The following is a 274,651-nucleotide window of genomic DNA, read 5'->3' as shown; positions in this document are numbered from 1 at the left end:
GTTTGCCCATGCCAACACCCGAGGGATTGTGCCAAAACTGGGGGAACTGTCACAAAGACCAGTAAAACAACAGCATTACATAAGCTTACTCCCAGCATCAGCATTTTTAACACTGTTCAACCAACACTGTCACCATCCTTGGCTGTGTCCTGTGTTAAGATATGAGCCTTTCAGAAGGATTTGGTCTGTCATAGTAGAGCTGGATGAACACAGCAGGCCAAGCAAAAAGATGCTGCTTGGCTTACTATGTTCAACCAGCTCCACACTTTGTTATCTCGGATTCTCCAGCATCTGCAGTTCCCATTATCTTTGGCCTGTCATGTTTCTTTTCAAAGCAAGTGTTGTAAACTTGGAGCCAAGCTGTCAGTTGTGAGCCCAGCAATGTAGATAGCTTTGGTATTTTTTAAAAGCAGACGAAGGATGTGGAAGCTTTGGAAAGGGTGCAGAGGAAATTTACTAGGATGTTGCCTGGTGTGGAGGGAAGGTCTTACGAGGAAAGGCTGAGGGACTTGAGGCTGTTTTCGTTAGAGAGAAGAAGGTTGAGAGGTGACTTAATTGAAACATATAAAATAATCAGAGGGTTAGATAGGGTGGATAGGGAGAGCCTTTTTCCTAGGATGGTGACGGTGAGCACGAGGGGGCATAGCTTTAAATTGAAGGGTGAAAGATATAGGACAGATGTCAGAGGTAGTTTCTTTACTCAGAGAGTAGTAAGGGAATGGAACGCTTTGCCTGCAACGGTAGTAGATTCGCCAACTTTAGGTACATTTAAGTTGTCATTGGATAAGCATATGGACGTACATGGAATAGTGGAGGTTAGATGGGCTTCAGATTGGTATGACAGGTTGGCACAACATCGAGGGCCAAAGGTCCTGTAATGTGCTGCAATGTTCTATGTTCTATGTTCTATGAAAGAATCATGAGTGGTTGGGATCAAGCTCCCACAGATCCAGGACTTTAGTTTAAGTCTCAGTAGCTGTCAGGGTTTGGAAGCTGCTACACATCTCTCCCTGTTACAGCAAAACACTTGAGGTCTCTCGCTCATTCAATCTTTCGCTCTCTCACTCTTTCGCTCACTCTCTCTCTCTCCCTCTCTCTCCATTATTCTGCTAAGTTTTCCAATAGAATTAAGTTATTCCAATTCTTCTTTCTTTTGTTTATATTTTAACTATAGTGTAAGAATTGTTTGACCAATCGAATTGTATCCAGCACACAACACCTTACACTTGCTTTTACAAATAAGAAGTTTTGTTTAGGCCTTCTTCATATATTTTGAGGGGTTTAGTCTGGCCCCTACCACCTGTCCCACTGGCAGGACATACCCACCCGACATGGCAAAGTGGCATACAGTCAGGAGGTATTGCCTTATTGAGGAGTCTTCAACAATGACTCGACATGCTGTTGATCTCACCTAGCACATACCCTGTACAATGTAACCTGTATGCCCCTGTCTAAGTCTTTTAGATCTGTATATCCTTACTTACCGCGATCTGCCTGTACTGCTCGTAAACAAAGTTTGCCCACTGCACTTAAGTTCAATAACTATAGCTCAGTCAGTCAAATCTCATGGCATTGAGTCAAACATGGGCAAGGAAACCTCCTGGTAATTACCACATACCACCCTTCCTCAGCCAATGAGCTAATTAATGCTTAATATGATCGAACAGAATCAGCATGTCTCTATGAAGGGGAAATTATGCCTGAAAAATTTGCTAAAATTCTTTCAGGAGACGTAAAGCTGGATAGATAAGGAGGGAGCAGTGGATATAATGTATTTAGATTTTCAGAATGTTGCCACACGTAAGACAAGACAATAATACAAGGTGTTGGAGGTAGCATATTAGCATCGAGAGATGATGGGCTAACTAATAGAAGGGCATTGGGATAAAGGGTGTGTTTTCAGGATGGGAACTGGTACCTAGTTGTGTACCACAGGGATCAGTGCTGGGGTCACAATTATTCACAATACATATTAATAATTTAAATGAGGAAAGTGAATGTACAATAGCCAAGTTTGGAATGGACACAAACTGGCTGGCAAGGTGACCGGTGAGCATGATACAATAAGATTGTAGATGGCTATTGACATGTTAAGTGAATGGGCAAAAGCTTGGCAGATGGAATATAATGTGGAATAATGTGAGGTTATGTGAGAAAGAATAGAAGAACTGAATATTACTTGCATGGAGAAAGACTGCAAAAAGCTGTGGAACAGACATATTTGGGAGTTGTTGGATAACAAAAATCTAGCATCCAAGTTCAGAGAGTAATAGAGAAGGCAAATAGAATGTTGGCCTTTATTTCAAAGGGAATGGTACAAAAATGTAGCAAAATCTTGCTAAAACTGTACAGGGCACTTTCCAGACCACATCTGGAATAATGTGAACAGTTTAGGGCCCTCAACTAAGGAAACATATACTGGCATTGAGGTAGTCCAGAAAGGTGGATAAAACTGATACGAGATATATCTGAGATATGGAAGGACTGTCTTAGGGGAGGTTGAGTAAATTGGACCCATTCTCATTTGAATATTGAAGAATCAGAGGCAACCTTATTGAAACACACAAGACTCTTGGGGAAATTGATAAGGTGGATGCAGAAAAGTTGTCTGTCCGTGTGGGAGAGTTTAAGACCAGAGAACATATCTCAGAATAAGGAGTTGTCTGTCTGCGTTGGAGAGTCTAATGCCAGAAAACACATCTCAGAATAAGGGGTTGTCTGTCCATATGGGAGAGTCTAAGTCCAGAGTGCATATCTCAGAATAAAGGGTTACCCATGTAAGAGAGGACAGGAGGAACACTTTCTCCCAGACGGTTGTGAATCTGGAATTCTTTACCACAGAGGGCTACTAAGGTTGGGCCATTAAATATACGCTAGGCTGAGATACACAGATGTTAAGTTAGTGAGGGAATCAAGAGGCAGAGGCAGGAAAGTGGAGTTGAGGATTATTAGATGTTATAAAATAGCGTTTGATGTGCCTCTGAGAACTAAAACCAAAACACCCAGAGGAGCACCTCGCGCTATAATCTGTAAAAAGAGTATAAAAAGTTGCTGTAACTTCTAGTGGTTAAATAAAATTAATGCCTGACATTCACTTTTACAATCGATAAGTAATAATTTATTTATCTAACTCTAACTGTGAGCAAATTAACTAAATTATTACCGAACCGAATAAATCCCTTCTAACTAATAAATATTCCTGTATAAAGCAAGATTTGAATGGTATGCTATTCCAATAAATATACATTCCACTTATATAAAAAAGAGAATTTAGTCTTTTGAAATTACAGCCAGTTTACATGTCTTCTGGAATGTTCCGTGCTTTCTCCATCGATTCTGCTGTCGGGAATATTAACTAGTTGTGCTATTGGTACCATCATTATTTGTTTGGTGCTTTCCCTGAGACATAGAGGGGGCTGTGAGAGCCAGCGATTCTCTCTTGAGAGCTGAGGGCTATTGGCTGTGGCAGATGGCAGCTAGCTGTGGACTCTTAGTCCAACTGCTGCTTTCGTTTGTACCCTTGATGACATATCAGTATTTCTTTAAATAGGATTTGGTCTCTAGGTACCTGGTTCAGATTGCTTGGCTCAATTCAAACGCCTGTTGTCATATAACAGCTGCTGCTTGGCCTGGCAACTGTATGGCCTGTCGACACAAATGTTTCTGTTCGGGCGCTCTCTGTGTACTTGCAAACTTGCAAGCTGCTGCTCACAGGTACCCATTTTAAATCTCCAAGGACAGAAAAAAAACACCTGGTCTTTTAAAGGGACCATGCAAGGCTTCACCCCGTCAGCATTTGCAAACACCAAATTCTAACCTCCTGCCTCCCAATCTACAAGTACTGTAGCCAATTTCACAACATAGGTCACACAGACTCAATGGGCTGAATGGCCTACTTCTTCTCCTATGTCTTATGGTCTGCTCCTCCTTGTTGAGCACCACGATGTGACAAGAGCAGAGAATAGACTCAAGGTGAGGAGTTTGAATGTCCATCACCAAGAGTGGCTTGGCAACACCATTACTGACTAAACTGGCTGAATCCTAAAGGTCATAGATGCTAGACTGGGTCAGTGCTAGGTGATGAGTGAATGAACAAAGGGAAAAATCTACTTTACTTCATCCTAAGCACTTTACCCATTACAAATCTGTCTGTCTGTGACAGTTAGTATGAGTGGGACTAACCACTACATTGACCTTCTAGAGGGGTGGCACGGTGGCTCAGTGGTTAGCACTGCAGCCTCACAGCACCAGGGACCCAGGTTCGATTCCAGCCTCGAGCAACTGTCTGTGTGGAGTTTGCACATTCTCCCTGTGTCTGCATGGGTTTCCTCCCACAGTCCAAAGATGTTCAGGTTAGGTGGATCATCCATGCTAAATTACTGTAGTGTTTAGGGGTGTGTGGGTTATAGGGGGATGGGTCTGGGTGGGATGCTCCAAGGGGTGGTGTGGACTTGTTGGGCCAAAGGGCCTGTTTCCACACTGTAGGGAATCTAATCTAATCCATAATGTCCCTATTCATATTGAGGATACATCATGTTGTGTGGTGCTATCTTTGCGCTAAATGGGATAGACTTTGAGTCAAGGGTCAGAATCCATATGGTACGGTTGGCGATGAAGAGCAGCAGAATTACATTCAACCACAATCTGCAAACTCATGGCCTGGCATATCCCCATTTGACCATTAGCATCAAGCTATGGAATTTACCCTACATCGATGAAGAGTGCAGGAGGAATGTTAGGAGCAGCACCGGGTATATCTAAAACAGAAGTGTCAGCTTGGTGAAGCCACAGAAAAGGACTACTTATGTACAAAACAGCAAGTGAGAGACAAAGCTAAGCAATTCCACAGATCAATGCTCTGCAATCCACTTGCGTCCAGTCATGAATGATGGTGAACAACTAAACAACTCACTAGAGAATCAGGCTCCACAAATATTGCCATTCTCAATGATGGAGGAACCCAGCATATCAGTATAAAAGTCAAAGCTGAAATATTTGCATCCATATTCAACCAGAAGTGCTGAGTTTTGCTCATCCAGTGGTTCCCGGCTTCACAAAGGCCAGTCTTCAGCCAACTCATTTTACTCCATGTGAAATTGAGAAACTGTTGGATACTGAAAATGCTATGGACCCTGACAACATTCTGGCAATAGTACTGAAGACTTGTGCTCCAGACTTGCTGTACCCCCAGCCAAGCAATTCCAGTACAGTTATAGTATCTACCTGACAATGTAGAATGTTGCTCAGGTATGTCCTGTACACACAAGGCAGGACAAATTCAACTTGGCCAATTACTGGTCCATCAGTCTAGTCTCGAACATCAATAAAGTGATGGAAGTTGTCATTAACAGTGCTATCAAGCAGCACCTGCTCAGTGACGCCCAGTTTGCGTTCTGCCAGGACCACTCAGCTTCTGGTCTAATGACAGCCTTGGTTCAAACATGGACAAAAGAGCTGAATTCCAGAGGTGAGGTGAAAACAATTATAATGTCAAGGATCTTCAGTAAAAGCAGAATCAGTGGGAATCTCAGAAGGGTGTGGTTCTGTCCTCTGGCTGGTGTCGTACAGGTGTAAATGTGGTTGTGGTTGTTGGAAGCCAATTAGCTCAGCTCCAGGACATCCCTGCAGCAGTTCCTCAGGCTGGAGTTCTACGCCCAACCATCTTCAGCTGCTTTATAAATAACCTTCTCTCCATCATAAAGTCAGAGTTGGGGCAAGAACTGGGAACTTTGCCAGCAACGTCATTGTCCTATGAACAAATAAAAACATGATCAGACACTGTGCATATAATATAGGACCCTATCTCTGCTAATGCAAATAAAATTGTATTCTTTAATGAGTCATAGAATTGTACAGCATGGATACAAACCTTTCTATCCAACCATATTTCCAAACTAAACTAGTCCCGCCTGCCTCCACTTGATCAATATTCCCGCAAACATTTCCTATTCATGTGCTTATCTGAGTGACTTTTAAACATTGTAACTGAACCCATATCCATCTCTTCCTCCGAAAGTTCATTCCACGTACGAACTGCACTCTTGTGTAAAAAATCTTTCTCCTCTCACCTTTAAAATATGCCCTTTAGTCTTGAAATCTCCACCCGAGGGAAAAGACACCTGCCATTCACCTTATCTATAACCCCCATGATTTTATAAACTTCTATAAGGCCACACCTCAATCATCTATGCACCTGTGAAAAAATTCCCAGCCTATCCAACCTGTCCTTATAACTCAAACCCTCCATTCCTGGCAGCACCCTGGCAAATCTCTTCTCCATCTTTACAATATCCTTCTTATAATGGGGAAACCAGGACTGGACACAGTACTCCAGGAGGGACCTCACCAACGTCCTCTACAACCCAACATAACATTCCAATTCCTATACTCAAAAGTCTGAGCAATGAAGGTAAGGGTGCTAAATGTCTTCTCACTGAACACTCACCCTGGAAGTTCGAGGGGTGCTGTAAATGTTCTAGGCCATCACAGCTGATAATATGGGACTCCAGAACACAAAGTACTGAACAGAATTAGATGCTACGATCACACACTCACTTGAACTTCATAAAAGACAAGCCAAAGATGAAAAGATCTTTGGAAAATCTAAACACTCCCAACAAATTGTGGCACACAATATCTTTGAGATTCAACATTAAATTACTAAATTAAGCATGAAACATGCTCAACTAGTGTCTGTGAGATGCCCTATTCCAGTAAATTATAAGAGGTAAAATCAAAAACCAAATAAATGTTCTCAGTCAATCCCTAACTGTAAATCACATAAAGATTAAATGGTAATAATTGTAACATAAATTGCTTTAATATTCTCAGGCAAGTTGTGCTTTTGACCAGCAGATACAGGATATATTGATAGTGAACCGTCACCCAGTAAATCGCTGTTGCAACATTTCCACATTTAGAGTTGGAAGACTTGGAGTTAAAATACAGCAGTGTGGTACAAACATCCTGAGAACAAAACTTTTTTAAAAACTTACCTTTTTTTAGAAATGGCCATATGTTATTAACTTTTAAGAATGTTAAATTGATCAACAGGTTGGACACTTGATAGCAAAGTTCCCATCATGCCACAAATAAATGACCCTCACTTGGCATGCCTGGTTTGTTCAGGTGGAGCAGTCCTCATTGGGTAGAGAGCTGAGGAATTTCTTCTACTGTACCCAGATTGTTCCATAACTGGGAAGAGCTGGAAAGCCTGGGTCACAGACACAACATGACTGGATGAGAAATAATGGGAACTGCAGATGCTGGAGAATCCAAGATAATAAAGTGTGAAGCTGGATGAACACAGCAGGTCAAGCAGCATCTCAGGAGCACAAAAGCTCCTGAGATGCTGCTTGGCCTGCTGTGTTCATCCAACTTCACACTTTATTATCTATGACTGGATGAGAGGAGTGTTTTAATTATAATTCCTCAAATTAGGAAGGTTCTTGCTGTGAACATTTGTAGACTGAATAAAGATAAAGTAAATGTTAGTCATTAACATACCAATAGCAGAGAGTGTTTATGAGCACACAGTGTCAGGGCACAGTTGGAGGATGAAATATTTGACCGTCCTGAGATCAATATCTTAAACCTTTATGAATCCAAATATTCGGTGTAGTCTGCCACAGCTTATACATATCTCACCCACTGACTGTCAGGCAATTTGCATTACATTATCATGAAAAAACTCAAAATGCAACTCCATATAAGAATTTAATAGATTATTTTTCACATTCAATAATGCAATAGTTTCCTTGCTTAAAATTGGGCTCATTATATCAGTCTAATATCATTACTTTGTTATCTTAACAATAATATGGTTATCTGCACACATAATTCTTATTTCATGCATTGTTACTCCACAATAAGAAACTTATTAGAAGCACGACTATGATTGAATTTCATCCTGACCAGCCAAATGTAGCTGGCATTGGAGCTTAATGGCTGAAAGCTGTCTTATCTTAGAGATACACGAAGATGTGGTTTTAAATCCCTCTTCAGGGAAGGTATTTGACGAAGATGGTTGAGTTTGAATTCGCTTTTTAAAAAATTGGAATTAAGAATGTAATGGTGACCGTGAATCCATGGTTGATTGTCAGAAAATCCCAACTGGTTCACTAATGACCTTTGAGGAAGGAAATTGCCTACAAATGACTCCAGGCCCATAACAATGTTGTTAACTCTTAACTGGCCAAGGTGGGCAATAAATGCTAGCCGAACCAGTGACACCCTCACCCCATGAATAAAACAAACCTGTCATGGTCTGCCCCACTGGTTAGAGTCAGGAAAGAATCTAATATTGCCTCCTTTCAGTGAGGTCTGCTGAAGTAAATAACAAATCAGGCATCTTACCTTGGACACAATGGCATTTGCCCCAGACCAAGATGAAAATCCTGCTTCCGGGAGCAATTGGTCAATTAGGGACTGGCAGCCATGCGTTGCTCATTAGCGCCAAAAGGGGAGTAGTGGCAGCTGCTAGCATTGCACCCACAAATGGCCCAAGTCACATGGAATTGAGTGACATTGGGAGGGGGAGGGGATTTTCAGGAGGGAGGGTTGATGAGGAGATGGCAGCAATGGGCCACTCCTGCTTCCTCCTAACCAGAAGCCCACAAGCAACCCCAAACATACTTGCTTTCTCGGTTTCCTGCGCTGTGAGTCTCTCGGCCCACAGCTGGGCAAATATGAGTGGCATGTGGAAGAATGAGACCATTAGTGGGTGTTTTTGCCTCCCCTAAGGGCTTCAGTTAACAATGGGGCAGGAAAGCCATCCTTGATACTCCTACCAGGATGTTATCAGGACAGAGCAAAGGTCCCCACCCAACTACCTCTTGTCCCTCTCTAGTCCTCCTCATCATTAAAATCACCTCAGGAGAGGCCATTAACTTCTACCCCAGAAATCTAAGCACAGGAGCTAAGAGGCTACTCCATCACAATGTTAAAAAACCGTTGCACAGTTGGAGGTGTTGTCTGTTGGATAAGAAGTTAAATTGTGGCATTTACTCTCATCTCAGGTATAAAAGATACCTTGGTACTAGTTCCGGAAAATGTTTGGAATTCTTCAAGCACTTAGGTCAATATTTATCCTTCAATCGACACAACGTAGGAACAAGTTAAGTGTTCACTATGTCTTGGTTGTATGTGGCAGTTTGCTATGTACAGGTTAATTGCCATTTTACCTGGACTGCAACAGAATTGACAATACTGAAAAAATTCATTGCCTTAAAGTTCCTTTGGTTGTGAAAAGTCCTATGAAAAAGGAGAGTTTTGTTTAAAATCCCTACTAAAAAACAGAGCTCAAAGTTTGTGCATTTTTTACCATATTGGCGATGGGAGAGAAATAGAAGGCGAGGTTTGTTATGTAGAATCATAGAATCCCTACAGTGTGGAAGCAGGCCTTTTAGCCCATCCAGTCTGCACTGACTCTCTGAAGAGCATCTCATCCAGACCCAACCCTCTATTCTATCCCTGCATTTCCCATGGCTAATCCACCAAGCCCAGACATCTCTGGACACAAATATAAGAAGTAATAGTTCTGAAGGGATTAATGCTCATGTTACATCAGGTCTACACATTCTATTGGTATCATATAGTCTCCGACTGGAGACAATGAATTCTAAGCACACTTTCAGATGGTGCAGATGTATCTGTGCCAGTTCCCTAGTCATTATGCCTCACCAAATGTAGTTGTACTTATTGCTATTTTGCCATAACCTTCCTTCAATTTGAGGACAGTGACACTTCTATAGATATTCCATTGTGGTGTGTCCTCTATCACCAGTCACTAGATAGGTGCAAGATAGGGAAAGGAGGATTGGTGGCAGCAAACCATCTGAAATAACCCTCACCCAGTACCATACAGTGGTAGAGGTGGTAAGGAGCAGCTATCTCCTCAAGGTATACCATACAGTTGGAGCAGACCTGACCACCATCTTGAAAAAAATCCAGAAGACTCAGAGAAAAGAAAATATTTTAATCAAGTGAGTTTACCACTTTAAAGGCACTACAAGTATTAAGAATTAAGAGGGCAGGCACACACAGTCATCAGTGGCTGACATGTGTTTGCCAACAAAGAGAGACAGAGACAGCAACAGCTGTGGAAACAACAAAAAGGCAACCTCAGCACTCCAAATCCAAAACTTCATTCAGAAGCTTGTAAGAAGTGCTGGGGTGAGAATGTGGACTAATAAAAGAGGGACATGTCAATCACATGTAGAAAATACAGAGGAGAAAATATAGAGAAGAAAACTCAGAATAAGAAGATAGGTGATGGCCGAGGGGTTCTAATGCTAGACAATTAATCCAGGAAACCCAGCTAATGTTCTAGGGACCCAGGTTAAAATCCCACCATGGTGGAATTGGAATTCAGTACTTTTTAAAAACAAAGTCTGGAATTAAGAAGCTACTGCTCACCATGAAATTATTGCCGATTGTCAGAAGAACCCATCTGGTTCACAAATGTCCTTCAAGGAAGGAAATCTGCCATCCTTACCTGGTCCGGCCTACTGTTACTCCAAACCCACAGCAATGTGGTTGACTGTCAACTGCCCTCTGAAATGGCCTAGCAAGCCAATCAGTTGTACCAGTCGCTACAAAGCCTCAAAGAAATGTAACCGGACCGATCACCCGGTATCAATCTTGGCACCAGAAAAAACAACGGCAGAAACGGCCCTGTTGACCCTGCAAAGTCCTCCTCACTAACAACTGGGGGCTGGTGTCTAAATTGGGAGAGCTGTCTCACAGACTAGTTAAGCAACAGCCTGACATTGTCACACTCGCAGAATCATACCTTACAATGTCCCCAGCGCCACCGTCACCATCCCTGGATATGTCCTGTCCTACCGGAAGGATAGACCCAGCAGAGGGGACGGCACAGTGGGATACTGTAGGGGGTGTGTTGCGCTAGGTTTCCTCAACGTTGACTCCAGATCCCATGAAGTCTCATGGCTTCAGTATAAATATGGGTAAGGAAACCTCCTGCTGATTACCTCCCTCAGCTGATGAATCAGTACTCTTCCATGCTGAACAACACTCAGAGAAAATACTGAGGGTAGCCAGGGCAAAAAATATACTCTGGCTGGGGATTTCAAACTCCACCACCGAGAGTGGCTCAGCAGCAGTACTACTGATTTAGCTGGTCGGGTCCCAAGGGATACAGCTGCTAGACTGGGTCTGCGGCAGGTGGTCGCACAGTGCTTGTGCAGACTAAGTCCCACTTTCACATTGAGAACAATCTCCATCGTGTTGTGTGGCACTAACACTGTGCTAAAGGGGCAGACTTTGCATAGATCTAGCATCTCAAGCCTGGGCATCCATGAGGTGCTATGGACCATCAACAACAGCAGAATTGGACTCCAACACAATCTGTAACCTCATGGCCTGGCATATCCCCCACTCAATGATTACCGTCAACCAGCGGATCAGTCCTGGTTCAATAGAGTGCACGAGGGTATGCCAGGAGCAGCACAAGGCATAACTGAAGATGAGGTATTAAGGTGGTTAACTCACTAAACAGGACTACTTGCACACCAAACAGTGAAAGCAGCAAGTGATAGACAGAGCTAAGCAATCCCACAACCAATGGATCAAATTGAAACTCTGCAGTCCTGCCATATCCAGTCATGAATGGTGGTGGACATTTAAACAACTCACTGGAGGAGGGGGCTCCACAAATATCCCCATCCTCAATGATGGAAGAACCCAGCACATCAGTGTAAAAGGTAAAGCTGAAGCATTCGCAGCAATCTTCAGCCAGACATGCCGAGTGGACAATCCATCTCACCAAAGACCCTCAGCCAGCACTTTCGAACCCACAGCTACTTCCATCTAGAAGGAGAAGAGCACTAAACATATGGAACGCCACCAGCTTCAAGTCCCCTTCCAAGCTACTCACCATCATGACTTGGAAATATATCGCCATTCCTTCACTGTCACTGGGTCAAAGTCCTGGAATTGTCTCCCTATTGGTTAACCCACAGCAGAAATACTGCAGCGGTTCAAGAAGACAGCTCACCACCACCTTCTCAAGGGCAATTAGGGATGGGCAAGAAATGCTGGCTCAACCAGCAATGTGCACATCCCACAAACTGAATAGAAAATGAAAGCTCCAGGGGGTAACGTTAGAGATGCTGGGAGGATAAAGGAATAATATAAATAATATAAAGGAATAAAATTAAATCAAGGGAGGAAATGGCCTAGTGGTATTATTCATATTAATCTATTAATCCAGAAATTCAGCTAATGTTCAGTATACCTGGGTTCAAATCCTGCCATGGCAGTTGTGGAATCTGAATTCAATAAAGAATCTGGAAGTAAGGGTCTGATGATGACCACGAAACCATTGTTAATTATCAGAAAAACCCATTTTGTTCACTAATGTCCTTTCAGACAGGGTACTGCCATCCTTACCTGGTCTGGCCCACATGTGACTCCAGACCCACCGCTATGTCATTGAGTCTTAATACCCTCTGGGCGATTAGGGATGGACAACAAATGCTGGTCCAGCCACTAATGCTTGTCCTGTGAGTGAATAAAATAAATTCTAAAAATGCCACAAGCAGCAGAAAGCAAAGGCACGGGCACATAAAAGAGAGTTCTCGCCTCTCCCAGCAAGCATCACTACCATCTTTAATCAGATATATGGGGCACAGAAGAAAGGATAAAGGTCAGAATCCATCATCACAGAAGTTGGTGCAATGTCACATGATCCCACACCCTCCTGCGCCCTTGTGGCAAAATGAAGCTGCAGAAAGATGGACATTAATGTTCTCCTTACCTCTGCAAATGCTCTTTAGCAGCACAACAAGACTGAAAATATCACACCGACCATCATCAGCTCAGTTTCTGTAGGTCGGAGCAAAGGGATTTTGTTTCCTGTACAAAATTAAACACTTTTTTGAAGACTCTCAGCCATACTTCTAACCTTCAATGAAATCCTACAGAAGCTCCTCCTTAGCTCCAGTGTGTAAGAATGCAGGAAACAGAATTTTATTCCACACTGATAAGCACTGGGTCACCTTGCGAATTCTACCTTTGTTTAATTGCCAGTGCTTAACTATTCTTTGTATTCTCAAGTGGGGATGGCTGTATATTTGCAATCTAGTGGTGTCATTCCACAGGTTCAATAGAAAATTTGAGCCATTACCAAACAAAGTGACATGACCCAAATATTCATTTGCAGCACCCACTGAATGCATAAGCATATTTTCTATTCAGCACTACCAGGCAAACTGTTACAAAGATACTCCAAATAAAAAATATATATATAATTGTAAATTATTACTGCAACAGCACTTGATAGTCTATAATTGTGTAAGAAAAAACCACCCACATTAAATTATCGACTTACAAAACGTACAGCAGCATTCTAAAATACCTTGGTCTTACTTGTTACATTCAAAAGCATAGACTGGCACTAAGATGTGTGGCCATAGGTCAATCAGTCCTCCTGCATCAAAGCCCTTTTAACTTGTGCTATCATTAGGTGGGAATGGCTTGTTACTAGGAGACGGCACAATCAGAATGGATCCTCATTCAGAGCAATCCCTTCTCCTGTGACGTTAAGTGAAAATCTGGGAGACAACAAAGCCGGACAAAATTAAATGAACGAAATGGGGTTGTCACTCAAATTTCATGAAGCGAGCTGTAATCATGGCAAAATGTTGCTGATGCTGGAAATTTGAAGCAAAGGCAGCAATGCTGGAATTATTCAGCACGTCTAACACCATTCTGGGGAGAACGAATCGACTTTATCTTTGACCAGATCTTCCCCTCTGCTTTGAGAAATGTGTGAGCCCTGCCAATTTTTCCACTTTGTGTTTCCACAACCATCACCTCCTCCCATCCTCGGAATTGTTTGTGTGAGAAATGGGTCGACAAAGTTCAGGTCCATCTCCTCCTTGGGCAAACCCGAGCCTGTGGTGAAGGAGGTGCTAAGAACACCATTGATTCAACTGGATTTGCTGATATATAATTCCTGTCCTCTGCCTGGTTTTTAGACTCTCCAGCTATCGTCCTCTTCTCTACACATCCTCTCTCATGGCCACATATCTAGTATTCAAGATGTACAGATCTCATGATATGTGTAATAGCAGCAGAAAACCTTTGAAATGAGCTTGTTAAAAAATTGAACAGCTTACAACTCTCAAAACTGACATTCAAACCCACATTCATTCATACACCAGTGAAAAATATCTTTGGATACCCCTCCATCAGGGAAATCTTTACCGAAGGGGGAGGGGTGTTAAGGCTGAGAGTAAGGATGAGAAGTTGTGGCATAGCTAGAGGTGGGATGAAAGATGGTGATGACGGAAATTCAAGGTATGGGGCTTTATACAAATGGCATTGGAGGGCGCAGTTGGCTCTGTGGGATAGTGGCACAGACCAGCACTGTGGCCTCCCAAGGCAAAGTGGGTATCATTTAGGTGTGTTGTCAAGGATCAGGAGGCAGCGAAGACAAATGGAGAAGTTCAATATAATGGGTCCCCATATGGGAGGAAATGGTCCATCAGGCTGGAGAAATGTAATAGATAACAGGGAGGCTCTGGTGATGATGGTGGGGGTGGTGAACTCATTGTCTCTAACTGGAAAATGTACCCAGGGTGGGCAGAGTCAGTTTGATGGCTGAAAGCAGGTGGTCAACAACTCCTTGATGCTAAATCATTAAAAGGGAAACTGCACAAGGCAGACATTTGCAAACTTCAGCTACATTTAACCAATAATCATTTCTGTGCTCATACACAATGCATACAGAATGAAGATGCTTAGGGGTCAAATGCTGGTCAAAGGGCCAAGCCATTGGTGCTTGCAAATTGAACATTGGCAATGATTCTGAAGTAACTGATAAAAAGTTAAATGCTGGCCAAAGTTGATTTATAATTTGTGTTTATCCCAGGGTGCTGTGGGAGACAGAGAAACTCCATCATCTGACATCTAAGTATTCAGATAGATTCTATTGAATGAAATGGAAGGTTTCATGGTTGATGTGAGTCTGGGATGGGAAAGGGGTCTCAGACCACAGCAGGTACTGCCGTTTCCCTACTGTTCCCCTGCTGGACAATGACCAGTTGGCTTTGGTAATGGCAATGATTTGGAGATGTTGCTTAGATGAGACATAAACTGTGTAGCCTGTTGGTTAAATATCTGAGAGAATGAGGTTGCATTTGTGAGGGAATGACAGTCATGCCAGCTGTGTTCTTTATGCTGTTAGTCACAGGCAATGCCAAATTGCCAACTTTTCTCTCAATGCTTAGCTGCCATTTAAAGATGGCATTGGCGCCGGGAATGCTGGTCTTTTGATGGATTGCTGCTGAGTGGCGAGTTCTTCAGGGAACATGCTAGGCTGGGGGCTGAATCAGATAAGAGGGATGAAATAGGGGTGGAGTAGGTAGTTAATGAGGCGAGTGGACTAAGATACAGTGAGAAATCTTACCAGGCCTCATGAATGAAACCCTCCAAAAAAGTGACACAACTTGGAAAAAAAAGGTAAGATTCGGCAATTTGTTTTTCCCAAGCTAAGGGTGTTTTGCTGAATCAGAAGAAAAAAAATCACCCCCTGACCTTACAGTCCTGACCCGAAACGTCATTTTTCCTGCTCCCCTGATGCTACCTGGCCTGCTGCACACTTTGTTATATCTTTATACACAGTCCACCTTGATCACTTGTACAATTCTCCCAAAGTAAATAAAACCCATTATTTTCCATCATGTTTTAAGAAATCACCGCAGCTACAGAAATACCAACAAGTTAGACTTTAAATGCCTTCAGAAGTTCAAATTCAAAACTCCAAACTCAAAAGTAAATGGTATTAAAATATTTATAAATCGCACATGTGACATTGCACAAGAGTACAGATTGGTGCCAGGCCTAATGCCTTGCAGTACATGCAGGAAATTTGCAGAGGAAAATTGTCTCAGCTAAATATATAAGGGTTTCTTGTTGCCCCACAGTTCAGGGCTGTCAATAGGGGATTTCAACTTGAGAAAATATGCTCCAAAAGTTGCCAGTACTGCTACTTTTCAGCAAATACCCATCTAGGTATTTTATATGAATATTCCTTGCAAATAAACTTTTATTTCTTATGGCCACAGATTCCAACCAGGAAGAATTTAGTGTTTGGATGTGGTCAGGTTGTATTGCAGATTCTCTAGCGTATGGGCAGATAGACAACTGAGGCCAGTTTTTAATCGCAGTACCTATCACCTACAATGGCAACAAGCAGTCCAATTAGCCTTTGACAAAACCATGTTCATTTTGCCTGATCCCATTTTGATTTTCTAAGTAGCCTGCCAGGACCTTCTGAATAATGAATTTTAGCAATTGACAAAAATAAAAGCAGAAAATGCTGGAGAAACTCAGCAGGTCTGGCAGCAACAGAGTTGATTTTCAAGTCTATGACTCTTCTTCAGGCATGGAAGTTTATTTTAATGATAGGTGTTGTCTAATTGGCCTAAAGTTTCCTGCTTTCTGTCTCCTTCCTTGAGTAAAGGTATTACATTTATTAATTCCCAATCGGCTGGAACCCTTCCAAGATCTCAAGAATATTGGAAGATTATAACCAATGTATCTATTCTGCAGCCACTTCTTCTAAACCTCCAAGCCTTCTGAATTGCTGTAAGTGTTCCATAATTGGAAGAAGATATATCGTGGTGGAGTTATGGAAAATGAGGAACGTTATCAGGAAGCAGTGCAATACGGATCAGTCAGAGAAATAGCAGATGGAGTTTAATCTAGACAGGTGTGAGGTGATGTGTTTTGGGAAGCCAAATGCAAGAGGAAAGTATACTGTAAATGGGAGGACCCTTAGGAGAATTGATGTACATAGCTCCCTGAAAGGGGCAGCACAAGTGGATAAGAAGGAGCACTGCATGCTTTAGAGGGTTAAGGGACAGACACAGGTAAATGGGGCCAGTTTAGTTTGGGCAACCTGGTTGGCGTGGACAAGATGGACCAAAGGGTCTGTTTCCATGCTGTTATGACTCTATGACTGAGTATCACTTTGATGCAAAGAGTCAGTATTGCAGGCCAGATTGGTTCTTTGCAGAAATGATCGTGAAATGATCTTTTTGTTCCAATTCTAACTGTAATTGTGAGTGTTAGGAGAATTCAACATCTGCTGTTGGTGCTCCTGGACCATGGCAGCAACATGCAATGATTAATTTAACCATATGCCTCTCCTGGCTATATGCCAAAGACCTGACTCTCAAACAACCCCCTTTGGAAGCTCACAGCCAAGCAATCATCGCGGGACAGGCTGTTTTATATCACGGCTTAAAAACGGCATAATTGATGCAACTTCAGCGAAAGTACTGGAACCAATATGTGAGGTCTTATGCAGTTGAAATTTGAAACAATGGCAAATGGGACATATACATTCAATCCACGACAAGGTGTGAATTCTTGGCTTGTGACTGTGTGACTTCCAAGTGTGACTGAGCGACACATTGAGGCATGAAAACTATGCATTCAATGATTAATGTACAGAGTTGCAATGTTTGCAAAAAGAAGACTATTGTTGCGATAATCTGACACCATTAAAGTTAATTAAAAATCTTAAATGCTATCTCAGAGAGGCAACAAGCACTTATAAACAAATGAGATTCTGGTTACGGCACGACAGTATCCAAAGGACAAATTATAGAAGCATCAATATGAATTTCCCCAAATAGTTCTCAATTCAGGAAACAAGCCTTTGAAATGGCAAACTTTTTTTTTAAATATCAAGTCATTACATAAAAAGGGAGAGATGAAGAGAAAAACTGGCAACTCACAGCCACTCAAATAAAAGCAAAATACTGCTGAAGTTGGAAGTCTGCAGAGGCATTCTTCTGATTGTAGCTAAAGACGGTGCTTTGTGTGGGATGGGATGGTGCTGTGTGCAGCTAAGGATGGTGCTGTGTGTGGATAAGGATGGTGCTGTGTGTGGGTAGTGATGGTGCTGTGTGTGGATAAGGATGGTGCTGCGTGTGGATAAAGGTGTTGCTGAGTGTGGGTAAAGGTGGTGCTGTGTGCGGGTGAGGATGGTGCTGTGTGCGGGTAGGGAAGGTGCTGTGTGTGGGTTGGGAGGGTGTTGTGTGTGGGTAAGGACAGTGCTGTGTGTGGATAAGGATGGTGCTGTGGGGATAAGGATGGTGCTGTGTGTGGATAAGGATGGTGCTGCGTGTGGATAAAGGTGTTGCTGAGTGTGGGTAAAGGTGGTGCTGTGTGCGGGTGAGGATGGTGCTGTGTGCGGGTAGGGAAGGTGCTGTGTGTGGGTTGGGAGGGTGTTGTGTGTGGGTAAGGACAGTGCTGTTTGTGGGTAAGGATGGTGCTGTGGGGATAAGGATGGTGCTGTGTGTGGATAAGGATGGTGCTGCGTGTGGATAAAGGTGTTGCTGAGTGTGGGTAAAGGTGGTGCTGTGTGCGGGTGAGGATGGTGCTGTGTGCGGGTAGGGAAGGTGCTGTGTGTGGGTTGGGAGGGTGTTGTGTGTGGGTAAGGACAGTGCTGTGTGTGGATAAGGATGGTGCTGTGGGGATAAGGATGGTGCTGTGTGTGGATAAGGATGGTGCTGCGTGTGGATAAAGGTGTTGCTGAGTGTGGGTAAAGGTGGTGCTGTGTGCGGGTGAGGATGGTGCTGTGTGCGGGTAGGGAAGGTGCTGTGTGTGGGTTGGGAGGGTGTTGTGTGTGGGTAAGGACAGTGCTGTGTGTGGATAAGGATGGTGCTGTGGGGATAAGGATGGTGCTGTGTGTGGATAAGGATGGTGCTGCGTGTGGATAAAGGTGTTGCTGAGTGTGGGTAAAGGTGGTGCTGTGTGCGGGTGAGGATGGTGCTGTGTGCGGGTAGGGAAGGTGCTGTGTGTGGGTTGGGAGGGTGTTGTGTGTGGGTAAGGACAGTGCTGTTTGTGGGTAAGGATGGTGCTGTGGGGATAAGGATGGTGCTGTGTGTGGATAAGGATGGTGCTGCGTGTGGATAAAGGTGTTGCTGAGTGTGGGTAAAGGTGGTGCTGTGTGCGGGTGAGGATGGTGCTGTGTGCGGGTAGGGAAGGTGCTGTGTGTGGGTTGGGAGGGTGTTGTGTGTGGGTAAGGACAGTGCTGTTTGTGGGTAAGGATGGTGCTGTGGGGATAAGGATGGTGCTGTGTGTGGATAAGGATGGTGCTGCGTGTGGATAAAGGTGTTGCTGAGTGTGGGTAAAGGTGGTGCTGTGTGCGGGTGAGGATGGTGCTGTGTGCGGGTAGGGAAGGTGCTGTGTGTGGGTTGGGAGGGTGTTGTGTGTGGGTAAGGACAGTGCTGTTTGTGGGTAAGGATGGTGCTGTGGGGATAAGGATGGTGCTGTGTGTGGGATGGGATAGTGCTGCGTGTGGGTAAGGATGGTGCTGTGTGGGTAAGGACGGAGCTGTGTGTGGGTAAGGACAGTGCTGTGTGTGGGTAGGGATGGTGTTGTGTGTGGGTAGGGATGGTGCTGCGTGTGGGTAGGGATGGTGCTGTGTGTGGGTAAGGATGGTGCTGTGTGTGGGTAAGGATGGTGTTGTGTGAGGGTGAAGATGGTGCTGTGTGTGGGTAGGGATGGTGCTGTGTGTGGATAAAGGTGTTGCTGAGTGTGGGTAAGGACAGTGCTGTGTGTGGGTGGGGATGGTGTTGTGTGTGGGTAGGGATGGTGCTGTGTGTGGGTAAGGATGGTGTTGTGTGCGGGTAAGGATGATGCTGTGTGCGGGTAGGGATGGTGTTGTGTATGGGTAGGGATGGTGCTGTGTGTGGGTAGGGATGGTGCTGTGTGTGGGTAGGGAAGGTGCAGTCTGCGGGTAAGGATGGTGCAGTGTGCGGGTAGGGATGGTGGTGTGTGTGGATAAATGTGTTGCTGAGTGTGGGTAAAGATGGTGCTGTGCTGGGTAAGGATCGTGTTGTGTGAGGGTGAAGATGGTGCTGTGTGTGGGTAAGGACGTTGCTGTGTGGGTAAGGACGGTGCTGTGTGTGGGTAAGGACAGTGCTGTGTGTGGGTAGGGACGATGTTGTGTGTGGGTAAGGATGGTGCTGTGTGGGTAAGGACGGTGCTGTGTGTGGGTAGCGATGGTACTGTGTGTGGGTAAGGACAGTGCTGTGTGTGGGTAGGGATGGTGCTGTGTGTGGGTAATGATGGTGTTGTGTGTGGGAAAGGATAGTGCTGTGTGTGGGTAAGGATGGTGCTGTGTGTGCATAGGGACGGTGCTGTGTGTGGGTAAGGACGGTGCTGTGTGCAGGGAAGGATGGTGCTGTGTGCGGGTAAGGATGGTGCTGTGTGCGGGTAAGGATGGTGCTCGGTGTGGGAGTAAGGATGGTGTTGTGTGTGAGTAAGGACGGTGCTGTGTGTGGGTAAGGATGGTGTTGTGTGTGAGTAAGGACGGTGCTGTGTGCGGCTAAGGAAGGTGCAGTGTGTCAGTAAGGATGGTGCTGTGTGTGGGTAGGGACGGTGCTGTGTGCGGGTAAAGAGAGTGCTGTGTGCGGGTATGGATGGTGCTGTGTGCGGGTATGGATGGTGCTGTGTGCGGGTAGGGATGGTGCTGTGTGTGGGTTGGGATGGTGCTGTGTGCGGGTAAAGAGGGTGCTGTGTGCGGGTATGGATGGTGCTGTGTGCGGGTATGGATGGTGCTGTGTGCGGGAAAGGATGGTGCTGTGTGTGGGTTGGGACAGTGTTGTGTGTGGGTTGGGATGGTTCTCTGTGTGGGTAAGGATGGTGCTGTGTTTGGGTTGGGATGGTGTTGTGTGTGAGTAAGGACCCTGCTGTGTGGGTAAGGACAGTGCTGTGTGTGAGTAAGGATGGTGCTGTATGTGGGTAATGATGGTGCTGTGCGTGGGAAAGGAGGGTGCTGTGTGTGGGTAGGGGCGGTGTTGTGTTCGGGTAGGGATGGTGCTGTGTGTGGGTAAGGACAGTGCTGTGTGTGGGAAAGGACGGTGCTGTGTGCGGATAAGGATGGTGATATGTGTGGGGGGGATGGTGTTGTGTGTGGGTAGGGATGGTACTGTGTGTGGGTTGGGATGGTGCTGTATGCGGGTAAGGATGGTGCTGTGTGTGGGTAGAAACAGTGTGGTGTTTGGGTAGGGATGGTGCTGTGTGTGGGTAAGGACGGTGCTGAGTGTGGGATGGGATAGTGCTGTGTGTGGTTAAGGATGGTGCTGTGTGCGAGTAAAGATGGTGCTGTGCGCAGGTAGGGATGGTGCTGTGTGTGGGTAAGGACGGTGCTGTGTGTGAGTAAGGACGGTGCTGAGTGTGGGATGGGATAGTGCTGTGTGTGGTTAAGGATGGTGCTGTCTGTGGTTAAGGATGGTGCTGTGTGCGAGTAAGGATGGTGTTGTGTGTGGTTAGGGATGGTGCGGTGTGTGGGTAAGGACAGTGCTGTGTGTGGGTAGGGATGGTGTTGTGTGTGGTTAAGGATGGTGCAGTGTGTGGGTAGGGATGGTGCTGTGTGTGGGTAAGGACGGTGCTGTGTGTGGGTAAGGACGGTGCTGTGTGTGGGTAGGGATGGTGCAGTGTGTGGGTAGGGATGGTGCAGTGTGTGGGTCAGGATGGTGCTGTGTGCATGTAAGGATGGTGCTGTGTGCAGGTAAGGACGGTGCTGCGTGTGTGTAGGGATGGTGTTATGTGTGGGTAGGGATGGTGCAGTCTGCGAGTAAGGATGGTGCTGTGTGCGGGTAGGGATGGTGCTGTGTGCGGGTAAGGACAGTGCTGCGTGTGTGTAGGGATGGTGTTGTGTGTGGGTAGGGATGGTGCAGTCTGCGAGTAAGGATGGTGCTGTGTGCAGGTAGGGATGGTGCTGTCTGTGGATAAGGACAGTGCTGTGTGTGGGTAGGGACGATGTTGTGTGTGGGTAGGGATGGTGCTGTGTGGGTAAGGACGGTGCTGTGTGTGTGTAAGGACAGTGCTGTGTGTGGGTAGGGATGGTACTGTGTGTGGGGAAGTTCAGTGCTGTGTGTGGGTAGGGATGGTGCTGTGTGTGCATAGGGACGGTGCTGTGTGTGGATAAGGATGGTGCTGTGTGCGGGTATGGATGGTGCTGTGTGTAGGTAAGGATGGTGCTGTGTGTGGGTAGGGACAGTGAAATGTGTGGGCAGGGACGCTGTTGTGTTCGGGTAGGGATGGTGCGGTGTGTGGGTTGGGATGGTGCTGTGTGCAGGTAGGGATGGTGCTGTGGGTGGGTAGGTAGGTACAGTGTTGTGTTTGGGTAGGGATGGTGCTGTGTGTGGGTAAGGATGGTGATGTGTGTGGGTAAGGACAGTGCTGTGTGTGGGTAAGGATGGTGCTGTGCTGGGGTAAGGATGGTGTTGTGTGTGGGTAGCGATGGTACTGTGTGTGGGTAAGGACAGTGCTGTGTGTGGGTAGGGATGGTGCTGTATGTGGGTAATGATGGTGTTGTGTGTGGGAAAGGATAGTGCTGTGTGTGGGTAAGGATGGTGCTGTGTGTGCATAGGGACGGTGCTGTGTGTGGGTAAGGACAGTGCTGTGTGCAGGGAAGGATGGTGCTGTGTGCGGGTAAGGATGGTGCTGTGTACGGGTAAGGATGGTGCTCGGTGTGGGAGTAAGGATGGTGTTGTGTGTGAGTAAGGACGGTGCTGTGTGTGAGTAAAGATGGTGCTGTATGTGGGTAAGGACAGTGCTGTGTGCGGCTAAGGAAGGTGCAGTGTGTCAGTAAGGATGGTGCTGTGTGTGGGTAGGGACGGTGCTGTGTGCGGGTAAAGAGAGTGCTGTGTGCGGGTATGGATGGTGCTGTGTGCGGGTATGGATGGTGCTGTGTGCGGGTAGGGATGGTGCTGTGTGTGGGTTGGGATGGTGCTGTGTGCGGGTAAAGAGGGTGCTGTGTGCGGGTATGGATGGTGCTGTGTGCGGGAAAGGATGGTGCTGTGTGTGGGTTGGGATGGTGCTGTGTGCGGGTAAAGAGGGTGCTGTGTGCGGGTATGGATGGTGCTGTGTGCGGGAAAGGATGGTGCTGTGTGTGGGTAGGGATGGTGCTGTGTGTGGGTTGGGATGGTTCTCTGTGTGGGTAAGGATGGTGCTGTGTTTGGGTTGGGATGGTTCTCTGTGTGGGTAAGGACCCTGCTGTGTGTGGGTAAGGACAGTGCTGTGTGTGAGTAAGGATTGTGCTGTATGTGGGTAATGATGTTGCTGTGTGTGGGTAAGGATGGTGCGGTGTGCAGGTAAGGATGGTGTTGTGTGTGGGTAGGGATGGTGTTGTGTTCGGGTAGGGATGGTGCTGTGTGTGGGTAGGGACGGTGTTGTGTGTGAGTAAGGACGGTGCTGTGTGTGGGTAGGGACGGTGTTGTGTGTGAGTAAGGACGGTGCTGTGCGTGAGTAAGGACGGTGCTGTGTGTGGGTAGGGACGGTGTTGTGTGTGAGTAAGGATGGTGCTGTGCATGGGAAAGGAGGGTGCTGTGTGTGGGCAGGGACGGTGTTGTGTTCGGGTAGGGATGGTGCGGTGTGTGGGTTGGGATGGTGCTCTGTGCGGGTAGGGATGGTGCTGTGGGTGGGTAGGTAGGTACAGTGTTGTGTTTGGGTAGGGATGGTGCTGTGTGTGGGTAGGGATGGTGCTGTGTGCGGATAAGGATGATGATATGTGTGGGGGGGATGGTGTTGTGTGTGGGTAGGGATGGTGTTGTGTGTGGGTAGGGATGGTGCTGTGTGTGGGTAAGGATGGTGCTGTGTGTGGGTAAGGATGGTGCTGTGTGTGGGTAAGGATGGTACTGTGTGTGGGTAGGGATGGTGCTGTGTGTGGGTTGGGATGGTGCTGTATGCGGGTAAGGATGGTGCTGTGTGTGGGTAGGTACAGTGTGGTGTTTGGGTAGGGATGGTGCTGTATGCGGGTAAGGATGGTACTGTGTGTGGGTAGGTACAGTGTGGTGTTTGGGTAGGGATGGTGCTGTGTGTGCATAGGGATGGTGCTGTGTGTGGGTAAGGACGGTGCTGTGTGTGGGTAAGGACGGTGCTGAGTGTGGGATGGGATAGTGCTGTGTGTGGTTAAGGATGGTGCTGTGTGTGGTTAAGGGTGGTGCAGTGTGCGAGTAAAGATGGTGCTGTGCGCGGGTAGGGATGGTGCTGTGTGTGAGTAAGGACGGTGCTGAGTGTGGGATGGGATAGTGCTGTGTGTGGTTAAGAATGGTGCTGTGTGTGGTTAAGGATGGTGCTGTGTGCGAGTAAGGATGGTGCTGTGTGTGGGTAAGGACGGTGCTATGTGTGGGTAAGGACAGTGCTGTGTGTGGGTAGGGATGGTGCTGTGTGTGGGTAAGGACAGTGCTGTGTGTCGGTAAGGACGGTGCTGTGTGTGGGTAGGGATGGTGCTGTGTGTGAGTAAGGATGGTGCTGTGTGCGGGTAAGGACGGTGCTGCGTGTGTGTAGCGATGGTGTTATGTGTGGGTAGGGATGGTGCAGTCTGCGAGTAAGGATGGTGCTGTGTGCGGGTAAAGATGGTGCTGTGTGCGGGTAAGGACAGTGCTGTGTGTGGGTAGGGACGATGTTGTGTGTGGGTAGGGATGGTGCTGTGTGGGTAAGGACAGTGCTGTGTGTGTGTAAGGACAGTGCTGTGTGTGGGTAGGGATGGTACTGTGTGTGGGGAAGGTCAGTGCTTGTGTGGATAAGGATGGTGCTGTGTGCAGGTATGGATGGTGCTGTGTGTGGGTAAGGATGGTGCTGTGTGTGGGTAGGGACAGTGTTGTGTGCAGGTAGGGATGTTGCTGTGTGTGGGTAAGGATGGTGCTGTGTGCAGGTAAGGATAGTGCTGTGTGTGGGTAAGGACAGTGAAATGTGTGGGCAGGGACGCTGTTGTGTTCAGGTAGGGATGGTGCGGTGTGTGGGTTGGGATGGTGCTGTGTTTGGGAAGGGATGGAATTGTGTGTGGTTAAGGATGGTGCTGTGTGTGGGTAAAGAGGGTGCTGTGTGTGAGTAAAGGTGGTGCTGAGTGTGGGTAAAGGTGGTGCTGAGTGTGGGTAAAGATGGTGCTGTCTGTGGGTAGGGATGGTGTTGTGTGCGGGTAAGGATGGTGCTGTGTGCGGGTAGGGATGGTGTTGTGTGCGGGTAAGGATGGTGCTGTGTGCGGGTAAGAATGGTGCTGAGTGCGGCTAAGGACAGTGCAGCGTGTGGATAAAGATGGTGCTGTGTGCGGGTGAGCATGGTGCAGTGTGTGGGGATGGACGGTGCTGTGTGTGGGTAAGAACAGTGCTGTGTGAGGGTAGGGACGATGTTGTGTCTGGGTAGGGATGTTGCTGTGTGTGGGTAATGACGGTGCTGTGTGTGGGTAAGGACGGTGCTGTGTGTGGGTAGGGACGATGTTGTGTGTGGGTAGGGATGGTGCTGTGTGCGAGTAGGGATGGAGCTGTGTGTCCGTAAGGATGGTGCTGTGTGTGGGTAAGGACAGTGCTGTGTGAGTGTAAGGATGGTGCTGTGTGTCTGTAGGGATGGTATTGTGTGTGGGTAGGGATGGTTCTGTGTGTGGGTAGGGATGGTGCTGTGTGTGGGTAAGGATGGTGCTGTGTGTGGGTAAGGATGGTGCTGTGTGCGGGTAGGGATGGTGCTGTGTGTGGGTAAGCATTGTGCTGTGTGCGGGTAAGGATGGTGTTGTGTGCGGCTAAGGACAGTGCTGCTTGTGGATAAAGATGGTGCTGTGTGTGGGGATGGACGGTGCTGTGTGTGGGTAAGGACGGTGCTGTGTGTGGGTAGGGATGGTGCTGTGTGTGGGTCAGGATGGTGCTGTGTGCGGGTAAGGATGGTGCTGTGTGCGGGTAAGGACGGTGCTGCGTGTGTGTAGCGATGGTGTTATGTGTGGGTAGGGATGGTGCAGTCTGCGAGTAAGGATGGTGCTGTGTGCGGGTAAAGATGGTGCTGTGTGCGGGTAAGGACAGTGCTGCGTGTGTGTAGGGATGGTGTTGTGTGTGGGTAGGGATGGTGCAGTCTGCGAGTAAGGATGGTGCTGTGTGCAGGTAGGGATGGTGCTGTCTGTGGATAAGGACAGTGCTGTGTGTGGGTAGGGACGATGTTGTGTGTGGGTAGGGATGGTGCTGTGTGGGTAAGGACAGTGCTGTGTGTGTGTAAGGACAGTGCTGTGTGTGGGTAGGGATGGTACTGTGTGTGGGGAAGGTCAGTGCTTGTGTGGATAAGGATGGTGCTGTGTGCGGGTATGGATGGTGCTGTGTGTGGGTAAGGATGGTGCTGTGTGTGGGTAGGGACAGTGTTGTGTGCAGGTAGGGATGTTGCTGTGTGTGGGTAAGGATGGTGCTGTGTGCAGGTAAGGATAGTGCTGTGTGTGGGTAAGGACAGTGAAATGTGTGGGCAGGGACGCTGTTGTGTTCGGGTAGGGATGGTGCGGTGTGTGGGTTGGGATGGTGCTGTGTTTGGGAAGGGATGGAGTTGTGTGTGGTTAAGGATGGTGCTGTGTGTGGGTAAAGAGGGTGCTGTGTGTGAGTAAAGGTGGTGCTGAGTTTGGGTAAAGGTGGTGCTGAGTGTGGGTAAAGATGGTGCTGTCTGTGGGTAGGGATGGTGTTGTGTGCGGGTAAGGATGGTGCTGTGTGCGGGTAGGGATGGTGTTGTGTGTGGGTAAGGATGGTGCTGTGTGCGGGTAAGAATGGTGCTGAGTGCGGCTAAGGACAGTGCAGCGTGTGGATAAAGATGGTGCTGTGTGCGGGTGAGCATGGTGCAGTGTGTGGGGATGGACGGTGCTGTGTGTGGGTAAGAACAGTGCTGTGTGAGGGTAGGGACGATGTTGTGTCTGGGTAGGGATGTTGCTGTGTGTGGGTAATGACGGTGCTGTGTGTGGGTAAGGACGGTGCTGTGTGTGGGTAGGGACGATGTTGTGTGTGGGTAGGGATGGTGCTGTGTGCGAGTAGGGATGGAGCTGTGTGTCCGTAAGGATGGTGCTGTGTGTGGGTAAGGACAGTGCTGTGTGAGTGTAAGGATGGTGCTGTGTGTCTGTAGGGATGGTATTGTGTGTGGGTAGGGATGGTTCTGTGTGTGGGTAGGGATGGTGCTGTGTGTGGGTAAGGATGGTGCTGTGTGTGGGTAAGGATGGTGCTGTGTGCGGGTAGGGATGGTGCTGTGTGTGGGTAAGCATTGTGCTGTGTGCGGGTAAGGATGGTGTTGTGTGCGGCTAAGGACAGTGCTGCTTGTGGATAAAGATGGTGCTGTGTGTGGGGATGGACGGTGCTGTGTGTGGGTAAGGACAGTGCTGTGTGTGGGTAGGGATGGTGTTTTGTGTGGGTAGGGATGGAGCTGTGTGTGGGTAGGGCTGGCACTGTGCGTGGGTAAGGACAGTGCTGTGTGTGGGTAGGGATGGTGCTGTGTGTGGGTGAGGAAAGTGCTGTGTGTGGGTAAGGACGGTACTGTGTGTGGGTAGGGACTATGTTGTGTCTGGGTAGGGATGTTGCTGTGTGCAGGTAAGAATGGTGCAGTGTGCGGGTAAAGAGGGTGCTGTGTCTGGGTAAAGATGGTCCTGTGTGCGGGTAGGGATGGTGCTGTGTGTGGGTAGGGATGGTATTGTGTGTGGGTCGGGATGGCACTGTGTGTGGGTAGGGATGGTGTTGAGTGTGGGTAAGAACAGTGCTGTGTGTGGGTAAGGACGGTGCTGTGTGTGGGTAATGATAGCGCTGTGTGTGGGTAAGGACAGTGTTGTGTGTGGGTAGGGACGATGTTGTGTGTGGGTAGGGATGTTGCTGAATGTGGGGAAGGATGGTGCTGTGTGTGGGTAGGGATGGTGCTGTGTGTGGGTAAGGACGATGCTGTTGTGAGTAGGGATGGTGCTGTGTGTGGGTCAGGACGGTGCTGTGTGTGAGTAAGGACAGTGCTGTGTGTGGGTAGGGACGATGTTGTGTCTGGGTAGGGATGTTGCTGTGCGTGGATAAGGATGGTGCTGTGTGTGAGTAGGGATGGAGTTGTGTGTCATTAACGATGGTGCTGTGTGCGGGTAAAGATGGCGCTGAGTGTGGGTAAAGCTGGGGTTGTGTGTGGGTAAGGATGGTGCTGTGTGTGGATAAGAATGGAGCTGTGTGCGGGTAAGGATGGTGCTGTGTGTGGAATGGGATGGTGCTGTGTGTGCGTAAGGATGGTGCAGTGTGGGTAAGGATGGTGCTGTGTGCGGATAGGGATGGTGCTGTGTGTCAGTAGGGATGGAGGTGTGTGTCCGTAAGGATGGTGCTGTGTGTGGGTAAGGATGGTGCTGTGTGCGGGTAAGGACAGTGCTGTGTTTCTGTTGGGATGGCGTTGTGTGTGGGTCGGGATGGTGCTGTGTGTGGGTAGGGATTGTGTTGTGTGTGGGTAGGGATGGGGCTGTGTGTGGGTAGGGATGTTTCTGTGGGTGGGTGGGGATGGTCTTGTGTGTGGGTAAGGATGGTGCTGTGTGTGGGTGGGAATGGTACTGTGCGTGGGTAGGGATGGTGCTGTGTGTGGGTAGGGACGGTGCTGTGTGTGGGTAGGGACGGTGCTGTGTGTGATTCAGGACAGTGCTGTTTGTGGGTAGGGACAATGTTGTGTGTGGGTAGGGATGGTGCTTTGTGTGCGTAGGTATGGTGCTGTGTGTGGGTAGGGATGGAGCTGTGTGTCCGTAAGGATGGTGCTGTGTGTGGGTAAGGACAGTGCTGTGTGAGTGTAAGGACAGTGCAGTGTGTCTGTAGGGATGGTATTGTGTGTGGGTAGGGATGGTTCTGTGGGTGGGTAGGGATGGTCTTGTGTGTGGGTAAGGATGGTGCTGTGTGTGGGTAGGGATGGTACTGTGTGTGGGTAGGGATGGTGCTGTGTGTGGGTAGGGACGGTGCTGTGTGTGGGTCAGGACAGTGCTGTGTGTGGGTAGGGACGATGTTGTGCGTGGGTAGGGATGGTGCTGTGTGTGAGTAGGGATGGAGCTGTGTGTCCGTAAGGATGGTGATGTGTGTGGGTAAGGACAGTGCTGTGTGTCTGTAGGGATGGTATTTGGTGAGGGTTGGGATGATGCTGTGTGAGGGTTGGTATGATGCTGTGTGCGGGTACGGATGGTGCTGTGTGTGGGTAAAGGTGGTGCTGCATTGGGTAAAGGTGGTGCTGCGTGTGGGATGGGATAGTGCTGTGTGTGGTTAAGGATGGTGCTGTGTGTGGTTAAGGGTGGTGCAGTGTGCGAGTAAAGATGGTGCTGTGCGCGGGTAGGGATGGTGCTGTGTGTGAGTAAGGACGGTGCTGAGTGTGGGATGGGATAGTGCTGTGTGTGGTTAAGAATGGTGCTGTGTGTGGTTAAGGATGGTGCTGTGTGCGAGTAAGGATGGTGCTGTGTGTGGGTAAGGACGGTGCTATGTGTGGGTAAGGACAGTGCTGTGTGTGGGTAGGGATGGTGCAGTGTGTGGGTAGGTATGGTGCTGTGGGTGGGTAAGGACAGTGCTGTGTGTCGGTAAGGACGGTGCTGTGTGTGGGTAGGGATGGTGCTGTGTGTGGGTCAGGATGGTGCTGTGTGCGGGTAAGGATGGTGCTGTGTGCGGGTAAGGACGGTGCTGCGTGTGTGTAGCGATGGTGTTATGTGTGGGTAGGGATGGTGCAGTCTGCGAGTAAGGATGGTGCTGTGTGCGGGTAAAGATGGTGCTGTGTGCGGGTAAGGACAGTGCTGTGTGTGGGTAGGGACGATGTTGTGTGTGGGTAGGGATGGTGCTGTGTGGGTAAGGACAGTGCTGTGTGTGTGTAAGGACAGTGCTGTGTGTGGGTAGGGATGGTACTGTGTGTGGGGAAGGTCAGTGCTTGTGTGGATAAGGATGGTGCTGTGTGCGGGTATGGGTGGTGCTGTGTGTGGGTAAGGATGGTGCTGTGTGTGGGTAGGGACAGTGTTGTGTGCAGGTAGGGATGTTGCTGTGTGTGGGTAAGGATGGTGCTGTGTGCAGGTAAGGATAGTGCTGTGTGTGGGTAAGGACAGTGAAATGTGTGGGCAGGGACGCTGTTGTGTTCAGGTAGGGATGGTGCGGTGTGTGGGTTGGGATGGTGCTGTGTTTGGGAAGGGATGGAATTGTGTGTGGTTAAGGATGGTGCTGTGTGTGGGTAAAGAGGGTGCTGTGTGTGAGTAAAGGTGGTGCTGAGTGTGGGTAAAGGTGGTGCTGAGTGTGGGTAAAGATGGTGCTGTCTGTGGGTAGGGATGGTGTTGTGTGCGGGTAAGGATGGTGCTGTGTGCGGGTAGGGATGGTGTTGTGTGCGGGTAAGGATGGTGCTGTGTGCGGGTAAGAATGGTGCTGAGTGCGGCTAAGGACAGTGCAGCGTGTGGATAAAGATGGTGCTGTGTGCGGGTGAGCATGGTGCAGTGTGTGGGGATGGACGGTGCTGTGTGTGGGTAAGAACAGTGCTGTGTGAGGGTAGGGACGATGTTGTGTCTGGGTAGGGATGTTGCTGTGTGTGGGTAATGACGGTGCTGTGTGTGGGTAAGGACGGTGCTGTGTGTGGGTAGGGACGATGTTGTGTGTGGGTAGGGATGGTGCTGTGTGCGAGTAGGGATGGAGCTGTGTGTCCGTAAGGATGGTGCTGTGTGTGGGTAAGGACAGTGCTGTGTGAGTGTAAGGATGGTGCTGTGTGTCTGTAGGGATGGTATTGTGTGTGGGTAGGGATGGTTCTGTGTGTGGGTAGGGATGGTGCTGTGTGTGGGTAAGGATGGTGCTGTGTGTGGGTAAGGATGGTGCTGTGTGCGGGTAGGGATGGTGCTGTGTGTGGGTAAGCATTGTGCTGTGTGCGGGTAAGGATGGTGTTGTGTGCGGCTAAGGACAGTGCTGCTTGTGGATAAAGATGGTGCTGTGTGTGGGGATGGACGGTGCTGTGTGTGGGTAAGGACGGTGCTGTGTGTGGGTAGGGATGGTGCTGTGTGTGGGTCAGGATGGTGCTGTGTGCGGGTAAGGATGGTGCTGTGTGCGGGTAAGGACGGTGCTGCGTGTGGGTAAGAACAGTGCTGTGTGAGGGTAGGGACGATGTTGTGTCTGGGTAGGGATGTTGCTGTGTGTGGGTAATGACGGTGCTGTGTGTGGGTAAGGACGGTGCTGTGTGTGGGTAGGGACGATGTTGTGTGTGGGTAGGGATGGTGCTGTGTGCGAGTAGGGATGGAGCTGTGTGTCCGTAAGGATGGTGCTGTGTGTGGGTAAGGACAGTGCTGTGTGAGTGTAAGGATGGTGCTGTGTGTCTGTAGGGATGGTATTGTGTGTGGGTAGGGATGGTTCTGTGTGTGGGTAGGGATGGTGCTGTGTGTGGGTAAGGATGGTGCTGTGTGTGGGTAAGGATGGTGCTGTGTGCGGGTAGGGATGGTGCTGTGTGTGGGTAAGCATTGTGCTGTGTGCGGGTAAGGATGGTGTTGTGTGCGGCTAAGGACAGTGCTGCTTGTGGATAAAGATGGTGCTGTGTGTGGGGATGGACGGTGCTGTGTGTGGGTAAGGACGGTGCTGTGTGTGGGTAGGGATGGTGCTGTGTGTGGGTCAGGATGGTGCTGTGTGCGGGTAAGGATGGTGCTGTGTGCGGGTAAGGACGGTGCTGCGTGTGTGTAGCGATGGTGTTATGTGTGGGTAGGGATGGTGCAGTCTGCGAGTAAGGATGGTGCTGTGTGCGGGTAGGGATGGTGCTGTCTGTGGATAAGGACAGTGCTGTGTGTGGGTAGGGACGATGTTGTGTGTGGGTAGGGATGGTGCTGTGTGGGTAAGGACAGTGCTGTGTGTGTGTAAGGACAGTGCTGTGTGTGGGTAGGGATGGTACTGTGTGTGGGGAAGGTCAGTGCTTGTGTGGATAAGGATGGTGCTGTGTGCGGGTATGGATGGTGCTGTGTGTGGGTAAGGATGGTGCTGTGTGTGGGTAGGGACAGTGTTGTGTGCAGGTAGGGATGTTGCTGTGTGTGGGTAAGGATGGTGCTGTGTGCAGGTAAGGATAGTGCTGTGTGTGGGTAAGGACAGTGAAATGTGTGGGCAGGGACGCTGTTGTGTTCGGGTAGGGATGGTGCGGTGTGTGGGTTGGGATGGTGCTGTGTTTGGGAAGGGATGGAGTTGTGTGTGGTTAAGGATGGTGCTGTGTGTGGGTAAAGAGGGTGCTGTGTGTGAGTAAAGGTGGTGCTGAGTGTGGGTAAAGGTGGTGCTGAGTGTGGGTAAAGATGGTGCTGTCTGTGGGTAGGGATGGTGTTGTGTGCGGGTAAGGATGGTGCTGTGTGCGGGTAGGGATGGTGTTGTGTGTGGGTAAGGATGGTGCTGTGTGCGGGTAAGAATGGTGCTGAGTGCGGCTAAGGACAGTGCAGCGTGTGGATAAAGATGGTGCTGTGTGCGGGTGAGCATGGTGCAGTGTGTGGGGATGGACGGTGCTGTGTGTGGGTAAGAACAGTGCTGTGTGAGGGTAGGGACGATGTTGTGTCTGGGTAGGGATGTTGCTGTGTGTGGGTAATGACGGTGCTGTGTGTGGGTAAGGACGGTGCTGTGTGTGGGTAGGGACGATGTTGTGTGTGGGTAGGGATGGTGCTGTGTGCGAGTAGGGATGGAGCTGTGTGTCCGTAAGGATGGTGCTGTGTGTGGGTAAGGACAGTGCTGTGTGAGTGTAAGGATGGTGCTGTGTGTCTGTAGGGATGGTATTGTGTGTGGGTAGGGATGGTTCTGTGTGTGGGTAGGGATGGTGCTGTGTGTGGGTAAGGATGGTGCTGTGTGTGGGTAAGGATGGTGCTGTGTGCGGGTAGGGATGGTGCTGTGTGTGGGTAAGCATTGTGCTGTGTGCGGGTAAGGATGGTGTTGTGTGCGGCTAAGGACAGTGCTGCTTGTGGATAAAGATGGTGCTGTGTGTGGGGATGGACGGTGCTGTGTGTGGGTAAGGACAGTGCTGTGTGTGGGTAGGGATGGTGTTTTGTGTGGGTAGGGATGGTGCTGTGTGTGGGTAGGGCTGGCACTGTGCGTGGGTAAGGACAGTGCTGTGTGTGGGTAGGGATGGTGCTGTGTGTGGGTGAGGAAAGTGCTGTGTGTGGGTAAGGACGGTACTGTGTGTGGGTAGGGACTATGTTGTGTCTGGGTAGGGATGTTGCTGTGTGCAGGTAAGAATGGTGCAGTGTGCGGGTAAAGAGGGTGCTGTGTCTGGGTAAAGATGGTCCTGTGTGCGGGTATGGATGGTGCTGTGTGTGGGTAGGGATGGTATTGTGTGTGGGTCGGGATGGCACTGTGTGTGGGTAGGGATGGTGTTGAGTGTGGGTAAGAACAGTGCTGTGTGTGGGTAAGGACGGTGCTGTGTGTGGGTAATGATAGCGCTGTGTGTGGGTAAGGACAGTGTTGTGTGTGGGTAGGGACGATGTTGTGTGTGCGTAGGGATGTTGCTGAATGTGGGGAAGGATGGTGCTGTGTGTGGGTAGGGATGGTGCTGTGTGTGGGTAAGGACGATGCTGTTGTGAGTAGGGATGGTGCTGTGTGTGGGTCAGGACGGTGCTGTGTGTGAGTAAGGACAGTGCTGTGTGTGGGTAGGGACGATGTTGTGTCTGGGTAGGGATGTTGCTGTGCGTGGATAAGGATGGTGCTGTGTGTGAGTAGGGATGGAGTTGTGTGTCATTAACGATGGTGCTGTGTGCGGGTAAAGATGGCGCTGAGTGTGGGTAAAGCTGGGGTTGTGTGTGGGTAAGGATGGTGCTGTGTGTGGATAAGAATGGAGCTGTGTGCGGGTAAGGATGGTGCTGTGTGTGGAATGGGATGGTGCTGTGTGTGCGTAAGGATGGTGCAGTGTGGGTAAGGATGGTGCTGTGTGCGGATAGGGATGGTGCTGTGTGTCAGTAGGGATGGAGGTGTGTGTCCGTAAGGATGGTGCTGTGTGTGGGTAAGGATGGTGCTGTGTGCGGGTAAGGACAGTGCTGTGTTTCTGTTGGGATGGCGTTGTGTGTGGGTCGGGATGGTGCTGTGTGTGGGTAGGGATTGTGTTGTGTGTGGGTAGGGATGGGGCTGTGTGTGGGTAGGGATGTTTCTGTGGGTGGGTGGGGATGGTCTTGTGTGTGGGTAAGGATGGTGCTGTGTGTGGGTGGGAATGGTACTGTGCGTGGGTAGGGATGGTGCTGTGTGTGGGTAGGGGCGGTGCTGTGTGTGGGTAGGGACGGTGCTGTGTGTGATTCAGGACAGTGCTGTTTGTGGGTAGGGACAATGTTGTGTGTGGGTAGGGATGGTGCTTTGTGTGCGTAGGTATGGTGCTGTGTGTGGGTAGGGATGGAGCTGTGTGTCCGTAAGGATGGTGCTGTGTGTGGGTAAGGACAGTGCTGTGTGAGTGTAAGGACAGTGCAGTGTGTCTGTAGGGATGGTATTGTGTGTGGGTAGGGATGGTTCTGTGGGTGGGTAGGGATGGTCTTGTGTGTGGGTAAGGATGGTGCTGTGTGTGGGTAGGGATGGTACTGTGTGTGGGTAGGGATGGTGCTGTGTGTGGGTAGGGACGGTGCTGTGTGTGGGTCAGGACAGTGCTGTGTGTGGGTAGGGACGATGTTGTGCGTGGGTAGGGATGGTGCTGTGTGTGAGTAGGGATGGAGCTGTGTGTCCGTAAGGATGGTGATGTGTGTGGGTAAGGACAGTGCTGTGTGTCTGTAGGGATGGTATTTGGTGAGGGTTGGGATGATGCTGTGTGAGGGTTGGTATGATGCTGTGTGCGGGTACGGATGGTGCTGTGTGTGGGTAAAGGTGGTGCTGCATTGGGTAAAGGTGGTGCTGCGTGTGGGTAGGGATGGTGCTGTGTGTGGTTAGGGATGGTGTTGAGTGTGGGTAAGGATGGTGCTGTATGTGGGTAGGGATGGTACTGTGTGTGGGTAAAGACAGTGCTGTGTGTGGGTAAGGACGGTGCTGTGTGTGGGTAAGGACAGTGCTGTGTGTGGGTAGGGACGATGTTGTGTGTGGGTAGTGATGTTGCTGAATGTGGGGAACGATGGTGCTGTGTGTGGGTAGGGATGTTGCTGTGTGTGGGTAAGGACGGTGCTGTTGTGGGTAGGGATGGTGCTGTGTGTGGGTCAGGATGATGCTGTGTGGGGGTAAGGACAGTGCTATGTGTGGGTAGGGATGGTGCTGTGTGTGGGTAGGGATGGAGTTGTGTGTGGTTAAGGATGGTGCTGTGTGCGGCTAAAGATGGCGCTGAGTGTGGGTAAAGCTGGGGTTGTGTGTGGGTAAGGATGGTGCTGTGTGTGGGGCAGGATGGTGTTGTGTGCGGGTATGGATGGTGCTGTGTTTGGATAAGGATGGTGCCGTGTGCGTGTTGTGACGGTGCTCTGTGTGCGTCAGGACAGTGCTGTGTGTTGGTAGGGATGCAGTTGTGTGTGGGTAGGGATGGTGTTGTGTGTGGGTAGGGATGGTGCTGTGAATGGATAGGGATGGTGCTGTGTATGGGTAGGGACAGTGCTGCGTGTGGGTAGGGACGATGATGTGTGTGGGTAGGGATGTTGCTGTGTGTGGATAAGGATGGTGCTGTGTGTGGGTAGGGCTTGTGCTGTGTGTGGGTAAGGATGGTGTTGTGTGTGATTAGAGATGGTGCTGTGTGTGGGTAAAGATGGCGCTGTGTGCTGGTAAGGATGATGCTGTGTGCTGGTAAGGATGATGCTGTGTGTCGGTAAGGATGGTGCTGTGTGCTGGTGAAGACGGAGCTGTGTGCTGGTAAGATGGTGCTGTGTGTGGGTAGGAGGGAGTTGTGTGTGGTTAAGTATGGTGCTGTGTGTGGGTCAAGGTGGTGCTGTGCGTGGCTAGGGATAGTGCTGCGTGTGGGTAGGTATGGTGCTGTGCGTGGGGAGGGATGGTGCTGTGTGAGGGTAAGTATGGTGCAGTGTGTGGGTCAAGGTGGTGCTGTGTGTGGGTAAGAATGTTGCTGTGCGTGGGTAAGGACAGTGCTGTGTGTGGGTAGGGACGAAGTTGTGTCTGGGTAGGGATTTTGCTGTGCGTGGGTAAGGATGGTGCTGTGTGTGGGTAGGGATGGTGTTGTGTGTGGGTAAGGATGGTGCTGTGTGTGGGTAAAGGTGATGCTGAGTGTGGGTAAAGGTGGTGCTGTGTGTGGGATGGATGGTGCTGTGTGTGGGTCAGGATGGTGTTGTGTGTGGGTAAGGATGGTGCTGTGTGTGGGTTGGGATGGTGCTGTGTGTGGGTAAGGACGGTGCTGTGTGAGGGTAAGGACAGTGCTGTTTGTGGGTAAGGACAGTGCTGTGTGTGGATCGGGGTGGTGTTGTGTGTGATTAAGGATGATGCTGTGTGTGGATAAGGATGGAGCTGTGTGCGGGTAAGGATGGTGCTGTGTGTGGAATGGGATGGTGCTGTGTGTGCGTAAGGATGGTGCAGTGTGGGTAAGGATGGTGCTGTATGCGGGTAGGGATGGTGCTGTGTGTGAGTAGGGATGGAGGTGTGTGTCCGTAAGGATGGTGCTGTGTGTGGGTAAGGACGGTGCTGTGTGAGTGTAAGGACAGTGCTGTGTTTCTGTAGGGATGGTGTTGTGTGTGGGTAGGGATGGTGCTGTGTATCGGTAGGGATGTTGCTGTGTGTGGGTCAGGATGGTGCTGTGTGTGGGTAGGGATTGTGTTGTGTGTGGGTAGGGATGGGGCTGTGTGAGGGTAAGGATGGTGCCGTGTGCGGGTAAGGATGGTGCTGTGTGTGGGTAAAGGTGGTGCTGCGTGTCGGTAGGGATGGTGCTGTGTGTGGGTAGGGATGGTGCTGTGTGTGGGTAGGGATGGCGCTGTGTGCGGGTAAGGATGGTGCTGTGTGTGGGTTGGGATGGTGCTGTGTGTGGGCAAGGATGGTGTTGTGTGAGGGTAAGGACAGTGCTGTGTGTCTGTAGGGATGGTGTTGTGTGTGGGTAAAGGCAGTGCTGTGTATGTGTAAGGAAGGTGCTGTGTGTGGGTAAGGATGGTGCTGTGTGTGGGTAATGATGGTGCTGTGTGTGGGTAAGGATGGTGCTGTGTGTGGGTAGGTATGGTGCTGTGTGTGGGTAAGGATGGTGCTGTGTGAGTGTAAGGTCGGTGCTGTGTGAGTGTAAGGACACTGCTGTGTGTCTGTAGGGATGATATTGTGTGTGGGTAGGGATGGTGCTGTGTGTGGGTAGGGATGTTTCTGTGGGTGGGTAGGGATGGTCTTGTGTGTGGGTAAGGATGGTGCTGTGTGTGGGTCGGGATGGTACTGTGTGTGGGTAGGGATGGTGCTGTGTGTGGGTAGGGACGGTGTTGTGTGTGTGTAGGGACGGTGCTGTGTGTGGATCAGGACAGTGCTGTGTGTGGGTAGGGATGGAACTGTGTGTGGGTAGGGATGGTGCTGTGTGTGGGTAGGGACGGTGCTGTGTGTGTGTAGGGACGGTGCTGTGTGTGGATCAGGACAGTGCTGTGTGTGGGTAGGGATGGAACTGTGTGTGGGTAGGGATGGAACTGTGTGTCCGTAAGGATGGTGCTGTGTGTGGGTAAGGACAGTGCAGTGTGTCTGTAGGGATGGTGCTCTGTGTGGGTAGGGATGGTACTGTGTGTGGGTAGGGATGGTCTTGTGTATGGGTAAGGATGGTGCTGTGTGTGGGTATGGATGGTGCTGTGTGTGGGTCAGGACAGTGCTGTGTGTGGGTAGGGTCGATGTTGTGTGTGGGTAGGGATGGTGCTGTGTGTGAGTAGGGATGGAGCTGTGTGTCCGTAAGGATGGTGCTGTTTGTGGGTAAGGACAGTGCTGTGTGAGTGTAAGGACAGTGCTGTGTTTCTGTAGGGATGGTGTTGTCTGTGGGTAGGGATGGTGCTGTGTGTCGGTAGGGATGGTCTTGTGTGTGGGTCAGGATGGTGCTGTGTGTGGGTAGGGATTGTGTTGTGTGTGGGTAGGGATGGGGCTGTGTGAGGGTAAGGATGGTGCCGTGTGCGGGTAGGGATGGTGCTGCGTGTGGGTAGGGATGGTGCTGTGTGTGGGTAGGGATGGCGCTGTGTGCGGGTAAGGATGGTGCTGTGTGAGGGTAAGGACAGTGCTGTGTGTCTGTAGGGATGGTGTTGTGTGTGGGTAAGGGCAGTGCTGTGTATGTGTAAGGAAAGTGCTGTGTGTGGGTAAGGATGGTGCTGTGTGTGGGTAAGGATGGTGCTGTGTGAGTGTAAGGACGGTGCTGTGTGAGTGTAAGGACAGTGCTGTGTGTCTGTAGGGATGGTGTTGTGTGTGGGTAAGGGCAGTGCTGTGTATGTGTAAGGAAAGTGCTGTGTGTGGGTAAGGATGGTGCTGTGTGTGGGTAAGGATGGTGCTGTGTGAGTGTAAGGACGGTGCTGTGTGAGTGTAAGGACACTGCTGTGTGTCTGTAGGGATGGTGTTGTGTGTGGGTAAGGGCAGTGCTGTGTATGTGTAAGGAAAGTGCTGTGTGTGGGTAGGTATGGTGCTGTGTGTGGGTAAGGATGGTGCTGTGTGAGTGTAAGGACGGTGCTGTGTGAGTGTAAGGACACTGCTGTGTGTCTGTAGGGATGATATTGTGTGTGGGTAGGGATGGTGCTGTGTGTGGGTAGGGATGTTTCTGTGGGTGGGTAGGGATGGTCTTGTGTGTGGGTAAGGATGGTGCTGTGTGTGGGTTGGGATGGTACTGTGTGTGGGTAGGGATGGTGCTGTGTGTGGGTAGGGACGGTGCTGTGTGTGTGTAGGGACGGTGCTGTGTGTGGATCAGGACAGTGCTGTGTGTAGGTAGGGACAATGTTGTGTGTGGGTAGGGATGGTGCTGTGTGTGGAATGGGATGGTGCTGTGTGTGCGTAAGGACAGTGCTGTGTGAGTGTAAGGACAGTGCAGTGTGTCTGTGGGGATGGTCTTGTGTGTGGGTAGGGATGGTTCTGTGTGTGGGTAGGGATGGTACTGTGTGTGGGTAAGGATGGTCTTGTGTATGGGTAAGGATGGTGCTGTGTGTGGGTAGGGATGGTACTGTGTGTGGGTAGGGATGGTGCTGTGTGGGGGTATGGACGGTGCTGTGTGTGGGTCAGGACAGTGCTGTGTGTGGGTTGGGACGATGTTGTGTGTGGGTAGGGATGGTGTTGTGTGTGAGTAGGGATGGAGCTGTATGTCCGTAAGGATGGTGCTGTGTGTGGGTAAGGACAGTGCTGTGTGAGGGTAAGGACAGTGCTGTGTGTCTGTAGCGATGGTATTGTGTGAGGGTTGGGATGATGCTGTGTGCGGGTAAGGATGGTGCTGTGTGTTGGTAAAGGTGGTGCTGCATTGGGTAAAGGTGGTGCTGCGTGTCGGCAGGGATGTTGCAGTGTGTGGATAAGGATGGCACTGTGTGTGGGTAAGGATGGTTCTGTGTGTGGGTATGGTGTTGAGTGTGGGTAAGGATGGTGCTGTATGTGGGTAGGGATGGTACTGTGTGTGGGTAAGGACGGTGCTGTGTGTGGGTAAGGACAGTGCTGTGTGTGGGTAGGGACGATGTTGTGTGTGGGTAGGGATGTTGCTGAATGTGGGGAAGGATGGTGCTGTGTGTGTGTAGGGATGGTGCTGTGTGTGGGTAAGGACGGTGCTGTTGTGAGTAGGGATGGTGCTGTGTTTTGGTCAGGACGCTGCTGTGTGTGGGTAAGGACAGTGCTGTGTGTGAGTAGGGACGATGTTGTGTCTGGGTAGTGATGTTGCTGAGCGTGGATAAGGATGGTGCTGTGTGTGGGTAGGGATGGAGTTGTGTGTGGCTAAGGATGGTGCTGTGTGCGGGTAAAGATGGCACTGAGTGTGGGTAAAGCTGGGGTTGTGTGTGGGTAAGGACGGTGCTGTGTGTGGGACAGGATGGTGTTGTGTGTGGGTATGGATGGTGCTGTGTTTGGATAAGGATGGTGCCGTGTGCGTGTTGGGATGGTGCTGTGTGTGGGTCAGGACAGTGCTGTTTGTGGGTAGGGACGATGTTGTGTGTGGGTAGGGATGGTGTTGTGTGTGGGTAGGGATGGTGCTGTCAGTGGGTAGGGATGGTGCTGTGTGTGGGTAGGGATATTGCTGTGTGTGGGTAAGGATGGTGCTGTGTGTGGGTCAAGGTGGCGCTATGCGTGGGTAGGGATGGTACTGTGTGTGGGTAGGGCTTGTGCTGTGTGTGTGTAAGGATGGTGTTGTGTGTGATTAGAGATGGTGCTGTGTGTGGGTAAAGATGGTGCTGTGTGCGGGTAAGGATGATGCTGTGTGTGGGTAGGGATGGCGCTGTGTGCTGGTAAAGATGGTGCTGTGTGCTGGTAAGGATGGTGCTGTGTGCGGGTAAGGATGGTGCTGTGTGCAGGAAAGGATGGCGCTGTGTGTGGGTTGGGATGCTGCTCAGTGTGGGTAAGGATGGTGCAGTGTGTGGGTAGGTATGGTGCTGTGTGTGGGTAAGGACAGGGCTTTGTGGGTAAGGATGGTGCTGTGTGTGGGTAGGAATGTTGCTGTGTGCGGTGAGGGTTGGTGCTGTGAGTGGGTAGGGATGTTGCTGTGTGTGGGTCAGGATGGTGCTGTGTGTGGGTAGGGATTGTGTTCTGTGTGGGTAGGGATGGGGCTGTGTGCGGGTAAGGATGGTGCTGTGTGCGGGTAAGGATGTCACTGTGTTTGGGTAAGGATGGTGCTGTGTGTGGAGACAGATGGTGCTGTGTGCGTGTCGGGATGCCGCTGTGTGTGAGTAAGGATGGTGCTGTGTGCAGGTTAGGGTATTGCAGTGTGTGGCTAAGGAAGGTGCAGTGTTTCGATAAGGATGGTGCTGTGTGCGGATAAGGATGGCGCTGTGTGTGGGTAAAGGTGCGGCTGTGTGTGGGTACGGATGGTGCTGTGTGTGGGCCAGGATGGTGTTGTGTGCGGGTATGGATGGTGCTGTGCTTGGATAAGGATGGTGCCGTGTGTGGGTAAGGATGTTGCTGTGCTTGGGTCAAGGTGGTGCTGTGTGTGGGTAGGGATGTTGCTGTGTGTGGATCAGGATGGTGCTGTGTGTGGGTAGGGCTTGTGCTGTGTGTGGGTATGGATGGTGTTGTGTGTGATTAGAGATGGTGCTGTGTGTGGAGAAGGATGGTGCTGTCCGCGGGTAGGGCTGCCGCAGTGGGTGGGTAAGGATGGTGCTGAGTGCGGGTAAGGATGGTGCTGTGTGCAGGAAAGGATGGCGCTGTGTGTGGGTTGGGATGGTGCTCGGTGTGGGTAAGGACAGGGCTGTGTGTGGGTAAGGACGGAGCTCTGTGTGGGTATGGACGGAGCTGTGTGTGGGTAAGGACAGTGCTGTGTGTGGGCAGGGATGGTGCTGTGTGTGGATAAGGATGGTGCAGTATGCGGGTAGGGATGGCGCTGTGTGCGGGTAAAGATGGTGCTGTGTGCGGGTATGGATGGTGCTGTGTGCGGGTAAGGATGTTGCTGTGTGCGGGTAGGGATGGTCTTGTGTGTGGGTTGGGATGGTGCTGTGTGCGGGTAAGGATGGTGCTGTGTGTGGGTTGGGATGATGCTCGGTGTGGGTAAGGATGGAGCTGTGTGTGGGTAAGGACAGTGCTGTGTGTGGGTAGGGATGGTGTGTGTGGGTAGGGATGGTGCTGTGAGTGGGTAGGGACGATGTTGTGTGTGGATAGGGATGTTGCTGTGTGTGAGTAGAGATGGTGCTGTGTGCGGGTAAGGATGGTGCTGTGTGTGGGTAAGGATGGTGCTTTGTGCAGGTAAGGATGGTACTGTGTGTTGGTAAGGACAGTGTGTGTGGGTAAGGACAGTGCTGTGTCTGGGTAGGGATGTTGCTGTGCGTGGATAAGGATGGTGCTGTGCGTGGGTAGGGATGGAGTTGTGTGTGGTTAAGTATGGTGCTGTGTGTGGGTAAAGGTGGGGCTGTGTGTGGGTAAGGATGGTGCTGCGTGCAGGTAGGGATGGTGCTGTGTGTCGATAAGGATGGTGCTGTGTGCGGGTAAGGATGGTGCTGAGTGCGGGTAAAGATGGTGCTGTGTGAGGGTAAGGATGGTGCTGTGTGCGGGTAAGGATGGTGCTGTGTGTGGGTAAAGATGGTGCTGTGTGTGGGTAAAGATGGTGCTGTGTGCAGGTAAGGATGGTGCTGTGTGCGGGTAGGTGTGGTGCTGTGTGTGGGTTGCAATGGTGCTGTGTGTGGGTAAGGATGGTGCTGTGTGCGGGTAGGTGTGGTGCTGTGTGTGGGTTGCGATGGTGCTGTGTGCAGGTAAGGATGGTGCTGTGTGCGGGTAAGGATGGTGCTGTGTGTGGGTAAAGATGGTGCTGTGTGCAGGTAAGGATGGTGCTGTGTGCGGGTAGGTGTGGTGCTGTGTGTGGGTTGCGATGGTGCTGTGTGTGGGTAAGGATGGTGCTGTGTGCGGGTAGGTGTGGTGCTGTGTGTGGGTTGCGATGGTGCTGTGTGCAGGTAAGGATGGTGCTGTGTGGGTAAGGATGGTGCTGTGTGCGGGTAGGAACATTGCTGTGGGCGGGGACGGATGGTGTTGTGTGCGGGGAGGGATGGAGCTGTGTGTCCGTAAGGATGGTGCTGTGTGTGGGTAAGGACGGTGCTGTGTGCGGGCAAGGATGGGGCGGTGTGTGGGTAAGGACGGTGCTGTGTGAGGGTAGGGATGGTGTTCTGTGTGTGGGTAAGGGCAGTGCTGTGTGTGGGGAAGGATGGTGTCGTGTGTGGGTAGGAATATTGCTGTGTGTGGGTAGGGATGTTGCTGTGTGTGGGTCAGGATGGTGCTGTGTGGGGTAGGGATTGTGTTGTGTGTGGGTAGGGATGGGGCTGTGTGCGGGTAAGGATGGTGCTGTGGTGCTGTGTGTGGGTAAGTATGGTGTTGTGTGCGGGTTAGGATGGAGCTGTGTTTGGGTAAAGATGGTGCTGTGTGTGGATACGGATGGTGCTGTGTGTGGATAAGGATGGTGCTGTGTGTGGGTAGGGAGGGAGTTGTGTGTGGTTAAGGATAGTGCTGTGTGTGGGTAAAGGTGGGGCTGTGTGTGGGTAAAGGTGGGGCTGTGTGTGGGTAAGGATGGTGCTGCGTGCAGGTAGGGATGGTGCTGTGTGTGGGTTGGGATGGTGCTGTGTGTAGATAAGGATGGTGCTGTGTGCAGGTAGGGATGGTGCTGTGTCCGGGTAAGGATGGTGCTGTGTGCGGGTAAGGATGGTGCTGTGTGCGGGTAAAGATGGTGCTGTTTGAGGGTAGGGATGGTGCTGTGTGTGGGTTAGAATGGCGCTTTGTTTGGGTAAGGATGGTGCTGTGTTTGGATAAGGATGGTGCTGTGTGCGGGTAGGGATGGTGCTGTGTGCGGGTAAGGATGGTGCTGTGTGTGGGCAGGGATGACGCTGTGTGTGGGTCAGGATGGTGCTGTGTGCGGGTAGGGATGGTGCTGGGTGTGGGTTGTGATGGTGCTGTGTGTGGGTAAGGATGGTGCTGTGTGCGGGTAGGAATGTTGCTGTGGGCGGGGACGGATGGTGTTGTGTGCGGGGAGGGATGGAGCTGTGTGTCCGTAAGGATGGTGCTGTGTGTGGGTAAGGACGGTGCTGTGTGTAGGTAAGGACGGTGATGTGTGTGGTTAGGGATGGTGTGTGTGGGTAGGGATGGTGCTGTGAGTGGGTAGGGATGGTGCTGTGTGTGGGTAGGGACGATGTTGTGTGTGGATAGGGATGTTGCTGTGTGTGAGTAGAGATGGTGATGTGTGCGGGTAAGGATGGTGCTGTGTGTGGGTAAGGATGGTGCTTTGTGCAGGTAAGGATGGTACTGTGTGTTGGTAAGGACAGTGTGTGTGGGTAAGGACAGTGCTGTGTCTGGGTAGGGATGTTGCTGATCGTGGATAAGGATGGTGCTGTGCGTGGGTAGGGATGGAGTTGTGTGTGGTTAAGTATGGTGCTGTGTGTGGGTAAAGGTGGGGCTGTGTGTGGGTAAGGATGGTGCTGCGTGCAGGTAGGGATGGTGCTGTGTGTAGATAAGGATGGTGCTGTGTGCGGGTAAGGATGGTGCTGTGTGTGGGTAAAGATGGTGCTGTGTGCAGGTAAGGATGGTGCTGTGTGCGGGTAAGGATGGTGCTGTGTGCGGGTAGGGATGGTGCTGTGTGTGGGTTGGGATGGTGCTGTGTGTAGATAAGGAATGTGCTGTGTGCGGGTAAGGATGGTGCTGTGTGCGGGTAAATATGGTGCTGTTTGCGGGTAAAGATGTTGTGTGCGGGTAAAGATGGTGCTGTGTGCGGGTATGGATGGTGCTGTGTGCGGGTAGGGATGTTGCTGTGTGCGGGTATGGATGGCGCTTTGTTTGGGTAAGGATGGAGCTGTGTGTGGATAAGGGTGGTGCTGTGTGCGGGTAGGGATGGTCCTGTGTGTGGGTTGGGATGGTGCTGTGTGCGGGTAAGGATGGTGCTGTGTGTGGGTTGGGATGATGCTCGGTGTGGGTAAGGATGGAGCTGTGTTTGGGTAAGGATGCTGCTGTGTGTGGGTAGGGATGGTGTGTGTGGGTAGGGATGGTGCTGTGAGTGGGTAGGGATGGTGCTGTGTGTGGGTAGGGATGGTGCTGTGTGTGGGTAGGGACGATGTTGTGTGTGGATAGGGATGTTGCTGTGTGTGGGTGAGGATGGTGTTGTGTGCGGGTAAGGATGGTGCTGTCTGTGGGTAGGGATGGTGTTGTGTGTGCATAGGGATGTTGCTGTGTGTGAGTAGAGATGGTGCTGTGTGCGGGTAAGGATGGTGCTGTGTGTGGGTAAGGATGGTGCTTTGTGCAGGTAAGGATGGCTCTCTGTTTTGGTGAGGATGCTGCTGTGTGCGGGTCGGGATGGTGCTGTGTGCGGGTAAGGATGGTGCTGTGTGTGGATAAGGATGGTGCTGTGTGCGGGCAGGGATGGTACTGTGTGTTGGTAAGGACAGTGTGTGTGGGTAAGGACAGTGCTGTGTCTGGGTAGGGACGATGTTGTATCTGGGTAGGGGTGTTGCTGTGCGTGGATAAGGATGGTGCTGTGCGTGGTTAGGGATGGAGTTGTGTGTGGTTAAGTATGGTGCTGTGTGTGGGTAAAGGTGGGGCTGTGTGTGGGTAAGGATGGTGCTGCGTGCAGGGAGGGATGGTGCTGTGTGTAGATAAGGATGGTGCTGTGTGCGGGTAAGGATGGTGCTGTGTGAGGGTAAGGATGGTGCTGTGTGCGGGTAAAGATGGTGCTGTGTGAGGGTAAGGATGGTGCTGTGTGTGGGTAAAGATGGTGCTGTGTGCAGGTAAGGATGGTGCTGTGTGCGGGTAGGTGTGGTGCTGTGTGTGGGTTGCGATGGTGCTGTGTGCGGGCAGGTGTGGTGCTGTGTGTGGGTTGCGATGGTGCTGTGTGTGGGTAAGGATGGTGCTGTGTGCGGGTAGGTGTGGTGCTGTGTGTGGGTTGCGATGGTGCTGTGTGCAGGTAAGGATGGTGCTGTGTGGGTAAGGATGGTGCTGTGTGCGGGTAGGAACATTGCTGTGGGCGGGGACGGATGGTGTTGTGTGAGGGGAGGGATGGAGCTGTGTGTCCGTAAGGATGGTGCTGTGTGTGGGTAAGGACGGTGCTGTGTGCGGGCAAGGATGGTGCGGTGTGTGGGTAAGGACGGTGCTGTGTGAGGGTAGGGATGGTGTTCTGTGTGTGGGTAAGGGCAGTGCTGTGTGTGGGGAAGGATGGTGTCGTGTGTGGGTAGGAATATTGCTGTGTGTGGGTAGGGATGTTGCTGTGTGTGGGTCAGGATGGTGCTGTGTGGGGTAGGGATTGTGTTGTGTGTGGGTAGGGATGGGGCTGTGTGTGGGTAGGGATGACGCTGTGTGTGGGTCAGGATGGTGCTGTGTGCAGGTAAGGATGGTGCTGTGTGTGGGCAGGGATGACGCTGTGTGTGGATACGGATGGTGCTGTGTGTGGGTAGGGAGGGAGTTGTGTGTGGTTAAGGATGGTGCTGTGTGGGGTAGGGATTGTGTTGTGTGTGGGTAGGGATGGGGCTGTGTGCGGGTAAGGATGGTGCTGTGGTGCTGTGTGTGGGTAAGTATGGTGTTGTGTGCGGGTTAGGATGGAGCTGTGTTTTGGTAAAGATGGTGCTGTGTGTGGATACGGATGGTGCTGTGTGTGGATAAGGATGGTGCTGTGTGTGGGTAGGGAGGGAGTTGTGTGTGGTTAAGGATGGTGCTGTGTGTGGGTAAAGGTGGGGCTGTGTGTGGGTAAGGATTGTGCTGCGTGCAGGTAGGGATGGTGCTGTGTGTGGGTTGGGATGGTGCTGTGTGTAGATAAGGATGGTGCTGTGTGCGGGCAGGGATGGTGCTGTGTGTAGATAAGGATGGTGCTGTGTGCGGGTAGGGATGGTGCTGTTTGAGGGTAGGGATGGTGTTGTGTGTGTGTTGGAATGGCGCTTTGTTTGGGTAAGGATGGTGCTGTGTTTGGATAAGGATGGTGCTGTGTGTGGGTATGGATGGTGCTGTGTGTCGGTAGGGACGGTGCAGTGGGTGGGTAAGGACGGTGCTGTGTGTGGGTAAGGACGGTGCTGTGTGTGGGGAAGGATGGTGTCGTGTGTGGATAGGAATATTGCTGTGTGTGGGTCGGGATGTTGCTGTGTGTGGGTCAGGATGGTGTTGTGTGGGGTAGGGATTGTGTTGTGTGTGGGTAGGGATGGGGCTGTGTGCGGGTAAGGATGGTGCTGTGGTGCTGTGTGTGGGTAAGTATGGTGTTGTGTGCGGGTTAGGATGGAGCTGTGTTTGGGTAAAGATGGTGCTGTGTGTGGATAAGGATGGTGCTGTGTGTGGGTAGGGAGGGAGTTGTGTGTGGTTAAGGATGGTGCTGTGTGTGGGTAAGGATGGTGCTGCGTGCAGGTAGGGATGGTGCTGTGTGTGGGTTGGGATGGTGCTGTGTGTAGATAAGGATGGTGCTGTGTGCGGGCAGGGATGGTGCTGTGTGTAGATAAGGATGGTGCAGTGTGCGGGTAGGGATGGCACTGTGTGTGAGTAACGATGATGCTGTGTCCGGGTAAGGATGGTGCTGTGTGCGGGTAAAGATGGTGCTGTTTGAGGGTAGGGATGGTGTTGTGTGTGGGTTAGAATGGCGCTTTGTTTGGGTAAGGATGGTGCTGTGTTTGGATAAGGATGGTGCCGTGTGTGGGTAAGGATGGTGCTGTGTGCGGGTAAGGAAGGTGCTGTGTGTGGAATGGGATGGTGCTGTTTGTGCGTAAGGATGCTGCAGTGTGGGTAAGGATGGTGCCTTGTGCGGGTAGGGATGGTGCTGTGTGTGCGTAAGGATGGTGCTATGTGCAGGTAAGGATGGTGCTGTGTTTGGGTTGGGATGGTGCTGTGTGTGGGTAAGGTTTGTGCTGTGTGCGGGTGGTATGGTGCTATGTGTAGATAAGGATGGTGCTGTGTGCGGGTAAGGATGGTGCTGTGTGTGGGTTGGGGTGGTGCTGTGAGTGTGTATGGATAGTGCTGTGTGTGGGTAAGGACAGTTCTGTGTGTGGATAGGGGTGGCGTTGTGTGTAGGTCAGGATGGTGCTGTGTGTGGGTAGGGATTGTGTTCTGTGTGGGTAGGGATGGGGCTGTGTGCGGGTAAGGATGGTGCTGTGTGCGGGTAAGGATGTCACTGTGTTTGGGTAAGGATGGTGCTGTGTGTGGAGACGGATGGTGCTGTGTGCGTGTCGGGATGCCGCTGTGTGTGAGTAAGGATGGTGCTGTGTGCAGGTTAGGGTATTGCAGTGTGTGGCTAAGGAAGGTGCAGTGTTTCGATAAGGATGGTGCTGTGTGCGGATAAGGATGGCGCTGTGTGTGGGTAAAGGTGCGGCTGTGTGTGGGTACGGATGGTGCTGTGTGTGGGCCAGGATGGTGTTGTGTGCGGGTATGGATGGTGCTGTGCTTGGATAAGGATGGTGCCGTGTGTGGGTAAGGATGTTGCTGTGCTTGGGTCAAGGTGGTGCTGTGTGTGGGTAGGGATGTTGCTGTGTGTGGATCAGGATGGTGCTGTGTGTGGGTAGGGCTTGTGCTGTGTGTGGGTATGGATGGTGTTGTGTGTGATTAGAGATGGTGCTGTGTGTGGAGAAGGATGGTGCTGTCCGCGGGTAGGGCTGCCGCAGTGGGTGGGTAAGGATGGTGCTGAGTGCGGGTAAGGATGGTGCTGTGTGCAGGAAAGGATGGCGCTGTGTGTGGGTTGGGATGGTGCTCGGTGTGGGTAAGGACAGGGCTGTGTGTGGGTAAGGACGGAGCTCTGTGTGGGTATGGACGGAGCTGTGTGTGGGTAAGGACAGTGCTGTGTGTGGGCAGGGATGGTGCTGTGTGTGGATAAGGATGGTGCAGTATGCGGGTAGGGATGGCGCTGTGTGCGGGTAAAGATGGTGCTGTGTGCGGGTATGGATGGTGCTGTGTGCGGGTAAGGATGTTGCTGTGTGCGGGTAGGGATGGTCTTGTGTGTGGGTTGGGATGGTGCATGTGCGGGTAAGGATGGTGCTGTGTGTGGGTTGGGATGATGCTCGGTGTGGGTAAGGATGGAGCTGTGTGTGGGTAAGGACAGTGCTGTGTGTGGGTAGGGATGGTGTGTGTGGGTAGGGATGGTGCTGTGAGTGGGTAGGGATGGTGCTGTGTGTGGGTAGGGACGATGTTGTGTGTGGATAGGGATGTTGCTGTGTGTGAGTAGAGATGGTGATGTGTGCGGGTAAGGATGGTGCTGTGTGTGGGTAAGGATGGTGCTTTGTGCAGGTAAGGATGGTACTGTGTGTTGGTAAGGACAGTGTGTGTGGGTAAGGACAGTGCTGTGTCTGGGTAGGGATGTTGCTGATCGTGGATAAGGATGGTGCTGTGCGTGGGTAGGGATGGAGTTGTGTGTGGTTAAGTATGGTGCTGTGTGTGGGTAAAGGTGGGGCTGTGTGTGGGTAAGGATGGTGCTGCGTGCAGGTAGGGATGGTGCTGTGTGTAGATAAGGATGGTGCTGTGTGCGGGTAAGGATGGTGCTGTGTGTGGGTAAAGATGGTGCTGTGTGCAGGTAAGGATGGTGCTGTGTGCGGGTAAGGATGGTGCTGTGTGCGGGTAGGGATGGTGCTGTGTGTGGGTTGGGATGGTGCTGTGTGTAGATAAGGAATGTGCTGTGTGCGGGTAAGGATGGTGCTGTGTGCGGGTAAATATGGTGCTGTTTGCGGGTAAAGATGTTGTGTGCGGGTAAAGATGGTGCTGTGTGCGGGTATGGATGGTGCTGTGTGCGGGTAGGGATGTTGCTGTGTGCGGGTATGGATGGCGCTTTGTTTGGGTAAGGATGGAGCTGTGTGTGGATAAGGGTGGTGCTGTGTGCGGGTAGGGATGGTCCTGTGTGTGGGTTGGGATGGTGCTGTGTGCGGGTAAGGATGGTGCTGTGTGTGGGTTGGGATGATGCTCGGTGTGGGTAAGGATGGAGCTGTGTTTGGGTAAGGATGCTGCTGTGTGTGGGTAGGGATGGTGTGTGTGGGTAGGGATGGGTCTGTGAGTGGGTAGGGATGGTGCTGTGTGTGGGTAGGGATGGTGCTGTGTGTGGGTAGGGACGATGTTGTGTGTGGATAGGGATGTTGCTGTGTGTGGGTGAGGATGGTGTTGTGTGCGGGTAAGGATGGTGCTGTCTGTGGGTAGGGATGGTGTTGTGTGTGCATAGGGATGTTGCTGTGTGTGAGTAGAGATGGTGCTGTGTGCGGGTAAGGATGGTGCTGTGTGTGGGTAAGGATGGTGCTTTGTGCAGGTAAGGATGGCTCTCTGTTTTGGTGAGGATGCTGCTGTGTGCGGGTCGGGATGGTGCTGTGTGCGGGTAAGGATGGTGCTGTGTGTGGATAAGGATGGTGCTGTGTGCGGGCAGGGATGGTACTGTGTGTTGGTAAGGACAGTGTGTGTGGGTAAGGACAGTGCTGTGTCTGGGTAGGGACGATGTTGTATCTGGGTAGGGGTGTTGCTGTGCGTGGATAAGGATGGTGCTGTGCGTGGTTAGGGATGGAGTTGTGTGTGGTTAAGTATGGTGCTGTGTGTGGGTAAAGGTGGGGCTGTGTTTGGGTAAGGATGGTGCTGCGTGCAGGTAGGGATGGTGCTGTGTGTAGATAAGGATGGTGCTGTGTGCGGGTAAGGATGGTGCTGTGTGAGGGTAAGGATGGTGCTGTGTGTGGGTAAGGATGGTGCTGTGTGTGGGTAAAGATGGTGCTGTGTGCAGGTAAGGATGGTGCTGTGTGCGGGTAGGTGTGGTGCTGTGTGTGGGTTGCGATGGTGCTGTGTGCGGGCAGGTGTGGTGCTGTGTGTGGGTTGCGATGGTGCTGTGTGTGGGTAAGGATGGTGCTGTGTGCGGGTAGGTGTGGTGCTGTGTGTGGGTTGCGATGGTGCTGTGTGCAGGTAAGGATGGTGCTGTGTGGGTAAGGATGGTGCTGTGTGCGGGTAGGAACATTGCTGTGGGCGGGGACGGATGGTGTTGTGTGAGGGGAGGGATGGAGCTGTGTGTCCGTAAGGATGGTGCTGTGTGTGGGTAAGGACGGTGCTGTGTGCGGGCAAGGATGGTGCGGTGTGTGGGTAAGGACGGTGCTGTGTGAGGGTAGGGATGGTGTTCTGTGTGTGGGTAAGGGCAGTGCTGTGTGTGGGGAAGGATGGTGTCGTGTGTGGGTAGGAATATTGCTGTGTGTGGGTAGGGATGTTGCTGTGTGTGGGTCAGGATGGTGCTGTGTGGGGTAGGGATTGTGTTGTGTGTGGGTAGGGATGGGGCTGTGTGTGGGTAGGGATGACGCTGTGTGTGGGTCAGGATGGTGCTGTGTGCAGGTAAGGATGGTGCTGTGTGTGGGCAGGGATGACGCTGTGTGTGGATACGGATGGTGCTGTGTGTGGGTAGGGAGGGAGTTGTGTGTGGTTAAGGATGGTGCTGTGTGGGGTAGGGATTGTGTTGTGTGTGGGTAGGGATGGGGCTGTGTGCGGGTAAGGATGGTGCTGTGGTGCTGTGTGTGGGTAAGTATGGTGTTGTGTGCGGGTTAGGATGGAGCTGTGTTTTGGTAAAGATGGTGCTGTGTGTGGATACGGATGGTGCTGTGTGTGGATAAGGATGGTGCTGTGTGTGGGTAGGGAGGGAGTTGTGTGTGGTTAAGGATGGTGCTGTGTGTGGGTAAAGGTGGGGCTGTGTGTGGGTAAGGATTGTGCTGCGTGCAGGTAGGGATGGTGCTGTGTGTGGGTTGGGATGGTGCTGTGTGTAGATAAGGATGGTGCTGTGTGCGGGCAGGGATGGTGCTGTGTGTAGATAAGGATGGTGCTGTGTGCGGGTAGGGATGGTGCTGTTTGAGGGTAGGGATGGTGTTGTGTGTGTGTTGGAATGGCGCTTTGTTTGGGTAAGGATGGTGCTGTGTTTGGATAAGGATGGTGCTGTGTGTGGGTATGGATGGTGCTGTGTGTCGGTAGGGACGGTGCAGTGGGTGGGTAAGGACGGTGCTGTGTGTGGGTAAGGACGGTGCTGTGTGTGGGGAAGGATGGTGTCGTGTGTGGATAGGAATATTGCTGTGTGTGGGTCGGGATGTTGCTGTGTGTGGGTCAGGATGGTGCTGTGTGGGGTAGGGATTGTGTTGTGTGTGGGTAGGGATGGGGCTGTGTGCGGGTAAGGATGGTGCTGTGGTGCTGTGTGTGGGTAAGTATGGTGTTGTGTGCGGGTTAGGATGGAGCTGTGTTTGGGTAAAGATGGTGCTGTGTGTGGATAAGGATGGTGCTGTGTGTGGGTAGGGAGGGAGTTGTGTGTGGTTAAGGATGGTGCTGTGTGTGGGTAAGGATGGTGCTGCGTGCAGGTAGGGATGGTGCTGTGTGTGGGTTGGGATGGTGCTGTGTGTAGATAAGGATGGTGCTGTGTGCGGGCAGGGATGGTGCTGTGTGTAGATAAGGATGGTGCAGTGTGCGGGTAGGGATGGCACTGTGTGTGAGTAACGATGATGCTGTGTCCGGGTAAGGATGGTGCTGTGTGCGGGTAAAGATGGTGCTGTTTGAGGGTAGGGATGGTGTTGTGTGTGGGTTAGAATGGCGCTTTGTTTGGGTAAGGATGGTGCTGTGTTTGGATAAGGATGGTGCCGTGTGTGGGTAAGGATGGTGCTGTGTGCGGGTAAGGAAGGTGCTGTGTGTGGAATGGGATGGTGCTGTTTGTGCGTAAGGATGCTGCAGTGTGGGTAAGGATGGTGCCTTGTGCGGGTAGGGATGGTGCTGTGTGTGCGTAAGGATGGTGCTATGTGCAGGTAAGGATGGTGCTGTGTTTGGGTTGGGATGGTGCTGTGTGTGGGTAAGGTTTGTGCTGTGTGCGGGTGGTATGGTGCTATGTGTAGATAAGGATGGTGCTGTGTGCGGGTAAGGATGGTGCTGTGTGTGGGTTGGGGTGGTGCTGTGAGTGTGTATGGATAGTGCTGTGTGTGGGTAAGGACAGTTCTGTGTGTGGATAGGGGTGGCGTTGTGTGTAGGTCAGGATGGTGCTGTGTGTGGGTAGGGATTGTGTTCTGTGTGGGTAGGGATGGGGCTGTGTGCGGGTAAGGATGGTGCTGTGTGCGGGTAAGGATGTCACTGTGTTTGGGTAAGGATGGTGCTGTGTGTGGAGACGGATGGTGCTGTGTGCGTGTCGGGATGCCGCTGTGTGTGAGTAAGGATGGTGCTGTGTGCAGGTTAGGGTATTGCAGTGTGTGGCTAAGGAAGGTGCAGTGTTTCGATAAGGATGGTGCTGTGTGCGGATAAGGATGGCGCTGTGTGTGGGTAAAGGTGCGGCTGTGTGTGGGTACGGATGGTGCTGTGTGTGGGCCAGGATGGTGTTGTGTGCGGGTATGGATGGTGCTGTGCTTGGATAAGGATGGTGCCGTGTGTGGGTAAGGATGTTGCTGTGCTTGGGTCAAGGTGGTGCTGTGTGTGGGTAGGGATGTTGCTGTGTGTGGATCAGGATGGTGCTGTGTGTGGGTAGGGCTTGTGCTGTGTGTGGGTATGGATGGTGTTGTGTGTGATTAGAGATGGTGCTGTGTGTGGAGAAGGATGGTGCTGTCCGCGGGTAGGGCTGCCGCAGTGGGTGGGTAAGGATGGTGCTGAGTGCGGGTAAGGATGGTGCTGTGTGCAGGAAAGGATGGCGCTGTGTGTGGGTTGGGATGGTGCTCGGTGTGGGTAAGGACAGGGCTGTGTGTGGGTAAGGACGGAGCTCTGTGTGGGTATGGACGGAGCTGTGTGTGGGTAAGGACAGTGCTGTGTGTGGGCAGGGATGGTGCTGTGTGTGGATAAGGATGGTGCAGTATGCGGGTAGGGATGGCGCTGTGTGCGGGTAAAGATGGTGCTGTGTGCGGGTATGGATGGTGCTGTGTGCGGGTAAGGATGTTGCTGTGTGCGGGTAGGGATGGTCTTGTGTGTGGGTTGGGATGGTGCATGTGCGGGTAAGGATGGTGCTGTGTGTGGGTTGGGATGATGCTCGGTGTGGGTAAGGATGGAGCTGTGTGTGGGTAAGGACAGTGCTGTGTGTGGGTAGGGATGGTGTGTGTGGGTAGGGATGGTGCTGTGAGTGGGTAGGGATGGTGCTGTGTGTGGGTAGGGACGATGTTGTGTGTGGATAGGGATGTTGCTGTGTGTGAGTAGAGATGGTGATGTGTGCGGGTAAGGATGGTGCTGTGTGTGGGTAAGGATGGTGCTTTGTGCAGGTAAGGATGGTACTGTGTGTTGGTAAGGACAGTGTGTGTGGGTAAGGACAGTGCTGTGTCTGGGTAGGGATGTTGCTGGTCGTGGATAAGGATGGTGCTGTGCGTGGGTAGGGATGGAGTTGTGTGTGGTTAAGTATGGTGCTGTGTGTGGGTAAAGGTGGGGCTGTGTGTGGGTAAGGATGGTGCTGCGTGCAGGTAGGGATGGTGCTGTGTGTAGATAAGGATGGTGCTGTGTGCGGGTAAGGATGGTGCTGTGTGTGGGTAAAGATGGTGCTGTGTGCAGGTAAGGATGGTGCTGTGTGCGGGTAGGGATGGTGCTGTGTGTGGGTTGGGATGGTGCTGTGTGTAGATAAGGAATGTGCTGTGTGCGGGAAAGGATGGTGCTGTGTGCGGGTAAATATGGTGCTGTTTGCGGGTAAAGATGTTGTGTGCGGGTAAGGATGGTGCTGTGTGCGGGCAGGGATGGTGCTGTGTGTGGATAAGGATGGTGCAGTATGCGGGTAGGGATGGCGCTGTGTGCGGGTAAAGATGGTGCTGTGTGCGGGTATGGATGGTGCTGTGTGCGGGTAGGGATGTTGCTGTGTGCGGGTATGGATGGCGCTTTGTTTGGGTAAGGATGGAGCTGTGTGTGGATAAGGGTGGTGCTGTGTGCGGGTAGGGATGGTCCTGTGTGTGGGTTGGGATGGTGCTGTGTGCGGGTAAGGATGGTGCTGTGTGTGGGTTGGGATGATGCTCGGTGTGGGTAAGGATGGAGCTGTGTTTGGGTAAGGATGCTGCTGTGTGTGGGTAGGGATGGTGTGTGTGGGTAGGGATGATGCTGTGAGTGGGTAGGGATGGTGCTGTGTGTGGGTAGGGATGGTGCTGTGTGCGGGCAGGGATGGTACTGTGTGTTGGTAAGGACAGTGTGTGTGGGTAAGGACAGTGCTGTGTCTGGGTAGGGACGATGTTGTATCTGGGTAGGGGTGTTGCTGTGCGTGGATAAGGATGGTGCTGTGCGTGGTTAGGGATGGAGTTGTGTGTGGTTAAGTATGGTGCTGTGTGTGGGTAAAGGTGGGGCTGTGTGTGGGTAAGGATGGTGCTGCGTGCAGGTAGGGATGGTGCTGTGTGTAGATAAGGATGGTGCTGTGTGCGGGTAAGGATGGTGCTGTGTGAGGGTAAGGATGGTGCTGTGTGCGGGTAAAGATGGTGCTGTGTGAGGGTAAGGATGGTGCTGTGTGTGGGTAAAGATGGTGCTGTGTGCAGGTAAGGATGGTGCTGTGTGCGGGTAGGTGTGGTGCTGTGTGTGGGTTGCGATGGTGCTGTGTGCGGGCAGGTGTGGTGCTGTGTGTGGGTTGCGATGGTGCTGTGTGTGGGTAAGGATGGTGCTGTGTGCGGGTAGGTGTGGTGCTGTGTGTGGGTTGCGATGGTGCTGTGTGCAGGTAAGGATGGTGCTGTGTGGGTAAGGATGGTGCTGTGTGCGGGTAGGAACATTGCTGTGGGCGGGGACGGATGGTGTTGTGTGAGGGGAGGGATGGAGCTGTGTGTCCGTAAGGATGGTGCTGTGTGTGGGTAAGGACGGTGCTGTGTGCGGGCAAGGATGGTGCGGTGTGTGGGTAAGGACGGTGCTGTGTGAGGGTAGGGATGGTGTTCTGTGTGTGGGTAAGGGCAGTGCTGTGTGTGGGGAAGGATGGTGTCGTGTGTGGGTAGGAATATTGCTGTGTGTGGGTAGGGATGTTGCTGTGTGTGGGTCAGGATGGTGCTGTGTGGGGTAGGGATTGTGTTGTGTGTGGGTAGGGATGGGGCTGTGTGTGGGTAGGGATGACGCTGTGTGTGGGTCAGGATGGTGCTGTGTGCAGGTAAGGATGGTGCTGTGTGTGGGCAGGGATGACGCTGTGTGTGGGTCAGGATGGTGCTGTGTGCAGGTAAGGATGGTGCTGTGTGTGGGCAGGGATGACGCTGTGTGTGGGTCAGGATGGTGCTGTGTGTGGGTCAGGATGGTGCTGTGTGTGGGCAGGGATGGTGCTGGGTGTGGGTTGTGATGGTGCTGTGTGTGGGTAAGGATGGTGCTGTGTGGGTAAGGATGGTGCTGTGTGTGGGTAGGAATGTTGCTGTGGGCGGGGAGGGATGGTGTTGTGTGCGGGGAGGGATGGAGCTGTGTGTCCGTAAGGATGGTGCTGTGTGTGGGTAAGGACGGTGCTGTGTGTAGGTAAGGACGGTGATGTGTGTGGTTAGGGATGGTGCTGTCTGAGGGGAGGGATGGTGCTGTGTGTCGGTAGGGATGGTGCTGTGTGTCGGTAGGGACGGTGCTGTGTGTGGGTAAGGATGGTGCTGTGAGTGGGTAAGGGCAGTGCTGTGTGTGGATAGGGGTGGTGTTGTGTGTGGGTAAGGAAGATGCTGTGTGTGGATAAGGATGGAGCTGTGTGCGGGTAAGGATGGTGCTGTGTGTGGAATGGGATGGTGCTGTTTGTGCGTAAGGATGCTGCAGTGTGGGTAAGGATGGTGCCTTGTGCGGGTAGGGATGGTGCTGTGTGTGCGTAAGGATGGTGCTATGTGCAGGTAAGGATGGTGCTGTGTTTTGGTTGGGATGGTGCTGTGTGTGGGTAAGGTTTGTGCTGTGTGCGGGTGGTATGGTGCTATGTGTAGATAAGGATGGTGCTGTGTGCGGGTAAGGATGGTGCTGTGTGTGGGTTGGGGTGGTGCTGTGAGTGTGTATGGATAGTGCTGTGTGTGGGTAAGGACAGTTCTGTGTGTGGATAGGGGTAGCGTTGTGTGTAGGTAAGGATGGTGCTGTGTGTGGATAAGGATGGAGCTGTGGACGGGTAAGGATGGTGCTGTGTGTGGAATGGGATGGTGCTGTGTGCGCGTAAGGATGGTGCTGTGTGTGCGTAGGGATGGTGCTGTGTGTGAGTAGGGATGGAGCTGTGTGTCCCTAAGGATGGTGCTGTGTGTGGGTTAGGACAGTGCTCTGTGAGGGTAAGGACAGTGCTGTGTGTGGGTAAGGATGGTGCTGTGTATGGGTCAGGATGGTGCTGTGTGTGGGAAGGGATTGTGTTGTATGCGGGTAAGGATGGTGCTGTGTTGTGATAAGGATGGTGCTGTGTGTGAATACGGATGGCGCTGTGTGTGAGTAAGGATGGTGCGGTGTGTGGGTCAAGATGGTGCTGTGTGTGGGAAGGGATTGTGTTGTATGCGGGTAAGGATGGCGCTGCGTGTGGGTAAGGATGGTGCTGTGTGTGGATACGGATGGCGCTGTGTGTGAGTAAGGATGGTGCTGTGTGCGGGTAAGGATGGTGCTGTGTGTGGGTAAGGATGGTGCTGTGTGTGGGTAAGAAAGGTGCTGTGTGGGTAAGGATGGTGCTGTGTGCGGGGAGTGATGGTGCTGTGTGTGAGTAGGGATCGTGCTGTGTGTGGGTAGGGCTGGTTCTGTGTGTGGGTAAGGACAGTGCTGTGTGTGGGTAGGGATGGTGTTGTGTTTGGGTAGGGATGGTGCTGTGTGTGGGTAAGGACGGAGCTGTGTGTGGGTCAGGACGGTGCTGTGTGCGGGAACGATGGTGTTGGGTGTGGGTAAGGATGGCGCTGCATTTGGGTAAGGATGGTGCTGTGTGTGGATACGGATGGTGCTGTGTGCGGGTAGGGATGGCGCTGTGTGTGAGGAAGGATGGTGCTGTGTGCAGGTAAGGATGGTGCTGTGTGCGAGTGATGATGGTTCTGTGTGCAGGTTAGGATATTGCAGTGTGTGGCTAAGGAAGGTGCAGTGTTTAGATAAGGATGGTGCCATGTGTGGATAAGGGTGGTGCTGTGTGTGGGTAAGGATGGTGCTGTGTGTGGGCAAGAATGGTGCTGTGTGGGTAAGGACGGTGCTGTGGTGGGTAAGGACAGTGCTGTGTGTGGGTAGGGATGGTGTTGTGTTTGGGTAGGGATGGTGCTGTGTGCGAGTGATGATGGTTCTGTGTGCAGGTTAGGATATTGCAGTGTGTGGCTAAGGAAGGTGCAGTGTTTGGATAAGGATGGTGCCATGTGTGGATAAGGGTGGTGCTGTGTGTAGATACGGATGGTGCTGTGTGCGGGGTAAGGATGGTGCTGTGTGTGGGTTGGGATGGTGCTGTGTGTGGGTAAGGATGGTGCTGTGTGGGAAAGGATGGTGCTGTGTGCGGGGAGTGATGGTGCTGTGTGTGAGTAGGGATCGTGCTGTGTGTGGGTAGGGCTGGTGCTGTGTGTGGGTACGGACATTGCTGTGTGTGGGTAAGAACAGTGCTGTGTGTGGGTAGGGATGGTGTTGTGTTTGGGTAGGGATGGTGCTGTGTTTGGGTTGGGATGGTGCTGTGTGTGGGTAAGGATGGAGCTGTGTGTGGGTCAGGACGGTGCTGCGTGTGGGTGGGGAAGGTGTTGTGTGTGGGTAGGTAAGGTGCTGTATGTGGGTAAGGACTGTGCTGTTTGTGGGTAGGGACGGTGTTGTGTGTGGGTAGGGATGTTGCTGTGTGTGGGTAAGGATGGTGCTGTGTGCGGGTAGGGATGGTGCTGTGTGTGGATAAGGATGGTGCTGTGTGCGGGTAAGGATGGTGCTGTGTGCGGGTAGGGATGGTGCTGTGTGTGGGTAAGGATGGTAATGTGTGGGTAAGGATGGTGCTGTGTGCGGGTAGGAATGGTGCTGTGTGTGGGGAGGGATAGTGCTGTGTGTGGGTAGGGATGGTGCTGTGTGCGGGTTGGGATGGTGCTGTGTGTAGATAAGGATGGTGCTTTGTGTGGGTAAGGATGGTGCTGTGCGTGGGTTGGGATGGTGCTGTGTGTGGGTAAGGATGGTGCTGTGTGGGTAAGGATGGTGCTGTGTGCGGGTAAGGATGGTGCTGTGTGTGGGTAAGGATGGTAATGTGTGGGTAAGGATGGTGCTGTGTGCGGGTAGGAATGGTGCTGTGTGCGGGGAGGGATAGTGCTGTGTGTGGGTAGGGATGGTGCTGTGTGCGGGTTGGGATGGTGCTGTGTGTAGATAAGGATGGTGCTTTGTGTGGGTAAGGATGGTGCTGTGCGTGGGTTGGGATGGTGCTGTGTGTGGGTAAGGATGGTGCTGTGTGGGTAATGATGGTGCTGTGTGCGGGTAAGGATGGTGCTGTGTGCGGGGAGGGATAGTGCTGTGTGTGGGTAGGGATGATGCTGTGTGTGTGTAAGTACAGTGCTGTGCGTGGTTAGGGATGGTGCTGTGTGAGGGGAGGGATGGTGTTCTGTGTGGGTAGGGATGGTGTGTGTGGGTTGGGATGGTGCTGTGTGTCGGTTGGGACGGTGCTGTGTGTGGGTAAGGACGGTGCTGTGCGTGGGTAAGGACAGTGCTCTGTGTGAGTAAGGATGTTGCTGTGTGGGTAAGGACAGTGCTGTGTGTGGGTAAGGGCAGTGCTGTCTGTGGCTAAGGATTGTGCTGTGTGCGGGTAGGGATGGCGCTGTGTGTGGGTAAGAATGGTGCTGTGTGTGAGTAAGGATGGTGCTCTGTGCGGGTAAGGATGGCGCATTGTTTGGGTAAGGATGGTGCTGTGTGTGGATAAGGATGGTGCTGTGTGCGGGCAGGGATGGCGCTGTGTGTGCGTAAGGATGCTGCAGTGTGGGTAAGGATGGTGCCTTATGCGGGTAGGGATGGTGCTGTGTGTGTGTAAGGATGGTGCTGTGTGCGGGTAAGGATGGTGCTCTGTTTGGTTTGGGATGGTGCTGTGTGTGGGTAAGGTTTGTGCTGTGTGCGGGTGGTATGGTGTTATGTGTAGATAAGGGTGGTGCTGTGTGCGGGTAAGGATGGTGCTGTGTGTGGGTTGGGATGGTGCTGTGCGTGTGTAAGGATAGTGCTGTGTGTGGGTAAGGACGGTGCTGTGTGTGGGTAAGGACAGTTCTGTATGTGGATAGGGGTGGTGTTGTGTGTAGGTAAGGATGGTGCTGTGTGTGGATAAGGATGGAGCTGTGTGCGGGTAAGGATGGTGCTGTGTGTGGAATGGGATGGTGCTGTGTGCGCGTAAGGATGGTGCTGTGTGCGCGTAGGGATGGTGCTGTGTGTGAGTAGGGATGGAGCTGTGTGTCCGTAAGGATGGTGCTGTGTGTGGGTTAGGACAGTGCTCTGTGAGGGTAAGGACAGTGCTGTGTGTGGGTAAGGATGGTGCTGTGTATGGGTCAGGATGGTGCTGTGTGTGGGAAGGGATTGTGTTGTATGTGGGTAAGGATGGTGCTGTGTGTGGGTAAGAAAGGTGCTGTGTGGTTCAGGATGGTGCTGTGTGCGGGGAGTGATGGTGCTGTGTGTGAGTAGGGATCATGCTCTGTGTGGGTAGGGCTGATGCTGTGTGTGGATAAAGACGGTGCTGTGTGTGGGTAGGGATGGGGCTGTGTGTGGGTAAGGATGGTGCTGTGTGCAGGTAAGGATGGTGCTGTGTGCGAGTGATGATGGTTCTGTGTGCAGGTTAGGATATTGCAGTGTGTGGCTAAGGAAGGTGCAGTGTTTCGATAAGGATGGTGCTGTGTACGGATAAGGATGGTGCTGTGTGTGGGTAAGAAAGTTGCTATGTGGGTAAGGATGGTACTGTGAGCGGGGGGTGATGGTGCTGTGTGTGAGTAGGGATCGTGCTGTGTGTGGGTAGGGCTGGTGCTGTGTGTGGGTAAGGACGGTGCTGTGTGTGGGTAAGGACAGTGCTGTGTGTGGGTAGGGATGGTGCTGTGTGTGTAAGGATGCTGCCGAGTTGGGTAGGGATGGTGCTTTGTGTGGGTAATAATGGTGCTGTGTGCAGGTAGAGATGGTGTTGTGTGCGGGTAAGGATGGTGCTGTGTGTTGGTAAGGATGGTGCTGTGTGTGGGTAGGGATGGTGCTGTGTGTGGGTAAGGCTGGTGCTGTGTGTACATAAGGATGGTGCTGTGTGTGGGTAAAGATGGTGCTGTGTGTGGGTAGGGATGGTGACTTGTGTTGGTAAGGACAGTCCTCCCTGGAGGTACAGATTGTGTTTTTTGTAAGTAAGGAACAGCGTGGAAACAGGCCCTTCTGTCTCTCTGTTTCTTTTTCTAATTAACTAATTTGTCACAGGAATAACGGTTTAATTGGCATTCCGTTTGTGATGCTATGAGAAGCAGTAGTGTTTAATTGAAATTAAAGTGATAGATTTTTTAATGGAAAAGTTCACATTCTTGGCAGCAGGAGCATAACCAGAAATTGTAGAAAAGTGCAATGATAATTATGAAAGTGTTTTTGATAGACTTTTGAAAGAGATAATGGAAGGAACAAATGAATTAGGAATTGTTCAGGATAAGTTAGCCTATGGAACCCAATTGTGTGCTTTATAGTTGGGATAAAGACGCTGGAAAGCTGCTGGATTTTCTAAAAGAGGTGCAAAACGTCAGCCTTCCTGCTCCTCTGATGCTGCTTGGCCTGCTGTGTTTATCCAGCTCTACACCTTGTTATCTTAGATTCTCCAGCATCGACAGTTCCTACTATCTCTGAAGCATAGTACTTGTTGTGTGTAATATGCAGAAAAAGCTACAGGTCTACCCAACATTGATATTGAAACTAATGATGAAATGGACTTCTCCTTTGGAAGAGCAAAGGTCAAAACATGCCAGACAGAAATCTGCGAACAGACAACAGCCTGGGACTGTTATTTTGCAACACAGGTAATGTAACTAACGGCACTTTCCTCACTGTTCCATCCCCGTGTAGTGAAATAACCTAAGTATGTAATGTCATCCAGGAGCCAGTAGGGATGGATTAAGGTTTCTGACATTTCGGCATAGTTGGAGAAGACATCAAAAAGTTCCTTTCCACCAGTGAAGTTAAGGAAGTCCTCAGTGAACATTGGACTGTATTCACAGAGAGATTCCATGACAGTCATAAGGACAGCATCCTTTATGTAGTTTTGTTTGTAAGGAAGACCAAACAAGCAAAATTTGGCAATGCTGAAACCGCACAGTGATAATGTTTGTTTGTGTCTTTTGAAGCTATCATGAAAACATGCTTCTTTCTTTTCTTTTTGTTTTAGGGCGGCATGGTGGCTCAGTGGTTAGCACTGCTGCCTCACAGTGCCTGGAACCTGGGTTCGATTCCAGCCTCGGGCGACTGTCTGTGCGGAGTTTGCACATTCTCCCTGTGTCTGTGTGGGTTTCTTCTGGGTGCTCCAGTTTCCTCCCACAGTCCAAAGATGTGCAGGCTAGGTGGATTGGCCATGCTAAATTGCCCATAGTGTTCAGGAGTGTGGGTTATAGGGGGATGGGTCTGGATGGGATGCCCCAAGTGGCAGTGTGGACTTGTTGGGCCGAAGGGCCTGTTTCCACACTGTAGGGAATCTAATCTAATTAGACAGTAAAGATTCCCCAGAGTTCATGAATCAGTTATAATGGTAATTAATGGATGCCACATTTAGAATAAAGAATAGTGACAGGGAAAGGGAGAAATAAATCAAATGGAAATGGGAATGACTCACCTTGGGTGTAGCTAAATGGAATGTATCCAACATAATCAAAATTTAGATAGAATTCAATAATTGCCAGTTTTCTCTTGGAGATGTGAACTTTTGCCCGTGTGATGTTTTCCTAAAGGAGACTGAAGTAGATTATTTTACCATCATCCAGAACTTTGGGACGAGACAAGGAGAATACTTGGGCAACGTCCACTCTTTCGAAAAGATCAACTGAAAGTCAACAATTTATGGCATGATCTTGGGACACTGATGTAAGCGTGCAGAGTGGATCGTTATATGTGAAGTAACTAACATGCAGGAGTGCATGGCAAAAATGTACTGAAGAACAAATCTCAGACATGTACACCCCGACTTGACAAAATGGCGAGTGTGGCTTGGAAGAAAATAAAAGCAATGATAAGACACTGACACATAATCGATGGAGAAACTGACTTTAAAACAATGAATGTGGTATTGATGAGAAGGTGGTAAAAATTACAATTGGAGACCAAAGTGGGAAAGTACTGAAGAAGTCCAAAGTTGGGTAAAAGTGAAGAGAAAGCCGAAGAATCTTTTGAGGCCATCACCAACTCAGCATAAGCCAATCTTGAAATTTATCACATGTGTAATCAGCTTGTGACTATTGAACAACTGAGAGGTTGAGCTCTTCATTGGAACCTCAGCTGGCACTGGAATTGAACCCAGTTGGCATCAATCTGTATTTCAAACCAGTTGTCAAGCCAACTGTGCTAACCAACAATGGTTGGCATGAGGCTAACTTCAGATTTTCATTCAATTCAAATTTCACCATTTGACCACAGTAGGATTCAAACTTAAGTATCCAGACCATGAGCCTGGGTTTTCAATAGCTAGCTGAGTGGCATTGGCTCCATGCCACTGCATCCCCAGAGGTTTAAATATGTCGTTTAAATCTTTTTTTTTGATTTTGATCTTTATGTCACATGTATTTTACATTAAAAATGCAACAAAACACAGTGAAAAACTTTCGTTTATCGCCTTGAAACGGTGCCATTTTGAATAATTTAGGATAAGGATAAAAAGGAAATAAAAGCTGTAGTTGAAGAGAGAGCAGCAGTCCAGAGTCAGGTCATCATTGTCAATGATGCCTGCACCACCTTGTCTCCACCACCACTTCATCACCATCTTTATTGGACCCAACCAACATTGAGAATCACTGATCCCAGGCACCATCCTTTGCTGCTGGGCCTACCTTTCCTGATGTAGCAGCCACTGATTCCAGGTCCTGTGCTTGCTCCTGAAAACCAAGTAGGGGCTCATTGTCCTCTGTGCTGGGTCCGGTTGAGGTTATACTACTGCAGTGATGTCATTCTCATTTTTATTCACCTCATTCAGTCATAATGATGTAGTTACTAAACATGTGTCTGTGAGGTTCTTTGATAATCAGGGATATTAGGGATTGTGTCTAATGAAAGGAACATTTAAAAAAATCCAAGCATGAAGCCTACAATTACGGTACAAAAGCAAAGTTGCTGGAAAAGCTCATCAGGTCTGGCAGCATCTGTGGAGGAGAAAAAAGCGTTAATGTTTAGGGTCCGGTGACCTTCTTCAGAACTTCCTCTATTCTGAGGAATGGTCACCGGACCCGAAACGTTAACTCTTTTTTTCTCCTCCACAGATACTGCCAGATCTGCTGAGCTTTTCCAGCAACTTTGTTTCTGTTCCTGATTTACAGCATCCACAGTTCTTTTGGTTCTTGTCTAAAATTACAGTAGGCAGGTCTTCCACAGGGTGTTGGATTCAGGTAATATTTGGGAGGTCAAAGGATGACAACTCTGGGAATCGACTAACAGCCCCAGTGATCAGTACTAAAAGCCAAAGATCATCTTGGTTCTGAGTAAGCCTAGCAATTAGATGCTTCTGTGTGTTGATCACAAGAAAGTTGATTATAACTCTTGCAGCATTCTTAGGTCCAAAATGAGGGGAGAGGTTGAGAAGGCGGGACCTTCACAGTGACCTCAGCCAGTGTGAGAATTGAACCTGCATTGTTGTTGCCATAAACTAGCCATCCAGCCAACTAATTGTTCAATTCTTCCAATTCTAAGCTCAGTTGCATGTGGGACAGGGTAAGCCCTGAACTTTCTTGGTGTCCCATCCTTCAATCTCCTACCCAGCTGCCTGAAATGTGCTTTCAGGACCTCATCGCCATTCCTACCTCAGCCAAAGGGACCAACATAGACCAGGAGTTCTGGAAGTTCACCCTCATCAAGAAGAATGCCATCACATCGTTTACCCTGGCATCAGAGAGACAATATGTTGTCTTGGAGTCACATCAATGGCCACAGAAACGCCTGTCTGATCCCCATCTATGGAATCCCCTATCATTATTACTCTTTCTTTCTTCTACCTTCCCTGTATGTAGTTGAGATACCTGTGGTGCCACCATCTTGGCTCAGGCTGCATTCCCCTGAGGAGCCTTCACCCTCAACAGTAACCAAAAGATGATACTGAATACCGAGCAAGGTAGAATCAGGGGATTCCGGCAATACTTGCGTTTTTTTTAGACTTCCTGTTAGACACCCATTTCCTGTATATCTGTACATTTCTAACTTGCAATTGAACATAACCCTAAATGTGCTTTCCATGTAGCTCTCTGCCTTGCCGATATATAACAGTGACTCCAGCTGCTGCTCAAGTTCTGATACTTGGAGTTCAACCGTATGCATCCAGTTAATCATCCTGCAGATGTGTTTGTCTGGGAAACAAGCAACACGGTGGCTCAGTGGTTAGCACTGCTGCCTCACAGCTCCAAGGACACGGGTTTGATTCCACCCTCGGGAAACTGTCTGTGTGGAGTTTGCGCATTCTCCCCATGTCTGCGTGGGTTTCCTCCGGGTGCTCCGGTTTCCTCCCACAATCCAAGGATGTGCAGGCTAGGTGTATTAGCCATGCTAAATTGCCCATAGTGTCCAGGGATGAGGTGGGTTATAAGGGGATGTGTCTGGGTGGGATGCTCTGAGGGTTGGTGTGAATTTGTTGGGCTGAAGGGCCTGTTTCTGCACTGTAGAGATTCTATGATTACATACTGTAACCATGACATAATTCTACCTTAAGTACATTCCATTTGGCTGAGCTGACGTGTCACTTTAAAATTACTTAATATGGTTAAAATAATAAATGAATTACCAGTATTCCCCAAAGACATTCTTCCCCTGTACAAACTAGTAGGCTGAAAATTATAGAAGGGGAAAACTTGTTGAGCCCTCACACTCCCACTTCTACCCAAACAGCTTCTAACTTAACAAAATCTCATTTTAAATTCTGTACAAACAAGGCAGCACCAAGAGAGGTCGCTATTTGTACTTCCTGAAAATAACTGAATCAATCTTCTCAAAAAAACAGATTAAACCATTCGCTAATTAACTAGCTACGACTTCTCTTATGGCTTGTCCATGCCTGATTTAAAGCTGCAATAAAACTAAACTTCTCTTAACTTAATGTGTAATGTTTATTTAATTGCTAAGTTAAAGGAGAAACCAGATGAGAGATAAGTAGTTACAGAGATAGTCAGAACTGCCGATGCTGGAGAATCTGAGATAACAAGGTGTAGGGCTGATGAACACAGCAGGCCAAGCAGCATCAGAGGAGCAGGAAGGCTGATGTTTCAGATCTAGACCGTTCTTCAGAAAAACCATTTCTGAAGAAGGGTCCTGACCCGAAATGTCAGCTTTCCTGCTCCTCTGATGCTGCTTGGCCTGCTGTGTTCCTCCAGCTCTACACCTTGTTACCTTATATGAGAGATAAATGGTCGCCTCTTAAGATGATGAATTATCGCTGTTGGATTTTCAGTCTGGGATTCCAATAGGTGAGTTCTCTGTTTGAAACAGCAAACCCAAAAATCACGCCTGCAAAATACATATGTCCTTTTATTCATTTTGCAAAACAATGAATTCTACATTATCACGTCTTAAAAGTCAGCAATATGAATATCGTTTAAGGGTTGTCAAATATGATTGGCATATTCCAAGAGATTTTCATCACATGCTGTCCAAAACCGGCACAACTACCATTGGGCAAGCAACATGTCCATTCAGGTTGTACAGCCCACTTACCCATATGGTACAAAGAAAAAAGAACAAAAAAACAAAGAAAATTACAGTACAGGAACAGGCCCTTCGGACCTCCAAGCCTGCACCAGCATTACAACTAAACGCCCTACTCTTCCGGGGACTGTATTCCACTATTCCCATTCTGTTCATGTATTTTTCAAGATGCCGTTTAAAAGTTACTACAGTATCTATTTCCACTACCTCTCCTGGCAGCAAGTTCCAGGCACCCACCACCCTCTGTGTAAAAAGCCTGCCTCGTACATCACCTGAAAACCTTTCCCCTCACACCTTAAATCTATACCCCCTGGTACCTGACTCTTCCACCCTGGGAAAATGCTCTGACTGTTCACTCTGATCCATGCCCTTCATAATCTTGTAGAACAAAGAACAAAGGAAAACTACAGCACAGGAACAGGCCCTTCGGACCTCCAAGCCTGCACCAATCGAGATCCTCTGTCTAAGCTTATCATCTATTTTCTAAGGGTCTGTATCCCTTTGCTCCCTGCCCATCCATGTGCCTGTCCAGGTACATCTTAAAAGACGCTACCAGGTCTGCACCTACCACCTCCACTGACAACGCATTCCAGGCACCCTCTACATAAAGAACTTTCCACGCATATCTCCCATAAACTTTCGCCCTCTCACTTTGAACTCATGACCCCTAGTAATTGAGACCCCACTTTGGGAAAAAACTTCTTGCTATCCACCTTGTCTATGACCCTCATGATTTTGTAGACCTCAATCAGGTCCCCCGTCAATCTCTGACTTTCTAATGAAAATAATCCTAATCTACTCAACCTCTCTTCATAGCTAGCACCCTCCATACCAGACAACATCCTGGTGAACCTCCTCTGCACCCTCTCCAAAGCATCCACATCCTTTTGGTAATGTGGCGACCAGAACTGTACACAGTACTCTAAATGTGGCTGAACCAAAGTCTTATACAACTGTAATATGACCTGCCAACTCTTGTACTCAATACCCCCTCCGACAAAGGAAAGCGTGCCGTATGCCTCCTTGACCACTCTATTGATCTGCGTTGTCACCTTCAGGGAACAATGGACCTGAACACCCAAATCTCTCTGTACATCAATTTTCCCCGGGGTTTTTCCATTTACTGTACAGTTCGCTCTTGAATTAGATCTTCCAAAATGCATCACCTCGCATTTTCCCAGATTGAACTCCATCTGCCGTTTATCTGCCCAACTCTCCAGTCTATCTACATTCTGCTGTAATGTCTGACAGTCCCCTTCACTTTCTGCTACTCCACCAATCTTCATGTTCATCAGCAAACTTGCTGATCAGACCACCTATACCTTCCTCCAAATCATTTACATATGTCACAAACAACAGTGGTCCCAGCACAGATCTCTGTGGAACACCACTGGTCACAGGTCTCCAATTTGAGAAACCCCCTTCCACTACTACTCTCTGTCTCCTGCCGCCTAGCCAATTTTTTATCCATCTAGCTAGCACACCCTGGACCCCATGCGACTTCACTTTTTCTATCAGCCTGCCATGGGGAACCTTATCAAACATCTTACTGAAGTCCATGTATGACATCTACAGCCTTTCCCTCATCAATCAATTTTGTCAAGTCCTCAAATAATTCTATTAAGTTGGTAAGACATGACCTTCCCTGCACAAAGCCATGTTGTCTATCACTGATAAGCCCATTTTATTCCAAACATAAATAGATCCTATCCCTCAGTATCTTCTTCAGCAGCTTCCCTACCACTGACGTTATGCTCACCGGTTGATAATTACCTGGATTTATCCCTGCTACCCTTCTTAAACAAGGGGACAACATTAGCAATTCTCCAGTCCTCCGGAACCTCACCCGTGTTTAAAGATGCTGCAAGGATATCTGTTAAGGCCCCGGCTATTTCCTGTCTCGCTTCCCTCAATAACCTGGGATAGATCCCATCCGGACCTGGGGGCTTGTCCACCTTGATGCCTTTTAGGATACCCAACACTTCCTCCTTCCTTACATCAACTTGACCTAGAGTAAGCAAACATTTATCCCTAACCTCAACATCCATCATGTCCCTCTCCTTGGTGAATACCGATGCAAAGTGCTCATTAAGAATGTCACCCATTTTCTCTGACTCAATGCATAACCTTCCTTCTTTGTCCTTAAGTGGGCCAATCCTTTCTCTAGTTGCCCTCTTGCTCTTTATATATGAATAAAAGGCTTTGGGATTTTCCTTAACCACGTTTGCTAAAGATATCTAATGTCCCCTTTTAGCCCTCTTACTTCCTCGTTTCAGATTCGCCCTACATTCCCGAGATTCTTCCAAAGCTTCGTCTGTCTTCAGTCGCCTAGACCTTATATATGCTTCCCTTTTCCTCTTAGCTAGTCTCACATTTCACCTGTCATCCATGGTTCCCTAATCTTGCCACTTCTATCCCTCATTTTCACAGGAACATGTCTCTCCTGCACACTAATCAACCTCTCTTTAAAAGCCTCCCACATATCAAATGTGGATTTACCTTCAAACGGTTTCTCCCAATCTACTTTCCCAGATCCTGCCGAATTTTGCTATAGTTGGCCTTCCCCCACTTAGGAGCACTCTCATCTTTGTCGACGAGTATTGTGAAACTTATAGAATTGTGCTCACTATTTCCAAAGTGGTCCCCTACTGAAATTTCAAACACCTGGTCGGGCTCATTCCCCAACACCAGGTCCAATATGGCCCCTTCCCGAGTTGGACTACATGCATATTGCTCTAGAAAGCCCTCCTGGATGCTCCTGACAAATTCTGCTCCATCTTGACCCCCAACACTAAGCGAATCCCAGTCAATGTTGGGAAAATTAAAATCTCCCATCACCACCACCCTGTTTCTCCTACACCTTTCCATTATCTGTTTACATATTTGTACCTCTGTCTCACGCTCGCTGTTGGGAGGCCTGTAGTACAGCCCCAACATTGTTACTGCATCCTTCCTATTTCTGAGTTCTGCCCATATTGCCTCACTGCTCGAGTCCTCCATACTGCCCTCCTTCAGTATAGTTATGATATCATCTTTGACCAGTAATGCAACTCCTCCACCCCTTTTACCTCCCTCTCTATCCCGCCTGAAACATCGATATCCTGGGAGAGCTAGTTGCCAATCATGCTCTTCCCTCAACCAAGTCTCAGTAATAGCAATAACATCATACTCCCAGGTACCGATCCAAGCCTTAATTTCATCTGCCTTATCTACCACACTTTTTGCATTAAAACAAGTGCACCTCAGACCACCTGCCCCTTTGTGTTCATCATCTGCTCCCTGCCTACTCTTCCATTTAGTCACACTGACCTCATTACCTTGTTCCCCACAGGCTTTAGTTACTACATCCTTTCTGTTCAATAACCTGTCCAATATTTGGTTCCCATCCCCCTGCCACATTAGTTTAAACCCTCCTCCACAGCGTTAGACCTCTGTCAGTTTGCCCCTCAACTTCCATTGTTCCAGTGACAGCAACCCAAGTTTCTCTAACCTCTCCTGATAGCTAATGCCCTCCATACCAGGCAACATCTTGGTAAATCTTTTCTGCACCCTCTCCAAAGCCATCACATTGTTCTGGTAGCATGACGACCAGAATTGAAAACAATATTCCAAATGCAGCCTAACTAAGGTTTTATAAAGCTACAACATTACCTGCCGATTTTTAAACTCAATGTCCCGGCCAATGAAGGCAAGCATGCCGTATGCCTTGTTAACCACCTTCTCCACCTAAGTTGCTCTTCAATGACTGTGTACTTGCACACCCAGATCCCTCTGCTTATCAGTACATTTACACTTACCAAGTTGTAAAGTAAAGGGAATCCGTGATGTTCAAATGACCAACGCTGGACATCTTTTACGGTCTTTCATGGGATGTGGGTGCTACTGGCAAGCCCCACATTAGTGGCCAATCCATAGATGCCTCTGAGCTGAGTTGCTTGCTCAGCCATTTTAGAGGTCAATTCACGGTCAGCCATTGTTGCTGTGGGTCTGGAGTCACACGACCAGGAAACGATGGCAGATTTCCTTCCCTGAAGATTGTTCGTGAACCAGATTGGCTTTTTTAACAAAGAATTACCACAGCCATCATAACTGACACATTCCAGATTTTATCGGTGAAATTTAAGTTCCACCAGATGCTGTGGTGAGATCTGAACCCATGTTCCCAGAGCTTTTGCTCTACCATCTTCCCCAATGTTGCCTGTATTTTCTATCTGCAATGTTTTTATAACTAATAAGCCAATATTTGTCTAAGAATAGAAAACAATTACATTTTTTATTACCTCTGTTTCTCTCTTAAGCTGTTTGTAGCAGCGTCCTTGAGATTAATCTTTAGTTACTGAAGACTCCAGGATAAACATGGAGAACTGGTAATTCTAATAATTCCAACAAATGGATAAGAAGGCAGCTATTTCAGAAGTGTCAAAATGAACTTTCTGTGTCAGTCACACTTTAAAGACTCATGAGCAGAGAACAAACAAGTACCAAGGCTTGAGTATAAACACTGCCTCCTACATACATTCAGAATCATCTCCGCCATTGTTTATCCATTTCCTATTACAATTATACATCTCTACTGCTGCATAAACAGAGCTCTCAGTATTTGCACATCTGAAGTGGCTCATTAGCTTCTTCTGAAGCAGCAAAGACTCGTTGTTGCATTTCTTACAGCAAACAAAATCCTTACACTAATTAAACACATGGCACAAAATGCTGCATTGTTATTAATCATATAGGAGCATTGCAAATCCACAGAATCACAGCTATTTCTAGGGTGACAGAGGAATTTCAGGCCTCAATGCTCAAGTGAAATGCTTGAATGGTGGGCAGAATTTTATCTGCAGTGCCTTGAGGACTGGTAATAGGTTTTTCATTGAATTGGACTTTACAATAATGCCACTCCCCAGGATTAGCCAGAATCACAGAACTGTTACAGCACAGAAGAAGGCCATTCAGCCCATTTTATCTGCACAGTTTCTCCAAATGGGCAGCACACCTAATACCACACCCCCCCCACCTTCTTGCCGTTATTCTGCACATTCTTCTTTTTCAGTTAATAATCTAAATCGCTCCTGACTGCCTCAATTGAAAATGCCTGTATCATTCTTTCACACAGTGTATTCCACATCCTAACTACGCTCTGCATGGAAAACATTTCTGCCACATATTGTTTCTTCTTCAGAAAATTACCTTGAATCTGTACTACCTAGTTCTTGATCCCTGCACCAATGGTGAAGACCTCTCATCATTTAGAATATCTCAATCAAATCTCATCTCATGCATTCCTTACAGTTTGGAAACAGGCCATTCAGCCCATCAGGTCCACACTGACCCTCCAAACCATATCCCACCAAGACTACGCCTCAACTCTGTCCTTGCGACCCTGTTAATCCACTAGCCTACACATCCTTGGACACTATGGGCAATTTAGCATGGCCAATCCACCTAACCTGCACATCTTTGGACTGGGGAGGAAAACCAGAGCATGCGGATGAAACCCAGGCAGACACAAGGAGGATGTGTGAGCTTCCCACAGACAGTTGTGTGAGGGTGGAATTGAACCGAGGTCCCTTGCAGTATGAGGGAGCAGGCTAATCACTGCACCACTGTGCCATCCCTTCTCAAGCTTCTCTTCTGCCTTATGTGATTTTGAAGTAGTTTATTAAGATACCACCATTTAGCTATGATTGATTAGATAAAGAGGCAGGAAAAATGTGACACATGAGAAAGGCTTAACAATCCCAAGACACAAGTAAATGAATGTAGCCAATCTCTGCAACTTGGGCTACAGCACTCTTGTCTCATAGAATCCCTACACTGTGGAATGAGGCCATTTGGCCCATCAAGTCTGCACCAACGCCCAAAAGGACATCCCACCCTATCCCCATAACCCTGCGTTTCCCACAATCTACCTAGCCTACACACCACAGGACAATTTAGTGTGTCCAATCGACCTAACTAGCATAATATCAGACCATGGAACAAAACCTCACACAGATGCAGGGAGAACATGCAAATTCCACACAGACAGCCACCTGAAGCTGGAATTGAACCTTGGCCCCTTGGGCTGGGAGGCAGCTGTGCTAACCATTGACCCACCATGAAGGCCTAAAGGAATTTCTACTCTCAAAGGCAGTAGATGTTTGGAATTCTCTGCCTCAGAAAGTTGTGGAGGCTAGGTCATGGAATATATTTAAAAAGGAGCTAGATAGAGTTTTAAAATATTTAAAAGTTGTGAGCTATATGAGATGGTACAAAAAAATTTTGGTGGTATTATGCAAGAACTTTCAAAACTGGCTTGACGGTAGGAGTCAGAAGGTAGTGGCAGAGGGTTATTTTTCCAATTAGGGGCCCTGTGACCAATGGTGCGCCGCTAGGAAGTGCTGGGTCCACTGCTGTTTGTCATTTATGTTAACGATTTGGCTCAGATATAGGAAGCATTGTCAGGAAGTTGATGACACCAATAAGAGCAGCACAATAGACAGTGAAGAAGAGTGCAATGGGATTTTGATCAACTGGACCAATGGGCTAAGGAATGGCAGATGGAGTCTAATTCAGATAAATGCAAGGTGTTGCATTTTGGTAAGACAAACCAGGGCAGGACTTACACAGTTAATGGTAAGGCCCTGGGGAGTGTTGTCGAACAGGGAGACCTAGGGGTACAGGTATATAGTTCCTTGAAAGTAGCATCACAGGTGGACAGGGCAGTGAAGAAGGCGTTTCGAATGCTTGCCTTCATTGGTCAGAGCATTCAATACAACAGTTGGGATGTCATGTTACAGTTGTACAAGACCACATGGTAAAGACACATTCAGAATACTGTATACAATAGTGTTATAGGGAGGATATTATTAAACTGGAAAGGGTGCAAAAAGGATATACAAGAATGTTACTGAGATTGGAGGGTTTGAGTCTAAGGAGAGGCTGGATAGACTGAAACTTCTTTCACTGGCATGTAGGAGGCTGAGGGGTTTACAAAATCACAAGGGGCATAGATAAGGTGAATAGCCAAGGTCTTTTTCCCAGGGTAGGGTAGTTGAAAGTAGAGGGCATAGGCTTAAAGTGAGGCGGAAAGATTTAAAAGGGACCCGAGGCGTAATTTTTCACAGACAGGGTGGTGCATACATGAAATGAACTACCATAGGAAGTGGTAGAGGTGGGTTCAATTACAACATTTAAAAGGCATTTGGGCAAGTGCATGGATAGGATAGGCTTAGAGGGAAATGGGCCAAACGCAGGCAAATGGGACTCTTTCAGTTTAGGAAGCCTATTTGGCATGGACGAGTTGGGCCAAAGGACTTGTTTCCATGCTGTATACCTCCTGTATACTTATATAGTATGTACTGCTTCTCGCAGTCGTTGCATAATATTTTGTATATCACATTCATCCTGCTCTTTGTGGATATAGGGTGCTTGTCTTTGAGTGTAGCTGGCAAAGTGTGGCTGTTGGTTTGCGTGCTATCATTATTCCAAGGGGTTGTGCGAGTCTTGTAAACAGTACAAAGTACCATACAGCAACAGCAACTCACTCGCAGCAAAACAGTACGACGAATTCTCCTTCATTTCTATTCACTCCGACAATGAAGGACATAAATTTAACTGGGGCAACGTAATAGTACGAGTCAAGCAAAACAAAGACAAGCACAGGAATTCCTGGAAGTTTGGTTTTCAACCACTGGTACCATAAACAAACATGTTGAAATAGACTCCATCTAAGTACCACTACGGAGCAAAACCAGAAACAGAACGACCCACCGTAACAGACTGGGCCATATAAATTCAGAACGGAGCAGAACAACAGAGATTAAATGGAGGCTAGAAAACACTGATGATGTCACCTAGAAAGGGGATGAAACATTTGCATGAAAACCAGTCAGCTCGGTGAACCAACTAACAGCTCCATTAAATATTTCTATCAGATCATTTCTTTCATGGAATTGTTAAGGAAGTAATTATTGACTAGAGGAATGGGATAATTTTGCTGCTCTTTAAATGGTGCAATGGGATATTTTACATCCATCTGAGATAGCAATGAGTACGTTGGCTCAATGCCTTGTTTAAAAAAACAGCACCTCAGAGAGGGGCAGCAAAGTGGCTCCGTGGTTAGCAAAGCTGCCTCACAGCACCAGGAACCTGGGTTTGATTCTATCCTCAAGCGATTGGCAGTGTGGAGTTTGCAAATTCTCCCTGTGTCTGCATAGGTTTCCTCCCACAGTCCAAAGATGTGTAGGCTAGATGGATTGGCCATGCTCATTTATCCATAGTATTCAGGGATGTGTAGATTAGGTGGGTTATAGTCAGGTAGGATGCTGTGAGGGTCAGTGTGGAATGTTGAGCAGAAGGGCCTGTTTTGACACTGCAGGGACTCTATGATTCAAGAATGTAGCACTCATGTTTATGGGCTGAGAGTTCATTACTCAGTTAGACTCTCAAACAAAGGTTAAACAGTGGAACCTGTGTGGCACATCAGTAGTGTCCTTACCTCATAACTTGGATATCCATGTTCAAAAACTACCTGCTACTAGACAGTGCAAGAACATCTATCATTCATTTTTTGGGAAAATCTAAATACATATGGTATGTGCAATGCACTAAGAATCTAATTAATTAAAAAGTAAACATTTCTCTGTTTAGTTTGAGGTGTGTGGACTGAAGCTGCTCTGCTAATGACTGAACATATCTTTTATTGAATAAAAGCTAAATACGGTGGATGCTGCAAATCTGAGAAACACGCTACAATTATTTGAATGGTGCCAATCAGCAGAGTGCTGAGTTTGTTTGGGAAGAGGTGGAGCAGCAAACTGAGTGGCTGGAGATGAGTCGCACCATCAGTACAACAATGAGTAATAAGAATGAGTAACCAGTGGTGCAATGACGAGCGAACACTTCTGCAAATGTGCAATTGACAGTGAATCAAAGGTCTCGGTGAGCTAAGTGCTGTTCTCAGGTAGGAGTGGCTCTGCACCCAGAGCCTCCCTTTATCACTTTACCCTCTCTCTAACGCCCGGCAATGCAAACACTCCCTGCAGCAGCCAGGTCGGCACGTGGCTCATTGATGGTTGGCTGTACTGGCTGTCAATCATAGCGGACCCGGGGCCCGTTGCGTGGCCTGATGGGGGTTGTAGTCCTGGTGTTTCCGCTCTGACAGGAAGACGCGCGGCAGGGTCCGCACTTGGACTACAAGTCCCAGTGTGCAGCGCGAGACCTCCAGCCTGCCGGCCGGCCGGCTATTTGGTTCGTGCCGGCGGGTGCTCCTCCTGCAGCCCGGCAGCAGCCCTGCGGGGAGGGCGCCTGGCTTGCACGGGGTTCAGGCCAAGATCGGTTTCCCACCGCTGCCTGTCCCCTCGTGGAAACGCCGCTGTCTGCGGGCGGCATGAATTACAGAGCGGTGGCGGACACGGTGGCAGAGAAACTGCTGGGTTACAGCAGGGACGATACCGGCTGGAGGGTCTGCAAGAGAACGGTGAGTGGGGCATGGGGGGGGCGGTGTGGTAGGGTAGTGAGGGGAGGGGAAGGGTTTTGGGGTGGTGGGGTAGTGAGGGGAGGGGAAGGGTTTTGGGGTGGTGGGGTAGTGAGGGGAGGACCGGGCTTTTGGGGTGGTGGGGTGGTGGGGTAGTGAGGGGAGGACCGGGCTTTTGGGGTGGTATGAGATGGGAATCAGGGATGGAGGGACAGTGTTGAGAGGTGGGCTTGAGGAGTAATGATCAGGGTGGTGTGGGGGAAGAGTCTGCGGTGTGAATGAGTGATTGAGGAAGGGGTAGGGTTTTGTGGGGGGAGGAAGTAGTGGATGGTGAGGGTGAGTAATTGTCATTGAAGGGTTGAGAAGGGTGGGTGGTGATGTGGAGGTGCTGTGCCATTCAATCATGCCCGAAATGTTTCTCAATCCCTTGATTTCCTTACTAATGAAGAATTTATCTCTGCCTTAAGTCGGCTCAATGACTTGGCCTTTGCAGCCCTCTGTGGCAATTAGTTCCACAGATTAACCATCCTCTGGCAGAAGAAATTCCTCTTTGTGTCAGTTCTGAAGGATCATCCCTCCGTTCTGTGACTGTGCATCAGGTCCTAGTCTCTCTGACTCGTAGAAGTATCATCTTGACGTCAACTCTGTCCAGGCTTCTTGATATTTTGTATGTTTCATTGAGAGCAGCCCACATCTTTCTAAACTCTATTGAATTGAATATAGTCATTCATTGTCGCTTGGTTTCACAAAAAAGTGAACTGATATGAGCAACAAGGCATAAATTTTAAAAAAATCAAAGGCTATCTTAGTCCAATTCATAGCTCTCAAGTTCAGAAACACAGTATCACTGTGAGTCTGCCATGTTGAGCCTCTGGATTACGGGGCTAGAAGCTGCCATTGAAGCAGGCGTTCCACGCCTGTAATCTCAGGCTGCAAGACTGCAGAATCTGGAAGCCACTGCCAAAGACCCACCTCATTGCCAATCCCAGGAAGAAAGACGTAGTAAAACCTGCCCAAAGGAATTCCCAGGCTACTGGATGCCGGGCCAAAAGCACCACATCACTAAAGCAGCTGCTGACCTGTCCAATGGAATCCCAGTCCCAGAGTCTTCAACTGGTCATCTTTTGACAAGCCCTTCATCCCCAGGATCCTCCTTATGAATCTCCTCTGGACCACCTCCAAGACCAGCACATCCATCCTTGGATATAGGCTCACAACTGCTCCCAATATTCCAAATGTGGAGTTTTATACACTCTCAGCTATACACCCCTGCACCTGTATTCTAGCCCTCCTGAAATGCATACTGATGCTATATTTGTCTTCCTGATTGCCAACTGAACCTGAACGCAACTAGTCATTTGGCTACCATCTTGAAAAAGACCCCTTTTACTCTCTGCCTTTTGCCAGTCAGCCAATTCTTTATCCACGCCCCTTTCCCATGGGCTCATATTGTATTTGGCAGTCTCCTGTGCAGTACCTTTTCAAAGGCCTTCTGGAAATCCAAATAGGTCACACCCACTGGATCTCCATTGTCTGAATTGCTCATTACTTCCTCAAAGAATTTTAAGAGTTGTCAGGCTTGATTTGCCCTTAACGAAGCAGTGCTGTATTTTCCCTATCTTACCAAGCACTTCCAAGTACTCCTTAATCTCAAACCTTACCAATGACCGAGGTCAGGATGACCAGTCTATAATTTCCCTATCTTCTGCCTCTCTGTTTAAGCAGAGTGTTATGTTAGCCATTTTCCAGTCCTCTGCGACTGTCCCTGACTCAATTGATTCCTGAAAGATCATCACTATTGCCTCTATAGTCCCCTCTGCTATCTTCTAGAAGAGTCTTCTACTGTAGTCTGGGTGATGTATCCACCTTCACCCCTTTCAGCTTCCTTGGCACCTTCCCTTTAGTGTTGGGCAATACACTTGCCTGTCATCTGACTCTCATGAAGTACTTGTATACTGCCGGTATCTTGCATTGTGAAAACAAATGCAAATGCCTATTCAGTCCCTTTGGCATTTTGATCCTCAATACTGCTACAGCCTCATTTTTCAGCAGTCCAATGTTCACTCTTGCCTTTGTCTCACCTTTCCAAACAACTTTTGTAATTTTCTTTGAAATTACTTGCTAGCTCACAGTCAGGTATTCCCCTTATTACTTTTTTTAAATTGTCCTGCTGGCTTTTAAAGGCTTCTTAAACATCTGACACCCCACTGATCTTCACCACATTGTAAGCTTTTTCTTTTGCTTTTCTGCTGTCCCTGCCTCTGTCAGGTATTGTCTTGTCCTCCCCTTAGTATATTAAAGAATAAATAACAGTACACAGGAACAGGCCCTCCAAGCCTGCACTGACACATTTTTGCCCTTGCATACTAAAACTGTCCTCACTTCCAGGATCCATATCCCACTATTCCCTTCCTATTCATGTTTTTGTCCAGGTGCTGCTTGAATGCTGCTATTGTGCCTACTTCCAATACCTCTGGCAGTGCGTTCCAGGCACTCATCGCTCTACGTGTGAAAAACATGCCTCACACATCTCTTTTTTTTAAAATTTCACTCCTTGTGCCTTGAACTTGTGTCCGTCCCCCCCCTCCACCCTGGGAAAAAGCCTCAGACCTTTCAACTCTCTATTGATACCATTCACAATCTTAAACTTCTTTCAGGTCGCCCCTCAACCTTCTGCATTCCAGTGAAATCAAACCCAGTCCATCCAGCTGACCTTCTTTGTTAAAATCCCCCATGCCAGGCAACATCCTGGTGAACCTTTTCTGTACCCTCTCCAAGGTATCCACACCCTTCTGGCAGTATAGTGACCAGAACGGTATGCAATAGCCCAAGTGTGGCCTAACTTTCAACTTTCCTACCTCAACTTTCATACCTCCTGCATTTCCCCTCCCTTCCTCATCTATCCTTCCAGCCCTCCTCAATCCATCCTACATCATCCTCTCCTTCAAACCCCTCCGAGGGCAGGTTTAAGTTTCTAGAACAGTAGAACAAAGTATAGAAATGGTCAGGAGCCTAACTTCAGGCACAGCAGATAAAGGGACAGCTACAAGAGTGGGCAGGGGAGTAGTCAGTCAATGGATGGCTGAGGGTATTGTACTTAAATGCATGCAGTATACTAAAGTGAATGAGCAGGTTGATATTGACAGGTACGATTGTGTGTTCATCGCAGAGGTGTGACTGCAAGGGTATCAGGGGTGGAAACTAAATATCTGAGAATCCAATCTAATCTAATCTACACGTCCTATCAAGAAGGCAGACAGAGGAAGCTGGGTTGCCTTGCTAGCTAGAAACGAAAATAAATCGATAGCAAGAAATGATAGCCTGTCAGAAGGCACAGAATCTGTGGGTAGAGCTGAGGCACTGAAAGGAAGACAAACACTGATAGGAGAAGGGCATGAAGTAGAGGGATAGTGAATGAATGGGGGGGGGGGGGTCGTCAGTGAATGAATGTGAGGATTATGTAATTTTTCTGTTTATTATCTGTCTCATGTACCTTGTGATGAAATACATTTCACAATACAGTTTTATCTCTCCAAGAGTTCGGGACATGTAAGGACATGTATTTTATTTGAAAAATAACTGAGTGGAAGTTTGGACTGCGATGTCGCAGAAGAGCTAGTTGTTTTTCTTACAATCTGATTCCAGAGTGGAACTGTGTGCTGTTCATTCATTGGTTGTACAAGAGCATGTAACTTCTGTGGAAACCATATTTGATATTAGCTTTACATTGAAACAGAAACTACCCAGCAACAGCTAACAGTGTGGAGCTGGATGAACACAGCAGGCCAAGCAGCATCTTAGGAGCACAAAAGCTGGCGTTTTGGGCCTAGGCCCTTCATCCTCTACACACATCCCCTCCACACTTTGTTAACTCGGATTCGCCAGCATCTGCGTTTCCCATTATCTCTACCCAGCAACAGCTCTTGGGTTGCTGTTAGACTGCAGTTTGGTCAGAACAATACCGAGGGAATGATTTGAGGGAGGAAGATCAAGCAATTGTATAGAGGAAAAAGGGAGGAATGAATGTGAGAAGGAGATGGAATAAAGGAGTTATGAAATGGAAGTGGGTAGAGGAGGGGAAGTGAGAAACGATTTGGGAAGTGAGGTATATGGATTGATGCAAGAAATAGTGATGAGGGTAAGGGGGGGTGATATAGGTGGATGAGAGGAAGATGAGGGTCAAATGTGGGGGGAGGTGGAGGGAAATGCACAGGCAGTGAGAAATTAGAGGGAAATATGTAGGGATAAAAGCAAAATAAAAGGGAAGAGAGTGTGTGAAAGGAGGAAATGAGATTGGCAGGGAATGATGCAATGAAAATGAAAGATGGAAGGAAAGTTGATGGAGGGCTGCAGGAAGTGAAGGGTAGAAGGGAGAATGCAGGCAGAACAATAAGGGAGAGGAATAATGAGGATGGTAGGGATATGATGAGTTAGGATGGTAGGGAGGAAAAGAGAAGTGAAGGGATTGGGAAGGAGAAATAACAGGAAGGAGGGGTTTGGGTAAATGAAGAGTGGGAGAAAGCAATTAGGCATGTGGAGGGCTGCAGGGCATTGCAGGGAAATGAACGACAAAGCTAGAATAGGCTGAGAGGTGAGCTACAATCTACAAAATGTACTTGCTTTTCCAACTACCAATCTTGGATTAAGGTGGATGTTAATGACAGATTTAATATAATTAATTACTTTGTGCTGGCATCCTGTCTTTAGTTTATTACTGTTCCAAGTAAATATCAAGTTTGTACAAACTTTCAGTATGCCATGTGACACATGGACCTTGACCTGACAATCTGTTCATAAAAGACAACGCAACAATAACTTGTAGTACCTCTTATCATAGAATGTCACAGATGTCTGTCACTATGTTGTCAGGTAGAGTTTGATACTCAGCCACAAGGAATCAGGACAGGTGGCCAACAATTTGGTAGAAGAGGGAGATCTTAAAAGAGGAGAGGTTTTTATCCGTGTCTTTGTGTGTTGGTTTTGTAAACTATCAATGCACAAAGAAGAACAGGAATAGGAATTTTAACCCCTCAAATCTGCTCAATGTTTCCTGCCTGGGAATTAGAAGAAGTGGTTGGTGCCTTTGATCCTTTAAATCCTAAGCCATCTCACTAGATGTTTTTACTAGATTTTTTTTTAAATCACCCTATTCAGAGACATTAGTGCTTGCCTCTGTAGCAGGTGGTACTTAAATCTAGACATCCTGGCTTAAAGGTAGGGATATTACCACTGTACCACAAGAGCTGCTTAAACCATGCCAAGATTGTTGGCTGAAGCATGTAAAAAGAGGCAGAATGCTGCTCTATTGGCCCTTTGGGAAGACAGGAAAAATTGACCAAAATAAATTTGGCAGTTTAATTAGACTTGAAACAATCTGATTTTAACTAACTGAGCGCCAAAATTGTGCTTTCTTTGGTTCACCTTCATTCTTCTCATCTTTAAAATATCTGAATTTGATGTTAAAATGTCGTAGTGGAAATGAAGATGATATTAGCGTCATAAAGAATGAATCTCTTACTTACATCTTCACCTGCCATTGTGTAAGAGTTAGGTGGATGAACCATGGTAAATGCAGGGTTACAGGGATAGGGTGGGAGGCTTGGTTTGCATGGGATGCTGTTTGTAGGGAGAGGGGTGGGGCAGGGAGTTCAGTGCAGATTCAATGGGCTGAATAGCCTCTTTATACTGCAGAGATTCTATGATTCTCATGGCGACTATGTAACCATTGTCACTAGTTGTAAAAACTCATCCAATTCCCTAATGTCCTTTTGAGGATGGAAATTGCTATATTACCTGATTTGGCGTACATGTAACTTCACACTCTCACCAATTTGGTTGATTCCTAGCTGCCCTCTGGGCAATAAGAGCTGGCCTAGACAGTGACGCCTACATCTGTGAACAAACAAGAAAAAGCACCAGACTTCATTCATCCATTTACCCCTTTCCTCACTTACCTTCATTGGCTGCTTTGTTGAGTAGTTCCTAGGTTTTAACATTCTCATTCTTGTTTTAAAATTCAGCCACAGCTTCAGCCCTTTCTTTCTTTGATCCCCCTACAACCTTCTGAAATACCAACACTCCAACAAGCTGCTGAGGCTCGAAGCCTCTGAAATTTACTCCTTCAGTTCTGCTGCCAGTTACTACTTTCTCCACTTTAAGATACTAAATAAAATCTATCTCTTTAACCAAATGTTGGCGTTAAATGCTGATTCAACCAGTGATGCCCATATCCCACAGATAAACTTTTTAAAAAGCACGTCTGGAATTGTTAATATAAGCTGAAATTTTTGTCTTGTTTGTTACTCTGTTTCTCCTGTCCACCTCACTGCAATTTTGAGTATCCATTCTTGTTACTAACAAATGGTTGGGATAGTCTAATGAAGTGAATAGTGTAATTTTTTTTAGGAGTTTACAGGTAAATTCGCATTATCTATTTAATATTCAATAACCAACTGTCTTTCCAGATCCATGGTAATATTTTTCTGAAACACTTTGGAACAAAACGAGTCTGCTGATCAGTGGCTTTAAAATTTTTGCTATTGTGATTGTTATCTCCTCTCTGGGACAGGTGTTGGTTTTTTAGCATTCATTCTTCAATCTTTTTAAGGTTGTTACAAAGCAATCTTTACTTAGGATCACCTCTAAATACGGCGTATAATTGTGTCCCTCGGGCCTTGTTCTACTTTATGAAGTTGGATCATCCACTATGGGTGTATTACACTACAGCTGCAATGTCAATACAAGACTAAATCACTTGATGTTGGCTGTGTAATTATAAGTGCATTCCATGCTTAAACTGTTATAATTAACCTAGCATTTAATTGCATTTTTTTAAAAAAATTAATAATAAAAAATGTATTTAATTGCCACATAATGCCCAAAAACTCAGCCGAAAGCAATCTCTCAAAGTATTTGCAATAAGTAAAACAATATTGTACAATTGATTGCATGATACACAGGTACCCTAATCAATGCCAAAAGTAATCCTGAATTATTTGAATCCATGAGATTCACATTCTTTGATTGTACAGTGTGTGCCTTTTCTAAGTTGAGAGACTTATTTATGCAAAACATAACGTTTAACTACTTACTTGTGTTATTCTTTGTTGGTAGAATGAAGTTTGTGTGTCCTGGAGACCATCATCAGAGTATTCTGGAAACTTGTGAGTGTGGAGATGGTTGTACATTTTATTATTTATTTGAGGAACAATCCTCTGCGGGAGTAGTTCTGATGAAGTAGACTGTGTGGTAACTGACACAGCTTTTTGTACACCTGGGAATGCAATGCTGGTGATATTAACTGTTAATTATAGTCAATCTGAATGCATGTTGCAGAGATTGGTGCCACCAGCCTTTTTGATTAAACAATTTTATGCCAACTCTTAAGGTCAGAATAATCATAAATCTGTGAAGAACCTCCCATTTATGTATTGATCCCATAATTAAAGCTTTCCACACAGGATTGTGGAAACCTGAAATTCTCTCCCTTAAACAGACAGTCAGAATATTTGAGGTGGAGGTCAATACATTTGAGTTAAGTGACAGTATTGAGGGAATTAAAGTAAAGGAAGGAAAATGGACTTGAGGTATGGGTCATCTATAAGCTCACTAATTAGAGGAATATTATTGATGATTAATACTTTCCTTCTGCTCCTAAGAACACAATGCTTGGTTTGTTGTGTTGATTCATAAGCCTTTTTGCAGATTTGAGTGTCTACCAGTATTTTGGGGTGTTTGCACATGTCCCCTGCTCAAGATCTGTGTCTACCTGTAGCTTGTGTAGAAGAGCTAATGTTCTTTTCTGATTATTTATTTTTTTTTATATTGTGGTTGATTGACTTGCTGAGCTGGTTCATTGTTCCGCAGATGTTTCAATACCCTGCGGGGTAATGTCAGTGCAGCAAAGGGACACAGGAAAGCCGCACACACTGACCAAGTACTGAATTTCAACAACCACCACCCCATCGCACAAATGAACGTGCATGAGAACATTATTTAAACCAGCAACAACATACTGCAGCAGCACAGATCCACGCCAAAAGTAAGAAGACCACCTCTTCCAAGTATTCAGAAACAATTGATGCCCGACAAACTGGGTCAGAAGATGCCTATCACACGATCAGCACCAGGAAGGTACTGCCTGCTTCGACATATTCATCATGTTACCTACAACAAGAACATATCTAAACTGACCACAAGACTCCTATGACCAATGGGCATCAGAGTAGTGCACAAACCCACATCAACCCTGTGCTGACTGCTCACCCACGCCAAAGATCCACTACCTGCTGTGGGCAGAAGCAATGTCATATACAAGATTCCCTCCAGAGACTGTGACAAACATTACATTGGACAGACAGAAAGGAAATTAGCAACAAGGGTACACGAACATTAACTGGCAACAAAAAGACACGACCAGTACTCCCCCCATCTCCATTCACATAGATAGGGAAAACCACCAATTCGACTGGGACAACACCAGGATGCTAGGACAGCCACGGCGAAGACAAACACAGGAATTCCTAGGAGCCTGGTTGTCCACGTAGAAAGCTATCAAAAAACACACAAAGCTAGACACCATGTACACTCCATTGCAAAGGAAAACCAGAATTGAGGAAATCCAGCTCAATGGACACCAGAATTTAAATAACAGGTGGGAAAATAAAACAGCGCTTCTTTGGAGGCTGCACTGATGACATTACCCAGCAGGGTAGTGAAATGTCTGCGGAACAATGAACCAGCTCAACGAGCCAACCAACCACAACCCAAGCTACAAATGTACTCTTAAACCTTTGATATCTATATCTATATCTATATCTATATACATATGTATATTTTTCCTCTCTTAATGGAAAGAGGACATTGTTAGTGATGTGTTGCCCATCCCTAACTGTCCTTGTTTTGAATGACTTGTAGGGTCATTTCAATGACGACAGCCGATTTTGTGTGCCAGGAGCCATGAATAGGCCAGTCCGGTTGAAAGTGGCAGACTTCCTTCCCTAAGTGAGCAATGCCAATTAATGAAAGTTGTCATGGTCGCCATGCTGAGACTAAATTATGGGCTTAGGAATTGAATTTAAATTCCACGAGCTACAGTGATGGGATTTGAAACCTTGACTCCCACTTCAATCACTTTACCGCTGTACACGGTCTCCCTCATGTGATTAAGAGTTCCTGCATGGATGTGGATTCAAGATATTTTCTCATCTCCAGTTGTTAACAGCATCAGTAGTCCTTAGTGACAATCAGATACCTGGTTAGTTTCAATTCAATTCACCCTGACTGTATGCAGAAGGGCAGGCCAGAGAGCAAAACCAGAGTGAAAACTTGCCAAGTGTAAGATCATAACTTATCAGACGAGTCATCCCTATGAACATTATACGACAATCCCTTTGGTGCCTTTAACACAAGAAATGCCCCACGGCATTTCACGAAGACTTGTTCGTGGAAATGGGAATTGAGCTAAAGGAAGTCATAGTAAAAGGAAGTGCCCAAAGTTTGAAGAAAGGCATTTGGCATGCTTGCCTTCATTGCTCAGTCCTTCAAATTTGGGAGTTGGAAAGTCATGTTAAGTTTGTACAGGGTTAGAAATCACAACACCAACGAGTTTACTTGAAAATGCAAGCTTTCGGAGCCTCAGTCCTCCTTCAAGGCAATGGTGAGACCTCCTCTAGGATACTGTGTTCAATTCTAGTTGCCCAGTGATAGGAAGGATATTATTAAACTGGGCAGGGTTCAGAAGAGATTTATCAGGATGTATGGAAGGTTTGAGTTAGAGAGAGAGAGGCTGGGACTTCTTTCACTGGAGCGTGGGAGGTTGCGAGATGACAGAGGTTCGTAAAATAATGGGAGATATAGATAGTTAATGATAGTTGTCTTCTCCTAGGATGGGAGTTTCAAGACTAGGGGACACGTTTTTGAGGTGAGGAAATTTTTAAAAAGACACTGGGCATTTTTTTTTTACAGTGGGTGATTGGTTGTGGAATGAACTTCCTGAGGAAGTAGTGGATGTGAATATAGTTACAATTTTTAAAAGACATTTGGATAGATGTGTGAATAGAAAGAGTTTGGTGGGATATGGGCCAGGAACAGGCAGGTGGGACTAGTTTAGTCTGGGATTATGTTTGACATGGACTAGTTGGACAGAAGGGTGCGTTTCCATGTGTGTGACCCTATAACAAGATATCTGTGCGGCAGAGTATTCCAGGGTATGGAACCTTGGTAGTTGAAATTGTTTCTGTTGATAGTGGAGTGAATGACTCCCATCTGAGGGAGGGAGCGAAGTTTAGGAAGTGTGAGATTATGCCCTGGAAAAGTTGTTGCCATGAGACTAGCACTGTGCTCAACACTATTGAAAACAGCAGAAGTAGATTATCTGTAGCCTTGTCGAGTTGACATGTTCATCCAGTTTTCTTCCCTAGAGCCAAGAAAAGGGAGTAAAAATGAAGGGTAATCTAAATCCTAGTCTCACTAGGGTCACTGCTTTGCTAAAACTAACATTTTAGCAACCCATACCCTGGATCAACTATAAGAATTAATGTGGATTGCTCCTAAATGGAATTGGTAAAAACATGCTGTATGGGCTGCATGCAGAATAAAAGATTCTGTGATGTACCAAAGATGTCCCTTGTCCTCCACTGCAGAGACTTTTTTTGTACTTATTCCTGTCCTACTGCAAGATTTAACAGTTTGGGAAAATACCTAACAACAGTTACAACATGACTATCAGAACTGTAATGCTAATAATTAATACTTTACCGTTTGTGTTGTGGTCTTTGATTCAGATACAAAGGCGAAGGGATAATTAAAGCTGCGCCAAAGGATGTATGGGAATGTTTAAAACCTGTGCCTGAGGGGCCGAGAGTGAAGTGGGACAAAAATGTTAAATCATTTGAGCTGATTGAAATGATCAGTGATGTAAGTTTCTGACCTTGGTTTACTTGCAAGAAGAATTTAATTTTTAAAAATGGCTTTTGTGCTATTTTTATAGACTTTTTTCAATGGTAAACAGTGACTAATTTAATTTGTGTTATTGAGAGAGATATTTACTGTCTGTATATTTTAAAAACAAGCTTAAGTACAAATAGAAAATTTCATCGGAGGCTCAATTTGGTAGTGACAGTTTTTCCCAATAGTTCTGGCACTTGCACCTAAATTTATGAACATAATCTTTATTTACTTCTGAGACCGCAAAAATATTTAGTCAGTGCTTAGTGAATATGTTTGCTTGTACTTTTATGATCCCAGTTAATGTTATTACTGGATGCGTCAGGCCCCAGAATGAAATCAGGCTCGATAGATTGATTGATTTATTTATTTTAAACATTTCAAGTCCAGTGACCTTTCTTCAATACTTGAAATGTTAACTCTGCCTCTTCTGAGCAGTTGCTGCCAGACCTATTGAGTTTTGCCAATAATTTCTATTGTTTATGATTTCCAGCACCTGCAGTTCTTTTCTTGTTTTTGGATCATATTTTTGTTCCTTATTTCAATTTAGCAAGGCAGTCTTTTCAATCTCACCATAAGCATGCTGGGTTGCAGATTTAATTTTAAAAATGAAACATCTGTTTATTACATAAACAGAAAAAGAAAATAAATGAACACCCAGCAAAGCAAATTCTCCTCTACCCTGACATCATCACTTTTTAATTCTTTACAATTTTACAATTCTGTATGTTGATTTAACTGCTTCTCAGTTCTAGTCCGTTGAACTACAAAGCTTTTCTCTTTGATTTACACAACTGAGAGTTTTAGACTTTTTCTCAGCTTTGAATAACCAAGGCTGATTTCTAACCAGACACTCCTGGTTTTGAAGTTTTCACAAACTGAAACCCTTGCACTGGAGTAACTTATTCCAATATTCGCTTTAAAGAACACTTCTTTTTCTAGAAGTATTCTTGCGTTTAACTTCAGTATAGCCTATTTCCAACTGAATTCAAAAACTTACTTAAAAATTTTTTTAAAAAATATGGTCGTTCTAGCTTGTGTTAAACTAGCTTAATAATTTTTCTCCTCCTGTAAACCCTTACAAAACAATCAAACTTCCATTGACAATCCAGCAAGCTGCATACTTTTCGAAATCACGGTTTCAGGATGAGTGCCCTAGTTGATTTTTTTTTAAACCCCTTCACAAAATGGGCCAGCACTCAAAATATGCCACCAGTTTTTTTTAAACTGATATGTATTTTTAAATCATACCTTTTTTTCATCATAGTAAGACCAGCAATTTGATTTTAGCCACAAGCTATTAGTCAAATTGTCTCAGATCTTTTACATCCTCTATTCCATCTGAGTGCTCGAACCTCTTGTGTTCAAAGATGCCTTTTAAGGTAAGATTTCTGTATTAAAATTAATTGTTTCATGTTTAGAACCTGTGCAGTGCCTTTCTTTACATCAGCCTTTGAATAATTGATCACCTTGCACTCTCTGAAAGTAGCATATAGGCACAGGAGCAGACCATTCAGGAGGATCATTACTGATTGATGGCCTAAATCTATGTACTTGCCTTTGGGTCATATCTGTCAAAACAAGAATCTAACCTATTTCGTATTTAAAACGAACAACCAACCCATCATCCCCTGCCATTTGTGGAAGAGAGTTCCAAACATATGTCTTGAATAGTCTGGCCCTAATTCTCAGACTATGCCTCCTAGTTCTGGAATCCTCAACCAATGGAAATAGCTTATTTCTTTACTGTTAATACTTTGAACACCCAGATCAGATCAACTTTCAGTTTGCTAACTTGTATAGTCTCTCCTCATAGCTTAACCCTTGTAATCCAAGTATCATTCTTGTAAACCTATATTGTACCCCTTCCTAAGGTGTGATGCCCAGATATGCCTGAATTAGTCCAAGCCCAGTGTTTTGTATAACTGCAGCATAACTTCATCCTAGTACTCCAGTCCTCTAGATATAAAGGCCAGCATTCCATTAGGTTTCTTAGTTATTTTCTGCACCTAATCATGATTTTGAAAAGATTTATGCACCTGAACCTCTGAGTCTCTCCCTACGGCTATTGTATTTAACATCATGCCGTCTAGAAAGTATGTCGATCTATCCTTTTGCAATCAAAGTGGATAACCTCACACTTGCTTACATTGACCTCCTTCTGCCATAGTGCTGCCCATTCATGTGGTCTATTGATCTCGCTTTGTAATTTCAACAATCATCTACATTGGCGACAATGCCACCTAACTGTGTAATCAGCAAATTTGGATATGACTTTCCCTGCCATTATCCAAGTTGGTAATAAATAATGTTAATAATTGAGGTGAATAAATGAAACACATGAATTCCATTTAATTGAAAATCTCTGGTGGGTTTATTAACAGCTAAATCAGTGTAAATCTCTATATCCATTCGGTGCCCAAAGTTCTGGAAGGCAGAACGATTGTGGCTTCTGGGTATACGTTGACCCGTAGCTACCTGACTCGTCTATCTGTTGAACTTCTTAAAGGTACATCACTGTTAAAATAGTAGTTTGCACTCCACCACCTTTTTTAAGAGGTAGTTTCTGCCTGTTGCAAATGAAAATTCATAAATGTTGGATAATAAAATTAATTATACAGAGACAGGGGTTATAAACTTTGTGCAGAGATAATGAGTGTAAAATGTAATGAAAACAATAAGGCTTTTACTGTTACAGCCATTTGATAGCCCTTCCATATATTATGGCGTAACCTTCAGGAGAAATGGATTTTATCCTCGACTGTTTGTTTAACAGTATGCTGGCCACTTTCCTGGTGTTCCATCTCACAGTCATTATCTTGTTCTGTTCTTTCATGTGTATTGTACGTTTCCCTTGGCGATCTTCTGTTCCTCAACAGTGCTGTATTGAGTGTTATGACTTCACAAGACTTTGGCTCACTGCCAACTTTGCCTCTGTAAGTGGGCATGTTTCTATAATGGGATCTTTTGGCCATACGTTGTTGAAGTAGTTCCATGTTATCGTCATTTTTCACTATATTTCAGAAAGTGTGTCCTGCATGTCAGAAAATTTAATAAATGTCAGCTTGGCAAGTTTGATGTCACCTACCTCCCGAAGTTGATCTCTGCTGGTGATGGTAACCCCATATTCAGAGATATGGCTGTGATGTCCATCGTGGCAACACAAAAACCTTGTTTTGTTGCGCTACATTTCAGGATGAGTGATTTACTAATATGAGCCATTTGCTGAACGGGACTATTTGGTCTGGGACAATATGATGAGGACTCCTGATTTGGCAGAAATGTTCCCAAAGGTCTGCTCATATACAACAGCCCTTTGAAAGAGATCTCCTCAACTATAATTAGATTGAATGAAGCACTTAATTTTCTGCCATTGACATGCTTGAAGTGTCTTCATCTGTATGAGAATTGAAATTTTGAAGAAATAATTGGTGTTGATTAGAGTTGACTCCATTTACAGGAAATGGATCAGTGGCAGTTTTGGACCAAGGGCCTGTCAGAAACTCATGAATGTAGAGGTTCCAAACATTGTTGTAGCTGGTGCCTCTGGCATGTCTTGTACATTGTACGTTCTCCCCATCCTTTTGGCGTTGTCTTTGACCCATGGCCAGAAGACCATATCACCTGAGAGTTGTCTTATCTGCTCCATGCCGACATGTCCTTGGTGTACTTGCAACGGTATGTCCAGGTGGAGAGCTTTGGGCTCATGTATTTGTTTTCCTTTTAAAAATAATACATTTTTAATTGGAATTTGAATGATTTATTGGTACTTCACATTTTACAGTGAATAATGCAGTGAAAAGCTTCAGCTGTTGCCACAATCCAATACAATTTTGAACAGTTTAAGAATAAAAAGAGTAAGAAGATATAACTGAGCCTATCTTCATTTTGCTTCCTCCACCATGAGTCTGCTGTTGGCTCACCAGCGACACCAACTTGTGCTGCCACCCCTCCGTCGCCTTGCTGCTGCCTGCGCTGGACCCACCATCATAGGAATTGCCACTCTTTCAGCGCCATCTGCTCACAACCAAGCCAGCCTCGCTGATGCCATGGCTGTGTCCCATACTGAACCCATGCTCGGCAGACAACCAGCTGCTGCTGCCACCTCACCGACAGCCGGGAGTCCGTGCTGCAGGCCTACTGTGACCTCAACCAGGTGTCTCTGGCTGTGCCACTGCCTTAACCCCAGGAGTCCCCACTGTAGGCATACCACACTGCTGCTGTTATCTCACTAGCGCCAGGCAGACATTCTTGCTGTTGTCACCTCCAAATGCTGGGAAGTGCCACATCTGATACCGCCTCTGACTGCTAGCCCTCTGCACACAGCCCGCTGTCAACAGCAACAGGTGACAACAGCAAGAATGTCTGCCTGGCGCTAGTGAGATAACAGCAGCAGTGTGGTATGCCTACAGTGGGGACTCCTGGGGTTAAGGCAGTGGCACAGCCAGAGACACCTGGTTGAGGTCACAGTAGGCCTGCAGCATGGACTCCCGGCTGTCACTGCCATGCCGACCCTGCAGACTGACCTGCTAAAGAAAAGAAAAACGAAAAAAAATGAAGAGGAAAAAGAGAATAGGAGTGGATGAGCCCTGGGCAAGAGCCCACATGCACCCCTACTACCCCAGTGCCATCTTGGAATCAGAAAGATACATGTGAGATATTGAGCTCATTTCTGGAAGACCACTTATCTGGTTGTTGGTCATTAGCAACTTCTGATTAAACTTGGTCACATTTAGGCTGCTTTTTTTTTTGTTTTTTTGAGAACATTTTCTACCTATGTCTATGCTGTCCACTCTCAGATTGGATTTGGCAACCTCTTCAGTATTTCAGAAGTGACCAGTTTGTTGTAGACTTCTGAAGTCATCCCCTGCATTTTAGTGTAGTCAGGATAATGTATTTGTTAGTGTTTTCTGCCAAATCACCAGTGATTGTGATTGGTTTCTTTATTGACTGCTTAAAGAACAACTAAATATGGAATCTTGTGATCCCAAATACAAAAGTAAATGTCTTGCATTATGTGTTGGAGTAATTTCTTTGTGCTTGACAGGAACTTTTGGATCTGAACACAATTGGCTTCCCACCCTGAATAATGCGTGGTCCCAGCCCTTTCAATATAGCATGGATCTCCAGTGAAAGGTAGTCTCTGATAGCTGTATTTTCCAAGTGGTGTTAGGGAGTGACTACCTGCGGGAGATTTCTCCACTATGTGTACAGATCAATATCCATGTTTGGCATCTCACTTGGAGAAGAATTTAACTCCTGTGAATTTGGGATTCAGTTCCTTTTAGTAACGGAATCCTATGTGGGCATCTGTTTGAGAGATTTGCATGATTTTGAGTCTAGCCATACCCTGACTGCACTGTTCTCCTTTAGTACATTGTCACTGAGATGCACCAGCTTTCTACTGAGGTATACGATAGATGATAACCCAATTTGCACCTCAGTTTTTCTTGCATGAGCATGCTGCACTTCCGAGAAAGGTCTTTTGACAGAATTGCATCTCCTTTGAGATGTGATATGGCGTTCTCTTTGGCTCAACACTTAAGTTTCAGAGAGTCGAACCTTGCTGCCTATGATTATTGTAAATACTAAACTGACTCAATGTAAGGTCTGTTTTGCTGCCTTGGTGATCTCATGGCTAGTGATGAGTGTGAAATCCATTCATGCAGGTAGTCCTGCTGCTTATCAGTTTTTACTAATCAAGTAAAATGTTTTTTGTTTCAATACTGTAGCTAGTGCACCAGTGTATTTAGTACCTTCTGGGTGGCCCATTGTAAGCAATTAATGTCATAGTTGTGAGTTGCACCTTTTGAGTTCCAACTATCCAGGCACATGTCCTTCAGAATTTGGACTGGTAGGTGCGTTGCACTAGCTCCCATGCCACTTCTCGTTTTGTGTTTGCACCTGTTCTTGACAAATTATATTGGCAAAAGCTTGCACTTGCCTGACTTCACGTGCACAATGTGTCAAGCTTTTCTTTGGAAGCTGTTCTACACTGGATCTTGACTCTGCTCTGTTTTTCTGTGAGCTTTGTATATCGGCTTTAGTTTATATAGATCTCTGGGGCAGCCCTTGCTGATTTTTTTTGACTTACTGCTGTGCCTGCTGTGTAGTTGTAGCCTCAGGCTACAGCACCAAAGTCTGATTTATTGCATATTCAGCCCAGTGTCCTTCTGTTCTGTATGTTTTGCACGGATGTTTGAATGTAGGACAATTTAGTGGAGGGTGTGATAGACCACACTTGAAGCACAGCTTGCTTGCTTGCTTTTTTTTGTGATCTTGCTACAGTGCCAGTACTGTTGCTGTAACTAAGACTACTTAGTTTCTGCAATTTACTAACAGTTAGTTAATGCTGAGTTAAAAAGGCCTTTTTGGGACACTGTAAAATATAGAGTAATCACTAACTCCATTATTCGTTCTGACAGTTCAGTTTTTTGAAAAATTGCATTTGTCACCTTGATCTGTTGCTTCCTCCAGGGCACTTAATTCAAAAAATCAAGTCTTACAGCTGACCTTTGAGCACTTTCCATCTCTTTGCAGGGTCTTTCTGGACATCTTCAGGTAAGCTCAAGTTATTGACTCTGCAACCCCTCATTATCAGCTGCTGTCAGTATTTTTGCTGCTGTTTAACTTGTTCTGCAACTGCCTGCTCTCAGAAGCATAGCTGCATTCTTCCTTTTAACAAGTTTAAAGCCGAAAGGGGCATTGGCCTTCTAGTTCATGCTGCGGTGGATTTGCTGTCAGCCCTTTTGTTCTTTTTTCAGACACTATTGGTATGTGGAAATGTTTCAGTATTCCTATAATAATAGTTACTCTGTATAAGCCCTCAGCAATGTTTCTCCTGTATTCTCTTTTTTGCTTTTTCTTTTCACTGTTTTACTTTTGTGCACTCCACGTGTGCCTTGTAGATTGCTCTTGCATGTGTGGATACTTAAGGCTGAGCTCTAAACTATTGCAGTGTTTGTGGAAGTGTATGAATGAAAGAGCCTTAAGCTAAGCATTCAGAAGTCAACGTTCCTCTACCGGTCTGCTTTCGTTACATAATGTGTGACCCCCAAATACCCAGATTCTCACAGAGCCACTCGATAATGCAGATGAATTCCCATATTTTGGGAACCTCCTCAACAAGGGCAGATATTGGCAGTAAAATTCTGCATCTCTTGTCCAGTGCAGCCTTTGTGCCAACTAATGAACAGTGTTTTGATGACCAAGACCTTGAATCCTACATCAACCTCATGGGCTACAGGCAGCAGTAGTCTCAGTCCTCCTGAATGCATTAGAGACATGGGCAATTTTAGAGCCAATACCTCAGTTTGAAATATCACGAACGATGCCTATGCCTTTTCCTTTGCCAAAAACTGCAAATCCGCTGGCAGGACAGACGCTCTGGTATCAGTGCCCCCTCTCAGGCCAGTGACCCCAGCATCAAGGTAGTATTTACAGTCAATCAGCTGTGTTGGGTGGGGGACTACATCATTTGCATGCCTAACTTTCAAAATAATCACTGTACTCGGAGCTTCATCACAGCAAGCAGCTGCCTGCAGGTCAGAGGGACGCATCAAGCGCATCCTTGGAACTTCCCTGAAAGAATATAATATTCTCTCAAATTCATGGATTCTCTAGCCCACACCATCCAAACTGGAGAAGTAGTATCTGAGAGAGAGTGCCTTTTGAGAGCCTCCAACAGCAGACCAGGTTGAGGCTGAACACTAAACTATGGAAGGAACATGTAAAAATCTCATGGCCCCCACCCATTTAATCGGCTGCCGCCTACCCTACCTGTGGTAGGATGTGCTTAGTCACCGGAGAATCCACAGCACTTGGGTGAAAGAAAGTCACTCTCCATCCTGATGGAAGAGGGAAGATTTAGTGATCTTTTCTATTCTTGTTTGAATCTTGCTTTGGATCTTAATCTAATGGTTTTGTGCTGTTCCTGAAAGTGCTTTCTCCTTTTTTAAATTTCAGCATGCTACTTCTTTATTCAGTGCTGGACTCCCGAAATATTAAATCACTTTTTAGGTAGCACAGCTTTAAACCAGGTGGCTGCCCATAGAGACCTAGCCACCTGAGAGATGCACTCAGCTGTTGAAGAAACTTCATTTTCTTCTATTTTCTATAGTGTGTGAATGTCTGGATTGCTGTTGTATCTTGTTTGGTGTTTCACCCTAAGTGTTCAAACATGTTTTGCCACCACATTTTTCTTTAGTTTTCAAAAAAAAAAACACAGCAATCACCATGTGCTATGTTGCAATGGCACCAGTTTGACACCATGTAGTAAGGCTTTCTAAATGTAGCATAATTGAGATACGTGGATTCCATTTATATGAAAACTAACACAGATAGGATAGAGTAATCACTAGAGACAGCCTTTGTCTAGGATGCTAAAACGTGGAGTGACAGTGGCCGTGTGACATCCCAGGTACCTGGCTTATTCGCATATTGAGTTTCCTAAAAGGACATCAGCCTTAAAGTGATAAGACTATAGTCTACCTCTCTCGAGGCCTAGTTTTCACTGCCTGCAGCTGATTTTGAGTTATGGGTTTTTCTATTGCATTTTCTCCTTCAACCTAAAGCTCATTAAATGTGAGATGTTACCTCATATCGCAGGGGAACAAATATAGAAAACAGAAAAGACAGCTGCAGTTGTATGGGGCAGTAACATTTGGTCAGTTCCAGTGCTTGCTGCTGCTTTTCCCTTTTTGAGATGGCTCATTCTGATGGTGCGATGGTAGCTTGCTTTGGCTTTCTTTTATTGTCATTGCCATCTTAATCTAAGTTGCACTTTTCACTTTACAATCTCGCTCTTCTGCTTGTGGCATCTTGTTTTAACCCCAACCTTCCTGAATCGCCATCTTTTTAACTCCAGTTTCCCACCAATGTAATTAAGTATTATTTTCATTTAGCCCAGCTCACTGTATCCCTCCATCTAATGTTGGGACGAGCCTTCTTTCCCTTGTTCCCATTCAGAATGTTCTTTTTTCCTCGTTTTGTATTCCACAGATCACTAGCTGAGCTGCCCTCGTTACAATGTGTGCCTTCAGTTCCTCTTCATTCCTTTCTTATATTCCCTTTCTTTACCTCTTCTAGTAATTTGTTTTCAGAAGGTTGTATGGCTTTTTATTCTTGCCGCCTTTCTAAATTTATTCTTGCGCACGCACTTATTTCAAACAGCCATCGTTATTTCTTTCCTGTTCTGCACACCCTCAGCCTCGACCAGTCACTGGTAGACAGGATTGGACTATGTCACTACCTCCTATACCCTTCAGTTCCTGTCCAAATACTTGTTTCTCCCACCAACCTAAATTTGTGGTTCTCCAGATCATTCTTCCTGATTACCCACTATTCCAGTCCCTCCAAATACTAATTGCAGTAGTTCTCAGCCTCCTCAACTATTCAATTCATTCCTCCTCTTGAGTGTTAATTTCACCAAAACGGATTGCCTGATTGTCTGTGGGATCTCTGTGTGAAATTTGACTGCAATGTCTCCTATGTAACAAATAACAGACAAGACATCAAAAGTTCTTTGGATTGTCCTATGGCAATGAAAGGTGCCCAGAAATGCATGTCCTTGCTTTAGTCCTGTGTCCAAACACCTTTCTTACCCTCTCATGATTACTGATTTTTCCAGCCTCCTGTCTCCTCTCGCATTGTTTCGTCAATACTTGCAAGGCCGAAGTATATCATTAAATGTACAGTAACGTCAGAATTAACACATCATCCAAACCGGTGCAAACAGCCTCCATAGCATGTACGTTGATATTTAGAATTGAAACGCAGATACTTGATACAAACTGATTTTTTTTCCCCCCACTTATGGGGCATTCTTTTTATTCCTTTAGCTATAAAACAGGTAAAACTAACAGTCCACATCATTTGTAGTGATAACTTGTATGTTTATTGCAACAATGCTTCATTAAATCTCCTTGCAATTTGATTCCTCTTCCTATGTTCCCTCTCTCACATTTCATTTTATCCCTCCTTGCCATCCTCTTCATGATTTTTCTGCCTCTGTTACGTTCAAAATTGTGGTTGCTCACCGCCTTCGGTTTTCCTGCCTTCTGAAGCCAAGTTGGAGATTTTTTCATCCAGAGAAAAATGGACATTCTCCTTTCATGGCTCAAAACACTTTCTTAAATGCTTAAATATAAACTGGTAATGACTTCCACAAATCTTCCTGCTGAAATTGTAGTTTAATCGTGGAGTCCTGCTCCAATTAGATGTTTAATTTCTTCTGAGCTTCCTTATGCCAGATACTTTGAGTAGATTTCTTTTAAATGCGATCCTTCATAACTCAAATTCACGAGCCTTCCCAATTCTATGACTCTTTCAAACAGTCCACTGTCCTTTGCAGCTGTGATTTGTGGAGCCTATTCCCAGTGGCAGCAGTGCTCATTATCATTGCCAGTGCTGCAGGACAACAAAGCCTCATAGACACAGTGTCCAGGCATCACAAAGAGGTGCTCATTGGCATTGCTGGTGGCCACATATGCACAGGTCTGCCCAGAAGAGCCACCTGCAAAAATGGGTAACCTAATGACTGGTACAATTAGTGCCTTGCCTGATCAAAAGCTGGGAAACTCTACATCACCTTTGTCATGATTGGGCTAGCTTTGGCACATTGTGCCAGTATGTGCAGATATTCTGGGTTTGCCTAAGAGCAATGGCCAAGTCAGTTATTAAGTATCAGAACCAGCAATCCAATTCAACATAGTTGGGGCAAAATCCTGGAATTCCCTCCCCTAATGGCATAATGGGTGCACCTACGCCAGATGGACTGCTGCAGTTCAAGAAGGCAGCTCATCACCTTCTCTGGCAACGAGGGGTGGGCAGTAAATGCTGACCAATACCCACATCCCATGAGGGAATTTAAAAAGAACAAAGTTTAAACAAAGTTTAAAGTTGTAGCAAGTTCTACATGCTAACAAGTGGTATTTGCCATTAAGAACCATTTCTACTTTGAAAAAAAGCAGACCTTTCCATCATAACTTCCCTATAAAAAAAGTAAAAGCAGTTAAAAGAATTGTTTTGGGAAGAATTGTGTCCTCCTTGAGATTTCATCTGAAAATATGCAAAAATGCATTTGTCTTTTTTTATTTGCTTTCTATAGTTGCACACCAGAAATGGATGATGAAAGTACTGTTGGCTTTATTTAAGATTTTGTTTGTGTTGTCTCCCCTTCTAGACTGTGTCTGTCTGCAGGACTGTAACACCATCAGCGGCTGTGGGCTTGATCTCTCCGAGGGATTTTGTGGATGTTATTTTAATTAAACAATATGAAAATGGGACGATATCCTCAAACGGTAACTAGAATACACATTCGTGCTTAAAGTACTCAACAGTGACGTGTCTGCTCAAAAGCCCTGAGACTGCCTAGGAAATATCTATCAAGCCTGATGTAACAGCAGGCTGACAAGTCCCCAGGTCTGATGAACTTTATCCCAGAGTTTCAAAAAGCTGGCAAATGAGTTAAAAGATGTGTTTGGTGTTAATTTCTCAAAAGTCCCTAGAGTTTAGAAAGATTCCACCACACTGGAATGTAACAAATATAATGCCCTCGATTCAGAAAGGTAGGAATTGAGAAAACCAGGAACATCTGACGAGTTTGCTTGTCATCTGTTGTCGGGAAGATGTTTAATTAAGTACGCTTAGAAAACTCAAGATAATCTGGAAGAGTCTGTGAAAGAGAAATCCTGTTTAATCCATTAGAATTCTTAGAATGAGTATGCACTGTAGAAAGTGGATCCCATTATCATACTAAAACTGGATTTCCACAAAACATTTGACTATATATGTCTCAAGATTATTGTGCAAGGTAGGAGCCCATGGTGTAGCAAGTGACATACAAGCACAGATAGTTAACTGGAAGACAGAAAACAAGGTTAGCAGGAAAATTCCTGGCATGGTTAGGATCTGCGCAGAGTCCTCACTGTAGGCCAGTAACTTCTTCAAGGGGAGTAAAAGCATGGTAGCTAAATTTGCAGATGACCCAAAGGTCGGAAAATAAGTTGTGAGGAGGACGTAAAGATTGAAGACTGATGTGGAGATATTGATGGGCAAAAGTTTACTTGTTGGAGTAATGACTTGGTAAAATGTGAAACCATTCACTTTGGCAGGAAGAACTAAAAAGCAGTATTACTTAAGTGGAGAATGACACAGACTTCTGTGGCATAGAAGTATCCAGGTGCTCTAATGCCTGAGTCACAAGTTAATAGTACAGAGGTAATTAATTGAATGATATTCTTTATCAGGAAAAGAATTGAACTTAAAAGTAAGGAAGTAATGATTCAGTTGAATTGGGCATTGGAGAAAATCATGTCTTGAAAATGGTGTGCAGCTTTGATCTCCTTACATGTGCAGCTACACAAACAGCGAGCAGCAGTCAGCCATTGAGCTTGCTCCTGTGTTCAATAAGATGGTGGCTGATGTGATTGATTGTAACTTCACAGCCACATTCTTCTGTCACCCCCTTGTTTTAGAACATCTACCTCCTGCCTTAAAAACATTCAATGGCACTGCTTTTACCACACTTGCGAAATACTAGGAGAAATACAATTTGTCCTCTTTGTTTTAAATGGATAACTCCTGACTTTTAAACAGTGACTCCTCCTTTTTGAGCACTTCCAAAAGAGGAAACATTCTTTCCACGTTTACTTTGTCAGGACTCCTTTGTGGCGTATATGTTTCAGTCAAGTTGCCATTTGCTCTTCTAAACTCCAGTTGATTCAAGACTAGCCTGTCCAGACTTTGCTCAAGAAACTCCCTATTCCCGATACAAGTCTGGTAGCTCTTCTCTGACCTGCTTCCAATGCATTTAAAACCTTCCTTAAATAATGTGACTCAATTGCAGATGTGGATTTGCCGATGCCCTTATAGCCGAATCATGACCTCCCTACTTCTGTATTTAATTCCACATGCAATAAACAGTCATTCTATTCCTCATTCCTGAATCTTAGTGCATCACAAAATGTGATGCATAAGACGCCCAGATCCCTCTACATTTTGAGCTCTCCTATCTCTTGCTGTTTAGATAAAACTCTTCTATTTCAATCTTCCTGCCAAATTGGAAATATCACATTTTCCCACATTACACTCCATTTGCCACATCTTTGCCCTCTCACTTAACCTGTCTATCCCTTTGCAGTTCTTACGTCCTCTTCACAGCTCAATTTCCTACATATCTTTGTGTTATCAGCAGGTTTTGCAGATGACACGAAGATTGGTGGAGTAGCAGAAAGTGAAGGGGACTGTCAGAGATTACAGCAGAATATAGATAGATTGGAGAGTTGGGCAGATAAATGGCAGATGGAGTTCAATCCAGGCAAATGCGAGGTGATGCATTTTGGAAGATCTAATTCAAGAGCGAACTGTACAGTAAATGGAAAAGTCCTGGGGAAAATTGATGTACAGAGATCTGGGTGTTCAGGTCCATTGTTCCCTGAAGGTAGCAACGCAGGCCGATAGAATGGTCAAGAAGGCACGTGGCATGTTTTCCTTCATCGGACAGGGTATTGAGAACAAGAGTTGGCAGGTCATCTTACAGTTGTATAAGACTTTGGTTTGGCCACATTTAGAGTTCTGCGTACCGTTCTGGTCGCCACATTAACAAAAGGATGTGGATGCTTTGGAGAGGGTGCAGAGGAGGTTCACAAGGATATTGCCTGGTATGGAGGGCGCTAGCTATGAAGAAAGGGTGAGTAGATTAGGATTATTTTCATAGAAAGACAGAGATTGGGGGGGCGGGGGGGGGGTGGGTTTCCTGATTGAGGTCTACACAATCATGAGGGGTATAGACAAGGTGGATAGCAAGAAGCTTTTTCCCCAGAGTGGGGGACTCAGTTACTCGGGGTCATGAGTTCAAACTGAGAGGAGGAAAGTTTATAGGAGATATGCGTGGAAAGTTCTTTACGCAGAGGGTGGTGGGTGTCTGGAATGTGTTGCCAGTGGAGGTGGTAGCGCAGACACGATAGTGTCTTTTAAAATGTACCTGGACAGGTACATGGATGGGCAGGGAGCAAAGGGATACAGACCCTTAGAAAATAGATGACGACAGATTTAGACAGAGGATCTCGATCAGTGCAGGCTTGGAGGGCCGAAGGGCCTGTTCCTGTGCTGTAATTTGGTTTGTTCTTTGTTTGGCTACCATACCTTGCTTCTCTTCATCTAAGTCATTTAAATAAATTGTAGGCAGTTGTGGTCTCGGCAGTGATCCCTGTGATATTGCTACGTCATGCCAACCTGTAAAGACCAATTAATGTCTCTTTGCTCCCTGTGAGCCAGCCAGCCTTCTATCCATATCAATATGCTACCCGTGCATGAGCTTTTATTTTCAGATTTCTTTACACTTTTTCCAATGTTTTCTGGAAATTAAGTGGTTCATCCACAGGTTCTCCTTTTTCCATAACCTGTTTTACTCCAATAGATCAGTCTAACATGATTTTCCTTTCACAAAAATGTTGAGTCTACCTGATTTACCTTGAACTTGTTTTGTGTCCTTAAAGCTTCTAACATTTCCCTATGACACATTAAGATAACTACTTTTGTTTCCTGTTTCGCTCACCTTTTTTGAATAAAGGAGTTACGTTAGATTGGGTGATCATAAATATAACTTTCCTTGAATTCAAGAATTTTGAAAAATTAAAAGCAAAACATTAACTACCCAAGTTGTTTAAGACTGTGGGATGTACTCACTGAAGATCCAGGCATTATCTATCTGGTTATTGATTTTTCTTGTTCCTCACTTCCATTTCCTGATTTATCACAGCTTCAGGGATGTTACTTGTATCCTGTAATGAAGACTGATGGAAAATACCTGTTCAATTTATCTGCCATTTCTTTTGTTTTCCATTGTTAATTTCCAACTGTTTACTAAAGGATGAATGCTAATTTTATTAACTCTCTTTTACGTATTTATAGAAACTGTTCCATTTGCTCTTATATTTCTGGCTAGTTTTCTTTCATACTCCTCCTGAGTTTCTTCAGCAATTTCTGTTTTTGAATACATATCCCATTTTCCCCAATGCTGGTGCTAGCGCCCCGCAAATGAGAACTCATTCCTCTTATACCTGTCCTGTTTAGCTATATATTCATCTCCCTAATACGATTTGCTGTGTGCCAGTTTTAATATGGTTCAGGTGATAATCCACAGTTTATTACGTTTGGGTTTCTTTTGAGTATGCAGAACTCCTTCCTTTTTGTCATGCCAATGTCATTGATATTCCCACTTCTTGCTATCAAGATTAGTGTCAATCCCTTTCAATCCAAGTCCCATGGTGTGTCCACATTCCCTTTTGTTCCCCAAGTTGGATGGCTTCCTGTGCCAAAGTGCCATGATCGCTTTGCTCATTCACCTTTGTAGCCTTTAACCTTGATCCAACAAGATCAATGAGCCTGATGTATTAGATAATTGCACCGGTTATTGCTGCTGCACTCCTGCCTTCTACCTTCTGCTCTGCCCCTCAGTTGCAGTCATACTCTTCTTTCCACTGACCAAATCAGACAACCCAATCTTAAAATGTGAGATTGTATCCTGGTACAATTAATCCAGGTAACCCCTCCCTGATGTCTTGGAGTGTCTCCCATACAGCCAAAGCCGCTTGAACATTCGATACTTGCTGCAGACAAGTTTGCTCGGAATCTTACACACTATGCAGCTGCATCAGATCACCTGTTCTACCATTTATTAATGCATTTTGCTTAATTATTTTATTTAATTATATTAGTGTTTTTGTTTTATTAACCTTGCCACCAGTTGCAATGCAATTTTGAACCTCAAAGAAAATAAATCTTAGTCACTTAACACCGAATAACCAACCTCTGTAGCAATTCCTGGAGACTGAAATTGGTAGGTAAGGAAAATGCAACAGAGCATCCCCTACCATTCTTCCACTGATTCCCTGAATCACAACATCCTATGGTAAGACATACCAAATGCTCAGTTGACAAAGTTGGCCAATTTTATATACATCTCAAACAAAAGGCCTACTTAATAAGACAGAACCCCGCCCACGGCCGACAACCTCCACAGCCAGCAACCCCAGAGGAGACAGTCACACTGAGCCCTGCCAAATCTTCACCATCCCCCCAGACCTCCCACTGACTGAGGACGAATGGTCAGTCCTTAGTAAGAGGCCCACCTTTGTCCCCCTACAACCACACATCAACGAATACCAGTCACGTTTGGACATAGAGCAGTTTTTCGCCGCCTTCGCCTCCACACTTACTACTTCAACCGGGAAACTAACCCTCCTTCCACTGACCCCTTCACCCGCTTCCAACACAAGTCCTCCTCCTGGACACCACCCCCAGGCCTCCTACCCTCCCTCGACCTCTTCACCTCCAACTGCCGTCGAGACATTAACCGCTTCAACCTCTCCACCCCCTCACCCACTACAACCTCTCACCCGCAGAACGGGCAGCCCTCCGCTCCCTCCGCTCCAACCCCCAACCTCACCATCAAACCCGCAGACGAGGGTGGCGCAGTGGTAGTATGGCGCACTGACCTCTACATCACCGAGGCCAAACGCCAGCTCTCCGACACCACCTCCTACCGCCCCCTTGATTATGACCCCACCCCCGAGCACCAAACCATCATCTCCAACACCATTCACGACCTCATCACCTCAGGGGACCTCCCACCCACAGCCTCCAACCTTATTGTTCCCCAACCCCGCACGGCCCGTTTCTATCTCCTTCCCAAAATCCACAAACCTGCCTGCCCTGGTCGACCCATTGTCTAAGCCTGTTCCTGCCCCACCGAACTCTTCTCCACCTATCTGGACTCCATTTTCTCCCCTTTGGTCCAGGAACTCCCTACCTACGTCCGGGACACCACCCATGCTCTCCACCTCCTCCAGAACTTCCAATTCCCTGGCCCCCAACACCTCATTTTCACCATGGACGTCCAGTCCCCCTACACCTGTATTCCGCATGCAGATGGCCTCAAGGCCCTCTGCTTCTTCCTGTCCCGCAGGCCCGACCAGTCCCCCTCCACCGCCCTCGTCCGCCTAGCCGAACTCGTCCTCACCCTCAACAACTTCTCTTTCAATTCCTCCCACTTCCTACAGACAAAGGGGGTGGCCATGGGCACCCGCATGGGACCCAGCTATGCCTGCCTCTTTGTAGGTTACATGGAACAGTCCCTCTTCCACACCTACACAGGCCCCAAACCCCAGCTCTTCCTCTGTTACATTGATGACTGTATCGGCGCTGCCTCTTGCTCCCCAGAGGAGCTCGAACAGTTCATCCACTTCACCAACACCTTCCACCCCAACCTTCAGTTCATCTGGGCCATTTCCAGCACATCCCTCACCTTCCTGGACCTCCTGTCTCCATCTCAGGCAGCCAGCTTGTAACTGATGTCCATTTCAAGCCCACTGACTCCCACAGCTACCTAGAATACACCCCCTCCCACCCACCCACCCATCCTCCTGCAAAAATTCCATCCCCTATTACCAATTCCTCTGCCTCTGCCACATCTGCTCCCACGATGAGGCATTCCACTCCCGCACATCTCAGATGTCCAAGTTCTTCAAGGATCGCAACTTCCCCCCACAGTGGTCGAGAACGCCCTTGACCGCGTCTCCCACATTTCCTGCAACACGTCCCTCACACTCCGCCCCTGCCACGATTGCCCAAAGAGGATCCCCCTCGTTCTCACATACCACCCCACCAACCTCCGGATACAACGCATCATCCTCCGACACTTCTGCCATCTACAATCTGACCCCACCACCCAAGACATTTTTCCATCCCCAACCTTGTCTTCTTTTTGGAGAGACCACTCTCTCCATGACTCCCTTGTTCGCTCCACACTGCCCTCCAACCCCACCACACCCGGCACCTTCCCCTGCAACAGCAGGAAGTGCTACACTTGTCCCCACACCTCCTCCCTCACCCCTATCCCAGGCCCCAAGATGACTTTCCATATTAATCAGATGTTCACCTGCACATCTGCCAATGTGGTATACTGTATCCATTGTACCCGGTGTGGCTTCCTCTACATTGGGAAAACCAAGCGGAGGCTTGGGGACTGCTTTGCAGAACACCTCCGCTCGGTTCGCAATAAACAACTGCACCTCCCAGCCATTTCAACTCCCCCTCCCATTCTTAAGATGACATGTCCATCATGGGCCTCCTGCAGTGCCACAATGATGCCGCCCGAAGTTTGCAGGAACAGCAGCTCATATTCCGCTTGGGAACCCTGCAGCCCAGTGGTATCAATGTGGGCTTCACAAGCTTCAAAATCTCCCCTTCCCCCACCGCATCCCAAAACCAGCCCAGCCTGCCTCTGCTTCCTTAGTCTGTTCTCCCTCTCACCCATCCTCAGAAAATAAATGTCTTCACACTTTATTATCTACTTAATAAGGAATCAATTTGAGCTGATTTTGAAGCCCAGCTGCTCTTTCAATGGAGGCCTTGTTAAAAGCCCTGATTAAAGCTAGGGCCTACATAATTTAAATTTGTATATTTCAGTTAAATACAAACTAGGAACAAAGTTAAATTTCCTCAGAAAATAAATGTCTTTCTGACCCATCCAGTGTATGCATTCAGTCCTAATAATTAAGGAAGGATGCAGATGCTTGCTAGATTGATACATAAAATGTGCAAGTTGCCTTCTGAGGAAAGTGGGTAGACTGGGTTTGTTTTCAGTGGAATTTAGAATGAGGGTTAATTGATTTGTAATATTTAAGACCATGAATGATCTTAATCTGCTGATAGAAAGGATGTTTTCCCTTTGAGGGATCCAAATGTAAAGGGCACTGTTTACAAATTAGGGATTGTCCTTTCAGGATTATGTGACTTTGGAACTCTGCCATTGAAGGCAGTTTCTTTCTGGGAGGGGACTGAAAGATTACTGGCGTTAAATGGAGTTTAAAACAAACAGGCCAACAATGATCCGATTGAATGGCAGAGCAGGCTTGAGGGGCTCTGCTGTGTGCAACTGTCAGAATTTTGGAAGACCTGCATCTCCGATCAAATGCATTTTCTGTCCCACATTTGCTGCTGGGAGGCTGATTAGTTTAATCATCAGTGCAAGTGCAGGATGAAAAACAGCCTGTGATTGGAAGAATATGTGGCAGGTGAGTGGGAACAGTGACTGAAACTGCCTGGACCAAGTGAAGGAGGAAATCCTGAGACTGGGATTGGGGATGGCACGATGTGAGGCATCAAGGCCACCAGTCCAGAGACTTGAGGGTTTGAGGGGGTTGCAGGCTGGTGAAGGGAATCTGTAATGAGGAAGGCATCTGCAACAGTAGGGGGGTGAGGGTCTGCAATGGGGAGAGAGCAGATTTAAACCCCTCAACAAAGGAATGTGCAGCTAACTGGGAAACAGCAAAACTGAAATAACTGAGGTAATTAATTCCTTGCTGATGAACATGGAGTCTCTTTCTTAAAATTGTAGAAGTTCAGGGGCCACTAGTGTCAGAAAATTTGGAGGTGACTATTCTGTTGGATAATTTAATCTGAAAAGTTTGATTTTCATAAGGATTTGCATTTTGTCACATCTCATAACATCTTAGATGCTTGGAATTTTTTTAAGGTATCTAAGGTAACTGTATCAGATACAAGCAGGCAGCCATTTAGCTGTGACCGCACTAGTCTACAGGCAGTGTGTAGGGGTAATGGCCTTTTGTGTGTGGAAGTGTCTGTTACCTTTTTTAAAACAAATGTTTGTTGCTAACTTGTGCTAGTTCAAAGACAGGGCATTAATGTTTTACATGCGTGTTACAGCTTTCAATTTAATGGAGCGATTGATAGTGGAATTTTGGGCAGGGGCTGGTAGCAGGAACTGCACAAAAGCTGAAGCCAGAATGTAAGATTTCCATTCAACAACTTTCATGGTGCTATGAGGTTTAATTGTTCTGTGCTGTTGAAGTTTAAAGTAACAGCAATTCTTTTTGTTTCTTCACAGCTACTCACGTGGAGCACCCTAACTGTCCCCCTAAACCTCACTATGTGAGAGGCTTTAACCATCCCTGTGGATGTTTCTGTGCTCCCATTGCAGGGTAAGAGCTCTTTCAATCTATCTCTATCTTTTACAGTTGACTATTGCACAGAGTTAGTTATAGCTGTCTTTCACCTGTATCAGAAGCTTATGAGTTCACATCCCACCCATGGGCTTGGCTATGTAACTCTAGGCTCCAGTGCAGTAAGGGGGTACTGCACTGTCAGATGTGCCATAATTCAGGTGAGACATTAAACTGAAGTTTGACTCCTGTCTTGGATGTGAAAGATTCCAAGGCAGTATTTTCAAGGAAAACTGGTGAGTTGTCTCTGTTGCCCTGGCCAATATTTATCCTTCAATTAACATCAGTAAAAGTAGATGATCTTTGTTTCACATTGCTCCCATATGAAGCTGGTTCAAACAGATTGCAAATAATCATCAATCATTCAGCAAAATGAATGTTATCAGTGTATGGAGCAGGTGTTTTGATCTGCCAACATATATTTGGGATCATTAGATTTTTTTTATATCAGTATCTTTCCAGATGGACTCAGAAAAAATATTGATGCAACACGTGAATAAGACAGGATTACCTTGCTTGACTTGAGATTTGATGTAAAAAGCTTTGATTCCTACGTAAGGAGTGAAAATGCGCTGTGGATTACTTGGATCCAATTTCAGAATCTCTCCCCAAATTGCATTTTAGAGAGCACATCTCTCCTGTAAGGTTGCAGTTTTCTGTGAAAGGCCTTCATCTCAGTCAGGCTAATGAGTCGGATGCCCAACTTGCATGGGCAATCCCCAAGGAAACCTTTTGGACTGGGTACAGCACAACAGGGACCAGGGTGGATCACCAATATCAGAGCACACTTAACTCATTTGGCAGTGACCTTGGACAAACGTTTTTAGTCCCCTTTCAGCAGGGAAATGAGATACTACTTTCTAATTTTCTCCCTTTGGTCCCTATTTTTGTAAATGAGGATGATGCCTTTGCTCATGCACACCTTTGCCTATTTTTCCACTTCCATTAAGAGTCTGGATGTGGCAGCCAGGCTGTACAGCAGTATTAACGATGCAGGTGAAATCAATACACAATGACTTTTTTGTTTGACACTTGTACAAATAATTTAGATGAGAACATAAAAGACATGAGAAATGTGAAAAAAAGTTATCTTAGATTGCAAAGAGATCCTGTTCAATTGTCTGAAGAGTGGCAGATGGAGTTATAGAATATCATAGAATTCCTGCAGTGTGAAAACAGGCCCTTCGGCTCAACAAGTCCACACCAACCCTCAGAGCATCCCACAAAGCGCCACTAATCTAAACATCCCTGAACACTACAGGCAATTTAGCATGGCCAATCCACCCAGCCTGCTCATCTTTGGAAGGAAACCGGAGCACCCGAAGGAAATCCTTGCAGACACGGGAAGAACGTGCAAATTCCACACAGGCAGTTGCCTGAGAGTGAAATCGAACCTGGGTCCCTGGTGCTGTGAGGCAGCTGAGCGACTGTGCTGCCCACAAATTAATTTGGATAAATGTGAAGTATTGCATTTTGGTAAAACAAACAAGGGCAGGACTTCTACAATTAGAAGTAGGGCTTTGGATAGTGTTGTAGAACAGGACCTAAGGGTCCATTTATATAATCCTTTGAAGTTTGTAACATGTGCAGATAGTATGCTTAAGAAGGTGTTTAACACGCTTGCCTTCATTGCTCATTCCTCTGAGTAAAGGAGTTGAAATGTTATGTTGAGGTTGTAAAAAGTGTTGGGGAGACCTCATCTGGAGCACTGTATCCAGTTCTGGTCACCTTGTCGTAGGACAATTTATTATTAACCTAGAGAGCGTTCAGAAGAAATTCGCCAGGAATGGAGGGTTTTTAGTTATGGGCAGAGGCTGGATAGGCTAGGACATTCCTTCACTGAAGCAGAGGAGGTTGAGGGGTGAACCTACAGTTTTATAAAATCACGAGGGTTATAGATAAGGTGAATGGCAGGTGCCTTTTTCCTAGGGTTGGGGATTTCAAGACGAGGGGACATAATAAGGTACGAGAAGAAAGATGTTAAAGACCTGGAAGCAGTTTTTTTTTAAAAGTGTTCGAGTGTGGAATGAAATTTCAGAGGAAGTGGTGGATGTGGGTACAGTTACAACATTTAAAAGACATTTGGATAAGTAAGTGAATAGGAAATGTTGGAGGGATGTAGGTGGGATTAGTTTAGTTTGGGAATATGGATACCATAGACTGGTTGGACCAAAGGGCTGTTTCTATGCTGTATGACTCTGGTCTGGCCACCATAGTATCAGGTGGGAGCAGCTGCAGTGTGACCCAATGTTTGCCCTGTAGAGCCAGAGCATTCAGTTAATAAACAGGAAGCAGGTGTTTTTGTATATTACATGGCCACTAGGAGGCAACTACCTCGCCACTCCCTTAACTTCAGCAGTGGTGAATTTATATCCCCAGGCCAGAGTAAAGAGAATTGCTTGATTTTTGACTAAATTTTTGCTGAAGTGCTGAATCCCAAACTGCAGAAACAGCAGGTCACCTGAGACCTGAATTAGTGTTGTTCTCACATGATGCAATGTGGTGTGTACAGTTTATGCTTATGGCACTCGTCGAATGAAACCAAGATCTGTTTAAATCAATGTTACTGCTTCTATCACCATTGTTTACATATGTTCCACTGCACACAAATAATGGAATTAGAAATTGTTCATAAATTGACATTTTGTGTATACGCATTGATTTTCCATCTGGTACGGGTTTTCATCATCAGTGTGTGAACTCCATTTTGTTATGTGTTAGCCTTTTTTGTGATTTGTTATCAGATGATTGCAGATTCTTGCTAAAATCAAATAAGTCATAATGTGATTAAATTTCTATCTTGTGAATTTACCAACCATAGCAAGATTTTTATCTAGCATTCTACCAACAGGCACATTTGAGGAATTGGGATTTCTGCTAGGTTTGTTTTGACTAGAGATGTCTCATTCCCCCAGATGCTGGCAGTAACACTTGTTCCCCATCAGTCTCACTCCCACACAGCCACGAGAGATTTTCAAAGTTGCTGCTGTGGTCTTCCCTCACTTTGTTCTCAGCCTGCCACAGTTACTACACCATCTTGCCACCACGCATGAGAATTGCATTCTGCCATGCTTACAAGACTGCAACAGACAAAATGTCATTGAGATTATGTAGGAGTTTTCTGGTTGTGGGAAATGCAGAACTTTGGATCACTGCTGTTATTGATTAACTGATCCTAGCCATTTTGCTGTTCATGCAAAATAATAGATATTTTACGGTAGGTTGGCCTAGTTATTGCCAACCTAAAGTTAGTTGAAGCAGCTCCAAATCTGTCGTGAATGCAATCAATTAGATCCAAGTAAACAATTATCTTAATTCCTGTTCTTGAGAAGCATTTGCCATATGTCAAACCAATTTGGAACAGGATGACTTTTCACTCTGTAAAATTGTTGTTTGGATATTTGTAAATTATCAGAATCAGATATTGAAAATGTATTCCTTATCATTTGTACACTTGAAGGTTAACCCCTAGTACTGTCAATTCATTCAACTTGAGTGAAGATCATAGGGCAGATAAAAATTTTGTAATTAACGTACTTAGCGGGAGCAAAGTCATGTGTAAGGTAAGTTGCTGGGTGCCAGCAAGTGTATTCAGATTAAATTTGTGTGTTTCATTTTCAGAGAGCCACTGAAGACTCATGTGACTATGTTCTTTCAAACTGACCTTGGTGGATATCTCCCACAATCAGTGTTGGAGTCTTTCTTTCCGTCTAGTATGGTTGAGTTTTACAACAATCTGGCAAAAGCTGTGAAGATTTTTAAAGCTTGATGAATCTCCCTCTACTTATTTCCATCTACCTTTGCCCAGAAACCTCCGGTTTAGTTTTATTGCACTGAATGTTGTCATTTAATTTATGATTTGAATGTATTTTGGACTCTCTTGTTTCTGCTTTTTAAAAATGTAAACATTTCTACGGTTATCTTATGGGGGGGGGGAACAAAACAGATCAGTGAAAAGCAAATGAAGTAATTTCAAGCTGTACAGTGAAGGTGTAAAGAAGGAGTGTGCTTGTATATATTGGCATTGAAAATATTGTTAAACGAAAATGGTCTCTTCAAAATAGAAGCATTCAATTATTTTTCATTATTTGGGCATCCAGTAGAAAATTTCTTCATGTACTGAGTTTGAGTCTGAAACTAAAGTTAATAATCTGGCCAACAAAGAATAATGCAGATATATTATTCAAATTGTTTAAAGCACAAATGAATTTTCAGCAAATGATGCCCCTAATCTAAGTGAGGTGATTGTGCCAAATTGTAAAATGAGGGATGATTTAGAGCAAAGTATCACTGCCATTGGAGTACAGCATGTTCTTCAAAATGTTCTGCCATTATAAAAACATTTTTTAAAGTTTGACTTTCAAAGTTTCAATGCAAGCAGTATCTTCTTCCTAAAGCTCCGTAACAGGCATAACTGGTATTGAAAGAGAGTTGGGCAAAACAGTTTCAAATACTAGCTTCAAAAGGTAATAGTACTGCACTCCTGTTCCAAACCTTGCTGAGTGAACGCGGTGGCAGATGTCCAAAATTGGTGTTCTTCAGGAAGGCTTCAGAAAAGGCCAATGCTGTAAGGAACACATTCATCTCTTCAAGCAACATGCTTTCCAGTAATTTGCTACCTTGCATGTAAATGGTAAAAATAATATTGTTATTTGTGGAAACATGTTCCCTGCAAGATAATCTCCACTTGACCAAATGTTTTAAAAGTTTTGCATCTCTCCAAGTGATAAATCCTGGTGTTGTATATATTTATTTTAATTGTTTGTTTGCTTTAAAGTTAATAAACCCCGTCCTTTAAACTGCTAGTGTTCCCTAAGGGATGGGGAATCTGTTTGTGACACATTCCAAGTATACAGAACTTGGTTGAATTTTGGTTCAACCTTTTATTGAAGAAAGGAACTTTAAACTCTGGTGCAAGTTAAGTTTTAAAATGGGCATTAGTTCTGTGTACACAGTTAAGCCAAATGATATGATGCTTGCACAGCTCATTGTTAACAACATACTGTATGTTTATGTAAAACCACTTATTGACAGTTTTTTTGGGGTCTGAGGCATTTTAGTATATAATTGTGATTTGAAATTGGACTTTGTTTTTACTCGCACTTTTTAAATGGGTTATGATGTTAGGTTTTGTATTATTGGTAAATTGCTTATTTATTTGAAAGAATCTCTTTTCCTAGCTTCACAAATTGAAGAAACTGTTGTCCCTGTTACTGTTGTGCTTGGCAATTCATGCTGGAAAGATGCATTAAAAAATCCCTCCTCAATGCTTTCAACCTGACTGCTGATTGCAACCGTTGAGCATTCTGTTGGTATTTAGTGTCCGTTTTGGACACCGTGTGAAAAGTCTTCAAATGCGTTTTTGGTGTTTACTGTGCAATTTGAAATGTACAGAGTATTGGAAGGAAGGAATTAATTGAACTCATGTTAACTCGAGGTGCTTCTTCAGCGTGACAGGAATTATGTAATGGTAAGCTGTATTTATTGCTTGATCTGAAATCCTGCCTTCTTACAGTGGTATCCTTACTACAACAAACATTGTAAATTTTGAGATTTTAAAGGTTCAAATAATTTTTTAAAAAACCAATGCCAAAAGTCTAAAAAATGATTTTACTTAAGAAAATTAAAACCACTTTCCAATGAACTTTTGGCCTTTTGTCTTTGGTATGGAGGATGAGAATAAAGATCCAGGCATGTGAAGCGAAGTGGGAATAAATCAAAGGGAGGAATTTTAGGCTAATGTAACTATTTCAAAAGAAGTAATGGAGAAGATAATGAGTCTGAAAATAGACATGTCCCCACCCCGGTCCGTTTAATTGAGGTCAGTAAGAAAGTTGATGTTCTGGTTATGATCTTCCTTGTCTTCCGACCCGCCTGCCCCACCACTACCACACTCCCACCTGCACCCCCACCCCCAATCTCATAAACATGATTGAATTGCTCAAAAATGTACTTATTTATCCAGAAGCTATGGATTTCACTGGCAAGGCCATAGTTGTCCTTCAGTCTAATGAACCTCTGACCACTTAATATTTAGTCTCAAAGGGATTCCAGGCTTTTGATCCTCAGCTTCTGAGGTGGAAACGAATGTAGTAGTCAGACAGTGGAGTAGAGTTTTTTGTAATTTTTTGGACATTTAATAGTTTCACAAAAAATCTTAACTACAATTCAATGACCTATTATGTTTAACTGATTTGGAAGGGCTAGCATAACGTAACCAGCAGCAGTGCCTTCCTCCTCTCTTCCTCCTCTACCTTTCACGAGAGATGAATCAAATGAACTTCCATCTAAGTTTGATACTTAGTTTAACTGCGAATAAAAAGTTGCAAAGGGACTTTTGACACATGAAGCTCAGAGTTTGCAGCTAAGAAAATGTTCTCTAACAGTGAGAAATTTGGAACTGGGATTTTTGTCCGAGTTCGAAGGTTATGGGTTTGAGTCTTAACAGCAGGACTTGCTGCCTGAAAGAAGGCAACAGATGCAGGCAGGCCACACACGTTACCAATCCAGCTAAATGGGACAGTTAGTGATCGGCCAGTGTTTTCGTCCCCCATACAACATAGGAAAAGTGAAACAAGAAAGCAAGAGGGAGATACTGCAAACTAGAGTACACAGATTTGTGTTCAAGTTAAGAACTAACTGAAATCTAGATGTTCATAAATTAACTTGAACTAATTGATTATTGACCTACATCTTTAAAGGAGTGAAAACCTTGGTACGACTTGATCGAGCTGAGATTAGACCTTCCAGCCTCTAGGGTGCTGTGTCTTTTTACCAGGTACTGCACCATAGGAATATAGATCTTGGTGGGGGTGTAGTACAGACTCCTCAGAATGATCAGCTGAAAATTAAATCATATGGGTAAATTGAAAATTGTGGCTTGTATCATCAATGTGGAAGACTGTGAGAATCCAACTGAAGTATTTCAAAAGAATAGAGAATTTGATGATAAGGTAGTTAGCAACTATTTTCTTGTGGGGAGTGGGAGCGGAGAAGGAAATGTTCATAAGACCTAGGATGAGAAGTAGGCCATTCAGCCCTTTGAGAGTATTCCACTAGCTAGAGGATGGTGACCTGATAATCTTCAACTTGTCTTTTTGTATGACCCTTGATTTATTTACTAACCAACAATCTGTGTAATTCAACCTTGAGTGTGTAATGACTAACAGCAACGGATTCACAACACTCTGACGGAATTCCTTCTCCATCTTAAATGTGTGTTCCCTTACTCTGAGATTATGCACCCTGGCCCTAGACTGTCTTGCAAGGCAACCTTTCCATATCTGCCCTGTCAAGTTCCTGAGAAATCTACAATGGTTCTGATGTCAAAACCAGAGCTGGGTCATTCAATGGTGATATCGCACCGAAGAGCAGTGTAAAGCTAGAATATTCTCTCAAGACATTTGAGATTAAGTCAATGGAAAGTTTCAGATTTGAGATAAATGTTTCTTAAACCTTAAAGGTTCCAGAATCAACAGCGATAAATGGAGATTATATGTAATAGATTGTCTTATTAAACACCACAACAGACCATGTATTTGAATAATGCCACACTTATTGCTGTTTCATCACATACAGGATAGAATTTTATTTTGGGTGGAGAAAAGAGAGACGCGATCACAGCCCTATGAAATACCTTGCCTGTTTAATGCATGTATTTTGCCTCTTGTAGACATCCTCAAACAATAGCAAAACTTCAACCTTTTGAAGTGATGGAGGCATTTTCTAGATTCTCAAGCTACCTTTTTTGAGTTTTTTGTCTAGGGACCATAGTCTTAGAACTTGTTTTCTACCATTCATGTCTATACAAAAAAGTATTCTCAGCCACCAAACTAATTTTCTGAGAAGTACCTGTTAACTGGGTTCTGTTGCCTAACATTCACAAAATCAAAAAGCAGAGAGCTGCAAAAATGGCAAGTGTTTGTGTTTGACATGAGTAAGTCAGGGATAGCATAGGGAACTTGTGTGTGGAGCCTGAGGAGGTAGGGGAAGCCCTAAATGAGTTTTTTGCTTCTGTCTTTACGAAAGAAACCAACTTTGTAGTGAATGAAACCTTTGAAGAGCAGGTGTGCATGCTGGAATGGATAGAGATAGACGAAGCTGATGTGCTGAAAATTTTGTCGAACATTAAGATTGACAAGTCGCCAGGCCCGGATCAGATTTGTCCTCGGCTGCTTTGGGAAGCGAGAAATGCAATTGCTTCGCCACTTGCGAAGATCTTTGCATCCTCGCTCTCCACTGGAGTCGTACCTGAGGACTGGAGAGAGGCAAATGTAATTCCTCTCTTCAAGAAAGGAAATAGGGAAATCTCCAGCAATTATAGACCGGTAAGTCTCACGTCTGTCGTCTGCAAGGTGTTAGAAAGGATTCTGAGGGATAAGATTTATGACCATCTGGAAGAGCATGGCTTGATCAAATACAGTCAACATGGCTTTGTGAGGGGTAGGTCATGCCTTACAAACCTTATCGAGTTTGAGGATGTGACTAGAAAGGTTGATGAGGGTCAAGCTGTGGATGTGGTGTATATGGACTTCAGTAAGGCATTTGATAAGGTTCCCCATGGTAGGCTCATTCAGAAGGTCAGGAGGAATGGGATACAGGGGAACTTAGCTGCTTGGATACAGAATTGGCTGGCCAACAGAAGACAGCGAGTGGTAATAGAAGGAAAATATTCTGCCTGGAAGTCAGTGGTGAGTGGGGTTCCACAGGGCTCTGTCCTTGGGCCTCTACTGTTTGTAATTTTTATTAATGACTTTGACGAGGGAATTGAAGGATGGGTCAGCAAGTTTGCAGACGACACAAAGGTTGGAGGTGTCGTTGACAGTGTAGAGGGCTGTTGTAGGCTGCAGCGGGACATTGACAGGATGCAGAGATGGGCTGAGAGGTGGCAGATGGAGTTCAACCTGGATAAATGTGAGGTGATCCATTTTGGAAGGTCGAATTTGAAAGCTGAGTACAGGATTAAGGATAGGATTCTTGGCAGCGTGGAGGAACAGAGGGATCTTGGTGTGCAGATACATAGATCCCTTAAAATGGCCACCCAAGTGGACAGGGTTGTTAAGAAAGCATATGGTGTATTGGCTTTCATTAACAGGAGGATTGAGTTTAAGAGTCGTGAGATCTTGTTGCAGCTCTATAAAACGTTGGTTAGACCGCACTTGGAATACTGCGTCCAGTTCTGGGCGCCCTATTATAGGAAAGATGTGGATGCTTTGGAGAGGGTTCAGAGGAGGTTTACCAGGATGCTGCCTGGACTGGAGGGCTTATCTTATGAAGAGAGGTTGACTGAGCTCGGTCTCTTTTCATTGGAGAAAAGGAGGAGGAGAGGGGACCTAATTGAGGTATACAAGATAATGAGAGGCATAGATAGAGTTGATAGCCAGAGACTATTTCCCAGGGCAGAAATGGCTAGCACGAGGGGTCATAGTTTTAAGCTGGTTGGTGGAAAGTATAGAGGGGATGTCAGAGGCAGGTTCTTTACGCAGAGAGTTGTGAGAGCATGGAATGCGTTGCCAGCAGCAGTTGTGGAAGCAAGGTCATTGGGGTCATTTAAGAGACTGCTGGACATGTATATGGTCACAGAAATTTGAGGGTGCATACATGAGGATCAATGGTCGGCACAACATTGTGGGCTGAAGGGCCTGTTCTGTGCTGTACTGTTCTATGTTCTAAGTCTTGTTTCACTTGTGGCACTCTCACCTCCTAGGCTGATGATTCAAGTTCCACACCAGAGATTCAAGCACAAAGAATAGGCTGTCATCGTAGTGCCATCAATTGGATCAGGCGTTTAAACCACATACATCTTAGCACCGTTTGGAAGTAGTATAAGGAAGCCCTCCCTTGCCAACTTTTCTGCCCTGACTCAAACCTGAATCAGATTATTTGGTCATTATTGCAATGCTGTCTGTGAATTGGCTGCTATATTGTCTACATTTGAAAATACTTGATTGAAATGCTTTAGGGCATACAGAGATGAACAGTACAATTTTGTTTTGGTATTATTTCATTTCAGTGTTGCATTAAGGGTCGGGATTAAACCCAGACTGGAGGTTTTTTTTGTGATTGATACAAATTCAGATCAGAAATCAAAACATTGAATCCCTTTCAACAGGGTTATCTAGTCTGAATCTTAATACGTCAGATCTCTGATTAGTGAGGCACAAAAGCAATGTTCAGCAGATCAACCTGCATCTGTAAAGGACAGGTTAACATTTGAAGTTTTGTTTTAATTTGTTTTAAGTTTCTCCTGAAACAGTGATGTATTCCTCTTCAGAATTCCTACCCTATCTTAGCACTTCTATCATTTCTGTTTGTTTTTGCTCTAGCAATCCACTATTTCCATTTATTTTACCCTAACTAGGGGATTATTACATTAACCTGGAACAGGATGGAGAGTTTTGTTAAGCTGTAAAATTCCTCATGAATTATTTGTCTATCTTAGAGTTGGCTGCAACAGTCAGTTTTCACTCATTATATTGCTATTTACCTCCATTCAGAAATAAATTGAGCAGGCTAAATAACATTTGTACTCAGCTTGCATTTAATGCAGAAAAAATTCTCAAGGTGCTTCACAGGCATAAATTGGATTTTCAGTGAAAGGAGAATGTGTGGAAGGAAGTGAAAGTGGTAGGTTTTGAAGAAAGCATGTGGAACGGGAAGGGTGTAGGGGGGGCTGGGAAGGCAGGGTTAAGGATAGAGCAATGGGTCATGGGACTAAACAATTAAAAGCCCAGCTGTTATTGTGGGACAGTAACCAAAGGGGACAGGGGTTACACAAAGACAATGCTGCAGGAATGGAGAACTTTATGGCAAGAATTTAAAAAAAACAGAAACAAATGGCTGGAAAAAGCTCAGCAGGGCTGGCAGCATCCGTGAAGAGAAATCAGAGTTAGCATTTCAGATCTGGTGACCCTCAGAACAGAATGAAGAATATAGTACAAGCAGAAGTGTTTTGAAGTTTAGTTAATAGAGGGTGGAATTTGGCAGCAGTAAAAGTAGGCATTCTGTTTTGTAATAGAGATGAAAAATGGTCAGAAATTTTGCAGTTGAAGTTGCGCACTATGAAACAGTAGGCAAAATATTTATTGAATTTCTGCTTTTTTTGGATGTATTAACACTTTGTGAGCGCCTACGTTGTGTGCCTGCATTAATACGTTTATTTGGGAATTTGTTCATAAAGTTTTTGTGTTGTATGCATCAATAGTAATTGGGCACAAACTTAATTATGCAGGAGTGTAATGGGCTGAGGCAGCTGTCAGATTGACGTCTCGCCCAGCATATGCTAATAGATATGGGGAATAGTAAGTGTGTGCAAGAGCTAGGACCGGCCTGGATTTGTCACTATTTGACTCTGCTTGCTACAGACGGATAAAATGACTTAATAGAGATAACACCTTAATCTGTCCACAAGATGAGCCAGTTTAAAAGATTAACAATCGCAGTGGAAATTCTGCGGATATTAGTATGTAGTACACATTGTAGGTTAACTGCATTACAGGAAAGAGATGACACTACATTAAATTTATAAGGTCCTTTAGTTGATTATTAGGGGCTTTATTCAGCTTCTTGTGATGCTTTGGCTGTGCTAGAAATTGGACCCATCCTCCTGATTGTTGCTGAGCAGGGCCCATCGGGCAGGGACTTGATGACATTCCAAGCATCAAATCGGCTCAGACCTTGCAGGATGGTGGCATTTACTTGAAGTAGCTCATCTCCAGGCTGGATAATGTTGCTCTGATCAAGGGCTGCCCCTGTAAGGTGCAAGAAAACATATCAAAATTAGCTTTGCTAAATTCAAAACAAGCCTCTGAAAATGCAAGGTGAAACTACACGGATTTAACAGTATGCTTTACAAACAATGTTAAAGACACCCAGGTATAGCTGTATGCAATAGATTCACCAAGTTCCTGACCTCATTTATAACTATGGGAGTGAGCCATTGAATTTTCAGGTATTACTTCCATCCACTACTCGCCCAAGGGACAGCTGGGGAAGCCACAGAGGAAAAACAATGAACAAAACTTCTGGACAATGCATCTGAAATGGTGAGACGTAGAATGATCTAGGTAAATAAGCTGATCTCATACCCTCACTTTCACTTGCAAAAATGTTAGTGTACAATTAATTCACTGGATGAGGTAGCTCTACATCTATTCCCATCCTTAATAATGGGGGATCCCAGCTCATTAGCTTGAAAGATCACACAACAACAATCCTCAACCAGAACTGGTAAGCGCACTTTCTATCTCTGCCTCCTCCAGGGGGTCCCCAGCATTACAGGTGCCAGGCTTCAGCCACGTAAAGCAAAAAAAATGCAGAGCTGTGAGCCTTGATGACACTGGTAGATATGAACCAGAACCTGCTGTATCCCTAGCCAAGTACAACTACAACACCAGCATCTGCCTAACGATGTGAAAAAATTGTAGACTTGCTCGCTGACCTGGTGTGTCTGTTTGCAGGTGTTTCATCACCCTGTTAAGTAACATCATCAGTGCAGTTCCAGCGAAGCGTTGATGTTATGTCCAACTTGTTATTTATATGCCTCGGTTTGTTGGGCTGCTTTGTATTACTTGGATTCTCCAGCATCTGTAGTTCCCATTATCTCTGATCACAATTTTAACCTCACTGCGAAGCATCTTCCAGGATGCCTAACCTGAAGAAGTTACCCTCCACCCTCCGGACAAACCTCCAGGGGATCTCTCTCCCACTGCAACCTCCCTGGACTGACCTATCCCCTCCCTACCTCCCCACCCATACTCTCCTCTGGACCTATCTTCTCCTCTATCTACCTTTGTTCTGCCTCCCCCCTCTCTCCCTATTTATTTCAGAACCCTCTCCCCATCCCCCTCTCTGATGAAGGGTCTAGGCCTGAAATGTCAGCTTTTGTGCTCCTGAGATGCTACTTGGCCTGCTGTGTTCATCCAGCTTCACACTTTGTTATCCTGGTATTACTCCCTGTTCTGTTTGTCAGTGGTTTGTATATCGGGGTCTAATTCAATGTGTTTGTTGATGGAGTCCTGGTTGGAATGCCAGGACTCCAGGAATTCCCTGGCACGTCTCTGTTCCGCTTGTGCTATTATGGATGTGTTGTCCCAGTTGCATTTGTGTCTTTCTTTGTCCGTGTGTATTGAGACCAGTGAGACTTGGTGGTGTTTGTATATTCTTATTGTCAGCTATCGTCCTCAAACACAGCTAGGAATGGGCGGTAAATGCTGGTCCAGCCAGCAGTGCACACATCCCACGAGTAAATAAGAATAAAAAGCATTCCTCAGAAAATTGATACAATCCACAATTTCCACCCTTATTACCATTTACTAGCGGAAGTTTCTTCCACCATTTGTAGCTTAAAGAAATTGTCCTGTAATTTCCATAGCTTTACAACAAATCTTCTACTTACATTATCTCGTAGGCAATGCAACTTCTAACTGTAAGTTTACCTCATTACCAGCCTGGCAGGAGGCAGGCACATGATACAACCATAATGGAGTTGGTGATTAATCACAGTGATCAATTTTTTATCACTTAGTCAACAACAGATACAGACCAAAGGAAACTCCACAGACATGAGAACTTTGGGCATGTGTTTCTTTGGGTGTAAATATGAGCAGAATCTGGGGGCAATGGCTCCTGTTGCAGACATGAGAGCCAAATATCTTGGAAAATAGTTTCCAGGCCAGGTCAATGTGTACCATTACCAATTTCTAGTTCATGCGTTGAAAATCAATTGTTCCTCCCAAACATGCAACACTCAACACACATCATTTCTCAACTTACTCCCATACACTTGCAAAAGCCACACTTTAGCCAGCTGACCTGCTTTGCTTACCTTTAAAGATCCGGTTGATAATCAATGGCTTGTCACCGTTGATAGAGCCCTTCCCGCCTTCTAGACTGAAGCCCAAACCTCCTGCATTTTTTTCAAGTTCCACAGTAAAAGTGTTCACTTTACCGTCTGCTGCTGGAATTAACACAGGTGACCTGGTCAGTTAGGCAGCCAAACAATTCTTAGCCAGCCCAGTTGAAGTTAGCTTCAATCATGTACAAGGCAGCAAGGGAGTATACCAGCTCCCCAGCATTCCAAAAGGACAGGCAAGGCCAACTGCTCCATCAAGCCTGTCATGTAACTAAAAGGCATTGCACTGCTTGAGAAACTATTCAACAAGACAACTATAGCCACATTCAAGGGCCATGCTTTTAAAAGTGTTTTGCAATATGACCCCATTTTAATGCTTGGATGTTAACATGACATTAGATGCTAACAAAGAAAAGAATAAAGCAGCATAGCTACATTCAATATACAATTGTTAAAGATGTCCACCAGTGGATTAATGGGGGATGTCGGTTCAGCTCAGTTGGCTGGTTTGCAAGGCAGACTCTCATCAACAGCACAGATTCAATTCTCACACTAGCTGAGGTTACCATGAAGGACTCTCCTTCCCAACCTCTTCCCTTGTCTGAGGTGCAGTGACCCTTAAGTTAAACCACCACCAGTTCTCTCTTGTTCGTTCTGTCTCGCTCTCGCTCTCTGAGAGAGCAGCCATAACTTTTTGTATCATCATTTGGAAGAAAATCTGTTCTTGATGGATTTTACAACAATGTTATTTATTTCTCAATCCATTCCTGCTCTTGAACTAGTTCAGCTCATGGCCTTTGACCAGGACATAGTGGAAATGAAGGTCTTGAACTGGCTGATGTTAGAGACCAGGATTGGGTTCAGACAAGCAACTTAACAGCAAAGGCACCATCACCAGGGTCATAGAGAGAGCCATGCTTGGAGAATGAGGTGGATGGGGTAAAGGAGCACATGGCCAATAGACAGATGATGGCCTAGTTGTATTATCACTTGATTATTAATCCAGAAACCTATGTAATGCACTCTTCTGGGGGCATGGGTTCTAATCCCTCCATGGAATGTGAATTCAATAAAAAATCTGGAATTATGAGTTTAATGATGACCATGAATCCATTGTCAATTGTTGGAAAAATCCATCTGGTTCACTAATGCCCTTTAGCGAAGGAAACTATGGTCCATACCTGTACTGGCCTACATATAACTCCAGACCTACAGCAATGTAGTTGACTCTTAATTGCCCTCTGGGCAGCCAAATCCACACCCTGTGAACAAATAAAAAAGAGAGAGAGAGAGACAAGAAGGGCAGAGGTTTATACCTCAGGACCAGTGTGGGCCACACTCTTGGGGAGAGGTGCCCTCAATGCCATTTATTGTTTCTACCTCAACTCGAGGTTGCGACCCACAGCTGGAGAACTGCTGTTGTATCACTTCCATCTCTTTGTATGGCTTACGTTTAAACCACTGGGTTCTGGTTAGGTAAACTAGTCCATTCCTGGGAGTATTAGTCCTCCACTACAGGAACAGCTGCCAATCTTCACTGCCCAATCAGTGCATCAAAATAAAAGCCTTGATTTTTTTGGTTCAGGAAGGGTATTTTGAAAAACCTGTCTTAAAAAAAATGAAACTATGTCATCTCTCATAACAAAATGCTGACCTGAACTTGTGGGACTGTCAGTCGCTGAGCTTTCTGTTGGAATACTGAGTTTCCTTTCATCTTCCTTGCCCTTATGTATCACAATCACTGCTTGCTTTGGCAGTCGGGCCTGGCGTAAGATGCCTAGAGCCTCCGTATGAGTAACATCTTTCAGGGATTGTCCGTTGATCGATAAAATCTCATCTCCTTTTTGAATGGTTCCTTCCTGAGCTGCCAGTCCATTTGGAAACACTCTGTGAACCTGTTGGTGCATGGGGATGGAGTAGGCAGAAAACAGTTCACCACAAATTAATCAGTGAAATGGGGCATTTTACTCCTTGAGTTGGACACACCACAAACAAACACACCACACCATTAGAATATGGATATGTATAATGCTTTGGTTAAGCCAAAAGCTGGAGTTCTGGCCTTAGCACATAGAACATTACAGCGCAGTACAGGCCCTTCGGCTCTCGATGTTGCGCTGACCTGTGAAACCTTAAGGAGGAGCTATTGGCCTTTGAGGGGATGTAAAGCTAATTCACCACTATGATTCCAGAATTAACAGAGTAAGATTATCAGCAAAGGATTCAAGAACCTGGAATTATCCTCTGTCCAGTGGAGAAGATTAAGTGGCAATCTGCTTCAGATGTTTAAAATGTTCAAAGCAGCATGTAAGATGAATAAAAATAACTGTCCACTGGAAATCCAGAAGAATGATCAGGGCTTGACCTTAATAATTAGGCCAGGTCATTCAGAGATATCAGGCTGCACTTCTTCATACAAAGGGCTGTAGGAATCCAAACCTCTCTCCCACAAGAAGCCAGCAAGTCTGTGCATTAATTGAGGCATTGAAATGAGACTAATAGGCAAATGTATTAAAGTTTATTGAACTGGTGGGGATATAGAAAGGATTTAAGGCACATATTAGCCACGATCTAACAGAATAATGGAACAGGCTTTAGCTGCTAAATAGCCTCCTTCTGTTACTGTGTTTCCAGGAACAAAGATCTCATTTCCAGCTGTAGCAGTAGGTGTTACTGAGGTCTGTATTGTGTGGGTCAGGACATAAGAACTGGCATTAACTTGGACATCAACTGTCTTGGTAGCACAAATTTACTGTGAGTGAGTCTGAGAGGCATGTGCTCCATTTTAACACAGCATCAAAACCGTACCTTTTGCCTTTGAAAGTAAGATTATCTACAGATTAGCTTGGTAAATATGAATTGTTTTGCTTGTCAAAGACAGGAAATTGTGGGCATATTGCCTGCGGTATGTGTTGGTGTTGAGACGAGTGACATATTCAGAAAAAGAAACTGGCTCTCAGGTTCCATTCTCACCTTCTGAGCAATGATTCTGAGAGGAGGAAATGGCTAATGGTACCACTGGAACAATTCTATCAGCTCAGATTGTTAAAGGCAGGGACATAGAAACAGGAGTACAGCTTCTTGAGCCTGTTAACCCAATCGATGGAATCTTAGCTGATCTGTACTTGTTCACCCTTGATACCCTCATCCTACAAAGATATACTTCAAAAGCGCCAATTGTCTTCCAACGTCCAGAGTGTTTTGGAGCACAATTCCATGATTCTTTGTGATAAATAATGCCTCCTGATTTATGCCCCTGAATGGCCCAGCTTTAATGTCAAGGTTATGGACAAAAATTTACATGGGGAGTGGGTCGACGCACGTCACCCCCACCATTGCACTCCCATCCACCCCAATTCCATTCCATAAGGAAAGTCAGAGGCCAGCTCTCAGGCCTTGAGCAAGCCTGTCACATAGACGGAACCTGCAGCAGGGGCCTGAATCCATGATTTGTCCCTCAGGAGAGGAATGCTCCTCCTCTGAAGCTGAAACCATTAGCTACAACCCCAATGGCTCCAGAGATTGGTACTGGCATTGCCTGGGCTGTAACCAGTCCCAGGAAGAGGGTCCTAGGAATTCCTGACCAGTGTAAGTTGGAAAAATTGGGCAGGAATGGTTTGGTGACCAAAGCAGGGTCAGGGGAAAAAGGGTTAGAATTTGATCAAGAATACACAAGGTGCCCTCCAAAAACAGAACTCCACTCCTTTCCAACCATTTACAAACAGTTTTAAAAGATCCACCTGCCTACTCTGTCTTACATGAGTTGATTTGGGCTGAGATAATACCAGAGTAATTGAGCTTTTTAACAAGCACAGTTACTCCACACATTTATTTACATACAGCCCATGTCAGTGTCTATCCACCCTCTCTGTAACAGGGTCAGCTCGAGGTGGGGGCAGCTCGGGTAGCCTGGGCACTCACCCTATTTCATGTGGACCATTGAAACTGATCATTCTCAACGAGGATCCAAAATCCAGCCTTTTACCCCTTTCCTCTTGAGCGCCCCTCTATAGGAGGTTTCTTTGCATCTATTCTTGTGAATCCTTTCAACTTTTTAAACACAAACCACGAAGGCCCACTTTTGACATTGCATTAATTCTACTCTAATAGATGCTTACTTTGAGGAGTGGGAACTAAGATTCTTTTCACTGACTTTGAGCTCTGATCCAAATCCAGTCCCTCCCTCCTCCCAGAGCAAGAAGAAATATTGTACAATCTTTACACTACAGAGACAAAGGCTCATTAACCAGGGAGGGCAGGATTTTAGATCTTAAGCCTATAGTTTAGTTAAGGGTTTCCATCCTGAGATGCCATCTCACTAACTTTCTAAGCTTTTCAATACAAAAATGCCCTCATCATCTGGGCATACACTGTGGCCAAGTGAGTGGGAAGGCCTTCACTGCCTGCCTGGAGTTCTGGTCCCTGACCTGCCACCATCAGAAGGTTAGGCAACAGACCAACTGGAAAATCTCTGCCAAAACAAAAAGCACTGTGGATGCTTGAAATCTGGAGTAAAAGCATAGCACTAGAGAAACTCAACTGGTCTGGCAGCACCTGTGGAATGAGACACAGAGTTAAACATAGAATATAGGAGCAGCAGTTGGCCATTGAACCCTTCAAGCCTGCTCCACCATTCATTATGATCATGGATGATCACCCAACTCAGTCCCCTTTTCCTGCTTTTTCCCTATCCTCTCTTTGATCTCTTTACCCCTAAGAACTGTATTTAGCCCACTGTTTTGGAATCAACCACTTTCTAGGGCAGAGAACTCCACAGGCTCAGTACTCTCCTGAATGATGAAATTTCGCTTCATCTCAATCCCAAATGGCCTGCCCTGTGTCCTTAAGACTTGTGACCCCCCCCTGGGCCTGGGCTCAGAAATGGAGGGGGTGGGGTGCAGGGTAGTCACCACAAACTGGCCTGAAGCCAGCACAGCTTTGTACCTCTCACTGAACTCCATGCCTCAGTTACGGTGTTGGGTATGTGTGTGTTGGAGGTTGTGGAATTACAGTCCAGGCCCTTGTGATTGTAGTCTGGCCAGTGTCCAATGTACGCTCAATGCACCACAAGGGAGCAATCCACCACTTTAGATTAATTGAGAGGTTCACTCTTGATTGGGATTGTGTTTTGGGATGTACTTTTTCAAGTATTAACTAGATGAATGATAATTGCATCACAGGAAATGTCTTCACGTCAAATTGAAGCATCTACTAGACTTTCTTTCTTGAGAATACTCACGGTTGTCACTTTGTTTTCCAGGTCTATCCCTCCACCGATACTGAATCCTAGGCCGGACCCTTCCTCCTTGTGCAGGACCACAACATGAATGTCTTCAAATTGCTGTGGAGGGAGAACAATTAAAATGGCACTTCTACTCTGTCTGTATCTACCAACTACAATTTCTAATACCTCACTACAAACCATGGCTCTCACCTGTGACGCAGTAGATTGTAGAAATTTGAATCAAGGAGGAGTGAGTGCTGCACTATTTGCAGTGCCACAATATAGATAAGACATTGAACTGAGCTTCCATTTGCCGTCTTAAGTGAATACAAAAAAATCCCACAGCCACGACTTGAAGAGAGCAATGGTCCAGGACTTTGGGGACTGACTAAGAACTAACCAAGTTGGTGTGTGACTGTTAGATCATGGAGCTTCAGAGAAGGTAAAAGAATGGCATGTTTCCTTCCTTAAAGGACATCAGTGAACTGATTAGGTCTTGCCAACAATCTAGAACCACACAGAACAGTACAGAAATAGGCCATTTGGCCCATCAAGTCTGCACTACTATACTGTGTATTGACAGTGGAGGAAGTGAATATTTGAAGTATTACATATCAGACCAACACAGCAAAAAAGCATAGAACATGAAAATTAGCCCCGTCTACAAAGTGCTTTGAAATATTGACAAAAGATGTGATAAGCCAAAGTATAAAAGCAATGTTTTCTTTCTGTCTCTTTCCCCCTCTCTTTGTCAAATTCTCCTTTCCTTTCCTTTCTCTCATGTGCTGTAAGGACTCTTTCTGGTGAAAGACTTAGAAACTAATTGTGACCAGATTGTATCTTAATTTATCCAAATATAATTGTTACATAATTCTGTCTGTCACCATAATGAAATTCTTTACTTCAGGAAGACCAGTTGGATGTGAGGAAGAGTTTACAAAACCTGCAAAAGGGATAATAAGAAAAAGAGTTTGACATAACAGATCACTTTGTTGGGCAGATTTCTGATTAATCCTACAAATTATTTTTGCTACATAGCAACCTGGGAAAAACATTTTTTTGCTGAAATAAAACTGAACTAATCAGCTGAAAGGTATATCGGATAAATGTTGAATTGCTTTCTATCACACCCGACTCTTGTTAATAGTACCACGGGTCCATGAATCAGGCCTAGATATCGCATTAATAATTCAGAAATTTTTAGCTTTTGCATGATTTTATGTGTGAGGCCTTTGTAGGCTGCTCTTTATCAGAGCAATTAATGTAGGGATCTTTGATTCCAGTTATTTTCATAACTATCAGCAAACTGGAAAATGCTGAATTTATACAGTATCTGCACTTATTAGGATTACCTTTGTAACTAGCGCAAGAGAACAAATGATCCTTTCAGTGCAGAATACAAGTTTATGCATCCCCATTTGTTATTGTTTGCTTCTTCAATGCATAAAATCAGATTTAAAAAGCAACAACTCTTGGTCTATAAAATATAAGTGGCAGCTTAACACTGCAGATGAGAAGCTAGAGCCGAGGCCTTTAGTATTTTCACTATAGATGTAATTCTATGACAGTGCTTCCAATGGGGACCCTTAAATATAGGTTGGAGATAAAAGCAGTACTAACAACTCATCTCCTGTGCTACTACCTAGCAAGATTCCAAAGGAAGAAACATCACAAAACTACCCTTCCAGTGTAAGTAAAACACTATTTTGAGATATGTATATGTTCTTAAGCATGTCAGAGAAACATAATCATCCTCACATAGAGAAGGGAATAAGGGACATGTCAATATCCAGTTAAAACTCATGCAAAGGAAACTCATCAAATCTGGATTATTGCAACAATTCCACTGTGTTGCAAGTCACACCAATTGTGGAGTCTCCAGAGCAAATCACCAGTTTGGTTTATACTCCCACATTTTTGTTGCTAGCCTGTTCGTAAGAAACAGGAGCAGGAATTGACATTATAGGTCCTGGACCCTGCTCTCAGTAAGATCTTAGCTGATCATCTGGCACAATTCAAAATTTCCTCTTATTCTTAAAAGGATGAAATGTGCCCCAAAGTCAGTGCGAGCCAATTGCCAGAGCTTTGCTTCATGTTCAAACCTTTAACGTCTCCTCATCCAAGTTCTTCACTTCCTCTATCAGTTTCTCCAGGTCTTCTGCAGGAATCGAGGATATGACTGACTGGGCAGAAACACAGGAAGATAACGATGAGGAGCATTCTCTTTTAGCATCCTCGTTCCGATTTTCATCTGTCAGATTGAAAGTGCAGACTCGTAATTCTGCAAGACTAGAAGAGGAGCCACAAGTTCATTTTAGTTTAAGTTCATTAATGCTGGAGAACAACACAAGCTTTTACACCAAACTCATAAAACCAGGTTAGGAATTGTTTACCTGTCTTTTCAGCCAAGAATGAGGGCTTTGCATATTGAGGCTAAGAATGAGGTGCTAGCCAAAGCTAATTTTTAAAAATTTATTAATGGGATGGGGGCGTCGCTGACCAGGCAGCATTTATTCCCCATCCCCAAATGCCCAGAGGGTAGTTCAGAATCAACCACATTGCTAATGAGTCTGGAGTCACATGTAGGCCAGATCAGATAAGGATGGCAGTTTCCTCCCCTAAAGGACATTAGTGAACCAGATGGGTTTTTCTTGACAATCGATAATGGATTCATGGTCATCGTTAGATTCTTAATTCCAGACATTTATTGAAATCAAAATCCATCTGCCATGGCGAGATTTGAACCCTGGTCCCAAGAACATTACCTGGGTTTCCGGATTAACAGTCCAGTGATAATACCACGAGGTAATCACCTTCCCTCATTGACCTATTTGTTCACTTTCTAAGATAACCTCTTCTACAAGTGCAAAATCATATTCCTGCTCATTAGTGCTCTTGACGAATTCACATCACAGGATAACAGCTATCAGGGTAAATGTTGACGTTGTAGTAATATTGCTTGACTATAATCAGAGGCTGAAGCTAATGCTGTGAGGACATGAATCCAAATCCATCACAGCAGGTGGCAGAATGTAAATATAATACTAAATGACTAATTATAAAACTTGTCTGGCTGCTAACGGTGGCCACTATATCTATCATTGATTGTTTTGTTACTCTCCTTCAGGGAAGAAAATCTACACCCCTACTCAGTTTGACCTACATGTGACTCCAATCCCACAACAATGTGGATGGCACTTAACTACCTTCTGAACTACTCATTTCAAGGACAATTAGGGACACAAAACAAATATGCATGCATCTCGGGAAAGGATAAAGAAGAAAAATCACAATGCCCTGTACAGAATATCTAATTGATATTATTGATATCCATTAATTACTAATGAATTCAGATTACAGTTTCTCAAGTGAGCATGACTTTTCCATGCAGTGGTTTAAGTGCAGGTTCATAGTTCCTTGAAAGTGGCGTCGCAGGTAGACAGGGCGGTGAAGAAGGTGTTTGGTATGCTTGCCTTTATTGGTCAGTGCATTGAGTATAGGAGTTGGGAGGTCATGTTGAGGCTGTAGAGGACATTGGTTAGGACACTTCTGGAATATTGCATTCAGTTCCGGTCTCCCTGCTCTGGTAAGGATGTTGTGAAACTTGAAAGGGTTCAGAAAAGATTTACAAGGATGTTGCCAGGGGTTGGAGGGTTTGAGCTATAGGGAGAGACTGAATAGGTTGGGACTATTTTCCCTGGAGCACAGAGGCTGGGGGGTGACTTTATACAGGTTTATAACATTATGAAGGGCATGAATAGGGTGAATAGCCAAGATCTTTCCCTGAGGTGGGGGAGTCCAAAACTAGATGGTATAGGTCTAAGGTGAGAGGGGAAAAACTTAAAAGAGACCTGAGGGACAATGTTTTCATGCAGAGGGTAGTGTGTGTATGGAATGAGCTGCCAGAGGAAGTGGTGGAGGCTGGTACAATTACAACATTTAAAAAGCATCTGGATGGGTATGTGAGTAGGAAGGGTTTAGAGGGATATGTGCCAAATGCTGGCAAATGGGACTAGGTTTATTTAGGATATCTGGACGGCATAGATAAGCTGGACTGAAAGGTCTGTTTCTGTGCTGCACATCCAAATGACTCTATGACTCTAAGTGTGTAAAATAGGAATCAGATGGCAGGACTATTTACAAAGTATATTTAAGCTTATGTGCACCATCTGTGTGCAAGATTCATTCAACCCATAAGCTCCATTTAAATTAGGGTAACTCCCAACGTGGCCACAGGAGTTGACTAGTTTCTCAGTCATTTGTTTGTTTGTCATCACCATAGCCCATATACATAAATTTCAGACATGAATACAGAAATAAATACAGCTGTTTCTGTTACTGCTAGCCTTCTCTCAGAACAACTCTAAAGCAAAAGGATGCAAGTTCAAGTCATAGTGCAGAGACTGAGCTAAGTTTCAGCTGACACACCAACACAGTACTAAAGGAGTGGTGCATGGTCTGAAATACCAGCTTTTGGATGAGCTATTAAACCCAGATTTTGCCTACTCTTTTTATTGGAAAACTTATGGGAAAGCAACTTTCCCACATATACGCTGTCAGGCACCCAGGGAATCTTATGTGTTTCAATACAGTCCCCTTCCATTCTTCTAAACTCCAACAAATACAGGCCAAACCTACTCAGCCTCTCCTCGTATGAAAATGCCTCTATGTCCAGAATCAGCCAAACTTCTGTTTCCAATGCCAATATCTCTTTCCTTGGACAAGGGGACCAAAAACTATTCACAGTATTCCAAGCACAGTCTACCTTTTGCCTTGTCTAGTTTTCACAGTCTTTCCAATTTTTATACTCCACCCCTACTGAAATAAAATCTCACATTCCATTTTTCCTTCCCTATTACCTGCTGAAATTTAATGCTAGCTTTTTGTGATTCATGCACAAAGACCCCAAAAATCCCTCTGTGCTTCAACTTTTTGCTGTCTTTCCCATTTCAATAATATTCAGCTGGCCTATTCTTGCCATGCATGTAACCTCACATTTTCCCACATTATTTTCTCATATCGGCCAAGTTTCGGCTTATTCTGCCTACGTGCCTCTGTTGACACTGTGTCATCCACAGTACATGGTTACAGTACATTCACATCCATCATCTAAGTCAGTAATGTACCATGTGAATAATTATGTAGCACAGTTTCCTCTAGCACTATACCAGCTGGAGATTGCTATTCTGAAAATATCATAACTGTCTGTCTGAAATTAGGCAGTCAATCCTCTATACCTACTAATATACTACTTGCAACACCATAGGCTCTCGTCTTATTATGGACCTGTATGTGCAATCCCTTACTGAATGCCTTTTGGAAATATAAATACATTGCATCTACTGTTTCCCCTTTGTCTATCCTGCTTGTTACTTCCTCAAAGAATCCTACATTTGTCAGGTATGATTTCCTCTTCTTGAAACAATGTTGATTCTGTTTGATTGTACAATGTACTTTTAAAAGCTATACTATTACATTTTCCTTATGACATATGTTAGGCTAACTGGCAGTAGTTACATTTTGTGTATCTCTCCTGGATTGAATAAGGGTGCTATGCTGGTAACTTTTCAACGCTCTGGGACTGTTTCAGAGCATAAGGATTCCTGGAAGATTACAGACAATGTATCCGTTATCACTTTAAAATCCTAGGATGCAATCCAACGGGTCCCATGAACTTATTGGCCTTTAGCCCTATTAGTTTCTTCTCTAGTAAAAGTTGCATTTATTTCCAAGCCTCTCATTTTCAAACTGAATGCTAAATTCTACCATGTTATGGTTACTAAATCCTATTTTTTACTCTTAAGATAATTTTCTTAAAACCTGCTACATTAGGCATGATCAAATCCAGCCAATCAGAGCAGCAGCCAGAATGGAGCAAGCTTGGAATGTATGGTGGTGGTAGACTTTCTCAATAAAAAGCCTGAGGAGTTGAGGCCAATGTTGAGCCAAGCAAATCAGCAGCTAAACCCAACAGGAACCCTGTGAGAATTCACAAAGGCTAATGGAAGGGGGTGCATATGCAACGCAGAGGGCTGATTGGCTGTTAGTGTTTAAAGTGTTTTATTTCTCCACTTCAAAGATATATTAAGGGGATGTAAGAGTTCTAGTTTCTTTCTAAAATAAAATTTAATTTTCTGCTTGGCTTTAAATTTAGGATAGGACTGTTTTACTTAAACAGGTAGTGGGGAGCTCGGGCCCCTATATTACAGAGCCTGCAGTATGTGGTGGGTCTTAGCCAATCCTGGCAGCCTGGATGATCACACCTGCAGGCAGTGCCATCAGTTTAGCCAATTTTAGTGCCAGCTGAAGGCACAGCAGTGCATCAGCGAGGCTGTGAGTTACATGGAGAGCATGTGGTCACCTCTCAGTTTGAGAAAGTGGGTATCAGTCAGAAGAGAGGCAGGGGCATAGTCCAGTAAATACCAATGTGAATCCCACTCCAAAACAATTTTTCTGGCATGGCAGGGGCATTGAGGCCTTGGGCTGATCAACCATGATCTTGTTGAATGGCAGCACAGGCTTGAGAGGCCGAATGGCCTACCTCTGCTCCTATTTCTTATAGTCTTATGACTGTGATATTTTCTGACATACACCAGCCTTATTTGGCTGTGTAGGATCTTTGGATATCTGAGCTTTTAAAATGTCTTTTATAAGTATGTGGTTTAATGCTTTCATTCTTTTCTTTCCCTGTTGGAAAGCCAGGGGAGCTCTCTGTTACGAGACGGATAACTCCCGGGCAGCCCCTTTCTTGATTATAGGGCTCCCCTTCCAGAGACAGCTGTTGACCAAATCCTTCCTGCGACAATTAATTATTCACCAAGCTTAACAATCAAGGACAGCCTGCTGGGATAGGGGCATGTTACCAAGACCACACAGCAGGGAAGGAATCTCAGATTTTTCATGTTGCATGATAATAGAAACATTCAGAAGTTGCAAAAGGGAATTTGGTCCAACAATCTCATGTTTTATGGCTGAACTCAAGTTCCCATCCCAACCTTTTCACCAAATCCTTTGGTTTGGAAGTGCTTCTTAAATGTAACTATTTGGGGGGGGGGAAATATCACAATGATTTACTCTGAGGTGTAGTGACTGTTGTCCTTGATACAAATCTGACAATTTTGGATATATCAAGAGTTAACAATTAACAATGAGGTGACCGATAAGGTAATCTAAATGTTTGGTGGACATGGCTAAAGATCAATGTTGACTAAAGACATAAGAGAAATTCCTGCGCAATATTTGGGGGAACATTCACTCAGCACAAATCAGGAGCAAGACTTGTTACCAATGCTGTAACACTATATTCCCAATTCTCCAACTACCTTTCACTCCAATGAGACTTCACTTCAGCAACAGAGATCTCCAGAGTTTGTCCTTCAATCTCTACAGCAGAGACTTCACCTGACATTACACCCAAACAGTGGCAGATTTGGGAAAGAGAGCTCCCTCAATATTCATTGGAACATCAGCCTAGTGGCCCTAGTAAGGCCTGCCAAGCAAGCATCTGCATCCAAAGCAAATATAGACCCAATTAAAAAGTATCTTAGACCATAAGACTATAAGACATAGGAGTGAAAGTAAGGCCATTCGGCCCATTGAGTCCGCTCCGCCATTTAAATCACGGCTGATGGGCATTTCAACTCCACTTCCCTGCACCCTCCCTGTAGCCCTTGATTCCTTGTGAGATCAAGAATTTGCCTTGAAGGCATCTAACGTCCCGGCCTCCACTGCACTCCATGGCAATGAATTCCACAAGCCCACCACTCTCTGGCTGAAGAAATGTCTCCTCACTTCTGTTTTAAATTTTCCCCCTCTAATTCTAAGGCTGTGCCCACGGGTCCTAGTCTCCCCGCCTAACGGAAACAACTTCTCAGCTGTTTTCTTAAATGATTTCGTAGTTGAATGAATTTTTTTTACATTGAGTGGTAGCGATATATAATTTGTAAAATGGATCATATATAAGTACAAGAAGTGAAAGTTTTTGTAGTGTCGCACAGTCAGCAGAGAGGGTCACATATTATGGTGCGTTATTGTCACTGCATTAGCCTCCCTAAAAGAGAACAAGAGGAGCATGATTGGCTCTCATTTGCTCTCGGGAGCCTCCAACAGGATTCCGCAGAGGTCAATTTGCAGAGACCAACTTACATAAGGAGATAGGAACAAATGGCAGGAAAGGACCGTTGGGCTCACTCAACCTGCCCCACCATTTAATACCTTTGTGGTTGACCTTCTGCCTCCAGGTTGACTTTCCTGCCTGCTCCCCACATCCCTCAATTCGCCGAGACCTCAAAATAGATTGCAATCTGGCCAAAAGCAAAATAATACAGCTCTGTCCTCCAAGACTCAGTTATTGACACATCCTACCTGAGAGAGAAGCCTTTCTCCAGCTGACTGTTGTTAACTGTTGGTGATGCCAATGGGGACTGATCAGTCCAGAACAGGTCCTGGTTGGAGGGAGAGTAAGGAGAGCTAGGGCATGTGTTCCTGGGACTTCCACACCAAGATCCTGGTGATTGTAGAAATGCAAATATACTTTTCATCAGAGCGTGCGAGACCTGGTTGCTGATGGTGTGTATCTTGTCACTGCTTGCAGACAGCAATCCTTCTCTCATTCCTTTTACTTCAAAAACATCATTTGAGGAATTGGAGGCCAGAGGGAAGCTCCTAGTCCGAAGGCCAGGTGACTTTGCCAGCCGCGATGATGACTGTGGGGAGCTACATGGGGAGGTGGATAGTTCACTACATGCACTGCTACTTCTCCTGGGACCACAGCTAGACAAAATCTTGCCATCTTGAGTTACTGCTGGCTCCTCAGCACCCATATTATGGGTTACAGTCACTGTTTTCCCATTATCAGGAGGCTGGCTGGCAGTCACTGGAGATAGAGGCTGTGCTTTAGAATCTCGTTCACCACTTGGTGCAGAGATGGTTCTTTCCACAGTTTTAGCTGAAACCGGAGATGGTGAGCAAGTGTCCTTTTTGTTCCCTCTGTCCGGGATATCTGCACTAGAAAGTGTTTCAAAGGAATAGATCCTTTGTCTTATGGACTGGGCTTGAGGAGCTACATTTTGGGGTGAACCAAAACGCCTTCCCTTGCCGATCTTTGTCATGATGTCAGGCACGTCAATCCCATTCCTTGAAACTTTCAGACTCTGGCGGGACCACACTGGCTTGGGCGCAACAGGTGGCCCTTTCTTCACACTGGTCCTTTCTGTTGCTGAAGTAGTGGCACTGCCCTCGGTTTTCAAACCATCCATTAACGAAGCCTGATCCCCGCTGGCTTCAGATAAATGAATTGTTGCACCTCCCTGTACTTTAGGGTCATCACTTGGAGATGTTTCTGTTTGATCATTTCTGGATCTTCTGATTTGAGAATGTGAGGAGAAAGCATAATTGGGTGAGGGCTCTGATGTCTTTCTTCTTACTGCCACATCAGTTTGAATGACGTTGACCTGCTTCGAAGCTACCTCTTCCAAATCTTCAGGAGGAGATAAGCTATCACTCATCTCATTTTTATGTGAAGCAGTAGATCTGGAAAGAGTGGAGTTTGAGCTGCTGTTCTCAACGGAACCATTTTCGTTAGATAGTTGTTTGGCAAACAGACTGTGTTTGCTTTCAGCGCCATCCTGATATTCTGCTCTTTGAGGGCACGCTGACTGACTGGAAAGTCCCTGAGATTGAGCAGTTGTTTGTTTCTCCGACATCGCGTTGTGAACAGTTTCACCCCCCGGGTCCTCAATCATTGCAAATATACTTCTCGTTTGGAGGTTTTCTGTGTCCTCAGCAGTTTGATTGCAGGCTTCCTGTTTCTCTCCCTCCCAGGACGGATTCACACACGCCTGCCTTCTCAGCAGAGGCCTTACTGGGCAGTTTGCTGAATTGCAAATGCACTCAATTAGTAACCACTCAAAAGCCCATCATGACCACACTGTATAATGCCGCAAGCTCAGAACCCAGTCCAGTGAGCGTGATGCTAGTATTTGTGTGGTCTTCTTGTTAAACTTAGCTGATTGTGTCATTATGTAAATGCTATGTATTGGTGGGGGATTGCTAGTGAAGGAAGTCACCCACATTCAAAACCTTAGAAGCAACTACAAGGCAAAGCACAACACAGACCCTCCATCCAACAGTTAAGCAAAGACATCAAACCAAAGCCGTTTAAAATTCTGATGTGTTAATCTCTGCTGCATTACATGTTGTTTTACTATCACTATTAAATTGTGGTGCAGGAATGTGAAGTGCAATGTCCCTTAAATCTTCTGAAGTAGAAAATGGGAACTTGCTACTTAGTTTAACAATGCCATTTTTAACACAGCTACTTAAGTTTTGTACACTTAATGAAAAACCCACACTCTGTAAAGTTCCCTCTTATTTCCTGTGACTTGACACGTACAGTTTCACATTGTCAATTCTTTTTGCAGCTCTCTGAAATTGAATAACGTTATATGTTTAAAATTTAGCTATTGAAGACAAGCACGGTGCCTCACCAGCACTCCCCTCCCACCAACCAAATCTAATGCTCTGTCATTTCAAGAAAAAAATACCTTGATTTGCTCCTTTTAAGTTAGGCGGATTCGAGTCCAGGACAGTTAAATGCTGATCTCCAGGATGTACTGGTGTCAGGAGGTTGCTGTGAATGTAAACTGCTTTGTCCTCTTGTGGCTTCAGGTTCTTTACTTCCTGTGAAACAAACAGGAAGCCCTTACTTCAAAGGTACTGTCAGTTAGTGACAAAGTGATTGCAAAGATGCTAGATTACCATCCACTGAATTGGAGTAGAGAAAGGGCTAATTATTTGGGCTGGCAACCAAACATTTCTGGCTTATCCCCTGTGTTTGGGCAATGAAATGGAACTGGTCCTGGTAGAGGGCTACGACAAACTTGCAAAATTCACCAATACAGAGACTGTGCACGCGACCTATTATTATTTTTTGTTAGCACTATATTGTTGAGCTCAGTGATACCACTTTCCCTTCTGACTCAGAAAGTTATGGGTTCAAGCTCTGGATCTTGAACACCAGAACCAGGCTGATGTGTCAATGCAGTACTGAGAGCGCCTTGCATTCAGTCATACAATGTGGAAACAGACCCTTCGGTCCAACTAGTCCATGCTGACCAAGTTTCCCAAACTAAACTAGTTCCTCTTGCCTGCGTGTGGCCCATATCCTTTCCAAACCTTCCCTATTCATGTACCTATCCAAATGTCTTTTAAATGTTGTAACTGTACCTGGAGCTACCTCTTCTGCTGGAAGTTCATTCTGCATACGAACCACCGTTTGTGTGAAAACATTGCCCCTAAGGTCCCTTTTAAATCTTTCTCATCCCACCTTAAACATATGCCCAAAGTTTTGAACTCATCCAGACCTTTGCCAGACCATGAGTTCACTTTATTTATCCTCCTTATGACGTTACAAACTGCTGTAAGATCACCTCTCAACCTCCAATGAAAAAAGTATCAGCTTATCCAGTCTCTTATAACTCAAAACCTTTAGTTCCAGCAATATCCTGGTAAATCTTTTCTGAACTCTCTCCAATTTAATAGTATCCTTCCCTTAGTAATATGACCAGAAATGTACACAGTACTCCAAAAGTGGCCTCACTAACTCCAGTACAAGCTCAACATGATGTCCCAACTCCTATACTCAAAGGTCTGAGTAATGAAGGCAAGTGCGCTAAACACCTTCTTAACCACCCTGTCTAAATGTGTCTTAACCACCCTGTCTAAATGTGATGCAAATTTCAAACTATGTACCTGAACCCCTAGGTCACTGTTCGACCACACGGTCCTGGGCCTTACCATTAACTGCATAAGTCCTTGCTTGTTTTACCAAAATGCAGTACCTCTTATTTTTTCCAAATTAAACTCCATCTGCCACTCCTCAGCCCATTGGCCCAATTGATCAAGATCCCTTTGTAATCTTAGTTAACCTGCACTGTTGGCTATACCAAGATAACAAAGTGTGAATCTGGATGAACACAGCTGGCCAAGCAGCATCTCAGTAGCACAAAAGCTGACATTTTGGGCCTAGACCCTTCATCAGAGGGCCCGAAACGTCAGCTTTTGTGCTCCTGAGATGCTGCTTGGCCTGCTGTATTCATCCAGCTCCACACTTTGTTATCTTGGATTCTCCAGCATCTGCAGTTCCCATTATCTCTGTTGGCTTTACCACCAATTTTGGTGTCATCTGCAAATTTACAAACCATGCCTCTTAAATTCTCATTAAAATCATTTATATAATTAAAAACCATTGGGGGCCTAGCACCGATCCTAGTGGAACACCATTGGTCACAGTCCTCCAGTCCAAAAATCATCCCTCCACCATCACTGTTGTGTCTCCTATCACCAAGACAATTTTGTACCCACTTGGCAAGGTCTCCCTGAATCCCATGTGATCTAACTTTACTAATTGGTCTGCCATGCAGAGCTTTGCCAAAGGCTTTGCTAAAGTCCATGTTGACGCCATCTACTGCTCTGCCTTCATTTTACATCCTCAAAATATTCAGTCAGGTTTGTGAGACATGATTTCCCATTCACAAAAAGCCAAGCTGAGTATCCTTAATCAGTCCTCGCCCCTCTAAATGATTATAAACGTTATCTTTCAGAATTCCTTCCAACAAGTTACCAACTGCAGATGTCTGACTCATAGGCCTATAGGTTCCACGTTTCTCCTCACACCTTTTCTTAAATAAAAGCACAACATTTGCCACCCTCCAGTCCTCTGACACATCACTTATGGCTGTATATGATACAAATATCTCTGCTAGGGGCCCTGCAATTTCTTCCCTGACTCCCCACAATGTCCTGGGATACCCTTGTCAGGTCCCAGAGACTTATCCACCTTCATGTGTTTTAAGACCTTCAGCACCACCTCTTCTGTAATGTAGACTGTTTTTGAGACTGAAATTTATTTTCCAAGTTCCCTAGCCTCCATTTTCAAGATTATGGGGAAGGAACAGGGAAGCCATCTAATTGAATAGTGCCATCAAAGAGCTAGCATAAGTACAAAGGGTTGAATGTCTCCTATGTTAATGATTATGGTACTTTTCACAAAGCAGAGGTGAATATCACTCTTTAAATACAGCAATAGTAATAACTTATTTTGTACCTAATTATAAGGAACATGCATGCAAACTGCAAAATTACAAGTTATCTCAACGTAGTCATTTTTCATTTTACTTCAACCACAAAAAATGCAGCATCCTCCCACATTAAGGTCCCTAGTTTATCTTCTGCCTTTAAGTTTTCACAAGTACATCAGAAGTAGTACAACATTATTTGGTGCAACAGCCCTGTCACTCAGGGCACAATGTCGTAACATAACCACACTCAATGCTGCTTTAACATGTCTGAAGGTCACCGAGTGTAGATACACCTGAAGAACATCCTAAATACTGCACATTCTGCTGTGCTAACACACTGGTGCTGATAGAATACATTAGTTTCATGTAATTAGTTGCTAATTACCATTTAGTTCATATTTGTGCTGACAAAACCAAAGGATTCTAGCACCAGGAGTTAGTAGTTCACTGGGATCCAGGACCACTGGCTCACAGTCATGTTTCTAGGTCACAAAGCTACATCCGACAAGTGGTTTCAATATTGCAGACTGAGAGAACATTGTGCAGAGATATCGTTCATGCCCAGCAGTCCTGATATCACAACTGAAACAGGAAACTGAGAGATGGCCAACTGTCCAGACAATGTCTGGGATGTCCTGGCCCAGGATTCCATGAGGACAGGAGTGGAGGGGATCAGCATAGACACTGCACGCCCACCCACTCTCCTTCCATTAGAAAGGGAATATTTTTAGTAGTTTAGATGTCCCACAGTCTCTTTGAAAACTATTGGGAAAAGGTAAGTATGGAAGGTACTTTTGGCAGCCGGTTGAGGGGAGTACGGTACCAGATAGTGAGGAGACTGGCAAGGCATAAGCATATGAGAGGGGTGTGATAAATGGGTATGTGTGTCATTTTGTGTGTGTGCGTGTGTGTGTGTGTGTGTGTGTGTGTGTGTGTGTGTGTGTGTGTGTGTGTGTGTGTGTGTGTGTGTCACTTTGAGTGAACGTCAGTATGTGTGACTGTGTGCGTGTGTGAATGTGTGTCTGTATGCATCACTGTGTGTGTGAGACAGACAGTGTGACTCTGTTTGTATATGAACATATATCAATATGTCACTGTTTGTTTGAGTATGTGTGTGAATGTGCATTAGTATGTGTCACGCTGTGTATGTTTGAGAATGTGTGCAATTGTGTGTGTTTGTACACCACTGTGTGTATGTATGAGAATATACAACAGTGTGTGTCACTATGTGTACGTGAGAGTGTATGTGAGAATGTGTGTCACTGTGAGAATGTGTGCGTGAATGAGTATCAGTCTGTTTACAGGTTCATAGATTCATTCAGCACAGAAAGTCCCTTTAGCCCATTGAGTTTCATTGACATTGCTACCACTAAAGGCACGTTCATCCCAATTTCCTGCACTTGCCCCACTCATATTCTCAAATGTTAGGGTCTTGAAGTGCTCATACAAATGCTTTCTAAAGGTTGTAAGATTTCTGGCCTCAACTACCTTCCCAGGCAGTGCATTCCAGATTCCCACCACCCACTGAGTGAAAAAGTCTTTTCCCAAATCCCCTCTAACTCTCCTGCCCCCTACCCTAAAATTCAGCATCCTCATGATTGGCCCCGCAACCAAGGGAAACAGCTGCTCTCTGTTCACCCTTTCCATTTGTTCATATGTGTCACTGTATGTTTGTGGGTGTCACTGTGTGAGTATGTGTATATGCATGTGTGCGTGTGCATGTTACTGTGTGTGTGAGTGTTTGAGCATGTGTGTGTTTGTGTGAGTGTATGTGGTCAGTGGTTGATCCAGGAATTCAGTTAAATGGCTATCCAGGAGTTTGAGTAGGTTTTTAATCTAACTTACCCTGAGTAACAGCGATGTTTAAGTGAATCACAAGCCTCTGAAATTTCCAACCTTAAGGGGTCTTATCAGAGGGTTCCAGGCATACAGTAATTGCTCCAAGGAAAATTTAATTTTCACAGTAATCTACTTTGGTGGGAAAACAAACAGTTCAGCACATTTCTGTGGCTGTGAAGTGCTGAACTTCAAAAGATATTGGATGTCCTTGTTCATATGTCACTCCAACTTAACATATAGATGCAGCAAGCAATTGGAATCTTAGAGTCTTAGAATTGTACACAGGGAAACAGGCCCTTTGGTCCAACTCGTCCATGCCAACCAAATATCCGAAATTAATCTAGTTCAATTTGCTAGCATTTGGCCCATATCCCTCTAAACCCCTCTATTCATTTATCCATCCAGAAGCCTTTAAATGTTGTAATTATACCAGCCTCCACCACCTCCACTGGCAACTCACTCCATACATTAACCACCCTCTGCATGAAAGGGTAGTCCCTGAGGTCCTTATAAATTTTTCCCCTCTCTCCTTAAACCTATGTCCTCTAGTTTTGCACTCCCTCAACCCAGGGAAAGACCTTGTCTATTTGCCCTATCTATAGAACATAGAACATAGAACAGTACAGCACAGAACAAACCCTTCAGCCCACGATGTTGTGCCGACCATTGATCCTCATGTATGCACCCTCAAATTTCTGTGACCATACGCATGTCCAGCAGTCTCTTAAATGTCCCCAATGACCTTGCTTCCACAACTGCTGCTGGCAATGCATTCCATGCTCTCACAGCTCTCTGTGTAAAGAACCTGCCTCTGACATCCCCTCTATACTTTCCTCCAACCAGCTTAAAACTATGACCCCTCATGTTAGCCATTTCTGCCCTGGGAAATAGTCTCTTGCTATCAACTCTATCTATGCCTCTCATTATCTTGCATACCTCAATTAGGTCCCCTCTCCTCCTCCTTTTCTCCAAAGAAAAAAGTCGGAGCTCAGTCAACCTCTCTTCCTAAGATAAGCCCTCCAGTCCAGGCAGCATCCTGGTAAACCTCCTCTGAACCCTCTCCAAAGCATTCACATCTTTCCTATAATAGGGCGACCAGAACTGGACGCAGTATTCCAAATGCGGTCTAGCCAAAGTTTTATAGAGCTGCAACAAGATCTCACAACTACTAAACTCAATCCCCCCGCTAATGAAAGCCAAAACACCATATGCTTTCTTAACAACCCTGTCCACTTAGGTGGCCATTTTAAGGGATCTATGTATCTGCACACGAAGATCCCTCTGTTCCTCCACACTGCCAAGAATCCTATCCTTAATCCTGTACTCAGCTTTCAAATTCGACCTTCCAAAATGCATCACCTCGCATTTATCCAGGTTGAACTCCATCTGCCACCTCTCAGCCTATCTCTGCATCCTGTCAATGTCCCGCTGCAGCCTACAACAGCCCTCTATACTGTCAACGACACCTCCAACCTTTGTGTCGTCTGCAAACTTGCTGACCCATCCTTCAATCCCCTCATCCAAGTCATTAATAAAAATTACAAACTGTAGAGACCCACGGACAGAGCCCTGTGGTATGTCCCTCATGATTTTATAAATCTCTAGAAGGTCAGCCCTCAGCCTCTGATGCTCCAGGGAAAATAGCGCCCAGCCTACTTGACCTCTCTCTATAGCTCAAACCGTTCAACCCTGGCAAAGTTCTTGTAAAACTTTTCTGAACCCTTTCAAGTTTCAAAACATCTTTCCTAAAGCAGGGAGACCAGAACTGCATGTAGTATTCCAAAAATTGCCTAACCAATGTCCTCTACAGGTGCAACATGGCCTCCCAACTCCTACACTCAATGCACTGACCAATAAAGGCGAGCATACCAAACACCTTCTTCACTATCCTATCTACCTGTGACTCCACTTTCAAGGAACTATGAACACACACTCCAAGGTCTCTTTGTTCAGCAACACTCCCCAGAGCCTTACCATTTACAAAGAAACCTAGACAATATGCAGGCTTGGACTCAAAAGTGGTAAGTGACATTTTTCCACACAAATGCCAGACAATGATGGTCTTCAATAAGAAACAATCTAACTAATGTCCCTTGACATTAAATAGTGTCACCATTGCTGAATGCCCCATTGCCATTGTACCAGCCACATAAATACTGTAATTATAACAGCAGGTCAAAAGCCAGGAATTCTGCAGTGAGAGGCTTATCTTTTGTCTCCCCAACACCTGCACACCATTTACAAGACTCAAGTCAGGACTGTGATGTTATACTGTCAACTTGCCCGGATAGGCGCAGATCTAACAACACTCAAGAAGCTTGACACTATCCATTTAGCTGTCACTCATACACCACTTTCAACATTCACTACCATCACCAATGCTGTCATCTTTATGTACCATTTACAAGGTACGTTGCAGTAACTTACCAAGCCTCCTTCAACAGCACATTCCAAACCCACAACCTTGACCATGAGAAGGACACTGATAAAAGAATCCTGGGAACACATCCACTTGCAAATGTACCTTCAAGAATCACACATCCCTGACTTAGAAATGGATAACTGTTCCTTCATTGTCTCTTGGGAAAAATATTGGAATTCCCTTCACAATAGCACTGTAAATATCCCCACACTCTATGATCAGTAATGTTTCCAAAAGGCAACTCACTACAAACTTCTGCAAGGCAATTAGGGATGGGCAATAAGTACCAGTGGTGTGCATATCTTGTTGAAGTCTGTTGCAATTTAAACAAGTTACAGATAATTCTGACCAGAATGTTATGAATGAAATTGCCAGGTGTCCCACAATACCAAGATGGTCAAATGAATATGGACACAAGCCAGTACAAATACAAAACAGTCCTACTTTGTTAAGAACAACATTACAATAATGTTTGATACTGAATGTACTATTCCTTATTCTATTTGACCCTCCTGAGCCTCTTTTAAATTTACGCAGGCGCACGCTCTGTGGTTTTGTCTCTGGGTCTGCAGAGCTGGTTTCTACCTCTCTGTGCATGGTCAGCTGGCCTCTGCCTGTTGATAAGCTGGTTTTCTTGGAAGGCCATAGACAATTCTAGAGACTCTGAGGGCAGTTCCAAGATAAGTTCCAAGACAGAAGACTGTAGGTGTACCCTGTTTTTACACTTTTAGATGGTTTTGGGAACTTTCTATATTTCTGGCCAATCACTTAATAGTCTGAAACAAGGGTCAATCATTTAGATGGCATGCTACTGTTAGTTTCTTTGTGTAGCAGGACCCAGAGTCTCTCTGTCTGGGCCCTCCTTTGTTTAGTGGATAAATTGTTAGGGTGTGTTTGTCCAGAATAATTGTTGCCTTTTACATTACACTAATATAATTAGCACCTGGCTGCCATGTTTGCACTGTGCTTGGTGTGTGGGTTTTGTGATTTCAAAGTTTTATTTGACCAATGTACCCAACATCTCTTGCTGTTTGGCCAAGTTAGCAACCTGTGTTTTAGCAGCCAGGAGGCTGTTATATTTCCCCCTTTTGAATGCAATAAAAAAGCAAATCTAATTGTAAAAGTTGGTCATGTTTGTTGTTGGGGAGCCTACATGTTCAAGTGGAAGCTATTGTGTACATGGATCAAACTTATCATATTATTATATGTACGATAAAGGGAAACTCCTGTTACTATAATCAATACAGGATCAATGTACATAGACAACATTCAGTAATCAAAACAAATATAAGTGACAATAGTGATAACCCTGGGAGTTCCATCTACTTTATAGCTACTATTCATAGTGAGCATGTTGATCTCTTGGGGCATCTGTCTTTCCCAGCCTGCAATGTAAACTGCCAGTAGCCTGGGGAAATCAATGGGAATGCAGGTCCGCAGCTAGATATGAAAGGAACTGATTTCATGGTTGACAGTGTATGGGCATGATGGTATGGTCTGTTGTTCGAGTAGTCCCTATTACTTGTTCCCCGTCCCTCCACAGCGTGTGGGAGGGTGTCGTGGTAACCCATCCAAATATCTTTTTCTTCTTATAATTCAATATTTTCAATTTCAAAGGTCCTCCAGCCAAACTTGTCATGAGAGATAGTTGGAATCCCTAGCACTAAGCCCTGTGCCTCGCTAAGAGTGCCTTTGAAATTGTCATTGTACCACACCTTGGTGAGCTGCCACAACTAACAGCTAGAGATAGTGGGAACTGCAGATGCTGGAGAACCTGAGATAACAAGGTGTGGAGCTGAATGAACACAGCAGGCCAAGCAGCATCAGAGGAGCAGGAAGGCTGATGTTTCGGGCCTAGACCCTTCTTCAGAAAAACTTCTTCAGACCTTGTTCTTCTGAAGAGTCTAAGCCCAAAACGTCAGCTTTCCTGCACCTCTACTGCTACTTGGCCTGCTGTGTTCATCCAGCTCTACACCTTGTTATAATAGCTAGAGATGTTGGTGTGGGTTCTCTCCTGGAACAAATGTTCAAGCTACTCCTGGAGTCAGGCAGCATGCATCACTGATCCAGGGCAGGACTTGCCTTTGACTAGTCTCCTTGAGATCATCCCTCAGTTGTTCAATCATCCAAATTCCATAGATACTGCAGAGGGTGTAGTTTTGCTGCTCGACGTCATCCCTGATTTTTGTCTGGATGATCTGGTTAATTATCTTGGTATAATATGGTCTAATATGGCCTCTAATATGGTCACTAAAGGCAGCTAGTCTAATTCTCTGAGTTTATCCCACGGTTTCTTGGTGATTGTCTGTATTCAGTCTTTCTGGGGCTCATTTGACTTGTTGGGTCTGAGTTTATTTTCCAAATTAGCCAAATTGAGGGGTATCGACCATTGACACCCCTGTCCCGTATGCTGCGGCCAAATCATTAAGGAGTTTCTTTGTCTTTCATCTCTTAACTGCTTGGGTTTCCCATCTACACATATGGCGACATGTGGTAGGTTGTACCATAGGTATCCTGGGGACATTGTTTTCCCTTGTGCCTGTGCTGTACTTTTGGATACAGTCATCATAATAATACATAATACACAATAAACACACCGTACGTTAAGAAGGCAAATGCCTTTACTTCAAGAGAATTTGAGTTTTGGAGCAAAGATGCCATCCTGTAATTATATAGACTTTGGTGAGACAATATCTAGAATATTTCATGCTGTCTTTTCTTTATATTCTTGGGCTGTGGGCGTTGCCAAAATTGATTGCCCATTCCTGGTTGCCCTTTAAAAGATGATGGTGAGCTGCCTTCTTGAATTGCTGCAATCATTTGATAAAAGTATTTGGTAAAAGAAAGACATTACATTTCCAAATCAAGATGGACACTGACTTAGAGGGGAACTTGCAGGTGGTGATATTCCCATGTATCTACCACTGTTGCCCTTGTAGATGGAAGAGTTTGTGGGTTTGGAAGGTGCTATTTAAGGAGCCCTAGTGAATTTCTGCAGTGCACCTTGTAGCTAATGTTTGGTCTCTTGGCAACAGATAGATGAAGTGACCAGGAAGGTTGATGAGGGCAGGGTGGTAGATGTAGTCTATATAGATTTCACTAAGGCCTTTGATAAGGTCCCACATGGTAGGCTGCTCTGGGAGGTTAGATATCATGGAATCCAGGGACAGTTGGCAAATTGGATACACAATTAGTTTGATGGTAGGAAGCAGAGAGTAATAGTGGAAGAATGCTTGTCAGACTGGAGGACTGTGACAAGTGGTGTCCCTCAGGTGTCGTGATGGGCCCATTGTTGTTTGTTATTTATATGATTTGGATGAGAATGTACAAGGCATGATTAGTAAGTTTGTGGCTGACACTAAAAGAGTGGACAGTGAGGAATGTTATCAGAAATTGCAGCAGGATCTTGGTCAGATGGGGAAGTGGATCAAGAAATAGCAAATAGAGTTTAAAATAGATAAGTGTAAGGTGTTGCATTTTAGAAAATCAAATCAAGGTAGGAGTTTCATAGTGAATGGTAGGGCCTTAAGGAGTGTAGTGGAACAGAGGGCCCTTAGGGTTCTGGTGCATGGTTCTCTGAAAATGGAGTCACAGGAAAACAGGGAAGTGAAGATGATGTTTGGCACACTGGCTTTCATCAGTCAGGGCATTGAGTATAGAAGTTGGGAAGTTATGTTGTAGTTGTACAGGACATCGGTGAGGCCGCACTTAGAGTACTGTGTTCAGTTTGGTTACCTTGCTTTAGGAAGGATGTTAAAATGGAAAAAGTGCAGAAGAAATTTACAAGGATGTTGCCAGGACCCAAGGGACTGAGTTACAGGGAGATGTTGGACAAGCTAGGACTTTTTTCTTCAGAGAGTAAAAGACTGAGAGGATCTTACCAAAGTGTATAAGATCATGAGAGGTGTGGCTAGTGTGAATGCACTCAATCTTTTTCCCCACAGTTCAGGAATCAAGGATTAGAGGGCATTAGTTTGAGGTACGGGGGGAAAGACTACATTGGAATGTGAGGGGCAACGTTTTTACGCAGAGAGCAGTACACAAATAGAATGAGCTGCCAGCGGAAGTGGTTGAGGCAGGTATATTAACAACATTTAAAAGGCATTTGGACGAATACATGGATAGGAAAGATGTAGAAGGATATGGGCCAAATGTAGGGAAATGGGGTTAGCGTGAATGGATATTTGGTTGGCATGGGCCAGTCTGGGCTGAAGGGCCTGTCTGTGTGCTGGTGATTTCTATGACTCTGTGACTCTATGTACGTGCAATACAGGGAGTGCATTGAAGGTTCAACAAACTAATCTACGGCTTAGAAGAATTGCTGTTTGAGGAAAGATGAAATAGACTGGGCCTATACTCTCTGGAGTTTCAAAGAATGAGGGAATCTCATTGAAACATACAAAATTTTTGCAGGGCTCAACAGGGTAGATGCAGGAAGGGTGCTTCCCTGGCCGTGGAGCTATAGATCCAGGACCTACAATCTCAGAATAAGGAGCAGGTCAATTAGGAATGAAGTGAGGAGGAACTTCTTCGCCCAGATTGCAGTGAATCTTCAGAATCTTCTGCTCCAGAAGCTTTGAAAGCTCAGTCACTGAGTGTTTTCAAGGCAGAAATTGATAGATTTCTACATAACAAAAAACATCAATAGATCTGAGTACAGTGTGTGAAAATGGTGTTGAAGTGGAGGATCAGCCAAAGTCTGAATGAATAGTGGAGCAGGCTTGAAGGGCTGAATGGCCTATTTCTGCTACTAGGTTCTCGCATCTCATACACTGCGCCTGTACTGAGCAAAACGGCACTTTACCTTGAGATCGAAATCTTAAATGATGCTGGCCAACAAGTGAGCATTAGGGTCACATTTTCCACTTTCCTCACCTTGTTACAGAGAATCTAACCTCTTGTTCAGTTTGATCTCTTGGCTGAGACTCACCAATCATCACTGGGTGAAACCATACAATGTCTGTTGATTGGATCCATTCTATGAGTTCACATATTGCAGTTTGTAAACCTGTTTGGGTCTGTTCCTACCTGATAGAGGTCATGCTGAGATGGTCCATCCCTTCTGTGCATGTGGAGACTTCCATTCACTTCTGTGGCAAGTGGATCTTTCTGCAGACTGCTCCCAGTCCTCAGTGGTGGCGTTGGTGGACACACCCTCTTTGAATCATTAATGTTTCTTTCGGTCATTTCTGTGGCACATATTTCAAGCTCTCCACTGTTAATTTTAACTGAATGTAAATCCTTAGTGGAATTGGGTGATTGTTCTGGCCCAGTCTGTGACATGAAACCAAGAGAGTCAGTGTGTGTGTCAATCTGACCATCAGAGCCAGGCTGGAAGCCTTTGCTGTGGCTAATGTAGAAGATGGTGCCATTGTTTGTGGCTGCACTATTAAAGTAACTGCTGTCGCTGCTCGAACGAGTCATTGGCTTCTGCGATTTTTTGATGAAACTTCTGTCTGAATATCTCTCCCAATTTTGCTTTCTGTGGAAACAGGCTTCACTTTTCCTTTGGCCTTAGAGAAAGAGAGTTATAATCTTAGTGAAGCCCAACCACAGAAGCATCAAAAATAAGCACACTCTACTTGCTAATATTGTCAGATTCCTTGCGACCTACATACAAATGCCTCAGAGTTAATATCCGAAGGATAAAGCACTGAACACATTTGACCTAATACTTCAGATGTCATGACTTATTTCTTGAATCTCGAACACATGGTTATCTCATTAGAACAGTCTGGAACATTCAATGGAAGGCTTCAAATGCTCCAGAAGAGCAGACTGTTGAGAAGTCTAGATACTAATCTAATATTTGCTGGGTTAGCTGAAATGAAGTTAAAAGAAATTAAATGAAACATGAAGGAGATTGCATATGAAGCACGGTGATGACCCATTGATGAGAAAGGTCATGAGTTTAAAAGTGTTTCTGTGTTAGGCTGATGCAGTGTCTGTTGTTAGACTGGGGCTTTGTAACTCAGCAGTAATGGACTGAACTGTCACTGTAACTTTGGAAAAGCTGAAGTTTTGTTTAAAACAAGTACAGTGAATCAGACGTGATAAATGTAAACAGTTTATCAGCTGGATACAGTTGACTGGATGACATAAAAGTGGTGGTCAGTGACTGCAAGTTAACGCTGTGAGCTATGTTCGTTAAAAGCAAGAGATAAGCCTCTGCCCAGGGAGATGCAAGAGAGTCTTAATGAGTTAACTGATCAAACTGGCATGGAAGATAATAAAATGTGAGGCTGGATGAACACAGCAGGCCAAGCAGCATCTCAGGAGCACAAAAGCTGACGTTTCGGGCCTAGACCCTTCATCAGAGAGGGGGATGGGGAGAGGGAACTGGAATAAATAGGGAGAGAGGGGGAGGCGGACCGAAGATGGAGAGTAAAGAAGATAGGTGGAGACAGTGTAGGTGGGGAGGTAGGGAGGGGATAGATCAGTCCAGGGAATACGGACAGGTCAAGGAGGTGGGATGAGGTTAGTAGGTAGCTGGGGGTGCGGCTTGGGGTGGGAGGAAGGGATGGGTGAGAGGAAGAACTGGTTAGGGAGGCAGAGACAGGTTGGACTGGTTTTGGGATGCAGTGGGTGGGGGGGAAGAGCTGGGCTGGTTGTGTGGTGCAGTGGGGGGAGGGGACGAACTGGGCTGGTTTAGGGATGCAGTAGGGGAAGGGGAGATTTTGAAACTGGTGAAGTCCACATTGATACCATGTGGCTGCAGGGTTCCCAGGCGGAATATGAGTTGCTGTTCCTGCAACCTTCGGGTGGCATCATTGTGGCACTGCAGGAGGCCCATGATGGACATGTCATCTAGAGAATGGGAGGGGGAGTGGAAATGGTTTGCGACTGGGAGGTGCAGTTGTTTGTTGCGAACTGAGCGGAGGTGTTCTGCAAAGCGGTCCCCAAGCCTCCACTGCATCCACTGTACCCGGTGCGGCTTCCTCTACATTGGGGAAACCAAGCGAAGGCTTGGGGACCGCTTTGCAACCAATGTGGTATACTGCATCCACTGTACCCGGTGCGGCTTCCTCTACATTGGGGAAATCAAGCGGAGGCTTGGGGACCGCTTTGCAGAACACCTCCGCTCAGTTCGCAACAAACAACTGCACCTCCCAGTCGCAAACCATTTCCACTCCCCCTCCCATTCTCTAGATGACATGCCCATCATGGGCCTCCTGCAGTGCCACAATGATGCCACCCGAAGGTTGCAGGAACAGCAACTCATATTCCGCCTGGGAACCCTGCAGCCTAATAGTATCAATGTGGACTTCACCAGTTTCAAAATCTCCCCTTCCCCTACTGCATCCCTAAACCAGCCCAGTTCGTCCCCTCCCCCCACTGCACCACACAACCAGCCCAGCTCTTCCCCCCCACCCACTGCATCCCAAAACCAGTCCAACCTGTCTCTGCCTCCCTAACCGGTTCTTCCTCTCACCCATCCCTTCCTCCCACCCCAAGCCGCACCCCCAGCTACCTACTAACCTCATCCTACCTCCTTGACCTGTCCGTCTTCCCTGGACTGACCTATCCCCTCCCTACCTCCCCACCTACACTCTCTCCACCTATCTTCTTTACTCTCCATCTTCGGTCCGCCTCCCCCTCTCTCCCTATTTATTCCAGTTCCCTCTCCCCATCCCCCTCTCTGATGAAGGGTCTAGGCCTGAAACGTCAGCTTTTGTGCTCCTGAGATGCTGCTTGGCCTGCTGTGTTCATCCAGCCTCACATTTTATAATCTTGGAATTCTCCAGCATCTGCAGTTCCCATTATCTCTGAAACTGGCATGGAAAACAGGATTCATTTGTGATGTGTGCCAATGGCCAAACCAATCATCGGCTGGAGACTGGACAGTGTGTAAGTTTGAATGTTTAAATTCTGTATATGGCAAGAGGATTTTAAAAAAGTTTGCCTCAGAGCACAGTTAGCTGGCTCAGAAAGGAGATTATCTCATAAATGGCTAGAAGCAGGTTGGATAATCTGCTCTTGTCTGATCTTTGAACACATCCACATAAAAGTGTTCACTTGTGATTGTGAGCATTCAATAAAGAACTTTGAGTGGTTATTCCTTTGTTAGAGTCATCAATAGCCAGAGCAAACTTGATGCAATGGGGAATAAAACCCTACAGGAGGGAAAGGAAGTTAGTAATTTAGTTTTCCTGTGAGATGCTGCTGCTGAAAGAATGTAGCATTAAACAGGGCTACCGAGAGAGATCATGGGCCTGGTGGTGCTTCTCTTGCTTCTGGGCCCTGATCACATGATGTAAAAATTTGAAAATGAATTGAAATATATTTGACAATCTGTTAGTTCTTTGCACACAATACCAGTTCTACCACAACTGGATACACTCTAAATGTTAAACTCTATGCTATACTCTATTTATAGATTAAATGCCAATGATTGCACAATATGCCCATATTAATTTCCACGTTCAGTCCAAAGTAGTTTTTGGAAACAGTTTGAATAAGTAAATTTTTCATTTTGTATCCTCCGACTGAGGAGACATTAGTCCCTCTGTGAGATTTAGCCTTTATCATTTGAAATCAAGAACCATCATTCCCCACAATGGCAGCCATACAGCATAGAATCTAAGAAAGTGCATCAAGTAGGACTGTAGACACTCATTGGAGTCTAGGCAGGCTCTTTTGAACAACAGTCCCATTAATCCTGCTCTTTCCCCATTTCCCTGTAATTTGCTTCTCCCCCATTTTCCTTCTGAGAGTTACTATTGAAGTACATTTCCACCACTTTGTCAGGCAGAGCATTCCAAACACTCGTTGCAAAAACAAAAGGTCTTTCCTCACGCCCTGTTGTTCTTTTGCATTCAAACTGTGTCCACTGGTTCTTGACGTTTCAACCATTGGAAAATGTTTTTATTTTCTCTAACTAAATCCTTCAGGATTTTAAACTCATCAATCAAATTTCCTCTTTGTTCTTCCCATCTAAAGAAATTCCTGGACCTGGAAACTCTCATCTCTGGAACCATCCCAGTAAATCAGCCCCTCCAAAATGTTCACATTCTTCCTGAAGCATGATATCAGGATTAACACACTACCTCAGCTTGAGTGAAAAGTGCTTAACAGAGGTGTAGAATATTTTCTTGTATTTTTGACTCTATTCCCCACATTCCTACTAAACTACTGGCCAGACAGTACTTTTTTACCCTGGTCCCCATGCTAGCTGAAGTGGGTTAACAAGTTTATGACCTTCGAGTCCTGTCCTTTCCACTGTCAAAACTCCTCCGTCAGTCGCTTATTATAGGGTCGTAGAGCTGTGTAGCACAGAAACAGAATCTATGGTCCAACCTATCTGCACTGACCAGATATCCCAAAATGATCTTGTCCCATTTGCCAGCATTTAGCCTGTGTCCCTCCAAAGCTTTCCTATTCATCAACCCAACGAGATGCTAATGTTCTCACAAGGTATCAGTTTTTCCCCAAACTCTCCCTCCTCTGAATATTTTGTTGCCTCTGGTAGCATAAACAATAAGTACATATCAACCAACAGTAGCAATCACTGAGGATCAGGTATTCATTTCCTCCATAAAATAGAGTTGCTTTAATTTAGACCTTAAGACCATTAAGATATAGGAGCATTTTTAGGCCATTTGGCCAACTAAGTCTACGCCACCATTTTTTCATAGTTCATACGTTTCTCAACCCCATTCTCCTGTCTTTCTCCCTGTAACCCTTGACCCCCTTACCAATCATGAACCTATCTGTCTCTATCTTAGACACACTCAATGACTTGGCCTCCACAGTTTTCTGTGGCAATGAGTCCCATAGAGTCACCACCCTCTGGCTGAAGAAAGAGTCGTGCCTTTATTTTGGGGTTGTGTCCTCTGGTCCTATTCTCTCCTAATAATGGAAACATCTCCTCCATGTCCACTCTATCCAGGCCTGTCCGTATTCCATAAGTTTCTGCGAGATTCGCACCCATGTCTCCACCTTCCTATACTCCATTGAGTACAGACCCAGAGTCTTGAACCTCTCCGATTATGATAAGCCCTTAATCCCCAGGTTCATTCTCATAAAACTCCTCTGGATACACTCCAAGGTTTAATTTATTTTGTTTATTTATTTAGTATTTACTTATTCATGTATTTATCTTTAGTTTTAGAAATTATTCAATGCTGCAGATTTCAAATTAAAGTCCATGAAATCACAATCAATGATCATTACCAAGAACTGGATATCCAGGATCTTCTGTTGCCTTAAAAAAAAAGAGGGCAGCACACTGACTCAGTGGTTAGCACTGCTGCCTCACAGTACCGGGGACCCATGTTTGATTCCACTCTCGGGTGACTATGTGTGTGGAGTTTGCACATTTTCACCATGTCATCATGGGTTTCCTCCCACAGTCCACAGGTGTACCAGTTAGGTGGAATGGCCATGCTAATGTGTCCAGGTATGTTTCGGCTAGGTGGGTTAGCCATGGAAATGCAGCATCCCAGGGATGGGGTGGGTGAGATGCTCTTTAGAGAGCCAGTATGGATGCAAATGGCCTGCTTCCACACTGTAGGGATTCTATGACTTCTTAAAATGCACTGCAGTGTTGTTTAAATGATACTTTTTTAAAAACCCATTGCCTCAAAATAGAATTCACATTAACTGGAATATGTTGGTTGCTTTACAATTGTAAAAACAAGTTCCATTCCAACAGGCTTAAATAGTATTAACAAAGCAGTTAATTTAAAGACCCAAGAAGTTAACCAGATTTGTAGCCTCTAGGTTACACACTGAGCCAGTCCCTCTCCAACCCCAGACCCCAGTGTTTAGCACTCATACCCCTCTGAGCCTAATTCCTCCCCTCTGCTCCTGGTGCCACACAACATAATAACTATAGGATTTACAATAGATCACCAAAACAGAAAAAATAATAGAATCAGAGGGTCAGAGGGGATGAGATCATAAATATTAATCACAGTAATGGCAAGCTTTATACGAAAGAATTTCTCAAAACATTAGAATCTTGTAGAAATTCACCAATGATCTTAGGCAACACCTTCCAAACCCAATGTCACTTCCATCTGGAAGGACAGGAGCAGTAGATATATGGAAACACCACCACCTGCAAGCTCCCCTACAAGCCACTCAGCCATCCTGACTGGAAAATATATTGCCATTCCTTCACTTTCGCTGGGTTAAAATCCTGAAAATGCTTCCCTAAGGATATCGTGAATCAACCCACAGCATCTGGGCTTATACATTTAATGGTAAGGCCCTGGGGAGTGTTACTGACCAAAAAGATCTTGGAGTGCGGGTTCATTGTTTCTTGAAAGTGAAGTCACAGGTAGGGCGGGTGGTGAAGAAGGTGTTTGGCACACTGGTCAGAATATTCAGCTGTACAGGACATTGGTAAGGCCACTTTTACAATACTGTGTACAATTCTGGTCTCCTTGCCATAGGAAAGATTTTGTTAAACTCAAAAGGGTTCAGAAAAGGTTCACAAGGATGTTACCAGGACTAGAGGTTTTGAGCCAAAAGGGCTGACTGATTAGATTGGGTCTGACACTGAGGTGACCTTATAGAGGCTTATAAAATCATGGGGGGCATGGATTGGGTGATTAGTCAAGATTTTCTCCCCAGGGTAGGGCGTGTAAAACTTGAAGGTTTAAGGTGAGAGGGGAAAGGTTTATAAGAGACCTAAAGGGCAACTTTTTTACACAGAAGTTGGTGCATCTTGGGAATGAACTGCCAGAGGCTGTTACAATTACCATATTTAAAAGGCATCTGGAGGGTAGATTAATAGAAAGTATTTAGAGGAATATGGGCCAAATGCTGAGAAATGGGACTAGATTAATTTAGGAAATCTGGTTGTCATGGACGAGTTGAACTGAAGAGTCTGTTTCCATGCTGTATACTTCTATGACTGTTGTAAATTGTGTCAGTCTCCACCGGTTCCTCTGGCAGTTCATTCCTTACACACATCACCCTCTGAATAAAAGGGTTGCCCGTTAGGTCCCTTTTAAAGCTTTCCCCTTAAACATATGTCCTCTAGTTTTGGACTCTCCAGCCCTGGGGAAATGACTTTGACTATACATCCCACCCATACCCCTCATGATGTTATAACCCTCTACAATGTCACCCCTGAGCTCTGATGCTCCAGGGAAAATAATCCCAGTTTACTCGGCCTCTCCCTATAATTCAAACCCTGCAAACCTGGCAACATCCTTGTAAATCTTTTCTGAACCCTTTCAAGTTTAACAGCATCATTCTGAGAGTAAGAACTCAGTTCTTAAAATACCTGAAGTACGGTTCTCCATTTCAACGCTGCCCTTCAGAGCACACAATGCCTCTCACTGCAATGCTGCTGCTAGGCTACTGTGAACGCAGGGACAAGCACCCAGCTCATCAGTTGGAGAAAGGTGCATCCTTGCTTGCTCTGTTAGTGCTCAGCCACTTTGCAGATACTCACAGCATCTCTGCCTTGCCTTGCTTTTTTGCCACTTCATTCAGAACTTAGAGGTTCACAGACTGTTGCTTGCCTTATTTTTTCGGCAGCCAGAAAGCCAGGCAGCTTGTTATGGTTGACATCAGTTGATCAGTCATGTGGCCTGGGTGGACGTGTGGCTTTACGTCAATGGGTTCTGTCCAATATCATACCTGCACCATGTGCTATTTGTAAACACACTGCTTATGCTTCAATCAAATGGCCATATCTCAAAGACTAAGGGAAGTAGTCCTCAGTCAAGTCACAGGAGACAACCGTCAGACGGAGGGTCGCAGCACTGTAACTCAAGGTAGCCTCTGATACCACTCGAGAGCCTTCTTGGGCATGGTCAGTTGTCCATTTGTCACATCCAGGGTTGGGGTTACATTGCCCACATTCAATCTTGAAGGTCCACTTCAACCAGTTTAAGGATTAGTGTTCAGTCAATCAAGACCTTCAGGGAGTTCAGTCATATGTCAGGTCACTATTAATGGGCTGTCTTTCTAAGTTGGTCAGAGAGGTGGGCCATGATCAGTTCAGCGAGTCTGTTCACTGCAAGTCAAGGGGGATATTAGGGGCCACTGTTGTGGTGGGATGCTGGGGAATTCAGTTGTGGGGATTAGAGACAGGATGCTGGAATACAGAGGGGGTAATAATTAAATGGACTATACATGATCGAAAGTTGGGAAACCACACACAATCAAAGAAAATCACAGAATTTTATGGTGCAGCAGGAAACTATTTAGACCATCATATCTACACTGGTTCTCTGAATATTTTAATTTAGTGCTAGTCTCCTGCCTTTACCCTGCAGCTCTGCACATTGTTTCTCTTCAAAGAATCAACACAGCCACATCAGTATCCTCAAACACAACACTGTCTATATCCTGCAGCACAGAGCCATCAATATCCTCCAACACAAAACCATTAGTATCCTCCAGCACAACACCATAAGTCTCCTGCAGCACAGTGTCATCAATATCCTCAAACACAGTGCCATCAATATCTAAAGTTCTTGCGAAGATCTGTAGCTCGGGTTGTGGGTGAGGTTGTTGACTTGCTTGCTGAGCTGGCTAATTATGGTTCGGACTTGCATTACCGTGCTAGGTAACATTTTCAATGTGACCTCCGATAAAGCGATGTAATTCTACTCTACTTTGTATTTATATGATCCGGTCTGTTGAGATGTTATGTGACATTTCTGGTTCTTTCTTGTGAGGGTTTGTATATAGTGTCTAATTCCACATGTTTATTGATAGCATTATGGGTGGAGAACCAAGCGTTTAAGAATTCCCGTGCCTGTCCATGGTTGGCTTGAGCTAGGATGGTCGCGTTATTCCAGTTAAATTGATGGCCTTTGTTGTCAGAATGTACTGAAATGAGGGGAAGTTTGTTGTGCTGTTTTGCTGCTAGCTGCCGTTTGTGTATCCTGATGGCTAGCTTTCTTCCCGTCTGAACTGGAGGAATGATTGGGACACCCTAAACACAGCAGAGAGAAAAGCACTCAAAGGACACAAAAAAAACAGTAATATCATCATCCTACCAGTGGACAGAGGGCACATGGCCATCACTATGAACAAACCAGACTACATTGAAAAAGCACTGACACTGCTTACAGATAAAGATGCTTACCAATAGGTGGAGATGGACCCAACATCACAGCTAGCAAACAGGATCACTCAAACACTGAGGAGATGAAAGGATGCAAGACAAATAACCAAGATAGATTACATAAAAATTAAACCAGTAGGCTTGAACAGCACCCCGCTTCTATAAACACCCAAAGTTGTAAAGAAGGCATAGAGAGTGTTGGCTTCTATTGACAGGGGAATTGAGTTTAAGAGCTGTGAGGTTATGCTGCAGCTCGATAAAACACTGGTTAGACTAGTAAAAACAGAATCCATGATAGCATTCATAAAATACGTATTTGGAAAATAATTTATTTAAAGGCTTGAGGAAAGACCTTGGATTAATTCTACAAGTCTTTCAGCAGCCCTGTGGGTGGGGAGGGTAGGTTTGGCCTGAAACGTTTCTGGAGTGCAAAAGGTTCTTGTTTATCATAAAGTATTGTTGTGATGTGAAGAGACTTTGGCCTAGATTTTCCAATGGCCAGATAAACATTTCTGAAGCATAAATAGGAATTGGGCACGGGAATCCTGCAGAATCCCCATTGTAACATGCTCCAAGGATTTGCCTGGGAAATTGAAGATTCTTTGGGGCAATTCCCCCTGCACTTAGAAGTCTCCAAAAGTATCAATTTAAATCAGAGAGTACAGAGGGTTTAGTTGAATTTATAAAAGTGGTCCCTCAGCAAATGTTCGACTATATAGTGATAAAAACAGAAGTCGCTGGAAAAACTCCTAGGTCTGGCAGCTTCTGTGAAGAAAAAAATAGGGTTAACATTTCAAACCCAGGGATCCTTCCTCAGAATGGGTCCTGGGGAAGGGTCACCGGATCCGAAATGTTAACTCTGATTTTTCTTCTCACATATGGCCAGGCCTACTGAACTTTCCAGCAACTTGTGTTTTTGTTCCTGATTTACAGCATCCACAGTTGTTACAGTTTTTATTTAGACTATATAGTGCCTAATTTAACTCCTGAGTAATTTGAAACTCACACTCCCCAACCCTCCCCCACAGTTATCTCTCATCACCTCCAACTACACTTTGCCCAGTTCCCACAACAACCCTTCCCCAGACTCTGACTAGCTTCAGACCCCCAAAATGCCCAATCAACAGGAGCCAAAAATTCTCTACCACCAGGCCTGACACTCCACATATGTGGCCCAACACACAGCTCCCCTGCTACCAGGCCCAAGAACCCCCGTGTTCTTTTGAGAACAGGCACTCTCACCCCTCACATTGCTACCCACCCTGTCCCCCAAGGATCTAATCTACCTGACCTCACAGAACCTGAGATTCTGCACTGACTCAAAGCCTGACCCCACTCGTGTGCCGCCGGAACTGACAATCCTGCTGTGCCACCCCCACCCCGAGGATCTGGAACCTATCCCCACAAACCTCCCCACCACCACTCCAGAACTAACACTACCCTTACCCACCTGGCACTTTACCTTCCTGGCACCTTACCCTCCCAGGGCAAAAATCTACCTTATATACAAGGGCTGTCAAAGTGGTTGTGATGCTGGGCCTTTAAACTGCAGAATACAGCAACTGACTGCTGTGAAGAGGTCATGGCTTGCCTTCCCTTGACTGTCCTATACCATGAGCGATCTGTCGGTGGAAGTACAGCCCCGCATTTCAAAGGAGCCTTAGTCAGAATCTTCTGTCAGAAATGCAGAGCCCTTTTGGTGCGTAAAAAGGGAGCTGAGTCACAGGTTGAGTCAGATTGCCAGTCCTCAGAAAACATGGCTTTTTGTTTCCTTAGATAACCAAAGATGCTTTTACCTTGAGTACTCCATGGATTACCGTCCTTACTGAATCGAGCACTTTCAACAGTTAATAAAATTGCTTCATTGAATTGCTGTTCAGAGATCTGTGGAAACAAAGCCAATCATCCATTATTATTCAAGTTTGAATACGACCACTGCAAGAGCCAGAAATAGTCATGTTGTATACCAATCACTGATGACTGTTACATGTTCTGTCCATATTCTCAAAGAACAGGTTTGTAATTGATTTACGATGCAACCACAAACATCACAAAGTGCAGGTTGAATAGTAGATGCATGTTAGTCAGGAATTGCGCTTTCATGCAACATCAAACACAAAGAGACAGTCTGCTCAGCCCAGTTTTACACATGATTCTGTGACCCATTTCTGCCTTTATCACCTCAGTGTTAATCATTTCCTGGTGAGATGGCAGTAAAGGTGATCTTGCAGAGATGATTTACCTTTTACCAACGTAGTGAGCTCCATTGCCCACATAAAATCAGCTGTTCCCCTCTGTGTTAAGTTGACACACAAGATGAAGGTGATAATGTACTTAACCAGTAAATCAATGACTGAGTTCTCTTTTTGCTTTTAAAAAGCCCAGTCTTGGTTTTCTTGAGAAACAAATTGGATGAATCATACAAATTAAGAGTTGATAGTGTAAAGCATCAATTCAGGATCATGGTCCACATCATTCTCCTCCTGAAAGAAATAGTGGGTGTGGATCTGAATTCCTGACACTAAAGACTAGAGCTCTGAACCAGTGGCATCAGCTCTTAATTGTTGCCTCATAATTGTTATGAGTTACATGTAATAATAATTTAGAATATCATTGACTGGGGCATTTCCTTACATCTTAGATGTTTTGGGAAAGATTTCACAAAGCAAAGGAGATTGACTGCAACAAGGATAAAGCGAGCATTATCAACGAACACAAGTGGCTCAACTCGAAATGTTAAGTTTTTCTGATTGAGGTCACATGATTCAGTTTGTGGGTGTAATAGCGCTATTGGATTTGAACACATTTGAAATAAATTGCTCAAAAGTAGTAGCTTTGCCCTCGGTTTCTCTCTGAATTAGCTCTCATCAAAGTTTATGAGTTGAAAACTCACTGGAAGGCTTCATCACCACAAGTAGAGAGTACATAGGAGACAATTTCAGTTTTGTGTGCACTGTGATTTTGACTACAAACCATAACTTGGATATGATACATTAATTCTTTTGTCTGAATTTAACTGTTATTTGGTTAAGGTGGTGTAAAAAACCTACTCATGCAATGAACTAGGTCCTTATTTGTTACTTAATGGAGTTAGCTAACTTGTTTCTGAAGTTAAAACCCACTTAAGAAAGTAAGCTGATTCTCAAACATCAATGCTCCCAGGCTGCCCACAAGAGATTAATAATTTAATCAAAAGCATCAAAACATTAGGTTTACCTGTCCAATGGGATCAAGTGAACAATAAACACTGACCAGGTTCTAGTATTGTTTATTACAATTACTTCAGAAGAGATATACTAGCACTGGAGGAGGTGCAGAGGAGATTCACTTGGTTGATTCCAGAGTTGAGAGGGTTGGATTATGAGGAGAGACTGAGTAGGCTGTGATTATTCTCATTGGAATTCAGAAGAATGAGGGGAGATCTTATAGAAACATATAAGATTATGAAGGTAATAGATAAGGTGGAGGCAGGGAGGCAAGAAACTAGGACAAGAGGGCATGGCCTCAAAATAAAGGGAAGCAGATGTAGGACTGGGGTCAGGAGGAACTTCTTCACCCAAAGGGTTGTGAATCTGTGGAATTCCCTGCCCAGTGAAACGGTTGAAGCTGCCTCACTGAAGTTTTTAAGACAAGGCCAGGTAAATTTTTGAACAGTAAAGGAATTAAGGGTTATGGTGAGTGAGCGGGTGAGTGGAGCTGCGTCTGAAAAAGATCAGCCATGACCTTATTAAATGGCTGAGCAGGCTTGAGGGGCCAGATGGCCTACTCCTGTTCCTAGTTCTTACGTTCGAATTAAATAAATTCTAATCAAAATTCAACAGGTATGAACTATCAACATATAACTCTACTAGTTAGAACCTGTTCTTACAAACCCTACACATCACAACAGACACAAACGAAAAACTTTTGGTTTTATGAGTGGAGGGAAACAGCTGCGAAGCATGGTTCTATACTGCCAGTCCACAGCATCCAGTGAGGTGATCCTTTTGGTTTGTTAGGACTTCCTTTTCAAACTTTTTTCTCCACGTTCTTTTCAGGAGGTGCTGGTTATGGGTACACTAATTGCAAAGACTGTTAGTTGCTAGCTAAAGGCAACAACTTATAGCAACTGGTGGGAGAAAAACACTGTCTTTCTTCAGACTCCAGGTATTTTCGCTGTAGAGAGTGAGAGAGATATACCACCTGTCCAGGAACCAAACTGACAGTTGCCACCAGGCTAATGACCTTTGGCATCCATAAATGGTCACAACTGTATAACCCTGTCGCTGACCAAACCCCATTTTTTTTTAAGCTTAGATTCCCTACAGTGTGGAAACAGGCCCTTTGGCTCAACAAGTCCACACTGCCCCTTGAAACATCCCACCCAGAACCATCCCCCTACAACCCACACACCCCTGAACACCATGGGCAATTTAGCATGGCCAATCCACCTAGCCTGCACATCTTTTCGACTGTGAGAGGAAACCCACGCAGACCCAGGGAGAATGTGCAAACTCCACACAGACAGTCGCTGAGGCTAGAATTGAACCTGGGTCTCTGGCGCTGTGAGGCTGCAGTGCTAACCACTGAGCCACCGTGCTGCCCCTTACACATTTGCATCCTAGTGCTGGACTGTGTCTAAAAGCTTTCCCCCTGCTGCTTGAAAAAAGCCTGTGTAAATACTGTATTCAATGAGTTTTGATAACTTCTTTTAAAAAAGTGCAGCAATTTCTTCCTCAACTTAACAACAGTCCTTTTTCCATTTGAATTCACAACCAAAATATAGAAAATAATTAGAAAATAGATAGAAAATAGATTTTTGCACCAACGCTAACCTACCTGCTGTACGCATTTACAGATATAAATGGCAATTTCACCTCCCTTTCTAAATTCTAGCTCTGTGGTGATCACTGGAGAAACAGGACCAAAAAAAAGGAATCAATTTTACATTCTAACTCAGTTGTAACACAAGTTTAACAAAGAAGGGAGGGCTGGTTTCGATTCAGGACAGGAGTTGCATACCTCAACACAAGCCAAGGTTTTCCCTCACTACGCTGACAATATTTGGTTTACAGGCTAACTGGTGCCAATACTATACCAGCTAGGCTCAAGAATTAAACTAACCAACTGACAGTAATGGCCTGGCTTAACAACAATACTTGAATACTATTATTTAATGGGATTGAGATCACCCAGTTGTCATCATAGATTTTTATTCTCAGAAGTAGGAGCCACGTGAGACTCTGGATAGACTGAAAACACACACAAGAGCTCCCACCTTCATACTAACTGTGAAATGCCTTGCTCAAACAATTAACAGACTCACAAAGTGTTCCAGCACAGAGGGTAGCCCTTTGGCCAGTCACGATAGCACTATCTCGCCAAGACAGTGGGCATCATGAGGTTGTGCCATTTCCCCTCACCTTGAACAATGATTCTATTCAAATAATTATTTGAAGCCCTCCTGAATGCATCAGTTGAACCTGCCTCCACAATTTCCAGGTAATGCACTCCAGACCCAAACCTCTTGTGTTAATCTTATTTACCTTTCAGGTCATATTTGTTTCTGCACTCTCCCCAGTGCATTCTCATCTTTCCTACAATGTGGTGTTGAGAACTGTACACAATAGTCTAGCTGAGGTTTACAAAGTGACTTTTATAAACTTAACATAACCTCCTTGATCATGCCCCTATTAATAAAGCTGAGAACACTGCACGTCTTATGTCCTATCATCTTCAATGATTTGTGCAATATACCCCCAAGTCCACCTGTTTCTGCATCCCCTTTAGAGTTATATGCTTTATGTTTTCTAACATCTGCAAATTTGAAATTGTCCACGAAAAGCAAGGATCTTAATATCAGCCTCTGGAGAACTCTACTATAAACCTGCCTTCAGCTTGAAAAGTACCCATTAACACGATTCTCTTGTACCTTTTATTCAATTTATAGTTTTCCTCAAAAGTCTATGTTGTGCACCTTTTGGAAGCCTATGTACAGTACATCAACAGCATTATACCCATCAACAATTTCAGTTACCTCTACAAAAAAAAACTCCAGCGAGTGGGTTAGACACTCCAACAAAAAATTCCATGCTGACATTTCTTCAGCCAGAGAGTGGTGGGCTTGTGGAATTCATTGCCGCAGAGTGAGGTGGAGGCCGGGACGTTGGATGCCTTCAAGGCAGAGATCGACAAATTCTTGATCTCAAAAGGAATCAAGGGGAGAGTGCAGGGAAGTGGTGTTGAAATGCCCATCAGCCATGATTTAAATGGCGGAGTAGACTTGATGGTCCAAATGGCCATACGTCCACTCCTATGTCTTATGGTCTTATGGACTCTTGCGAAGTTTCCTCACCACTGAAGCTAAGTTGACTGGCCTGTAATCATTGGGCCGTTCTTTACAACCTTATTTGAACAAGGGCGTAATGATTGCAATTCTCTAATCCTCCATGTCTACCCCTGGCTCCAGGAAAGGCTGAAAGATTATTGCCAATGCTACTGCAATTTCCACTCTCACTTTCTTCATTATCCTTGGGTGCATCTCATTCAGCTTATTCAACACCCGCTCCTTATCAATTTTGAAGCCTTCTAATATTATTGACCAGACCAAACTCATTCAAAATATATTAAGAAGATAGTCTAGACACTAAAACAAAAGAACTGAAGCGGTGAGTTTATAGAAGTTTATAAAATCATGAGAAGCATGGATAGGGTAAATAGCCAAGGTCTTTTTTCCTAGGGAGGGGGAGTCCAAAACTAGAGGGCACGGGTTGAAGGTGAGAAGGGAAAGGTTATAGAAGGATCTGAGGGGTAAATTTTTCATGCAGAGGATGGTGCATGTGTGGAATGAGCTGCCAGAGAATTACAACAATGTTGTAATTGAAGGCTGGTACAATCACAACATTTAAATGGCATCTGGCTGGATATATGAAATGAAGGGTTTAGAGGGATTAGATTAGATTAGATTCCCAACAGTGTGGAAACAGGCCCTTTGGCCCAACAAGTCCACACCGCCCCTTGAAACATCCCATCCAGACCCATCCCCCTATAACCCACACACCCCTGAACACTATGGGCAATTTAGCATGGCCGATACACCTAGACTGCACGTCTTTGGACTGTGGGGAGGAAACCGGAGCGCTCGGAGGAAACCCACGCAGACATGAAGAGAATGTGCAAACTCCACACAGACAGCTATCCGAGGCTGGAATCGAACCTGAGTCCCTGGTGCTGTGAGGCTGCAGTGCTAACCACTGAGCCACCGTACCGTCTTTAAGGTAGGTCAAATGCTGACAAATGGGACTAGGTCAGATTGGGAAGTCTGGACAGCGCAGATGAGTTGCACTGAAGGGTCTTTTTCTGTGTTGTGTGGCTCTATGCGTCTATGCCTCTATACCGAGGAGTAGGGCCATACTGAATTTACTCTGTGCACCTCGAATGCTACCAAACAGATTAAATCCATCTTTTGTAGTAATATTTGATAACCATGTCCCAATTGTGAAGGTCCCTTACCAAACCCAAAACATCCCAACCTTTAAATCCCCTCTCAAGTACCTTGAACCTGAGCACTTGTACATCCTCCTCCTTTCACCTGTCTTGGATCAGAGAACTTGCAGCCATTATAATCCTCCTCTCTGAAGCGATCTGGGTTGTAAATTGGTCATGTTGGTTCTCTTAGGCCAGGCTGTGCAGTGATTTCCTTAATGCTTGGCTTGCAGTATTCCCATGATCAACTGGGTCAGTGGGCTGAGGAATTGCAGATGGAATTTAATTCAGATAAATGCAAAGTATTGCATTGTGATAAACCAGGCAGGACTTAAACAGTTAAGAGCAGGGCCCTGGGGAGTGTTGTCAAACAGAGAGATCTAGGGATATAGGTACATAGATCCTTGAAAGTGGCAATACAGATAGACAGGGTGGTGAAGAAAGCATTTGGCACACTTACCTTCATTGGCCAGAGCATTCAGTATAGGAGTTAGAATGCCATATTATGGATATACATAACATTGGTAAGGCCACAGTTGGAGTGCTGCGTACAATGCTGGTTGCTCTGCTGTAGTAAGGATGTTATTAAACTGGGAAGGGTGCAAAAAAGTTATAAAAGGATGTTACTGAGTCTGGAAGGTTTGAGTTATATGGAGAGGTTGGATAGGTGGGGATTTTTTCCCCTGCAGTATAAGAAGCTGAAGGGTGACCTTAGAGAGGGTTATAAAATCATGAAGGGCATAGATAAGATGAATAGCTAAGATCTTTTCCTCAGGTAGAGGAGTCCAAAACCAAAGAGCATAGGTTTACAATAATAGGCGAAAGATTTAAAGGATCTTGAGGGGCAACTTTTTCACAAAGAGTTTGATGTCTACGCGGAATGAGCTGCCAGAGGAAGTGTTGAGGTGAGTACAGTTACAAACATTTAAAGGCATTTGGACAGGTACTTGGATAGGAAAGGTTGAGAGGGAAATGGGCCAAATGGGACCAGTTCAGTTTAGGAAAGCTGGTCAGCATGGCCAAGTTGGGCTGGAAGGTCTGTTTCCATGCTGTATGACTCATGACTCTAAGACATCGTCATGATCTACTCAGATGGTTGTCATGATTTGATTTTCATGTACCTTCAAGGAGGTATATCATAAGTTGCTATACATCACCATTTGCCACAATACAGGGTGTGACGTATAACTCATGGCACTGTAAACAAATTACAACTGCAGTCCTATAGGTCAGACAAGTATACGTAGACTCCCAGAGTTGTAATTGTACATATTTAATCTTATCTTCAAAAAAAAATCTATTTTATTGTTCTATCAATCCTGATTGTATAATTGCTATGTTTGCAATTACACAAAAGGAGTAAAACAGGAGCGGTACTATACAAATGAATTTCACTTCCTCTAATGCAACCCCTCTCAACACTCTCAATGCTCATTCCTCTGGCCAGGCCTCCAGATGACATTCTTAGTTGTCCCTTTCTGTGTCAGCCCCTATGTTCATCAAATGTCTGAGGATGTTCCACCAAATTCAGGGGAAAATGCAAATCCAAGTTAGATGCATCTTGATTTCTTACCAGGGGATCGGGATGCCGGCTAATCATTAGATTGTTAGGTCCAGACTTGCAATGCTGCAGGAGAGTGTAAACCTCATTCAGGGTGAGATTGTGGACACTTGTCGTATTAATTTTTAAAATGCGATCACCACACCTACAGCAAAAGATAAAATAAAAACGTAATGTTTATCCAATTTATTTATTTCATTAATTGAAGGATAATACATTTGTATCCAGCCCTGAATAAATTTGGGGCAGAATCACAAATTGTTCATCCAGCTAATGGATTTACTGAATTCGGAGAACAGGACAGGGAGGGCCAATTTCATTAATATTTTTAACTGTGTGTGCTGTACAAGAGCAAGATATCACTCTAAGGACTTTGAACCCAACAGGAAGACAGTATCCAGCTCCCAGTCTTGTTCCCCAACTCAGAATGTGCCTTGCCCAAGTCTGCTCACATGTGATTATGACTTCTTCCACCAAAACATTTACCAAGGCTTAGGAATAAATTAGATTTGCACCCTACTAATCAAACACAGGAGAGAACAGAGGGAGATTCCACATGCCAAGAAACTTCAGCCATGAGGATAGATTGAAGAAGTTGGGATTGTTTTCCTAAGAGAGAAGAAGGCTGAGGGGACCAGAAGATAAAGGAGCAAAATTAGGCCAGTCGACCCATTGGGTCTGCTCCACCATTCAATCATGGATGATGAATTTCTAAACCTCATTCTCCTGCCCTCCCCATGAAACTCTTGATCCACTTACTAATTAAGAAACTATCCATCCCTGTCTTAAATACAAACAGTTAACTTGGCTTCCACAGCCTTCTGCACCAATGAGTTCTACAGATTAACCATCCTTGGCTGAAGAAACTGCTTCTCATTTCAGTTCTAAAGGCTCACTCTTTCAGTCTGAGGCGTCAAGTCTAAATCTCTCGTACTCATGGAAACTTTATCTCCACGTCCACTCTCTCCAAGCCTCTCAGTGTTCTGTAAGTTTTAATGAGATCCCTCCTCATCTTTCAAAACTCCAACAAATACAGACCCAAAGTCCACAACCACTCATCATATGACAAGCCCTTCACCCTCAGGATCATTCTAGTAAACCTCCTCTGGATTCTCTCCAATTCCAGCATATCATTCCTTAGATACAGTGCTTAAAACTGCTCATGATATTCCAAATGCAGTCTGACCAGAGCCTTATACAACCTCAGCAATACATCCTGCTCTTGTATTCCAGTCCTCTTGAAATGAATGCCAATAGTGTATTTGCCTTTCTAACTGCCAACTGAACCTACATTGTAATCTTAAGTTAACCCTGAACATAGTCTCTTAAGTCCTTTTGAGCCTCAGATTTCTGAAGCTTTTCTTCATTTAGAAAATAGTCTGCACCTCTATTCTTCCTTCATAACCTCACACTTACCCACATTCCATCTGCCATTTCTTTGCTCACTCTCCTAGCCAGTCCAAGTCCTTCTGCAACCTCCCTGCCTCCTCAACACTACCTATCGCTCTGCCTATTTTTGGTTGCCTCACCTTCAGTTTCTTTGTCCAGATTGTTAAAGGAGAACTGATTGAGGTTTTCAAAATTATGAACAGGTAGAACAGAGTAGATAGAGAGAACCTGTTCCTACCCATAAACTTTGATAAACATTTTGGTATGTCTTGAGCTGGTAAAAGTTGCTACAGAAATGCAGTCTTTCTCTCTTCCCTTGTTGAGATTTGGTGATGGCAGTTGGAGAATTGGGCGTTGAGCTCAGAGTGTTTTTTTTTGCCCTGTCACACTCCAGCCAGAGAGCAGAAACCCTGAACCTGACCACATTGAGGTCCATGTGTAATTCACCATCACTGCTGCTGCTATTGCAATATGAGACTCTTGCAGCAGGATTGCCGCTGCATCAATTCATCCACTATATAATCCAACGCTTACCGGAGTCTCCCATCCAGATGCGCCACAGATCCCGGAGAGAGGGTGTGGATATAAATTCCAGATGGTTGCAGGCGTGTGCACACACTGCACAACCCGATTCCCAAACCAACACCATCCTCTGAGGAGACAGAAACAGAAAGGTCATTAGAAACTACACATTTCACTCACAACTAACTCCAATGAAAGCTGCTTCCTCATGTCCACCCAGGGAGTGAAGTCAGTTAGATGTCAACCAATAAGCAACTTAAATGAAATAAAATCCAATAGGGCTGGAGAAAATCAGCTGCTCTAGCAGCTTCTGCGGGAGGAAAACATTTCAAATCTAGTAAAACTCTTCTTTGGAACTTATATAAACCTCATTGCACATATCAAAGATTTACCTCTGACAAAACTACTAGTTACTTGGGAAAATGAGGGTTGATTAAAGAAAGCCAGAACAGATTTATTAAGAGCAAATGGTATTTAGCACAATTTAATTAACATTTAGGAGTTGTTTGCTGAGGCAAGAGAGAGGGTTGATGAAGATATTGCTGTGGTTGTGGTATACAGGGACAGCCAAAAGGCAGTTGATAAAGTGCTGCACCGCAGACCTGTGAGCAAAGTTATAGCTCATTGGAGAAAAGGGGACAGGAACAACATGGCTGAATGAGAGGAAACAGAGTGTAGTGGTTAATGAATGTTTTATTTTCCAGATTGGAGGAGTTTTAAAGTGGAGTTTCCCAGGGACCGGTGTTGGAATTCTTGCTCTTCTGAACATTTTAATAAGCTAGATTTTGGATACACAGCACTGTTTCAAAATCTGCTGTGGGGGGGGGGGGGGGGGGGTGGGGTGTGAAACACAGAAGTGTTGTGAATTACGAGAGGGACATATGTTTTGTGGAATGGGTGGTCAAGGGGCAGATGAAATTTAGTATGGAGATGTGTGAAGTGATTCCGTTTGGGAGGAAGAACATGGAAAGGTAATAATAAATAAAGGTTGTAAATCTAATGTGATTAGACAGTCCTAGGTTGATATGGGCAAAAGCTATAAATGGTGGCCAAATAGGTTGAGAGTGTGGTCAATAAGGCATAATGAAATCAAAGCTTTCTTTATAAGGCCCTGGAAGACAATCCTAAGGAAGTTAGGTTAAGCTTGTATAGAGCACTGATTCACCTCCACTACAGTATTGCATTCGGTTCTGGACACCACACTTTAGGAAGGATGTGAAGGCAGTGGAGAAGATACAAAAATATTCACACACATTGTCACAGAGGTGAGGAACATCAGTTACAAGTATAGATTGGGGACATTGGCACTGCTTTCTTTGGAGAATAGAAAATGGAGAGATTGTAGAAGTAGCAGAAGCACAAAAAGTCTGGACAAAGTAAACGAAGAGGTGTTCCCGTTGGTGGAAAGATCAGGAGCCAGAGGGATTTATGGCAATTGGCAAAGCACCAAGGGCGATATGACAAAGAAATGTAATTGGCAGTGAGTGGTTAAGGCTGGAATGAGCTATCTCAGACTGTAGCGAAGGGTAATTAATTCCTGGTTTTTAAAACGGAATTGGATTGTTGTCTAAAAAAGAATAACATGCAGGGTGGGTTGGGGATTGGTTCTAAGCAAACTACTCCTTATGGAGGGCTGGCACAGACACGATGACTGAATGGCTTCCTCCCAAGCTCTAACCATTCTGCAATGTTACTCGTGCTAACCATTTTGCATCAATTCAGCCTTTCTGTGATTATAACATGTTAATTTGGCACTTGACCACCATTTGCTGCAGTCCTTGTGTTGAAGACTTCTGTAGAGGGAAGGCAAAGAAAAGGACTCACAAGACACAGGACAACATAAAACTCTGGGAATAGTGGGACTTGATTTCCAGTGCATTACTCCTGTGAGTCATGTCAAAATCTGGGTGCTCTTCAGCTAGAATTTTGTAATAAAGACAATGTAAGATTGGGTGTGGAGCTAGAATAAGTGTAAAGGTTAAAAGAATTTACACCAGGCCTTGGGCTATAGGATGACACGAGAGGCTACTAAAGTTCCCTGCAAGTGGAAGAGTTGTCCCTGATGAACTTAAGAGAGATGATAAAAGCCAGGTGATTGAATTGGCAAGTAAATTAGAAGTTTAATTGCCTGCTAAGAGGCAGAGATAATTGAAAACTTAGCACAGCATTTGGGCTTATGAGAGATACAAAAGAAACTAGGCAATTATTTACTGAGCCATCAAAATCAGTTTGAGTTACAGTCTAGCAGTGTAAGGGAAGAGTAAAGAGGCAGGAGATGGAAAGGGAATTTTAAATGCTTGAACTTCAGACAAAGGGACAAGGAACGTGAGATGGAATTGAAAGGAACTAGAAGGGTTGGAACTAGGGTTGTTAGAGAGTATGTTTAAAACGACAGTTTATAAATGACAGTTGATAAAGGAGACCTCAGAATCTGAACAAGGCTATGATGGAGGAAATCCTAGTGATAATCGAAAGCTCACTAAGGAAAAATTTAAGTTTGTACAGTCAGTAACAAAGTTTAAGGCAAAATATATAGAGTCATTCTTTATATTATTTCAGAAAATGGCAACACCGATGAATTGGTCAAAAGAACACTAGATATTGCCTGTTCAGAAGAAGTTGACAGGCGATTTATGATGCTGTCATAATTTTATGAATTATGACACTGTATTAAATACTATAGTGGGCGCATATGTGTTAATTTCCAAAGCCTGCAGGCAAAAGTTTAGACAGTTAAGGAAGCAACCTGGGCTGAACCACACTGAATTTGAAAGGGTTAAATTAAGTATTTTTTACAGATGGATGTGAGCAATAAGAGTTCAAACCATGTATGAAATCTACTGTAGCACCTGCTTTAGATATGTGACTGCAGATGTAAAAGCTCCTTAGCCATAATGAATTTTACATTGTCCTGAGGTTACGAAAGATGCCATATAAAAGCAAGATAACAAAGTGTGAAGCTGGATGAACACAGCAGGCCAAGCATCATCTCAGGAGCACAAAAGCTGACGTTTCGGGCCAAGACCCTTCATCTGAGAGCAAAGCAAGTCCTTTTCTTGTTTTCTATCTACAGATGCCTTTAACCAGGTAACTGGAGGTACAAACTGAGCAAGTGAGGTGAATTGGGCAGTGAGTAAAGTAATGTCGCCATATTCCCATTCTATCAGTAGAGAGATGCAGCTGGTGGTGGTTTAACCTGAGGGACATGATGCCTCAGGCAAGGCGAGAGATTGAAAAGGATAGTCTTTCATAGTAACCTCAGTAGTGTAGGAACTGAACCCATACTACTGGCATTGCACTGCATTTTTTAAAAAAGGGTCTTTCTCAGGATGGCATCCGGTGACCACTGGGGTCTCACAAGGGTCAGTGCTGCGACTACACCTTTTCACTTTGTACTTTAATGATCTAGATGAAGGAACTGAAGACATTTTGGCTAAGTTTGCAGATGATACAAAGGTAGTTGGAAGAACAGGTAGTATTGAGGAGGTGGGAAGGCTGCAGAAGGATTTGGACAGGTTAGGAGAGTGGGCAAAGAAGTGGCAGATGGAGTACAATGAGGGAAAGTGTGAGATCATGCATTTTGGTAGGAGGAATAAAAGCATGGAATATTTTCTAAATGGGGAGAAAATTCAGAAGTCTTAAGTGGAAAGAGACTTGGGAGTTCTAGTCCAGGATTCTCTCAAGGTAAACTTGCAAGTTGAGTCAGTAGTTATGAAGGCATTTATTTTGACAAGGCTTGAATATAAAAGCAGGGATGTACTTCTGAGGCTCTGGTCAGGCCACATTTGGAGTGTGCACTTTTGGGCCCCATATCTCAGAAGGATGTACTGGCCCTGAAGCGGGTTCACAGGATGTTCAAAGAATGATGCCAATAATGAAAAGCTTAACATACGAAGAATTTTTGAGGACTCTGGAACTATACTCATTGGAGTTTAGAAGGATGAGAGGGGATCTAATTGAAACTTACAGGATACTGAATGGCCTGGACAGAGTGGATGTTGGGAAGATGCTTCCATTGGTAGGAGAGACTAGGACTTGAGGGCACAGCCTTAGAGTAAAGGGAAGACTTTTTAGAACAGAGATAAGGAGAAACTTCTTCAGCCAGAGAGTGGTGAATCTATGGAATTCACTGCCACATAATGGTGTGGAGACCAGGTCATTGAGTGTATTTAAGATAGAGATAGACGAGTTCTTGATTGTCAAGGGGATTAAAGGTTACAAGGAGAAAGCAGGAGAATAGGGTTGAGAAACTCATCAGTGATGATTAATGACAGAGCAAACTCAATGGTCTGAATAGCCTTATTTCTGTTCCTATGTCTTATGGTCTTATCGTCCAGGTAGGATAGTTGAGAGATATGAAGAGTTTTCGTCAACCGGGTTAATAACGTTGTTTTCTTCCAAAAATGTTGCTAAACCCCTAAATCTAATCAGGGACACAAGAACAACTCACATCCTTTTGCTGGAGAAGGAACTTGTTTAATAAATAAAATGCTGGAGATCTGAAACAAAACCAGAAATTGCTTGCAAAACTCAACAGGTCTGGCAGCATCTGTGGGGAGAAAGCAGAGTTAATGTTTTGAGTCCTGTGACTCTTCTTCAGAACTGATGGCAGCCAGGAAAATCTGGTATTTGTTGCTGAAGACAAAGTTGAGATGGAGTGGGGGGGGGGGGGGTGGGGGAGGTGGGAGATACAGGTGAGTGGAGAGCCAGAGATGGAGCCCAGAGAGAGAGAGAGAGAGAGAGATAAACAAGGGGATTATGAATGGCAGGCCAGCACTGAAGAGGAGCTGAATAAGTGATAATGAAAACTGAGGGTAGCAGGGAATGTGTAGTCTGCACTGAGAATTTTAGCTTTCCAAACATAGACTGGGACTGCTATAGTACTAAGGACTCGGCTGGAGGGGAATTTGTTCAGTGTTCACAATAAAATTTTCTGATACAACATGTGGATGTACCTACTAGAGAAGGTTAAAAAAAACTTGAACTACTTTTGGGAAATAAGGCAGGTTTGGTGATAGAGGTGTCAGTGGGGGAGCACTTTGGGGCCAGTGACCATAATTTTATTAGTTTTCAAATAGCGATGGAAAAATATAAACTGGGTTTAAAATTTTAAGTTCTAAATTGGAGGAAGGCTGGTTTTGATGGTGTTAGGTAAAAACTTGCAAAAGTTGATTGGGGGAGGCTGTTTGCAGGTAAAGGGATAGTTGGAAAGTGGGAAGCTTTCAAAAACGAGATAACGAGAGTTCAGAGACAGTAAGTTCCTGTTAGGGTGAAGGGCAAGGCTGGTAGGTGGAAGGAATGACGAGGGCAGAGCGGTAGATGTAATCTATATGGACTTCAGTAAGAATTTGACAAGATTCCTTATGGTAGACTGGTTAGCAAGGCCAAATCACATAGAATACAGGGAGAACTAGCTATTTGGATACAGACTAGCTGAAAGGTAGAAGACAGAAGGTGGTGGTCGAGAGTTGCTTTTCAGACTGGAGGCTTGTGACCAGCGGTGTGCCACAAGGATCGGTGCTGGCTCCACTGCTTTCATCTTTTATATATATATGGTTTGGATGTGAAGATAAGAGGTATGATTAGTAAGGCTACAGGTGACACCAAAAACTGGAGGTGTAGTGGTCAGCGAAGAAGGTTATGTCAGAGCACAACAGAGCACAACTTGAACAGATGAGCCAATGGGCCAACGAGTGGCAGATTGAATTTAATTATGATAAATGTGAGGCGCGGCGTTTAGGAAAGGCAAATCAGTGCAGGATTTATACACTTCATGGTAAGGTTCTGGGGAGTGTTGCTGAACAAAGAGACCTTGGAAGGCAGGTTCCTAGTTCTTTGAAAGTGGAGTTGTGGGTAGACAGGATAACTAAGAAGCTATTTGATATTCTTGCCTTTGTTAGTCAGTGCATTGAGTATGGGAGCTGGGGCTATTTTTTCTGGACTGTCGGAAACTGAGGTGTGAGGGTTTATAAAATCATGAGGGGGCATGATTGAATACAGAATCCTTGTTGGATGTTTTTTTGAGTCAGGCCAGTTGGGGATTTTGGATAGTTTAAATCATTTCCCATTTGTGATGACTCTGGGAGTGGTGGAATTCTGTTCGCAGCATACCACGCTCGGTGAGGCATGAAAACAGCTTGTATAAGGCATGAAAACCAATGACAACTTTCAATCACTAGCAAAAGTGACATGAAGAAAAATGTCTTCATGCAGCATAAGGTTAAAGTCAGCTCTATCAGAGAGTATGATGGAGGCAGCTTCGATTGGAGCATTCAAAAAGAAATTAAACTGTTATCTGAACAAAGAGAATATTGGCGATCACGGGGAGAAAGCAGGAAAACCTCTGTTCTTGACAAAATTATTCTGCAGGGTATCATGTAAATAATAGTTTGCAAGTTACTATGTGCTAACAAGAAGAGAAATTAAATGTAGAGGACAAGCCCAGTTTTTAATTTATTTTTTAGCTCTTGGCAATGCTGAAATAGACATATTCCTAAAGCCATGAGAAAGGTGAATGTGAGAATTGTACTGGAGCATCTGTGATTGTGTGTATAATAAATTGACTTGCTCGACCACCAAAGACCAGGAAGCATTAACCATGAGACTTGGAACTGGCCTCATATGTACACCAGACTCAACAGGGCTTCAGGTCTCCTTCCCTGAGATTGGTCAACTTGCATTAATGATCTGGATTATTTCCATTGTCTATTTTTCTGTTGTAAATCCAGATTGGTGAATTAAATTTCACTATTTGATATAACTTTTTGTCCTACTAATCTACTACCAAGACTTAAATCAGACAGCCAATGAACAATTACAATTTATTTCTGAAGCATTCAATTGCTTACCCTTAGATAAGGTGACTTTCATAATAATCCTGTCATTAGGATGTGGCATCTTTTGTAGGAAGAGTATGTTATCCAGCTCCGAATTTGAACAGGTTCCTCTGCTAAAGTCAGCAGTTGAGCTGGTCGACCATGAGCGGCTCAGATGTGCAGCTCCTGATTGGCTGTGACTGAGGCTGGGGCCCCTTAGACATGTCCTGACTGTTAATGTAAGTACACCTTTCCTCACTTGCTACGTTAAAAAACAAAATGAAAACACATTAAAGATCTATAAAAACAAACATTCAATAAACAATTTAAAATATCATACCATAACATGAAAAGACTAACCTTAAATGTTTGTATAGCTTCATCATGGGTTAATTCATTCAATAAAACTCCGTTCACCTCAAGTATTTCATCTCCTATGTAGGAGGAAATTGACAGTATGAATATACACAAATGTTCCACATCTATCTTGCAGAGTGGAAGTGAAAGGAAGGCTTCATACCTCAAAAAGTAAAATGTATAGATGGAAAGAAACCCATATGTCTTTCTGAACTGTGGAACCCAAGTCTGATGTCCACATTCAGCATTGGTCAGTTCCAATTTCCAGGCATCTGCCAATCTACAGAAAGCTACAAAATTGGTCTGCCTTCTGTTCAATCATCTGAATGAAATAGGACAGGTCAAACAGAGTCCATGAAGGCCATTTAAAAAACCTCAGCCATGATTCCAAAACTAGGCTGCTGGCATTGTTAATAGTTGTTCCCCAAGGCACAGTAACCAACAAGCTAATTGTCCTGTTTATCATTCAGGGAGTAAACTGGCTCCGGTGAATACTTATCCAGTGATGAACCTGCTTTGATATAATTTGTTTGGTTACCATGGAAATGAAATTAGACAGGTTCTGTAATGAGTACATGATCTGAATGAAGATGAGTTCAACCCTCAAATAATTTGTGATAACCTGCTTTTTGTGTAACAGGTAACATGTACCTTAATGTGCATTTGAACAGTTTGACATGCTACATGTTCTTAAGGATAAAGCAATGAAGTTGTGTACCTAACAGATTACACTAAACTGAATGGAATAATGATTGTGGACATTTAGTGCATCATTTTTTCCTTAGCATTTAAACCACGTCACCACACCACTTCTGCTAGTGAAATTCTGCAGATGTGTCATTGGATTCGAAACATTAACTCTGTTTCTCTCTCCAAAAATGCTGCCAGACCTGCTGAGTTTCTCCCGGCATCATCACACTATTTTAGGGTTTAATTCCATCAGCCACAGATCTCACATTGTTTGTTAGTGTAATTCCTAGCAGACTCCAGATTGTTCAGTATCTGTTGCCCCACATTTGAAGGTCTCGATCCACTGACAGTGAAGCAGAAAAAGAAACAAAGAGATATGCTTAGAGCAAGTGTGTTGTTGTTTGATGGAAAAAGTAACTGGAGCTCCTTGCACTTTACAGTCTTCTGGACTCAATTCAGTTTAGCGATTTTGGGCTGTAAACGCTGAACTTCTTTGTTTCTTTTTCCTTCCTCGTTTTAAGACCATAGACCATAAGACCTAGGAGTGGAAGTAAGGCCATTCAGCCCATCGAGTCCACTCCGCCATTTAAATCATGAGTGATGGGCATTTCAACTCTACTTCCCTGCACTCTCCCTGTAGCCCTTGATTCCTTGTGAGATCAAGGAGTTATTTATCTCTGCTTTGAAGGCATTTAAAGTCCCAGCCTCCACTGCACTCCGTTAAGAAAGCAAATGTAATGTTGTCGATTATCTCAAGAGGGTTGGAATATAAAAGCAGTGATGTGCTTCTGAGACTTTATAAAGCTCTAGTTAGGCCCCATTTAGAAAACTGTGTCCAATTTTGGGCACCACACCTCAGGAAGGACATACTGGTGCTGCAGCGTGTCCAGCGGAGATTCACACAGATGATCCTGGAATGGTAGGTTTAACGTACAATGAACAGCTAAGGATCCTGGGATTGTACTCATTAGAGTTTAGAAGGCTGAGGGGAGACCTAATAGAAACTTCCACAGGCACACCACTGAAGAAATGTCTCCTCATTTCTGTTTTAAATTTACCCCCTCTAATTCTAAGGCTGTGCCCATGGGTCCTAGTCTCTCCGCCTAACGGAAACAACTTCCCAGCGTCCACCTTTTCTAAGCCATCTTTCAGCAGTGAATGTGCTCTAGGTGTAGATCAGGCCACACCTGGAGAACTGTGTACAATTTGGATCTCCCTACTTGAGAAAGGATGTATTGGCACTGGAGGGGATGCAAAGGAGGTTCACGAGGTTGATTCCAGAGCTGAGAGAGTTGGCTTATGAGAAGAGATCAGGTGGACTACAATTATACTCATCGAAATTTTGAAGAATATGGGGATGTCTTACAGAAACATATAAAATTATGAAGGGAATAGATAAGGTAGAAGCAGGGAGGTTGTTTCCACTGGCGGGCAAAACTAGGGGGCATAGCCTCAAAATAACGGGGAGCAGATTTAGCACTGAGGTCATTAAGTGATGTGGCTTAGGGGCAATGTTGCCACTATACATTTTGGGAAAAACCCAGACAATGCCTTCAATGAAACCTGGAGAAACATATACAATTTTAACCTCGGCTATCCCTAGATATTTATCATTTTTATAATGTCATATTATATGACTGACCATAATATTAAGAAATAATCCAAGTTTTTTTTTGAACAATATTACAGAAACAAGTAAACTATACCACCACGCTTTTACATTTATACTTTTACGTTTTTAATGTCTTGTGAAAAAGCCTCCACAAATGTAACAAGAGTTAACTTAATTTCCAAACTAAAATGGCAACAGCTGCCTGGGCATGCACATGCATTGCCCATTCAAATCCAATAACGAAACCATGTAATGCAGCTTCAGCATCATCGCCATGAGACAGAACAATTTTAGTCAACAGCAATAATGCAGAAATTTTGAAATCTAAAGTTCAAGTGCATAGATTTGCTTCAAATTAAAGGAATAAACGTAAATGTAACAGGGTCCTGTGAAAAAAGACCTAGATTTTGAACAAGAAACCCAGACAAGACTTAAAAAAAAACAGATTGAGCTAGAAAAATATAGAAGTGACAACACTGCTCGGGGTCTCAATGGAAAGGGCAGATGGATTGTTCCCCTGCCTGGGCCTCCATCCGTAGCCCAGATGGCCAACCCTACCTCATCCCCACCAGTCCTACCCAACCCCATAGTCTGCAGCAAATTGAGTCACCCCCAGCAGTAAGGAAAGCTGCTAGTTTCCTTTCCTGTCGGTTGGATAAGGCCCTTTTATGTGTTTTTTTATTGGCCACTTTAGGGTGTTTTTAATTAGTGATGGATCAGGGAAGTTGCCTCTCATAAAGAAGGCTAGGCACCGCTCACTGCACTCAAGCATGTTACAGGCCAGCCACCCCAAACAGACACCATGGTCCTAGAAGCAGGGGTCCTGCTTGCTAGTTTTGTGCCGTCAACCAACCAACAGTGCTGCTGGTGGGAGAGGTGCACTCCTGCTTCTACAGCCACACACAGCCCTGGACCAGGGCCAACACTAGGCCTAGGCCGGCTGTGAGTAATGGTTGAGGAGAGGGTTGGGTTATGATGGAGACTGTTGGAGTGACAGGGAGGTTATAGGGGTAGAAGTGAAGAGGGTTTCTGGGGGGCGGGGGGGGCGTGATAGTTTATAGCAGATGTAAGGCCGCAAGGCCAGGTCTTGTTTCCCAGCCAAGGTTCCCTCAAAGCTGCATGAGCACAAAACCTGAATGTGGTGTTGGTGCATTGAATTCCCCATTGCTGCTTTGCACAGACCTTAGATGTGTGCACAGTAAAAAGAAAATCAGAGGGAATGTAGCTCTCATGGAGAGGTGGTCACCTTCCTGGTATGGGGCCCCTTGTTGGGCTAGGGAAGCTGCATCACACAAGCCTGTAAGGAACCTTACACAAGCCTCTGACCTACCTTGGGTTATACGAACGACATTACCTAATGGCCTTCATTGGCAGAAGCGTGAGGAAGATTGTCTATAGGCCTGTCTGCCATTGCCTTAATTAAGGCAGAGGTAGGAAGGAAGTGGAACAAACCGCTCACTGTTCTGCTGTTTAATAACATGAATTCCCATCATCGAAGGAATCAAGGAGAGGACACAAAACTCCATCCCATGGTTTTTTCTGAAAGGATTTACAGAGTTTGGGGCTTAGATTCCTGAAGAATTCAATCTCCAGTAGTGGGGCAAAGAAAGTTGTGGGGAGGGAGGCTCACATCAGAGGACAATGATGGAGATTACAGAGTTTTTTTTTAGATTCCCTACTGTATGGAAACAGGCCCTTTGGCCCAACAAGTCCACACCGCCCCTTGAAGCAACCCACCTAGATCCATCCCCCTATAACCGACACACCCCTGAACTCTACAGGCAATTTGGCATAGCCGATCCACCTAGCCTGCACATCTTTGGACTGTGGGAGGAAACCGGACCACCCGGATAAAACCCACGCAATCACGGGGAGAATGTACAAACTCCACACAGACAGTTGCCCGAGACTGGAATTGAACCCTGGTCCCTGGCGATTTGAGGCTGCAGTGCTAACCACTGAACCACCGTGCCACCCGGGGAATTATTGGACTGGAAGATGTTTCAGAGGTAGGAGGTGGGAACTCATGAAGGACATGATTTTGGTATGACTGCTGTTTGATAATGTAATGAAGGAGATACTGGTAATATCATTGGTTGGGTAATCTACAGATGCAGGACAATACAAGGAAATAGGTTTGAATCTTATCATGGCAGATGGTGAAATCTGAATCCGAAAAAATTCCGGAGAAGAAAACTAGGCAATGGTGATCCATAATGTCATTTATGAAACCCTGTCTGCTTCACTTAAGCTCTTTAGAGAAGAAAGTTTGCCATCCTTACCCTGGCCTACATGTGACTCAAGATCCAAAGTAAAATAGTTGACTTAATTGCCGAATGGGCAATAAATAGTGGCCTGGTTATTAACACTCACATCCTGTCAACAAATAAGATAATCTCAGCCAATGAGAGGAACTGGCTTTCACCTGTGGATGAAGATACCTTCGTGTTCCTGGGGGAGGAGAGGAAGGTCCTCAGTAGGTGCCTTTGAAGCCCAGCACAAGGGAAAGGGAAATTAGACAGAGTTATGCACACAGCTGAAAGTCACCTAATAACACTCCGAGTCACAGTTCCTTTTCCCACCCTACAGTACTCCCTTCCCTCCTGAGGTGCTGGTTCTTTTTTTCTTATTCATTCATAGGATGTAGGTATTGCTGGCTGGGCCAACATTTACCGCATTCCCTGAATTGTTCCTGAGAAGGTGGTGCCTTCTTAAACCATTGCAGTCCATTTGATGTACAATAAATCCACAGTACCATTGAAGGAACGGCGATACATTTCCACTGGGAGTAAATTGTTTGGAAGGGAACTTTCAGGTGGTGGTGTTCCTATGTATCTGCTGCCCTTTTCCTTCTTAAAAGAAGTGATTGTGAGTTTGGAAGATGCTGTCTAAAGGCCTTTGGTAAATATCTGCAATGTATCTTGTATATAGTACAAACCATTGCTATTGAGCGTCAATGATAGGGGGACTGGATGTTACTGGATGCGGTAAAGGAGGCTACTTTGTCCTGGATGGATCAAGCTTCTTGAGCGTACATGGACAGATCCAGGCAAACATGAGTATTCCATCACACTCCTAACTTGTGCTTTGTAAACAGTAGGCAGAGTTTGGGGACTCAGGAGGTGAGTTACTCACTGCAGCATTCCAAGCCTCTGACCAGTTCTTGTAGCCAACGTATTTATATGGTGAGTCCATTTCAATTTCTGGTCAATGGTACCCCCCAAGATGTTGATCATGGGAGATTCAGTGATGGTAACATCATTGAATTCCAAGGGGCAGTGGTTAAAGTGTCTGGTTATTGGTGATGCTCATTTCTTGACATTTGTGTGATGTGAATGTTACTTGCCACGTGTCAGCTCAAGTCTGGATATTGTGCAGGTCTTGCATCATTTGGATCTGAACTGTTTCAGTGTTTAAGGGGTTGTGAATGGAGATGAACATGATGCTATCATTGCAAATCATTCCTCACCCAGATTTAAGCAGATTGATATTTATATGGTTGGTCCGGTTCAGTTTCTGGTTAATGGTAATCCCTGGGGTATTGATATTGGGGAGTTCCGCATTGGTAACACATTGAATGTCAGGGGCAATGGTTAGATTTTATTTGGATTGTGCAAATGTGTGACTGGCCTCCAACAACAATTATTTTCCTTCATGACTCCAACCAATGGAGAATTCTACCCCAATTCCCATTGACTCCAGTTTTACTAGGGCTCCTTGATGCTACACTTGGTCAAATGTGGTCTTGATGCCGAGGACAGTTGTTTGCATCTCACGTCTGGATTTCAGCTCTTTTGGTTATATTTGAACCAAAGCTATGATAATGTCAGGAGCAGAGTGGCCCTGGCGGAAACCAAACTAGGTGCCACTGAGCAGGTGCTGCTTGATAGCACTGTTGATGACACTTTCCATCACTTTACTGATAATTGAGGGTAGACTAATGGGGAGTGGGGACGCGGGGGGCGGTAATTGGCCTAGTTGAATTTGTTTCTTTTAGTGTACAGGACATATTTGGGCAAATTTCCAAATTATTAGGTAGATACCGGCATTGTAACTGTACTAGAACAGCTGGGCTAAGGGAGCGGCAAGTTCTGCAGCACAAGTCTTTAGTATAATTGCCGGAGAGTTGTCAAGACCCATAGCCTCTGCATTATCTACAACCTTTCTCGACTTCATGTGAATTGACTGAAGACTGGCACGACTGTGATGCTGGGAATCACTGGAGGAGGCTGAGATGGATCATCCACTCAACAAAGTGTGGAGCTGGATTGACACAGTAGGCCAAGCAGCATCTTAGGAGCACCTAAGATGCTGCTTGGCCTGCTGTGTTCATCCAGCTCCACACTTTGTTATCTCAGATTCTCCAGCATCTGCAGTTCCCATTATCTCATCCACTCAACAATTCTGGTTGAAGATTGTCATGAATGCTTCAGCCTTATCCTTTTCACTAATATTCTAGGCTCTCCCAGCACTGGGGATGGGGATGTTTGTGGAGTCTCTTCCTCCAGCGAGTTAATTATTCACCACCACGAAGACTTAAAGTTCATGAGCTCTATTTTGATCTTTAATCCTGCATGTAGGTGACCATGTCAGTGTGAGTGAACTGAGAGCAGCATCAGAGCAAAGGCAGATATTGTCCTTACTATCCTTGCCTTATCATTTTTATGGTCTTATCAGAAGGTGAATCAAAACTTAGTGGGTAAGTGCAGGAAATGGTCGTGAGGAGTAGTAGATCAGCCATGATTGTATTAATGGCAGGGTAGGCTATTTGTATTTCTTATGCTTTTAATCCAATCACCCTCTGTCTAGCATGAGTTCCTGAACAGTGACCAGGAACTGATCTTTCCCTTCCATGGAGTGTTCTAGCCGATTATTGTGTGCTTGAGATGTCCCAACTCAAAATAACAACTTCCACACTACTTCAGGGAGCTTTCTCAATTGCACATTGATTTTATCATTTAGTTTGCATTTGCACTGTAACAGCCACATTGCTGTGATGCAGATTGTTATTTATGACCGTCAGTAGCTTTAGGTATTATTTGCCTAAGACCTCCCTCCAACATTTTGTATCCCTTGTGCAGCTGGGTCACCTCGCATGTTTCCATTCAGATTCCCAGTCACAGGCAGAAAGTGAAATTTAAATTCAGAGACTAATGATAACCATGAAACCATTGTCAATTGTTGGGTAAAACCCACCTGGTTCACTAATGTCGTTGAGGGACAGAAATCTGCCATACTTAACCTCGTCTGAACTACGAGTGATTCCAGACCAACAGCAATGTGATTGACTCTTAACTGCCCTCTGGGATGGGCGACAGATGCTGATCTAGCCAATGATGCCTTCATCCAATGAATGAATAAAAGAAAAAAGACAAAAACTGCGCACAATACTTAAGGTGTAATCTCAACAAAACATTCCTACGACTGTACTCGAATTCTTACAGTATGAAAGCCAACATACCACCTTTCGTTTATTTACTAGGTATAAAAAGATTATAAAATTACAATTTTTTCCATGTCCCCATGACTTTCCTTCATCAGGTACATGCAGTGAATTGACCATTAGCTTTTTATTTCTCCAGATTCTAGTGGACTGACAAGCCCTGACCTATACCTACATGGATCTGATATCTAAAAATACTATTAAAGAAACAGATGCTGAGAGCATTAGATAACCAATAGTTTGCTAATAAAGTTCTTTGTTGTGTTTCATGCAAGTGAACCATCCAAGCATTTCAAGTTGTCACTCTGGAGGTCACATACCTTCCCTCAGCCTGCCATCAGCAGCTGCTGTTCCTTCTGGGTATATAGTCTTTACAAAAATACCCATTGGTCCATAAACACTGTCTCTTCCTCCGACCACACTGAAGCCTAGTCCCTGGAAGATCACATTCTTCAGTTAGACAGTAGATCATACTCAGAAATATTCATTAATAATGTTAGCATCCTTACACCACCGTATCATATTTATACATCTCAGAAGTGGTCACACATGGAATTATTTTTGAAACATGAAATTGGAGCTTGTTATATTGATGTCAGAAATGTAAACCAGGTGCAATGGGATCCTAGCTAACAAAGTATGAAGCTGGATGAACACAGCAGGCCAAACAGCATCTCAGGAGCACAAAAGCTGGCGTTTCGGGCCTAGAACCTCCATCAGAAAAGGGGGATGGGGAGAGGGTTCTGAAATAAATAGGGAGAGAGGGGGAGGCGGACCGAAGATGGATAGAGGAGAAGATAAGTGGAGAGTAGAGTATAGGTGGGGAAGTAGGGAGGGGATAGGTCAGTCCAGGGAGGACGGAGAGGTCAAGGAGGCGGGATGAGGTTGGTAGGTGGGAAATGGAGGAGCGGCTTGAGGTGGGAGGAGGGGAGAGGTGAGAGGAAGAACAGGTTACACCTCCGCTTGGTTCGCAAAAAACAACTCCACCTCCCAGTGGCAAACCATTTTAACTCCCCCTCCCATTCCTCAGATGACATGTCCATCACGTGCCTCCTGCAGTGCCACAATGATGCCACCCGAAGGTTGCAGGAACAGCAACTCATATTCCGCTTGGGAACCCTGCAGCCCAACGGTATCAATGTGGACTTCACAAGCTTCAAAATCTCCTCTTCCTCCACTGCATCCCAAAACCAGCCCAGCTCGTCCCCTCCCCCACTGCACCATAAAACCAGCCCAGCTCACCCCCACCTCCCTAACCTGTTCTTCCTTTCACCTATCCCTTCCTCCCACCTCAAGCCACTCTTCCATTTCCCACCTACCAACCTCATCCCACCTCCTTGACCTCTCCGTCCTCCCTGGACTGACCTATCCCCTCCCTACCTCCCCACCTATACTCTCCTCTCCACCTATCTTCTCCTCTATCCATCTTCGGTCCGCCTCCCCCCTCTCCCTATTTATTTCAGAACCCTCTCCCCATCCCCCTCTCTGATGAAGGGTCTAGGCCCGAAACATCAGCTTTTGTGCTCCTGAGATGCTGCTTGGCCTGCTGTGTTCATCCAGCTTCACACTTTGTTATCTTGGATTCTCCAGCATCTGCAGTTCCCATTATCTCTGATTGCAATGGGATCCTATTTTGCTTCATAACTTATGACCCAGACACTCTGTCTTGAGCAGTGTAGGTTAGAGTTGTGTATTGGGACCCTGTGGAATCCCTGACATAGCTGACCCCATGAATTCCCAGGGAAATTGAAGATTCCAACAGCCAATTTCCATGTGTTTGGATTCAACAAAAGAATGAAGTAAAGTCAGAGAATTCAGATGTTTCCATTTTGGTTAAGCCAACTGTTACCAACAAAAAGTTAGAGGATTAAAAACCTTCTCTTGGATAGCTATTAAATTGGCGATCCGACCAACGGCTCACAATGCCATCAGCATCCTCCCTCCATGACTCACACAGCCACCAAACCTGACTAGAGCCCCCAAACCAACATGATTCCATCCTCAAATACCATCTTAGGGGCAGCACGGTGGCTGAGTGGTTAGCACTTCTGTCTCACAGCACCAGGAACCTGGGTTCAATTCCACCCTCAGGTGACTGTGTGGAGTTTGCACATTCTCCCCGTGTCTGTGTGGGTTTCCTCCGGGTGTTCCGGTTTCCTCCCACAGTCCAAAGATGTGCAGGCTAGGTGGGTTGGCCATGCTAAATTGTCCATAGTACTCAGGGATTAGGTGGGTTATAGAAGGATGGGTTTGGGTGGGATGCTCTGTGTGTCGTTGTGGACTTGCTGGGCCATAGGGCCTGTTACCACACTGTAGGGATTCTATGATTGTATGATTCTGAAACAGGAGTCAACTTCCCTCACCTCTAAGTTGAAACTCTGGACCTGAAATACCACTACCCCATCAGACCATATCCTTTCCCTGCCAATCTGACAAAGCCCTCATTGGCAGACAAAACACAACTCTCTCACCAGACCCTACCCTTGCTCTTCCCGCAAGACCTGATAATCCAATGACCGACCAACCAGAATCATCCTAAGCAGCGCAACTGGATGCAGGAACCCTCCCCACCTGGCTCCCTAGAGTCCTACCCACCTGGCACTCTGCCCATCTGGTACCTTGGAGTTCTTAGCCAACAGCCACTGTAACCCTGCACTAACCTATATATCCTTTCACAGATGCTGTCATAGCCAAAGTAATTGCCAAATTAAAGGAAATAAACTGGACCACAGATAAAAATCACCCCTTAATATTTCCAGTACAGACACAGTTATTTTTGAGAGCTTGCTGAATGTAAATGCTCCATTTCCTACATAACACTATGGATACATTTCAAAATGTACTTCAAAGTGACACACGCTGGTTGTAAAAATGCAAGTCACTTTTGTTTATAAAGTATGGGCTTCACCCAGCTGTTAGGTCTTTTAAGATATTTTGCAATCTTCAGCATTAGACTTTATTATTGACAGTTTTTGTTCTTGCCTCAGGCTAATGCAGAGTAAAATGTGCTCAACTCCCAAGAAGATGGTGTCTCATTCCCCTGGACTCTCGCTCTCTCACTTTCCCCCTCCCTACAAGTATATTGTATTTCGGGGCAGGCCATCTCTGCCGTGTCTATCGCTTGTCTAAACTCTCTCAGCTAATGACCATGGGCAGCTACTCATGATGCCAGGGAGACTGCTGACCTCTTGCCCACCTCCATCTGACGGTCAGTTTTCCATTCTTTCTAAGAACAAAAACTTCTTGTTTTCCCAAACAATACCGATAATAGTGTGACACCAATAAATCTTGGTTGCCAGTTAAACTCTCAGCGAGTTATACAGCCTTTCCTTTGTTTTCATATGCTAGAGATCGGTTTAAATTGATAGCACTTAGGCTACACAGTAAATACTAAATACGAAATACGAATAGGATTCAGTTTTAAAGAGGACCCTGATCTCCAACAACTTAAACAGCTCAAATTTAACAGCAAAGCATTTTCTTTATTCAGAAAAATAACAGCGAGTCTTACCTTTCCCTGACCTTTCATCAAAACAATGTTTGAAATGACTGAGGGTGAAGCACTGGAGCACGAGTTGATTAAATGAGCTGAACTTAAGGATCGAACCGCTCTTGTCATTGTCTGTAGGGAAACAACATCATAATATCTGGAAATCCCATTAGCAATGAAATCCCTGGATAAGCCCATCACATCATTGTAATACTCAGTTAAAGAAATAACCCTCTTTAAACAAAATATGCTCTTCACACAATTAATAAAAAGTTGCTGAAGGAACAGGATTTCCACAACTTTAAATAACCACTTGGCAACAGCAGCAATTTCAATTCATATAGTGCTTTTAAAGTAATAAAACAATACAACGTGCTTCACAGGAATGCCATCAGACTAAACTTAACACCAAGTCACAAATGGAGATAATAAGATAGGTGACCAAACACTTGGTAAAGAGGTATCTTTAAAAGAGCACCAAAACAGGGGAGAGAGAGAGAGAGAGAGAGGTTGGGGTGGGGAGGTGGGTAGAGAGATGCAAAGAGAGAAGGAAGGATGTTTAATGGAGAGAATGCTCAAACTTGTAACCTGTACAACTGAAAATACAGCCACCAATGATGAAGCAATTAAAATTAGTAATGCAGAAGAGATCAGAAGTAGAGGGTCACAGAAATCTTTGAAGGTTGTAGGGCCAGGGAAGGCCACAGGGATAAGGAAAGATGAGAACACAGAATGATATGGAGACAAAGATTGGAACTTAAATTGAGGTTTAGGCTAATATGGCATAAGCAGAGTGTGGAATAAGCACAAGCTTCAAGTCAGAAGGAGGTACAGGTGATGTTGAGCATGTGGGGAGGCTGCAGATGGGTGTGGACAAGCTAGCAGACTGTGAAAAGTAATGGCAGATGGAGTGCAATGTGGAAAATTATGAGGTTATACACTTGGTAGGAAGAATAGAGGAGTAGACTGATTTTGAAATGGGGGAAAGTCTTCAGAAATCTGAAGTACAAGGGAGCTCTGGAGTCCTAATCTGGAATTCTCTTTAAGTTAACTTCGAGGTTCAGTTTGCAGTTAGGAAGGTAAAATTCATTTTGAGAGGGCGAGCATACAAGAACAGGGATATTTCCAAAGTTGTATAAGGCTCTGGTCAGACTATATTTGGAATATTGAGAGCAGTTTTGGGCCTCATATCTAAGAAAGGATGTGCTGGCCTTGGAGGGGGTCCAGAGGAGGTTCACAAGAATGATTCTGGGAATGAAGGGTCTGTATTAAAGGAGTTTAAAAGGATGAGGGAAGATCTCATTGAAACTTACAGAATGCTGAGACGTGTGGATAGAATGGACGTTTCCAATAGTAGGAGAGATTAGGAACGAAGGACATGGCTTCAAAATGAAGGGATGATTTTTTAGAACTGAGATAAGGAATTTCCTCACTCAGAGGGTGCTGAATCTATAGAACTCATTGCCACAGAAGGTTGTGGAGATCAAGTCAGAGATTACAGGAAGGAAGCAAGAGAATGAGGTTGTGAAACACATCAGCTCTGTTTGAATGGTGTTGTCGACACAATGGGCCAACAGGCCTAATTCTGGTCCTATGTCTTTGGTCTTTGAAACTCTGTTCCTGAAAAGGAAGTGGATGCAGCATCCTGGAACATTTTAAAGGAGGGGTTAGATAGCTTTTGTTAAACAAGGGGTAAAAGGTTATTAGAGGAAGGCAATAATGTAGATTTGAGGCTCCAATCAGATCAGCCTTTATCATACTAAATGGCAAAGCTAACTCAAGGGGCTGAATGGCCTAATAGGTCTGTATGTAAGATTACAGAAGATACAATTACAGATGCCTTAAAAATAACGAACTAGACAAGATGAATCTGCAGATAACCAAAGTAAGGATGTGGGTCTTAGTAGCAAATGATCTAAGGATGGGGGACTGAAATTAGCCTTAAATAGAGATAGATACAGCCAGTATTAAAGATGAACAGGCTGTGAAACTGGAAGCTCAGTTCAGGGTTCAACAACATACAAATTAAACAAGGAATACAGACTCGGAGAGGAGCACAAAACATTTTTAAAAGGAACAGTTTGATTTCCCTGTCAGTTTTCCAACCCAGTGATTATTTAGTTCTGAGTACTGAAGTGGACATGTCTCCTTTTATTTATTGTACCCTGTGAGGAGCTTTTGAGATTGCAGCAAAGCATCCCATCTGTACCCCGCCCAATTCAGTCGAGAGAACTGCTTTATTGCTGGGACAAAGATAACAACGTAGAGAGCAAGTGTGAACTGTAACACGAGGGGCTTCTGAGCACTTTATACAGCCCAGTCGGACTGCTGGTATCGTTTTGAATGGATTACGGTATCAGGAATTATTGACTCAATCCATTCAGCCTATTCTACAATTCATTAGCTTATTTAGCTGTACCATAAGCCCATACTCAATTTTGCTCCAAGTGCCTTAAAACCCAGAAGCAACAAAAATCTATGCAGCACAGTCTTGAAAGTTTCATATGTCCTCCTACACCCACAGGCTGTTAAGGAAATGAGCTCCAAATGTGAAAATATGCTTCCAGATTTATCTCTCAGAATTTGAAGATCATGTCACTTTCCTCTGACTCCTCATCAGAGGTTTCTTTGCATTGACCTTCAAATCCTTCTAACGTTTTACTTACATCTCAACTGAGTACAGTCAAAGGGCTGCAAGCTATGTTTACACAACTTGTCATCATAATTAACGTATCCTTCCTGAGCTGTAGTGCCAGGGATTGAACACGGTTATTGTTGATGGGGATTGACTGAGGCTCTGTCCAACTGAAACTCTTTGTGACCCTTGACTCATTCCCCCATCCTGCCCCCACCTTGTGACACAGGCTAACACTTCATTAGCATTTTGGATTACTTTCTGTAAGTTTCACCTAGCTTTAAGATGAATGGAACAAAATGAAAGCTTGCCCTATGTTTCTGAGCTGGAAAAGCTATTGGGTCTATTTATTGAGTGATGCACTCAGAGTGCCGGTTTGGAGAGGCACGGTATGACGGTGGGAAAGTATCTTACAACTCTGATCGAGCAGGAATTTCCTTGGTTGTTTAAAAAGCACTGGGGGGTCTTTAGGAATATTGTCGCCTTGTTGTGGTATCAGTAACTACACAATGATCAGCACCTCCCACCCCCACTAGACCCCTACCCCCACCCCTCCCCTCCCATGGTGGTCATTGCAGGATCTCACTGTGCAAAGATTCCAGTAATGATTTTGATCTCATTTTACTGAGTTGCACAACAAACGGAGCATTACGCAAAAACAATTCTCATAGTAAGGCCCTTGCCTGAGTGAGCAGGACGTGCCTCCACTACCTAGGGATGGTCAGTGGGCTTTATTTTAAGTGAAAGCCACATAGAAAAGATATTTTGGACAAATAACTTCAATTAACAAAAATAGAAGGAGCACTTTCTTAACTCGGGAATAAATTTAAATATTGTGTAGCAGCTTACTCATCATCAAGAAATCCCATATCATTCTGCAGCAAACTGTTTTGAAGTGTGCTAGAACACAGCCAGATAGAGAACAGTAAGATCCCACAAAAACATATGACCAGACATTCCGAGTTAAGATGTTGTTTGAAGTATAAGCATGGGCCAGGATTTTCCTTGCACCTTCTCAACTAATGGTGGGGATTCTTAAAGGCCCACCTGGGGGAGTGGCTGGAATTCAGTTTATGGTCTTGCAGCAGAATGGCACATCCATCAGTTCAGCACCCTCAATGTCAGGTCTGAGTCAGTTCCCAAGTTTCTGGAGTGAAACATGAACCGTCGTCATGTGCGTGATCTCAAGACAGCTGCACTAACACACAGCCAACACAAAATAGATGCTGCGCTAAATTTAAAGGCAAAACATTCACTCTATGAAATCCTGCTGAAAAACAATACATTCTGTCAAAGCTTTTTGCCCTGCAGTCAACAGGGCAACTCACAAGAAATGTCCACGTAAAGGCAAAACAATATTTCCTGCCAAGTAAACAATACTCTCTTCCTAAAAGCAAAATTCCATAGATGCTGGAAACCTGAAATAAACACAGAAAATGATGGAAAAAATTCAGCAGGTTTGCCAGCATCTCTGGAGAGAGAAACAGGGGTAATGTTTCAACTTCAGCATGACCATTCTTTAGAAGTAAAGTCAACACGCTCTGACAGTAAATGACGTTATTTAATCTTAGTTTGATATTTCTTGCGAATTGTCGCCATGTTTGCAGGAACAAAAGGCATCAACCAATATCATTTCTCAAGAATACTCAAGTTCTGCACTTTCAAACGAGTGGAATATTGCTGCCTTGCAGTCTGTCTCAGTAACACTCAGCCAGTAGTGAAGGAATTATGTTAGTTTTATTTGAGTGACATGTGAGCCCTGTATCAGTTATGTTCCACCTGTAATTAGGGTACTGTGTGAGCTGTGTATCTGTTACACTCAGCCTGTAATTAGGAAACTGTGTGAGCTGTGTATCTGTTACAGTCAGCCTGTAATTAGGGTACTGTATGAGCTGTGTATCTGTTACAATCAGCCTGTAATTAAGGTACTGTGTGAGCTGTGTATCTGTTACATTCAGCCTGTAATTAGGGAACTGTGTGAGCTTTGTCTCAGATACACCTTCTCTGCAGTTAAGGAATTGTGTGAGCTTTTTATCAGTGATACTCTGCTTGTAATTAAGGAACTATATGAGCTGTGTCTAGTGGCACTCGGCCTGTAGTTAAGGAACTGTGTGAGCTCTGTTTGTCTTGTTTCCTGTGGAACATCTTACCCGGGTGCCTCCAGGAGCTTCCAGCTGTTGAGAGAGAGACTTCCTGTTGCCACAAAGGGGATGTTTTGGAGAATTACTACAGAGACTTTGTTTCATAGCAACCAGAGAATCAACATTTCTGTCTAACCAGTAGGAATTCACTCCTGCCAAAAATAAAAATTGTAAGTTGTTGCAAGATAGTGGATATTCTAATATTAGCAACAAGTCAAATACACAGAGCCCCACAACCCAGGAGATCTGTAGTGACATATACCTATTGAATGAGCTTATATTGTGTGTTGAACTTGTATGTGACTGTCTGGTTTTGAGCTTGAGCTTGGTTTAAAATGCAGTTGTTGAATTCCAGCATCCATATGCTTGCAGGGTTCATAAAACTGTGAAGCTTTTATACAGTACACACAGACAGAAGACACTATAAATAAATTTGAACTTTGTGCAATAGTATTTACCTGCAATGCCGAGTCAGCAGCTGTTTTTACTTTTCAGTTTATTTGTAATTACACTTTCTTTTCCACTGCTAGAGCACTATAGATCACAGGCTAAGCTGAAGTTGGGGTAATTTGAACAATTCTGGGCAGCACAATTCACATACAAATAAGATTTACTGGGGAGTACAGTTTTGTTATACTGCAGAAGGAGGTAATTCAGGTTTTCTTTGCTGCACTGGTTCTACTGTAAAGTGTCAACCTCCAACCTTTATCTCATATCCCTGCAAACCATTACTATCCAAACAGTCAACCAATGCCCTCTCAAATGACTCAGTTGAACCTATCTCTACCATATTTACAGGCAGTACATTCTCCTTTGCTTCATTTGCAGATCACTTTAAATCTGTATGCCATTATTTCTTGTTCCTTTCAGGATCAGGGACAGCTTCTCCCTATCTTCTCTGTCCAGCCCAGTCATGATTTTGAAAACCTTTATTAAATCTCCTTTCAGCCTTCTGCTGTTTGTGGAGACCAGTCCCGACTTCTTGGATCTATTCCCACAATTGAAGTTTCTCATTCACGGAACCATTCTTGTAAATCAAACTTACACTCTGTCTAATGTTTCACATCCTTCCCATATCATAGCACCCACAACTGTATACAGTACTGCAGCTGAGTTCTAACAGGTGTCTTACACAACTTAAACATCATCACCTTGTTCTTGTACTCAATGCCCCCATTAATAAAGCCTAGAACACTTGCTTTATTAACTGCTCTCTCTACCTGTCCTGCCACCTTCAATGATCTGTGCACAAATACACCCAGGTCCCTATACTCCTGCACGCACTTTAGAATTGAGATTGGAAGCATTGGATGAAATTCTTTGATGACTTAATGAGGATTTTTGACAGGCTGGATCATTATTCCCTCTCGGCAGTGGGTCTATGACCAGAGAACATAAATTGAAAATCATTGGTAAAAGGCTTAGAAAGGAGATTTTTAAAAAAAAATTTTGTTTGGACTTGTCAAGGTCTGGAGAATTCTACTTGTAAAGTTACAAAATATCTTTCATGGCCAGCAGACTTCCCTAAGCATTTCACAGCCAGCAAAATACTTTTGTAGGGTCTTCACTTTAGTAATGTAGAAAACAGGACTATCAATTTTTCCACAGCAAACTGCTACAAATTGCAATGTGATGATGACCAGAAATTTGCTTTTGAGATTTTGATTGAGGGGTAAATATTAGACAAGGCAACCCAAACTCCTTAAGTTAAACCTCCATGGATTCTTTTATTTCAACCTGTGAGTCAGATGGTGTCTTTGTTCACACCTCCAACAATGCTGCCCTCCTGCAGGTCTGCACTGGGGTGTCAGCTTTGATTTTTGTGCTTAAGCCCTGGAGTGGGATTTGAACTCAGAAGCCTGTAACTCAGAAGCACAAGTCACACCAACTAAGCCACCAAAGTGGTAGGAGCTGATTCATAATTTTTTTTTCTAATGAGTTGAATGGGTGCTTCAGGATGAGGAGCCTACTGGGGTACAGACAGAAGAAAGAGGGAGTGTGGTCGTCAGTATGAAAGATCGAATGTTCTCTTGTCTGTAAGTATCAATCAGTTCTACTTAAAATCTTTCTTGGAAGTGGTGTGAAAGGCTGTTATTTCGTTAGCAATCATTTTATTGTGGTGCAAAATCAAGATTTATTCACGTGGACAATGCAGCCACTAACTCCTGGCTAAACATCATTCTTCAGTATGAAGGAAAATTCCACCATTGATTTCAGTCTCCTTTACAGAAATTTCAAGTGCAAAGATTTAATTTTAGTGAAATACCTGCTGCAATTAGGATAAGTCACAATGATCACAGGACCACAAGATCTTAAGACTTTGGAGCAGAAACAGGCATTCAGCTCATCTAATCTGCTCCACCATTTGATTATCGCTGATATGTTTCTCAACCTCATTCTCTTCCTTCGCCTCTTAATCCTTGATCTCCTTGCTCATCAAGAACCGATCTATTTCTGTCTTAAATACACTCAATAACTTGGCCTCTACAGCCTTCTGCAGCAATGAGTTCCACAGATACACCACCTTCTGGCTGAACAAATTCCTCCTCATCTCAGTTTTAAAGGATCATTCCATCAGTCTGAAGCTGTGCCCTTGGGCCCTAGTCTGTCCTACTAGAAGAAACACCTTCTCTACATGTACTCTATCCAGGTCTCCCAGTATTCTATAAGTTTCAATTACAATGCCCTCTCCCTCCTAAACTCCAAATACAGACCCAAAGTTCTCAACCACTCCTCATATGACAAATCCTTCATCCCCAGAATCATTCTTACAAATCTCCTCTGGATCCCCTCCAACACCAACACATCCTTCCTTAGATATGCGGCCAAAAACTGCTCACAATATTCCAAATGCAGTGTGACCAGAGCCTTATACAGCCTCAGCAATACACCCCTGCTCTTGTATTCTAGTCCTCTTGAAATGAATGCCAGTGTTGCATTTGCCTTTCAAACCACCAACTGAACCTGCATGTTAACCTTAAGAGAATCCTGAACTGGGACTCATATGTCTCTTTGTCCTTCAGATTCCTCAAGCCTTTCCTGATTTAGAAAATGGCCTATGACTCTCTTAATCCTAACAAAATGTATAACCTCACACTTTGCCACATTGAGTTCCATCTGCCACTTTTTGTCCACTCGCCCAGCATGTCCAAGTCCCTGCTTCCTCAACGCTACCTGACCCTCCATCTATCATCTGCAAATTTAGCAATAATGTCCTCAATTAATAAAAACCAATTAAACAATTTATGTTTTAGATCCTCCACTACAAGATGCAGCAAGTGAAAAACATTCATTATTGAGAGAATTGCACCAAGGTATTTCATTCATTTCCTCCTTTCTGTTTCACTGTTGTTTACCTGTAGAGTTGCATCGAATCCTTTGACATGGAACTCCAGTCTGTGAGCAATGGGATTTTATAAATCTTCCTTTGTTTAATTCCATTCCAATCATTGCTTCTGCTTTGTGTTCCTTAAGGAAATCAGAAACACAACATGAATATGAAAACATTTAAGACTGGGGGCCTTAACAGTGACCAAAAACCAAACTGGACCAACACTGTCAATATTGTGGCTCCAGAAAACTGGTGAGACTTTGGAAACTTTGAGACAATTAACTGATCTTCCATCTTCCCAGTGTCTGCCCAGTGGCAACAGGTTCATGTCATGATGGAATTCTTTCCATCTTAAAGTTTTTGAAATGATTTGTAGCTCGGGTTTTGGATGAGGTTGCAGACATGCTCGCTGAGCTGATGGTTTTGGTTGCGAATGTCTCATTACCCTGCTAACTGCAAAGGCTTCACTGGAGATGTACTGATGATGTTACCTAGCAGGGTGATGAAACATTTCCACCAAACCCACTGGCTCAGTGAGCAAGTCTACAACCTCATACTTTCCACTTGCCTGGATGAAGACAGCTCCAACAATACATAAGAACCTTGACACCATCCAGCACAAAGCAGCCTGCTTAATTAATACCTCAGCCAACACATGACATATTCAATTCCTCCATCACCAACACACATTAGCAGCAGTGTGTACCTTCTACATGATGCACTGCAGCAGCTTACCACTCTCCGAACAGCATGGCAGAGTCACAGAATTATTACAGTGCAGAAGGAGGCTGTTTGGCCCATCATGTCTGTACTGGCTCTCTGGAAGGATGTCATGACTTGGCACCATTGTCTCTCCCTTTCCCCAGAAACTAATTTATTCAAATTACTTCAATTTTGGTCTTCTTGCTGTAAGAAAGACGTTGTGAAACTTGAAAGAGTTCAGAAAAGATTTACAAGGGTATGGCCAGGGTTGGAGAGTTTGAGCTACAGGGAGAAGCTGTATAGGCTGCAGTGTTGGAGGCTGAAGAATAATCTTATAGAAGTTTTCAATTCATGAGGGGCATGGATAGGGTATTTTCCACAGGGTAGAGAATTCCCAACCTAGAAGGCACAGGCTCAAGATGAGAGAGGGGCAACTTTTTCACACAGAGTGGTGCATGTATGGGATGAGCTGCCAGAGGAAGTGGAGGAGGCTGGTACAGTTACAACATTTAAAAGGCATCTGGATGGTTTAATGGTTAAGAAGGGTTTAGAGGGATATGTGCCAAAAGCTGGTAAAAAGAACTAGATTAATTTAGGATATCCAGTTGGCATGGACGAGTTGGACCAAAGGGTCTGTTTCTATGCTGTACATCTCTATGATTCTGTGTGCATTATTTCCAAATAAATAATAATTCTATCTTCTCTTCAGTGCCTTGATTGAACCTGCTTCCACCACACTTTTTGGCAGTGCCTTCCAGAAACAAAACATTTGTTACGTAAGTTTTTTTTCACAAGTCACGTTGACTGCTTTTGTAAATCTCTTGACATCTGTGCCCTCACATTCTTGATTCTTTTATGGGTGGGAAGAATTGCTCCCTGTCCCCAAGGTTAACCAATGATCTCCACGATCTCAAAGGGCAAGGGCAGTGGATGAATGGGAAAACCACCCCTGCACATTCCTGTTCAAGCCCCACATCATTCTAATGTGGAAACCAGGTCTTACATTGTCATCCCCACATATACGTGCCTCACAGTGCCATCAATAAAGAGGCATCAGTCAGACAGCAGCAGTTCAAAGTGTCTCTCAAACATCCCAAGCCCATTACGTGCCGGATCATTGCACCAATTCAACACCCACCCACCATACTTAGGCCTTCCAAGCAGCTGGGGATAGAACAGGCAGGTGTATGATGGTGGGGATTATGAGGAATAGATGAATTATGGTGGAGAGATATGAGGGTCAGGTATATGGCGGTGGGGCATGTGAGGGGTAGGATTGTACTGGTGGTAGTTTTGAGGGTCAGGTGTATGATGGGAGTTCTGAGGGGTAAGAATATCATGGCGAGGAATGTGTGGGACAGGTATATTATTGTGTGGAATAGGTGTATGATTGTGAAGCCTTTGTGGGCAGGTGTATGATGGTGGGGAGGTGTAAGGGCAGGAGTATAATGGAGTGATGGGGACAGGAGTATGATGGTGAGAATTACGGGGTAAGGTGTATGATGGTAGATATAAGGGGCAAGAGTATGGTGGTGGGGTATGGGGCGTCTGGTATATGATTACTATGGAGGTGTGAGGAATAGGTTAATGATGGTGAAGTATGGAGGCAGATGTATGATGGTAGAGGGTATGGGAGGCAGAAATATGATGGTGAGGTATGCAGGTAAGTGTATGATAATCGGGGTGGCATGGGGGCAGTTGTACGATGATTGGGATGATGGGAGCAGGTATATGATGAGCAGTGGATCCTCTACAGTTTATGCCTGAGCCAAAGCCAACTTTCAGCTCTGATAACTCCTGACTGCCCCTACAGTACAGCCTGCGAGAATGTTTAGCAGTTAGGCTAATGTCTTGCCTTAGGACGCACCTGCAATATAGTCTTGTCACAGGCTTCACGTTTCCATGATGTTTCCTGACATTCCCCTGGAGCCAAGTCTGACACAGGGCTACATTTCTGTGGTGACTCATTCTCTTTATGTTCTGTAACTTGCTGAAAGTACAGGGACAGCTGTGAGCATTGCATCTGATTGCCAAATGGTTAAAACTGGCATTAGTTTATAGTTGATAAAAATTATATTCACAATACTTGAAATTTAAAACAAAAACACAGGAGATCTTGGAAATGCCTATCATGGGAAAGAAGCAATGCAGAATCATAGCCTAAAGCCAGTGATTGCTGTACTCTACACTGATCTCTACATTACAGGAATTAGAGAACAGTTTTGAAGGACATTGTTGTTCAGCCCTTAAGCATGACATGATGTGAGGTGGTGAGATACACTGTTAATCTACAACTGAAAGGTAGTGGTGATGGACTAGTGGTATAATTATCGGACTATTAATCTAAGATTATTAACATTCTGGGGACCCAGGTTTGAATCCTGCAATAGCGGATGGTGGAATTTAAATTCAATGATCATGAAACCATGGTTGATTGTTGGAAAAATCTATATGGCTTATTAATGTCGTTTAGGGAAGGAAACTGCCATTATTACCTGGTCGAGCATCTATGTGACTTCAGACTAACAGAATAGTGGTTGACTCTTAACCTACCTCTGGGCATTAGGGATGGGCAATAAATGCTGGCTACCAGTGATGCCATCATCCCATGAATGAATAAAAAAATCACAGCAATATTTGTGTGTTAGCTCCTATAAAGCCAACAAGACATGGGTCATGTACTACTGTGGATTTCAGTGAATCTTTATTACAGTTCTTGGTACTCACACATGTTACAAATACAGGCACTTGTGTGTATGGAGTCAAGCCAAGCAATTTGGATGTACTGTAACATATTTACCTCAGCATGTCATGCTACAAAAGATGGAAACTGAGAGCATTATACCATTAGGTCACATGGTAAGATACACTAATGACATCATGAGAACATCTCTTAAAAGTATATCACATATCTGCTACAAGACATAACATAACTTGCCACTTTTCCAAGGAAAATAAATTACAAACGTAATCTTTGAATATAGGCTCATGTTATTCATTTAATAATTGTACAGACACGTAAAACAGAGTTAACAAGATTAATCATTCAAAATTCAATACAACATTTTAGAAGTTTGACAACTCGTTCTGGTCTGGTGATCATGTATCCATCTGGAGAGGTACATGTTATTTTCGTTTGCTCTTGATTTGACAACATCGTTCTCCTGCAGTGCTGATTATAAACACATTGTCACATAATCAGCATCATTAGAGTTTTCTGCCTCACTTTCTGCATACATGATCGGGAGCGTTGTATACTGTCTGAGGGGGTTAATGTTCCTTCACAATGTAGCACCATGATCTATATTGACTTCTCTGAGCTGCTTGCACGTCCCAAACTTTTGCTGGTATCCAGGTATTTGTGACTGGTTTCTGACTCTGACTTTCTGTCTGGTGTGTCATTGTGGTTGGTCTGTACTGCTCACTGGTGCTGTGTCTGTTTCATTCTCCTCTGTCTTTGACCAGGAAGATCCTGTGGCCTTTTCATTCTCACCACTGTAGGTATGGTTTGAGTTTCATGAATGGCTACTACACTGAGATCTGTGCGTATTGCTATTACTGTTACTGTTGGACAACTTGTAGCTACCAGGTAGAAGAATTTTGGAATTCAAGCTGAATGTGCATATTAGTGTGATTGTGCCACTGTGTGGAATAAGGAACCCATTATGTACTATGAGGCAGTGTTTTTGGAGGTGTACTATCGTGTACCTCTTGTTGGATTAAAAATCCTTTAGAACGTTGGTACTAGCTCTCATCTCAATTTTGGTTTTCAGGGTGTATTAACCTGTCTTTTGGATACATAGGATGTTGATGATCCTAAACACTTTGCTCATCTTAGATCATCAATGTGAAATTGAGAACATGAAAGGCTTGGTCACCTTTGAAAGGTTGCTATGCTGTTTGTTAGCTGTTCATTTTGTTGATATGTTTGTATGAGTTTCTGTGCTGTCAGCATTGTGATGTTGTATCACCTTGGTGGTCATTAGGGGCTTGTTCTAGGTCTGACTTGGCTCCTGAAACCCTGTTTTCTACAGATGCATGCCCAATGTCCTTTGGTGCGACATGCTTTGTAGATGTTAGAAATGTCAGAAAACATCTGAATGGGCGTGACTCACTGTACCTATGGCATATCTCACTGGTTTAGTGCACATTGCTGACTGAAGCAACAGAGTACCCTGCACTTGAAGACTGTAACTGATATTTGCCTGCCACTCTGGTTTCATGCTGGGGTCCATCTTCAAGCAAGGCATAGATGCTACGGCCATTATTTTCTTACCCAGATCTTTCCAGAAGGCTTTCACTGGAATAGAGACAATGACCAATGCAATTAGCTCCTCTGCAAGTTCTTCTTCAGAGAAATCACACTCATGCCTAATGTTGCAGCATCTGGTAACAAAGTTGTCAATAGACCCTTGAGGTCCTATTTATATAGTATAATTTGATACTTATTAATTTGCAAGTTCATTCGAATCTTGAGTTAATCTTCAAGTACTCTCCAGATTCTCTCTGAATCTTTTTTATTGTCATCAAAAAGTCCTGATGTATTCAAACTTCTCCATGTTGATAGTAAGTAATACTTTGACTTGATCTGTAAAGTGAAGATGCTTAAAAAGCTGTAGTTTGATCAATATGTCGCTCATTGCCCAATCCATAATCAAATGTTTGCCTTACATTTCTTGTTGCAGGTCTGTGATTTTCATTTCGTGTAGAGCTTATTTGTTCCTTTCTTTTACTTACTTTGCTGTTCTGTCCCTTTATTGAGCCTTCTTTTGCTTCTGTTTTACTTTTTTTTTCCATGTTTGAAGCTACTTTAATAAGGCTTGCTGAGTGTAGGTCCATGCCTTTTGAAGACAAATGCCTGTGGTAGCAGGCAGCAGGTATTACAGGGAGTTTGCACCAAGTAAGGAGTGATGACATGATATCAACTCTGGGGCCAAACTGAAGGAAATAAAATGGTGGAGCCAACCAACTACTGCTTCTCTAGGTTAGAGAGCTACATTTTAGCACTTAAAATACTTTTGTTTGAACTGGTGGGCAATGTAGTTAAACTGACAGTATCCTTTAATTGCTGATATTATTTTCAAACCTGCAGGAAGCCCTATAACATCAGAGTTTGCTTTTAAACCTACAACATGTCTTTTAATTGCTGTACCTTATCTTTTATCTTGGGAAGCAGGCTGATAATTTGGTTGTCATATCTTCCAAGGAGAAATAGAGCTTGATAAGACTTGAATTTTAAGTAGGGACTTGGTAAAACTGCCTCCTGTCAATTTAACTTGGAGATCTGTACTCATCTAAATTTGATTTATAATCAATTTGTTGGTTGTCTGTGTGTTTCACGATCCAATGCTATCTAACCTTCAGTCAGAATTCTTTTGTGAGCAAAAACTGAGAGAACTGCAGATGCTATAAATCAGAAACAAAGGTCACTCGATTTGAAATGTTAACTCTGATTTCTCTCCACAGATGCGGCCAGACCTGCTGAGCTTTTCCAGGAATTTCTGCTTTTGCTTATTTTGTAAACAGGCATGTGCATGCATGGCTCAGATTACTCATTTGATACATGTCCTTCAACATGTCATGCTGCAAGTGGACAGAGCTTAGTAAGATGGACGTTAAGTGCTTTGTAACATTAAGGCATATTGCATGTATGGTGATGGTGTCATGTACATGTCCCTTCAAGGCATATCACGTATCTGTTGTGTAAAATTACACAACACAACCCTAAGTATTGAGTAACCTGTTATTTTTAATTCTCTGCCATGCTATCACTGATGTCTCTGTCTTTGGTCTGCTGTTCTATTCCAGTGAAGCTCAGTGTAAGTTTTAGAAACAGCCACTCTTCATTCATGTGGGTACTTTCAGATTTCTGGGCTCATCATTAAGTACAACAATTTCACTGATTTCTGTTGCCCTTTACTTGTGTTTTTTTCTTTGCTCGTTTCATTTTACTTTTATTCCTTGTCTTTATGTCCAAAAATGAAAATAAGAGTAAGCCGCTCGGCCCGTCAACCTTGCTCCACCATTCAATTACATCATGGCTGATCTGATTTTAACATTAACTCTACATCCCTGGATAGTCCCGATAATCTCTCATCCTCTTGGTAATCAAGAATCTATCTGCTTCTGTCATAAAAATATTTAAAGATTCTGCATTCACTACTTTTTGTGGAAAGGAATTCCAAAGACTATGAACCTTCTGAGGGAAAAAAAATCTTTTGTTTTAAATGGGTTACCCCTTATTTATCAACTAAGATCCCAAATTCTGTATTCCACCACAAGATAAAACATCCTTCAATAGCCACGCTGTCAAGTTCCCTCAGGATCTTCCATGTTTCAACTAAGTTACCTCCAAATTCCAGAGGATACAGGCCTAGCCTGTTTAGTCTTTCCTTATAAGGCAATCCACTCATTTAGTTTAGTAAACCTTCTTGAACTGCTTTCAATGCATTAACATTTTTTCTGTAAGTACATTGAGCATTTTTGTATACAATACTCCAAAACAATCTCAACAATGCCCTGTATAACTCAAACATAACCTGCTTATTCTTGTATCAATTTCATTCTGTCAATGATTACTTGCTGTACCTGCAAGCTAACTTCCTATGATTCGTACACTAGGGCACCCAGGTCTCTCTGCTGCCCTGAGCTCTGTAAACTCTCACCATTTAGATGATATGCTTCTTTATTATTCTTTCAGCCAACCTGGACAATTTCACATTTTCCCACACTGTACTCCATTTGCCAGATCTTTACCCACTCACTTAACCTGTAATCCTTTTGTAGAGATAGCAAGAACCACAGATGCTGGAGTCAGAGACAGCACAGTGTGGAGCTGGAAGACCACAGCAGGTCAGGCAGCATCAGAGGAGCAGGAAAGCTGACATTTTGAGTCAGGACCCGTCTTCAGAAAAGGATTCTAAGAAAGGTCCCGACCTGCAACATTAACATTCCGAGTCCTCTGATGCTGCCTGACCTGCTGTGTTCCTCCACCTCCACTGTGTTGTCTGTATCCCTTTGTAACCTTCTTATATCCTCTTCATATCTCACTTTCCTACCTATCTTGGTGTCATGAATAAACTCAGATACTACACCTTCAATCCCGTCATCAATTCATTTATGAAGATTGTAAAGAGTTGAGGCCCAAGCAATGACCACCATGGTAAAAGCACAGAATTAATGTCTCAAGTCTGGTATGATACTTCCTCAGAATAAAATTAGGATCAATAACAGAAATATGAAGGTTGAATAAAGCAGAGTTGCAAAACTAACTCACAAATTGATCTCTGCCAATGTTTAATTCATTGCCCTCACACAGCTCAAACATCCATTTGTACAATGTGAGTTAGGCACAAGAGTGTTTGTTATATGTGGGGAAGACTATGGTTAACTTTCATTTTAAGCCAAAAAGGGAGCTGTACAGATGGAGGGAACTTAATTTAGATTATGCTAAGTTAGCATGGCTGCCAAGTGAAACCCATGATAGTTGCAAACATTAACAAAGTTAAATCCAGCCTTATTTCCCACAGTTGAAGACTTTGCATGATGAAACCACACGTCTCTCCGTGAGCAGAGGTGCCTCACAAATAGTGGGGAAACTCTTCTCAATCCCCACACAAACTGTCCTCAATCCCTTGATGTCCAGCAGTTTAGCACCGCTTGCATTGATTCCATTCCATGCCTTGAATAACTTGAACAGAATTGTGCCTAATTTAAACAGATTTGTTTATCTCACTGCAGCCATTAAGGGATTTGTAACAAAGTGAACTTACTATTAAATTAACCAAATAGAGAATTTGAAAAACAGCAATCAAAAGTCAGATGGAAGTTTGAACTCTTTTTATTTCTCTCAGAGGACAGTGCATAAAATAATTGAACTCGTAAAGAAAGGAGAATGAAATGAAGCTGAAGGAACATAAATTTGAAGGAAGAGTGCACAATATAAATGGATCATCTAGAATATCTTACCCTGACCTGTTCATCTCACATCACTGGGAAATAGTCCATTTTGGCAGAAAGAGTAAAACAGCAGACTATTTACCTAAACTGAGAACGACTGGAAAATATGGGATTGCAAACCTAAAACCAAGAATAAGCAGATCTAAAAATGAAGTGCTAACTTGTTGAGGCCATCAAACAGGACTACTTGCAAGCCAAACAGCAAAAACAGCAAGTGATAGACAAAGCTACGCCACCCGACAACCAACAGTTCAGACCTAAGCTCTGCAGTCCTGCCATATCTGTTTGTGATTAAACAACTCACCGGAGGAGAGACCTCCTTCTCAATTGTGAAAGACCCCAGCACATCGGTGCAAAAGATAAGGTTGAAGCATTCACAGCAATCTTCAGCCAGAAGTGCTGAATGGATGATCCATTTCGGCCTCCTCCAGTGGTCCACAGCATTACAGATACCAGTCTTCAACCAATTCGATTCACTCAAATTGATATCAAGAAACAGTCAAAGGCACTATACATTACAAGGGCTACAGGCCCTGACAACATTCAGCAATAGTACTGAGGACTTATTGTCCGGGATGTGCCGTTTCCCTGGCCAAGCTCTTCCAATATAGTTAACACACTGGCATCTACCTGACAATGTGGAAAATTGCCCATGTATGCCCTGCACACAAAAAGCAGGACAAATCCAATCCGACCGATTACTGCCCCATCAGTCTCCTCTCGACCATCAATAAAGTGATGGAAGGTGTCACTAACAGTGCTGTCAAGCAGCACCTACTCAGCAATAACCTGCTCAGTGACACCCAGTTTGGGTTCCACCAGGCCACTCAGCTCCTGACCTCATTACAGCCCTGGTTCAAACATGGACAAAAGAGCTGAATCCCAGAGGTGAGGTGACAGTGACAGCCCTTGATATCACATTCGATGGAATGTAGCATCAAGACCCCTAGCAAAATTGAGTTCAATGCAAATCAATGCAAACACTGCGATGTTTGAGTCGTACCTGTCACATAGGAAGATAATTGTTGGAGGTCAGTCATCTCAGCTCTAGGACATCTCTGCAGGAGTTCCTCAGGGTACTGTCCTAAGCCCAACCATCTTCGGTTGCTTCATCAATGACCTTCCCTCCATCATAAAGTCAGATGTGGGGATATTCACTAATGATTGCACAATGTTTAGTATAATTCACATCTCCTCAGATACTGAAACAGCCCATGTTCAAATGCAACAAGATCTGGACAATATCCAGGCTTGAGCTGACAAGTGGCAAGTAACATTCAAGCCACACAAATGCCGGGTAATGACCATCTCCAGTAAGTGACCCCCTTGACATTCAAAGGTGTTACCATCACTGAATCCCTCACTATCAACATCCTTGGGGTTACTATTTACCAGAAACTCAACTGGACTCATTACATAAACACAGGCAACAGTCAGAAGCATGATGGAATACTCCCCACTTGCTCCAATAACACTCAAGAAATTTGATGCCATCCAGGGCAAAGCAGCCTGTTTGACTGACACCACACCTACAAGCATCCACTCCTCCGTCCACCAGCACCCAGTAGCAGCATTGTGTACTATCTGCAAGGTGTACTGCAGAAATTCACTAAAGATCCTCAGACAGCACATTCCAAACCCACAACCACTTCCATCTAGAAGGACAAGGGCAGCAGATTCATGGGAACATCACTACCTGCAAGTTTCCCTACAAGCCACTCACCATCCTGACTTGGATATATACCATCGTTCCTTCACTAAATAAAAAAAACCAAAGGACTACAGATGCTGAAAATCAGAACCAAAAACAGAAATTGTTGAAAAAGCTCAGCAAGTCTGGCAGAATCTGTAGATGCTGAAGAAATGTCACTGGACTTGAAATGTTACTTCTACTTTCTATCTACAGATGCTGCCAGCAATTCCTATTTCTGGGTCCTTCATTCACTGTCAGTAGGTCAAATTCTTGGAATTTCCACCCTAAGGGCATTGTGGGTCAACATACTGACTCAAGGACTGCAGTGGCTCACCACTGCCTTCTCAAGGGCAACAAGGGACAGGTAATGCCCCACCTCCCATGAGTGAATTTTTTTTAAAAAAGAGTGTTCTAGGTGTTCTGCTGCATGATTCACGGAAATTTTTAGAGCTCATGTACGGGAGTAATAAAGAAGGCTAATAGAATGCTATATTTTATCGAGAAAGAAATTAAACAGAAAAGTTAAGATGTTAAGCTTCAGTTATGATGAGGCACTGATGAGACCACATCTGGAGTACTGCACACGGTATTGGTCACCTACTTTAAAGAAGGCTGCATTTGTAATGGAACTAGTTCAGGGAAGATATACCAGACAGTACCTGGAATGAATGTGTTGCCTGTGGAGGAAAAGTTGATTCGTCTACACTTGTATTTGCTGGAATTCACAAAAGTGACACAAGATTTGATTGAAACATACACTATTCTGAGATGTGGAGAGGATGTTTCCTCTTAGGGGAAAACCTAGAACCAGGGATCACTATTTCAAGGGTTGCTCACTTAAAACAGAGAAGAGGCAACAATTGTTCTGTGCGTTGTGAGTCCTTGAAAATGCCTTCTTCAAAAGATGGTAGAAGCAGAGCTTTGATTTTTTTTTCAACAGAGGTGGATGAGTCCTTGTTAAGTAAGGGGGTAAAAGGTTATGGGAGCAGGTGGGAATGCGAATTTGAGGCTACAACCTCATCAGTGATTTGCATGGTAGAACTGGCTCAAGAGGCTACCTATGTTTTCATGTCAGTAAAACACTAGAAAGGGTGAGCTGAGTTCAGGAAACCAGGATATAGTGTGTCCAGGTTTAGATGAGAAATGATAAAGGCAAAGTGTCAACCAGAGGAAATTACTTCAGCCACGACAGAAGACACTTCCATTCTGAGCAAGGACAGTTACAAATAACTAACACCATAAGTAAGGCTAACAGATCACCTTGGAAGAAACACAAAGATTGCAAAATGAGTGTTTCACATCCATTTTCACCATTCATCATGTCCTACAGCACCAACTTGCATTTACATGGCACCATACCCCTCATAGCAGAGTGACCCCATTTCACATTTCACATCGGAAATTTCAAACAGAAAATGGGAGTTTTCCCATGGGTCTGAAAGGAAGGGAGTACATGGAGAGAAGGAAAGCTTCAAGGAGGAACATTCCAGAGCTAGGGACTAGACAACTGAAAATGTCCCTGTCTGAGGCACAGACATTAATGCTGCCAGTCAGAGGCTTTAGAAATGAGTGATTGTGCTTACAAATAACATTGGAAGCCCAACTGTTAACTATTCACCAACCATTACCTGGCCCAAATTTTGAGAAAGATTGTGGAGAATTGCGTTTCTGAGGCCATTGAAGCCTTTATATGACCAATCAATGGTTACTTGAGAGTCTCATCCTGTCTCTTCCAATATTTTATAGGGGGACAGGGAGATCCATATCAGGTGGGAAGCCCCTAGAGTCAGGGAGGATGGGGCTTCTTTTCCAGGCCCTAGTGGCTATTCCACCCAGTTCTACGAAGGTCATCTTTCCATAGAACAGTCCCTCCCCAGCTCCATCCCTCTCACTGGTGTCTGCCAGATTGACTCTGGGCCTATCTTAACCCTGGGCTGGTCTTTGTCTGATCTACCTATACTTCCAGCAGTGGTCACTGTACCCACCTGGCACTGCTGGTTCCAAGCTAGTGACAGGAGCATCACCTTAAAATCAATGAACACAGATCCCAGTGTTGAAATGCTGAAGGATAGCAGTCACCATAGCTGTAGAGTAAAGGATTAACTCCCAAGAATGAACATGGGAGGCTGACACTCATATTGTTGTGATTGTGTGACGGCAAACTGGAGAATGAGCAATTCCTTGTGAGGAGATGTAATGTATATAATTGGGATGAGCGAAATACATAATGGGTTAATAAAGACTTGAGAGTCTAGCCATCTCTCTATCCTTCAGTGACTTGACATTCAGAGGCATTATAACAGTGAGTCCTCCACAATCAACATCTTGGAGGCTACCATTGACCAGAAACCAAACTGAACTAGCCATATTAATGCAGCGTCTATAACAACAGGTCAGAGGTTAGGAATCCTGCAACAATAACCTCCCTCCTGGCTCCCAAAAGCCTGTCTACCATTTACAAGGTACAGGTCAGGAGTATGGTTTACTACTCCCCACTCGCCTGGAGAAAGCAAGAGCTGCAAATTCTGGAGTGAGAGACAGCGCAGTGTGGAGCTGGAGGAACACAGCAGGTCAGGTAGCATCAGAGGAGCAGTAATGTTGACGTTTCGGGTTTACTAATGAAGAGTGTAAACCCAAAATGTCAACTTTCCTGCTCTTCTGATGCTGCCTGACCTGCTGTGTTCCTCCAGCTCCACACTGTATTAACATTCTACTCGCCTATTTGGGTGCAGCTCCAATAACACTGACACCATACAAGTCAAAGCAGCCTGCTTTGATTGTATCAGAGATAATGGGAACTGCAGATGCTGGAGAATTCCAAGATTATAAAATGTGAGGCTGGATGAACACAGCAGGCCAAGCAGCATCTCAGGAGCACAAAAGCTGACGTTTCGGGCCTAGACCCTTCATCAGAGAGGGGGATGGGGAGAGGGAACTGGAATAAATAGGGAGAGAGGGGGAGGCGGACCGAAGATGGAGAGTAAAGAAGATAGGTGGAGAGAGTATAGGTGGGGAGGTAGGGAGGGGATAGGTCAGTCCAGGGAAGACGGACAGGTCAAGGAGGTGGGATGAGGTTAGTAGGTAGATGGGGATGCGGCTTGGGGTGGAGGGAAGGGATGGGTGAGAGGAAGAACCGGTTAGGGAGGCAGAGACAGGTTGGACTGGTTTTGGGATGCAGTGTGTCGGGGGGAAGAGCTGGGCTGGTTGTGTGGTGCAGTGGGGGGAGGGGACGAACTGGGCTGGTTTAGGGATGCAGTTGGGGAAGGGGAGATTTTGAAACTGGTGAAGTCCACATTGATACCATTAGGCTGCAGGGTTCCCAGGCGGAATATGAGTTGCTGTTCCTGCAGCCTTCGGGTGGCATCATTGTGGCAGTGCAGGAGGCCCATGATGGACATGTCATCAAGAGAATGGGAGGGGGAGTGGAAATGGTTTGCGACTGGGAGGTGCAGTTGTTTGTTGCGAACTGAGCGGAGGTGTTCTGCAAAGCAGTCTCCAAGCCTCCGCTTGGTTTCCCCAATGTAGAGGAAGCCGCACCGGGTACAGTGGATGCAGTATACCACATTGGCAGATGTGCAGGTGAACCTCTGCTTAATGTGGAATGTCATCTTGGGGCCTGGGATGGGGGTGAGGGAGGAGGTGTGGGGGCAAGTGTAGCATTTCCTGCAGTTGCAGGGGAAGGTGCCGGGTGTGGTGGGGTTGGAGGGCAGTGTGGAGCGAACAAGGGAGTCACGGAGAGAGTGGTCTCTCCGGAAAGCAGACAGGGGTGGGGATGGAAAAATGTCTTGGGTGGTGGGGTCGGATTGTAAATGGCGAAAGTGTCGGAGGATGATGTGTTGTATCCGGAGGTTGGTGGGGTGGTGTGTGAGAACGAGGGGGATCCTCTTAGGGCGGTTGTGGCGGGGGAGGGGTGTGAGGGATGCGATGCGGGAAATACGGGAGACGCGGTCAAGGGCGTTCTCGATCACTGTGGGGGGAAAGTTGCAGTCCTTAAAGAACTTGGACATCTGGGATGTGCTGGAGTGGAATGTCTTATCGTGGGAGCAGATGCGGCGGAGGCGGAGGAATTGGAAATAGGGGATGGAATTTTTGCAGGAGGGTTGGTGGGAGGAGGTGTATTCTAGGTAGCTGTGGGAGTCGGTGGGCTTGAAATGGACATCAGTTACAAGCTGGTTGCCTGAGATGGAGACTGAGAGGTCCAGGAAGGTGAGGGATGTGCAGGAGATGGCCCAGGTGAACTGAAGGTTGGGGTGGAAGGTGTTGGTGAAGTGAATGAACTGTTCGAGCTCCTCTGGGGAGGAAGAGGCGGCGCCGATACAGTCATCAATGTACCGGAGAAAGAGGTGGGGTTTGGGGCCTGTGTAGGTGCAGAAGAGGGACTGTTCCACGTAACCTACAAAGAGGCAGACATAGCTCCATTTCCTCCCTTTTCTCCATTTTCTCCCCTTTGGTCCAGGAACTCCCCACCTACGTCCGTGACACCACCCACGCCCTCCACCTCCTCCAGGACTTCCAATTCACTGGCCCCCAATACGTCATATTCACCATGGACGTCCAGACCCTATACACCTGCATTCCGCATGCAGATGGCCTCAAGGCCCTCCGCTTCTTCCTGTCCCGCAGGCCCGACCAGTCCCCCTCCACCGACACTCTCATCCGCCTAGCTGAACTCGTCCTCACCCTCAACAACTTCTCTTTTGACTCCTCCCACTTCCTACACGCTAAGGGGGTGGCCATGGGCACCCGCATGGGCCCCAGCTATGCCTGCCTCTTTGTAGGTTACGTGGAACAGTCCCTCTTCCGCACCTACACAGGTCCCAAACCCCACCTCTTCCTCCGGTACATTGATGACTGTATCGGCGCCGCCTCTTCCTCCCCAGAGGAGCTCGAACAGTTCATCCACTTCACCAACACCTTCCACCCCAACCTTCAGTTCACCTGGGCCATCTCCAGCACATCCCTCACCTTCCTGGACCTCTCAGTCTCCATCTCAGGCAACCAGCTTGTAACTGATGTCCATTTCAAGCCCACTGACTCCCACAGCTACCTAGAATACACCTCCTCCCACCCCACCCTCCTGCAAAAATTCCATCCCCTTTTCCCAATTCCTCCGCCTCCGCCGCATCTGCTCCCACGATAAGACATTCCAGTCCCGCACATCCCAGATGTCCAAGTTCTTTAAGGACCGCAACTTTCCCCCCACAGTGATCGAGAACGCCCTTGACCGCGTCTCCCATATTTCCCGCAACACATCCCTCACACCCCGCCCCCGCCACAACCGCCCTAAGAGGATCCCCCTCGTTCTCACACACCACCCTACCAACCTCCGGATACAACGCATCATCCTCCGACACTTTCGCCATTTACAATCCGACCCCACCACCCAAGACATTTTTCCATCCCCACCCCTGTCTGCTTTCCGGAGAGACCACTCTCTCCGTGACTCCCTTGTTCGCTCCACACTGCCCTCCAACCACACCACACCCGGCACCTTCCCCTGCAACCGCAGGAAATGCTACACTTGCCCCCACACCTCCTCCCTCACCCCCATCCCAGGCCCCAAGATGACATTCCACATTAAGCAGAGGTTCACCTGCACATCTGCCAATGTGGTATACTGCATCCACTGTACCCGGTGTGGCTTCCTCTACATTGGGGAAACCAAGCGGAGGCTTGGAGACCGCTTTGCAGAACACCTCTGCTCAGTTCGCAACAAACAACTGCACCTCCCAGTCGCAAACCATTTCCACTCCCCCTCCCATTCTCTAGATGACATGTCCATCATGGGCCTCCTGCACTGCCACAATGATGCCACCCGAAGGCTGCAGGAACAGCAACTCATATTCCGCCTGGGAACCCTGCAGCCTAATGGTATCAATGTGGACTTCACCAGTTTCAAAATCTCCCCTTCCCCAACTGCATCCCTAAACCAGCCCAGTTCGTCCCCTCCCCCCACTGCACCACACAACCAGCCCAGCTCTTCCCCCCAACACACTGCATCCCAAAACCAGTCCAACCTGTCTCTGCCTCCCTAACCGGTTCTTCCTCTCACCCATCCCTTCCTCCCACCCCAAGCCGCACCCCCATCTATCTACTAACCTCATCCCACCTCCTTGACCTGTCCGTCTTCCCTGGACTGACCTATCCCCTCCCTACCTCCCCACCTATACTCTCTCCACCTATCTTCTTTTCTCTCCATCTTCGGTCCACCTCCCCCTCTCTCCCTATTTATTCCAGTTCCCTCTCCCCATCCCCCTCTCTGATGAAGGGTCTAGGCCCGAAACGTCAGCTTTTGTGCTCCTGAGATGCTGCTTGGCCTGCTGTGTTCATCCAGCCTCACATTTTATTATCTGCTTTGATTGTTACCACACCCAGAAACATTCACTCCATTCACCACCAATGGCTAGGAGCACTAATGTGTTCTACCTACAAGATGCACTCTGAAATTCACTAAGGCTCCTCAGACAGCATCATTACCACTTCCATCTAGAAGAACAAGGACAACAGATACATAGGAATACCAGCACCTGCAGTTTCCCCTCCAAGCCACTTGCCACGCTGACTTGGAAATATATCATCGTTCCTTCTGTGCCATTTGACAAAATCCTGGCATTCCCTCTCTAACAGCAATGTGGGTCAACTCACAGCACATGGACTGCAGTTTTTCACAAGGCAATTAGGGATGAGCAATAAATGCTGGCCAGTCAGCTATACCCACCTCCTGAGTGAATGAAAAATGAGACCCCACAAATACTATCTCGAACCCCACCAAGATGGTGAATGGGCTCCACACTGATCCTTTTGCCAGGCAGTGAGGAACCAGGTTTGAAGCAGTGTGTTGTGTGTGGGTCCGTAAAGTTCTGTAAGGGTCAGTCAGAGTAAAGAAGTTTAAGGAGACAGAAACAAAGCTGCTGGAAAAGCTCAGCAAGTCTGGCAGTATCTGTGAAGGAAAAAACAGAGTTAACCTTTTGGGTTTGGTGACCCTTCCTCAGCATCCGCAGTTCTTTCATTTTTACTGAAAGGAGACAGACTCTGAGGCTCATGTGCTCTCAGTTGTTTCTATTGTTACACAAATTGTGTTCACAAACCTGTAAGTAATTGTAATAATGCATTAAGCTTTGTATTATTTCATTAATATAATTAGACTAGAAAGGTAGCTATCCTCTTCTACACTTGACATTTTGGGCTTGAAGGAACACAATCAGCAGCAGCAGCTGAGTAAAATCTGGCTGTCGTTGTTGGCGTTGAGATTTTGTTGACTCCGTTGGCATCCGAAAGGCTTAATGAGTTGGACGTGTTCTCATTGAGCCAGAGGGGAACTAATAAACATTTCAAAATTATAAAAAGCTTTGACAGACTAAACAGTGAAAGACTGTTTTCACTTGTTTGTGAGTTACAAACAAGGCATGGATTGAAAATGATCACTAATTGAAGAAAGTGGGATGATTTTCCACAGCCCAGGTCTTTCAAGCAGAGTCCTTTCCCACAAATGACTTTAAAGCAACAACAACTGATGTTTATCAAGTGCTCTTAACATATAAAACATCCTGAAAAGTTACAGAATAAAATTTGGCACTGAACCACCAAAGCAGTTACTAGGTCTGGCCAAGTTTGGTTTAAATTGGTGCTTTTTGGTGAGGTATTGAGACTGAGAGGTTTAAAAAGGACATTCAGAGCTTGGAATGTCTGCACTAAAGGCAGGGTGCTTAAAACTGAAGGTGCTCCGGTGACTCAAATTAGGGAGTCCTGTGATAATCTGTTATTTGTAAAGACTTAGGAACTAATACTTATGAGAATAATTGTCCAGGCGCAAGAGTTACTGCTGCAATGTAGCTGGACAGTGATCTATCCATCCATCAGACTTGTAAGAAATGACTTGAAACTTTTGAGTGTAAAAGCCTGATTATTTTTAACTTATGAGGACCAGTAGAACCCACAGCAAATACAAAATTGGGGGCTGGAGTTGATAATAGAGATTGGGAGAGGCGGGGTCATGGAGAGATTTAAAAGATGGATAAAAATTTTAAATTAAAATGTTGCTTAACCAGGAACCAATATAAGTGATCAAACACAGGAGCACGCAAAGGAGCATCAATTCAAAGATGCTGGATAATTATTTAAAAAGCCAGAAACAGCACAAGAAAAGTTTGGGAAATGGGATTTGAGTAAATGGATTTTATTAAATCCATATCGAAGTGGATTCTTTCTGGCTTCAGTATAATTCTTTGGGAGAATCGCCCAAATATAAAATTGGCTCTAATGTATTTTGTGGTTTTCTGTACATTAGACCAAGTAATATACATCACAAAGAGTCAGTTTTGTACTGATTCAGATATCTGGAATCTTATAAACAATTAACTATGTATGATTCAGGTTTAATATATAGTTTGAGTCTGGGTTTTATATATATAATTAATCAGCCCATGCAGATGTGTTAGAGTCATGAAAATCTACACCACAGAAAAAGGTCCTTCTTGGAAAATTACTTTTTATGGTTAATTTTCCCTCACTAGTTCCTGTTCAGATATATTATGGTACACCTCTGGTGCAGGTGGGACTCAAACCCTAGCCTTCACTGTCAAAGTGAGGCCAAACGTAAACGGGAAGAGCAACACTAGATGTTTTGCCATGGGATCTTACTGCCCAATGGCCTGACTTCACTGGCTTCAAAATTTCTCCATCCTCAACCTGTCCTTCCTACTCACCTATCCACTCCACCCTTCTCCCTGACCAACCACAGTAACCCCTCACTTGCATCCAACTATCACCATCCCACATACCCTTATCCCCCACCCCCAACCAATCTCATAATCTATTTACTTCTGGGCTCCCCTTCCCCTCCCCAGTCCTCACGAAGGGTTTTGACCCAAAACGTTGACTTCCCTCCTCCTCAGATGCTGTCTGACCTGCTGTGCTTTTCCAGCTCCATATTTATTGACTTTGGGTTATACGCTTACCTAGTTTACAGTTCCATTGTGTATATAGTTGACTGGTTAACAAACTGTTAGCAGACTAAGTATTAACTGAATGTACAGAGAGAGTAAGGTGGAGACCTTTTGTACTGAAGCATCACATGTCACAATAACATCTAGTTCGCTTGAAGGTATAATGCCTTTCTGAGATCTGTGTAATAATATAGCAGTCCCAACTCTGTATAGATCCAATCCATCTGGCTTGACATGTCCCATCAACCCCCAGAATTGTCCCCAGGAAATTATAGCTCTCCTTCTTGCACCATTTTCCAGCTAATATTCATCTTAATCCTCCTAATTCTATACTCATTAAATTCTACACTCTACATTCACATGGTGCAAGGAATTACCCAAAGATTACTGCTCTTTCATCCTGCTTGTTAATTTAACACCCAGCTGCCTAAGTTCTGAATATAACTTAGGCGTTGGCAGAATCCCATACTCCTACCCCCCACAAGATATTACTGATGTTACACTTCTTTGTGGCACCCAAGTTGATGTTCAAAGCCTAACCAAGCAATTCCTTTGCCTCTTTCCCTTAGCTCCTTGATGTGTTCCTGTCCAAAACCCTGGACATTCCTCTCTCTAGTGGCCATCTCCATCATCCTGGGATTTCCTGACAAATCCCAACATTGCCCACTACTGAGTTCTGACACTGCAGGCTCTGCCAACAGTTTTCTAGAAGCTGGATGTCTGTGCAGGTGAGGGGGCTGAAGTCATTTACCTTGTTCAGGCTGGCAGGGATGGCATGACTGCAGGGTGGCCTTTTTTTAAACTGTTATGTGTTGGCTAGATCTGCAGTTATTGCCTGACCCTATTTACCCAGAGGGCAGCTAAGAGTCAACCACATTGCTGTGGGCCTGGAGTCACATGTAAGCCAAACCTGGTTAGATCAGCAGATTTCCTTGCCCAAAGGACATTAGTGAGCCTGATGGGTTTTAATGACAATCAACAGTGGTTACATGGTCACCTTAGAGAAACTTTTTATTGAATTCACGTCCTACCATCTGTATGATGGGATTCGAACCCATGTCCCCATGAACCTGGGATTCTGGAGTACCAATCACAGAGTCATAGAAGTGTTACCCACCAAAATGATGCCATTTGGGCCATCATGCCTGTTATCCAGTGACATCACCACTACACCATTGCCTTCATCAATCAGTTTGGGACTGACCTGTCTTCAGGGTGAGGGGATGCTGAATGCATGGACCTTGTAAAATTTAGTTCTATAGGTCAAAGCTAAACACAACAAATAGTCCTGGAAGGAGCAGTGAGAACCAATCAGATAATTCAAAACTGTTTCACTTTGACCTGTATATTTTGGCATTTCAGTAAGGGAAGGCCTTACATCTGAGACTATGGTAAGAACAAAGGACAATTCCAAATTTACAGCTAAGTCATGACATGAACCAGACAGAGTATTTGAAACATCCATGGCAAATGGTTTCTGTTGAGAAGCCTTGAGCTCCAGTTCATGGGGCTTCCTACAGCTATCACTCCTAGCTGACTCACTGTGGCCAAGTATGAAAAGAAGAACAGAACACTGGGGAATACAGCAAAGAAAGAAAATATGGGTTTGTTTCTCCAGACATGGTCCCTGACCAACTAACTGCTTCCGACACCAGTTATATTTTGTTGATCTATATGCCCACAGACTCCAGCCTTCATTTGTGCCACTTACTGCAAACAATTATTTCTTGTAGCTCCCAGAATACACTTCAATTTCATAACCCTTTAAAATGTAACAGCAATTATACAAGCTAGGCTGACACATGGCAATCAGGTTTCCTGCACAATTGACAGCAAAACTGCCTTTCCTTGAAAACACCAACATTTGCTGTTTGTTCATAATAATTAATACGAGAAACAAGGAAATGGTAGCAGAAAATAATGAGAATAGAGACAGGGCATATCAATAGGACCTGATGGTTTCCTCAACAGGATATTAAAATTAGGTGAAAATCTTATAAACAGATATTCTATTCATAATCTTCTAAAATTTACCCCTTTCAGGAATTGTCCCTAATATTACCCCAAAGTTTAAGGAGGTGACCCAATTGGTTTACTGCCTGTTATGGGGATAATGTTAGAATCTGTTATTGGGACAGAAGGACAGTAAACTTGGACTAACCTGAACCAGGGAGAGCTAACACAGATTTGTAAAGAGTTAAGTGTCTCTGGTGTGTTGAATTGATGTTCAGTGGCAGCAGCGTGTACTGTCTGGAAGGTGAACTGTAGTAACTCATTCAGACTTCTTCGACAGCATCTTCTCAATGTGTGAGCTCCACCATCAGGAAGGACAAAGGTAGCAGAAGCATGGAACACTATCACCTGCAAGTTTCCGTCCAAGCCTCTTATCATCCTGACTTTGATATAAATAATTATCACTGGCTTAAAATCGTGGAACTCCATTCACAACAGCATTATGTGTCTGCCTACACCACACGGACTGCAGCAGTTCAAGATGGCAGTTCACCACAATCTTGCCAAGGACATCTAGGGAATAGCCAACGGCCTGCCAGTAACACCCACATTGTCTGAACAAATAATACATCGTATGTTTGAAATAAAAAATAACCAAGAGTAATATCACAAGCAGCCACTACCATTCAGGATAAGAGAGTAATAAATATAGTCTATAGGGATTTCCAAAGAATATTGAAAAAAGGTTCCTCATAACTTACTATAAGCATAAATTACAACAGATAAAACTGGAGTCACATTTTGTGACGTGTTAATACACCTCTCCCACATTTGACAACACTGCATCTTCCAGCACACCATTAGCCACAGAGTGAGCACATAGGTATTGATTGGTAATGAGAAAAACAAGCTCTGAAAATGATGACATTTGAGGACTATACCGAGGAGGGCATCACTAGAACTGTCCAGCAGGATAGAGCATGTTCACAGCAATGTAATAATTTTAATTAACTTGTGTAACTTACTTTATTTGCAACAACCAAATCCACCAAGCCCTTTGTTGATTGAATCAGAACTTCAGCCTCTTGGATTGAAAGTCCAGTCAATGAGGATCCATTTGCCTTAAGCAGTTTATCTCCTGGACTGAGTCTCCCATCTCTAAATGTCATATTGTAAAAAAATCTCAAATGAATACTGAGAACAACATTGTACAAAAGTAATAACTACCACATGATTCCATTTCATGTGTGCACTGCTCAAAAGGCAAGTCCTTGGCTCACCATCTGCTGATATTTCATCCTGACCCAACTTTCCTTGGCAGTTTTTGTCAGTGGTGGTTTGCCATTGGCTTTCACTCTCAGTGACATGTCCCAAGTTTACCTCAGTCAGAGCAGGAAATTAACCCCTGCTGTTGGCATCATCCTGAACCATACATTAGCCATCTGAGCTAACCAGCCCCATTAGTAACAAAGGATAACTGCTGTTATTTTGTACTCTGCAGCGAAGGCAATGGGAGAACACAAAGCTGAGTGCCCTGCAGTCTAAAGAAGGTTTGCCACTGGAACATTTTGGGGAGTAAATCTAGTCATAAGAATACCAACAACTATCCCATGATAGTGATGTTGTTGTATCCAGAGTGCTTGTTGTTTCTTAATACCCTGCAATGTAAGTTTGTTGAAGATTTGTGATGATGGGGACTTCAGGAAGAAGCCAAGATGAATTATCCATTCAGCATTTATGGCTGAATATGGTTGCAAGTGCTTCAATCTTTTACATTCATTAGTTAGGGTCCCCCTATACTGACAGCGGGTTGATGAAAAGAACTACCTCTTCCCCCTATTGGTTATTCAATAGTCCACCACCATTCACTGCTGGGTGTGATAGGATCACAGGGCTTTGATTTTAACTGTTTGGTTGTGGAATCACTTAACTCTGCCTGTAGTATTTTAATTATTCTGTTTAGCAAGCATGCAATCCTGTGTTGCATACAACTGCGATAACAAAGTGAAAGGGTCTAGGCCTGAAATATCAGCTTTTGTGCTCCTAAAGTGCAGCTTGGCCTGCTGTGTTCATCCAGCTCCACACTTTGATATCTCAGATTCTCCAGCATCTGCATTTCCCATTATCTCTCTTACATACAACTGCACCAGGTTGACACCTCATTTTTAATTATTCTCCTGGCTTGCAGGCTTACACTTCCCCTCGGTTGATGTTCATCGTCAAGTGGAGAATGTGGAAAGCCGTGAGGTTACGGATTGAGGTCGAATACAATCCTGCTGATTCTGACACACCCTCAGTGCCTCACAGATGCCCAGTTGTTAGATCTTATCAAGATCTATCTTATTTAGCACGATAGTAATGCCACAAAACACAATGTGTGCATCTTCAGTGGGAAGATGGGGCTTTGTTTCCACATACACTGTGATGGTCCCTCTGAACAATATTTGCATGGATAGACGCATCAGTGACAGGTAGGAAATGGTCATGTCATCTTAGTTCTCTCATCACCAACTGAAGTGTAGAGATACGTCCTCCAGGGCTTGGCCAGTTTTGACATCAGTGCCACGATGACCCACTCTTGATGCTGAACACTGCAGTTCCCCACCTAGAGACTTGACTCCTCTGTACTTCTTCTAAGAGTTCTTCTACATGCAGGGACTTGATTCACCAGCCGATAGAGGTCGCGAGGTTTCTTTGCCCAGATTTAACCTGATGTTTTGGGGTTGAGAGTAAATATTGAGGTCACTCTGGGCTACTTTATTCCTGACTATATACCACTGTGCCACCACCTTTGATTGGCCTGTGTTAGCAATGGGATATGATGGAAGAGTCTGGGCTATTGGTTGAAAAGATATGACACTGTAAGAATGACTCTATCAGGTTATTGCTTGACAAGTCTGTGGTACAGTTCTCCTTCCCAGTTTTGGCTTAGCTCCTGGATACTAATCAGGAACAGTGTCAACACCATATGAATGATGGAATGAAAGGCCCCGTCATCCATGTTACATTCAAATCTTCATGACCACTGAATCGGCCCAGCAATCCACACACTCTGCAAAAAAGGTATTCCCAGACAAGCCATAATGGGAAATTCAGGCACATTTACTTACATCAGTCAGACCCTGAGAAGAGACATTTAAAAGAGAATTGCCACCATCTGCCTCTTTAATGAACCTTCAGCAGTTTGCCTAATGTAGAAAATATCTGGCTTAGAATAGGAAAGAATATTTGTGTAGGCAAAGTAGTCAGCAATGTTTTGGAAGAAATATTGGAGTTTACCAGACTGTTGATTAGATCAGTCACATACTCCCGATATCATCTTACAGCAAACAGTCCCTCTTACCTCTCAATTATTTCCTTCATTCATTGAACATCAATCTCAGCTCCTTTTAGAATATAAAAGGATAATTGCTGTTAAAGTTTGATGAAACAAAGACCTGATCTTGTGCTGAGAAAGAAATCTGCCAGCGTGTTCTGTGGTTCCTCACGGTCTGGGCGAGTGACTCACAATTGGATCACTACTGTAGCTGTTCTGATTTAGAAAGCACTTTCCACTTTTACATCACTTTTACAATGTGAGGCTGCTTCTGGAGGATGTTATCAAGGAGGTAAGGGCATAAATTCATGAATATTCAGTTAGCTGCCTATGAAGCTACCTCGTGCCAATTCAATGTACATCAGAGAAGAACTGCCCAGAAACTCAGTCGTAGAAAATGGATAAACAGAGACTGCTTAGCTGGACCCTCAAGCCTGCCCCACTCCCATGATGGCTGGAATGTCGAGACGTAGCCACCAGACCAGACCTGGAATGTGTTTTACTCATTACCATCACTACTTTCAAGTAATGAATTGACAACATCCTGCTCTACCTTATCGTTACATAGCTTGAACTTGTGTCCCTAGTCCTTCCCAAAGTGGCAAACTGGAAATAATCTATCCATGTTGAAATGAGAGACTGGTATCCCGTGACCAAATCACCCTTTATTTACACATGGAGAGTCCTTGACACTTATCCAGCTCCCTCGGAACCAGCTCTCAGAATGAACAGGGTGTTTGACACTCCTGTTCATATCTGTCAGCCAGGTTTCCCTGATTGGAACCGGTTAAGAGGCTCAATCAGGGAGCTCATACTTTATTAGATCTACCTGGCTGACCTCATTACAATTACTAAACATATGCTTTTGGTTATTCCACCTGCCATTGAGTTCAGGGCACCATCTGACCATTTAAGCTGTGCTCTTTATAAATGGTTTTTGACATGAAAAACAAATGCCTAAAACATTGCTCTCCATTTCATACTTCATCAATAACACATTTGGGTAGAACATTCTTTTTGAAGCTGGGATGGTAACCTGGCCTAGAGGATTACCGACTCTTTATAGAACCAAGCTAATCTCATAGCATTGTGGGATTTATAATGGAGAGAGGTGTTTGATACAAGTGTATCAGAACTGTGGTCATTTGCAGCTTCAATTATCTCTGAGCATCAGTAAACAGAAGCCTCTGCTTAAACTGCACAAGGATCAGAGATGGCTGAACACCAAGCTTCTGAAAAGGAGAGATTCCCATTTTGAGTGAGTTACCTGTCAGCAGCCCCTCCGCTGATCACATGGTTAACTGTTATAGATGATGGTTCATTTCCGTCCACGCTGATCTGAATCCCAAGGTCCTGGTCTCCTGTGGCTATGTACAACCTACAGGTTCCTAGTGCAGGCTCCTGTCAAAACAATGTATGTGTTTAGATTCAGCTAAACAAACTCATGTTATCCAGAGCTAGTGGATAAGTATGGCAGGTATAGTGGCTCAACTGTTAGCACTGCTGCCTCATAGCACCAGGGACCCAGGCTCAATTCTACTCTAGTATGATAGCCTGAAAGGAGTTTGTATATTCTGCCTGTGTCTGCGAGGGTTTCCTCTCACTGTTCGTAGAGGTGTTTGTTAGGTAGGTTGGCCATGTTAATAGCCTGTAGTGAGCAGGATGTGCAGGCTAGGTGGATTGGCCATGGCAAATGCAGTCACATCCATCCTTCTGAATAAATACAGGGCCAACCTGTGATACCAACATCCCATGAATTGTTAAAAAAAAGGGTGATGAAGACAAATGGGCAATAATTAATGAAAAAATGAGGTTTCAAGGAACATTTTGAAGGAGGCATTAAGAGTGGAACATACATAATTCATACAATTTGTGACCCCCAATAAAACACCTGCTTCTTTACTCACCCTTACTGGTAGCATATGATGTTCTGCTCTACAGGTTTCCAGTGATCTTTATGATATTTACATCTCTGTGGATTCTCAAGGGGTGATTAGCACATGCAACCTGTGATTTACTGTATGTCTTTTAATATAATCTTCTGTTAGATGTTTGGAAATACAGAACTTGAGTGTTGTTGGAAAACAATACATTTTGCCAAAGATTTTCTTCTTGCGCTTGTAAGGACATTTTGCCAGAAATACTAAAGTAATGGGAAAACAACATTTTTAGCTTAAGAGAGGGGAGCTTTAATTAGTTGGCAAGTAAACTTTGGTAAAGATCTTGCCATGGCCAATACACCAGTTAATGAGGAGTGACAGTTAACTGCCAAGTTTGTTTGTTTAAATTTTAAAGTGGGCAGGTTGAAAATGATTGGTTCAATTTTAAGGGCAATGTTTGGCCAACAAATGGCTGTCACTTATACACTGTGTGTATCTATTTGTGTCTGTTTTAACTCAATAAAATAGGAGACAGCTATACTTTGATTCTTTTCTCCGGGGAATTCCTTTACCAAACAAGGTCAACCTGTCTGTCAGTTATCATTAACTGATGCATCCACCATGGCAATGCATCTGCAAACAGAGTCCACTTGCTAACCTATCAGTACTTTCTTCTGGTAGAGATACTGGCTTCAATTAATTTTGACATTTCTTGCAAGTTGTTCTGATGAGTGCAAGACAAAATGATTCAGCAAAATGTGTCTTTTTTCAGCTATATTTAGTTCATTGCATCTGTTGCTCACATAGTAGACTTCTGTACACTGTGGAGACTAAAATAAAGGGTGATTTCTTTAAGGAAAGCCTTCCTTCAGTCCCCAGGCATGGTCTGGAACTTCCTGTCACTAGTCATTTCAACTGACTACTTTGCTTCTTTTTGACTGACTCCCCAGTCCATCTCTTTTCTCTGGGCCTGACTGTGATGGTCTGCTGCATTCTGGTCATCTTTGCCATACCCAGGCTATCAGGTCTGGTATACTACTGGACCCTACAGCCAGTCTCTCCTGAAGTAGATGCTGAAATGCTCGCCAACAATGCTCATTCCATTTGTAACAGGGATCCCCTTGAACTGCTGTGGGTGTTTGAATTCTGCAACTTCATTTTATTCCTTGTTCTACCCCCATTTCATTGGAATATGTCAGAATCTCTGCCAGAGTATACTACTTAGGCTAATCCAGTGATCTTCGGTGGGGTCAGCACTGAGTCAATAAATCAGATAAAATTCCTGCTCCATCAAATGTCCACTTACAGTTTTCTACTTTGGTACAACTATCATAACAAGTTACTAATCATAAGACATGACAAAAGGGCTATTGATTCTGTCTGTCGTCACCTGCTGTGAATATGAACATTATTTCTGTTACCCTCCAGTCCTCTTCCTTTCCACTGAATTTTGAAACTAATTCTTTGCTAACTTTCATGGGATTCTTGAACAATATTCATCAGGTGATTTGGACACTTTGAGCTAAACAGCTTTAGCGTAGCTTTTCTGAGATCAATTTGACTGATCCACAACTGCACCATTTCCTCTCAATTATTTTGACTTCACCCCGATAAGGTAGGGATGGAGGTTAGATAGACCTTAGGATTAGGGTAAAGGTTTGGCACAACATCATGGGCCGAAGGGCCTGTACTGTGCTGTACTGTTCTGTGTTCTGCACCTTACTTTCTACTATGACCTCCTGCTACTTACCCCTATGATGAACCAAGACAGTGAGTATTGATTGGTTATGGAACTGCTGATAGCATTTCAACCAAAGTCAACATGCACAGTAGCTCAGTGGTTAGCACCGTTACCTCACAGCACCATGGACCCAGGTTTGATTCCAGCTTCGGGAGATTATCTGTTTGGAATTTGCACATTCTCCCTGGGTCTGTGTGGATTTCCTCTCATGGTTCAAAGGTGTGCAGGTTAGGATAAATGGCATTGCTAAGTAACCTATTGCATCTAGGATGCAAAATGCAGGGATGGGGTAGGGGGTGGCTCTGGGTGGGATGCTCTTCGGAGGATTGGTGCGGACTCGATGGGCTGAATTGACTGCTTCTACATTGTAAGGTTTCTATAAACATTGTTGTGGCAATAGGTCACTGCAGATTGGATGAAATGGTGATCCAAAACAATTGATGTTAAATGTCAACTTCTGCTAGAACCATGGCCAAGAGCAGATTATCCAGTACAGATTAGGAGGCAGCTCCAGGAATTCAAACCTCTGCCAACTCTATCCAAAGTTGTCTTTCCCCACTGTTAACTTTGTTCACTGTTGTTTCTGGCCATTATCAACTTTATCAAGGCACTGTGACCATTACTCTACTCGTTGTTACTGTGTGTTTTATTTAGCCCTGCATCTTGCTCTACATTTACCCTCCCAAACTGGAACATCTTTTGCAGAATTTTCTGTAAACAGTAAATGAGAGTTTGTATGACTTAAGGCAATGTGACACAAAATCCAGTTATGTAATAAAAGCAGCAAAAAAAAGCAAGCATGCAACAAAGCTTTACTTTATTGGGCAAAGTTAGTTCCATAAGATCAATACGAAATATGACCAGCATAAGCATCACAGAGATAGAAGGAATGTTTGAATACAAAAGGCCATTGTAGCTGCAGGGAGAAAATATTCTGTAAGCATGAACACTGATCTGTGTGCGGTGGATTTATCAGTTAACCTCTTCTCTGAGCCAATGTAGGCAATGAGTTGCTCTGAGTTATGTTCTTTTCCCTAGTTCTATGGATGAAAAGGTTTGGAAAGCAACTACATCTATCACACCACATGTGCTAAATACCCTCTCCCAGACCTTTGACAGATAGGAAGATTTGAGGGGGAGGGGAGCAGTTTGAATCTATCCTGCGACAAATGTGATAATTGTTTCCCATTGCATTTAGTTCAAAGCAGATGCATTTGACTGAAAATCCTAACTTTATATAACTAAATTGTGATATTGATGGAACAGTAACAGATAGGTTATGCTTATGGACAATGTGATCACTATGTAGAGCAGTGAACATGCATATAAAGTATGACATAGACTGTGCGATATTGATATATATATTTAATATCATTTGTGTTAAATTTGGATTTTTAAGGAATGGCATATGGGTTTCTTCTGTCCATTTGAAAGAACCAGTAATTAACTTGTGAATGTTTCTGCAACCACGGTGGTCTTTTATAAAACAGCTTGTGAGCAATGATTCCTCTAAGCTGCACAGCTGAGATTCAGCATGCTGTTACATTGACCTCTGCACACAGAAGCCACTGCTATGTGTGCAACTAAGTTCCATGCAGCGAAAAATAAGGTAGGGCAGTATTACTTGTGAGGGCAAGTTTTCAGAACTATTGGATTTTTGCTTCCATCGAAAGGGTTTACAATCAAGCACGGTAAATAATTCTGGCTCAATGTTTCTGTAAGAAATTTGTGGACATGTTTTTGTTAAGCTTAGGGAAAGTACCATTGCTTAGACAGAGGGAAACCTTTTTTGGTATTCTTTCAGCTTTGGGCAGTTGTGCAGAAATGTTTGTGTAAATTTACACCTTAGGCAGGGAAAAGATAATCAGATTGATTAACCTAAGATAACCTTAGACTAAGGAGGTTAACGATTGCCCCAGATTGAAAATGCTATGATAAAACCCCGAAGAGGCTATTTGAAGCTGAGAGTATTTACTTTAAGATGCATGACAGATCCAAGATGCAACTATTAGATTCTCCAAACTGGGAGTTAAGGTCCAATTATATGTTAGATAAAGAGATTTTCCAGCATGAGTTATGTACAAGGGATTCTTTCAATTATCATGCAGGGATATTTTGGAATCTGTAAAAGAGTGTTTTTAAGATTAATATGTTTCAAAATCCTTAAGTGTGTTGTAAGCAAATAGTGTGGTTTATTCTATTTTGTATTCATTCTGTTTGCATGTGATAGGTTTAGGGTTAGGGTTCTGTTTTAGTTTTCAAAATATCCACACCATTACGTGCTTATACTTCAATGAGAGACCACCTCATTAAAATCAAAACAAAATATCATGCTAGATTTCAGTCTGGGATATGACTTGTCCAATAATACCGTCAGCTGGCATCATAAGGTCAGGAACAGAGCATAGCAGCGCCAAGTCATCAGCTACCTAGGATAAAGTTATGGCCTTTAGGGTGGAGAGGTCTGTAAATGAGGGGGGAGTGGCACTGATTTAACTGGCCCTGTTTGGAGCAGGCTTCTTAAAAATTCCTTCATATGATGCAGGCATCGCTGGCTGGATTATTGTTTATTGCCCACTCCTGATTGCCCAGAGGGCAGTTAAGAGTCAACCACATTGCTGTAGGTCTGGAGTTACATGTAGGCCAGACCAGGAAGAATCCCTAAAGGGCATTAGTGACCCTAGTGTTTTTTTCCCAACAATTGACAATCACTAATCTCTTAATTTCGGATATTTTACTGAATTCAAATTCCACTATCTGCTATAGCAAGTTTTGAACCCAGGTCCCCAGAACATTACCTTGATTTCTGTTAATAGTCTAGCAATAATACCACTAGGCTATTGTTTCTGAACTCAACATTGGATGGTTGCCATCAACTGATGTTCTACAAATTGTATTCTGGTGTGTTACTGATGTTCTATGAATTTTACACTGGTGTATTACTGAATAGCTAGTTAGTACTTCAAACATCTGATCAGGCAAACTTCAGAAGGCGTGTAAAAAGTACACACCTATTGTTGGGTTGGTTAGTTCTCTTTGCAATAACTGTCACAAAGGCTTCTGTCCACAGTGTCATAGCCAGAGATTGATTGACCAATGCAGTATTCCCTAGACTTGCAGTCTCTGAGTTTTCCAATGCTGGTCCATGCATGTACTCACCTGATAAAAACATTCTTTCTTGATATCCTTCCTAGACTCAGCAATGTCACTGGGTTTCAGCTCACTTTGAATGGCAGGGGCCTTTTCATTGAGGCTGTTTGGCTGAGCTTGAGATATTGTCTGTGTTTGGAGGTCATTTAATTCACTAGCTCCTTCAGATACTTGATCCTTTGAAGTAGAATCATTTTCTTCACCACTTGTTCTGTCATCACTACTCTTGGAATTACACAGTAAGAATGTTCTTGAAATCACCCCAAACTTTCGGGATTTCTTGTTGTTTTTACTGAAGGTGTTTTTCTGACTTCTCTGGGAGCAGGATACCTCCTTTTTTCTCTGTCTGTTGCCACAAGAATAAAGCATTTCTGTTGAATGTCTTTTCTCCACCCTCACCGGCATGAAGAAACACTGCTGTCCCTTTTCCACAAATACACAGAACCTGTATGAGTAAAGAGAATGAAGGTTGGGGCAAGCAAACCCATTACCAAATACCCCAACAGCTGCATATCCAAAAATTAGTCATGGCCTCTATTTATGTAAATAGTACACGGTTGCTTCATGATTCTTCACTCATCATCCTGACTTGGAAATATATTGCTGTTCCTTCAATGTCACTGGGTCAAATTCTTGGAATTCCCTCCCTAACAGTTTTGTGAGTCTACTTACAGCACATAGACTGTAGCAGATCAAGAAGGCAGCTAACCGCAACCTTCTCAAAGGCTGTCAGGGATGGGCAATAAACGCTGTCTCAGCCAGCGATCCTCAAAGAAAGAATAAGAAAACAAAGACATATTTAAAACACGTGAGAACCTTCAAAATATTCCCTTGCTCTAATTTTTTCGGAAAACTGCATTGTTGAATGACAAGTACAGCCGGTGCTCTCCAAGCTATTCATTGGCTTCATGATTGGTGGATAGGGAGATGTTGGGGCTTTCCAATGCCACTTAGAGGCAGTTTTGAATGAGGAATTACACCCTGGCAGGAAACACTAATGATACACTTGGGAATTCAGAAATAGCTACAAGACATACAATTGGAGCTTCCAGGGTTATTAGTGCTGCCTCTTACTCTCCTTTCCAGCTATGGATAGAATGCCCTCCAAACAACATTTCTTTCACAGAAAAACACAACTGAAAATAGGAACAGGAGTTGGCCATTCAGGTCATCAAGCCTGCTCAACCATTCAATATGATCAAAGATGATCTTCCAACTCTCACACATTCACCCCATAACCCTTTGATCCCTTTAGCTCTAAGAACTACATCTAACTGCTTCTTGAAAACATTCACTGTTTTGACCTCAACAGAGAACTCAACAGGTTCACTACTCTCTAGGTGAAGAAATTTCTCCTCATCTCAGTCCAAATGGCATAGCCTGCATTCTTAGACGATGACCCCTGGTTCTGGACTTCCCTCATCATCAGCAACATCTTTTGTGTGTTTACCCTGTCTAATCTTATCAGAATTTTATAGGTTTCTATGAGATCCTCCCTCCCATCAACTCTTCTAAACTCCAGTGAATATAGCCCTGTCACCACAGGGAGGAAATGGATAATCAAATGATTGTTGATAGTTTGACTCACAAGGTGTGACTGCACTGCTCACCAGAGTTGCCCAGGTAAAAATTCTGTGAATACTTAACAGATCTGGCAGCATCTGTAGAAAGAGAAATAGAGTCAATATTTTGAGTCTTCCATGCACTGATTACATCATCACTAATGCAGTTACTTACAGTTTCATCAATGCCATATCATGTGCATTTGCAATAGAATTTCATGGACCACTTTATTTGGTTATTGTATGGAGACCACGGGACAACAAAGGGCCTATTATTATTATCATTGGACTGTTAATTCAGAAACTCAGTCAATGTCTGCATACCCAGATTCACATCCTGCCATGGCAGATGTAAGAGTTGAATTCAATAAAACAAATCGGAATTAATGATGACCATGAATCTATTGTTGATTGTTAGAAAAACCCATTTGGCTCACTAATGTCCTTACCTGGTCTGGCCTCCATGTGACTCCAGACCCACAGCAATTTGGTTGACTGTCAACTGCCTTCTAGGCGATTAGCGATGGGCAATAAATGTTGGGCCCAGCCAGTGACACCCACATCCCCTGAATTAATTTTTAAAAATGTAAGTTGTTGTTGTAGTGTTTGATATGGAAACAGTGTAAAATTAGAGTGATCTTCTAGGTGGATGGAAATTTTAGTGCAGCTTTTATAAGGTGATTTTTTTTTTTCCTTTGCTCCTGAGACATGAGCAATGCTGGTAATGCATACCAAATTCTAAACTTGGGGGAAATGGAGAGGGCCATTCAGCCCCTCAAGCCTACTCTGCCACTCAGTAAACATTCCTATCTGCTCCTAATTCCCTTTGATTCCAGTATGAGTCATGACCCTACCTAATTCTACCGTAATGACTTTCTATACCCCTGACTCATTCACTGTTTGGAGACATAGTTAAAGATTTTACAATTCTCTGAAAGTCTAATACTAAAACTAATACCTGATTTGTTCATCCTATTACCCTTTCAGTATTACGAGAAAGCTATGTATTCAAGGGTTGCAGCCATATGTCAGCACAGGCAAGGGTAGAAGTGACAGGCTTCTTTCTTTGAACAGAGGAGAACTTTTTTTTAAATAACATGTGAAGGGGGTCACTACTGATGCTGAATACTAAATCCTTTGACCAATATCTTGAAGCTTTCAATCAGATTGCCTCTTACCCTTCTAAATTGTATAGAAAACCAGCCTAATTTGTTTAATCTCTGCTCATAACAACCTCTGAAGTCCAAGCATCATCTTTGTACATCTACATTGTACACCCTCCTAGGCCAATACTTCCTTCCTAAGGTGTGGTGCCCAGATCATCTCATAGTACTCCAAGTGAGGTCTTAACCAGGGTGTTGTATTACTGAAGCATAGTTTCTGCATCCTTATACTCCAATCCTATAAATATAAAGGTTATTTTCTGTACCTTCTCATGGCATCCAGTTTCCAGCCTGCTCTCACCTTCGCCTGGCCCATTTCTAACTCCTCTCTTCCCTTTGTTGACATGTCTGTTTCCATTTCTGGTGATTGGCTAGCCACCAACATCCACTACAAACCCACAGTTATCTTGACGATACGTTCTCACACTCTGGTCCCCGCTAGGACTCCATCCCATTCTTCCAATTCTCCATCTCTGCTCCATTCTCACACCTGAACCTCCAAATCTCTTTGGACATTCACTGTATTTAACCTAGCACTATTAGGAAGGATAATAAAATGTGAGGCTGGATGAACACAGCAGGCCCAGCAGCATCTCAGGAGCACAAAAGCTGACGTTTCGGGCCTAGACCCTTCATCAGAGGGTCTCTGATGAAGGGTCTAGACCCGAAACGTCAGCCTTTGTGCTCCTGAGATGCTGCTGGGCCTGCTGTGTTCATCCAGCCTCACATTTTATTATCTTGGATTCTCCAACATCTGCAGTTCCCATTATCTCTGACACTATTAGGAATGACCCTGATCAATTTTATTTTCAGTCCAAAATGGGTAACCTCACATATAGTTACATGGAATTCCATTTGCTAACGTTTTGCGGATTCACTTCGTATTTACAAAGGGATATCAACAATGCAGCCTAACTTTGTGTTGTCAACATATTTCGATGTATGACTTTTTGTGCCATTATGGAGTCCCCTGGGTGCTGAAATCTTCTGTTAACTATTACTCTTTCAAAGGTATTGTTCTCAGATTGAAGAAATTATCAAAAGCTGTTAGAACTTCCTCAAAAGTGTCTGTATCTTTTTAAAATTTTGGCAAGTATAATATTGCCAGCTGTATAGATCATTTTAAATGTTACAATGTATTTACTTGTTCAGCTTAAAATGAAATTTGGTAATGCTGAAGCAAATCTGTATCTTAAGAACTGGTTTTGACAAGATACTTAATCCTGTGCACTTTTGGTTCATCTTTGAATTAATTATTTGAAGTAATATTATTTCTCTTGCTATTTCTTATTATTGTGGTTATTGGTTATTTATGTAATGCAAGGAGTGCATTTTAAGTATGTTTTAATATCATTTATTTTAGAACTTAGATCTTGAACTAGTGGCATGTTGGATTTGTTCTTTGCATGTGAGAAGAGATTAAATGATTAACTTGTAAGACTTCCAGGAGCCATGGATTGTTTAAAAAAAAGTGAGAGGTATTGATTTTGGAAATGAATAGGGAATTTTCCAGGAGTTTTTTTTTCACAAGTAAATACTTCATTTAGAAGGATCTAGAACGGTGCTTTCCTTTGACATTGGAAGGCTCCATAACTTGAAGAAAGATTTATTGGTTTCATTTAATAGAAGTCATGGTTGAAGCTAGATGTGTAAAGCAGCTTTGTCTGAAAAAAAGTAGTTCAGAATGGTTAAGAAATAGGTTAGCGCAGTGTGAGGAGTTTAGTTTGAAAGTTCCAGACCAGATGTGTTTGTTTCCAAACCTGAAGGGCTTATTCAAAGCTAAGAAAGTCTAAGCTCAGTTGTTTGAAGATTCAAGAAAGAAGCAATCAGATTCTTAAGATTGAGAATTGAAATGACAGTTAACTTAAACCCTGTAGATATAATATAGCATGGAATGTATGAGTTCTGTAAAGTGGTGCTTTAGGAATGAATGGGTTTGTATTTAATCTGTGTTTTGAAACCTTTAAATTGTTTAGTTTATACTAATGTACCTTCATTTCTTTTATGTAGTAAACTTCTGTTTTCACTTTTAAAATCAAATCTGCAGCATTAAGTGCTTGTGTGTCAGTGAAACGTAGCCTCATTCAAATGAAAAGAAAAACAAAATATGATCTATCAAGACGGATTTCAATCAGGGATTTGACTTGTCAAGTAATAACATCAGAAATTGTAATATTAATATGATAACATTGCATTAAATTTGCAGCATTCAGCATTAAAAAAACTAAGTCAAAGGTTGGTAATCTGGCATTGTCCCTCACTGGCAGCAGCTACAAAGCCACATTGCTCATGGCATACAGACTATCCTTCATGGTTGCAACGCTATTCTCTTGTTTTGGTCACTACATAACCACCAACCACACAGTTTGCCTGTCCATAGCTACATCCTGTTTGAACATCATCTCTAAGTCACTGCTACTCTGCCCTCAACGCCCACTGGTGACCCACATTTGTCACCATCCCCTCATCTACTGAGAACAGGTGTCAATGAGGCCCTGCCTGCCTTGTGTCACTCGATTCAGCTAATTTCCGCCAAAGACAAGGAGAGCTTCCTCCTCCCAATGTCCTTGTCCTCCTCCTTGTTGGAATTCTTGCCCATTTCTGCCATAAATCTCACCACCACCCACCTCATTCAGATCCATATAAGACTCTGCTCAAAGAATCAAAATACTGAGAGATTGTAGAGCTGTGGGATGCAAAGGAATCAGAAAAAGCCAACATGATGGTACTGCAAGTTATTAGGAAAACTAATAGAATGTTATCATTTATCTTGAGGGGAACTGAATTCTAAAATAGGGAGATGCTGTTTGGCCTGCTGTGTTCATCCAGCTCTACACTTTGTTATCTCGGATTCTCCAGCATCTGTAGTTCCTATTATCTCTAAAATAGGGAGGTTATGTTTCAGTAACACAGTGAGATTGCATCTGCCTTATTGCATTGTACATCATATATATGAAAGGATCCAAATCTGTTAGAAACTGTTCTGAGAAGGTTTACTCGAATAATACCTGGAATGAGAGTGTTGTCTTAGGAAGAAACGTTGGACATGTTGGGCTTATACCTGCCGGTGTTCAGAAAAATAAAAGTGGCTTGATTGAAATACATAGATCCTCCAGGGTTTTGAATGACTAGATGTTGACAAGAGGTTTCATCATGAAAGAGAATCAAAAACCAGGCGTCACTGTTTAAAAATCAGGGATCACCCATTTAAACCAGGGATGAGATTAAATGTATTCTTTCTGAGGGTTGTGAGTCTTTGGAACGCTGTTCTGAAAAGGTGGTGAAACCGAATCCTTGAATATCTTTAAGGCTGAGGTAGATCTATTTTTGTTAAGCTAAGGGGCTAGAGATTATCAGGAGTAGGTGAGAGAGTGGAGTCAAGGTTACAATCAGAGCAATCATGATTTGTTGAATGGTAGAACAGCTTCGAAAGCTGAATAACCATTCCTGACCCTTGTTCATAAGTACGTAAGTTGCTCTGTGACTGTAAGTTATCATTTATCTGTGTGTAAACCTGTTTGAGATTTTCAAGTAAATTGAAGCTATGCTGTTTCCCAATTGAATAGAGAGCAATAATTCTGTAATAAGAAACATAAATCAGGAGTGTGTCAGTCTCCAGTATTTAAGGCTTGTCAAAAGAATGAATAAAGTCAGGCACATCAACTTTGAAAGGAACTATTGCATTTATTTTGATTTTTAAAATGGCTTTACTGCAGGCATTAGGGGAGTCTCCAAATTACATTACTTTTCAAAAGTGTTACTTTTGAAGCTGTAACTGCATCTCAGCAGAAGCAGGAAACTATGCAAAAATGATGTTCATCCAGTCACAAGCTCACTGTTGTCTCAATGAAACACTCTGCTTATTTAGGCCCATCCCAACCCAAAAATATACTTCCTGGAAAATTGCAGCTTGATTTATTTAAGGAAGCATGCATCAACATTCCACTTCAGGTATGCTCCATTCAAAATAAAGAACTGTCTATTGAAAGTAAGGGGTGGGGTCCCTGATGAAATGCATCATTGCCTTTGGCTTGCGATGTGACTTTAATGATTCATTGAGCTGGAGACTATGTTTCCCTCTCACAGCTGGCGACTTCTTCAGTCTCATGATCTGAGGGGCTACTTTTCAAATGCCAAAACCAAATGCAGCCATACAGTCATTGGATTTGGCTTTGGGTTTCTAAACAGCTACACTGCTGTCACCTAGGAAAACATGGCAACCAACTGTGTCCAGCAAGATCCCAGAAAGTAACGTGAAACAAACAACTGTTCAATCCATTTTTCTCTGCAGGATGTAGGTTAGCCAGGTCAAAAGAAGCAAATGGAGAGTCAGCTCCCAATCTCTCTTTCAGCTGAGTCATTAAACTGAGACCTTACCTGTCACTTAAAACATCCCGCAGGACTCTTTAAGAAGTTCAGGCAAGTTCTCCCCTATCTCCTGGGTCCAATACTTACCTCTCAACCAACATCACTAGAAAATAGATTGATCTGTCTGTATCACATTATAATTTATATATTGCTGTGCATGAATTGTTACCTACATGATAACAGGAACAGTGAACCAGAACAACTTTATTGATTCTAGGTGCTTATCCTGAGGTCATGAAATGTACTGGAAATGATAATCATTTTATTTCCACTTTTGTTCCTGATCTAAACCCAGAACGCAGTAGCAATAAATGAGAGTGTTGTTCTTCATAGATTCAGTTTGGCACCACCTGCAGTATACCTCAAGTCCAGTTTGATGGGGAAATAGATGCTGCCAGCAGCACTGTCCAAACCTCCCAAAGGATGGGTAGAAGTGTGTGTGTATGTGTGTGTGTATATGTGTGTGTATGTGTGTGTACGTGTGTATGTGTGTGTACGTATGTGTGTGTGTGTGTGTGTGTGTGTGTGTGTGTGTGTGTGTGTGTGTGTGTGTGTGTGTGTGTGTTTAACTGTCCATTTCAGAAAATCAATTTTCATTCCCATTGGTTGGAAACTAGATCACAATCCAGTACAGCAGTTATAGGAGGTATTGTTAGTAAGTTTGCAGATGACACCAAATTGGAGGTGTAGTGGACAGCGAAGAAGGTTACCTCAGAGTACAATGGGACCTTAATCAGATGGCCCAGCGGGCCGAGGAACGGTAGATGGAGTTTAATAGTTTAATTTAGATAAATGTGAGGTGCTGCATTTTGGAAAGGCAAATTAGGGCAGGATTTATACACTGAATGGTAAGGTCCTGAAAAGTGTTGCTGAACAAAAAGATCTTGGAGGACAGGTTCATAGTTCATTGAAAGTGCAGTTGCAGGTAGATAGGATGGTGAAGAAAGCATTTGGAACACTTGCCTTTATTGGTCAGCACATTGTGCATAGGAGTTGGGAGGTCATGTTGCAGCTGTACAGGACATTGATTTGGCCACTTTTGGAATATTGTGTGCATTCTGGTCTCCTATATGGAGGGTGTTGTGAAACATGAAAGGTTTCAGAAAAGATTTACAAGGGTTAGAAGGTTTCAGCTAGAGGGAAAAGCTGAATAGGCTGGGGTTTTTTTCCCTGCAGTGTCAGGGGCTGAGGGGTGACCTTATAGAGTTTTATAAAATCATGAGGGGCATGGATAAGGTAAATTGTCAAGGTCATTTCCCCAGGGTGGGGTGTCCCAAACTAGAGGGCATAGGTTTAAGGTGCCAGGGGAAGGATTTAAAAGGGACCTAAGGGGCAACTTTTTCTCACAGGGGTGATGCGTGTATGGAATAAGCTGCTAGTTGAGTTGATGGAGGCATGATTGAGTGACAACATTTAAGAGGCATCTGGATTGGTATATGATTCAGAAGGGTTTAGGGCCAAATGCTGGCAAATGGGACTAGATTTATCTAGGATATCTGGTTGGCATGGACAAGTTGGACCGAAGTGTCTGTTTCAGTGATGTACATCTCAATGACTCTACTTTAACCCTGACAAAAATCTTACCAGTTGCTTACACCTAACTTGGCTTTTACCTTTTTATAACGTTTCTTCTCTATGCAGTCTCAACAGCATAATGCTCTCCTGACAAGCCTTGATCCAGCACTTCCAATAAACATCAACGTTTCATATATTATCTTGTAGAACGCCCCTCATTGATTGATTTTGGGACCTCATCGCCCTACACGTTAAGTTAAAATTAAGTTAAAATTCTCATCCTTGTTTTTATCTCACTATGTCACCTAATGTCTCTACTCTAAGTGCATCACTATTGTAGTATCCTGGAGCCCAAAACTTTCCCACCCGCTCAGGCCTCCCATGCCTCTGACTCTCCTCTTGTGCAGCGATCCCTCTCCTCATGTTTCAGATCTCTGCGCTCCATGCTCTAGCACTCTGTCTGTGCCCTTCCCCCATCTTTCCAATTCTGTCTTCTCCTTTAAGATCCTTTCCTGGTCACCTCTCTGAATATTGCTTTCTTTGGCTCAGAATTTGTTTTTGCTCCACACTCTATGGAGCACCTTGGCACAGTCTTCTATATTGAAAGCTCCATATGAATGCATGAAAAATAAACAGGCAAAGTTAACAGAATATGGAGAGAATAGGGTCAGTTCCTGCTATAAGCACAGTTATGAATCATAGGTCTCTCAGTTCCACAGTTGGTCTAATTTCTCTAGATCAGTGAATGATTTTCCTATGTTGACATGATAAGTAGCCAAATTTGAAATTTGTTTTTGCCAAGTGTAAATAATACTTGTTCTGAAAATAATAGATCACATGTAGATTAACTATGGATATGTTGGTGTTCCTAGACCTGAAATCCTCAGGCCTGGAAAAATAAATTGCACAGTATGAGTTTAATCCCAACTTGCCAATTTGGGAATATGAATTCAGTTTTAAAATTCTGGGAACTGAATGCTGGTATCGGTAAAAGTGTCAACGAAGCTGTTGAATCTGGTTTATTAACGTCCTTCAGAAAGGAAACTAGCGATCTTTATCTAGTGTGTCCTATATGGGTCATCAGTTTGATTCTAATATTGTTCATTTTTAGCTGCACTTTGAATGACCTAGCACTCAGTCATATCAAGCTGCCTCTCAAGGTGCCTACAGATGGGTAATAATTTCAGCTTTGCATATAATGTCCACTCTCAGCGAATGAAAAAAACTCTAATACTTTTAGACTTTAGTTGGAGCAGCATGGTGGCTCAATGGTCAGCACAGCTGCCTCACAGCAGTAGGAACCCCGGTTCAATTCCAGTCTTGGGCGACTGTCCATGTGGAGTTTGCACATTCTCCACCATCTGCATGGGTTTCAGAGCTTCAGTTTCCTCCCCCAGTCCAAAGATGTGGTTAGGTCAATTGCCCATAGTTCCTAGGGATGTACAGGCTAAGTGGATTAGCCACAGAAAATACAAAGTTACAGGGATAGGGAAGGGGGATGGGTCCTGGTGGGATGCTCTTCAAAGGGTTGGTGTGGGCTCAGTAGGCCAAATGGCCTGCTTCCACAATTTACAGACTCTATGAATGAACCTTGGCTCTGAGTGGTAATTGACATTCATTGGCTTCATGTAACCCAGGATGTTGATTCACTATCATCTGCTTTACACAATCGCACAGTCAGGATCTGCTCCTACATTTACATTGTACCAGATGGTCTCTTGAATGACATGTTAATGTTTGTGCATCTGTATTTCTATCAGATGACAAAGGCTTGAATAACAGGCATGATAACCAGATGTGACTGAGTAAGCACATGTTAATTATCAATTTAAAAAGTCATGTAAGATAAAAACAATGACAGGGTAAGAACTTTCCTGTCCATGTTACTGTAATACTGTCATTAAAAATTTAAAATCAATGCTGAACAGTTTTCAACTAGCATCAGTTGGACATTTTAAGATGGAAACTTGAAATTTGGCTTAAAATTAATTTTATTAAGGATTTGGTCAACTAGAAAGAGAGAGAGGACATACTTCCTCGAATGCTGGACACCAGTCAAAGAAGAAGGAACCTTAGAATGTGAGCAAAGCTTTGCAATGATGCCAGTTGGCACTTTTTACCTGCAAAAGGTTGTGGAAGTCTGGAAACCTGAAATTTTCTTCCCCATAATCTGTTGAGAATAGGGGTCAATTGAAAATCGCAAAACTGAGATTGATAGATTTTATTTAAGCAAGGGTGTTGAGGGATATGGAGAAAAAAATGGGATGGTAAAGTTAAGTTCACATTGGTCTAGACTGAATGGTCTACTCATGTTTGAATATACACAAGGATTTCTCAAACTGAAGAGATTGTAAGTCCCTCAATAACCAGTAGAGAAACCACAAACATAGGAAAAGCTGTGAGGCATGAAAGGACCAGCTGATTCATTTAGTCTGTCCCATACCAGCATGAGATTAATGTCTCTTGATACAGGCTCCCTGCCCACTCCAAACAAAATGTGGGTAGTGCGGATCCATAAAGATAAACAGAAAAGAAATAGCTGCATTCAGATTTCTCCACTCATAAACTCAGGGCATTCACAGTTCTCCACATTCAATGAAGTACTTTTAAAGGGCAATTACTATAAAGTATGCAAAATCGAGCATCTAATATGTTTGCCGCAAAATTCCATGAAGAGTAACAGAAGAAAGTGTGGTTGCTCTATTCCTAGTGCTACTGTTTTAAGAATGCATATTGCCAGGGAATCAGGAATGCCCTTCCTCCCTAGTGATGTTAATACATTCATCTGAATATGTCCTTGTATCCTCGAAATAACAGCTCAGCAGAAACAGACAGAAGAAGAGGAGAAATAACCAAATGGTGAAATTCAGCAATTGAAGAGAGAGTGGTAATGTTACATTTTCAGAGGAAAGGCACTTTTAAAATATTCTTGGATGAAGAATGGAGAGAATCAGCTAAGTGTTTGTACTTGCCTTAACTCCTGGCTCAGTCTCCTATACAGTCAGCCGTTACTTTGCACCTTAGTCCCAGTTCAATCCTAATGCTCCTCTCAACCATAGATCTGCCGTTCTCACCACCTTTAAGCCATTTAAGCATTAATGGGATGTGTGAGCTGTCTAATACAGTTACAACAAACCAATTCTGCTCACTCAGTTTCCACAGCAGGGAGCTCCGAGTAAATTTTGTACAAGAACATTAAGAATTGACTTACCCTCACAGGACTCAATCTTAACCAGCTCCTCTCTTTACCATCACTTGGGTAATCTCATCGACCATCAGCAGTGTAATTCCTTTCCTGCTTCTGTTTGGCCCTCATTTTGGCAGATCTGTGGGTTTCAGTTTGCTTTTCACTGGCCACACTCCAGCTGAGTGTGATGGTTGCAGAAGCTAGTGTCACGCCTGAACAGAAATGGAGAGTTTTTATCCCCCTAGTCAGAGGTCGTGTATGATTTAGATTTGGCTGTTCCAATTACCACCCTCACAGCTGGATATGAAAGAGCTCTGTTATTTTACAGTTCCTGAGCTGAATTGTGGTCCTGTTTCCACAACACAAGTTAATGGGAGACCACGGTCTTTGCCTGGGACTCTCACTAACGTGTACCACAGTTGAAAAGCTTTAACTCTGTGCTGTCAGGTTGGGAAGATGTTTGTCAAATTTCTCAGCATAATTGCAGACGTGCTCTCCTGTGCTACAGTCACTGCCCATGTTGGAGGAGGCATGTAAAAAGCTCACCTGCACTCCTGCCTCTTAATCGGCATCTTTCATCTGGGATTTCAAAATATTCCCATCAATTGGACTTGCTTGACGCAAGTAAATAACGCCTTTCATGCAGCATGCCAGAGCACTTCTGGGTAGATGCTTCTGAATAAACTCTATGTAGTGGTATGCCTGCTGTGAATTACAGCATCGAAAGACAGCCCAAAGCAAACAGATCTGACACAGAGGTGTGATTCAGTCAGCCTGCCACATGCAGAGAGGAACACTAAAGCCAAGCATGTATTTTTAGTGGAAAAAAAGCACACAAGTTATTCAGCAAGCAAAACGACGTTCATTTGCTCACTCAAGGCACAATTTGTGATGTATTGTTCCTTGGAGATGTAATTATTTTTTAAAAATAAACAATTATTGCACATTGGTGTGCTATATTTTGTAATTTAAACTACAATTGACACAATATTCTTATCACGTATACAACTCAAAATTAGACAAGAACAAGGTACAACCTAAATATTATGTGCAAGAAAAATAATATTAATGTTCCTACAGGCCAAGATGTCCTTTAGAAAGGTTCTGGTAGAATATGCACAGAAATACACTCAAATTTGGAACTTACTGCTAAAGGAAGTTTGCCTGAACTGTACAAGGCATGAGTAAGACTGCATCATGTAAAAGTTTGGCCCCCTTACTTGAGGAGGGATGTAGCTGTATTCGAGACAGTTCAGAGGAGATTCACTAGATTGATTCCAGTGATGACAAGTTTGTCTTTTGAAGTGAGATTGAGCTGTTTAGGCCTATTGTCTCTGGAATTTAGCAGAAAAAGAGGAGATTGAATTGATTGTTTATAAGGTAGTAAAGGGGTCAAAGTAGAAGTAGAAAGAATACTTCCCCATGTTGGGCAATCCAGAATGAGAGGTCATAGTTTTAGGATAAGAGGTAGTGGATTTAAAACAGAGTTGAGGAGAAATTACTTCTGTAAAGGACCTGTGAATCTGTGGAATTCACTGTCCCAGAGTGTATTGGATTCTGGGACAGCAGTAAATTTAAGGAGATAAACATATTTTTTAATTAATAACAAGTTAAAGGTTATGGACAGCGAACAGGAAAATGGAATTGAGGCTGAGATGAGATCAGCCATGGTTGTATCAAATGGCAGATTAGGCTCGAGGGGCTGAATGGTCTACTCCTGCTCCTAGTTCTTATATTCTGACATCAGTGATACCTTGGAAGAAGGTCATTTGGCCCAACCACACATTCCATATTCTCTGTGTTCTAATATTAATCACCCACATTGTTCCAGGTCATTTCAACCCCTTTTTCCTTCACCCCCCTCCCAATCAAAATCTTGAACATTGACATATGGGGGTCATGTTGAAGTGATCCAGTTTAGCAGATTGAGATCATAACTGAAGTAGCTTCAGTGGATGTGAAAATCAAGAGTAGAGTAAAACTCTACGAGGATTATTCCGGGTCCAGTTCATGCTCTTTGTGCAGATCACTTTCCCAGTTTCCATCATGGCCACAAACATGGGAAATGAAGTCCATGGCCTAACAATTCTCAGTAGAAAGGAGGTTTTAAGTGGCTTGGGACGTTTCATTATGTTAAAATCCATGTTGCTATTTATGACTCTACTCAAAACCTGGTATGTTTTATATTTTATTTTTCTTCGTCCATCAAGCATTTGAAATGATTCACTTCTTGCTTTCACATGTCATTCCTTCTGAACTGGTTTTTTGCATTTTGTGTTTGATCCGTTGCTAAGACAGTTAATGAGATATTCCTTATCTGACAGTTCCAAATATTTCACCTCCCTTAGGACTTTAAGAGGCCTGCCAAAAAATTGCACAGGTTGTATCTAAAGGGTCAACCCTGGTATCCCGCACATCCTGGTACAAGGCTTCGGGGTACACAGATAGTGGCAAAATAATCACATGATTTGGCAGAGGGAGCTATATCCATTGTATCCTAACCACTGGTATTTTACCAGAGGCAGGTGGCCTGCCTAGTCCAATGGCAATTGAGGCCCTTTTCAAATTAATTTATGGGATAAGGGTGTCACTGGCCAAGCCAGCATTTATTGCTCAACCCTAATTGCCCAGAGGGCAGTTAAGAGTCAACCAAATTGGCTGTGGGTCTGGAGTCACATGTAGGCGAGGCCTGGTAATGATGGCAGTTTCCTTCCCTAAAGACATTAGCGAATCAGATGGATTTTTCCAACAATCACCAATGGATTCACAGTCATTGTTAGGTTCTTAATTTCAGATTTTTATTAAATTCAAATTCTGCCATTAGCCATCTAGGGATTTGAACCTGCTTACCCAAAATGTCATCTGGATCCCATCACCAATTAATGAGCACAAAGGCCCTCTTCCCACTGGCACTGGTACAAGAGTGTGCTTTGCCATCTCGAGAGATTGCTCAGTGAAATCTGACACCTATAAGAAGGCAACCTCTCCCCACTCTTGAAATAAACTCCAACCTCCTCACCAGGCTGATCTGATTGGCTCTATTGAGTACTATACCGACTTAGCTATATCTAAGGCCTAGATCCATAGAGTCACTGCTCCAGGAACTGCTGCAGTCCCAGGTACGGCCACTACAGTTGGTGGCACTGTTGGAAATGAACAGCTGCCTGATGTTCTAACTTAGAGGAATGGAACCACAATTGATCACGTCAACCGCTTAAAATATAATCATGACTTCTAGAGTAGGGAGATTTTGGTTTTCCCCCCTGACGTTCCAGGAAATAGGTGAGGCTATCACCTCCTTTTAATATCCCAGCAGCTGATTTGGTGTTGTCTGCCAGAAACCTCACCTACTGGGAGAGGAAATCACAAATTCAGTTGAACACAGCCAACAAACATATGACTATACTGGACAAGATGCAGATAATCCACTTTTCACCAGGATGTGGTACTTTCATCATTGTAATTCAATCTCATCACTAATTTTCATGATCATGTTCTGAATTTACCCATTCATGAGGCAACTGCAGAGAGAACAGCCATTGCCAATCCTCCAGGTTAATTGAGTCTTAAACAATACAAGCCAGAGAGTATGAAACAGAGTAAGAAACAATGAGAACATAAGAACAGAAGAAATAGGAGCAGGAGTAGATGTAGGGGCTGCCATTCAATATGGTCATGTCTGATCTTTGACTTCAACTCCACTTTCCCACCCATTCCCAATTATTCTTTGCTTGCCTGAGCTGTCTATTCCAATCTTAAATGTATTCAGCAGTGGAGATTCCACTGATTGAGAGAATACCAAGATTCATAACGCTTCCAGTGGAAACATTTCCTCCTTTCTCAGTCCTAAACAATTGACACCATGTCTTAGGACTGTGCCCTCTGTGTTCTAGATTCCCAACCTGCAGAAATGATCTCTCAGCCTCCACCCTGTCATTCCCTCAGGATCTTGCATGGTTCACTGGAATCGCCTCTCATTCTTCTAAACTCTGAGTAAAATGGATCCAATATTTTCAGCTTCTCATCATAGGACAACTCTTTCATTCCAGGGATCAATTTTGCTGTGCCACGTCTAATGCAAGTTGATCTTTTTTCAGCTTCGGAATTCAAAACTGTACTCAGTATTCTAGATACATGTTTCACCAAAGCGCTATCCAATTGTGACAAGACATCATTATCGCGGCATTCCATCCCCTTATAATAAAGGCCAACATGCAAACTTCCTTCCTAATTGCTTGCATGCTAGCTTTCTGTGTTTCTCGAATGTACACATCCAAGTTTCTCTGAACATCAATGCTGACACCTTTCAAACTTTTTAAAGCATGTTCCAGTTTTCTGCTCTTATGGTGAAACTGAATAAGTTCACACTTCCCAACAATAAAATTAATTTACCATCTTGTTACCCACTCACTTAAACTCTGTCTTTTTTAGTCCTCCCCACAGTTTATCTTTCCAACCAGCCTTGTATTGTGAGCACAAAGCATTAAGAAAGGTGAATTTCCTTGGCTTGAGGAGTCAGACCATTAATAATTTGCATTTATTTAAAGTCCTTAGCATTCGTTTTATTGTCACATGTACTCACATGAAAGATGGGAAGACGTCACAAAAGATTGTTCACACTAGAGACGGGAACTAAGCAGAGGGCTGGAGCGAGGAGAGGAGAAACTGAGGCTTGCCACCGAGGAAAAGCGCGCTTGATGGAAAAAAAGCAACATGGCAACACTGGAGGGGAGTGTCTTCAAATGCAGTCGCTGCAACCGAGACTGTCACTCCAAGTTCCCCATATATTGTTCATGTGCCAAGAAATTCATGCTCTGCAAATGGAAACAAAATCTGCAATAAATGAATGAGTAATCTCTGATCATTTTTATTGGGGAAGTAGTCAAGCAACAGGCAACAGACCTGGTCAAAAATATGTTTTCACCATCTCAGTATCCCTATCAGTGCAAGGAAAGCATCCACAGACCAGCAGCATGCATTCTCATTGTCGAGGTCAGGTAGCTTACATGAGTGAGCAGCAGATAAATCAGGGAACAGACTTGCTGATTGCCTAATTGTCATAATTGATCATTACTATAGCTGTGTAATGACATGACAATTAACATAGCTTGAGTCGGATGCATCATAGCTTTCGCGATCCCTTGCAGCAGTGCACGTGTTTGGCTGCTGGAGTCAGTCCAGAAGTCATGAGTTCAAATCTTACAATGCTAAGTTGCAAAATTCAATTCAATAAATCTGGTCATTTGTGAGTTGTTAGGAGGAAGAGAAGGTCACAGAGGCTGCCAGATTGATATTAAAAGCTCAATGAGTTTCACCAATGCCCTTCATGGAAAGGATCCTTAACTAGTTTATTAGGTTATAAGTCACACAGCAACAAGCTTTCTTTTTCTGTCCTTCTGGTCTGGATTAGCTGCATAGAAATTGATAAAAGAAGGCCCATTGCTATCCTGTCAGGTAATTAAAGATGGGTAATAAATGGCAGCTCAGTGATTGGCGCCCACATCCCAGAACATACCAGATTGTTTTTTTAACAGGGTGGGTGACCTGATGCGCCAAAACTTCAAGATGAACATATGAAACTGATCATACATAATTGCATTTCTACAGAGCCATTCACAAACAACAGATGCGTCAAAGGTTTAGAGGCAATGAAGTGTTTTTGAAGTGTAGTCACTGTTATAAAGTAGGGAATGTGGCAGCTGGTTTGTGCAGAACAATCTCCCATATATAGCAATGCAATAACAACTGGATAATCTGTTCTGGTTATGTTATTTTGTATCTTAAATTTTGGTGGATGCCCCTGCTCTGGTCTGATATAGCAACATGGAATCTTCTACATTGCCCTGAAATGGTAAATAGTACCTCATGTTAAAATCTCATCCACAATGGAGCTGCTCCTGCCTGGGCCCCTGGCACCCAACTCATGCACTGCAACTCCTGACCCCCAACTACAGTATAGCAGCCCTAGCCCATGACCTTAGTTTAATGGCCCCTGACCCTAGCAACTGATCTCTGGCCTGAGTACAATGGCCCCTGGTCCACAACTCAATCACAGTGGCCCTGGTCCTGACTTGAGTACAGTGAGGCCTGACCTGAGCATAGCGGCCCTGGCCCCTGACCTTAGCACTGTGACCTGAGTACAGCAGCCCCTGACCTGAGCACTGTAGTCCCTGACCCCTGACCTGAACACAGTACACTCTACTAGCCTCTAGGTCCCAGCAACTGAGCCCTGACTGTCTCAGGCCTTGCCTTCAACAGAGTAGCACCCCTTAGTACTGCAATGGAGCATCAAATTAATATTTGCACTCTAGACCTGGAACAGGACTTGAACACATAGCCTTTTAATTCAGGTGGCAGAATTCTAATCAGTGATCCATAGATGACACATCTGGGGGCTGATGATGACCAGCTTGTCCATTTAGCCAGAGATAAGGGACTAGATACTTCTCCTGTCAGTCCCTCACGCCTCTCACTACCCCAATTTCCCACTCTCTGAGCTATTTTCATCACATCAGAGGACAACAAAAAGAACAATACAACCAAAAAAAACAAGGAAAAAATATTTTGGAAAATTCCCCTCCATCCCCACAGGTGAAGGAAACCAGTTTAGGACATCACATGAATCAATGTTACATAGAGGTTGATTGCGCATACATTGTAACAAGCAAAGAATTGTTCCAGTAATTATTACTTATCTGAGCAAACACATTACTACTGTTTTTAATGGCCTAAGAATTATAATTTCCCTGAAGCTTTTCCTGACCTACAACTATAAGAGACCACATTTTGTTCTTTGTCAGAACCAACACCTGAAGTGGAAGTTGGACTGTTATAGCTAGAACACCAGGAGAGTTTAGTAAATCAGATGCTGCATATTTTCTGAGCTGAGTGATACACCATTACTTTTTGAAGTAGTGAGAAGCAGAATTTGATTTTGAGGAGTCACAGAGAAGATTTTGAATTAAAGAAATTTTCTATGGCAAGTGCTTTCTGATTGGTTGAGCTGCTTAAAAAGCTGCTGTAACTCAAGAGCTGTAACTCCCCGAAAAACACCCACAGCCTGCAGACAGAAAGCATCCATCTTATCTTTTCTTCCTCTCTCTCTCAGACAGAGGATGGTGATAGAGGATTCAGACTGGAGGCCTGTGACCAGTGGGTTGCCTCATGGATTGGTGCTGGGTCCACTGTTGTTCATCATTTATAAAAATGATTTGGATGAGAATATAGCAGGCGTGGTTAGAAGTTTGCAGATGACACTGTAATTGGTGGTAGAGTGGACAATGAGGAAGGTTATCTAAGAGTACAATATGTTTTTGATCAATTGGGCCAATGGGATGAGGAGTGGCAAATGGAGTTTAATTTAGATAAAACAGAGGTGTTGCACTTCAGTAAGACAAACCAGGGCAGGACTTACACAGTTAATAGTCAGGCCCTGGGGAGTATTGTTGAACAGAGAGATCTAGGTGTGCAGGTACATAGTTCCTTGAAAGTGCCACTGTCAGTAGAGAGGGTGGTGAAGAAGGCATTTGGCACACTTGCCTTCATTGGTCAGAACATTGAGTATAGGAGTTGGGATGTCATGTTACGGCTGCACAAGACATTGATAAGGCCAGATGGACTACTGCGTACAATTCTGGTCACCCTGATATAGGAAGGATGTTATTGAATTGGAAAGGATTTATAAGGCTGTAACCAAGAGTGCAGGGTTTGAGTTATATGGGAGGAGCTGGATAGGTTGGGACTTCTTTTCCCTAGAGCATCAGAGGCTGAGGGGTGAACTTTCAAAGGTGTATAAAACCATGAGGGATATACATAAGGTGCATAGCCAAGATCTTTTCCCCATGTTAGGGGAATCTAAAATTAAAGGGCATGGGTTTAAGTTGAGGTGGAAAAGCTCGGTTTGTGGAACGATCTGCCAGAGGAGGTGGTAGAGGCAAGTACAGTTACAACATTTATAAGACATAAAAGACATTTTTACAGGTACATGGATAGGAACAGTTCAAGGGGATATGAGCCGAATACAGGCAAATACAGCATGGACAAGTTGGGCTGAACGGTCTGGTTCTGTGGTGTATGACTCTATAAGTCCCTCTTTCTCCCTCCATGGTTAAGCATATGGACGTACATGGAATAGTGTAGGTTAGATGGGCTTGAGATCGGTATGACAGGTCGGCACAACATCGAGGGCCGAAGGGCCTGTACTGTGCTGTAATGTTCTATATTCTATATTCTAAACAAAACAAGCTTAAAAGAATGAATTTTGAAGCAAGAGCAGTGGTTCTACCCAATCAATTTTTGATTCTTAGAATAATCATCACATGACAGACAGCAATGTGTCATTGTTACTAAAATCAAAAGCACTGCCAGAAAATAACTTTCTACCTTTAATCTTTGGGATTGTGTTTACCCTGTTTAACCTTTTTCCCACTCATAGTGTATGTGTAAATTAGAAGTCCTTTTTTCATTCTCTGCTCTTGTTAATGTTCAGTGTACTACAATAAAGTGTTATTTTCTGTCAATGACAAAACCTAGTGTGAAATGATTTTGTTCTGAACTGTAGTCAATCAGACAAACTGTGGCCTTCAAGGAAAAACTGTTTTAAACACAGGGATTACCATGATGAAGGCATCATTTCACAGCAAGAAATTTGATAACCTCTTGTGAACTACATGTTTTGCAGCTATGGGTTCCTGCAATGAGCAAAGAATCAGGAGTTGAGGCATTGTATATAAATGAAGATGATTGGTTTTCAGTTAACAGAACAGGTTGGAACTGGAAACAAATTATAGAGACATAGACATAGAAAGAGAAAGAGAGGATGTGCTGTTGTTCTCATCAGCTGCAGCTGCCTTTTCTCTGCAGTAAAAAAAGGGGTTTAATTTGAAGAAAGCCAGTTACCTTTCCTGCAGCAGTTGCTGTAAGCTGTGGCCATTGAACCAATAATTAAATCCAAGACACTTTCCAAGTGAATTAGTTGCTCTATGCTTCCTCCAAACTAGTAGAAGTATTTAATCATCCCCAAAATTGTTTAAAGTTACTGAAGGGAGTGGTCTGGCACTTCCTGTAGAACTATATCCTAGCTTCAACAATTCCACACAGTCCCCACTCATGGTTACTAAAGCTAATGTTGTCTTTGAACTACAGCATGACAGGGAAAGTGAACAAACATGACACAAGGCAGGATTAGTTGCTCAAGGAGGGAGGAGGGAGAGAGTGGGATGGACTTTTAGTAATGATTATTTCCACAGAGAATATTCAGGGATAAATTGTCTTATCTGAACTTCAGTGAGGAACAGTTTGTGAGACCTGTCCCCTTCACTAAGGATGTCCTTACTGAGACTGTTCCCTGTTACAACAACAACAGCAGCAGACTCAGGGCAGGGTGAGGTTAGGAGACCTAGTGACTGGGAGGGTGAGTGTGGCCTTGAGCCTCAAAATATTGGACTCCTTCCAGAATGAAGTCGTCCAGAAAGATTTCCAGAAAGCATGATATTTTCTCAATTTTTCAGTTGCACTGGGCACTTTCCAAAAGGCTGTCTTCCAAGCCAGCTGAAAATATTTCACTCCAAAAAGAATTAATTCCCAGAAGCTAAAAAACAGTAAAGCTTGAAAAAGGTACATATTGATTACACCCATCTTGAATAACTCAAAATGGAGGTCTAATGTAACAAGGATATTCATTTCCAAGTAGTTTCTTTTTTCAATTGGATATTCCTCTGGAATCTGGAGCAAGCATGGAGCTTCATGACAGGCTTCCCCGCTATGAGGGGCATCAATGACAGTATGCTTCACATTACAAATGCCATGTATCAACTCTACACCCGATGAAGGAGCAGTGCTCTGAAGGCTTGCAATTTCAAATAAATCTGTTGGACTATAACCTGGTGTCATGTGACTTCTGACTTTGTCCACCATAGTCCAACATCAGCATCTCCACACCATTTATCTTGGCTCTTTTTGTGAAGATCCATCAATGTCAATCTTGAAAATGGAGACTGACCATCTAATTCTTCCACTTCCTGGAAGACTCTATTCCATTTTCCAGTTATTTCTCTCTCCATAATCACAGCAAGTCCGACTCACCCAACCTCGCTGTACTCACTGACCCATGCTGGCTCCTGGTTAAGCAATGCCCCAATTTGAAAATTCTCATCCTTGGTTTCAAATCGTCCTTGGTCTGGCTCCTCTTACATTTAGTAAACAAAAATGTAACAGGTTTGTCTGTTATCAGTACTTATTGGAGAGTTCCACAGGGCCTGATAGATAATTGGGAAAGAGATTTCTGAAGATTCACTACCCTCCATGTGAAGAAATCCCTCTTGAACTCAGTATTAAATAGGTCGTCTTTTATTCTGAGACAGTGTCCTCTGGTTCTCCATCTAGAGGAAATGTCCTACCTCCATCCACCTGTCATATCCTGTGACAATTGTATACATTTCAATAAAATCACCTTTCATTCTCCAAAACTCTAGGGAGTACAAATCAAGTTAGGGGTGGCACAGTGGCTCTGTGGTTAGCACTGCTGCCTCACAGCGCTAGTGTCCAGTGTTTGATTCAAGCCTCGAGCAACTGTCTGTGTGGAGTTTGCACATTTCCCTCGTGACTGTATGGGTTTCCTCCGGGTGTGCTGGCTTCCTCCCACAATATAAAGATGTGCAGGCTGGGTGGATTGGCCATGTTAAATTGCCCGCAGTGTTCAGGAATATGCAGGTTAAGTGGGTTAGCCAGGGGAAACAAAGGGTGACGGGATAGCGGGGTGAGTGGGTGGGGTGCTCTTTGAAAATTCAGTGTGCACTTGTTGGGCTGAATGGACTGTTTCCACACTGTAGGGATTCTGTGACAGATGAGCCAAGCATGATTTCCTACAGTAAAACCATGCAGATCTGGAAATCTGAAATAGAAACTGCAGGAAAAGCTCTACAGATCTGGCAGCATCTGTGGAGAGAAAGCAGAGTCAATGTCTTTGGTCTAGTGACTCTTCTTCAAAATACTTTCCAAGTGTTCTGTAATCATATCCGTTGTCATAGACTCTAGCATTTCCTGTTCCTGACTTTAAGCTATTGTTTGTAATTCTGTCTATTCTCTCCCTCTTTTTCTCATATGAAAACAATCCTAAAATCCATTCCTTTATTCTAGCAGTGATACGTTCTCAACATAACTTACTTCTACTCTTCCGTGTACTTGGCACATGCCTAGCTACTTTCACCTTAACTTTTGCAGAGAAAATGATGCACAATGCTTGAGAATGGTGGGTAAGGAAAGCCCACCTTAAAACTTGTGCCTTTGGAGAAGGCACATGGGGAGGTATTGTGCTTTAAGCATGGGAAATGGTGTCTTCTTCACCTTATCACTACCATAACACCTTCACTGTCACTCTGAGAAAAGTCAGCTTTTAATTATTCTATTTTTAAAATTATTTTTATTACTTATGCGCTAGTTTTTTTAGAAAGATCAGGTCTACATGCTGATAAAGGAACTTTAACAGGTTTGTTAAACATAATATATACATGAGGCTTGAAGACAGGGCACTTTCTGAAGGTCTACAGATTCGGGCTCTGGTTCCACTTAGCCTGATGTCACTATGATAAAGCACCTTATGGCAGCCACAATGAGTTTATGCAATGTTAATGTACAAGCACAAATTTTCACAATCCCAAATTTGTCATACCACTCTCAAAAAGTAACTTACCTGCACCAAAGGTGTCCCAAGACTTGTTCCTAAGGTATACCTTACCTGTGAAAAGTGGAGAAATGCAAAATATTATTCCAGCACTGTCCACAAACCCTTCACTTCTCACCATGCTTCACCTATGCCAACAAATTGCAGACAAATTAATCTGCCAAGACATACCACTGCCAACTTAATTTCTATTCCATACATCACATTTCCCCTTCACCCACCATGCCAATTAATTACATATCCTCGATGATTGTAGCTCCAACAAAACAAAAGTTAAACAAAACCACTTGATTGGCACCGTATAATACCTTCAACATTGATTTCCACCATCATTGATGTGCAGTAGCAGCAAAATGTACCAGTGATAAGATGCTCTACTACAACTGTCACAGACTCCTTACTCAGAAATTTCCAAATCAATGACCTGTACCATCCTGATGGACAGGGACAGCAGGTACAGGGAAACAATATCACTTGCATGTTCCCCTCCAAGTTACTCACTATTCCGACTTCAACCTCTGTTCCTTTACTGTTGAGTAAAAGTCCTGAGCTCCCTCCCCAACAGCACTTTTGGCTTATACACCTCATGGATCCCAGCTGTCAGATCATCCCGAGCTTCTCAATGCAATTAAGGATGGGCAATAAGTGCAAGCATAGCCACTTATATCCGCATGCTGAAAATTTTTAAAATTCCAAAAGTATTCTTGCACAGATAATGGAAAATATTGGTCATTTATTTTAATTTCTACATTGCAGATTACGCTTTATTGGGTCAAACATAATTTTCATTTTATTCATGGGCTGCACTCAAGTGGAGTTCACGCAAATAAGTGGTGAGTATTCCATAACATTTCTGATTTGTGCCTTGTAAATGGGAATCAGAAGGTGAGTTACTTGCTGAAGGGTTTCCAGCCTTTAAACTGCCCTTGTACCCACTTTATTCGTATGGCTTGCACAGTTCAGTTTCTAGTCAGTGGTAAACTGCAGATTTTGAAACTTTTAGGCACTTCTTGACAGATTGACACCTCCTAACACTTGTTGACAACTCTAAATGGTTTCTTTTCTTTGCAGTTAACATCCCAAAGGCACCTGACTCCTTACCCTAAAGGATCCCCTAAAGTGTCCTGGGCCAAAGCTGCAGGGCTACCTCAGCTCACCAAAGAGTAACTTGTCCACTCAAATGGAATTCACAGCAAACAGATCTGCTTTTACCTCATCTGATCTCCATACTCCAGGTTCCACATTCCCAGAGCTCCAAAAGCAAGTTTCATTGGAGGCAGCTGATCATTTAATCGGCCAGCTGCCTCTCAGAGCCATCCTTGTGATACATTGTCCTCCCTGGTCCCATTTCCATGGAAATGAGAGTGGCTAGGTTCAGAGGTGGGACTTGTGATTTCAGCATTTCGAGTGTGGTGAGACATTCTTCATTGCTGTGAAAATTCAGATCAAACACCAACTAATAAACAATACTCTTATTGGCATCAATTCATCAGGGAAGAAGAAAAGAATTAACTGCTCCCATTCCTGGACATCATGGTAGAACACTGGGCCATAAGGGAATTTCTGATGAAGGTACACAGAAGGGCCACATACACGGATCAAGTCCTGAATTTCAACAGTGACCACCCCAACACCCACAAATGGAGTTGTGTAAAAACACTATTTAGACAAGCGACAACACTCCAACGTGATATACAGGATCCCATGCAAAGACTGTAACAAACATTACATTGGACAGACAAGAAGGAAACTGGCCACAAGAATACATGAACTCCAACTAGCAACAAAAAGACATGACCAGCGCTTACCTGTCTCCATTCACACGGATAAGGAGAACTACCAGTTCCATTGGGACAACATCAGGATCCTAGGACAGGCCAAACAGAGACAAGAATGAGAATTTGTGGAGGTCTGGTTCTCCACCAAGAATGCCATCAATAAACACATTGAATTAGACCTATATATACACCACTGTGAAGAAAAACCAGAAAGGAGATAACCAATTCCAACAGACCCCAGAGTTTAGATACCAGGCAGGAAAACACCATAGTGCTTCATTGGAGGCTGCACTGATGATGTTACCCGGCAGGGTAATGAAATGTCTGCGAACTAATGAACCAGCTCTGTGAACAAACCAACCACGGTGTTGCAAGCAATTTTAACTGGTCACATGAAACTATGCATTTCATGAATTCACATGTAGCTGTCCTGATCTTGCCAGCACTGGAAAGGAAGTCAGCATTTTACACCACACACAATTTTGAGAGAGTTAGGCTACATTTTTAAGGTGACAAACTTAACATCAGCTCAGTGGTGGCCTAAACATTGGAAGAACTCTCATCTGGAGTCCGGAACATGTTGACAAGTTAAAAAGGTGCTGTCAACTTTACCTGCTGCAAAACTTGGCTCTATGATTGTTAAATATGATGTTAATGCAGAAATTGATTGGAGATCCTTGTTCTTAAAAGCTAAGTGACCAATAAATTGACCAGCATTATGGAGTTGGAGAAATATTTAGATGCATTAGAATACATTATCCACTGCATAAAGTGCTCTGCAATACTGAATAGTGATATTCAGATTTGATTTTGTCAGTTGTCCCTTGTAATTTTTTTTTAATCGATTGACAGCACAAAGCATCTGTTTTCCTGTTTAAAAGCTTAAACACATGGGTAAGCTCTTTGATTGATATATTGGACATTTGTTTGTTAAACAATCCTATATATATATATAAAACTCACATATATACACATACATATACACAAAGCCCTCTAGGTTAATGCAATACTTAACTCTTGTATTAATAACTTTGAATCATGTAACTGTGCTTTTATTTCTTTCTTATTAATGAATGTATATTGATTGTGGTGAAGCTCCACAAGCTAGGATTTTCTAACATGAATAAGCAAAAGAGAAGCTGGTAGACTTTTAGAAGAACTGCATATGTTTTGCCCAGATCTGTGAAACAGTTTTTTTAAAAAAAGGTCGGAGATGTGTTGGACAGCAATGCCTCATCATCTGTATGAACATAAAGACAAGAAAATCAGAGATAACATCTCAGACAGCTACCTGCATTTCTTCAAGTAGAACCTTAAAGGAAGACCCAAGAGGAACACATCTGTGGATGAATTCAAACAGGACAGTGAAGTGAAGACTAAACAGACTAAACATAGGTATTATTTGATGTAGTATGGTCATGGTTTTCCTCTGAGTGTTTTGGTTTCGGCACACAGTCCAAAGATGTGCAGGTTAGTTGGATTGGCAAGGTTAAATTACCCCGTAATATCCAAGGTTGTGCAGGCTAGGCGTGTTAGCCATAGGAAATATGGAATTACAGGGATAGGGTGGGGGGATTGAATCTGGGTGGGATGATCTTCAGAGGATTGGTGTAGATTTGATGGGCTGAGTGGCCTCTTTCCACACTGTTGGGATTCTATTATTCTATAGCTGAAGAAGAGGTTTCTAAAAAAGAAAACCCAATGGAAAAAACATCACTGCTGCAGTCAGGTAGAGCAGCTCAGTCACCTGCTTCTGAATCGTGTCACTGTTAATGGATCAAACACCTGAGGCAAACCTTAGTTTACTGGTTTACCAGCTCCATTGTGACTATGTACTCTTGCTTTGTAATGCAATAAAAGTGCAGCATATTCAGTGAAACTGTATCAAAGTTGTTGTGTGCCATTGATTGTTGGAACTGAAGTTTCAGATCCAGGAAAGGGGTGTTTTACATGTTCCACTTTTTAAAATTTTGACAAGATTACTGAACACTTTCAATGACTTCAAAGGTTTGACTGTTTTCAAGTCTGAAGGTTTTGATTATGCAGCTGATAATGGAAACTTATTATGAATGATTGACTGAGTTCCAAATTCCTCCTACTGTAAAGGAGTCTGTGAATTTGTTTATCCTGGTAATTCTGTAATCACTTAACTGGACTGTATTTCAAAGTAATTTTTGAATCATTTTGTTTACCTTGATAGCTTTGTGAGCACGTTAAAGATTTCCCAATGTCATTAAAGAGCTCAAGAGTTCTGATATAGTGGATACTGGCAGCAGGGGGATGAGAGCATCTGTGATATGGGAGCACTGCGGTGGGGACATTGAAGTGTGGGTGACATGAGGATGAAGATGAGAATGGCTGAATGGATATTGCAGCTGTAAGGGAATTTTGGGAACATCAGGGAAAGGGGGAATGAAGGGATATGGAAATTTGGGGGATATTAAGGGCAAATTGGGACATACAGGAATCAAGGAAATATGGAGGTGATGTGTGGGTGAAGGGGTAAGAAATGTGAGGATTAAGGTCCTCACATTCAGCTACAGAACAGGTCAATGCTCAAGCATGATCGACGAGGAAATAGCAGTTAATGTTGTCTACGCGTATTTCAGTAAAGCCCTTGTGTGCAGTATTCATTGCCACACTTCCAGAAGGATGTGGAAGCTATGGAGAGAGTGCAGAGAAGATTCACCAGGATATTGCCGGGTCTTGAGGGCACTGGCTATGAGGAAAGGTTAAAAAGACTAGGATTGTTTTCACTGGAAAGAAGGTGGCTGAGAGGAGAACTGATAGAGGTCTACAAAATTATAAGAGGCATAGGTAGGGTGGATGGTCAGAAGCTTTTACCCAGGGTTGAAGTTTCAAATACAAGGGGGAACAGGTTCAAGGTGAGAGAGCAAAAGCTTAAGGGAGATGTGCGAGGAAAGCTTTACACGCAGAGAGTGATAGGAGCCTTGAATGCACTGCCAGAGGAGGTGGTAGAAGCAGGCATGTCGGCGACATTTAAGGGGCCTCTGGATGGTTACGTGAATAGGGGGGGAATAAAGGGAAATGAGCCAAGTAAGGGCAGAAGGTTTGTTTTTTAGTTTAGTCAGAGCATGATGATCGGTATAATATGATGATCGATATAAATGATTTGAAGGAAAACGTAGCTGGTCTAAGTAGTACGTTTGCAAATGATACAAGGATTAGTGGAATTGTGGATAGTGAGAGGAGGATTGTCAGAGGATACAACAGGATGTAGATTAGTTGGAGGGATGGCCAGATGGAGTTTAATCAGAAAAATGTGAGTTGATGCACTTTGGAAGGTCAAGTACAGGTGGAAGTTGTGCAGTGAATGGCAGAATCCTTAGGAGTATTGCTATTAAGAAGGATCTGAGTGTGCCATCCGCAGATCACTGAAGGTGGAAGCACAGTTGGATAAGGTAGTAAAAAAGGCCTATGGCATGCTTGCCTTCATTTGAAGGGGTATTGAGTATAAAGAAGAAAAGTTATGCTGCAATCTTTATAGAACTTTAGTTAGGCCACACTTGGAATATTGCATACAGTTCCAGTCACGACACTGCCAGAAGGATGTGGATGCCTTCAAGGGGGTACAGAAAGATTTACCAGGATATTGCCTGGTGTGGGGGATTTTAAGTATGAAGAAAAATTGGATAGACTGGATTTGTTTTCACTGGAATGCAGGAAGTTGAGGGACAACCCGATGGAAGTTTAAGATTGTGAATGGCACTGATAGAGAGCAAAGTGTGAGGCGTTTTCCCAGGGTGGAGGGGTCAATTACTGAGGGACATAAGTTCAAGGTGCTAGGTGGGGAGATATTTAAAAGAGGTGTGCGAGGTAAATTTTTTCAAACAAAGAGTAGTGAGTGCCTGGAATGCACTGCCAGAGGAGATGGTGGAAGCAGACACAATAGCAACTTGCAAGAAACACCTGGATAATACATGAATAGGAAGGGAATAGAGGGATACAGATCTTGTAAGTGAGGACAGTTTTAGTATGGAAAGGTAAAAGGTATCAGCACAGGCCTGGAGGGCCGAAGGGCTTGTTCCTGTGCTGCATTCTTTGTTCTAAATAGAAGTGGAATCTTTTAACCTGCTCACTTTGGCATTTGTCCACCTCTATTTTTGCCTCTGTTCTGCTTTGAGAGTGACAGTCCCAATTCCAGCCAATCCCTGACTGGGGAAGAGGGTGGGTGAGCTCAAAATCAAATGGGCAGACAGGGCCTCTAAAAACAGAGCTGTAATGTTATGAAATGATCCCACTCCCTGTTCCTGCCTCAAAGAGAAAAAAAAATTGGCCCAGTGATTTCATCCCAAAAGAGCTGAATTGTCAGTAAAGCAATTTGGAATGTTCAGGGCACAATATAATCGCAAGTTTGTTCTTTTATCTAGTCTCATCAGGCATTAAACTTTGGTTATAAATATTCAAGTGGAAAGCCAAGGGGAAGTTTTCATATGTTGCTACCATTTTTCTATGCATTTCTGAAATAAACACTGTAATTGATTCAGTCTGCATCTCATAATCTATTCTCCAAAACACTTTATAGAAGCATAAAATCATTCACAAGACAAGAACATTCAGCTATCATGCCAGTGCTGGTTCTATGTGAGCCCATTCCACTGTCTTCTCTCTTTCTCATTTGCTCTGCATTTTGTTTACTTTTCAGATAATGATCCCATTCCGTGTTGAAAACCATGATTAAATCATCCTTATTGGCACTCTCAGGCAGAGCATTCCAGATCCAAGCCACTCACTGCGTAAAATGTATTTTGTCGTGTCACCATTCATACTTTCAGTTAGATTTTCTCCCTGCCTACTCTGTCAATGCCCCACACCATATTGAATACTTCTGTCAAATCTCCTCACCATCTTCTCCTGTTCTAAGGACAGAAGAAAAACATTCTCCAATGTATCCACATAATTGTAGAGTCTCATCATTAGGAATCATGTTTTGAATAGTTCCGCTCTCTTTCAAAAGCCTTCACATCCTTTCTAAAATGTGGTGCTCAGAATTGGATACCATTCTCCAGTGGATGCTGAGCTAGTGCCAAATAAGAGATGGCGATGTAGTTAAATTGCTGTTGGGCTTGCCCCAGGCTAAAGATTCTGGGGCTTGAGTTCAAATCCCCTCATGATAGATGGAGAAATTTGAGTGGTACGGTGGCTCAGTGGTTAGCACTGCTGCCTCACAGCACTAGGGGCCCAGGTTCAATTCTGTCCTTTGGCAACTGTCTGTATGGGGGTTTGCATGCTCTCCCTGTGACTGTATGTGTTTCCTCTGGGTGCTCTGGCTTTCTCCAGTCCAAAGATGTGCAGGTTAGGTGGATTGGCCATGGGAAATGCAGGGACATGAGGATAGGATAGGTCCAGGTGGGATGTTCTCTGAGTATGGACGTGATGGGCTGAATGGCCTGCTTCCACAAAAATAGGGATTCTATGATATAGATCAAGAAAAGCAGTGTTCCTTAGAATACCCAGGAACCCTGGACAATCCCACCTTCTTCCAGTCTGTAAAACAAATATTCACCATATCTGTGATAATAAAATGTGAGGCTGGATGAACACAGCAGGCCAAGCAGCATCTCAGGAGCACAAAAGCTGACGTTTCGGGCCTAGACCCTTCATCAGAGAGGGGGATGGGGGGAGGGAACTGGAATAAATAGGGAGAGAGGGGGAGGCGGACCGAAGATGGAGAGCAAAGAAGATAGGTGGAGAGGGTGTAGGTGGGGAGGTAGGGAGGGGATAGGTCAGTCCAGGGAAGACGGACAGGTCAAGGAGGTGGGATGAGATTAGTAGGTAGCTGGGGGTGCGGCTTGGGGTGGGAGGAAGGGATGGGTGAGAGGAAGAACCGGTTAGGGAGGCAGAGACAGGTTGGACTGGTTTTGGGATGCAGTGGGTGGGGGGGAAGAGCTGGGCTGGTTGTGTGGTGCAGTGGGGGGAGGGGATGAACTGGGCTGGTTTAGGGATGCAGTGGGGGAAGGGGAGATTTTGAAACTGGTGAAGTCCACATTGATACCATATGGCTGCAGGGTTCCCAGGCGGAATATGAGTTGCTGTTCCTGCAACCTTCGGGTGGCATCATTGTGGCAGTGCAGGAGGCCCATGATGGACATGTCATCAAGAGAATGGGAGGGGGAGTGGAAATGGTTTGCGGCTGGGAGGTGCAGTTGTTTGTTGCGAACTGAGCGGAGGTGTTCTGCAAAGCGGTCCCCAAGCCTCCGCTTGGTTTCCCCAATGTAGAGAAAGCCGCACCGGGTACAGTGGATGCAGTATACCACATTGGCAGATGTGCAGGTGAACCTCTGCTTAATGTGGAATGTCATCTTGGGGCCTGGGATGGGGGTGAGGGAGGAGGTGTGGGGACAAGTGTAGCATTTCCTGCGGTTGCAGGGGAAGGTGCCGGGTGTGGTGGGGTTGGAGGGCAGAGTGGAGCGAACAAGGGAGTCACGGAGAGAGTGGTCTCTCCGGAAAGCAGACAGGGGTGGGGATGGAAAAATGTCTTGGGTGGTGGGGTCGGATTGTAAATGGCAGAAGTGTCGGAGGATAATGCGTTGTATCCGGAGGTTGGTAGGGTGGTGTGTGAGAACGAGGGGGATCCTCTTGGGGCGGTTGTGGCGGGGGCGGGGTGTGAGGGATGTGTCGCGGGAAATGCGGGAGACGCGGTCAAGGGCGTTCTCAATCACCGTGGGGGGGAAGTTGCGGTCCTTAAAGAACTTGGACATCTGGGATGTGCGGGAGTGGAATGTCTTATCGTGGGAGCAGATGCGGCGGAGGCGGAGAAATTGGGAATAGGGGATGGAATTTTTGCAGGAGGGTGGGTGGGAGGAGGTGTATTCTAGGTAGCTGTGGGAGTCGGTGGGCTTGAAATGGACATCAGTTACAAGCTGGTTGCCTGAGATGGAGACTGAGAGGTCCAGGAAGGTGAGGGATGTGCTGGAGATGGCCCAGGTGAACTGAAGGTTGGGGTGGAAGGTGTTGGTGAAGTGGATGAACTGTTCGAGCTCCTCTGGGGAGCAAGAGGCGGCGCCGATACAGTCATCAATGTACCGGAGGAAGAGGTGGGGTTTGGGGCCTGTGTAGGTGCGCCGCGACACATCCCTCACACCCCGCCCCCGCCACAACCGCCCCAAGAGGATCCCCCTCGTTCTCACACACCACCCTACCAACCTCCGGATACAACGCATTATCCTCCGACACTTCCGCCATTTACAATCCGACCCCACCACCCAAGACATTTTTCCATCCCCACCCCTGTCTGCTTTCCGGAGAGACCACTCTTTCCGTGACTCCCTTGTTCGCTCCACACTGCCCTCCAACCCCACCACACCCGGCACCTTCCCCTGCAACCGCAGGAAATGCTACACTTGTCCCCACACCTCCTCCCTCACCCCCATCCCAGGCCCCAAGATGACATTCCACATTAAGCAGAGGTTCACCTGCACATCTGCCAATGTGGTATACTGCATCCACTGTACCCGGTGCGGCTTTCTCTACATTGGGGAAACCAAGCGGAGGCTTGGGGACCGCTTTGCAGAACACCTCCGCTCAGTTCGCAACAAACAATTGCACCTCCCAGTCGCAAACCATTTCCACTCCCCCTCCCATTCTCTTGATGACATGTCCATCATGGGCCTCCTGCACTGCCACAATGATGCCACCCGAAGGTTGCAGGAACAGCAACTCATATTCCGCCTGGGAACCCTGCAGCCATATGGTATCAATGTGGACTTCACCAGTTTCAAAATCTCCCCTTCCCCCACTGCATCCCTAAACCAGCCCAGTTCGTCCCCTCCCCCCACTGCACCACACAACCAGCCCAGCTCTTCCCCCCCACCCACTGCATCCCAAAACCAGTCCAACCTGTCTCTGCCTCCCTAACCGGTTCTTCCTCTCACCCATCCCTTCCTCCCACCCCAAGCCGCACCCCCAGCTACCTACTAATCTCATCCCACCTCCTTGACCTGTCCGTCTTCCCTGGACTGACCTATCCCCTCCCTACCTCCCCACCTACACCCTCTCCACCTATCTTCTTTGCTCTCCATCTTCGGTCCGCCTCCCCCTCTCTCCCTATTTATTCCAGTTCCCTCCCCCCATCCCCCTCTCTGATGAAGGGTCTAGGCCCGAAACGTCAGCTTTTGTGCTCCTGAGATGCTGCTTGGCCTGCTGTGTTCATCCAGCCTCACATTTTATTATCTTGGAATCTCCAGCATCTGCAGTTCCCATTATCTCTCATTCACCATATCTGTATCCATGCTCTCAATCCAATGGCTTCAACTGTGCTCATAAGTCTACTTTGTGGATCTTTATCAAATGTGCCTTGGAAGACCTTGCACACTACTTTAGAAACATGACCTTCATCACCCAGTTCTGAAGAAGAGTTGCTGGACTTGAAATGTTAACTCTGTCTTCTCCCCACAGATGCTGCCAGAACTGCTGAGTTTCTTCAGCAATTTCTGTTTTTATTTTCATCACGTGCTCTGTTATTTCATTAGAAAGCTAACTCTGTTGGTGAAGCACCATACAAATCCATGCTGGTTTTCTTTAGTTAATCCACATTTGTCCAAGTGACTCTTATTTGCTCCATCAGTACCACCTCACACTGGCTCAAAGCTTCTCTGCCCCCAGTTTCACTTCTTGGTCCAGCTCATTTGATGTTTTAACAAGAAACTTTCCCTTTTCGGCAAGATGCAACAACACAGATACCCTTGCCCCTCTGGAAACTTCCTCTCCTCCCCAACCTCTGACTCCATCCTCTCTCCCAACTGCACCTTCCTGTCATGTTTTTTCCTATCCCTTCTGACCTTGCACTCCCTGATGCGAAGTGTTCTGCCCTCAGCAAAGATCTCGGTTTTATCCCTCTGCACCCTGCCTCAATGGATTTCAGGCATGACATGACAGTGAACTCTTCTTCAATTGCCTTCGCCTCTGTGCACATTTCTTTGGGTAAGAGTCCTGTCCCTATCCTACAGATCCTTTTGTTCACCTCCAACACTGTTCCCCCCCACCCCGGACTCATTCTTCTGGCCTCTTAAACAGACATTTCTGAAGAAGGGTCCAGACCTGAAACATTAGCTTTCCTGCTCCTCTGATGCTGCTTGGCCCGCTGCACATCCAGCTCTACACCTTGTTATCTCAGGCTCCAGCACTGGCAGTTCCTATCAACTTTTAAACACACTAGACTTGATCATTGAGAATTGTGGCATTGCTTACCTCAATTTCTCAAACCCCAGACCTTACCCATTTTAACCTATCTCCCTCTGAACTGACTGCACTCAGTGCTCTTGGATCCAACCCTGACTTTGTAATCAAGCCTGCTGACCATGGTGGTGCTGTTATTGTCTGATAGGCTGATCTCTATATTGTGGAGGTTGAGCGCCAGCTCTAAGATGCCTCCTCCTATCTCTCCCCAGGATCATGGGATACCAGGATACTGTGTCCACATGGTTATTAATTTCATTTCATCTGGTTATTTCCACACCCACCCCCCTGCCTTCCTCATTACCACTAAGCTCATAATCCTCTAACCCATATTGCCCGCTTCTACCTCCTTCCCAAAATCCACAAACAGGACTGTCCAAGCAGACCCATTGTTTCTGCCTGCTTCTGCTCACCTCTCCATACATGATTCAAACTTTTCTCCCCTTGTTCAGTCCCTTCCCACTTACATCCGTGATTCTTTTGATGGGTTACGTCAGTTTCAGAATTTTCAGTTTGTGGGCTTTTGCTGCCTCCTCTTCAAGATCAATGTGCAATCTTTTACATATCCACAGCACATCAGGATGGTCTCAGGGCTATCCTCTTCTTCCTGGGGAAAAGGCTGGTACTATCCCCATCCTGCTCATCCTCACTTTGAACAACTTTCCTTTAACTCTTTTTTTACTTCCTTCAGATGTAAGATGTCGCCATGGTTACCCACATGGGCCCCAGTTATGCCTGTCTCTTTGTTGGATATGTGGAATTCTCCTTATTCCAGTCCCACTGGTCTCCCACCTATTTTCGTTTCTGGTGTATCAATGAAAACATCTGTGCTGTTTCACTGTCTCATCCAGAATTGGAAATGCTTATCAATTTCTACTTGCTCTCAGCTTCACCTGGTCCATCTCTGACTCCTTCCCACCCTTCCTCAAAATCTCTGCTTCTATTTCTGGGGATAGGCTACACGTTGATATCCACTACGGGCCTACTGACTCCCACAAGTACCTCAACTATACATCCTTACACACTGCTTCCTATAAAGACTCCATTCCATGCTCTCAGTTTCTCCATCTCTGCCTCATCAGTTCTGATGACGTCAGCTTCTACAAGCGGGCCTTTGAAATGTCCACCTACCTCCTTAACTGAGGACTCCCCAGTACTATCGTTGACAGGGCCTATAGTCATACCTGACCAATCTCTTGCACTTCTGCGCTCACTCTTTCCTCCCATACCAGCAGTAGGGTCTCCTGGTCCATCCCCCACCACCATCCACTTTCAAAAGATCATTAGCTGCCATTTGCACCACCTCCAGCAGGACGCCACCACAGGACACATATTCCCCTCTCTTCCCTTTTCAGCCTTCAGCAGGGACCATTCCCTCCCAGACACCCTGGTCCACTCCTTCTCCACTCCCAACATCTGTGCACAAGCCCATGTGATCACAGAACTTTTAACAGCTACCTGTTTATTTCCTCCCTCCTCACTCTCCAAAGCCTCAGAAACATCTTACAGATGAATGAGCAATTTAGCTGCACTTCACTCAACCTAGTCTACTGTATTCGCTGCTCACATGTGGTCTCCTCCACACTGGGGATACAAAGCACAGGCGGATGACTACTTTGCTGAACACCTATGTTCTGTCCACAAAAATGATCCTGAGCTGCTGGTTGCCTACATTTCCACATACCACTCCCACACCAACATCTCTGGCTCAGACTTGCTACAGTACTCCAGTGAAGCTCAGAGCAAGCTGGAAGAACAACATCTCACTTTCTACTTGGCGACCCTGTAGACTTCAATATTGAATTCAATAATTCTAAGCTTGAGCACCTTCTCCCATATCCCTATACCAACCCCTCCACTCAAGGCCTTGTCATCACATGCGTTGCTAGCACAAACAACCCAATGTCAGCTACTAAAGGTCCCCATTAGCAGCTACAGGTTCTTTTGGGCTGACCTTTATCTTTGCCTTTGTCTGCCCAACTGTTTTTCCTTCTCTCTGGATTCCATCTCCACCAATCATTTACACTCCCATCCCAACTCCCCTCCATCTTCAGCATATATATCAACCTTTTCCTAGCCACAATCAATTCTGAAAAAGGGTCAATGGATCCAAAATGTTAACTCTGCTTTCTTTCCACAAATGCTGCCAGACCTGCTGCATTTTTCTAGCAATTTCTGTTTGTGTTTCTGATTTCCAAAATCTACACACTTCTTTGTTTCTTTCAACTCTTAATTCTGTCTGGATTCTCATTTCCATTACCTCTCCCACCACTTAGGTTAAACTGACTGGTCTGGTTGAGGCTGGGCTTAACCTTACATCCATCTTTAGCAAAGATGCACCATTTGGAATTCTCCAATTCCCTGACAAAACTTTGGAGCTAAAGAAGATATGAAAATTAAGACCAGTGGCTCTACAATATTTCCTTCTGAATTCTCACATATATATGTAGCCCAGTCCTGGTGGCACCTAATCTGATTACTGCCAACCTTTCTAACCAGTCACGATTGGACATAGAGCAGTTTTTCTGCCGTCTTCGCCTCCATGCCTACTTCTTCAACCGGGAGCCTAACCCTCCCTCCACTGACCCCTTCACCCGCTTCCAACACAAGTCCTCCTCCTGGACACCACCGCCAGGCCTCCTACCCTCCCTCGACCTCTTCATCTCCAACTGCCATCGAGACATTAACCGCCTCAACCTCTCACCCGCAGAACGGGCAGCCCTCCGCTCCCTCCGCTCCAACCCCAACCTCACCATCAAACCCGCAGACAAGGGTGGCGCAATGGTAGTATGGCGCACTGACTTCTACATCGCCGAGGCCAGACGCCAACTCTCCGACACCACCTCCTACCGCCCACTCGATCATGACCCCACACCCGAGCACCAAACCATCATCTCCAACACCATTCATGACCTCATCACCTCAGGGGACCTCCCACCCACAGCCTCCAACCTCATTGTTCCCCAACCCCGCACGGCCCGTTTCTATCTCCTGCCCTGGTCGACCTATCGTCTCAGCCTGCTCCTGCCCCACCGAACTCATCTCCACCTATCTGGACTCCATTTTCTCCCCTTTGGTACAGGAACTCCCCACCTACATCCGTGACACCACCCACACCCTCCCTCCTCCTCCAGGACTTCCAATTCCCTGGCCCCCAATACCTCATCTTCACCATGGACGTCCAGTCCCTATACACCTGCATTCCGCATGCAGATGGCCTCAAGGCCCTCCGCTTCTTCCTGTCACGCAGGCCCGACCAGTCCCCCTCCACCGACACCCTCATCCGCCTAGCTGAACTCGTCCTCACCCTCAACAACTTCTCTTTTGACTCCTCCCACTTCCTACACACTAAGGGGGTGGCCATGGGCACCCGCATGGGCCCCAGCTATGCCTGCCTCTTTGTAGGTTACGTGGAACAGTCCCTCTTCCGCACCTACACAGGCCCCAAACCCCACCTCTTCCTCCGGTACATTGATGACTGTATCGGCGCCGCCTCTTCCTCCCCAGAGGAGCTCGAACAGTTCAGCCACTTCACCAACACCTTCCACCCCAACCTTCAGTTCACCTGGGCCATCTCCAGCACATCCCTCACCTTCCTGGACCTCTCAGTCTCCATCTCAGGCAACCAGCTTGTAACTGATGTCCATTTCAAGCCCACCGACTCCCACAGCTACCTAGAATACACCTCCTCCCACCCACCCTCCTGCAAAAATTCCATCCCCTATTCCCAATTCCTCCGCCTCCGCCGCATCTGCTCCCACGATAAGACATTCCACTCCCGCACATCCCAGATGTCCAAGTTCTTCAAGGACCACAACTTTCCCCCCACAGTGATCGAGAACGCCCTTGACCGCGTCTCCCGTATTTCCCGCAACACATCCCTCTCACCCCGCCCCCGCCACAACCGCCCAAAGAGGATCCCCCTCGTTCTCACACACCACCCTACCAACCTCCGGATACAACGCATCATCCTCCGACACTTCTGCCATTTACAATCTGACCCCACCACCCAAGACATTTTTCCATCCCCACCCCTGTCTGCTTTCCGGAGAGACCACTCTCTCCGTGACTCCCTTGTTCGCTCCACACTGCCCTCCAACCCCACCACACCCGGCACCTTCCCCTGCAACCGCAGGAAATGCTACACTTGCCCCCACACCTCCTCCCTCACCCCTATCCCAGGCCCCAAGATGACATTCCACATTAAGCAGAGGTTCACCTGCACATCTGCCAATGTGGTATACTGCATCCACTGTACCCGGTGTGGCTTCCTGGGTTCCCAGGAACAGCAACTCATATTCCGCCTAGGAACCCTGCAGCCTAATGGTATCAATGTGGACTTCACCAGTTTCAAAATCTCCCCTTCCCCAACTGCATCCCTAAACCAGCCCAGTTCGTCCCCTCCCCCCACTACACCACACAACCAGCCCAGCTCTTCCCCTCCACCCACTGCATCCCAAAGCCAGTCCAACCTGTCTCCGCCTCCCTAACCTGTTCTTCCTCTCGACCATCCCTTCCTCCCACCCGAAGCCGCACCCTCATCTACCTACTAACCTCATCCCACCTCCTTGACCTGTCCGTCTTCCCTGGACTGACTTATCCCCTCCCTACCTCCCCACCTATACTCTCTCCACCTATCTTCTTTACTCTCCATCTTCGGTCCACCTCCCCCTCTCTCCCTATTTATTCCAGTTCCCTCTCCCTATCCCCCTCTCTGATGAAGGGTCTAGGCCCGAAACGTCAGCTTTTGTGCTCCTGAGATGCTGCTTGGCCTGCTGTGTTCATCCAGCCTCACATTTTATTATCTTGGAATTCTCCAGCATCTGCAGTTCCCATTATCTCTGAACCTTTCTAATGTCTCCTGTTATCAATTTTTAGCCCACGCAGTGTCTCAATTAATACCACTCTAACGACAGTTTTAACAGTGTAGACTCCCTTTGTAAAGCCAAATGCAAATTCATTAGTACCTCCACCATAGCCCTGCCTCCTTGTGTAAATTCCCACTTTAGTCCCTAATCTGCCCTACTCCTTTCCTTACCAATAATCAGCTGTTAATATGCCTGTAGGGCACTTCTGAATTTCTTTTTATCTTGACTGCTGGTTGCTTCTCAGGCATTTTCTTTGCTGTTAGTATTTCTTTCTTTATTTCTTCTTTGAAATTTGTGTTTAGCCTGGTTCCGGATTGTATTATCTGCTTGACATCTATCATACACATCCTTTCCTGCCTCACTCTGCCTAACCTTTCATCATTCTAGGATCCCTGGATTTCCTTGAGAAAAATTACCTTTCTGCTGCATGGGAACGTACTGCACCTAAACTATCTCCTCTTTAAAGACAGTGTATTGTTCTGTTATGATTTTGCCTGCCAACCTCTGACTTTAATTTACCTGCATCAGATCCATTCCAACTCAACTGGCCTTCACCCAGTTAATTTTTTCCATTTGGTTCGCTCCTTGCTCTTTTCCATTACTAACCTAAACCATATGATTCTGTGATTACTGCCTGCCAAATGTTCCATGACTGACAGTTGACCCATTTCATTTCCCAGATGCAAATCCTGCAATGTTGCCTTTCTAGTAGATTTTGGAAGTTCTCATGAACACACTGTAAGAACTTCTGCACTTTTCTGTCTTTGCACTGCCACTATCCCAGTTTATATTAGATTATTTAAAGCCTGCATGTTGAGGGGACAATAGCATAGAGCTAATGTTGCTGTGTGATTAATATAGGCACCTGGACTAAAGCTTGGGGGCACACAAGCAACTGAGGAAGTTAAACTTAAATTTAAATTCAATGGATTTTAGGAAAGGGAAGTCTCAGTAATAATGATCAGGTAACAATCAGATGTTTGTAAAAACCCATTTGGCTCACTAATGCCCTTCAGGGAGTGAAATCCTTACTTGGTCTAGTCTACAGATAACCCCAGGCCCACAACAATGTGGTTGACTCTTCGCCGTCCTCTAATAGAACCCCTCAAACTGCTCCACTTAAAGGCAATTAGGGAGGGACAATAAATTCTGATCTTACCTCTGATGCCCACGTCTCAAGAACAAATATTTAACAATTACCCTATAGTTTCTACAGTGATATGTAATTTCCTTCCAAATGTTTACCTGTTTATTTTTCTCACCTTTTAGTCTCTATAAAGTAGACACTACAAAATAGTACTTCCATTGTTTCTGGGTTCTAATCATCAAGATTTTGTCTTTTACCCTTGAGGACATCTTCACTCTCTCCAGCACTGTAACATTATCATTCATCAATACAGTATCCTTTCTTTCTTTCCCTATCTTACATGCACCTTGAACTCAGGGACATTTAGTCAGCCCCTGTCTTTTAGTTTGTATATATTACCCTATCATATACATACATATACACCTGCAGCTTTTTTTACTACATTCTGTTTTGACCACTTTAGGCCTACTGTATTTCATTTAATTCTGACCCTCCAAATACATTCCTATTTCTGGCTCTAAGTTGTCTGTCTCTTGTAATTTGTCATGTGCCCTCCAAACCTGATTTAAGGAAGAAATCTTCGCTAGTTTCTAGTTAGATGAGCTTGCTTTGTTGGTTTCAGGCATCCTATATCACTCTCAGTTTCAGATCTCAGTTCCACTCACTTTTCCACTCCTTTATGTCTCTATGTAAGTATTCGGAATCTCAGTTTCAGGCACTCTTATCACTCATGGTTCAAGCATTCAATTCAATTTATTTTGTGATAATGAGTTGTGTAATTGGAAGTTCTGCCCTTTTGTCTGTTTCTAATTGACATTTTTATCTGAGTGATCCATTGGGTAATTGCTGAGAAGTACAACTGGCCTGCAATCCACTCAGTAAACCATTTACTGTCAGCTTCAAGGATCCCTCAGGTTCTTATCAATTAATTCCTGCAAAAATCTCACAGACTTTATGGTCCAAATCCTTCAATCCTCAAGATCAGACGAGAAGTTGCCACTTAGTTTAAGGGGATTTTCCAGTGGAACTTCTGGGCAGGGAGGCTTGCAATCCATAGCAGACCAGTCCAGTGTAGCAATCCACACAGACAACAACACTGAAACCAAGCCCTTTCTCAATGAAACTGCCCTATTCTACAATTTACAAGCCAGGATGCTGGGAATCATGGGGTGAGTAGTTGAAGGAAATCTGTTCTGTGGGAGTATCAAAGGTGGTGTCAGATCCAAGCAGGGGCCAAGGCTATCAGGAGTATTGGAAGCTTCGGAAATAGTGGCATAGCGTCTTTTACAGCTGCCACAGTGGCCCCTCAGGTCTTACATGCCCCAGTTTGTCCACACCATGAGCTCACAAACCCCAGACCCCCACTACTCTCATCCCTGTTATGTGAGCCAGCGAGCCTGGTACCTGTTAAGCATTGCCCAAAATCAATGTGGCAATGTACTCCTCTTTCCTGAGGTGCTGCAGAGCTGCAAACCTCTGACTAGCCAGCAAATCTCTGAAGTGGGACTGTCCGATCCAGAACAGGGGAAGTCCTGTCTCTAACAATGCCAATCAGTGGCATGTGGTCTCCGTCTTTTAGTCAATGTAGGGGGGCTGACAGGGCCAAGTTGGAGAGAATATGGATTAGAAATGCAATTGTGTACAAATGCCTGTCTTAGTTCGCCATACTCATGCTGCCTCTACCATGAGGTGCGCACCCTGTTGACCGACAGATGGTTATGCATTTCCATTTGGCATTTCCATGACTGACATTAAGGAGGATGTGACATGTAGGTGGGCCAAAAGGTGAGGGGAATGACAGGTGAGGTTTAGGAGGCCTAACAACCATGATAGAACAGGGTCAATGTCCTAGTGACCAGAGCTGAGTCTTCTAACCTGCCAGCTACAGTTGTAGCTCCCTCCTCATGCCTGAATCAGGAGGCAGTGCCCATGATTTCAGCCTGCACCTGCCTATGGGAGACCAAAATTCCCAATGAATGGGAAACTTGGGAAATTGAGAACACAGCCTCAGGAAACAGCTTGATCCACATTACCAAACTGAAAATGACTGCTTGGAAAAGTATTAGAAAAACCACACAGGGTACGTAAGACATTCCATACATAAATGATTGATAACCTTGTGGTATTGTCCATGGGAAGTCAAAACCTGTGTAGCACTGAACTGTGAACAGTTTTAGCTTAATAAGCCACAAAAACGACAATAATCTCTTCAAGCCCTTCAGAACCAGAGCTACAAAAGGAGTAACGTCAGTATTAAGATGAAAGCAAAATAAACTCGAGTTAAAGTTAAAGCAAGTAAGTTAAAGCAAGTAAGTTAATAACCTTCACTTTAGGAAGGCTGTGCCTTTGTAGCTGATTTTCTCCAAAGTACGGTAGACAGCAAATTAATCAGATTGATAGTACCACAGGCTCCTTTTCCTCAAAGCTTCCCGGTCATTAGCAGTGCAAACTTTTAGCTGAAACTGTTTAAAGATCTGACTTCTTCTGAAATTGGTCAGGATGTTAAATTGATAAGTACTTCACCAAACAGCTGGTGAACTGAATGTGTTTTAATATTTTCGTATTTGACTCCAATGGTGATGAACAATGCTCACCGTCTTTTTAAAAATTTGTTCACTACATGTTGGCATAAGTGGCTGAGCCAGCAATTATTGCCTGGGCCTAACTGCCTTGAGAACATTGTGCTGAGCTGCCTACTTGAAGTGCTACAATCGTCGGGGTGAAGGGGCACTAACAATGTCGTTAAGAAAGGGAGTTCCAGGATTTCAACCCAGCCACAGTGAGGAAACGGCAATGTAGTTCCAAGTCAAGATGATGAGATTGTGATGTTCCTATGCATCTGTGTCCTTCTCAGTGGTTAATACAAGAGCCTTGGTGAGTTACCACAGTGGATCTATAGCTACCCATCTGATACAAGCTGCTGTCCCTGGTAATCAAGGACTGTATCAATGGTGAAACGGTTTTGTTTCTTGACAGCTGCTTTCAATCACAGCTAAAAAAGCAGAACCCAATGAAACTCATGCAAACGCCATGAAGATGACTCATTAATTGCAAAGAAAAGCATACTGTTGAACACAACAATGCAGCAAAGTAGCCACCAGTAAATAATAAATCCAGAAAGCAGCAAATGCTAATGATTTATAAATAATGCAAAGCAGCTGCAAGCAGAAAAGATGACAATAATCAATTGAAGATAAGAGTAGCTAATGAAGGAATGAATGGAGCAATGAACAAATGAATTCAGAGAGCACTGAATGATTAAATAGCAGGATCCAGTGAACAAATGATTAATTGACGAGTGGACACTGATAATTGATAAAGTGAGTTGGCGCAACAACAGTAAATGTATTTATAAAGCTGTAGATTAAGCACAAATAAAGAAACCAGCGAATCATTGCAAGCATCAGATTTACTTTCTGCCATCCTGCCACATCGAGTCATCTTTGGTAGTAGACAATTAACTCACTGAAAGAGGGGGCTCCACAAATATCCCCTTCCTCAATGTTAGCAGAACCCAGCACATCTGTACAAAGGATGAGGTTGAAGCATTTGCATCCATCTTGGCCTCTTCCTGAAGTCCACAGACTTGACTGATACCATGTAATATCAAGATATACTAGAAGCACTGAATGCTGCAAAGGCTGTGGGTCCTGACAATGTTTTTGCAATGGAAGTGAACTCTTATCGGGCAGAACTAGCAATTTTTGTAGCCAATTGCCCAAGTACAGTTACAACTATATTATCTAACCGGCAACGTGGAAAATTGCCTAGTTATATCCTGTCCACAAAAAACAGGGCAAATTCAATCTGGCCAGTTACTGCACATCATTATCTCAATCATCACAAAATGATGGAAAGTTTTGTCAAAAGTACTATCAAGTGGTGCACTGACCTCTACATCACTGAGGCCTGGTGACAATTCTCCGACACCACCTCCCACCGCCCCCTGGATCATGACCCCAACCCCAAACACCAAACCATCATCTCCCAAACCATCAACAAATTCATCACCTCAGGTGACCTCCCACCCACAGCCTCCAACCTCATCGTTCCCCAACCCTGCACCGCCCGCTTTTATCTCTTTCCCAAAATCCACAAACCTGACTGCCCTGGTCGACCCATTCTCTCCACCTGTTCCTGCCCCACGGAACTTATCTCCACCTATCTGGACTCCATTTTCTCCCCCTTGGTCCAGGAGCTCTCTACCTACGTCCGTGACACCACACACACTCTTCACCTCCTCCAGAACTTCCAATTCTCCGGTCCCCAACAACTCATTTTCACCATGGACGTCCAGTCCATATACACCTGCATTCCCCACGCAGATGGCCTTAAGGCCCTCCGCTTCTTCCTGTCCTGCAGGCCCAACCAGTCCCTCTCCACTGACACCCTCATCGGCTTAGCTGAACTCGTCCTCACCCTCAACAACTTCTCTTTCAATTCCTCCCACTTCCTACAGACAAATGGGGTGGCCCTGGGTATCCGCATGGGCCCAAGCTATGTCTGCCTCTTTGTAGGTTACGTGGAACAATCCCCCTTCCGCACCTACGCTGGCCCTATCTCCCATCTCTTCCTCCGTTACATTGATGACTGTTTCGGCGCTGCCTCGTGCTCCCATGAGGAGTTCGAACAGTTCATCCACTTCACTAACACCTTCCACCCCAACCTTAAGTTTACCTGGACCATCTCTGACACCTCTCTCTCCTTCCTGGACCTCTCTGTCTCCATCACAGGCATCCATCTGGAAACCGATATCCATTTTAAGCCTACCAACTCCCACAACCACCTAGAATATTCCTCCTCTCACCCACCTTCCTGTAAAAAGACCATCTCTGATCCGTCGCATCTGCTCCCAAGATGAGGCATTTCGCTCCCGAACATCCTAGATGTCCTCCTCTTTCAAGAACTGCAACTTCCTCTCCTCAGTGATCGAAAATGCCTCAACCGTGTGTCTCGCATTTCCCGCAACTCATCCCTCACACCCCCTATCCGCAATAATAACCAAAACAGAATCCCCCTCATCTCACGTACCACCCCACCAACCTCCAAATCCAATGCATCATCCTCTGACATTTCCACCATCTGCAATCTGACCCCATTACCAAAGACATTTTTCCCTCCCCAACCTTATCTGCTTTCCAGAGGGACCACTCTCTCTGTGACTCCCTTGCCCGCTCCACACTCCCCTCCAGCCCCACCACCCCGGCACATTTCCCTGCAACCCAAGCAAGTGTTACACCTGCCCCCACACCTCCTCCCTCACCCACATCCCAGACCCTAAAAAGGCCTTCCACATCAAACAGATGATCACCTGCACATCTCTTAATGTGATATCTTGGCAAGATGCTCATCATCATCAGATTATAGGCCATTCCCTACGTTGGTTATTCAGCTGTGGACACTTTATTCACCATCTAACATTCCCGGTCAGCAGCAGAGACTTATCATCTGACACTCCACTCACACCAGTTGTATGATCTGTTGATCTCTCTACCCGTAATCTCACTGCATGTAAGCTCTCTGTTTGTGTGCTCGGCTCTCACAAAAGGACTGTATTCTGAAAGCTTGTGATTTCAAGTAAATGTTTGGACTATAACCTGGTGTCGTATGACTTCTGACCTTATTCAACGCATGCACAGAGAACCACAAATAATTTTCTCTTCCCCACCTCCCAAACAATTGCAGAGGCAAACATAGAACCATGCATGTGTCCTAACTGTAATTGACAACAAGGTTTGAAACTTTTTTGAACTTCATTGTAGAACTCTGAGCTTTTGGATATTTTAATATAAAATTAAAAATCTGTTAAATGGTTTAAGCTATAACATGTATCGTAATTACTCAATTTATCTCCATTGCATCAGTCCTGTAACTATCTTTCCATTTCATGGTTCTTTGTCTTTGTATTTTACTGTCTCCCAATCCATTTTCTGTTTCTCTCTAGGCCTTCAGTTTCTCATGCTGTCATTTTCCATCTCTGAATTATAAAACAAGAAACTGGCAACATCATGTGGTGAGTAACAGAAACTACAGAAAACATTTCTTGGTCCATATTATAACCATGGCTGTGATTTGTTTCAGTATTTACAGCTTGCTAGACAGTGAGGAGTTTGGCACCATTAACACCAACATTGCTAAATCTGCAATTCATAAAAAAACTTTGTTACTTCCTATTATTTGTAAGGGCAAGAAGTATATAATTGTTAACCTCAATGTTGCCATATTTCTGTTGATCACCGTCCCCCAATTCAGAAGGAAATGAAAACAGTTAATCTAGCTGAAATTCCAGTGCAGTGCTGTAAGAATGTTCAGTAATTTGTGGGACAGCCCACATCTCAGGATCTTAAATATAATGTGGTAATAAATTTGGCAGTGAATTCAGGGAAAGTTTTTTTTATTCAGAAAGTAATTAGAATATGAAACATTACCACAGGGAGTAGTTGAGGTGAACAGCATAGGGAACTGCATAGTTAAATGCATGAAGAGAATAAATGGTTATTGAGAAAAGAATAGAATGTTATGGAATAGTAGGATAAAGGCGGATAGGCTGAGGCTCATGCGGAGCATCAGAGCTGCCATACATCTGTTGTGCCAAATGGCCTATTTCCGCACTGTACTTTCTCTACAGCTCTATTCAACAGGCAATGCAGGATTGATGGATCACACAACAATAATTTTATATTTTACTGTCAATCAATCGTATTTTCACCTGAGAAATTCCAGCCAAGTCAAAACCCCCAGGAGAGGTTACAGAGACGGGTCTGGACAGGATGGTTTTCGGAGGAATGGTGCAGACGCAATGGGCCAAATTGCCTCTTTCTGCACTGTAGTAATTCTATGATTCTATTCTAAGATCCTATAAACTACCATGCTCATTGACAGCAATCAGCAAAGGGTTCATTATCACTTGTTTGCTCCTAAGCACCAATGTACATTGGGGGATGGTGGAATTGTAGCACTCTCACAAGACTAGTAATTCAGAGGTATAGGTTAAAGTGTAGGGTGATGGGTTCAAATCCCACCATAGCAGCTGGTGTACTCAAATGTAGGTAGGATGTAAAATCTGGAATTGAAAAGTGGCACATTTCGAGGGCAACAAATGCTGGTCCTGCCAGCAGTGCTCATGAATAATGAAAGATCAACTTTTTTTTTAAACAAGTGTCAGTACCAAAAACATGGGTAGGACTAGGCAAGAGTCTCTGCATCGAGAGTATGAGGAACTAAGCACTAAATAGAAAAGCAAAGCCTCTGGATTATTATCTGAGCCACATGCATATTGGCATATGTAATAAAATTAGAGTGAGGAATACGTGGCTCAAAGACTGGAGTGGGAGAAGTTGCTTTCCAGTTTGTGGGCCAGTGGTATCGATACTAGGAAAATGGGGGCTGTACACCCATGGGTGGTCTATACTTGAACCGTGTGCACTGGTGTTCTTGCTAGCTGCATAACTAGGAATGTTGAGTGGGTTTTAAGTGCAATTGCAGGAGCATAAGATTAAACATGGAAAGGTACGACATACCAAATGTAGCCATCTGGCTGCATCTAAATTCCTACACCACAACATGTTAAACACGGTATGTTTAAAAGCTAAGTCTTTACAAGACATGATAGGAAAAGAGACTAACTTTGCAGGAACAATAATCTAGTCTGGAGTGACTTTAATCTGTGTATAAACTGGAAGATTGGCAATAGCAGCTTGTATAGAATGCCTGAGAACAGCATGTTCAGAAATGACCAGACAATAGGTTGTATTAGACTTGGAATTGTGTAAAAGTGATAGGATCAATTAACGCACTCAGAAAAGGCACCCCTGGGTAGCAATGACCACAGGATTATCAAATTTGATATTAGGTTTGAAAGGGACAGGATTAGGTCTGAGACTAATATTTAAACATAAATAAGACCAACGATGTGAGCATGAAAGCAGAACTAGCTGAAGTGAGCCAGCATGCTAGGCTGGGGGTTAGATCAATAGAGATTTGGTAGATAGGTCAGGGAGTATTTCAGATTACTCAGAATAAGTAAATTTCTGCTATAAAGAAAAATGATTAAAGAAGAACTCACCATCTGTGGTTAATAAATTAAGTTGGGGAAAATATCAAAGTTAAGGAGAAAGCACATAACAGTGAAAAGGTGATAGGCAGGTCAGATGATTGATTAGAATGTTAGAACAGTTGAGGATGACTAAAATATTAACCATGAGGAAGAAATTAGAATATGAGACTAAGTTGATTAGAAATGTGACAACAGATAGCAAGAGTTTCTATAGGCACTTATAAAGGAAACAAGTAAAGTGAGCGATGACCCTGTAGAGAGTGAGACGAGGGAGTTAATAGCTGATAATTGGGAAATGACAGATGAAATGAAGAAATATTTTATATGTGTCTTTACTATAGGGGATACAAAACAAATTTCTGGCAAAATTAGGCATAAGACAGAGAGAAGTGTATTAAAATTTTAATCATAAGGGAAATGGTGCTAAGCAAACTCAGACCTGGGAGCTGACCCCTCTCTTGGTCTAGATCATCTTCATCTAGGGGTCTTAAACGATGTAATTAATGAGATAGTAGATGTGATGGTATTAATTTTCCAAAATTTCCTCAATTCAGAAAAGGTTCCATTGGACTAGAAAGTAGAAAATATAACTCAAATGTAACCTTTGTTCAGAATGAGGCAGAAAGCAAGAAATTATAGGCCAGTTGGCTTCACATCTGTCATTTGGAAAGCATTAGAATC

The 274,651-nt window shown here is 44.7% G+C and overlaps 2 protein-coding genes across 2 annotated transcripts; one reads left to right on the top strand and one right to left on the bottom strand.

Moving 5' to 3' along the window:
• Nucleotides 1–75,044: 75,044 nt before the first annotated feature.
• stard5 (StAR-related lipid transfer (START) domain containing 5) lies at nt 75,045–111,544 on the top strand. The gene is made up of 6 exons (XM_059639187.1): nt 75,045–75,297; nt 82,408–82,457; nt 86,079–86,211; nt 97,424–97,541; nt 106,154–106,247; nt 109,890–111,544. Exons 1-6 carry the CDS (start codon nt 75,208–75,210, stop codon nt 110,035–110,037), a joined length of 633 nt encoding a protein of 210 aa, XP_059495170.1. The 5' UTR covers nt 75,045–75,207; the 3' UTR covers nt 110,038–111,544.
• Nucleotides 111,545–115,800: 4,256 nt separating this feature from the next.
• On the bottom strand, nt 115,801–237,487 carry il16 (interleukin 16). Its single transcript, XM_048562817.2, has 23 exons — nt 237,328–237,487; nt 227,097–227,169; nt 225,518–225,953; nt 220,005–220,138; nt 216,447–216,579; nt 196,739–196,861; nt 194,195–194,306; nt 190,848–190,990; nt 186,084–186,194; nt 182,893–183,007; nt 174,831–174,904; nt 174,504–174,732; nt 167,668–167,785; nt 165,757–165,889; nt 158,516–158,603; nt 147,713–148,197; nt 135,889–136,024; nt 133,709–135,218; nt 127,447–127,633; nt 125,360–125,461; nt 121,775–122,015; nt 120,094–120,225; nt 115,801–118,018 (listed from the first exon to the last, which is right to left on the bottom strand). The coding sequence occupies exons 3-23, from the start codon at nt 225,911–225,913 to the stop codon at nt 117,822–117,824; spliced, it is 4,899 nt and encodes a 1,632-aa protein (XP_048418774.1). The 5' UTR covers nt 225,914–225,953; nt 227,097–227,169; nt 237,328–237,487; the 3' UTR covers nt 115,801–117,821.
• Between the last annotated feature and the right edge of the window lie 37,164 nt (nt 237,488–274,651).

This window comes from Stegostoma tigrinum, chromosome 33 (assembly GCF_030684315.1).
Source record: "Stegostoma tigrinum isolate sSteTig4 chromosome 33, sSteTig4.hap1, whole genome shotgun sequence".
Lineage (NCBI taxonomy): Eukaryota > Metazoa > Chordata > Chondrichthyes > Orectolobiformes > Stegostomatidae > Stegostoma > Stegostoma tigrinum.
Note: the sequence above shows the minus strand (reverse complement) of the source record. Positions and strands in the feature narration are given on the sequence as shown.

Bases quoted from the DNA above. Each gene is read 5' to 3' on its own strand.
- il16 (XM_048562817.2), bottom strand. From the start codon at position 225,913: ATGCCGGTGAGGGTGGAGAAAAGACATTCAACAGAAATGCTTTATTCT. The intron at 196,862-216,446 runs GTAAGTTACACA...CTGTACTTTCAG, and splicing joins ATTTGGTTGTTGCAAATAAA to CAAGTTACAGAACATAAAGA. The intron at 127,634-133,708 runs GTAGGATGTGTC...CTCCTCTTCTAG, and splicing joins GAGAAAGGCTTCTCTCTCAG to TCTTGCAGAATTACGAGTCT.
- stard5 (XM_059639187.1), top strand. From the start codon at position 75,208: ATGAATTACAGAGCGGTGGCGGACACGGTGGCAGAGAAACTGCTGGGT. The intron at 75,298-82,407 runs GTGAGTGGGGCA...CTTTGTTGGTAG, and splicing joins GGAGGGTCTGCAAGAGAACG to AATGAAGTTTGTGTGTCCTG. The intron at 82,458-86,078 runs GTGAGTGTGGAG...TCTTTGATTCAG, and splicing joins TCAGAGTATTCTGGAAACTT to ATACAAAGGCGAAGGGATAA.